Here is a 288,358-nt window from a genome sequence, read left to right as displayed (position 1 = left end):
TGGCCATTAGAATTCTTTCCCTCACTGTTTTCAGCTGGCCCTGCTGTCTCATAATTCCCTTATGCATACAATAACACACATTTGTATATTTTGTGGTTTAAAGTATTGTGTTTTCGCATTTGGGTTCTTCAGCATTCCATAATGTTGCCCTTCCAGATGGGTGTAATGTCACTGTTGTTATTTATGATCTTATCACTGAGAATGTTCTAATATCCACAACATAATCTTCTAATTTCTTCCTGTCACAGGAGAAATGCAGACAAAAGATTCATATTTAAAAGCCTTTGCCCAAGGATCAGACTTGTTGCTTTTCAGGAGTATAATCTAACTATAAATATGTAATTTAATCAAGCTGCACCAAATTCAATTTTTTCTAATTATCAAAACCCATGACGTATTTACTGGGAAAACAATGGCAATGTAGAAAACACCCTATCTCACGATTTTAGAAGAAATTGACAAAACAAAATCCTGTATGTTCCCCAGAGCCGCACAAAAATGTAATAGGTTTCATCCTGACCCATTTTGTGGGAATCAGTTAAGATCTTTTTGTGTAATTTTGCTTATAAACAAACAGACAGGGGGGGGGGAAACATAACCATCCAGATATTAAATAATCTATATAAACCGTACCCATAAATCCTACAGATGGCTTCATGATATTTACTGTATGTCCTGGGTTGTGTCACTGGGGTTTGACATCATGCAATGTTGCACTGTGAGATCATTATGACACGTGATTTACCGCATGTAAGCAATTTGAAGTGGGATTAAAGGCCATGCCATCAGCCCCTACCAACTGGCACTGCAGGAGTCTAACGTAATGTGTTGTGTCTTGTTTCAGATGAAGGTTAGAAATATCAATATGTTAGTAATGATGATGCAAACAGCACAATGCTTTGTCTCCCATTAAGGCAGTAACACGATGTGATACATAGAAATGCAGTTGTTCAGTAAATGAAAGATTCATTGACAACTGAAAGTAATGATCACATGAAATGTGTTTCGTAAAAACAACACGGGTAAAGCTCATCTGCAGCCACAATTTCTAAGATATTATGTTTACCATAATATAAAGCAGAAACATGGTTCATTTCCTAACATTTGAGAAGCTGAAAACAGAGAAAGTTACACAATCTTTGTTTAATAATAGAGTTTAATCAACCAAATTATGTTGTTTAACTAATCAAGTTACTGTTTGAGCTCTAATCTCGTGTCATATTTTACTGTCACGTTTCGGGGATAGGCCAACAGAGCTGATGTGGATGTTGACACACAGCAGGGTACAGGCCTTTGAGACAAATTTGTGATTTTGAGCTGCCTATGTAAAACTGACTTAACTTAATGAGAGGGTACAGGCAGGAATGGCAGCCACGCAACACTGACAATACAGATGCTATACTACCCGACGAGAAAATGAGAAGGTGTGCAGGTGGCTCTGGAGATCAGGTGTCTGGAGAAGGCAGGTCTTTGTATGCAGTATGCACTGCACTGTTTTTTTTGTTTTTTTAACTGTTTTTAATATTTGTGAATTCATTTTATTCAGGTGTGTTATTTTTGCGCCCTAAAATAAATATAAGTATCCTAAAGTGAATGGAACATTGTGGCTTTAGGTTGGGACATGCAGGGTCAAACTAGGACAGCTAGGTCAGGTAGCTTTTATAGAGAAGGAGCAGGCTCTGTTTATACACTGAAAAAGAAAATTGATGGAGAACTTCAAAATTACAAAGGATACAAATAAAGTAATTAAAATAAAGTTTGTTGAACTTAAGGCCAACAAGTTATAATAACAGCAAAGCTCATTTTAATTTGTCTGTAGCCAATCAAAGTAACATTTTGAAATTGGTACAATAGAACAATCTTCTCTTTTCAATGTATCATCTTTCTTTCCACTACTCTTACACATGTGTGATGTTATTTCTATGCCTGGGGTTATTCTATGTTTATATTAGTGATCTTTCTTTCTAAAACAGTTGGACATGGTCTTTTTTAGCAAATGCTACTGATCCGGGAGTAAATGTTGCTTCTGTTTTTTTTTCTATTTTCTGTAATTTTCTATCCTCATCTGCAGTTTTATTTATGGCAGCACAGTGTGTGGTTTGCCTCAACGTGAACTACAATGTGTGTGTGTGTTTATGATAATGGATGTGAGCCAGTGCAGCAGTGAGGCTCTGGCTCCTCTGAACAACAATGGAACTGTATGGCACAGCGGAATATCTTAAGTCAGACCAATATTAGGCTGCTTATTAGGGTCAACTCTTTGTTGGTTTTGTATAATTATTGGATTTGTTTTTGCAATAAGAACAATACAGGATATCACCAGATGTATCCTTTCAATGTGAAGAACCTCACATGACAAGTCTGTAAGAAACAGTTTAAAATATACAAATCCAATATATTATTCTAACTTAATTACTTGAAATTTTCTACATAATACTGACTGACAGCACCTGAAAAAGTATCCTCTTATAACAGCTTGTGAATCTGCTCTTTAACCTTGCGTAGTTAGGGAAGACATGCATTTGTATGCCACACCATGCATGCATATAAAGGGATATACATGTATATGTACATGCCTCGTCATGACCTGTTTCTAAATTTAGAGAGCACAATAGATGACAGTTATAATGAAATGACAGTGACAATGAGGGATAGTTTGGCTGCTATGCACGAGAATTCATTTCTTTTTAATATGACTTAACATGAGGAGAGACCTTCAGTCGTCCAACGTATGGCGGTTTCAGTGAGGTTTTTCCTACGTGTGTTTTAGTTTAGCCGGAGACATATTGGAACCATCTGCTCAGCGAGGCAGGATGATCTCACACTTCTGAACAAACACCTTTTATTGGTGTTTGATGAATAAAGTGCTGATGTTTTTGTCGGTTCTGAAATTGCTGCAATTACAATGCATTGTGTTCCGGTCAAAGGTGCATGGCGACTTATCTGGTCAACATTGTAACTTGCATCGTCAGACTTAAAACTTTATTGTCCCCTTGGGGAAATATGTTTTCACAACCAGTACAGTACAGATCAACAGAAATAGGCACATTTTAACACTGTAAAACACACACATTTAACACAGTGACGGTTTGTTTAGTGCTGCAATGTCAGAGGGGACAAAGCTCCTGCTGGAACAGGCCTTTCTCCATTTAAGAGCTCTGCACCTTCTTCCAGATGGCCGTAATGGGAAATGGTGATTGAGGGGGTGGTCGGTGTCATTTGCTATGGCAAGTGCTAGTCATGTGATGGCTGGAGGGGCAGATCCAGGGGTGGGGCCAGGGAGGCAATGGCCCTAGCTGAAATCGGATTGGCCCCTTAACTGCCCCTGTGTCATTAAAGGCAGTCACTTACTAACAACACATATAGTAAACATAACAATTTGTGAAGAATTTTTATTTTCTAATCTTTTTTTGAAGTAGAATGTGCTTAGACAAGGAACAACTTTCAAAATACATTCAATGATGTGTGGATTTACTGTATGGATTTAAGCTATAGAGCCAACAGCAAATAAGGACTGTGCACCTGGCTGAATAAGGATGGATGTTGGCCCCTCTGTGTAAATTGTGGCCCCTTTTTGGCCTCCGAAAAATCCTAGGTCAGCCCTGTGCATCGTCCATCAGCAGCTTTTATGTTGGATTGGTTTTACAAAACCACATTAACATAATTTATTTACATCAAGTGAGACAGGTGGTGATTCATGATGTAAAAGAACCATGGGGAACTGACGTGTAATCACTCTGCACACAAAGCCAACACATGTGTTTTTAGGGTGTGGAAAAATGTATAAAACAGATCAGTCCTAAATGAGCACTACAAACATACCTGCACAGATCAACCTCACTATAATACAATTACTACACCATGTGTAACAGTGCCTGCATATATCTCTCTATAAATCACAGACATCGTAAAATTTAGTTCATAAAAAGAAGGTGGAGATGCCAGCAGCATTAAAGCTGCTAAAGCACACAATTAAAATGCTGAATGATGTCATACACTCTGGATATAAAAATGACAACAGAACTCAGACATCATGACAGGCCCTATCTTACAGCTGCCGAAAAGTAGCTCAAATCAGCACCAAGCGGGATCCAAGTTTCTTTGCAAATGTCAGACGCATGCAGTAGTCCCGTCCACGCTGTTTAAATAGCAAATGATTTTACATCCATGTAAGCACCCGTGAGAGCGACAAAGGTGAGCTCAGGCAGATAATGTCATATGTAATTGTAAGTGCACGATTAAGATAGAAAGGCACAGCATGCGTATGCAGATGATCTACTTACATGCTTACGCCCATGAGAGGCTCGTGAACGTCACATGTGCGTCACAAAATGTCTTAAATGTTTAATTTAGATGCGCATGACAGATGCGCAGGTCGGCTCTGACATCATCGTAATCCACACATATGCTCATCCACTCATCACCAGCCCAAAGGAATTATTTTCTCCAATTTAGAGACCCACACCTGCATGAACATTCCAAGATAAAATCGTGTCCAGTGTGCCTGGATTTAGGTTCCTCCAGCTCGCCAATGATGCGCCGGGCTGCGCAGAATGAGCACTCGCTCACAGCGCTCATTGCAGGAATGCACAAGGTTCTCTTTACAAGGTGCTGCAGCCGTGGGAATGAACCGACTTGTTTCTCCCAAAAAGAAAGCAAATCGTCCTCTGATGAATCGTCCCATTGGCCTGTTTCACCTACCAAACCCATCCGCTATCAATGACAAATGTTCATTTTCACGACCCTATCCACCCGACCTGCGGTTTTAAACTACTTTTAAACAGACCTTGCGTAGCAGCTCAGACATGCTTCATGTGTGAACAACAGATGCATGTGAGACGCAGCAGATCAGCAACGCCAGTGTGGCCCAGGCGTAAGTTTCCTCTGTAACAGATCATTACAATAGAGGTCCACAAAAAAGCAAATAAAGAGTAAACACAAACCTTGCTGGCAAATTAAAAAGAATTCTAGAATCACAAACGTTAGAACTGAAGGAGAACAAAGTCAACATCGTGCAGACGTGACAGAGGGACATTGATCTGGTCCACTATAACAGAATCTGACCAGGCTAAGCTGCTTATATGCACTATTGCTGCTGTTGATTAAACAGGAATTAACTTGCACTGGGTCGAAACTCTACACAAACATTTTTAGCAGTGTCAATTTAAACACCGATGGAGTGTTTCAGCACCTTAGTTCCCCTGACCACACTGTTGGGGACGTTACGTTGTCGGACTACAAACATGGGAATAAGAAGTCTTTGAGAGCCACTAAGAATTTGTCAAGACAGTGTCAGAACGAACTTCATTATAGTACAATGATGGCATGTGACTCCATTAGTCAGTTATGAGCTGGGACAATACAAGGGTGTTTATTAACCTTTTCACTTAGTAAAGTGTAAAATAACATCTATGCCATTTACCTCTAATTCCACAAACCTGTCTGTCTGTATGTGGAACACATATCTCACAACCCATTCATACAATCAACTTCACACTTGGCATGTGTATTCTGAGTGGTCATGGGAAGTGCAGGACACATTTTAGTGCGATTTGGAAGCAATACCTAAATTATCGATACAAATGTTATAAACAAGCGAGCAGCACTCTGTAGAAGTCAGTGTGTGTGTGGGTCATTGCGCTGACCCAGTTTAATCTCCTTCTACGCTGGCAGACAATCTCTCTTGTCTCCAAACCAAAAGCACAACGCACCTTTTGTGCTATGGTGCTGAATAATATAGCTTTTCTTTTGAAATTTTTGAAAAGTTGTGAAGTGTTGTTAAGTAAAATGTTTGAGTGCTTCCTCCACCACTGAGTGTTTCTGAGACAATGACAACTCGTGTTATTTCAGTACGCATATATTACATTCTTGGCTCTCACCTCACACAGATGTGATAAGTAATAAATAGTCTCTGTATTCTCGTGCAGCTCGAGATGTGATCCACGTGGATACAAAGGCGTGGAACAGAACAGAGTTGTGAATCCTTGAAGGGAGGCATCCAGAGCCACGCTGTTAGTCCTAACCGTTCCTCTTTGTGGTGACAATCATCGCTGTGGGAATGCACAGTAAGCTTCACAGCTGAAGCCCATTCAGCGACGCTGCTTTGTCGAGGCCGTCACTCACACTGAAAACTGTCTTCGTGTCAATCTCGCCCGTTTCTTCTTACTCTCACTGTTGCTTTATCTCTATCATGCAATTTACCAGCTAGCAGGATAGATCCATGTAATCCATTGTTCCCATTCTTTCATATCAGCCTGTTTCTCTCCCTCGCACCTCCCTGCCATTATTTCTGATTATTATAGCGTCGCAGGAATGTGAAAGCGCCGCAGGCTCAACCCTTTCTTCTCGTGTAAGTCTGGTGATCCAGGAACAAGGCTTATTTTAGTGCTGCACAAATTAGAAGTCGTTTTGGATAACGGTTAAATGACTCACGTAAAAATGCAAATTCTGTGTCACTCAAACTTAGAGACATTTTAATACTAGAAGGGAGGGTGGTGCTTTTCTTTTAGAGCTAAATATATAAATACACTCTACTCTAACAGAGAGCTGCTAATAATGTTGTCATTGTCATAAATAGTGACAACTGACAGATGATGCCCAAGCGTGTGTGTGTGTGTCTGAAGATAGTGTGACGGGAATGATTTAAAGCGCTCCTCGCACACTAGCACCTACCTCTCACAGAACAAAGTAAGTCATCATTGAGGGAACCTTTATTTGTGTCTTTGTTTTTTCTTGTTTTGAATTGTTCAGTTTCTCTTTCTCTGTCGTCACGCAGCTTGAAATGGGAAAATATCTGTTTGTAAACTGTGAATGTGCATAATAGAGTATGAATAATTTTCTGTTTTTGAAAACAAGACATTAACACATCAGCTGGACAAAACAATCCCCCTCTCTCGGAGGGGGGATGGGGGGGCTGCATGGACAAAGGTTTCTTTGTCCACGTCTTATTGAAAACACAGAGATTCTCATTGTCTTTGACTTGCCGGACAGTTGTTGATTAGTTTGTCCTTTTGAATCACTTAAGGAAGGTCCAAATGAAAGCGGCACGTCAGTCTTAATCACTACATCTTTTCATCTTTTTTATTCCGAGCACAACAACACACTTGTCCTGTACGCGTCTGCTGACAGCTGAATTTCAATACATCACCACTGATTACACCCAGGAGAGAAATGCAGCCTGGCAGACTTAGCAACATTCAAACATGATGATTGTGTAACACGCCAAAAAATGACTTTGGATTTGTACCAACAATAATCTAAATGTAGGTGGTTTGAATGAGTGATGCCTCCCTTTTTTATTCATCCGTTTTTTTTCTTCTCCTGAATTACCACTCATTTGACTTCTTTTAGACTAAATTACAGTAGCTCCTAAGGACAAAGCACATACAAGAGAAAAACACAAACATTAAGGGAAACAAGTTCCAGCTCCAGAGATGCAACTAATGGAACGGAAAGCACATACAAATAGGGAAAACACATGCAAATCAAGCCTTTTAACTCCCTCTTGAGTCCCGGAGCCCCTCCAGTGTATCAATTTGTGTTGCACGTGTTTTTCTTTTTGCATGTTTTTCTATATTTCTTGCATTTCTGGATTAGTAGCACATTCCCCTAATGTATCTGCTTTGTCCTTTGGGGTACAATACTACTTAATCAGGTCTGCAAAGGAACAGTCATACTTTTACTCTTTAGCTGAACTGCTCATAGACCGACCTGCAGAGCTAAGGCCTCAACCACATCCACCACCTTTGGGATGAACTGGAGCAGACGCTATTGCAATTACCGGCCAACCTCACTAATTCAATGGCTGCAAGGGAGCAAAGCCCTGCAGCTGGATTCCAGTATCTATTGGAAAGAGGATGAAAAGAGGAGCTGCACCAATGGACAATGTGAGGAAAATGTTTTCTGAACATTAGAGCCTGTATGAGCGTATACGTATGAGCAGAATATTTCTCCTTTAACAATCAAATATGGCCTTGATGTTCAGATGTATTCTATTGTATGTGTTTGATCAATACAGATATAGAAAAGTCAAACCAAAAAATCTTGATTGCCACCTGGTGGCTGGCCAAAGTGTCATAAACCCCACCATGTCCCATCCATGTTAATGGAATGGACATGGTGAAGTACTTATCAAATATATTTTTCTCATAGATGGTTTCTGTCATTTTAGGTTGTTCTTATCACACTGATGTAAAGTGTTGTTTTTTTCTTGGAAGTTAGATTTTAATTAGTTATTTTATTTCGTTTGCTATAAAAAAAAGGGCTGAAACGTCAGGATTGGCAGCTGAGACTGACTGATAGTGGAAGGAGAGATGCATCATCCATCTTTATATACAGTCTATGGTTTGATCAATGTGCAGGGAAGGACTAATAATGCAACGGAGCTATTGCTTGGTCTGACACCCTGAAAAAAGAAATTCAGAAAGCTTTGATGTGATGTTTTTTCCCCCTGCACACACATTACACACTCCCTCCCCAAGACGTGATGGGGTTTCATCATGTGCCACTCAGCAGACAGCACATTTACCTTCACAGATGTCCAGCTGGGTTTGTCACTCATGCAGCACTGGCACCGCACTGTTCCCCGGCTGATTTTCTGTAAGTGTCCTTCATGTTCCCTCTGGTATGAAAAGAATCGCTGCCCCACCTTTGTGTGTAGGTGGAAAAACCCAAATCTTTTGTGACATAGTTTTAAATGTTGAATCAATGAATAGATTTGAACAGATCCCCACATACCCACACCAATGTGCAACTTCGCACTTTCATCTTAAAAGTGGGCTTAAAATAGAAACCGAGGCAGAATCCATGCTGCTATGTATTTGACTTGAAACGAACACTTCTTTTTTTAGGAAATATATTTTTAGATCCTCAAAGGACCCACGAAGGAAGAGAAGTTAAACGAGGGTTTGTAGATGCTTCAATTCAGTAATGCATGTACAATACTGACGTTATCTCACAGCTTTGCAGGCCAAAATGAGAGATTGATCAAAGCCTGTTCAGGTCAATGTCACCATTGTCATGCAGAATTTGAATGTTTTAATGCTGAAATTCCTAACTGTTGAATAAAAGCTGGTGTATATTTTATTATACGAGATAAGAGATTTTCAGGCAGTCGGCGGCAGGGAGCCTTGAGGAAGTGTCAGAAGGATGCAGCCCCTGAGCACAACTTTTTAGAGCAGGAGAACTCGGCTGCAGCCAAATCTGTTGGGTCAGCTCTTTCGTTAAACTGGAATTCCAGATTATTCTAACCAAAGGTGACTGCCCCTGCATCTGCTGCCCCAGCAATTAATGAGATGGGTCTCGGGAGTCACTGAGGCAGATCCCCGGATAGAGCTGTCCACTTCATCTTAGCCTGCATGGAAACGTTGCAGGCCAGACAGTGATTTAGAGCCGGGGCTTCCTAGAAAGGTCACAGCTTCCTGTACCACACCACAGGACCTCCCATGCTGTATCCGCCAACGAGTAATGGGGGCTGACTCTGCGTGCTCCACAGCTAACATTAACATTTTTCTTTTTTGACATGCTATAGAATTCCTCACACAAAAGATACCTTTTCCATGGAGGACATAAAGAGTCCACACAGAGCGAGGACTTCAACTTGTCTGGAGATAGTGCTGTTATTTAAGATATTACTGTCAAGTATCATGCATGGGAAATGCTGTAGATCTAGATCTACAATTCTGTTAATGTACGAGTATAGATAGACAGAACATCAGGCTGGCTTAAAAGAAACATTTTTCTCACTGGAACAAGCAAGTTTGTGACCTTCTTTTGTAGGACAATCATCAGAATCATGAATCAAAAGCTGCCGCTAACACATCATCTCACTTTGTCATTTGTTGTGGAGCCCATGAAGTGGCATGATGAGTTTGATCTATCCAGCATGGTTTAAAATTGGCCACTGCAGCTACTTGGTCAAAGACAAAAAACTATTAGGTCATGTTCAAACAGATATGGCCACACACTTTGTCGATGCTATTGTGCTCCCTAAGATGTGTTCTGGCACAGTAACATCATCATTCTTCTTCTAGTCTGTATCCCCCTCATCAACAAAAGCTCTCAGATCTCGATGTCTTTCCAAATTGAAATCTTTATCTGTGTCTTCCACTTGTACAACACCTCATCTTCATCCTGAGATATTTGTATTCTTTTGTTTTCTTCAGCTTTGCAGCTTCACGCGTACTTGCTAGCAGGGATTCGTCGGACAGTGTCCTGCTGTATTCTCACATGAGCTCACTCCAGAGAACATCCACAGGCTTGCATTCTCAAAAATAGCCCCCCTGGTGTACTGCAGTTCAGTACATGTCTGAAAGCAGCTACGAAGTTCAGCTGCGACATATTGTAGAAAAACCCTATTCGGGACAATGGGCGTGTTCATGGCAAGGACAACTGATTCTCCAGTTGTGCCTTCTGCATACAGGCTTGAGCTTCACCGAACTTTAAATAAACAGACGAACAGCTCTTTGTTTGAACAAGAACACGTTTATTACAGAAAACAACAAATACATTTTTAATGTACATTATTTTGCAACAAAGAACTTTGACAAACATGCAGCCAGGAATTTGGCCCTTTCAAAATAAATTTGTGGTATGGTAACAGATCACGCTAGAAAAACTATGAGACGATGCACGAGACTGTCCACAGGTTTCTGCTTTGAACAAACACAATTGTTTTCTTGTATCTCCCAATCATAACTAAAGAGGAGAGACCCACTGGACATTTGGATGAATTCCTGATATGTCCGAAATTTTGGTTGGCTATCATCAGGCTCTCACACAGTTGAAGCATAGTCAAGAGTCGATTACCCAAACACACATATTTGCCTCACTGCATCTGCACAAAATGCCAAAACACAATAGGTTTATGGGTGGAAGCTATTGCACAGAAACAAAAGAAAAAGTAGGAGCTATAGGGTTCTTACAGTACAGTAATCAGAGTGTAGGTAGTCATCAATTTACAATATAGTAGCCTTTCTTTCTGCAAAATAGCCAAACCAAAACGTCCACGTCATACACGCCACTAAACGCTGAGTCTCTTTTTTTGGATGTTTTGGCACAAAGAATGACACACGATCAAGGCAGCATGTTCCTCCCTTGATAGAATTGATGGCAAACAATCATCGACTTCGAAAAAAACTGATCTGGAGCTGGTTTGGAGGAGCCAACAGCAAAGTGTCGGCAGTCAGGTTGCTTCAGTCAATCGGACTGTACACTGTGAGCACATCAATTGTGAGTTTTTGCTTTCCCTCCCAGACAATTTTCTCGTACAATTTACAGCTTTACTCACATGTCTTTTCAGAGCCAGTGGCCCCTCTTTGCCTAGTTTGCTCCACCCCTGCATGCACCTGCTACCATTTACCAAAACATCCCCTCTGTGTATAAACACCTCACTGTTTCCACTCAGCGTCACATTGTCTTCGTGATCATTGCCAAGTTCTCCGGACCTGTATTTGTTTAGCTGCTTGACTCCTGCTCCTGACTGTTAACCGTTTACGTCCTTGAACTTCCCAGCAAAGGCTCTTTACCTGCCATCATTGACACAGCTTGTGCTTTTTCCTCCTGCGTTTCTCAAACAGATCAGCCTTTGCAACAAAGGGACACGTCACAGAGATAATGTGCCATTAACACCGACACTCAGCTTCTGCTTCTCCTCTGCTGCTTCGTGGTGGGAGTCTTGTTCATGGCAGCAGGGAAGGTCAGTTCACAGCCAGCACGCTCATCAAACCACTCACGCTGAGCCATAAAATGGGGACAACTCTCAGGCTTTTAAGAGGAAAACGCTCTCAGAAATGCTTAGCAATCCATTTAATGTTATGACTATGACACACACACATAATGTTATATGAGCGCAAGTCCTCAGTTGTAAGTCGCTTTGGATAAAAGAGTCTGCCAAATGAGTAAATGTAAATTCTACAGAGGCGAAAAGAGGCTACTCACGGGGTCCTGGTGGGAAAATTCTCACATGGCCTCAGGCTAAGCCCAGATGGCCTCTTGAGACAGTTAAGCCAAATCGTTTGCTTTGTACATTTTAGAGCAACATGTGCATTTCTGGAAAAAGAAGCTATCAAGGAATAATCATATCGTGGGAATTTAAAGCACGGCCTTAGTGAGGCGACCTTGAATCATCTGTCTGTCATCAACAGTCAGTAGTGATTGACCGCTCCTGTTTTATCTCCACCTTTGATTGGCTGCCATCAATATCAGCTGCCTATGAGCAAGGGACACCATTTATTCTGCAGCGTCTTCAATGGGATATAGATCAGTCATGCGGGGTCAACAGAGATGGCCTCCTGGTGAGATCTGACTAAGGAGATGCAAAGGAAAGCAATGAAGTAAGGATACTCCCCATGTGAAAAAGAAAATCATGGTCAGTGAATATATTTTCCATCCATGAACTCAATTAGCATGTGATTTTTGAAGGCTAAAGGTGGTTTATTAAGTGGAGCCAGAGGGGCCTCACGTGGTACTGTCAGAACATGAAGTGATAGTTTTAGCCAATATGACAAAGAGTAATTTTTATCTCTGCCAAGGAGGTTAGGTTTTTATTCTGCATTTATTTTTGTCCGACTTCCATAACATTTCGTGGAGGGGTGGGACATGACCCAAGGAAGAATCTATTACATTTTGGAAACGTTTGTACTTGGATCTGCCTCATACTCCGCCCTCTACACGCCCACTTTCAACCATAAATGGGTTTGTTATGACTGCTGACCAATGGGTTTACCACAGTGAGTCATGACAGAGTCACGGCATCAAGCGATGAGAAGAGGAAGCAAATCTTTCTGACACCGACATCGATGTGTTTGTTGGTGAAGTGGAGGTGAAGAGAGATTTTATGGGACAGCAGTGATGTCACTAATCAAGAAAATACACTGATCCACTCCTGCTGTTCATTCTGTGAGTGAGAGTGGAGACGATAGAAAGAACGGAGCATGAAATAAAAAAGATCCAATCAGAATGTGGAGGAACTTATATCTCATGCTCGTGTTTTAATCATCCAAAACTGCAGGATTATAAAATTCAGAGCAGTTGTAAGGTCCCTAATCTATAGAATCTAACAGAATTATTATTATATCCTCGTGTTTGTACTGGGATGGTTCGGTTCCGTCGGTCGATCTGTGTGATACTAGACTCAGTTCAGCTCAGAGATCACAGATCACAGATCACAGATCTATAGAATCTATATCAGCTGATCAGACATCATCATGGGACAAAAAATCTTTGTGATCGCTGAACCCTTGTTTCCCGACTCCACCTTCCATTCACGTGAATCCATCACGCAACATTATCAAGGTGTCACGGCAGTATTTATATATTTAGAGCAATCGGACCGATTACCTCACATCAGTGGATCATAACCTCCACTCTGGGATATTATTTGGAAAGTGAATAGTTTTTCTTTATTTTTTGTGAGTGATCTCCAGTGCGCTCTGTGTGCTCTGTGCGCCTGATGGCCCAGTCACGTTCACTGCAGCAATTTAATGATGCCATCTTGCCATCTTTTCAGTGATGTCATCTTTGCCAAGTGCCATAAGAATCTCCATTTCTGTTGCTACAACCAAAACAGTGAAAATATGATATTTCCAAATGCTTTTACTTTAACAATTCAGATTGTCCTGATATTGTCTGGGTGAAAATCGGAGGTGGTGAACCGTCATTGTAAAGTGAAATTAGTCTGTGGAAACCGGTCGTTTTCTCAATGACAGTCTGTTATTTTGTTGCTTGAATTAAGTTTTTCTTCATTAGAAAGTTTCCCACACCGAGAGAGGATGAAGAGGAGGCACAGGAGAAAGAGGATGCTCAGGAGGAAGAGGAGGGGCAGGAAGAGGAGGAAGAGGAAGCGGATGACCTCCCATTCCCATGAAGACCAGGCTCAGGAAGCAAGTTGAGAGGGAGTGAGAGAGGGAGATAGAGCAAAGGATGCCAGAAACGATCAGTGTTTCTGACGGAGAGGAAGACGTCGGCCTTTCATCCTGGTGGAATGTGCAGCCAGTGTTTTCTTATATCAACTCTCTGCCAGGTACTGATGTGGCTTCAGCACTACTTTGTCACTGAGGATTTTGAAAATGGCTGGTGGTTAAAATGTTCTTGTGTTTTGTCTATTTTGCATGCACTTCATTCGACTGCAGTGCATTGAGGTTTCAAGGCTTTTGTAAAATATAGTATCATATTAGTAGAAAAATTGACCTATAAATAATTTTACAGGCCTATAGTTTTATAAAGCCTATAGTTAGGGCTGGATCAGGTGAGTCCTGAACCATCCCTTAGTTATGCTGCTATAGGTCTAGATCCACTGAGCACTTCTCCCCTTCTCTCTGTCTCTCTGCCCCACATTCATTTATTTATTTTACTACATGTCACTAACTCTGTGTCTTTTTCCTCCCATAGTCTCTCTCTCTCTCTTTCTGTCTCTCTTTGCAGGTATCTCTGACTCCAGAGCTGTAGGATAACAACTATTATTATTCATATTAATAGCAATGTCATTATTATTATTGTTAATCATAATAATAATAATAATAATAATAAAACGTATTATTAGTGTATTATTATATGAATTGTTGCTGCTATCATTAACAATAACATCTTTATACTCTTGTTGTTTTTATTATAACTGGTCAGAGCTGATATCGGGTGGTTCACAAGTGTTCCTGGTCTCTCTTTAGTTTATTTATTTATTTTCAAGAAAAATACATAAATTAGTTGAGGGATATAATTGTTAGTTATATCTTTAAAAAATCAAGTCAAATATCTGCCCTCATCAAAATGAATTCACCTGTTAAAAGATGGAGCAGATCATGAAGTGATCTGAAACCCTGGACCCACAGATTACTCTCCTGACACCTGCAGCTGTTTCCAGTTGTTGGTCAGATTGAAGTCCACTCAGAAAGATGAGCAGTTTGAATCTATTACCTCTGGTCATTCCATCGTAGTGATTGTAGCTCCACTTATCCATTTGTCTCAAAATGGTTCCAACAAATCTTTGGATCATTTGTGAACAAGAGAACAACTTAACATTTACATTGTTACGCCAAAGATGCTGTGAAATCTTCAAGGTTTACAAAACAGATGTTTGCCTAATGTTGTGATTTTTACATTTATCATGAGCAAACAGTTAAAATAAGAACTAACTGATGACAAGGTTATTTATGTTATCATTATTGTATTATTGTCATAATTAATATATAAGTTTTTTTAAACTTCAAATATTATTTTTTAAATCCTTTTTGGATTCCCATTAGCTCTCACAAAGTGGAACTTATTTAATGACAGCTAGCTAGCCATAGTGAGTATTTCATGTGTTTTTGACCGTTACTGGCGAACATGTCTTTAATTTTACTGCATTTCCAGAACGAGCCGCCGGGAAATGTCCCGGTGCTCCCTATGGCCAGTCCGCACCTGGCTCTTGCTTAGGGGATGGATCCAAGAATTTTATTTTCACTTTCTTTAGTAATAAGAGATGGGCATATTTCTACATTTCATTGATTTATCAGGAACTTGAGGAAAATATTTCTAGGGGACTTAGAATTATGAGTGTGTTTAATTTGGTGTAGATCCAAATAAAAATCATGATCTTGTGAATTTAAATGTGGTTTTATAAGGGCTTGGCGGAGGTATACACTCTACTGGGTGTCATTCTAGTTGTAAATTTCCCAGATTGTATCTTTAAATGACAAAGACTGATACATTATGTTGTTTAGTTTTGGGAAATATCACTGCCCTTGTATTAAGAAAGATATACTGTACTTGTTTGTAATATTGACTTAATGAGGTGAAACCTTTCACAATTGAAGCGAGGGTTCTTAATCCTGGAAAAGAAGAGCAGACTACACTTTGAAAATATTCAGCAAATACATCCCACCCCCTTCCATCGGGCCTCTTGTCAAAGCTACGGCCCCAAAACACATGAACGTGCACTGACAACTGCTAGAAGACGACTTTCCTGTGAGTCACTCGCTTACATCTGGCTGTCGTCTCTGCTTCAGTGGTGTTTGTCTCTCCGGATGAAGACATAGACAGGCAGGTAAGAAACACACAGATACACCAACCACTCATTTTATTTAGTCCAAATGAAATGATTGGCTGTGTTTACGTCAAGGGCCACAGAAATTGACTTTTTTTCCCTTGTTTTTCAGACGACAACCCTTTTTATGGCTATTGAGAAGAGGATTCGAACAAATACAATGTTTGTCAAAAAAGTGTTTAAGAAACAACTTACCAACCCTACCTTTAAATGTATGAGAGGCAGAAATCATGACTTAAAAGCACCGATCCCACATTTCTAAATTGCATTGCTATTTCTGTCAATTAGCTGTTCCACTCTTTTTATTTTTCAGTGTAATGGCCTGTATTCAATATTTTGTAACTGAGAGATAACTGTGGCAGCAACAGGAGTAGCACATTTTTTGTGTTAACTATAATGTGATGTCAGTATCTCTGTACGTAGCAAACTCTGTGTGTGTGTGTGTGTGTGTGTGTGTGTGTGTGTGTGTGTGTGTGTGTGTGCCAAAATGTTACGGTATTCGTCAAAGCAAGCAGATGAATGTGACCATGTAGGCGTCTGCGCTGAGCTGATAGTGCTCTCAGCTTGAGCTTGCGACAAAACTCCGGGAACAGCTTTCAAACCTCGATTCAGAGGAACCGTGTCCCAGTATTATCTAAAACCCAGAAGCATGCGTTGCCACTCTCACACCCCCTCATCACATCCTGCCAATCACCAGGTCGAACCTTTCCAAGATGCTCCCCGTGAAGATGCGTTCTTCTCCCCTCTGATCCACAGAGAAAAAGTCCAAATGTAAAGAAGTTTCTTTTCTTAAAAATGACTTTTGAAAACATCAACATAACAGCAGCGGGTGGGTGTGTCTGCGTCTGGCTGGTGTTATTTGCTCCTGTCACAGAGACACTGTGAGATGGTGTGTTCAAAAAGTCAAAAATAGCAAGTTCAATTTTCAAATCCCCCTGTGACGAAGGGTTTCATGGTTCGTAGATCACTGCATTAGCTCAACCTATAAAGGACCTTGTAAACCTTTTAAGTTAGATTGAGTTTTCCACATGCAATAATGTGCTTGCGTAGGAACTCTGTATTTTTGCACTCACCAGCAATATTTTATTGCACTTTCCACAAGGTCTGACTCCCTTCATCATCTGATGTTTTTACTTCCTACTGTATAATTTCATTTGAGTGCTTTCGGTTAGGGAACAAATATCCATTAGAGGAAAATGTGTGAAGTACATTTGTTCAACAAGATTTGAAAGAAAATAAGGTACATATAAGGTTTATGGTTGTGTTCATCACAGCAGTGACAAACTGTACCCATGGATCCATGGGTGGTTTCAACATCACAGTCCGTGTTCCCTTCTCCCAGACGGGCCATGAAGAGCCTCATTATCCAGGGTGAGTCACAAATACAGTATATTTTGGTCCATTGTTAGTGAGGTGAAATTAAGGCACAAGTCACCATCAAATATGCTCCCTGTTGAGTCCCCAAACCTGAGAGAGACAAAATTCACCAACAGGCCTAGGAAGAAAGGGGAACACGACGAAGCAGGGCTGATGGCCAGGTCGGTTTGGCACCAGCGACCAGATAATTGGGTTCTCAGCATCAAAGTAAAATATCTGGGATCAGGTACCGCTGTGTCTCAGTCACAACTAGACCTGTTTGTTGTTCTTTCAATAACAGGGCTGTGTAGTCTTTCTGAAATAAATTTGATTTTTATTTCATATAGAGACAATGCAGTTGTTTGTTTTTGCTGAAGACTGTAGATAGAAAATAGGCGTTATGAGCTATAGTTGACCCATAGATGTAAACGTTTTTTAATAAATGTTTTAATAAATGTGATTTAAAAACCAGCTTTAATTTATTTCATGTAATTTAGTTTAAAGCTCAAAAAACACATTTAAGTGTGAAGTATCACTAAGTTTGTCAGTGCTGCTGCAGGACAAGACAAGCCACTGGAATATTTAGGCTTCATCTTCAGGGGACCATGGAACTAAATCTTGGATATTCTCAGATCTCTGAGAAACAGTATTTCCGTCAGACAACTCACGTTCAAACCTTTATTGCAACAGTAGAACAGGTTTAGTGTTTGGCATCTAGGCTCCGACTTAATCACTCCCCCCAATATGATTACACAGATATGATAGGATAGATGAGCAAATACTTGTGACCCCCCCGTCGGAGCCTACAGGTGGATGCTGGGGTGGTGGAGGGGCTGAAGCAACTGGCAGCAATACTGCAGCAGCAGCGGGGCAAGAAAAGGGGGGAGGGGGGGATGTTCTCTGCTTAAATAGACCGCCTAATAGGTCGGGTTTGTATTATAGATGATAGTGGAGAGTGAGAGGTATGTCACATGATGTACGTCACACGATTGGAGCAGCGCAGCTCGAGTTGGCTGCCTGAACTAGCTCACAGGGTTCGCTTCATTTCAGTCCAAAAAGGTGGAACAACTGACTGATATTTGCATCCCTAGAGCAAAACCACGAGTGTAACTAACATGCCACATTCAACCAAGATTTGGCTCAATGATGTTGATGAATATTTACCAAGAAATGTAAGAAATATATAAATCTAAATCAAATAGATGCATAATTCTTAGAATTGAAGTTAAAAAAATAAAACAAAAAGCAATCCGTCACACAATATTTAATTTTTCCCGTTATTTTGCCATTCAATGGTTTCTTTTCTATTTTCAATAATTTTGGTTATGGGGATATTTTTCAAAGGGCTACATGTCTTTTTATGAAAGTTTAATACAAGTTGATTTTATACGTTTGTGTCATTTGGAGTAAAAACTAATTAATTACAGTATATAACCTGTACACCAAAAACACAATACTCTCCACACATTTAAATATTTTTTGTTTGTTTTTTCAGATCAGCACAGAATGTTGCTTTTGAATGCAAATGTTTCATGTTGTTTCATTTTATTTTACTGTGATAATGTGAAAAGTTTGAGCAATTGAAACCAAATCAGCTAAATCACCATGACTTTAGTTTTGGATCCCGTCCAGAAATATCAGACCTCAGCACGCACTCACTTGGCAATCATAACAACAAAGCTGCAATTTTGAGCTGCCACTCATTTTTGGGAAAACCGGGTTTGCAATGTCTGAAACTCTTCATAATCAGCTTGTTCCAAAGATTAAACACACACACACATTTTCACACACACACACACGGCACATGAAATTGCTTCATGTCCTCCAAGATAATATTCTTCATTAATCAATCTATATTATATCTACTAATCCCAGAAACGTGTGTTCTCAAGAACCATTCCTTACCTGCTTCACTCTTGGAATGTCTATTTTTAATGGCACAAGAGAGTGCTGTGTTGAATTTGGTGCAATTTGGACATGTGATATGTTCAGTATTGATAATAAATTATCAATACTGAACAGCGCAAACAGTGCGTTGTCATCAGCGGAGGTGGGACAGTGTGCCTTTAGTCTGTGAACTGAGTTGAACATCTTCCTCTACGTCCTTGTATAAACTATAAGCAGTGGTTGGGAACTGGCACTATTATCTGGCTGATCTCCAACAACATTCATAGAATTTGTCTTCAAAGTAAAAGCACGTTTGTTTTGTTACTCCAATAACATAATCAAATTACAGAACTTTTATTTTGAAAAGTTGTGCACTTGGGTCTGAATATTGTGACACATGCTAAACAGTGCTTTGTAATAGCCGACATGAAATATATGAAAAAATAACAGCACTTCAGAAAATCATTCAAATTTGTATATAAACAACACACATGAATAGCAACATAGCAAATTCAGGTATTTATTTAAAAAAATGAAAAAATAAAACACAATCTGGTAGATTATGGACGCATAATAGCTTCAGCAGGTAGGATGAACTCAGAGTGGGTTTCCCTGTTTGGTCGGAGGACAGAGGGCGCTGTAATGCTGTAGTGGTTACTAAGCCACGTCAAACAAACCTCTTAAATTAGTCAATATGAATGAAAGTTGACTCGACTGACTGAACTATGGATTACTTTGGCTTCAGGCTGTCAGGAGTGAATGAAAACGCAACAGTGGTACGTGTTATTCAGTGATACAGTGTGGTCTTATGGGAGGACTTTCACAGTAATATGAATAGCTGTGACCTTTTATAGAAGCCCAGGAACTAAATCATTGTCTGTGGTCTAGGTTTCTATATAAGCTAAGATAAAGTGGACAGCTCTGCCCCGGGATCTGCCTCAGCAGCTCTTGAGACCTCTCTCATTAATTTCTGGGGCAGCGGACAGTCACCTTGAATCAACTGATTAAACTAATTGAAAGCGTGACACTACCCAACAAAGACGAGGGTTTTCTTGATGTTATGTGTGGAGCTGTGCTGGTCTGGCTCATTTAAATTACCCCCCAAAACCCACATTTCCTTACTTACGTCTCGTAAACCATGCAGGTCGATCATTTTAGTTTTATTTTCCCATTGTTTTTAACCCACATTGACCACCATTAGCAACCTAGTGTTAAAGGTAAAGTTGTGTATGTATAATGATGGAAGGTTTTCTGTGATAAGTATCGCTGAATGTGAGAGACTGGGAGATGGATCAGTTCTGCTGTGTGTGTGATCAGGGGCATTTCAGGAGACTTTAGGGGCCACAGGCAAAAGGGACCTGGAGGCTCATCGAACCAAACAAACACCCTGAAGCATAAATGTATTTATTCATCCTCAACATACGTGAATGGACCGAGCCTTCTGTCCGCAATCTGCGGTCATTTCCTCTGTATTTGTGCACATCTTCTTAAAGCTCGCAGATATGGATGAAACAGAGGAATGGAGCAGTACTGCTAGTAATAGTTCAAACGAGAATGATGTTTAAACAGTGGGGGAACTTTTGGAGGAGACTACATGCATATTTGTAAGATGATGCATTGCAAACAGGGATACACTGTTGCTTCTTCTTCTTTCTAATGAAGTACATTATCACACCTTGTTTGAAACAGATGTATCTCAGATGGATGTCATTTTCTTATACATAGATGGTCGTAGAATTTAAGAAGCTTCTTACAAAACTGTTGTGGGACTGTGGACTAACACAATCAGACATTTTGAGATGGGGGCGTCAGACAAATGCCTGCTATCCTGTTGCAATGCCTCTGTGTGTGATCTCCACTGTTTAGCCAGCCAGTGCCACCAAACACCTCGCTGAACTGTCACGGGATCAATTCCAAACCAAAACAAAAAGAGTTTGGGAAGTGATCACTCAAATGTGACACAACACACTTTTTCATATGGCTCCTTTTAGAAAGATGTAACCCAAGCAAATTCCACAAGCAAAAGCATATGAGGAGATGCAAAATCCCTGCAGCTGAAAATGTTACATTTAATAGCATCATTTAATAGTATGGTGCATCTGTCAACAACAGTTTTCCTCAGACCTTTAAAAGTAAATTGAAAACCCGATGCCAGTAAGCTTGACTGACAGACTGTTACTATCATGTGATGCATTGCATTTGTTATGCATGTAAGGCAGTATTGAGAGTGAGTGGAGAATAGTTCAATGAACCATATTGAAGTGCAACATCTCTTTCCAGATACAGTGTATTTATGACTCTGGGTATAGAGAGAGACATTGAAGACACCTACCTGATTCCCCTTGTGTTCATGACGAGGAACTCACGGTAACGCGGAGGCATTGTTACACACACAATGTGCTATTAGCAGTTTTCATAGTGACAGACACATTGAGTTTTAAAATGTCAGTTCTCAATACTGTGTGCACCACAAATGAAATCCTGTCCATCTCTGGTGTAAAGGCAGAAACGATGAAGGTGGATGATTTAGTGCTGCCTGTGTTTCCTGTGCTGACAGTCTCTCCTGCGTCTTGCTGCTCTGTGTCAGGACATCTCCACCTTTCTGCACTCCTCCTGGATTTAAACTTATGGTAAAACTACTCGTAAACACATCCAATGTGCAGAGGAAAGAAAAAAAAAAAATCACTTCAATGTTGAGCTACAAATTATTTACCATTAAGTGATAATGTACTCCAGTTAAAATGCAGAATGCTGTATTTTCTTGCTTAAATATTGTTTATAATTACTGGCTCATCATCAGGAACATAGTTGAGAAGCATATGAGAGACTTCCAAAGACATACACACACACACTTAAATGTGTTTTATTGAGCTGTGAACGAAATGATGAATCACATTTATAAACACAATTGATAAAAACAATCAAAATGTATGGGTTAAACATCATAACACCATCTACTGCTTAAAAGATGCATTCACTTTCAAATCTAGGCTGAAACTAGAGCCCTTAACCACCATCCTTCATCACTACTAGATAGCCTTGATAGGCGGCTTCAACTGACTCTTATAAACAGCAATAATGCTGCCATTGAAAAACATGCTGCCTTTGCACAATAGCACTTTGAAGGGAAAGGAAGGAATATCTGGGCTGCTTTATAGACTGTATTGGGCTCCACCTGAAATTAGGCCAGAAACTCTTGTGTTTTTCTCGACTGGGAGCGCTTGAAGAGATGTGCTCCGGGAACATTTTATGCAACCCCGCTACATGTGCTATTTTCCATATTTTAGCAGCTATTTGAGCTGCCTTTTGCATCACTCAAGGAAAAACAGAAGTGTTCTCCCCGCTGCTGTCAAGGCCACTTTAAAGCTGGAAAAGTTCGGGGATCATGTGGAAAACAAACATTTGATGATCTCTCCTCAGAGGGACTCCTTTCAATTATTTTGGCAGCATTTGAAGAAAGAAGATGCCATGCCTTCTAGTCTCTGTCTGTGCTTAGAGATTGTTCTCATACTGTGTTGCTACACAGCCACCATCGTACATTTGAATTTCAAAGATCGCTCTTCCCAAGAAAAGTTTCCTGAGTGACTTTCACAAAAACAGAGCTGTGAAAAGGTATTATTTTTTGTATTATTCACTCTATCAAATCCTGAGAGACATTGTTTGTCAGTGCCAATTTAGAGTAGGTCCCCTCACATATGGTGCTTTAAAGCCGGAGAAAGCTGAAAACTGATTTGCACTCCCAGGGAAAAATTGATTTTTGATATATATATATATATATATGAGATAAGATATGACTGGATATTTTCACTGTCACCAGTCAATCAATTAGAAAAGTTTTCACTCTTTAATCTTGGTTGTGATATAAAATCTTAACCTTGCAAACACATTCTGGTGGAAACAAAACACCCTAATCAGCACCGCAGTATTTGGCCCATGTTGCTCTGACATGACATCAAGCCTGTTTACATTAGGTTATGACAGTTAGAAAACTGTAGGGGCTTTGGGAGAACAGATCTTTTTTGTGGAAATACAGGACCTGTGCAGAATTGGTTTGAACAAATCTTTCCAGTATTGATCTTGTTCCAAATTGGTAAAATGTCCATATTAGTTGTTCAAATGAAATTGTAAGAATAATGATAATTTAAAAGAAAGAAGTATCATAAAATTGTGAAGTAAAAGAATTGTGCAAGTGTGTGGTTGACTGACGGCTGAGGCAGTAGCAGCAACAAGACATATTAGTATTAGCTAACACTATTTATCATCTGACCAGTACTCGAGTTAAGTTGTCATGTTTTTATGTTGCTCAGTGTGCTGCAGCTACATTTTAGCAAATAGTGCACTTTACCTAAATTTCCTCACTTTTTGTAAGCAAAGAGCAATGTAGCAAATATTCAGGTTGCCATTTAGCAAGATAAGACGAAATAATTCTGATCTTTGTGGACAACAGGAGCTCTTATACTTTCAATCTTTGAGTGTAATTTCTTGAAACTCAAGATATTTATACATAGTTTTGACTATATCTTAAAAAATACAAAGCTGAATTTTAGTATTGTAAATAATTGGGTTGGGCTTCAAAAAGGGAATTCGGGGCAATCTTTCAACTCAACAAAATGCATCCGAACCCCTACAGCAGACCTGGCAACATCTAAATCATTGTAATGAATGTCATGTGGCTCAGCAAAAAGCTGATATGCTCCACAGACTTGGAGAGACATTTGCCATAATTGGGAAAATAGCCCTGCATCCTCGCACCATGGAGCCACATTGATTTTCTATTTATTCATCCCTCTGTTCCTGAAAATTCTGCAGAGCAGCGGCTGCAAACGAGAAGCGGCTCCCACAATCTCTCAGTTCCTCTGGGAGCAGCTGTGTGCTGAGGAAGTGGTGCTGTAAACAAGAGGCCAGTGTGGATGTGTTTGTCAGGGCGTGCTTGCATGTATGCACCCTGGCTTCATCTGTCTTGCTATTCATGTTAAGGGCAATGACTCATGCTACAGCAAGGGCCAAAAGACAAACAAGGCACAAGCAGGAGACCACCTGCTGGGCCGGAGAGCAGGGCGAGGGGAAGTAGCTCTCTCTGACATCCATCTTGACTCTGATTCATTATTGTCTTTAGACGAGCAAAAAGTTGCCGTCTGTGGATTCTGTGGAAAGAGCGTGTGATGCATTTGTCCGCCTACTATCCCCCAAGGCTCGGTAACCCTTCCCTCTTTTGCTGCCAACTCTAAGCACTGTTATTTAGAGGGATGCATTTACCTCTGCCTCCCTGCTGGAGTGGACTCTTCATCACCAAACACAAATTCACACACACCAAAACAGGAGTCATGTAAATACACATGCCCATGAGTGTATGAAAATACACACCGATGTTAACACAAACAGACATACACACACACACACACACTTCTGCCACTAGTGTCTAGTTTAGGAATTGGAGCGGACACGTCACAGTATCCAGAGGCAGCAGATCCTCCCCTGTGCAGCAGGACTTCATTTTAGACAGGCTGCTACTTTGTTGAGGCAAAAAGAAAAAAATGCCTGCCTGATTCTCTCAGGCTGTGTCAGAGGCATGGAGATCCACAGCCTAAAATGGATTATTTTTAAAACGAGTAAAATTGATCCAGTTAGTTTTGTTTTCACATTGTAATTTAGGGAGCGGACTAAAGATTATTTTATGACGTGTACATCCTGTCGTTATCACCTACGTGGGCTGTGACATTGTTTTATTTATAGAATATGAACAAACCCGTTAATTTGGTTGCCACTGAAATATCATTGTTCTATTACTATCAGCACTACCATCAATTTCCCTTACATTTAAACATTATGTTGACAGAGTCAAAGACTACAAGCAATCCTGCAAGCTGCTTCCTATTCTTTTTGTTCTAATGCTGTCTCTACCTCCTGCAATTGGTTCTAAAGTCAAAACTATCATTCGTTTGATTCGGACCAAGATCACATGTTTTGGTCAAACAAATTTTTTGTCCGTTGGTTTGAACAGTGGCATCTTTCATACCGGTTAAATGTCTGGAACAAACAAAATAGGTATAAACACGCCCTAAGACTGATATACACCTTTCTGTGGTTTTGCCATGTGTTGGAATTACCTGTAATTGCCAACACCCAGGACCATGAAAATAAACACACAAAATCCTTCCAGGTTGAAGAAGACAAATCTCATGACACAATGTTAGAGGGAAACGTCTCAATAAAGTAAATGTAAAATTTCTATCAAGATCTCCTTCTCAGTTCCCCTTGGCCCCTGTTTTATTTCTTCAATTCTGCAGACCTGATGTTTTCCATCCACCCACCAGCTGTACCTGGACTTTCTCACGAGCAACATTTTCACTTGTTTTCCTTTCGTTGCCACCTGAGCTTCACTGCCAACTCAAACACCTGAACCCTGGTTCCTCAGCCAATATTTATGCTTGCCATTGTCGCCAGCTCATTGTCAGTTCATCCGAGGTTTTCCCCCGATGCGGGGGCGGACTTCCTGGGGAGACCCCTCCCGCTGACATGTCACACAGACTCTCTCTCTCTCTCTGAACACTGCCATGTTAGTATTTACTGTCTTCCCGTAAGTCTCAGCCCTGCAACAGTTAACTAAAAGCAAAGGGTGAGTCAGAGATGATGCTATAAAAACACATTTACATTTAACCAGACCACATATTGTGTGTGTAGCGCACATCTTATTAAATTTTTTATAACTCTATGAATTTTACACCGATTTTTAATCCGGCACTCTTTAATTAAAGCTCCTTCCCTGCATCATCCGTGCCTTCTCTTATGTGCCTGTATTTGGGTCTATCTTGCCTGTGCTGCTTTCAGAAAACCTCAAAGTCTCACTTTATTTAGCAAGAAGCTATGAGCTGTCCCCACACAGGTGAACCTTTTAAAAAAAATTATAACTTATACACTCAGTACTCTAGATTTCTGACCAAATTATGTCTCTACCAAATTCCTGTACCTCTGGGCGCACAGAGTGTAGAGAGAAAGAGAGCAGGAGACTAATGTGATACAATAACATCATTGCTGCTTACGCAAGTCACAGCGAGTCAGGGCAACGGCTAGCTAAAAGCAATCACAATTGTGGCTACACTTTCCAAATTGCTGCACACAATGCTTGCTGAAAAATGCAACCAGGGCAACACATCTAACATGAGGAAACACCTGGTCAAACACAAGATACATTTAAAATCTAACTGGTAATTCATTTGCTAGTTGGTTTAATAGCTGTTGGAAGGGTCACCTCAGCATTAGCCAACACTCACTGGCTGCATCTGAAATTCCTTACCAAAATGCGGTTTAGCACACCTACACAGTAGAGATTTTTTATTCCTAAGTCTTGATAACAAACCAATAGCGTATGAATAGTAAATGACTTAAAGGGAAATACAGTATTCTCAATGTGATACAGTCAAGTACAGAAAAAAGGGTACTGTTAGGTACCGGTATTCAAATGTAAGTATGGGTACCAGCCCTGTATTGATTCAAGTGTGAGCCATAGTCAATCCTACCCCTTAAACAGCACAAGAATAAAAACATTAATGACATTATAAGAAAGAAAAAAAATCACTTAACAATTGTCACAAGTATCACTCAAGCATACATCAACACATTCCAGAATGAGTCAAAAGGGAGAATATACTTGTTAGACTTGTTAGAAAAACAATAAAGAATCAATTAAGAAATATATCCACACTAAGTGACAATAATACATGAACAGTGCTGAGTTCTGTGTCCTCTTTGACTCTGGTACTCTAATATTGCTATTAAGAGACATATGAGTCCAAGTTGTTCTCTCTTTCATCTCTGCTGCAGATAATTTGGCTGAGATGAGCCTATATTAGCTTAGAAACAAGATGCAGTGATGGAGTGGAAGCCTTAACTGGAGATACCTAAGTTCAGCCAAATGTCAAAAGCACATATTGAAATGAGCTTGAAATTAGAAGGAAAACCTGCAGGTTCAAAAACAAATATGACACCTCTGAGTGTCTTTTGGAGCCTTTTCAACATCACTCTCAGCTTGTATTGGTCTCAGCTATGGTTTGCATGCTAGAGGAGAAATAAGACAGTCACAGAAAGAATTCAGATACATTTTTACAATACGTTACTGAGCATTAAGGCCTTTAGAGTGATTTTCTATCCCTAAACCCTGTCCAGGTTGAGTATCGTCAACTCTCCAAAATGCAGCCTCTTCAAGCCATATGGACTCATCTGCATTCCAGGCTTCCTGGCAGCCAGCGAGACACTCTGAGGATCCTCCTTTAATGTTTCAGCAGTCAACGGCCTGGCTCCATAATTTCCCATCCAGTGTGGCCAGGGGAGCTAAAGCACTAAATTGCTGTCTGGAGATACTCACTGGCTCTAAAAAAAAAAAGCAACCCACTAAAAGGTTCCTGTGCAGGACTGCATAACCCAGTGCATATTTAATTCCTGGTTAATCAGCGGGGGCGATAGCGCATGTAAGCAGATTAGTCCAACCCTTATTTAACCATAACAGGACAGATCAATGTCCATCCATTTTGTTGGAGGAGACCACTGCCATGTGACTAGTTATTTAGCTTGACATATACACGTCAATAAGATTAAAAAAACTTTAAGCCCTGTGTATTTTAATTCTTCTCCGCTCGCTTTTTTCTGCTTAAGCCCACTTGTGGCTGTAGCCCTGTCGGGTAACATATGATTCATTGAAAGGAATCATCGCAGTCTTGGGAAAAACCTGAAATTAAATAATAAACAGATATTCTATGCAACGCAGTTCTGACCATTTCCTACTTTTGACTAAACGTTACAGATTCTGTAAAAAAAGATAACCCAAATTGGTCAAATGAAAAGGCAACAAAGAAAACATCTAGCAGAGGTGAAGTTTCATGCTTTTAAACACTAACTATGTTATAAATGGTGACAGCGAGGATGTTATGTCCTGCACTGCCCCCTTGGTCTCCATGGTGGGGTGTCCTTGTACCATGTTCTACAGGGTGTCCTTTGACCATATGTATCAAAGTCAGACAGATTCCTCCACAATGAAAGATAGTAAGTTGTATCAGCAGTCTCTCTTAAATAATAGGCTTTAGTACATTGTTGTTACTTGTCCTTCGTAATCTTCTTTCTTTTGATAATCTTATTGAGCATTTTTCACTCAGCAAAGAAGTATTTATAAAATGATTCTGATTACTCAAGATCTGACAAAACAACTTGACTGTCATTGTTGTAGTTTTTCTAATATTTGCAAGCAGGAACCCTGTATTCATCATCTTTAAAACTGACAGGACTCCAACCAAGCTTTCATAAAGAAGAGTCCAAAGAGATCAGGGTCATGCAGCATAGATCAACCTTCCACTGCTTTCTGATCATCCCGAGGCATCATCAGTTGCATCATACATGTTGCAGTATTCCACTTGACTCCAAGGTCTACACACTGACCTTGGAGTCCTGCTCACAAATCCACATACACAAAAATTTTTTGCATAAACCCAAGCTGAAACAACACGGGTCTAATGATAAGAGCTCATGTTCTTTACAAACCACCTGAAGCTGGTTTTCCTTTGTCCCCATTTATTGGAAAGGTGATTCCAGCACAGAAAACATGTTTGCAATTACTGACTGTTGTGTTATGGTATGTTACGTTATGTCACTTTATCAAAAATCTGAGTTGTAAAATGCCTTTATGCGTTCGTGTGTCCCCTGAAGGAACCCCAATTAAAAGGAAGGAGTGACAAGTAAAGCTGTGAATAGCACCAGCAGAGACTTTACTGTCCAAGTTTTAAAGTCTCTTAGAGTTCATGTGTCTCTCACGAGGGCTTCAGAGTCGTCAGACCACAGACAGCAGAGTATGAATATGCACAATGCTGCCAAGTTCCTTTATTTTACTTTCATGTCTCTTTGTGTCAGTGTTACCAAAAATAGAGCTGTCACATTTCTGTTTTCAAATGTTTTTATCCCACGAAACAGACCCAGCAGGTTTCACAAATAAAAATGCAACCTTGAGTGTTCTGACGCTGCCCCCTCTGAGATTACAACCAGCAGATGAAGTGCAATATGCATGAATATGATTAAAACCATTGCAAGAAGCTGGGGTCAGAAGTCGTTTTGCTCGGCAACTGAATATTCATCAATTTCATCCTTAAACTGTGCAATGATTAATTGAACCTCCAGTGTGATTAAAATATGAATGAGTTCCTTTCAAAGCCTAAACTCTCAGGGACGGCACATCCAAACTGAGGAGTTCATGTTTAATGCATGAACCACATATTGGTTTATCTTGGTGAGACCAGTCTCTGCTGCCAGGTATTCTTCCCTGACCATATGCCTCTGAGAGTGTACAGGTTTTCACTCTTCAGAGAGTTTATTTCACACACAGTGTCGATCCTTTTTAAGCCTTTTAAAGGGTCTGTCACATACTGGGGTCAGGTCCTTTTACGAATAAAAACAATACATGAACCAGTGGCGCTAAGAGGGGAAATGGCATAGAGAACAGATATTCATTCATTGCCCTGGGCGTTGTGTCTCGGCCCAGTTGTGCAGCCGACCAACCTGTGGTTCTGACCCACTTTCTGGCCTCATCCGTCACACTGAGAGTCCTGGAGACTCTGATTCATTTCCCATGAATCCCATTTATTCCTCCCAGGCCGTTACATCATCATTACAGACTTACCTTCTCCATCGTGCTGGAAGGCAGGTAGGCGGCATTTGAATATTTCATTATAGCACAATAATACTTTAAATATGCCACAGGATAAGATTTATACAGGTCGAAAAAGATGTTCACATATTTCTGCGGCTGAGTATAATTGCCGCAGGTTGCGATCACTGACCTGACATATGAATGTATCTTTAAATGATGAATACTTAGTTAAGTTTAGTTAGTTTAGGAAATTATAACTTCAGAGAATAGCACAACTCTTGTTCTTTCTGCAGATGGCTGGTCAAGTTGGAGGCAATAAACTTACTGTATATGGATTTGTTTGATTTAAACCTGCAAACCCTGAGCATTTGGATTTGTTTGGAGGACATAGAAGTAGGCCCTCTGTTAATTTCCCCTCCCTCTCCAAATTGATTAGGGGATCAGGGGGTAATTCAGCACTTAAGGAGCTACACTTCGACTCCCTGAGAGTCTGGAAGTCATCCATAAACCACCCATCACCCAGCGGTTAGCCAGCCTGTAACCCTGCTCCATACACATAAGCTGCAGCCTGCTGCGGAAAGAAATGGACCAAGAAGGAAATGGATGCACTTGAAAAACTAAAAAGTCACAACAGAGACAAAGAGAATGATCGCAAATAAGAGATAATGAGCAAGATCCAATTAAAGCTAGTAGTTTGTTGATGGCTTGTTGAATATGCAGCTTGCAGCCCGACACATGGATTCCTCTTACATTTCTAACAGAAAACGAATGGTTTTAACTATAAATGGTAGCAAATCTGGATATCTTTATGGACATGGTATATTTAATTTAACTGTGCAATAGCTGCATGAGGATGTACCCTACACCCATTTGATTACCTACAGATAAATGGCTGGTAAATGTTATTTTTTGATCAAGGCAGTGATCTCCATCTGCTCCAGTTTGAGATCCCACTTGTCTACTCCCAACACGTGGAACATTCCCTGTCCTCTGAAAAACAATATGTGGTGTTCTACATACTGTTTTGCTGTAACTGATGACACAGGAGACATTTGATCCATGTTTAATCATCCACCTTCCATGCATTTGATGTAACAGACACCATTCAGTTTTAATCAGACCAACTATAGCCACTCGCACTTTACATATATAGCTTGTGAAATATTTCCAATTTACTTCAGTTTTATTTGCATAACTACAGTGATTGTGTGTTGGACTCTGACTTCTATATGCAGGTGAAAATCTGTATAGACACTGATAACGTACTGCTCTCACTATGCAGTCCAGACATTTTGTAGATCGTCATTGACAAGCTATTGTAGAAACATGCCGGTCATGGTGGAAGGCAATTTACACACAATTGAAGGCAATTATAAACTAATGAAAACATAACCACATACAACTCACCACATGTATTAATGGTGCCATGCTCAATCTTACTTCGATCATATTTGATCAGAAATAAGTTCCACAGAGACTGCATCCTTTTTTGTATTTAAATTTCAGCATTTTTTTTGACAATGTTGATAAAGAGCAAAAGACAAATCTCAGAATGGCTGTAAGCTATGAAAGATCCACATTTACTTTAATTTCCACTGGTTAAAAATCTAAACGTGGCACTGAGAGTTATCTCCTCTTTGAACATTTGGCATCAAAGTCACATCCTCCCTGGTGGCTTCGTCATGTCAATGTCATCCTGACAATGATGTCAGAGTGAGTATTCTCTCCTGTGCATTATCGTGGCTGAATTAGATTCAAAATGTGTTGGGTGTTAAGAAACTGCTCTTAGAAGGAGCTGATGCACTGAGGGAAACCCACACGGAGCTGACAGGAGAAGGTTGATTGGTCATTTTCAAGGACAATTCATCATGACCAATGGCTGCTGATGGATGGATTATTGGTATTTGTCAAAACCAAACCTAAAACATGTCAGTTAAAGAGGCTCGGTCTGGCTGAGGTTGTGCACTTGAAAAATAAACCCTTTTTTCTCCCCAATAAAAGTATCAGATGATTAAAAGGAAAGATTCCCCATTGATTTGCTGTTAGAAGCACTTGGAGACATTTTGTTTATTGCTATTCTGCAAATCACCAGAGCACAGCAGGGAAGGAGAGAAATTACAAATGCAAATTCCCAATAAGTGCCTGGAAGGTATGTTGAAAGGTCCTCTGAAGGATATAATTACAGCCCGGCTTGATTACATTTAAAGGGAGATGAGGGTGAAATGTTCCTGAATTATTCAAGCAAACAAAAAACACCCTGCAAGCATGCGAGGAGCAAGAATTAGTATCAATCTGACGTAATTCTTCGTCTGTCGCCACTCGAGAGATTGACATCACACACAACCAAATACAAAACCTGCTTTATTTGTTTGCCCCAAGCCTTGTCAGTGATTTCTTTCAAAACATGTTATTCCTCATAAAAATACAGTTTCCACAACATGAAAATTGTATATTCTTTTCCTCTTAATAAAGCTGAGAATAGACAGTGCAAGGCCAGCGAGCCACATCATACATTTTTTATTACCAGCCTCTCTGACAATAGCTGAGATCAACATGGAGTGGAGTTGCTGATTAAATGGCAAACTACCTGGTCAGATGTCACCATCTGCACACATCTCCCCAGTGACTGCATGAATTTCGCCACCAGAGAAATCCTCTTTCCAGTGGCCTCGAGGCCAAACGGATGGAAAATGTAGAATGTGAAATGTTAGTTTGGAAAAGTCGCATGTTAATAAGTGAAACATGAAGAGAAATATGTATATATGAATACATGAAGCAGATGCTCCCTGCACAGTCAAAACTGTCTTCTAGGTTTTTGTGCATGTACATGTAATCCTCAGGAAACAGCTGTTGTTTTTGCATCATCTCAGCAAGACTCAGCGCACAGCAGATTGTTCAGTTAATGCAATCTGTGTGTCAGAGAACAATTTGACATTTTAAAGCTGAATTTTGATCTTGTGTTCTGCCTAGAAATGTCTGCTTACAGGTACAGAGATGAGATCCTTTAATTCATTTAACTGTTATAAGAACTTTGTCGTTCATAGATAGCTAATTATTTCTTAGCAGATAGCAGATCAGTCTAATTCGAGAGTCGAGAACTCATGATGAAGGCCAAAGGTGGGTGGTGGGTGGCGTGAGGCGACCATGAAGTCGACGACGAACTGACAAAGGGAGGCACAGACACTTATATACACAGGGGAGGCAGGGGTAATTGGACACAGGTGAAACACATGAGGAACTGGTGCAGACAATCACAGGGGCAGGAAACAGGACAAAGACAGGATATCAGTGTGAAACACACAAGGAGCTAAACTACAAAATAAAACAGGAAACCCAGAGAACACAAATCCAAACATAAGGAAAACACAGGTATAGAGTCCATAATCAAAATATCATATAAGAAGGCAAAAGTCCAGAGAATAAGTTCAGAGTCCTGACACGGTGACTTTGCAATCCAATTGGAGTAGTGTGTCTGTCTCCACACGACTGAAGAAATCAGTGTGACCTTTGGAGGAGCGGTTGGAAAGCAGATAATGATTCTCAGCAGGGAGCCTGAAGTGTAAATGAATGCTTCTCTTCACTTTGTTATGGAGCATAATCAGGACTCTGCTCTGACGCCTCTGGACGGAAATTAGCTGGAACGAGGCAGTGAACTGTGAAGGGCTGGGGCATGACGGGGACCGGTGATCGCTCTTACAGATAAAGTAAATCACACACATATTCAAGCGGAGACACACATATGGAATCGGCCTATGCTTGTGAACAGATCTGTTCATCCCGTGTACCTTCCAGTTCTTCTCGGCACAAACCACAGTGTTTCCCATTCATTTTCTACACTGTGGCGGCCTACCATATTTAAATATGTCCCCCCACAGTCTCATCATAAAAAACTAGGGCTGGGCAAGTTAACTCGTTATAATCGCGTTAACTCATCAATTATTTAACGCCAACAACTATTTTATCGCGCATTAGCGCAGGTTTTATTATTTATTGTATTATTGTAAAAGTCTGTTGCTCACAGGCTTTTATTTTGTGAAAGTCTGTTGCTGACTGCTGCGGAACCGGAAAAGAAAAGAATTGGCGAATAAACAAACATGGAGAAGGGTACGGAGCTTTTACATGGCCATTTTCATTTTAAAGTTCTTCCAGACGGCGGGTCGACAGAACCAAAGTTATTTGTAACCACTGCCAAGTTGAATTTTCTTATCACCGGAGTACTTCCTAAAATATTACCTAAATGCAAAACACACAGTTGATACCAGCAAATCATTCAACGAAACAGACAGTGGAGCGAGGCTTCGGAAGACTCCGTTAGATGCAGGGAGGAGTATAGATAAACAAAGGCAAGAGAAGCTAACGAATGCCATAGCGAAGTGGATAGCTACAGACTGCAGGCCGATTAGTGTTGTGGAAGACGTCGGTCTGAGAAACATTTTGAGAATCGCAACAAATGACGGCAGGTATGAGATGCCCTCAAGACGCACCATCACACGAAGAATACACGAGTTGTATGAAAAGGAGAGGACTGCAAAAGCGACAGCCTTACAACGTGCACCCGCTGTTGCTCTCACTGGGGACTACTGGACATCACTCGGTAACCACAATTACCTCGGAGTTACAGTGCATTATATTGATGAAAAGTGGGCGCTGCATTCACATGCTCTGACTGTGATGAAAACAGAGGAGAGACATAATGCTGAAACGTGCGCGGGACACTTTACTGACGTTGCACAGCAGTGGAATGTGTCAAATAAAGTCACCACACTTAGCACAGATAGTGCACGAAATATGGTCGCTGCTGCGAGACAACTGCCTTTTGATCATGTCCCCTGCTTCGCGCACAGTCTCCAGCGCTCTGTCACAGTATCTCTGCATAACAGTGCTTTTAACAATGTCCTGGCCAAGTGCAGAAAGGTTGTGGGGCACTTTAAACACAGTCCAGCAAGTGCAGCAGAATTAGAGCAACAACAAGTTGAACAGAAGAAGAGAGCTTCTTTATCATCTGAAAATGTAAATAATCTGGTGTGCCTTAGCAACTGGTTTAGTGCAGAGGAGTAAAAAACATCAAGTTTTAGGAATCTACAAACTGCACTGAAAGTGTTTTCTGGTTCTTTTTTGACCAAAGGAAATCCAGTATAAACATGGACTTTACAGACTAGTCCTCTGCACAGTAAATGCCAGCAGTGAACGTTGTGGTGCTTCACCACACTCTAACATTAATGCCCTGGCAGTGGCAATAAGCTTTAGTCTTGTGTTTGTTTTGATGACATTGTTTAAGTTGAGATTTACACAAAGTATTTATTTTATTTAACTGCTACTATATAAAAATGCTGATGTTAAGTGTTTGTTTGCACAACAAATGTTATGGCACTTTAGTTCATATGGCAGTACATTTAAAATAACAGTGTCAAGTTCTAGGAATTGACAAACTGCACTGAAAGTGTTTTCTGGTGCCTCACTCTAACAGGGACATTTGGTACTAGACTGGTTATGCTGCTCCCTGAAGAAAGTAAAATGTTTCTGCTGTTACCTCAGAAATTGCCTGTTTTAATGATATGATTGTGGCTCAGGATTTTGTGGCCAGTTTTTTTCGTTTTCATAACGAACAGGATAACATTAATGCCCTGGCAGTGGCAATGAGCTTTAATTTTGTATTTGCGTTGATAACATTGTTTAAGTTGAGATTTACACTGAATATTTTATTTAACTGCTACTGTATTAAAATGCTGATTTTGCGTATACAAATGCGATTAATCGTGATTAATCAGGGAAATCATGCGATTAATCACGATTAAAACTTTTAATTGTTGCCCAGCCCTATAAAAAACATATATATTTTTTACAATTTTCATTATAACATAAGAGATCTCTGTCTACAGCGCTATTTTCAGGACTATTTGCCACGTGCCACTCTCTTGTGCTATGGTCGATAATAATTTGAACGTCCACGCAGTCAGACCTCATAGTTTCTGCTGCAGTTGTCGCATCAATGCAGTTCTTTTTCTCACGTGACACCTTATCTTTCACTCTTCAGTAAACACTGAACAATTTAAGTAGAATTGGCCCTGTGCGATCCCTCTCCCTCTACTTACCTTGTTATTCAGTTCGATTTGCTGGATGAGAGTTTGCTGGTATTGGTGCAGTTGGAAGATTTGTTTACTTGGCAGGTTTCTTTCTCAGACTGGCCTACTGTATCCTGCTCAACCTTCCTCCCTTTGTTTTGATGCACCATCCAACATTACTTGCATGCTCAGTTTACACATCCTTACACTTCTAGTGTGACTCATCACTCTCCTTCTGTCACACCTCATCATTTACGTAATGTTTATTCTGCGGCCTCCTTCCTTGTAACCAGACCTGAGCCATGTGCTAACAGCACCCATTGGACATCAACCATACAGGGACACGTCACCTCTAACCAGCTCTAATCACTCATCACAACACAAGTGAAAGACATATACAGCCGACATAATAAAGCATGATCATTTTCCATGAACTGAATGTTAAATGCTGTTTCCAACTTCCTGCAATTGGTACACAAGTCCTAACTATCCAATAAACAAAAATAAGTTTTCAACCTCTTTTCTGGTTCAGACTTAACTGAAAAGTCCAAAGGTCTGGTCCAAACAAAGTAGATGTGAAAGGTCTGAAATCACATCCTGAGTAAGAGTCTACCGATTGCATGGTTGTACAAACGAGATTAGGAAAGTAAATTGTTGTCTAGTCCAAATTCACCTCTTAGCCCTACCACTTGGCCCAAGGGAGAGGAATTGGGACAGGGCCTTTATGTGTGTGATGGCCAAGGAAAGAAAAAAACAATATAAACTGCATTGTGAAGTTCTTGCACACTGTTAGCACTATGTTTTTATTACTACTATATACACAGTATTCTGCTAATCAAGAATTAGCAGAATTGGCAATAACAAATAAGGCAATGCATCAAAAGCATCGATGAAGAGTCCTTGCAACCAAAAGTAGAGGTAAACAATCCCCAAATGAAAATATGGGAGAAAACTCCACAGGGAGCCTTCAATATGTTGTGGGCAACACAAAGTGGAAGGAAACCAAGAGTAAATCATTTTTGGCTTACTGTCATTGGAATGAATGGCTGCAGTCTTGGAGCAGCATCCATTTCTGACAATACACGTGGTATATCCTTGTGTTGTCATTTTATCATTTACACTACTATAGTACAGATAATGGATCATTTACCTGTGTTTACAGACCTTAGGTAAAATTGTTAACGTCAGATAAGGCTAGCTCTACAAAAGGGTTGTTAACTTATTTTGCCTTTGTTTGATTATCGATTCTAATCAGAGATACATATTTCAGTTTATCTTGCACCTCTATTCCTTAGCTGATGCAGCGAGCTGGCGGTTGGGCTGATTAGCTTGAAGTCATCACTGGAAAAGGTCTGCATTAGGCTCCATAAAATGTGTGCTTGTTAGCCGGCCAATCAATATCCCGTCCCGTATTGACACCATGTTGTTTTCCCTAGAGCGTGACAACAATGTCAGAAGTGACTGCAAGTAGTTTTTGTGCTAATGACATCCAGACATACAGGGGGATAACTGTTCGTGTGAGCTGAATAGTTATTAGATCTAACTCAAGCTCAATGAGTGAGAACATTTATTCTTAAGGTTCAAGCATTTTTAATAATGTGTATGTTTGGTAGTTTGCCTGTGAGTGAGTCTGGATTCCTGTTAATGCTGTTGATTTGAGATTTATGTTCAGCTATAACAAATAGCCACATAAATGTATGTTAGTACCGCTAGGGGAAATGGTAAGGTGTTGTTTATTTTTGCTCCTGTTTTAAGATTTACATTAGGTTGTATATTTCTCTTTGGACGTTGACATGTTTCATGATGTAGTTGACAGGAAACACAAATAATCATGTTGAAGCATCCTTTGTTCTTAATCCTTCTGTTGCAGACTTATGACCTCATATATTCTGTGTTGCTTCATGTAAGTCAAAATAACAACAGCTGCATTGCAGAGAACGCCTTACTCACAGGTGATGAACCCATGGCATTTACACAGGCTCAAAATTACATTGAACAAATACCAGGGCGGCCTGGCTCCTCTCCTGTTGAAATGTGCTGCGGGAGGATGACATCCTCCTCTGGGTGTTGTTGTGCCGCTGCTGCTGAAGTGTCACACTTTTAGTAACTACCAACAATTTATTAAAACCTTGGTTTCATGGAATCCAGGGACCTGAAACCTACTCTGCTTTAAAATGGCCGTGTAAAGTGTCAGTTCATGTTAAGTCTGTTTCTCCCAGGTGTGGATGTCTGGAATAATATGAATATGAAACAGGGCATTACTGGAAAAGTCCAAGCATGCTCAGTGGACGTTTAAATGGATAAATAAAGCCGAAGAGTAAAACAGATGGGCTGATAAACCACAGGTTTAAAGAAAACACACACACACAGCCATGCACATCACTTCCTTCTTATCAGCTGTCAGTCAAAAGCCCAGTCCTCCCCTTCTTGTTCTTACACGGCCTTGCCAAGGATTAAGTGTGCTTACAAGCTGCCCTGCTTTCAGCACCCATCATGTCTGCGTATGTCTTAGCATCTGACACCAGCCCACTAACCCCCTGAGCTTCTGCTTTTACACAGCCCGCATCTTCACCCAAACCTTCAAACTCCCCCATCCTCGTCCCATCTGAACCTGTTACATTGCTCATTCGGCCAACTGCTAACTGAGCCTGAAACAATTGCTGCTCCCGGGTTACAGCTGCCCATCTGCGCCACTTTGTCATTCACTCACAAGCGGGTTGATTAGAAGTGTATTCTGCTGATGTTCGCTCACACTCAGCATTCTGGTGAGTAGAACGAGGAGGACGTGGTTTATCTGCCTGCCCTGCTGCATGTTAGTCAACAAGGACCTAAGGATGTTATATCACCTTAACTTTTGTATGAAGCCATTCCTTGTAAAACAAAAAAAAAATCCTTTTGTTTCTGCCTGTTTCTTCTTAATCTCTTTTCGAGATAGGGATACAGCTAAGAGAGACACGGAGCGAGGGACAGAATGTTAATAGGGAGCGAATGTTTTGTCTGAATTCAGCCAGGATGAGGGTACAGAGGTGGAGATGTTAACATGAGAAAGGGCCAGAGGATTAAGAAAAGGCCCGTATGCTGCCAAGCAAAGAGGTGGAGGTGGCATATGCTGCACCCTGAGTCACCAGGAAAATGGAAAAAGAGAAACTCCTGTACAATGTAACACAAGGCAGCAAAATGGAGTAGGTGCACAATTAATACGGTATTATAGATATATTGACAAACTGTTTCTTCTAATCAATGTTGTAAATACTGTTATTTTGTTGACGCGTTCACCTACATGCTGCATCTATTGCACCCCTGTCCGTCCCGGGAGAGGGATTGGTGAATATGGGCCCTACAAATAAAATTCGACTGATTGATTGAATTTTGGTTCTAAAGCTCTTTGTGTGTTAATTTAGTTCTCTGCTACATCCTCAAGCTGAGTTTGATGAGCTGCTATTTATTTTGTTTGTAGTTGTGTGGTATTATATTATATAGGATTCAAATGTATACATTTTTTATGCGATAAGATAAATAGACGAGACTACAGACTATCTAACACAATACAAAATTTGTATATAAGGTTGTTATGGTCGGTTTTGTCATTTCTTTAATAAAAAAATATTTCACTCTCTTTCATCCCACTCATTGTTGTGCAGGAAGAGACAAAATAGAATTACAACTGGAATAACAACACTGACAAGGTCATGGTCCAGTAAACAAGAAAGACACTTTTTCAAAGAATTATGATTTAATCTACTAGAGCAGCTCTTCTCACTCCTTTCATCGCACACACACACAAACACACACACACACACACACACACACACACACACACACACACACACACACACACACACACACACACACATACACACACACAGCTTTGAAAAGTGCTCAAACCTGATTCTAAAAAATACATGCTGCTCTGATTTTGGTAAAATAAAAAAAGCTGGAACATGGGTAGTTTAGGATGTTTGAATTCTGAATGGAAGGAGTGACAACACTTTCCTTATAAATGATATATTATATATAATTCAGTTTGATTAACGATCACAGCTTAGATAGGTGATAATGAAAACCTGTACATGAAAGATTAGGGTCAAATATTGAGCCCAGATTCACCCAGTACTTTTTACTAACTGCACATTGCAGCTACAGACATTATATTAAAAACCTCATTCATAGCAGAACTATTATGGAGGAAGGATAAACTGCATTCACATTTGCTGCTGGGTGAATTGACAAAATACATTTCCTTCAACGTATTAAAAAAAAGTTATATTTTTCATTGAAGTTAGTTATGTGTGTTTGTTTTGACATATTATGGAAACTAGCAGTCCATTTATTCCTCCAGCAGCCCTCTCTCACTCTGTTCACTCCTCCGCTTCATCATAGTGCTCCTCCTCCTTACAACATTTTGGAAGCATTGACATTTTTATTGAACTTGAAAATTACTCGGCAGCTTTACACATTTACAATTAAATGTTTGACAAGTGCTAATTTGCAAATGCAGACAACTGTCCTTGTAGAAAAATCTGTTAAAATGAAGCGTTCTAATTAAACATGAAAATAGAACTGCTTGATGTATCCAATCAAATGAACTAATAGAAGCAGTGATGTGGTGTTAATTTAATATATGGTTATCATAAAATATTGACCTAATTCTAAAGACGTCTTCATATATACATATATCCACGTTATTAAAGTTCCTACCACACTGAGTATATCACATAGAAGAATACAGAAATATCTGAGCCCCAGTAAGACCTAATGACTTGTTGTCCTCTCTTATCCAAAGGTAGTTTATTTATCTTCCTTTATAGAAATATACTTAACCCAGCCATTACAGGGGTCCATAAGGTCCATTTGTTATGTGACACATTCATTAGTATGTGTAGTGCACGGTTCAGTTTTTAGACACAAGACTCACCCTGGAGGAAAGTGGTCGAAGGACGTATTGACAAAGTCTTGCACACATACACTACATGCCATATAGCACATAAACATATTGTAAAACACAATGTCTACCGAGGGGGAAAGTCACTTTTGCACAGAAATATATACAAGTACATTTACTCCGCATGTACTTGTGCCTTTTAGACAAAAGCACAGATGTAGGCATACACATACTTATACACACACACACACACACACACACACACACACACACACACACACACACACACACACACACACACACACACACACACACACACACACACACACACACACACACGAACACACACGAAGGATCTTTGAAGGGTGAGTGGATTGGGAGGAAGGGTCATGGGTCGCTGGGTCAGGAGATTTAGCTTCTCCGTTTTGGGTGAGCTGAGATTTTGACAGACTGTAGAAGTAAATGTGAGTCACTGTAGCGCTCAGTTCAGCTGGCTACCTTCTGAGGCCAAGGTTATCTCTCCTTTAACGTTTGGAAAGTAACAGTTCACATTGTAAAATATAAAATTTGAAGAAGAGAACTCATATTTGTATGTATTCTATAGCCTTTGAAATAAAGCTATAATATTTGGAATTCTATCTATATGATATGGCTGTAGATATATTTGAAGACACTATTGTCATGTTCTTAGTATCATTTCCTAGACCAAACTATTTTGTTTTTGACTATTTGATTCCCCACCAGAATTTAACCCTTCCAGCGTGGGGAAGGCTTTAAAACAGCATTTACTGTAAGACGTGAGATAACATTTGTTCAGAAAATACAGATGCATAATTTAAATACAAATTTAAGCTTATCGATTATTTTTAAAAAAAACACTGGACACCAGAGTGCATCTCTCCCCATCAAGTGCAGAATCCTTTTTTTAATTTATGACGAAGAAAAACTTGTGTATTATGAGCATTTTGTCTACTGATATTTTTGAGATGTAATTTAGATGACTAGATAATTTAGCTGCTAAGATAGTTCAAACATTGGAATTGAGGATGTTCACATTATCACCTGCCATTATCATTTGTTTATTTTCTCAAAATGCCATGTTTCTTTTTCCCTTTGTTTTTTATTACCAAATTCAGTATATTATTGCTATACATTTCCAGTGTGATCAGTTTTAGGGGGATGAAATGTTGAAAAGGTTGCAGGTGATGTTTGTGTTTTTTACAGTGAAGATCGTCAGTGCTTATCCGTATCTTCTGTTCAGGTTCAACATGGCTAAAGTCTTAACATTACATTCTTTATGACTACTGCTTATGACTACATTGGCAGCAATTAGTCCATGGTTTGACGGACAGTCAAACAGTGAATGCGAACATGCATGTGTGTAAGAGCAGGAGCAGGGAACTCCCCTCAGATGTTATTGGCCTTGACAGCTCTGGAGCAGAGCCCAGCCGTGAGCCACATTTACCAACGTGTCAGGTGTTGGAATTTATTTATTTTCTGCCATCTTGCCTCAGTTCAGATCAGCAGATAAGTCAAGCCAGGCTAAGCCAAGCCAGGCTGGGCCTTTTCCACCCTGCTGCTTTCAGCACACCAGGCACTGAGCTGGCCCCTTTTCCGCTACCAGCCTTTTTTTTGTGGGCTTGCCAAAGCTGCTCAGGGGGGAGCTAAAAATGGACAAGGTTCTGACTCAGCTGATGAGTGAAAGACTGGGAACCATGATTGGTTAAGTTAATGCCGTACTTTGGTTGGTTTAATAACTTTTCATGATCCAGTTTTTAACCTTTACAGCCCAATGTGAAGGCTGTACAGAGATAACACAACTGTGGATGAAAATTAATTCACTCCCATACGATTGGTTCTACATGTCAGTAGAGCTGCAGCTAACGCAGAGAGGAAACTGACTGTATTGCGGTACGAATACAAATATGTTTTGTGTTAAATAATATAATAAAATTGCTTGCTTTTAGTCTTCCCCTCTAATTTCATCCTCCAGTTTGGTCTCTGGCTGTGTGTGGGAGACCCCGATGGCATCGTCGTATGCCACAGTTTGAACAATGAGGACGTTCATTTTGCTGCGAGTAACAACACAATAATATTACAGTGGCAATTTTCTCAATTCAAACAAAAAGACAGCTTTTTTCTACGCACTTTATTTAACTAAATTTGCGAATACAAGAGCTGGATTGACAACACAGAGGTGTCAGACGTACGCCCATCTACAAATCAATCAGTGTCAAGTCTAGGCAAGTGATGATGACAGGACGTACGCCTTTACTACTCATTACAGCCCAACAGCACCTCTGCTGCTTGCATTTTTCTGTGAAACCCCAACAGCAGGCATTCATCTTCAAAATGTGGGAAGTAATATAATGGAACATTCTGACATTGGAGAGCTTTGTGACTTATGTAGAGTGTGGATCCCACTCTACACCAGATATGGATGTGAACACCCTGAAACAGTCAATACTTTAAACCTCATAGTCATTGTTTCATATTAAAGGTGTAAAAACAGTGACAACCTGAATTTGACTATTTTATGGCTGTATCGAATATATTGAGTTCATTTAATATCAGTCACGAGAGTGTGTGAAGGGCTGTTCAAGATTAGAGCAAATTGGTCACTGCAAAGACAAGAGTGACATGCTTTTTCTCTGGTGGGCACAGTGTGAGTCAAAGACACATCTGCATGAACTGACTCGTTTCAAATTGAGAGACAAAATTATCACTCTTCCCAAGGCCATACTCCAACAAATCATCAACAAACACAGCTAAGAAAAGCAGAGGGGTCCAGAATGTCTTTGTCACAAGTACGTCATCAGTAGGAAAATGTAATGAGGAGGAGGAGAGGAGAATACTTAGACCACACTTGCACATGCATTTATGTATATACTGTATGGACACACACATAAAGGTGCACTTTAAGTCTAAAGGAAACAGACCCACGGACCCTGACACACTCCCCTCATTTATCTTTAACTGACATGAAAAGAGAACGTGAACACAAGCCCACAGACACACACATATACAGTCCTGTCGTCCCTACGGATGATTTGATGTCCTTACAGCCTGTCATTAGATACACAACTCCTGAACACAGTACAGGGAATGAATAATGATGCAGTGTTGTGAGCACTTTAGCAGCTCAGCCTGTCAGGGTAGTCAGCGTTTATCTTGTCACTGGACAACACCACCCTGCTCTTAGCACAAACAAATATAGACTGATATTTGCATCAGTCTCCTGAAAAGCTAACCCGTAATGTTCCCCTTGTACATCCCTCAGCCTCACCCTAGTGCCACCCACCCAACTTTATTTTCTACTCATCTTGAACACAAGATCATAATCTTTTCAGGTAACAAAGAGATTGACTGTTACTATATATAACAGGTTCAGTCAGCAAGAAGGATTTGAAGAACTGAGGTCGGTGGTAAATAGTTTGCAGATACTTCATATAACAATTTCCTGATTTAAAAAATGTAATCCGGGTGACATTTAATTTCCTAAAAAAAATGCCTCTGCAAATGCACAATAGACAATTTCCTCCTGGGATCAATAAAGTATTTCTGATTCTGAAATCGTCTTTAATTCGTAGAAGAAACTAAACATCCCCAGGATCACAGATATTTTTTAACAGACTACTTCTGCTCTGTCTGCTGCTGTCATCAGTTCAGCTCCTCAGAGTTCAATTTAGAAAACAACACACACATTAAATCACAAGATGAAAACAACAACAACAATAAAGTGTTGGGGAGCGACTGCCTCTTGGGTTATTACATTGTGAGGGCAGTCTCATTTCTTAAGTTGTCTGTTATGGATGCTTGGTGAGAAACCCCTGGGCGTCACTTCGATGTACTGAGTGCCCCTTTAGCATGACTGCATAATTTGCAGAGTAGTTTTAGGTATTGTAAGTTGAAGCATGAGTGAAAGTTGGCATGCATCCAGCACAAGGTGGAGACGGTTGGCTGGACTTGTTGATTAATTGCTGTCATGTAAGCTGTATTCTTAACATTCTTTGACACCTTTTTAACCCAGTTTTTAAAGCAATGACGTTCAGGAACCATCTATATAAGAATCATTGGACCAGAGTTGTGGTCCAATAAGCTGCAGTTGTTGGGTTAAAGGCTGCGACTGAGCTACAGGATCAAACCTTTTTCATTTCTGGACTTACAAATATAAACTGACAAGGACAGGGAGACACATTCTGTCTATAACTCTTTCTCTAACCTTAAGATACTGTGTCCAAGCACATCTCACTTCCCTGGAAAACTCAAGGTGGTTCTTAAAGGGTAAAGAACACACACACACACACACACACACACACACACACACACACACACACACACACACACACACACACACACACACACACACACACACACAGATATCCTTGTTCACATATATTCGAGCCACCCAACATTTACCATCACTACTGAATGCCTAACTCTAACCATAACCGTAATTCTAATAATAATATTACAAATTAATAAGTCTTTCCTCTGAAATTACCATTGAAACTTGCAAGTTGTGGTAATCTGGTCCCCACAAAGATTCCACAAGCATAGTGGGTTTTCACAAATAGTAAAACAAAACAGCACACACACACACACACACAGTGTGTGTGTGTGTGTGTGTTTTTAGACACAAGACTCACCCTGGAGGAAAGTGGTCGAAGGACGTATTGACAAAGTCTTGCACACATACACTACATGCCATAGCACATAAACATATTGTAAAACACAATGTCTACCGAGGGGGAAAGTCACTTTTGCACAGAAATATATACAAGTACATTTACTCCGCATGTACTTGTGCCTTTAGACAAAAGCACAGATGTAGGCATACACATACTTATACACACACACACACACACACACACACGCACACACACACACACGCACACACACACACACACACACAGTGTATGTTTGTCTAACCTGGACTCAGCGGGAGCCAGGTTTTGAAGAGTCCGTATTTGTATTTCAAGGTTGCGCCCTGCTCACATTGCTGGAGGGTAATGCCTTTGTGATGATGACACAGCGGAGTTCACGGTGGAAATGGCGGAGCCGCTCTGTTGCAAATGAAGCACAAGATGAAAAGCAGCTGTTAGAAATAGTCTAGTAGCAAGTGCAGATCATTCTGTAAAGTATGAAGGGTGTCTGTGACAGAGGAAGTAGCTACCAGAACTTTTGCTGCGTGAATGGAAAGTGAAATCATGATATTACCTGGGAGACATTAGGTGATTTTCACTTATTGCAGGTACTGTTTTTAGAATCTTTAGAAAATCTTTCCAGGTAATACTTTAAGTAAATGTTCCATTATATTACTTCCCACATTTTGAAGATGAATGCCTGCTGGTGGGGCTTACCAAGTATGAACACTCAGTAAATTGGCTGCTGCCATAACTTTTGTTTGTGTGTTCTTCCACACAATATACACTTTCATATTATCCTCTGGGCAACAGAAACAGAGAGCGTGGTGGGATCTATAGAGGAACAATAAACTCAAGTTCTACTTTGATAAAACAGGAAGAGAAATAAATTAAAACATTTCAGGGCCAGACTTTTCATTATTTTGTGCAAATGGGTTCAACAAAACATATGGTTGGGGGCTAATTCATTAATTATACAATAATATTTGTCTGAAGCAAATAGAGCTTCATTATACTTTCCCAATATTGCATTGATCTCCCAGATGCAGTAAACAACATCAATTCTGTGCTTCAAGCAGGTTAAAGAAAACAGAAATTACCAAGAAATACTGAAACCATCTGAGGCCAGTCTCTGCTCCGCGAAATAAAAACACACAGAGAGACTGAGAGAGAATTTGTCATTGTTTGTTTCATGGTGCATCATCTGGTTTCCCCTGCCTCAGGCATCCGGTCATGTCATTTTCTAACTTTTAAATGTGGCACAGCTGTTCAAGCTAACAAAACTCCTCAAATGTGTAAGGAGGTGATTAAATACAATTTGTCGTCTTCATGCCTCTCCAACATGAGACCAAGTTCTTCTTCCTTCATTGATCCCCAGGGTCATTTAAATGGGTCATTACGGCAATAGAGACCCGAGGTTAAGAAAAACTCACGAGGGAATATCAAACATTAATTTGATAAGGCAGTTGTTCAGTGTTAATAAAAGGTTTGAAGGTTTTTCTAACTGATGGCTGTTCCTTTTTTGTAAGGCTGTGCAATTTCAATTTTTTTCATAAGGTTATAATTTTTAATTTTTTCATACTAGGGAGCGGTTTTACACCTACTTTGTTTGGACATGCACTAGATGTCCTTGTGATGCTTTAGTCTGAACCTAAATAACAGATGTAAACGGTGCCTCAGACCACGTACCAGACACAACTGACCAAATTTGATCAAACTGAACCATAGTTTGATTCGTTTGCAGTGTGAAAATAATTTCTCGGTTCCGTAGGACTTTCAGACCAGATGCAGGAAACTGAGACAGCATTAAACAATAGAAGAAGAATAGAAAAATGAGTATGTTGATTTTGCTGGAAGTGATACCATAATGATATTAGAGTCGCAGCAAAATTCAAAAAGTGATCAGGTTAATCATTTTTTCCCTTTCAAACAAAAATAACCCTTAATACTATACACTTTATTCAAAAATGTTAACAAATACAATAGCCGAATGTACAACACACTGTCAGACACATGCCTGTCTACAAACCAATCACTGTTAGATGCAGCCCATGTAGATGATGATGATGATGATGATGATGATGATGATGATGATGATGATGATGATGATGATGATGATGGTGATGATGATGAAGACAGGGCATACGTATGTCAGTTAGGGGACAATATATATTCAGAATAAATGATGATTACTGGACAAAAGGTGGAAAACAGACTAATTACTCAGCAAAGACACAAAAACACTAGGTTGAAATGAAAGTCACAGAACCTGCAGGTTGATTTGTGGCTGAGGTTTTTACATTTTGTCGGATCAAACTGTTTCATAATGAACAGCTTTACTCGGCTGGAGATGCAAGCAGTCAAGCTTTTAAAATAAAAGGGGAAATAAATAAAAAATAGGTTTTATCTAAAAAACACTCTAATTACATTATGTAAAAGAAGTTCATTAATTTAGGTTTTATTGTTCAATGTATTCAATGATAATTTGTCAAGGCTCGTCCAAGAAGGGATTTTTATTGTGACAAGACCATCAAAGAGACTTTGAAACTGACATAAAAGTCACTTCCTCCATATTTATCGCACGTCTCAGTGAGGCATGCAGCCTGCCCACTGCTGATAGTGCCACTTTTTAATTATTTCCTCTGTGTTTAATTAGCACAACTTATTGGAGTTTTGTGTTGAGAAGAGGAAAACAAACATTAGACTGCAATCATTTACAAGTGGGTGCAGCTTTAGAAGCCCAAGAAAAATGACTAAAAACTAACCAATATATTTTACTTTCACAAAAATCTTTCCCCCAGTCAAACCTGAGCATATTTGTGGACTGACTGGTTGTACGTGGCATCCAGCAGGCAGCCGAAGTCACGGCTGACCTCATCTTTTGACACAGGTCAACCAGAGGTCACTGGAGCAGCAGCACTGCCATAGTAACTCATTCTGCATGATATGAAACAAGAATGGCCACCCTGGTCATCCATCATCTCTCTAGTGAGGCCCATCCATCATCACGGAGGCATGCTGACATCCGCTTTGCTCTGGTTCCTCTCGGCTGGACTGTGATTGGCCCGTGTTCCATAACCGAGTTGCCTAAGCACAGGGGTGCGTTCCCCCATTCAGAGCAGAGAAACACCCACCCTGCACATCTGAAACACATTGATTCAGAAATCTGTAGAGATGGGTTTCATTAACTTAGGGGCTTAAGTTTTATAAGAAGGTTGTTTGTTTTTTCCCCTTCAGAGTGTGAACAGCGTGAAGAGCAACTAGGTGAGCAGAACAGGGCCAGAGGCAGCTGTTAATGTGTTGTGGTCTCCGGTATGATATGCAGCAAGGTGTTGTCAAGAGGAATTGAGTTTGACTGCAGCGCTTGTGAAAAATCTTAAAAGTCTTGTTGAGTGTTGCTGATTGTGGCAGGTTTTTGCTCAAAGGTATCCTCCCCTGAACTTTTAAAATCTTTCAGGGGCTTAAATGTTTGACATTTCCATTTCAGTGGAGACCGGGAATCATCGCTGAGTAACACGTCAAAATGGATCTAAACTCTCATAAATTCTCATAGTACTCAAGCAGCCTAATTCACATCTCTGACCTTGAGCTATATTTTCTGCATGAAGGCTTGAGAGAGAAAAAAAGTCAAAGAACACCATTCTTTGAAGAATATTAGTAGTTCTTGAGATTTGGTACTGCAGAAATACTAACAGAAACAGGCAAATGGAGCTTTTAGTTCCTGGAATGGTTTGAGGGAACCAACATTTCTTGCTTCTCTGGGAATTTGCTAAATACCTATTGGCAAACCTATGGAATGATGAAAAGGTAACTCAGTGAAATGGGACTGGTAAATTAACATGGAGGTCGCAGTATAAATAGAAAACAAGCACTGAATCCAACCAGTCAGCAGACATGGTTCATTGTCACAAAGAGACAGACTGGCTCCATGAGAGACTTAAATGTATCTGGAACATTAATGGTAATAATGACATTTTCTAAGTTGACAGCAACAACACAAAGTGCTTTAGCGTTTCATCTTTCAGATAGAGTCAGAGATGAAAACAGCATGACTGGACCAGGACCCATGGAGACATCCAGATAAGATCCAGAAGGAGATAAGTCGGAGTGAGCCCTTCATGCAGGACACAAAGAGGAGAAAAGCCTCGGCGCTTCTTTGAAATTCTGGAGCATAAAATGACTTCTGAAAAACATAGTTATCTCCAGTTTGGAGAGGGCTGGATTATGAAGCTGGTTTTATCACGCCTCATTGATAACACCACCTCAATGGGATTGAACACACAACAACAGGAAGCTTGTGGTGTGAAAGGGTATCTTAAGGGAAACAGATTTCTGATGATGTGCTGTTTGATGTGAAGAGAAAGGATCTGTTGAATGGGCAGATACGATGAGAGGGCCTCTGTGTGCTTGTGGTTTGCTGCACCAGCCGATTAAGTGGATAAGATGCAAATGATTACTCTTACAGAGTGGCAACTTAATAGCGACATAGATTTCTAGCAATTACGTTAATTACTTCATTTAATTTACAATGGCTTGTTGCAGACGGTGCATTACCATCATGGCTTACCAATGGAGGACAGGCAGTGAAGTGAAGAAAACATGATCAGACGCTGTTTGAGCTGGAGCATTGTGGACAACCGTGACCACGGCCCATGATGAGTGTATTTTTACACAGCCTACATCGTTACTAAATTACTTTTTGACTAAAAATGATGTGACAGGTGTTAAATATACCATTTAACAAACTGGTGTCTGCTCCCTGAATTGCTGCCCCGTTTTTTTAGAGATTCAAATAGGTATGGTGTTAGTATCACTGATTGCAAATGCTATTTTTTTGGGGGGGTGGGATTAAGAATGGGGATGTCATCCCACTGTGCTAGACTCTGGCTACATCTGGCTACGTCCTCCCAAAATCATATTAGAACACTGCTTTTAGGTGTGTCGACTGAAAGACGAGCTGGTGGAGCAAATGTTTCACATGCTAAACGTTGATTAGTGACACAGAAAAAAGACCAAATAAGTCAAATGAAATGCGCATTTAAGGCCCTTTAAGCTCAACGTTAGATACATCTACAGACATGGAGCCTTATGTCCATACTCTGTGTTCATTTCACCCGCATTTGTTCACATCTTCTGAAAGCTTACAACTACGGACAAAAAAGATGAAAGTACCACTGGAAATCCTGGGGCCAGTGTAGTCAATAAAGTGAGACGTAAGAGACAAACCTTTTGAGGAGAGACTTTGTGAGTTAGTTAGAACAGAAGAGAACTGTTGTTGTGGACACGACCCACATTTCTTTCTTGATCCCAGTGATTAAGGCAAACTATTTAGTGTGCTCATGCTAACTTAAGCTAGAGACGGTGGTGTTGCTAGCTGCGAGGATGCTGTGCTTTCTGAGGTTGTTCTGGAATTTCTGATGAGGCTTTCATTGCCCCTGTCCTCTTGTTTTTTTTATCTTTAAACTTGAAACTGTTTCTCCAGGACTAAAGCCGAACTGCAACTGAGCGACTCACAGGCCAGCAACTTTACCCTATTATTTGTGTGAGTGTGTGGGCCAACTCTGGTGTTTATAGTCAATTAAACATTCAGTTTGAGTTTGCTGTGGAAGGAGATATTGGATAAAAGAGTGAGAAATAATAGGTAATTACTTTGCTAGTTGGTGAGGGTAGTTTTCTATCTATTTTAAAGGAATTACATGTTTGTTTTGCTGTTTTCTTTTCAATTCAAAGGGTAAATATAATATAATATAATTTGTTAATTCCACCAACAATATTTTAAGTAAAAGGTTATTCCATTTTGTTCTTAATAGATGTCTGGGGTCAGTTCTTTAAAATACACTATAGTAAGTATGAGTACTTCTTTGATTATTAGTGAGATATTATATACCCCCCCTAACATTTGTAAAACTCAAAAATCTAAACCTCTTACTAACAGCTATTAGTGCACGTATTACTCAATAGTTTGGGTTATGGATTAGCATTTTACAATATATTGAGACTGCTCACAGGTGATTCTTGTAGTAGCCTGTTCAATAGAAAAAGCTGTGAGAGTGCTCTGCATGATATTAAACAGATGGTAAAGGTCATCCTTCTCATGATCATTATCATCTTAATTATTACCCCATCATCATTATCTTCATCACCATTATCACAATAACCTCACTCCCATCCATGTACCCATCCTTTTAATCTCCCCAGTCAATAGTTTAAGGAACTGTTCTTCATATCCTGAGCACTTACCAGCTAAGTAATAAATATTTATTGGATTTCACAGTCTACTTTCTGTCACCTAATTTTGCTGCGGAAGTTGTTCAGGGAGAAAAATATATGAAAATTGCAGATTCTGTAGTTTTCCACATGCAGCAGCTACGGGGGGGTGTAATGACTTTCTTATCAGACCTCAGGTACGGTACAGTTTGGTAGTGGCTGAGCTCTGCTTATAGTCTGATAACAGATCCAGCATACATCCTAAAATCACATTAGGAATACAGCACTTTAATGAGGTACCGAGTATCAGCTATATGTAGAGGAAGACAGGCAAATACAATAATATAAATATAAAATAATATAAAATATTGAACAGGATTTGGCTCAGCCAGTATTGGGCCAGTCACAGGTGGTGAATGTGTCCTTACATGAGATGTTTCATAGATTAATATTTCTTCATATGCTATTTTTCTAGTTTATGAGTTATACAAATTAGAAAAAACAGATCTGAAGCTTGATTTGAACAGGTAATATTTGGGAGTAAATCATGAAAATCTAGTATAAGGGGCCTGAGAATGTAGTATGTCAATGTCCTCACTAAGATAGTACAAACCTGTGTGTGTGTGTGTGTGTGTGTGTGTGTGTGTGTGTGTGTGTGTGTGTGTGTGTGTGTGTGTGTGTGTGTGTGTGTGTGAAAGCCCATCTAATAATCAGGGTTTTATTGGTGTGTTCCTGGCATTATAAAATACAGTATACTTTATACTGTATGTAGCCTTGCCATTAATGATGGGACCAAACACGGAGCAAAGTTATTTGTGAGCCTCTTATTCCCCAACTACATTTGAAATTAAGCAGCATTAATTCTGACATTTTGTGGTTCTGACAAAAACCACAGTTTTGACAGGGCAGATAATGTTTCCCTATTTCTGTGCTTTCCCTGCACTCATCTGCACTGAATATTATCTTTCAACTTGAAACCATACAGCACACAATTTAAACCGGCATACTCATCTCAATGGCTATGGCAGACAAGTCCGTCTAGTGAGCTTACATTTTTCAACATCTAATAGACAAGAATAGTGGCTTTCCAAAATAAAGGGACATAAGAATATATAAAAACGAAAGCCAAATCAACATATTTGTACATACAACATATATAAGTATTCTAGTACATTAGTTCACTAGACACTACATTAGTTCACTAGACATAATGCATACATTTATTAATAAATCATGAATAAAATATACTTCCACATGAACTCACAATAGATTTCACTGAATACTGTCACTCACTCTGGTGTGCAACCTGCTCGCCAAGACACACACACCTGGACCTCAACCTGACCTTTCTCCCCTCTACAAAATATACAAAGTTTATGGAAATAGCCAATCTACATCAATATGAAAGGATTTTGCCATTAAATGTACTTTATCCCCACTTACGCTGACCCCACTGTTCTGTCTTGCCTTGGTAGTGATATCACAGATATCGCAGTTGCACGTTTTCCCAGCACGGCTGCTTCTGTGTTCGTAAAGTCTTATTGGAACACTCCAAATCTCGTGATTTCCAACCTTGCCCTGCTCTCAAGGGGACAGCATCTGAACAAAAACAAACAGCTTTTACAGCAATTACATGTCATTTGGCAGACACTCTTATCCAAAGCGACTTACATTAAGTGCATTCATCATCTATGAAGGGACATTTAGGGGTTCAGTATCTTGCCCAAGGACACTTCAGTATGCAGATGGGGAAGACTGAAGATTGAACTGCCAACCTTCTGGTTGGAGGACAACCACTCTACCCCTCAGCCACAACCGCCAACAAGATAATAATACAAAGCTTTGGATAAATGCTATTCTCCTTGTTTACCTGGATACATTTACATAAAAAAATAGATCAAATACAAATACAGAAATCTTTCATGTGTTGTTCTGATGTTACAAGTTCAGCTTGGTTTCTGTTGCTTATACCAAAAGCATTATTTTTTTACCGTTTTTATGGTAATCACATGTTTTTAAAACATGTGATCCTTAAAACATGTCTAAGGATTATAAATGAATGAAATATATCAGAATGCAAAGTTGTGCACACGGCTGCTGTTGGTAATTGCCTTCACTGGTGACTGATTCCCATATTTGTTATATATTTAGTGCTAAATTACAATCAATTTTACTTCAGGGAAATCTATAATGTCCTTCTAGAACAAGAGTGAATTTAGAGAAACTGTTAAACAGCAGCCAAATGGTCTGTTCCAGCAGAAACTGATTTGATTCTACATGAGAGACAAGTTAATTGCAGATGTCGACAGCATCAGGAATCCCTGCTAAGAGATAATGAAGGCCAGGTCAGCCAACACACTCAGCCTACAATTGCTCATTTGAGTCTTATTGTGATTGACAGAACAAAGATTGATCCACCCCAATCTCAGGCGGTGAACTTTAACACTGGCACAGGTCGGCCACCACAGTGTAATGCAAATGCACGCCTACGCCACGTCAGCCCAGTGGACAAGTGTCAACACTTTCAGAATGTATTGATCTTCTGCTGCCACTGGATTTAATATGCTTGAGACTTGTCAACAACCACGAGGGAGGCTGGCCTCCTCTCGGCTCTGTTGCTGAATATTTGGCATTAGAGTGAGAGGAGAAAAATCCAGCAGGGGATTTTCAGAGAGCACCGTTGAGCACAAATCAAAATGGATTTTTTCAATCGATCTATTTCAAGTATAGTTGTATTGATCCCAATTTTTCCTCTCAAAGTACTGATTGTGATACCTGAGCTCAGGGTTTTGCCTAATATTAGTGTTGTTATTTTATTTTTCTTACCAATTTAAAATCAGTATGCATCATAGCATGGCACTGATTGAGATATTTATTCTATAAATAAAGTAATATAACGTCATAACTACACAATACTTATCAACTTTAAGTGATCATACACCATTCTTTTTTAATTGTATTGGGGTAATAAAATTACAGAGCTTTTAAACGATAGTGACTAATGAACAGGATTTAATTATGATGAGTCATGTGTGGTCAATATTTGAGCCTTTTATAAGGTCAGTTACTGATGCGATGTATTGTTCTGGTGATTATCTTCTATCTATTCTATCTGTCCACTAATTCCATAGACGTCTGTCCGTCTGTATGTGGAATGTATACCTTGCAGTGTTCATGTTATCAGCTTTGCACTTGGCATGTCTATTGTTTATGGCCAGAGGAAGTGTCAAATTTGGTGTGATTTGGACAAGTGATACATTTGATATTAATAAATTGTGAGCCCCTTGCGGCCAGTGGGGGTGGGGCCGCGTGCCAACAACATACAGGAAGTCTGTGGACTGAGTTGAACATCTTCTTCTATGTCCTTGTGTAGAAGAAGGAAGCTGGCCCACCACCAATAGCATCTGTCCTGACTGATCATTTTGAAAATTCAGTTTCATTTTACGACTATAAATTCTGAAGTAAACAAAATCTGGTTGATCCTGGACACACACCGGCTTCATTGTAGATAAACCAGGTAGGATGTGCACAAAGTTGACTCTGCGCCATAGATAGTTTATGAAAAGCTCTGCATGATGTCCAGCACACAAACAATGAAAAAGCGACAGTATATTGCTGGTCTCCACACCAATTTTTTACACTGGTTGCACTGGTGCTTATCATTTAGGTGCACCAGCACATAATTTAGGTGCAGCCAACATTTTTTGACTGCACCTTTTGGCACCACAATAATATACAAGAGATGTTTTAGGCCTTGCACCCACGTCATAGTCCACAGTGCCTCTGTGCCGACACTTTGAAACAGAGAAGAGGGTAGGCAATAAAAGACATTACTTAAACCACATCCAGTTAGTCACCTCTGTTTCTCATAACAAGAGCAGGAGGAGCCCCGGGTGTGAGCTCGTCCTCATCACTTGCTGCCGAATCTGTCAATCCGGTCGGTCCAGACCAAGCTCCTTTATTCTCCTTTTTTCTTGTGAAAGGGTGCTTTTGTAAAGAAATTACCGGATTCGCCGCAGTTCCCCTTGAAGTCGCCATATCTTTGCCAGTCAGCAGCGAATGTCTATTCATCGTAGATTAAAAAAGCAAAAACAAAATCAATACCAATTTCGCTTAAAATATAAGTGGGGGTGTCTGGGGCACAGAGAGGTCTCTAACAATAACACATTTTGCTTGACCAAATTTTGTTCCAGAAATTATTGCGATGAATAAGATACCATAATCCTTTGTTAGTCCTACAATGGGGGCATTTTCAAATAGAATGGGAATGGACTGGTGAAAAAGGCACTGCTGGGATTTGAACAAAGGATCTCTTCTTTAGTAAACAGGCACATTCACCAACTGAGCCACAGTGCCACTTTAGTGGGGTATAATTGTCATCATTGTGAAACCATTTTAAACCACTGGTACAAGCATAATCATGAAAGCACTCGTTCTATATCCAAAGAATATTCAGTCTGACATTTGACTGAGAATTAGAATATGACAAATGTTTAATAAATAAAAATAAACCACACACAACCAAAACAATAAATAGAACGCACTCTCTTGCTCTGTTATGAAAGTTGTAATAACATACATTTGGCTCAGGATATATGTTACCAGCTTAAACAGAATGGGATGGTTATGATTTAGATCAGCTTTTAGCTTTGTATTATATTAAGTCAGTATTCCAGCATTTCCTCCAGGATTTCGTGTGTGTGTGTGTGTGTGTGTGTGTGTGTGTTTTTGTCCGCTCGTCACATTTTCTATGTGTTAAAATACTTGTCTCATAAACTTTGGAGCAAATCAAACAAACACAAAGTAAACTTTAGTACCGCTCAGATTCTAATAACTTGTGATGGGTGTTGGTGTTTATTGTTAAAGTGTAAAGTGAGTGCAGGTCACACTCAGACAGAGACTCTAACCAACCTCTGCTTCTGCTCTGATTCTGAAGCAGAGATGCTAGTGGTCTATCACTGGCGGTCCGTCGTGGAAACCCTGTATTCACACTTTTCTCATCTCCGCTTCACTGTCCGTCCGTCTGTCTGTGTGTGTGAGTGAGTGAGTGGGGCCGTGGCCAGCCTGGGAAATGTGTGTGAGTGTAAATTCCGCAGAGGAGATGAGATGAGGAAGCGACACTATTCGCTAAAATACAGAGACAGACCAGCTTAATGTCTAGTGCAGACAAGGAGCATTTTTAGTCGCACTTGACTGATTTCTGGTCACACTAGAACTGTTTGAGGAGACAGACTAATGAATAGTTCTGAAGTAGCTCCAGAGCATTAACAAAGGACAAGAGGACAGATCAGTCCATCAGGCAGGTTTAGAACTGACACTGCACTGGTTATTTCCTAAATTAAAATGGTGAGACATTATCTCATGTACGCTGGTCACCCTAAGATTATCAATATGCTTTTATATTAACACTGAGTAAAATGACTTATATATAGGACATATACATGTAGTTCCATCTTACAGGTCAGATCAACCTTGTAACCAGCCGCAGGCAAATGTTTCCAACAAACAGGATCTGAAAAAGAGTGGCAGCAGCAGTAGACAGACACGGTTGCCGACTGGCTGGTGAAGCAGATAAAGGGCCAGATATCTGTCTCCGGCGCTCGAGAGAGGAGTGAACGTTGGACAGAAACATGACTCCAGATCAATACTAATGTTGCTCCATGCCATGTTGATGTATATGTAGGCAATTGTTTGAGAACACATTAAGCACAACATGTCAGGAGGGTTTTTTTTCTGTCCCTCCAGTGGCCCAACATGAATTAATGCAGCGTTAGGAAAAACAACTCGTTCACTAGCTATGATTTATTAATACTCTCATGAGTTCGCAATGGGAGCTTATGCTATGCGTGATATATTATCAGTTCTATGTGTACAGCTGCAGCAGGTCTACAAAAAGCCCCTTTCAGCTGCTTGGAGCATAAGTGACCAACCTCTACTCCCTGCTCCTGTTCTTTGCTTTGTCTTTCTGCCTGTGCACACTTCTTAAGTGTTTTGTCTTTGTTTCAGCACATTATACAGTATATTCATGTGCAAATGCCTTTCTCAGTGAGCAAGTTAATGAAAATCTATGTTGCTTTCCCCCGAGCTTAATGAACAGTCCTAACCCCAAATCCCTGGAATATTATAGAGTGTCAACATGAGCTGGGTTGTCGGCATAATTACAAGATGTAATTTGATGCATCGAGCCTCATTCAATTCTTTAGTTTCTGCTTGTATTTCCCACCGTCATTGTATCAAATTGAACATTTTAATTATACCTCAGTACCCCTGCAGCAGTAATTGAAGCTTATCTGATGTTGTCCCTTTGCAGTGTCGGAGGATTTCTATTTATTCGCAGCACCTCCCAAACCAACAGTTACTACTGCAGGTAGTGGTAAAACAAGCGTGGTGGGTGGTGATTGTAGGCCGCATCGCTATCAGAGGTTAAAATCTCCACAGATTAAAGAGAACACTGGCAGCTCTGTGTCGATATGCTGTCAGCTCAGCGTGATGATAAATGTTTACGGCACTACATTAAGAGGAAATTACCTCTTTTTGTTCGGGACCCGATCATTCATCCACAAGCGTAGCATGCCCATCGTCAGCCCTGTTGTAAATTAGTCTGCACCTTTCTGTGGGAAGAAAGGTGGGGAGGATTGGGGAGATCAATCTTTTAGACGGGCAGTTAAAATCATTATTTGGCTTCCTGCAGGACACAGGCTGCGCTAAGCAGCGACAAATCATCTCACACAGTTATAAACATTCCTTTTCGTGGACACCCCAGGGGATGGCTGCTTTCTGTCCCTCTGTATGGAGATGACCAGTCTGACCGACAGGAGGAGAGGATCCTGAGTTAGTGAGGGTATTAAGGCTGCAGGACCGCCACGGTTATTCATAAGAAGCCACCATAACAAGCCCACAGTGGCTTTCCTAGCTAAGATTTACAGTGTGCTTCAAAAAAAAACTGCAGCCATATCCCCACAGAATCTATTATTTTGGCTCCCTCTCCTCCACCAAGCTTAGGAACCGAGCTGAAGGAAAAAACGAGGAACGATGACGACTTCCTCAGGCCATGATGCCGACGCAAAGTATCTAATTCCTGCATCAAATCTGTCTTAAAATAATCACAAATTGTTTTGTGCTATGGAAGCAAAGTGTTGTTGTCCTGCTGTCACTGACATTGTTTACAATGGAGTTCTGACATAAGGGGAGATTTGCATGTTTAACAAACAGATCTGAACGGAGTTTCCACATTGACGTGATTCAGACCCACAGCAATCACCGCTCGGCCGCATCATCTGGTGCTAATCCAGCTAATCTTTCCATTGGCGACTGTTCGAGGATGGCTGTTTGCCCTGTTATTTTAGGAGAATGATTACGCATTGTGGAATTAACAATGGCTTAACCTCTTCGCAAGATTTCTTCACATCGCGCCTGCAGAATGCTTAGGGGGAAAAAATATTCAGTGGAGAGCTGCGCTGCTCTCGCTTCCTACAGAAAACACAATGTGAACCAAGATGTTCGCACCAATTACTAGATATCATTCATTGCATAAATGATACTGTGAGAAAGGGGCCTTGCTTCCAGTATTGTGAGAGCTTGCATTCCAGTAAGCTGCCGTGAACCACCTGGCTGTTCTTTCAGATAATATCCTCTCTTACCTGCCCTGTGAGATTTTAATGAGGCAGAGGATTCCTGTAAAAAGAAAAAAAAATCACTTTTTAATTACCAGTAGGCCTCATTTCCTTTTCTGTAGTCCAATAATGACCAAGTCCAGGAAATCAATTTAGTGCTGTACTGCAAGAGGGAGTAGCCACACTCATTCCCTGGGCTGACGAATGACCAGAAATCCTGCATATTTAGCACAAAGATCAAAGTCATAAATTCAAACTATTGTGCAGGAGCTGCTCCAAACGTCTCTGAAGGAATAAAACTGAGACCATCTTCATTTGTTTTTGTTGCACTTTGACCTGAATTACGATTGCTCTATGTGCACAGGATGAGCATTCACAGGAGATTCTAGCGTCCTTTAGTGAATAAGTTGCATGTACTCTCACTCTCAGGAGTTATTACATTAACATTCTTATTATGATCAAATGCAGAGATAATTGTTTTGTCCTTACGAGCAATTCACATTGTCAGTTTCTACTTAGTTCCTGTTATCTTCTTGATGATAGATTTGTGTTGGTGCCAGTTAGACTAAATTTGGAAAGAAAAAAGTACAAATTCTTCAGCGTCTTTGCAGGAACGTGTTCTGCCAAGTCAGTACCACACAGTCTAAATGAGCTTAATTAAAGGAGATTGAATTGTTGTTCCAAATACCATTAGCACTCGCACAGCAACAATATCGTGATTAGTTCTTTAACAAATAATGAAGCTGTGAGTGTTGTGAGCAACAGGATTGTCCCGGTTAAATTTAGCATCTCACAAACTAAAGGCCAAAGAAAATACAGCGAGGACTGAAGTTTACTGTTGTGTTTCAGCCATTTCTAGTTTTGTCGGTATTTATCACTGTTTTGAAGAGACAGGCAGATATATTGATACGAATGAATACACAATACTGCAGCCCAGTGAATGGGGATAGTTCTCAGTAGTCTGCACCCGATAATAAAATAATTTGGCAAATCATTTCTGAATTACACTTGATTGTTGATTGAAAATCCCCTACAATAAGCCATCACATACAGTTATGATTATTGGCGATTTAAGTATTTATTTCTCTGTTTCAGTTCTAATAGTATAAAAGAACAATCTCATTATTTATCCTCCATAGGCATTTATACAATACGCAGCATGCTTCCTCAGTTATTAACATTATTGACACGGCTCCTGTGGGGAATGTGATTAATTTACAACTGGATTTCTGTGACTTCCACCGTGGTCAGGTGTGAACAGGATGCTGATTGGACAAACCCTTACGAGCCATCTCTGCGAGCAGCAAATCCGTAAAGACCTGGAGAGGCAGTCGCATGTTTTAATGCTGAATGCTTGAGATGGATGTCATCCCCAACACAACACAACACCCACACTGTTCCTCTTACAAACCATTCGTCAACATATTGTTCGAGCATAGAGCGGAAGATCTTCAATTGTTCTTCTCTATAAATGTCCAGGGGCCGACTGAAATCCATCCAGTTTATCTCTCAGTCCTCCACCAGTAAAGCTGTGATCATTAGCATGCATGTGTCTCTGAGGAAGGTGTCCACCTGATGATGTGATATGATGCCTAATGAAGCCGGTTTGCATCATCTGCATCTTGGATAGCAAATAATTTACTGTCTGTGTGCATATTTGATCTCTGGTGCAGGTCTACATGTATTCATGTATGTAATATGTACCTGCCTGTCCGTGTGTGAGAAAAAATGATATCCATTCCCTGCAAGGAAATGACATTATTGCATTAATACAAGGCCAAATTAAAAACCAAGGGGCATGGCTAGAATGAATCAGAAATAAAAAGCTGATATCTGTAAAAGTGAAAAATAAATTCAACCTATGTCAAAGACATTATGTTTTATTCCATGTCCGCTTATTTGTTGGTTGGTTGGTTTGTGTGTTGTAAGCGAGAATACACAAAAACAACTGAACAGATTTCAACGAAACGTTGGTGAAGGATTTGTCATTGGCCATGAAATTTTGGATAAAGGGGCAAATCCAGGAATTTGTTTATATTCTCAGGAAATAATGCATGGACTTTGATTTGTAAAGACTCTGTATTGTCTCCTTGTCCCTGCAGGCGAGAATCACCCCAACGGCATGATGCTGCCACCAACAGGCCTCCGTTTTTTGTTTCATCAGACCAGAGAAAACCTTCCCTCATGCTCTGAGTCACCTGGTCGGCTAACTTTAGGAAGAGTCCTGCTGGTTCCAAACTTCTTTCATTTCACAATTATTGAGGTCACTGCTCATGGGAACAATAAAAGCTTTAGAAATGCTTTTATACTCTTGCCCTGCTCTGTACATCACCACAATTTTATCACGGAGGTCTACAGAGACTTTGTTGGACTCATGGTTTGGATTTTGTCCTGACATGCAGTGTGAATTGTGGGACCTAATATACAGTGGTGTTTGCCTTTCTCTACTATGTCCAATCACTTCAATTTCCCACCGGTGAACTCCAATCAAGTTTAATCAGGAAGATACTTATAAGAGGGACCAAAGAGAATGAAAGAAGTAAAATTGAATTTGGGAAGTAGAAGTGGTCCAATTAGGTGAACCCATTGATGTAGGAAACGTCCCCCTGGGACCAGACACCAGTGGTGTGTCTTTAAGTTCCACATCTTCACGAGAGGGACACCTCTGCTCAGACAGTTCGATGGAAATGTCAGGTGCATAGTTAAGGTGGTGGAGCTGGGTTGACAAAAACTAAATGACAGCTGAATGAAAACAGAGAGAGAGAGATCTGAGAGCTTACAAGTGATTGGCCACATTGGGATTGGGTGAGGAAACATTTGAGCTAGTGGAGCCAAAAGATACAAGGAAATCTATACTTGTAACTTAGAGGGCATGAGCAAGGAGACAGTCTTCCTGACTGAAATTTTGATGAGCTTCATTTCTTGACACACCTCAAGGGTAACTAAAGCAAACCTGGAGGCACGTGAGCATTTGTAGTGTGTCAACAAACGCTCTTAATACTTGTATAATTGAGATATTTCCGTTTTAGATTTCTAATAAATTTGAAAATAATTTGAAAAAACATGTTTTATCTTATATCATCATAATGGGTCAGGGTAGTGAAGTGCAGACTAATGCACAATGTTGGCAGACATCAATGTACAATTCAATCTATGACACAACACAGTGTGCAAAATGCAATAGGGTTTGATTGGGCCAATATGGTAGTATTATTATTGTGTGTGTGTGTGTGTGTGTGTGGAGAGTTGTGTAACTGCATCTCAATCCGTGTATGCATATTCAGATTTGTACAATGTGTAAAGGAATCTCGAAATGTGTGCTGAGGTTTGTGAATTCGTGCTGGAATTTTCAAATGTGTATACAGAATCTGTGAGTACGTAGTCAGAATTGTAAAGGTGTTAAAAAAATCTGTAAATGTGTATTGAGGTTTGTGCCCGTCGACAGTTCTTCAAATGTGTGCATTGATCTGTGATCATGTAGATACAAAATCTCAACTTCAGATTTTTTGCACACGTACAAATCTGATTACACATAGACAATATTTTTTTTCCAAATCTAAATATGCACTCATGGATACAGTAACACAACTTCCCACACTCACACACAAACACACAAATAATATTGCTACAATATTGGCTCCATATCTGAATCCTTAAAGAGGACAGTGTAGTGTACATCTATATATTCTATACATTACAACCATACTGAATAGTTTCATGTAAATATGCATTTTGTAGACTAGTGGTGATCAAGAGAAAAATAAATAAAATAGTAAATGTTAAAATACTTGTTTTTTGACATGAGCAACCTTTAGCTCCTGTAATTCATTCCCTTGATTCAAACCCTCTCATGAATGTGGAGATTTTGCCTTTGAAACTTAAAGATGTTTTGCCCTCATCACATTCATTTGAATAAAGTCGCCAAACAAATACAGTAAAAATCTTTAAATAATCTAAACATCCCTCGTTTACATCCAGCAGTCAAAACACAGTGGCACGCTCGCAGCGTGACGGCCGCCCATGGGATCTGCCTTGTATTTAATGCATTCACACAAACTTGTTGCTGATCCTTTTCTGCAGCGTCTTACATAATAAATGTGAAACACAGCAGAGGGAATAACACTAACCCTAACGACAGCACGGAGCAACACTAACCATCAACAACAACGTCACCGTAGATGATATTTTCCTGTTGTTATTCAAAACTTCACTTTCTTATCTCTACTTTGTGTTGCCCTGTTGTGTGGGGATGGTGCCCAATAGTCCACCTCTGTTAACATACACAGTAGACATTTTTAACTTGGGTGACCTCAGGAGAATACTAACCCACCAGCAGAGTTGGAGGCATTCTCTTCCCACAGAGCTGTGGAGAATGAACCACAGATTCACAAATTCATACCATGTAATCGTTCCCTGCTAAGAAAGCCACGCGACCCAAGGATACTGTTCCAGGTCAGATTTGCACAAAGAAAATTGAGTCAACGCGGGTGTTTGGCTGTTCTGTAGCTGAAGCTGGGACAGCTATTTCTGGACAAGCTCCGATGATTCATCCGTGGCTGTTGGGAGGTGTGACGTGTCAAGATGTGTCATTCCACTAATTGTCACTCTGACTTATCGGGAGCCTTCTGCAGCCCCTGAGCTCTCTTCTGACCTGAGATAATTCAGGCACAAAACTAAGCAGACAGAGCAGGTTTTACACACCTCAGGGAAGAGGAATCTGGTGTGGCTTTCTGGAGGTTTAGTGTACAGCTGGACTGCAGACGCCTCTGGGTTTTTTGTTCTGAACACGGATACCAGTTTCTTCCTGTTTGTCGGATTTTAGATCCTTGGTGGAAAAACATTCGGATTCATTAACAGTGCATAAAACGTACATGGAAGTACATGGAAAGACACTCCACCCGAAGTAATCATCTTGCATGCATAATTTGACCATGAGTAAGTGAAAACACAGAATGAGCTGCTCTGACAAAACTAACATGGGGCTTTGCTTTGTGGTGATTCCTTCAACAAGTCAGTTATTTTCTTTATATGGATTTTATTGAGTTTATTTCCCTATAGAAGCGGTTGGTAACCTTTTTCGTGGTTTAGTACCATGACCAAATATTGAGCGTGTGTCACAGTAACCTCTCCAGTGCAGGAACTGTTTCTCTCTGGCAAAGCATTTGACGTCAGATGGTACTGATGCAGCAGTTCCTCAAGACAAACCGACACGTTTACTGGTGGTAGCAGCTTTGAAACAACAACATGGCTCCTTCACAAACTGAATGAGGTTTCAGCTTCTTAGCCTTCAGCTCACTCACCACAAACCCTTGCCCACGTTGCATCGTCTCAGTCAGAATGTGCTCTTATGAAAGCTGCTTATTAGCACCCAAACTTCTTTGATCTTGCAACTCATCCAGTTGAGCTGCGTGTTTCCAGCTGCGATGCTCCTTGAGATTGGCCTATTTCATCACTGCGAGCATGTCCGTGGAAACTGGGCAGACTGAGTTTTCTTTCACAACAACACCAATAATCATTGTTTGTCCATTTCTCTTGGAAAGCACGACATGCATCTATATTTTCTTGAAAGTTGCCATGATGCTTGTCAATGTTGACATGTAACAGCTATTTGTGTGTGTTTCCTGTAGCCTGAACGAGAGCTGACAGGCGTACAGCCAGTCGGGACCACCCTGAAGGACGTGTCAGTCTATGATTTTACGTTGTTTTCTTTGATTGCAGTTAAGAATGAGTTGTTGCAAGGAGAATTTTGGGAATTTGAGAGTTGTTTTTTTTGTATTTATGAATTGTCTGGAGGGCAGCACCATATTTCCTAGCGAGCTGTATACTGCCTGTAGGCCAGAGGTTCTCCACCTCTGTACTATGCTCACAAAATAAAGATGTGCAATGATATTGAACCAATTATACAGCACAGGTCAGTGTGTGCTTGGCATTCCAATCATTGAGTTTCCAAAGGCAGAAGGGGAAGCTGCGTTCCCATCATAATTAATTTATTTAAGTGGCTATGATCAATATTATATATTAACAATGGATCAAAATTGCTTTTTTGTGAAAGTGGTAACATGAGACAGAATTGTCACGCGTTATAATGACTTTCAGCTCATGGATTTGGTTGCACAGGCTAACCTGTTGTAGCACTCTCACTTCTGTCTTCAGCGTTGTTTCCAGTAGGCAGCTGTTTTCAGGTACAAAGCTCTGATAAACCCACTCGACAGCATCTGTCCAGCACCAAACACAGCTGTACCAAGCTAGCAACTGGATGGTGACTATCGTGGAGTTTTTAGCAGCTAGAGAGATCAAACAGAGCGAAAAAGAAACTGAACTGGACTGGACTTACATGTGTCAGGAAATATATGGTTACATATGTCAACCAGCAAACACATCAATGATAACAGCTTCATCAGATGATGATCATGTGTTTCATGTGTTTCATGTGTTTTTACCCTGCAACCCAAGTTTCTTACCCTGAGCAGATGACTGAGGACTGAGGATATTTCCCAATATGTTTTTTTGTATGTTTTAGTATTGGAATATCAATTTTGCATTTACCTTGAAGGTCATAACAGTGTATAATTTTGTATCTATTTATAGTCATGGTATATTTACATGTTGTATATGTTGTACATAGTAACACTGTTTGATGTTTCATAATATATTAATGCTTTTGTTTGTTGGCTTGTTTCAGTTGATCCGTTTTGGGCTCGTCTTTGCCACTGGAACACCTACATTTCATTGTGGGTTCAATCAAGTTAATCTTATCTGTTATCTCCTCTCAAACTGTCGTCTACAACTAGCAAATACAGTGATCAGATGAGTATTAAAATAATAAAATATATAGCCTTCGAAAAATAGACTTCCTCAGAGTGTCTCCAAACTGTGCTGAGGAGCAGTTTGAGTGAATGTATCCCGTCCTCCACCAGATGTCTGCTGGGAGTGAGCAGGATCATGAATATATGAATGAACTATCTCCCAAAGACTAAATATTCAGGCCTGCACTGCCATCAAACTGAACTTTCCACAACTTCACCACTTCACCACCACTGGCAGACCTGATGTGATTTCTGAAACTAGAAATAGTGGATAACATTGACCAACTGTGCCTGGCTTGCTTTGTGTTTCCATCTGTACACAAAATAAATGCTCACTTCCAATATGACACACAACTGTTATAATGAAGGTACGTTTGTGCACATTTACATCTCAGGAGCCTGTTATTCAGGAGGCTGAGAATGAACACACCGTTCCCCATCTGGTATAAGCACCCATCATGATTACACGCAAGGGTGCAGTAGGCTCATATTACCCAGGTTACCCTATTTAATGTTAATTCTGTTGGGTCACACTACGCTCTCCTCTCATAATAATATCCAAAGTATTTGGCTAAATTGTATGCTGTGGTATTTGTGATTATGATATGAATATGCATATGCATATAAACAGCTTAGCCCAAATTTGACCTCAACTGAAGCTTGAGCTGGTCTTAGTGTTCTCTCTCTCTCTCTCTCTCTCTCTCTCTCTCTCTCTCTCTCTGTAAATGTGCCCATTGGCGTGAAGTCATTTTCACTAAAAGCTTGACTGAATAGGCCCACCATTGTTACTTAGATTGGGTTAGATTGATTAGGAGCAGACACTGATCATTTTCACTTTATCTTTCTCTCGTGATTAATGTCTCGATTCTCGGTTATTGAGCCTTAATACGTGGTTATAAGAATGTTGGGGATGTGGTCTGACTGTATTGAATCAGTCACTAAAATATGATCATTTATTAATGCAATGTGAGCAAACAGCAAATAGTGCGAACAGCAAAATTTACTTAAATTATACATAAAATTATTTGTAGAATTTCAAGCATAACCACCCATTAAAATGATAATAACTAGAATTAGGTAAAATCGCAGTACAATAAAAGAAGGGTGAATTTGGGTAATCTGGAACATTGGGTAATCTAGGACACCAAAGCTTCAGTCTGTTCGTTTCCTGTTTAAACAAAAGAAAAGAATCAAAAGAACTTTGAAGTCATGTGACTGAAATCACATGACCTCATGTAGGTGATGTCACTGAAAGGGGCATGTCAATGTCAATGTCAATCAGAGGCTCCCCCTTGGAATTGCATGACAACATGAATGACACAAGTTTCTGACAAGATCAATGTTAAGGATATAAATCTGTCATAAATAAGAAAAATATCCTAATTGTTATCAAATTATGTTTGTGATGTATTCAAGCAACAAAATATGCACTGAGTTATTTTTTTTCAGCATGCTTTGGGAAATCATGGGCAGGCTTTTAAGTTCTCTAAATTGAGAAATATGGATTAGGGGACTTCCTGAAGTACATAAGAAAAATTTAAGAGATGTAGCATATGATCTGCTGGAGTCAGAAAAGAGTTAATGGTAAATACAGTCTGTCCCTGTCTGTTTAAACTGATAACCATCATAAAATCACTTAGCTCTCTAGGACATAGATGATCCAAAAAGCACAGAAGAGTCTGTGGTCTGCGGCAATTGAAACATGTGGAGATGGGGTGATCTATGATAATGGGTCTCTCACCTGCAAGATAGATAGATTGACAGATAGCTAGATCATTTTTGGTCTATCCCAAGTGACAGAAAATCTCCTTTTGACAGGACTCAACAATACACACATAATTCACAATTGACAACACACATATTTAAAGGTTCAGTGTGTAGAATTTAGTGACATTTGAAGTGTCATGTTGCAGCTGAATACCCCTCACCTCACCCTCCCCTTTCAAACATGAAAGAGAACCTGTCGCAGCATTCAGTTGTCATAAAAACTCAAAGGGTGTTTAGTTTGTCCTGTCTGGGTTCCTGTAAAAAACATGGCTGCCTCCGTAGAGAGGACCTGCTACCAATGTAAATATAAAGTATTTAAATATAAAGGGCTCATTCTAGGGTAAAGAAAATAACAATTCCTACAATTCTATCACACACCCATGAAAACATCACTAGGATTACTTTATATTAAGTTTCTGCCAATAGATCCCATTCAACAAATAAAAAACATAGCTCACATTTAAACCAAATTCCAGAATAGGTTAATAAGAAGGGACTGTTAGAAACAGCAACTGTCATAAACAGGTTAAAGTGCAAGGATTTCTTGTAGAGGTTTGGCCAGTGGGATTTGGTAACGTCTGCATGATGGCAGTAACTGGAAGGACTGGTGGAGGGGCTGAGATGGCTCCTCTTGGATCAGGGTGGCTTTCCTGATCACTGACCGGGTGTACTCTTCATTTAGGGAAGTTTGGGGTGAACCAATTATTGTTCTGGCCTGATTAGTTATATGGGAGAGTTTAGTTCTTTTGTGTTTGGTGGTGAGGGTGTTGTACCAGGATGAGATGTTGAAGGTGAGAATGGATTTAATAAGTGACCGGTAAACCAGAGTAAAAATGTCCTTGCTGACATGTAGAGTCCTGAGTTTCCTCAGCAGGTGGACTATTTGTTCCACGAGTTGCCCCCATACAATGGCAAATTACCGAATGAACAATCTGTTATTGTTATTTTTGCTGGCCATTGATTCAATTTGAATTGATTTTTTCAAATGAATATTAAAATGTCTTTATTGAAGATAGCGTTTTAAAAATTGGTGATATTGAGCTTGACATGCATAAAGCAAGGTGATAAAGGCTTTTTAAAACCCTAATACAAGTGTCCCAGATTACTAAGTGACCTGTGTCAGATTATCAAATTCAGGCAGAATTTTCTTTTTTGGCACAAAGAGCACTAAAAGCCGCGTCATGTCTCCTCTGAGTATCATATCTCCATTCTTTCTTCAGGTATGGTTAGAGCAAAACAGATATCAGAATAAGTCGCAGAAGTCGATATTGCAAAGAATATCCCAGATTACCTGGAATCACCCTGAGTTTGATATAAAGAAAGCTGCTGATTCCACCTAGATGATTATAATTAAGAAATGTAGAAGCAGAACTTTAATGCTGGGGTCTATTCTATCTACTTAATGTTATGCTAGGTAATTTAATGTATCACAAGGTATCAGATTTTATAACGTTTTATGGGTTGAGTCTGCAAAGTACAACATCTATGTAAAGTAAATAAATAAATGAACAGGAAAGTGTTTATTTGTCTTTAAAAGTGGAATATAAAATATCAGCAACATATTGTCGCACTGAGATTAAACATGTCTAGACGGGGTTTGGTCCAAGGTCTTGATGTTTCCTGTCAATTCTGCCTGTTATCTCCCATTCAGTGGTGCAGAAAAGCTCCCCCAGACATCTATTAGGTCTGCATTGATTTTTGACATTAAAGTTCGGGCAGCTAAACGAATCCCTTTATAGACTTTGTGAGTGATTTCCTTCCAAACTCATAGCATCCTAAAACATCCTCAATACTTATTTGTACCCCAACTAATCACCTCCCAGAAGGGGGGCCTGAACAAAAGCGCACCCTTCTTGGACAGGACATTGGTCCCCCCCAAAAAAAATCGTATTAGCGCCCCTTGGGTTTGGGGGTTACAGCCTCTGAGCCAGCCTCGTCTTCGTGCTGTATTTTAAACAGGATGCACTTCGTCTTGCGATGACAGGTGGAACCAGGGATCTGACCGTCCGTGCCACGCACGCACCGCTGGAGCGCACGAATCCGATCGCACCGCCCTCCTGCCCGCCTGCTGCTGCTGCTGTCGGGAGGAGCGGGGCGGAGGAGAGAGCAGACCGGAGCGCGGCGTCAACCAGTCACGGTACCTCGGGGATGTGGCAGCGATTTGGACAGCTAGCGATGCCCCGTGAAATCCTCAGTGAGAGCTGAGGAGGAAGAACAAAGCGGATCGCGAGAGGGGACAACCGCGGGGAGGAGGCGCATCATCCGTCCGCTGCAGAGAATTTCCCAGCGGCGCCTGCGTGTGCCCGCCTGTCTGAGCAGTGGTGCGGGATCGCGGAGCGCGTCGGAGCCGGTGTCCGAGTCCGAGACCGACAGGAGGAAAGAGACATAGAGAGAGAGAGAGAGAGAGAGAGCTACTCCCCCGCTGACACCTGCATGTGGCCCCTGCAGCAGACTGCGCTGATGTGGAGGTGAGTACCACTGTGGTGCTGCTGAGGAGTTGATGTGATTGTTGCTGAAGGACGCACAGGTGAGGCCACGTGGTCACAGGGAGAACAGGAGCAGCACGCTTCTTCTTCTTCCTCGGTGTGTGTGTGTGTGTGTTTTTATTATCCATCCTGCTCCGCAGTGTGCCACCGAGTCCTAACTTTGTGCACATCGCAGCCGGCCTCAGTGCACAGACGTCACAGCATGTGGGGCTGCGTGTCTGATAACATCAAAAATGCAATAAGTCACAATCACAGCGCATGAATCCAATTTCTGTTTAGACCAGCCACTGAGGCAGAGTCAGACTGGAGAAGAGTGTCCGGATCTTTAACTACATCTGGAAGCACGTTATAGCTCCAGCGAAGAAATCCAAACAGCTGGAGTCATTGTTTGTCAGAGAGAAACCCATGCTTCGTGGATACCAGCCGAATACACACATCTGACTTACGAGAGCTGAATACTGGCAAAACAACTCGCCATATGTTTATACTATGAAGTAATACAGAATTTAATAGTTGATACATTGACGGTATTTCAAATTAATTTGAAAATAGCAGCATGCTTTCAGTGTACAAATACAGAATGGTTATTTGCTGTTATCTCAGTTGTATATAATTATAAATGAAATAGCTTCAGGTTCAGGACTGGCGTTTGGACCAAACAAGCTACCGGTAATTGAAAATGTCACCTTGGGCTGTCGGATCTTATGAACGTCCTCTTCCCCATTTTTTTTTTACTTTTTATAGACTAAACCATTAAAATGATTCATTCAACTGAATACACAGCTGCTAGGTTGACTTATACTGAAAATATGTGTTGCTTTCAAGTTGCAATGGCATTTAACAGCATGTGTACAGCAGAAGTAACATACCTGTCCTCCTTGGCCTACATCCTCAGTCACTCCGGTCCTCTGAGCATATCGTAAGTGCAGCAAAGAAAAGAGAAACACAGTTTTGAGCTCTTTTCAAGTGGACGCTTAAAACGTAAACAGCTTCTTTCCATCAAGAGAAAAAACATGAAATTAAATTCTGACACGAGTTGACTTCACGGACGCTGAAACTGTAACAGTAACGCACCACCGAAGGCATGCATTGTCCTAAAGTCGCCGTGGATTGCATCATCTGCCAGGGCCGCTCATGTCCTGCGGTGCGAGTGACAGCTCCATGGCTCATGTGAAAGGCCTGTAGCAAAAGGAGCAGCTCATTACAAGTGCAGCAGCTCGGGCTTCCTCTGGCAGGAGGCTGCTGGCTCATTAGGGGTCACCGAGGGGCGAGTCTCCCACTATGAGCCTCAGCTTGTTACCAGAGCACTCTGTGCAACCGCTGTTAATTGGTATGAATTCATTTTCACTGACAGATTGCAAAGACGCACACGAGTCAGTAAAACGGTGGAGAACTCGGCGCTGTGCGGATATTATTTTTTTTCACTTTACAAATGTATTTTGTATCACGGCGGTGATGCCTTGAGTTAGACACCCTGTTTCCAAAGAAGCAGATTTTATCCCCAGAAAATAGTAGGGAAGCAAGACAGCTCACCAGTGTGATAACAAACAGTGCTGCGTTCTGCTCCTGGCTGCCTCTGCTCCTCATTGTTTGCCTTAAATCTATTTGGAAGCTGGAAATTCCTGACTTCACAATCTGTAACATTGCTATACATCACAAAATAGACACCAGCATTCTATCATTCCATGGTCCATTCAGTGGTTTCTGTGTTTGTTTTGTCCCTCCCTAAATTGGCATAAATACTGAATCTATTTGTAGACTTTCAGTTTTAACGTTGATGAGAACACTCCTGACAGAAGAGTGACTTGCGTGCAGAGACAGTTTTTTTTCTCTCAGTCGTTGCACGAGTATACAAAATTGCTGTTAATATACTGAAACTCTTTTCGTGAACCCATCACCAGTGTTGCTTTCAGGGGGAGCTGATCCCTCACTGGCTTCCCATCTGCGACACAGCCAACTGTGTTCGTTCCGCACAAGCTGAAGGTCCCATTGCTGGAAATGCATTCTCAGTCGTCAGCCGCAGTGGTCAGGAAAGTTTGCCACCTGTTTACCAGCTGCTCTTTGTGCCTATGGTGAAAAAGTCACCAGGGTCAAAATAGAAAAATAATATTTTCATGTCGTACAGTGTTACATATTTTCATGTCGTACAGGATAACAAAGGAGTGGAATTTTGAGATATTTTTTTTAAAAACACATGATGGGGCAAATGATTGATGAACAATTAACACACGGATGTGAAAATAAAATTTGGAAAATTTATTTTTCACTGTGTTTTTATGGGACAGCATTAAAAGGTAAAACAAATTAAGACCATGTTGGCTTTATCTTACTCCCGTCACCATGTCTATACTATCTTCAACACATGTTTGTGATGAAACAGTAATTTGCTCACATTCACATATCCCTGCATCAGAAAGGTGGTAAAATACAGACCCCCTCAGACAGGAGTGGACATTGGCACTTTGAGCAGAATCTCATCTACTCTGTCCATGTGCAGTATTTTTGCTCAGCCCGGACATGATTGTTTGTGCTGTGCTGTGCAGCTGAGTCTGAGTTTGAAGCAGAAGGGCCTGCACACTTTATTTCCCTGCTACAAAATGACTCGACTGCTAAATGAAATGACTCATGCTTTCCCTTTCATTCACACTGTACAAGTAATTTAAATAAAGTCATTTTTCTTTAAAGGAAGAGGAAGCTTCTATTGACCCTGTGTGCTTAGGCGGAACGTAAACCCACAAAAACCTCTAATCCTTTATACTTTTTGAATGGAATCACATGCAGGCTTATTTCTGTTGCAGTTAAAGCAGACGAGATGAGACTGTCTATCTGAGGAAAACATTCATGCTTCTAATTTCTTCAGAAATCGTATTTATCGCTCAACTTAATTTTTTGAGGTTTATAACTTCATATGAAGACCCAGTTTTAACCTAATAAAATGGAAACTGTTTAACAGGTTAAATTGAAAATATATTCTAAGTACAATATTATTTTTAGCTGTTTATCGAAAAAATAGAATATAAGACTCAAATTGATTTAAATGACATAACTAGAGCAGTTCGGAGTTAGCAAATAGATCCAAAAGAGCAACAAACACTGCAAATGCAGTCCAGGTCATTCAATGCGATTCCAATGGTGGATTCAGTAGACCTTTCCATATCGGCTGCCGCCAGCTTGGTTCAGCTACCCTCCTCCATCAGTCATCAAAGTAGACCCACCCCATTGTAGATAAGTGGTTGTGATTGGTCAGACCTGTCTCCGGACGGAGGGGTGAGAGTTGGGAGGGATTCATATGTGAGAGGTAATAACCATGATCTCACTGATTGTTCTTTTCCAGGCCAGATATTACTTGCAGTGTAAGATGCTCTGAACCTAAAGCTCTCGAGAGACACTGATGATTAAATCATCAACACTTCAGGTAGTCTGGGCAGACTGCTGGGAAGCTTAAGACTAATGCTACAAATATCTGTCGCTCTGCCTGTTGACCGTACTCCCCCCCCCCCCGTGTCTTGCCATGTTTATTATCCGAGGTGACTCAGGTCACGAATGCCTCGGCAGCCGGAATGTATTGGGTGGCCACTGACACTGCTGTGACACTGAGGATGTGAGGCGTAAGCGTCAGGGAACGAAGGCTGCTTCAGTGATAGTGGATCTGAGCTCGGGTCCATGTTCAGCCGCCGTGAAGACGAATCTTAATGCCAGCGCTGACTGAACCGCCACTTACTGACTTCCTGCCTGGCTGAATGGGTGAAAGAATGAACCGTACTTACACCATGCTTAGCACCGATGCCAAGATTAGCAGAGGAAGGAGCTGAAACACTCCAGGCATAAATCCAGACTGTATATTCACACAGTCAGATGCATTGATGTTGCCGTCAAGTGCTTAGCTGGTTCAGTGAGCAGCGTGATGCAAAGCTTGAATACCATGTTTATTAAGCGAGGAGAGAGGAGGGGTCTGGGTATAATATTCAGCACCGTATGCTCCACATTGGGGTTTCTCCTACTTCAGGAAGACAGAATCACCCAGCATCTTATAACTGAGTTTACTTTGAATGGAAGCATCTGTTATTGAGTTATTCCTGAATTTATTTCATTTAACTCAATTGATCCTGAGAAATCAACAGAGACTCATCATTTATTCATAATTCAGTTATTTAATAGATTGATCTATTTTCTTCCAATTTCAGCTCCATTTTCACTTAATTAAACGATCTACTATTTAAGGTGCATCACTATAAATAAGATGTAAATTTGTTCCGATTCCAATAGCAGCCAAGCTATACTCCTTCTGTACTAATGGAGAGCAAGATTCTTACTTAGAAAAGTTCTTGTTGTTTGTTACCTCCGCCAAGGAGGTTATGTTTTCGTCTACATTTGTCCCTCTGTCTGTTTTTCATCAGGACTTTGCAAAAACTACAGGATGATTTACAGTGAAACTTGGTGGAAGGATGTGGTATGAGTCATGTTACATTTCATTTTGATGCACATCCGCATCAAGGGGTGGATCTACTTTTTCACTTTCTTTATAACTTTTGAAAGAGTTCGGAAACACACTCATTGATTTATCAGAAGAATTCATGGATGTTGACGAAAAAAGTCTGATACAAGTAGGGGACTGATATTTATGAATGTTTGCAATTTGGCGCAGATCCGAGTTGATCAACGTTATAAAATCAAATTATAAAGCTATTACTTACAATTTTAAATACTGTTAAACGTACGTTCCAAATAATTATTAAATCATTTTAATGCACATTTAAATGTATACAACACCAAAGGCCAATGCTATAAAATATAATACAGGGTTACGTTAAAATGCAAGATGATCCCTCACATCCACAGAGACGTTGGGCCAACAGCCTGAAATGTAAATACCTGCACGTATCATGTTTATTATCTTTTATCACCTAATTTAATATAGTGTTTCATTGGCACTGTAATTTAGTTCTTACATTTCTATGGTTCTGTAGTGCTTTTGCAGTAATCCAGCACAATAAGTTAATCATCTCATTCCATTTACACGTCCATATCTTAGCACTGGGTTGTAGTTTCCGTGCCTCCATGAATAATATGAAGTTAATTGAGCAGAGCCCGGGATCAAACCTGGATACAATGTCAGTATAAGAAGACATTTCTCTCAAGCATTAAAAACAGTTACTTCACCAATGGTTTTTGATTTTAATCAAATTCTTCCCTTCTTCTGTGAAGAGATATAACATTTAAGAACATTGGTTTGTTTTACTGAATGAAGAACAGTGTTTGTTCACCTGTAAACATGTGTTTATATATCTTACAGTAATGTGTAATACCAATCCTCAGGCAATGCACTTTATTGATTGGCTATAGTATTTATAATTTTCCCACAGAACCCAACCCCCACAGATGTATCAAGCTGTGCATATGTACACTTCAGGTTACCGCAATTAAGCCTGACCTGTGACCGCAATGAGATGGCTGAGATCACTGTAGCAGATACTGCTGCGTTGTAATATTCTATGTCAATATTTATGCATTCGAAATAATATATTTATATTTTGTAATGACATATCTATTGATTGGCAAGAATAGATGTAGAAAAAGGGGGAGGGGGGGTCACCCATCTTTATTTACAGTCATTGTTTGTAAGATTGGAGCCATTTTGCCCATTAAAACGCGGCTCCATCGGCATAGTGGTGAGTAGATAATGACTGAATTTTCATTTTTGGATGAACTATCCCCTGAAGAAGATTATCATTCTATGTTCAGTCGACTGTCATGTCAGGTTAAACCTTAGAGTGCTTTTACCCTGGCTGTTTGTATTACCTTTGTGACTTTCAGTTGGTAAATCTGTCGTTGGAGGATTTTATGAATGACAGAAATTGTTGTTTTTCTAAGATTTGAAATACAGCACACTATGATACACATCCAAACTGTACATGCAATGTTTTGATCCAAAGTGGTCCCACTTAAGCTGGACATTTCTAGAAGAATCATCCGATTTGTGGATTGAAATTATGTATGCTAACAAATAAAAAAAACTGTCTATATTACGCAAACAAAATATATAGTTCTCCAGTTTTGAGTTTTAAAGTATCTTAGCTGAAGCACGTTGTGGAAGTAATGTCTAACAAAAGGCTTGACCTCTCGTGCACCACAGGGTATAAAGACAATTTAATATGTTTGTGACCTGGGGAAGAATCCATCCATCCATCCATCCATTAGCCGTAGCACTTGCCCTTTGAGGGTCGCGGGGGGTCTGGAGCCAATCCCAGCTGACGTTGAGTGAAGTCACCAGTCCATGACAGGGCCGACGCATAGAGACAAACCATTAATGCTCACATTCACACCTGTGCAGAATTTAGATTCACCACATAACCTAACCTGTATGTCGTTTGACTTTGACCGAGGAATAACCCAGAGTTCCTGTCTGACAGAAAGATGGCAGATTCAAACCAGGAACCTTCTTGCTCCGAGGCAACAGTGCTCACCTCTCTACCACCATGTCACCCAAATAAGTCAGGCAGTAATGGTAGTGGGCAATGCACAGTAATGACCAATTTAGTAGTTTTTGCTTTTGGACAGTTGGTCAGAGAATACACAGAACAATATCACATTGTACTATTTATACTGTTAAATATGCCAGAATGTCACTTTCCACTACTCAATGAAACTTGATACAGTGAGGAACAGGTGGGGTCATTTTGCGAGCATATAAATAATTCTTTCGCCGCAGTAAGTAGAGGAAAATAGGAAGCAAAAAAGGGGTTGAAATAAAAACCCTCAGCTTTGCAAACTGCTTTGCAAACTGCTCTTCATTACAGGGAAGAAGTTGCCTATACAGCAGCAGCGTTAAGTCTCCTCGTGTTTTGAAGTGGAATGATCTTAAACTCACTGAAGTGTGCTCTGCCTGCTTCATCTTCTGTGTCTGTGGCCATTTTCCCTCAGCGTCACCCCCTCTGATGCTCATTTAGCATAATGTGACTTTCTGCCCATTAGTATCAAAGAAGGGGCTGCACTCGTACCATTTACTGTCAAGTTTCCCATCCACAAAAACAAACGTCTGTTCTAATGGTTTTATCATTTTGTATGGATTACATTCATTAATCAATTATGTAACACTGCTGTGTCGTTCGACGATGTTATAGCACAGCATGCACTGCTAGAACTAAAGGGCCAGTGCGCTCATAGTTAATATACATTTTTTCTAGGGGTTTCTAAAAATGTAGATAGTTTGTGTGTATGCGTGTGTATGTGTGTGTGTGTGTTGAAGTTTTTACATACCCATTGGAATTTCTTGATCCAACACAATGGAGTCAATGGTGATGGTTAATTAGAATTTTTTTGTAGCACAGAAATACTCCCTTTAACAGTAGTTGACTTTTCAAAATTTTTAAAGTTAGTTTGCACTTTCGAAGAACAAGTGAAATTCCTTTGATGTCAGTTGTGTTGGTGTGGAGGCAGAAGTTTTACAGAACACCAAAAACACTCTCCTGATACCAAACCTGTATCTTGCACAGTGGATGATCCAGGGTCATGATTTCAGTGGCACTAAAAACTGTGTGGCTGACTGATATCATGCATGTTACTACTTATTTTAAATTCATTATTTAGTATTTTATTTCATTTGTTTAAATCTGAATTATGACTGATCCACTTCATATGCTCCATAAACTGATTGAAGGCTGAAGCTGTGCCATGTTTATAGCAGTCACATTATAAGTTGATTCATTGATGAATTAATTGACAAAAAATGTGAACATCCAATTTGATGTGCAGGCAATTGAGTCTTTTATTCAAGTAATACATATGTATTTCATATCAATAGGTGCATGTCAATGTAAACTGAACATATTTGAACTTTGGACTGAAGGTCAAAACAACAAATATCCAGACATCACATTAAAAATGAATGCTCGGCAATAAAACAACATCACTAATTAAGGTAATATAATTTTGATTAAAGTCCAAAATATATTGATATAATGCCTATGCATAAAGCACAGTGAGGAAGAATAACACAATAATAATAATTGATCTACCTATCAAGTGTTTGCCATTCTCTGCCAATAAAGAAGAGATTAAAACCAAAATCTTCACCCCTTAAAATAGGCTAGTCTAAAAATGTGCCATATATCATGATAATTATCTTTCCCAACTGACATGAAACATTTATTTTGATATAATGACCATATCGCCCAGCCCGTTTTGGGAATTACACATTACACTACATATCCTTTAGCTGACGCTGTTATCCAAAGCGACTTCCAATAGGTGCATTCAACCATGAGGGGATAAACCCAGAACAGCAAGAATCATGTTAGTACATTAGATTAAAAAAAAGCCAAACTATAAAGTGCTACATGTAAGTGCAATATATAAGTGCCATCATCTTCTTCTGCATCTGCTAAGGTGTAGTCGGAAGAGATGCGTTTGTGGCATTTACAGACTATTACAGCTTTACAGACTATTACGACAGACTAACGATTAATGGTTCTCTCAGTCTGAGTCGTCGTTATTGTACTTTTTGTCAAACCTGGGAACTTATATATGCGAGGAGGGCTGAGCCATTATATAAAGCGCAACACCGAGTTGTAAGGGTCGCCTTGTTGTCTTTAATTAGGTATGTAGAGCAGATAATGGGAGCTAATGGATTGCTAGACAGCAGCACCAAAGTGCCAAAGAATCAAAGGAAGACAGTGGATTCCCTTATGAAATATGCATCAGTGACATTGAAATAGAGACTAAAGGCAAGCCATGCTTGTTTGGAGAATGGGGTGGAGGGCTGGTTGAAAAAGGTTGCATAACCATGCCATATTGAGATCCCTTTTTTTCCCATTCACACCAGCTGTTGATGAAGGCATGGAGCAGCTTTGATCAGCGAGAGGAGCTGTGCTGAGGTTGACATTACAGATGAGGACCTGAAGGCGACTGAGGCTGCCTGCCTGACGGATTTATTTATTTATTTATTATAACAAAGGAGTTTCATTTTCTCAAGCCGCTGCTCAGAAACTAAAGAAAAGTCAACACTTTACACATATATCTTTGCTTTGTCTTTGAAATGTTGCTTCACAAGATCAGATGTAACAGTGGAGATTGTCCAGAATAGGTTGGAGTTATAGGGTGGCTCATTCTCCTCATAATCTCATACACAAATCCCTCTAGAATATGCAGGTGGTAAATGTAGAGCAGCAGAGATTTCATGAAAAGAAGGTCTGTGATTGTTCCTCTGAAGGCGTCGCCAAGCAGCAGAATATGAGGCCGTCTGTGCTGATATCTTGTCTTCCACAGTCCCATGGTGACAGGCTCTCATCCAGCTCCTTAAAATTACCTCACTGAAAACTTAGATTGACAAAAGGACAAATTCCAAAAGTCAGCATTTGTTCAAGGCACCTTGGGACAGTAATTCAAATGATGCACCTGCGACGGAAGCTGCTCATTGTCGTCAGCGATTTATCACAGGGATTTCAGGCGACACAGGTGCTCAGACAATACGTACAGGTGCTGATTCTCTGGCTGTCGGGAGCCTGGTCTCAAAAAACATCTGAGAGTACTTAAAGTACGGAATCATTTTGTGACTGTCTGAAAAGTTTATACATGAATAGTAACTAACTATTGTGACCAACATCTCCAAATTATCTATTATTATCCATACGGAGAAAAATGATTTTCAAGCTGGTGACATTTTCTGAGCTGTTTTAAAATGGTTAAATGGTTTAGTTTTAATAGTTTTATGCTTTTAAGCTTTCAACTCTCAGATGATGAACAATGACATTTTAGTAATTTATTCAAAAGTTCAAGGTTTACCTAAAGTGATACTGTTAGAGTGTGTGACAGTGGCCGCCCAGCTGTGGTTCTGGAAGTAAATTTCCCATTAATTTTCTCCATTGACGTTTCAGAAAATCGTTAGAAACACAGTTTTAAGCCTGGAACCAGGTCAACCAGCTACGAGATGAATCGTGACCATAAAACATTTGATGTGGATGAAAATAATACAGGAAGATTTAACAAAAGATAATGGTTGTGACTGTGTACATAATTATTTTAAGAGTAAAGGAACTACACATGCCATAAACCATTGAGAACCACCCCTTTCCAATGACTTCCAGCACTTCTTGAATTTGAACGCGTTTGTTAAAATATTGTTGCAATATATTGTAGTTTGTATCTCGTATGTATACATATAGTGTTTTACATAATGTATAATATATATGGTAACAGCGAGCTCCACCAGAGATGTTGCTACTACACCTGAGGATTGTGGGTAGTGTAGTACTTCTATTTGACATTGGAAATAAAACATGTTTTCTTGGAATGCAGTTGATTTCATACAGACTTGTGGCCTCTACAGGAGCCAATAGCATTGTTCCTCAATATCTTAGCTTGTAAGTCTACATTGGGTTGTTGCAATAATATGGCTGATAATCAAAATCTGTAATCGGAAAAATGGAATTGAAATTTTCCTTCAGAACAACGCTGTTGAACTCTATGCATGCCTGTTACTTTTAATATTCATAGCCACTTGCATTTTCTATACTTGGACTTAAGAGTATGCACAGCATTGTTGTGGATATTAGTCATAATATATATGCACAAAAGTATAAAAATATAGTTATTTCCAATACACTGACCAAACACCTGTTCATAATTCTCATGTGAAGTGTGCTAAAATAGAGCTGAATTCATAATGTGTGTTGCTCCCTGAGAGGACGTTAGATTTGATCCCTTCACAGTTTAGTTTTGTCTCATCTATTATACATAGTGCTGTGTGTCTGTGGCGAGGCCCATGCTCTGTGTTTTTGACTGCTGGGTCGATGTGGAGGAAAAGACTGTGGTACTGGCTGGAGCGCAGCATGTGGGGATTTGTACCTCCCTCTGTGACAAGCCTCCTACAGAAGTAAATCAACTCATTACTCTCTGTCTGTCTGAGTTAGCTCAAAGAACTGGACCCTGCGTCACTACTCAGCGAGGTTTCAAAGTCAGTGACGGATTTGAAAAAGAATAAAACAGGTACCAACTCGTTCTCAGCTGCTCTGCCTCAGGATGTAAAACTTGATGATACCAAAGATTACTGTTGGCACTTACTGTTGCTTGTATCATCCAGGAGCTGGCTGTAAAACCCACCAATGCATGGCAGAGTTACATGGCAGCATAGGAGAGGTCTTTACTCATGTTATATGGTTACACGTGAAGGAACTAATTATAATGAAGCAGTAAAGTGTCTCCACTGCTGTAACTGCAGCAAGAAAAGGTGAATATTCAAGGGTTGGAAGGTTGTTTTAAAGATCCAGACTTAGACATTTAAAGCCTCACTGGGCTCGTTCTCAAGCCAAAACAGAAGCATTACTTTTATTAAAGTATTTTCATGGTGATAGATCACCTTGGTACGAGAGCTTTTGGCCGGATCTCTGCTCTATTTAACTTGCTTACTCGTCTCTTTTGAAGAAAAAAATATGACCTCCCCATTTATGCCAGTCACAGGCCACGTGCGTCGACCAGAGACCTGTTGACACTGTTGCATTTCCTCAGTCCCCCGGTGAGATCAATGAATGTCAGACCCCCACACACACACACACACACATCAGCATCTCCAAGAGAATCTAATTCTGCTGCTTCCTGAGGTCTAGCTCTTCAGGTACACATCTGTCGTCGCCTCTTTAATTGAGCTCATAAATTATGGAGGCTTGTGCTGCTCCGACCCTAAAATGTAATTAGTTTACAACAGTACACACACTTTTTGAGCCGCAGTTGAGGAAAGAGGGTGGGGGGTATACGTTGTTCCTTTAAGATAGGGAAACCGGAAAGTGGATGAAAGGACCAATGAGAAACCAGCATTTGCAGAGACTGTTAGTGGCAAGGAGAAATGTGCTTGGGGGATAGGGGGTAGGATTTGTGGGGGGCAGGTGTGTGTGTGTGTGTGTGTGTGTGTGTGGGGGGGTGCTCTTGAGAGAGTATAGGCGAACAAACGAGAGAGTGAAAAGGAGGGGGAAGAGAGAGAGAGAGGAAAAAGAACATCCATGCGCAGGAGTGGGATCACAGAAAAAGAAACGGCTCGTTGCTGGGCTGTACTCACTCACTCACTCACTCACTCACTCACTGCCTTTACAGTGACCATTTATCTCCAGTTTACTGAGAGACAAGAGGCATGGAGATCACTTAGACTGGTGGCGTTCGCAGAGCTCCCGCACAACACACACACAGTGACAGGGACTGAGCGCAGAGATGTGTTTAAATGCTTTGGGCAGGTGAGTGTGCTGGGTTTTAATTTTTTTTGTTTTTCATGAAGGTGCTGCTTCTGTGATCGGTGACGCTTCCCTCCTCCACTTGGATTCCTGCTCTCTGCACGCTGCTCCTATGTGTGTTTATTTTCCAAGCCGATGTCTTAGTGGAGTAATATCTGACTCCTCTATGGCAGCCTCCATCTCTCATGCTGCTTCTCTCCTCCCTTTCAAATCAAACCCCACCACCACCACTCCGTCCCTATCGAGCACTGTCCTCTGTTTTTTCTCTTCTATCTTTCTCCTGCCACTGACAGTGGGACATGTTACCATGTCTGATCCAGAAGAAATAACTCATCGCAGACACACAGTGCTCTCCCTCCTGCAGCAGTGTACCTGCTGAGCCGGGTGCGCAATGTTTACCTCTTTGATGATACAACTTCTTAACCCTCTCACCAGTTGCTGCTGCTCCGTTCATCACACCAATTAATGTGTCTCATAATTATTATGACATGTAGCCCTTTCGAAGATGTCAGGAGGCATACATACAAAACTGTGTCATTGTGTCATGTTTGTGTTTCCATTTCAGCTCTGTCTTCCTTACGCCAACTCCTGCTGGCTTATTTCAAACAGTGAGAACTTCATTTCACTTTTCAGGAAAAAGCTTTCCCCCCGCGCTCAGAGCAGAGGTTACCAAACAGGTAAACCTCAGCTGTCCTGTTTGAGTGCTTTAGCGATTGCGATGAATCGCCTGCCCGGCTCACTTGGCTCTATTTCATACCATTGTCTGCTCGCTGTGATTAACTGGTCTGCGCTTGTGGCTCGGGTGATTTCTGCTTTGTGTTGAGAGCTCGCCTGCAGCCGGCGGACGGGGCTGTGCGTGAGGGGCCGGCTGCCAGGATTGGAGGGTCAGCTGATCGGCTCTGAGGTGCGGGAGATTTATGGCCCCCCAGAACAAAGCTGTGTCTGCTGAGGGACCATAAACCATAAATCAGGGAAAAGTGGGTCAGATTGGGTCAGTGCTCATCTGCTCACTGCAGATCCTTCTCTCTCTTTTGCTAAAGGTTGTTTTTTTTTTCGCCGCACCTGACTATCTCACCATAAGTGACGTTTTCCACTCATTGCACCTGTACAAGTCAACCTGTTGTTTATAGTTAGGGTTACTTAACAATAACCTGTTGTTTATAGTTAGGGTGAACAGTAACCTGTTGTTTATAGTTAGGGTGAACAGTAACCTGTTGTTTATAGTTAGGTTAGGGTTAACAGTAACCTGTTGTTTATAGTTAGGGTTATCAGTAACCTGTTGTTTATAGTTAGGGTGAACAGTAACCTGTTGTTTATAGTTAGGTTAGGGTTAACAATAACCTGTTGTTTATAGTTAGGGTTATCAGTAACCTGTTGTTTATAGTTAGGGTGAACAGTAACCTGTTGTTTATAGTTAGGGTTGAACAATAACCTGTTGTTTATAGTTAGGGTTATCAGTAACCTGTTGTTTATAGTTAGGGTTAGAACAGTAACCTGTTGTTTATAGTTAGGGTTATCAATAACCTGTTGTTTATAGTTAGGGTTATCAGTAACCTGTTGTTTATAGTTAGGGTTAGGGTTAACAATAACCTGTTGTTTATAGTTAGGGTTATCAGTAACCTGTTGTTTATAGTTAGGGTTATCAGTATCCTGTTGTTTATAGTTAGGGTTATCAGTATCCTGTTGTTTATAGTTAGGGTTATCAGTATCCTGTTGTTTATAGTTAGGGTTATCAGTATCCTGTTGTTTATAGTTAGGGTGAACAGTAACCTGTTGTTCATAGTTAGGGTTAGGGTTAACAATAACCTGTTGTTTATAGTTAGGGTTATCAGTAACCTGTTGTTTATAGTTAGGTTAGGTTTAACAATAACCTGTTGTTTATAGTTAGGTTAGCAATTGTTGTTTATAGTTAGGTAACAGTAACCTGTTGTTTATAGTTAGGTTAGGGTTAACAGTAACCTGTTGTTTATAGTTAGGGTGAACAGTAACCTGTTGTTTATAGTTAGGGTGAACAGTAACCTGTTGTTCATAGTTAGGGTGAACAGTAACCTGTTGTTCATAGTTAGGGTGAACATTAACCTAATTTTTTATTTTTATTAAAAACCTGCATATACCAACTAATTAATAAAGGAATAAGTGAATCCCCCCCTAATCCTTTCATTATCTCCAGCCATGTTCACCCCATTGGCCTTTTGTCTCTGTTCATCTTAATCATCCTAATCATATCCTGTTTGTCTTTTCAAGAGGCTGATGAGAGTAAAATGGCCCGTTGTCATTCTGGCAGCAACTTGTTACAGATTGTACACGAGGCATTCCACTCTGTTCCATCTTCTTCCAGTCTGTTTGATTCTGATCGCTGCTTTGACTACTTTTGTGATTTGTCTTCCTAAGGGCAGTCGAAGCCAATGTGAAAAATTGATTTTCTGCAGAAGGATTAGCAGTGGGGTTATAGCTATAGGCGTGCAATATATTACAATGATTCATCTGGCATCTGCTCACCAAAGTAGGCTAAACAAATCCTTTATTAGCTGCAATATGAGAGTGATATTTAACAGAACCATGCACAGGCATACAGCAGACTGTAATCTTTACTGTCAAGGCAGTGGGCGACGGGTATGGGAATTGCAATGAATAAGTTGAAGCTGTGTTTTCGAAGTTCAGACAGCTTGAGTAGGGAGATAAATAATCTCTGCCAGGAAGGATGGATCTTAATTTATTTGTGTCTCTATTGTTGCACAAAGAGGCACCGCGCACTGCTGCTGGAAATCAAACAAATGCAAATGCCGGCTGTGGAATGGAAATGACTGTGAAACATCACAAGTCTCTCAGTATGGCTGCCATAACAGCAGGGATTTGTACTTGTGTTTACAACAACACTGATAATATTTTCTACTATTTTAGGGGAACAGGAATGAAGCCATAGTGTGAGGCATGCTGCGTTAATGTTTTTCCCTTTATCATGCTAATACCTGACAGGTTTACAGTTTGTTAGCAATGTGTGGAACTCATATGCATGTATACGTGTTGTCAGCAGAATAGTATTAAAGAAGAATCCATGAGAAAAGACCCTTTTAAACTAGTTTTAATCAAACGTTTCCCCAACATCTTCACATCATTTGCTTTTTTTATTATGGAAAGTGAGAATTGCTGCAGCTTGAAAAGGTAGAAATGACCTTTACAGAGCTGAATGTTAATTTATACATGTGTGAAAATAGCTGATATGTTTCCAAAGTGCTTTGTCTGCTGTTTGTGGCTTTTCATACATTTAGGTTGCATGTTGTTCTCAGTCATTGTGCTTAGGTTGCTGTGATGCTTATATCATGCGACAATGGGTTAGTAAAACAAGTCTCCAGGGTCAGCTTTCAGTCCTGTGTTTGGTTTATTACTGCAGCACAGTCTTCTTGGTACATTAGTTTGGACGTGGCTCAGGACATTATTGGAAAACTGTTGTTTAGCCCATTTAAACAATTCCCAAAGCAATTTAGTGGCATTATTATATAGTAATATACAGCATAAAGCTGCAGTGATTTTATCACCATAATATGAATGAGGAGTAAATGCGGAAAAACATAATGTTATAACATATGCACTTGGAAATCAAACATTTTTAATATGTGCTCTTTGAAAAAGCCCATTTGGCTCATTCTAGTCCAGGTTTTGAGACCTGATGTTGGATACAGTTTTACTGCTGGGTGAAACTTTAACGCTGTCAAAATGAAATAAACATTTGAGTTTATAAAGATGATCTATATCTGTCCTGTTCAAAATCAGGAAGAAGTTTCTTTCTTGACAGGACAGCTGATGTCATTTTAATGTATTTTTCAGACACACATAATGATCACCAGCACAGCTTGGATAATATATAATTAAAGCCCCTCTTTAATTGATTCCTCTGCATTGTAGACGACTTCCTGAATTGTGCAGAGCGCTGCTCTGTACCTTCGTTTGTCTCCGGAGAGTCCGCTGTGCTTTGAAGCGACATGTTTCATTGTGCTTTGAATTCAGCATCAGGCGCGCATCTGTTCTATGGGTTTAACTCGGCGACATCATCGAGCATGATAATTTCTCCCCAGACAGCCTTGAACGAGCCATAATGTCATATGCAGCGAATTGATGGGTTTTATGCTTAGTGGGAAATAAATCAATGTGCCACGCAGAGTAAGATTTTGAAATTACAGCACAGAGCGGGGCTGCCAGAAGTCACTTATCTTAGAGGATGTTAGATATTTTTGGACACATTACAGCCATGCATTCCTAAAAAGGGCATTACTGTACATTCTTGATGAGAGGCTGATGAATTGAAGTTACTTTAATCTCAATTTGTCCTCAGCTGAAGGAATCAGATTGACAGGTCAGATCTCATGCACAGCATTGGGTTTTAATAATCCATATATGAATATGATGATAAGAAAAATGGCTATCAAAGCCTCATTCCAGCGCAGCGTTCGACAATCGAGCTCAGACACGGTGCCATATTTTATTGTTTTTAACGTCAAACAAATAAACACTAAGTGAAAAAGCCTGAACCAGAGAATAGATTGTAAAATGTATCTTCTCTACCGTCTCTGACCTTTAGGATCCTGCACATGTTAAACTACTAGTTGATTAATGCAGTTAAACGGAACGTAACAGTCGCACATTTCATTACCATCATGTTTTTAACAAGATTGTTCATTCAAATATAACAAAGAAACTGTGTTACACTGTTTCCTGCATCAGACATCATGCTTAACTCACAGTAGGCTGACGTGAATGGCTCATTTTGCTTGTTTTTATTTATAAAACTTGATTGGAAGGACACAGTAACAATTTGTAATTTTATCACAATATGATTTCACTAAATGGTAATAAACAGAACCACGTTATTGCCAAAGTTTGTATTTCACCATGCTAATCCCCAAATGTGTCTGCAAAGACTCACATGGTGATCGGCCATAATATCCTGTTTATCAGAAACACATTGCGATTTTAATTTAATCCTAAAACAACCTGTGTTTTGGTACATTTTGTCATGTTGTCCTCTTTTTGTTTTTGTAGCTGACACACTGCAGCGACATGGCGGCCATCTGAAGACGCCTTAGGATCCTACGCATCTAATGGAATGCAGCCAGATACTCTTAATGTCAAGGTGAGACTGAGATACTGCAAGATACACACACACGCACACGCACACACACGCACACGCACACGCACACGCACACACACACACTAAATGCTATTCAGTATATAAATCTACCAACACTAGCCAATTAGCTTAGCTTAGCATTAAAGAGGGGAGACAAAACGTTTATAATCCAGCTGTTAGGCTCACAAGTTAACACATGCCTACCTTCCACTGATTATGCTAAACTAAGCTAACCAGCTGCTGGCTGTAGACTCATATTCACTTCACAAATATGAGAACGGTGGCCAATCGATTTTCTTATCCAACTCAGTACGAGAGCCTGTGAAGGAATTTCCCAAAATGTCAGACTGTCCCTTGAAGTGTTTCGTCTTTACTTGTTCTCAGCCACATGTTCAGCTGCAGCAGATCATCAATCTTCAGGCGGCTGCCTGTGTCCCTCCAGTTATGTAGACTCACTTTTACTCCTCTTTTAAAGGTGCTCGTCACACAAGGACGTTTGTAGTTACTTTTGAAAAGATATAACACATCAGCTTCACACACTGACGAGTAAAATATGCCTACAATCTTCTATGACACAAGCCATAAGCCAAAATATTATAACGTGTCTTTACGCAAAAATAAAAATCTCTTTGCTTTGTTATATAAAAAATTTAATTCTGCTTAATTCCTAATTCTGTTTTAAACCCCAAAAGTCGAAGCTGAAAGAGATTAAAATGTTCTTTCAACACAATCACACCCACACTCCAGAGTGATTATTTTTCCATCTGCATATGTTGCATAAGGAAATAGATCATTGCATCCAGGGTAACCAGTTTGCCATTAAAAACATGATGTGAAAATCTGCATCAGCGCGCTGCCTGATAGTACTGTTTGTGTTTTTTCTGTTAATCCAACTGAAGAAATATTACTTTTATTTAAAAATTAAAAATGGGAACTCCCAAAAAGTGTGACTCGACAAATTGTCTGAAATTCTGAAAGTGACCAGAATCTGCCACAGAGCTGCTGCGTGGAGGATGTTCCAACTTTTCATATCACATTGGTAAAGTTTGAATTGGTAAAGTCATCTTCTGATATCTAAGGGTATTGTAATTCACAGTCTTCAGTTAGATTTTTTGCAGAATTATTCTAAGTAAGTGATGCTGAAGGCTAATGTTACTGGCCAAGAGGCTTTCCAGTGTGCCAGCGTCTAACAGTAATGAGCAGAGAATATGGGCTTTCTTAATGTGGCCTAAATTTGCATTTTGCTTACTGCAGAACTGAGGGCAAATTACACCTCCTCTTTGTCTGCCAACTTCCAGTCTGCTGCTGAAATAAATACTTCCTCTGCTCTTGAGTGATGCTATTTCCTGACTGTTAAAACAGTAGTTAACACTTGCTATTCAGAAGTAATTAATTTTTAACAAAAAGCTTTTCATTCTCTGTTGATAAGCAGCTTTTAACCTCTTTTGTGTTGGAGACTCAGAGCGTTAAATAACATTGTGGCTGAACCTGGTTGACTGCAGCTCTCTGACATTGTTAGGAGACAAGTGGAACACGCACTATGCATCACCTTGTTGCAGTGGCACTGTCACATTATTATCACAATCACCTACATCAACATGGGATGAAATGTTCTGATGTAATAATGATGAAATAATTAAACAACCAAAAACATCTTCTTAAAGAATACATTTCATAGGCACAAAAATATTAACCTTAAATATGCAACATCCATTCTCTCTCCACTCACACATCCTGATATGCAGGTGTGTAAAAGAAGGATGTGACCAAACTGCGGAAATGTAACAGATTATCCTGCAGAAAATAAGGATGTAGTTATGTGATTAAGTTAAAAAATATTCTAATTCATTGAAACATTAGTGAAACTAGAGCCTAGTCGATTTATCCTTTGGCCGATAAGACATGACCAATATGAGCCTTTCACAGACATAGTGATATTGGAGTAAATGTTATCTGATATGCGCCAATATGAAAACATTTATTTGACAGATTAATGCAGAAAAATAGGATTTATAATTGTTTTACATAAAAATGTTTACTTTCGTAAGTTGAGTTCTCTATATTTTGTTGTATTTGTGCTTTATTTTTATTCATAGTTATTTATAACAAAGTTTAAGATTAAACTGTAACATTTCAAGCCTCACTCATGTTTTTGCAATAGTTTTTTTTAAATGATATTATAGAAATCATGGCAAATTTTTGGGATATATATATTTATATTGTCTTGAATAAGGTATTGGAAATGTTTTTCTCCTTAATTTTATCGGAATTAGCTCCCAACAATCCATATGGGTCAGGCTCTTTGACATATTGGTCAAAGATAAAATATTACCATGGAAACACTGTATTTTATAATTTGAAAGGAAATGCATAATAACTTACTAATTTGTATTTCTTAAATTTTTCCCTTTATTTATCCAAAAAATAATAATTTTCTGTAATTGCCTGTACATCCAACTGTATCATATTATAAACAAATCTGTCTTGTTCATCAGCAGCAATAATAGTCGCTGTGGTCAATCATAAAATTGTGTAAGTGCTGTTTATATCTCAATATGTTCTATTGTATCATCTGACTTCCCATAGTCTGTTCTATTTTCCCGGGTTTTAAAATGAGCTAAGACTCAGACCTTGTGTCACGTTGACCCGCAGCACAAACAAGTCCGAATAAAAGCTGTACAGTTTTCCTTGGATGTGTATGAACTCTGCTGCTTGCTGCAGCCTCCGTTACCACCGATACGTTTCCTTTCCCTCGGCTTCCAGTTGACTTTCCACCCTGCGTGGGATAGTGAGAGCAGGAAGGGACAGGGCAACAGAATGAATGGGCGGCAGAGGCAGTAGCGAGGTGGACCAGAGAGATTAGCTGGGAAATTGACACTGACAAATCTCAGACATTAAGGCTTCCTGGGAGGCGGCTATCGGTAGAGGAGGTGGCAGGTACCATATCCCGTAAATGGGACAGGGTTTCCTTAATACTCAGCTTGCAGCGTGTTGGAAAGCCGAAACCACCCTGTCGTCCACGGCCCCAAAAAAGATAAGAAAGCCAGGTGCGCACAGAGACATTTCATTTGACTAATGTGTTTACAGCCAGAATAATGAATAGAGTGAGGAAGATGAGAGTAATTAATTTGAGCTTTTTCTAGCTAAGTAACAAAGCAAATACGGGCAAAACTGTTTCATTTCCCTTTGGAGCTGGAGCTTTTTTCCCTGTCTTTCGCGCCTGTTTTAATGAGATAAAGCCAGGCGTCTTTGATAAGGAGTCCTAGCTACTTTTGTTAGTAGTCTAGTAGCCTTTTGATCTGTTCTGAGGGTGTTTGCTCACATTCTCCTCATGAAAACGAAGGACACAGCCTGAATGTAGCATTTACATTCATCTCCGAGTGTCCGCAGACCATTCAAATAGGGAACGTGATTATTAAGTAAAAACAACAATTCATATTTTTCTTTACACCAATTAACAATTTGATCTTAATTAGGCATCATTAGGAGTGAAATGAGCCTTTTCTCACTCTGTAAACCTTTTGAAAATTGCAGACATGCAGTGCATTGCTTTGTGTCCTGGGAGTAAAGAGTCTAATTACCAAACATAAACAACTCTCTGGCCTTTGCAGCTGCACTACTTGATGTTTGCCGAGTGTTATTCCCAGCGACTTAACCCTGCTCAAGAGGTTCATGGTGTGTTCCTTCTATCTTTATTTATTGTGGACAGTGAAGTTGTTTTCCTGAAAAAGGATTCGGTGCCCTTGCTGTTGCCTAGCAACAAAGTGAGTCCATGGGACACGGCACCTTGCAGAGTCTCTTTCCGACTACCTTGAAACTTGTCCTCTTTGGACGTGTGGAGAAAGGTTATTTGAGTAACCATCATTATTCATGAATGAATGACGGGCCATTTTCACGAAGGAGAAATGAAGATGTGAGTGAGCTGACGTTTGAATGATTTTATTTCAAGAACAATACAGAGACTTTAAAGCATTATTTGTTTAGTTTGTTCTTTTTTTGCTGGCATTGTGTCACAGTAACCAACAAGTAATCAACATGTCTGTGTGTGTGTGTGTGTGTGTGTGTGTGTGTGTGTGTGTGTGTGTGTGTGTGTGTGTGTGTGTACTGCCACTTATATTAGAAATAACACCATTAGTGCAGAATTACAGAAATGTAGAGGTGTTGTTTTATAGCAACCATAAAAACTGTCCAAAAATATAATACAGAGGCTTCCTGGCAAGGGGCCGCTTTATGCAGACAATTTTTCACTCCGAGTGGTGAATTCATCAGACTTTATATTTTGGTGGAACATAAAGGAGACGAGCTGTTAAATATTCATAGCTGCGTTGTGTTCTTAAAATAAGGCTCATTAGCACTCCCAACCTCTTTTCAAGTTCCGCCTTTCTCTTGTCACTCTCAAAAGAGCCCCACAAACATGTTATTCATCTCTCATCTCTGTGCTCAAAGTGGGTTGGACTATTACGTCGAACAAAGTCTTTATTTTGAAGCCAGGCCAGCTCTGATACTATTAGATTCTAACTCCTGTTTAAGTACCATACGAGTATTGATTGGATCTATTGAAGTCTTGCGAGAAATTCTGGTGCTGTAATAACAGAATTGATTTCTTTAAATAGTGGAAACATACGCTTTTAACAGGATTACAAATGTTGTACTACTGCCCCCCCCCCCACACACACACACCAAAAAAAACAACTGGCAATGTGCAGCACTGAACCTCCACAGTTAGAACTGGCTTTTCTCTTTCTTTGTGGAGCATTATCTCCCTGTGTACATGCCTGTGTTTTCTGTCTGTCGGTGTGCGAGTGTTCGGGGTGCAACCTGTCACAGTGCATGCTAGGATTGATTCCAGTCCTCTGTGTAGAAAATGGATACAAATGTTGAAGATTGATTTATGTGACTCATATTTGGGACAGTTTGACTGTACAGTCGTCTTCATGCTCTACTGTGAAATTGACTGGTTGATACTTGTAAGATACTGGGCCACTTAAATGCATTTGGTTTAGGGTAATTCCCTCCTACAAGGAGGTTATGTTTTCACCTCTGTCTGTCTGTTGCTTGTTTGTCTGTCTGTAAGCAAGATTACGCTAAAACGACTGAATGGATTACCATGAAACTGGAAGGATGTGGTATAGTTCACGGAAGAACCCATTACATTTTGGCACTGATCTGAATCAGGGGGCAGATCCAGGATTTTTATTTTTTTTAATTTAACATTGTGAGACATTTTCAAGGTTTTCCCAGAGAATAATTAATGGCTCTTGATGAAAAAAGCAGGTCAATTTACGTAACTGATATCTACGAGTGTGTGATATTTGGTGCAGCTTGACTGAGGTTAAGGGGAATTGAAGGATACTGGACATCAGGTGGGTCTGCGGGCTGTTAGCCAAGCTACAACTAACATTAGCTCCATTTGTCTTCAGATAATCTGCTTTTTTCAGTGAAGATTCAGGATTCATGTCAAGGATTTACAGTGTTTATCATTCAGGAGGTTTTTATGGGTCACTAAATTATCCTGACCAGAAGATACAGAATTGATACTAAAAGTGTACGTACGCCCAAAAGCCGGAAATGGCGTACGCCAAAGTAAATTCCGATTTATAAAACCGTGTGCACGCACACCTGAACGCAATGTTCGCTTTATAAATCACAGTCCACCTGGAAACGTTCGTACGTGGATCTGCCTCCAAATCCGCCCTCCACACGCCCACTTTACACTATAAATGGGCAATGCAAAGCACGGCATGAATATTAAATTATGCTGCTGACCAATGGGTTTCCACCGTGAGTCGTGACGGAGTCGCGGCATCAAGCGATGAGAAGAGGAAGCGAAACTTTCTGAAACTGATATCGAGGAGTTTGTTAGTGAGGTGGGGGTGAAGAGCGACTTTATGGGACAGCAGTGATGTCACTAATAAAGAAAATACACTGATACTCTGCCGCTGCTGTGGATAACACAGTGAGTGAGAGTGGAGACGATAGAAAGAACGGAGCCTGAAATAGAATCTACAGTGCCTTGCATAGTATTCACCCCTTGGACTTTTCCCATTATGTACTGTTACTAACTGAATTCAAATAGACTTAAATAAACTTTTTCCGTTTGATCAACAAAACATGCATAGTACTTGGAGGTGCAAATAAATTTATTGGACACAAACAATAATGAGAACAAAAAAGTTGACATCTGTTGGGTGCATAGTATTCACCCCTGTGCAATACTTGGGAACCCCTTTCGCTGCAATTACAGCTGCAAGTCTTTGGGGTATGTCTCTACCAGCTTGCACATCTAGAGATGGAAGGTTTGTCCATTCTTCTTGGCAAAAGATGAAGCTCAGTCAGATTGATGGAGACCGTCTGTGAACCGCAATCTTCAAGTCTTGCCATAGATTCTCTATTGGATTGAGGTCTGGGCTTTGACTGGGCCATTTAAGACATTAACATTCTTTAATCCAAACCATTCCTTTGTAGCTCTGGCTGTATGTTTGGTCATTGTCCTGCTGGAAGATGAACCTCCGCCCCAGTCTCAAGTCTTTGCAGACTGCATCAGATTTTCTTCAATTTCCTGTATTTGGCTCCATCCATCTTCCCTCTATTCTGACCAGTTTCCTGTACCTGCTGAAGAAGCATCCCCACAGCATGATGCTACCACCACCATATTTCACTGTTGGGATGGTGTGCTCAGGTGATGGGCAGTGTTGGGTTCCCACACATAGCGTTTGCATTGAGGCCAAAGTTCAATTTGGTCTCATCTGACCAGACACCTTCTTCCACATGTTTGCTGTGTCTCCCACATGGCTTCTGGAAACTCCAAACGGGATTTTATGGATCCTTTCAACAATGCTTTCTTCTGCCACTCTTCCATAAAGGCCAGATTTGTGGAGTAGACGACTAATAGTTGTCCTGTGGACAGATTCTCCCACCTCAGCTGTGGATCTCTGCAACTCCTCCAGAGTAACCATGGGCCTCCTGGTTGCTTCTCTGATTAATTTTCTCCTTGTCCGACTCTTCAGTTTGGGTGGGCCTCCTCTTGGTAGGTTTGGTTGTGCCATATTCTTTCCATTTTCTTATGATGGATTTTATGGTGCTCAGAGAGTGTTCAAGCTCTGGATATTTTTATAACTAACCCTGCTTCATATTTTCCACAACTTTATCCCTGACCTGTTTGGTGAGCTCCTTGGTCTTCATGATGCTGTTTGTTCAGTAATGATCTCCACAAACTCTGAGTCCGTCACAGAACAGGTGTATTTATACTGAGATTAAATTGCAGACAGGTGGACCCTATTTACTAATTATGTGACTTGCAAATGTGACTTGAGGGCAATTGGTCGCACCAGATCTTTGTTAGGGTTTCACAGTAAGGGGTGAATACATATGCACTCAACACTTTTCAGATTTTTATTGTAAATAATTGTGAAATCCATGTAATATTTCCACTTCAAATGATGCACTATTTTGTGTTGGTCCATTACATAAACTCCGATGAAATACATTTAATCTGTGGTTATACCATGACAAAATGTAGAAAAGTCCAAAGGGGTGAATACTTATGCAAGGCACTGTATATCAGCTGATCAGACACCGCTGAACCCTCGTTTCCTCCTCATCCTTCCATTCGCATGCACACATCACGCAGAACCCTGCACTAGTGTCACGGCAGTATTTATTTATTTAGAGCATCAGACCGATTCCCTCACATCAGTGGATCCTCACCTCCTCTCTGGGATATTATTTGGAAAGTGTCTTCATTTCTTGTAAGTGATCTCCAGGTCGCTCTGTGCGCCTGATGGCACAGTTCACTGCAGTGATCTGATGATACACGCACAGTGTTAGAAGATATTATTAAAAACTATTAATGACTCGGCTCCGTAACTCCGCTGTTAAATGGAATCTAAACGTAATTTGCTGTAAGTTGTTTTATATATTTTTTAATTAAAAGGTTCGTGTGGAACAGATATGTCGCGCGAGCACAACTAAAGCTGTTGGTTTTAATGTAAATAAGGAAGTGGATCAATAATCTGCTTCAGTTCACCACCTCACGTCTGCGTCGCCACTTTCCTGTCTCCAAAACGTTCGTACGCATGGGTCAGAGTTTGCGTGGAAATACGCACATTTTCCCGTCAAGTTTGTTTTGATAAATCCCAACGTTTGCGTGAGAAGTGGCGTACGCACGTTTCAGGCCCCGTTTTGTGCGTACGCAACGGGGATAAATGAGACCCCAGGTGATTGACACCAGAAGCTCAGAATAAAACAGTTTCCTCTTGAAATCGGTGTTGTGAGCGGCACTGTTTGCTCTTTTTATTTCTCTTATAACTTAAGATCCAGATGGCCGATGACTTAAGTCCCTCAACGGTTAAAGATTATAGTTATAATGTTATAAAATTGATTGTGATGGGATTTGAAACAGTGAGAAATTAGTCGGTTGGAAATATTTTAATGACCGGCCATTGGGCCGACAGCCATTATGGAGAACTCTGTTCATTATGTCCCTAACACCAATAGATTATTGAGAACAAACAACAGCTTTGAGAGATGGAGGTAAGCACCATGGACAGTTCCTGCATTTATTACCATCCAAGTCTGTTTCATTGCAGAGGGACACCCTTCAGAAAATGTCATCATGTAAGTCTTAAGTGAACATTGTTGAGTCAATATACAATTGAAACATTTGTATCTTTGATGTCATTGTTTAGTGCTGTTATGTAAATTGAGAGCTCTTTATTGAATATATAATTTTTTAATAAAAAATATATCTTTAATCGGTAAGTGGATGATTACTATTCATCAAGCATTTACACAGGTAAATGCTTTACTAATCCATCTGTTGCCTTCTGTGCAAACTGTAAACATCCAGTTTTGTTTCATAATGAGCAGCTTCAGCAATTGACTCAAACACACACACACACACACACACACACACACACACACACACACACACACACACACACACACACACACACACACACACACACACACACACACACACACACACACACACACACACGCAGTGCAAAAGGGAGGTTCACCTCACTTACAGGCTTCATCCACCCATAGGCAGCTTATTAACATCCACTTTATCAGCGTTTTCATATTTCATGACCTAGTTCATCAAATTTGAATGCCCTCCTGGTTCTACACGTTTGTGTTTTTAGTGCAGTCATGTCTGAATTGAAAGCTTTACCTATACGTCTCTTGTTGGAATCTTATTATTACTTTTTCTTTAGGAAGCAGGTTATTAATGAGACAGTATCTATGGTTATCACAAGAGTCTTTGATGAATCACGACATGTGCAGGGAAATCATTACAGCAAAATCACTTTACAGAGCCAAAAACCTGCTGAAAGCAGATGATGGGCCAAACGCCAGTGGTTTCCCTCTCTGCAGACATGGCATTCAGGCTGCTGTGCTCCACTAAAGTACGTCTAGGGTAATGTGCTGCCCTCAGATTGCCCGAGTCCTGCTGAGCCTGTGAGATGCACGATTAGCCTGTGGCCAGGCCAGCATGCAGTGACCATAGCCAAGCATCGATAGATGAATAGAAAGAAGAGACAGGGAGCAGATTGGAGGGGAAGAGTACAGGCAGAATACAAAGGTGTGTGTCCATAATGTGCAGGAAACAGTGTTAGTGTTTGATGGTTTTATGTGCTAAAACAGAATGCATTTGGAATTGAATTATTGGAGCCTAGCTCCTGAGAGTGCTGCAGTGTGAATATAAAGATTTTTAAAGGGTGATTCAGAATGTGGCAATCATTCTGAAAAACCAAAAATGGCGGCAGTGATGCACGGAGCATTTTCAGCATTACTGAGTCGACTACTGGCAATTTCAATTCAGTCTCAAGTCACTGTGTGAGGGTTTGGACTGTATTTCTATAGTAACATAGGAAGAATTGGTACTGAACCTGATCTGAGCTAAGTCTGCAGGCAACTGCTCTTGCATTGTGCTGCTTACATGCAGATAGCCTCCTAAGGTATTTTGTTTTGTTTAAAACCTTTTGCAAACTTAAACAAAGAAACACCTCATTTGGGATTAAAAGCTCCAAAACACAGTTGATGGTAGAGCTGTGGGCTATGCCCTCTGCTGACATCACATTTTGTAGTCTTGGTTATTTTGTGATCAGGCCTCGGGAGAGTTGCTCATGTTCACAAGTATTGGTTGAAACGAGTCCAAAGAAAGAACATGTGAGTCAGAAAATGAGCAGAAATCCAGTTGTATCTGCTCAGGCTGGATAAACAGAAAAAAAGGGAGTTGTACAGCCTGAAAAGACCGCGTCATGAGAAGCTGATCACGGCCAGATACACTGTGCTCTATGTTACACCATGAATGTTGTTTGCAGTTCAGCTCATCAAACTGAACTCGTATCAATAATTATAGTACAATGTTCTGTCCCAAAAAATTGATAAACTAGAAACAAGGTGAGAGAACTACTGCCAATATGGCAACATCTCAGGTCTGAAGCCAACAGAGTGTTTTAGCTGTTGTGAGAAATAAAAACACAGTGCGGCCAACTTGTAGTTCACAATGTCATCATCAGAACTGAATATAGATATAGAAGTTATTTCAATCCACTAATTGCGGAACGGACACAATATATTTTTTGTTCTACACTTATATTAGGTTTTCTACACGTTTATTCCTCACATTATTATTTTATTTCAATATTTCAGTCCTGTTTTTTTTTAATTTTTTTTTCCAATAAAATTCTATTTTGTTGTTTATTTCTTTGAGGATGTGATGATTAAATGTTCCCTCTGTATGAGCTGAATACATAAAACATCTTTTCTCAGGACGTGTCATTCTGTTCAGGAGAGGAAACTTTACCAGGCGCACAGCCCAGACTACCATACAGTCTGTGTATCTTCCATTTTAAATAAAGTTGGTTTAAAAAAGTGTATGTGGAGTCTGATTTTCTCTGCACCGTGGTTTCCCTTTCCTAACTCCTCATGGCCTCTGCTTCACACCTTTCCTTGACCTCGTGACGTTTTTGATTGGGGTCAAGGAAAGGTTGTTAGGAAAGGAAATTATTTAGACTTTCCGAACGCATCCAGTGTGTGTCCCATTTCGCTCTCTGCTTCTTCTTTATATTTAGTGTTAATAAGCATTTGGCAAAACAGCTTAGACATGGATTACGGCCACTAAGTGGACTGGAGTGGCTGGACTCTCATTCATTGGGTCTCTCAGTCTCATTATGGCTCAGTGTTTATGAGTCCTTGTGCCACTCTGAGTGTCAGAACTGCTCTGGTATTGGGGCGTGATATCAAATTGGTACAAATGTTTCTATATCAGTTTTCTTTCTAACCTTTTCAGCTCTGCCCTTCCTCTTTTTGTTCGGACATATGTTCGTTTTGCTCGGTCAATGCCGCTATGAATTGCTTGTGAAGAGGAACTTTTCACAACTTCTACTGCAAGTGAAGCAACTGCATCACAATTGAGCTTTGCTTTCACATAACATCAGCCCAGAATGAGAAGCAGTGTGTAGGGGTGTGGGCTGGTGCCTAGTCACGTTGGGCTGACATCGCATCTGTGTGCTGATCAAGCAAAAAGAAGAAGGCAGCTTTAGTGGTCCACAGAGCAGCCGGCCTGCTGGTTTTCCTTCCAGTTCTAGTCCAACTATTGTACCATAATCATGGTGACATCAGTATGGTACTTTTTCTGCACAATTTCTCATTAGCTTTGACGATAGTAAGTTCCCGCATAGACATGAGCCTTTTATCACGGCATCTTCCTTTAATTGTCTGCCATATTTCTCACTGTCGTGCTGCCTCTTGTGGTATGTTTGTGTTGTCATCACAACATCCCTCTGTAGGCTTTACCCATAAATATCATTTACAGGCTGTATACACAATGAGGCAGACAGGACACACACACACACAAAAGAGTTCCCATAGGAACTGGGGAGAATAGCAGTTAAATGATCTGGCCTCCTCTAGGACAAGGCACCATTCAATCACTGAAGACAGTCCAGCCCTGAGGACTGCAGACAAACACAATGCGTTACTGAGAGGAATAAGGTGAAATACGTAGGGGCTTCACAAACAAAGTTAACACAGCTCCCGTGACGACACCCCCCCCCTCTCCTATCGCCACCCATTAATTATCAATGTGGACTCATAACATGCTTGACTACTGCCTTAAATTGTCTTTGCGTCCTTGGATCCACAGACATTTTCACAAGAAAATTATGAACTCAATGAAAAGTGTGACAATCATGATGATTGATGGTGTTTGTTTTATCAGAGTCTGTTCATCTGCTCTGGGCACAGGCAGGGTCCTTGGAGAGAGATGGCTGCGTTGCACACATCCTGTGACTTACAGGTCCCGGAAGCACTCGTGGATTGTAGAATTTCTGCAAAAGAAATAAAAAGGGAATATAATGAAAAGTCATTAAACCTTGGAATGGAAGCGCTGAAACAGATGTTGTTTTGCCTCCATTTTGTGCAGTGGACCATTTAAATGTCATATTTTGCTTTTACAGAAACCAAAACATGCAGATTCCAGTTGCCAACAGCAGTATTGGTGTCCTTTATGACTAGAGTTTAAAAGTAAAGTTCTTTAACTTGCCTACACTTATTTGACGAAGAGGATTTCAGCTCTGTCACGTCTTTCCGTGCCGCTGACCACCAACCTCTGACTGCCTCCACATGCCTCATTCCCCTCTGGTGGTCCACAGTGCGGTGGCTGGAGCACCACTTCTCCTCATCCACACAGGCTCCTGTGGGGTGATTGAAACTAGAGTAAGCCCTTGTCAGGGCCTCGGCCACCATGTAATTGAATTCTACCTTGTTTCACAGAGTGCAACAAAGCATAGCACTGGATAGAAGGGTAAATATACTCAGCACTTTGAGACAAACCCGGGCCGCGACCGCTCAACAACAAACACAGGCACAGCTTTGCTTGGTATCGTCTACAGACACAGTGGTGCCATCAAAGTGAAAATACTAGAGCTGCTGCTTGTGATGAGGCAGCGAGGACGCTTCCAGCTGTCGCATGTATGCAACTGTTTGTATTGTTTTAAAAAAAAAAACATCCTCATTTGCAATTTGAGTTTGGTTTAGCTTTACCTTTCACACTTGGACATCAAAAACACACACAATTATTACCTCACTGATTCTTGGGAAGTGGGACAAAACAGGATCCATTATAGAAAAAATAAAACCTTAAACTCAGACAAATTAAATGTATGTATGTATCTACCATGTACTAAGCTGCTTAGCTGTGCTTTGATACAACCTCCCAACTTTCCTCTTTTTTAACTAAATGCGCTTTTTGCATTTTGCATTTGCTTTTCTACTTTGTGTCAACACCATCAGAAACCAAAAACAAATTTTCACCCAGGCTGACAAAGCCCTGAAGAAAATTACTTTCAATATGTATATATTAGTTAGTTATTTTATTGGTCTGTAAAATAAATGTAACATTACCTTAAACAGCTATCAAAATGTTTTTAAAATTTTAAAACTAACTCATGTTAGGAGATTGCATTTTCATATATGACCAACTCATCCTCAACAAATATGAAATATCATACTGAAATATTCTCAAAATATTCATCTTACGGAGGTGACAAAACATTATAGCTCTCAAATACATTGGATGACTCAATTACAGCATTAAAACAAACAAAACAAACAATAAATATGTTGTTTATAAACATTTTTCTTTACATAGAAGTGTGTATTTCATTTTGAGTTTGGATTCCTTTGGCTAACTTGTTTTATGTCATTACAAAATTGCCTCATTTTGTTCAGCAGCCGGTATTGGCTATGGTTCCAATTCTTTCTCCTTTTCCTCCTTTTTTCAGTCAAATCCTTTACTTGATTTATTTTTCCTTCACTAACTCTCTGTCTCCATCTTTGTCTCTCCTGTCTTAGAAATCCTTCTTTTAATTCTGGCTGTGTACTGATTTTCTCCGTCTGCCTCTTTGATATTCTCTGTTCCTCCTTCTACGTTCCTCCAGTGACAGTTGTTGCCTAGCCATGCTGGACTAAAACACACAAGAAGAACACTCAATATTATTGATCATATGTTCCTGTACTAGAGAGGGAGTGCATCTATGTACATATATATGTACCCATTATTAGACAAACAAATAATATATTTCTACATTTGACTCAAATTAGTCCAAAAAGTTCCCATTGAATGTGAACTCCGTAATTTGCCTGTCGAGTTTACATAGACAGGCATTTTTTTAACAAAACAAATGGAGTTCATGTAGCAGCCATTTTCTTTTCAGCTTGATGCTACATACTAACAGAACCTACTTCAGGAAAATCAAATGATCTTAACATTCTAAACAATTTCCTCAGAAATTGGAAGACAGAGTTGAGATCATGGTTGTCACACAGGAAATATTAACATTACTATTTAAAATACTCTATAATACTTATTTGATCGTGTCTGTCATGGATGCACTCTGCACAGGTGGAATGTGAAAATGGGTCCTTAAGAGTGACTGCTTCCCCTAATATTGCCTGATTTTATTACATTTTAATGAATGTCTGACAGTGTTGACAAAAAGAGCGGACACAACTTTGAAACCTCATGAAATATGCACGTGTCATTGAAAAACAACCTTGCTCTGATGTGAGATATTATTAAGTGTTTCTTTTTATGAAACAAGCTCTTTTTAATCAATAACAAATATTTGTATCCATTTTATTGCACATAAATGATTGAACCCTTTCTTTGAAGACAGTAAGTGTCATAGATTTGATATAATATTTATTAAATTAAATTGAAGGAGACAATTGTGTTGAATACATTCTAATTAACTATTACTATTAACTGCTGGATGGGTTTTGTCCCGTGTCTCAAGAATCAGTGACCTCCATATCAGTAAAAACACAAAGGTTAACAACAATTGTATTAATAATAACCCACAAAGTGGATGGGAAGCTCATACACTTCATCATCCATAATTTAACCATCTTTTAAAAATTGTGGTGCTTCTTAAAATGTAAAAAACGTTACTATTCCACAGATAAATGTTGCAAAATGGATGTGCAGAGCAGGATTACAGAAACACAAGTGTTGAATGACATCAGGGAATTTGCTGTGAAGAAAAGCGAAAGGGGAAGGCTGACTGATAACAAAGGGAAACTTTCAAACCAGGTTAGGGTGAAAACAGTCAGAGTATAGAGTCCAGGGTGCAGACCAGAGTCATCCAGAGTTTGTTATTTCTGTTGCTGTTGTTGAGTGTGACAGGTTCCAGGCTGTGAGCTGATCCTGGCTGATGGAAAAGACAATGGTTAGGAGGCAAGTGGGCAAGAACGAAAACAAGACTTTAAGAAAACAGTAGTTGCAAACCAGGCTTGTCCAAAGAGTGAGTACAAAGGGGTAAAGGACATTCTGGCTGAGTAGTGGTGACCTGACCTGTCTTTGAATATTGGAGTCACAATATCTCCGTCCAGACAAGAACACAAAAATGACTACAAACGCTGAACCAAGCAGTGTAGGTGGTGATACAATCTTCTTTACAATACGTGAAATACCAAAGAAGAACATAATGAGCATGGTCAGTGAGCTACTCCTCCTGTCAATCGGTATGGCCGCCATCGTTATTCTTGTTTGTGGTGCATGCTCATTAGACAAAGCACAAACGGTAAAAGTTTCTTTTGTAAAATGTCTGCATTAGTGTAGACAGGCGCAGGATGCAGAGGACACGCATGGCCAGCAACACACACTATCAGGAATAACCCTATACAGATTTGGTCCTCAGCAAGCAAATGTTATTAACAATGAGTTTCCCCAACCCTACAAAAGATGGAAGTCAAAAGTCCATGGGCATATTTATTGCTCATTATATTATCACAGCATGACATTCTTGATGTTGTGTAGCTGTCGAGTGTTATGTTCTTATAATGGGTGTTTCATTTTCTCCCATATTTGTCTTTTACCTGAGCCGGGGAGGTTGTTTTTGTCTGTATTTGTTTGTTTGTTGTTTAGCAGGATTACGCAAAAAAGTAATCAACCGTCTACCATGAACTTGCCCTTCAAGTCTCTCTATTAGTGCTCAAATAGTAACTTGTTAACAATCCACAGTGGTGAACAATGTCTTCTCACTGCAAGAAACAAACAATGGGAGAGATTGTCGAAACATTAGAGACATGTTACAATCTTAACACAGTAAATAATATCAGTCCCCAACGGTCAAATTATATTATTGGTTGTTTGTTATAATAACTGTGAAAAAGATTATGTGTAGTCGAAAAGCTGGAAACAGTTTATTATACAGCTAAAAACATATGATAACAGATGTGAAGGAACATGTCAGTTTGGTTCATGGCATAAGAAACTAAAAGGTTTTTGCTGTGTAATTGTTCGGTCTTTGCATTCTGGTGTCTCTGTGGGACTGATTGTTGAGAAGTGTGTGTGTGTGTGTGTGTGTGTGTGTGTGTGTGTGTGTGTGTGTGTGTGTGTGTGTGTGTGTGTGTGTGTGTGTGTGTGTGTGTGTGTGTGTGTGTGTGTGTGTGTGTGTGTGTGTGTGTGCGTGCGTGCGTGCGTGTGTGTGTGTGTGTGTGTTTGTTCTGAGTTTTAAAAGGCATACTATAAGGAGACACAATGCCAGTCTTTGGAGGGCAAATGGGATTACATTGTTGAGGCTGCTTCAAGGCGTCACTCCACTGAGGCAGGCTCCAGTCGGTGGCCTGTTTGCTGTCGGCTAATCTAAGGAGATGGATTCTCAGGGCTTACTCCAGTACAGTTACTGTGCTTAATGGGTTTGACTCCCCAGGACATTGTTTCAATCTAAAGGTCATCATGGTCTTAGTTCAAGCCGAGAGCCTCTCAACCCGGGCTGATTTCCTCCTCAACCACCCTTGTATAGTGTACTTCACAAGGACATTTTTCTGTTAGCACTCCGATATTAATCACTGGGAGAGAACCTGCATTAACTTTCTCGATTACAACACAGGCATGTGTTGTAATCGAGAAAGATATATAGACATATTATTTTTTCATGCAGCTGGGATTTTTCCAAGAACCTGTTTTATAAACTCTGGAACTTAATGTGTATTTCAACCACAGGGATATAGATTTAACTCTGCAGTTGTTCCATTTTCAAGTTAAAACTAGCCATCAGTTTATTTTTCTCTGGTGTAAAATAACTCAACAAAAACAACAAAACATTTTTTTCCTGAGGTTCTTGAACAGGGAATTCATCCAGTACTGCTCTTGGATTGTACCATTTATTTACTATGATTGTTCAGCTAATGATCTTTTTAGCTTTAAAGGGATAGTTCACCCAGAAATAATAATTCACTCATTCTCTACTGATGGAGGAGTGGGTGAAGTGTTTGAGTCCACAAAACACTTTTAGAGTTTCAGGGGTAAACAGTGTTGCAGCCAAATCCAATAACAATTTAAGTAACTGGCCGACTACTTATTTAAACGTGAAAAAACAACAGGAAAAAACATAAAATGCCTCCATACTGCTCCTGTGGTGTCATCCAAGTGGCTGTAAGCGCCGATATTCAAATTCCACTCGAAACGGCGTCATTTACACAATGTTTTTAGCTTAAATGTCCTCTGTGATTCACACTCCAACGTGGCTCCGGACGAGGACATCACAGGACATTTAACCTAAAAACATGGTGTTAATGACACAACGGTTTAAAGTCAAATATGTTCTTTTATGTTGGGGCTTACGGACACACTTTTTTATTCACTCAGATGGATAAACCAATTATTAAGGCTTGATGTTGACTGCAAAAAGCATATATGCAGCCATAATCTCCCCATATGCTGTGCCTACATGCTGCTCTTTATGTTCCAGCCGGTCCCTTATCTGCAGTCCCAATCAGTCCCATTTAAAACTCCAGGCAATCTTGCCTCGAAAGAAAGGTACATTGCTTTTTCTCCTGCTAATTAACTCACCGTATTCATATAGATCAGAGCTGCAGGCAGAGCAAGCTGGTTCCACCACTCCTTCATTGGACCTGGAACAATGTGTAGAGTCACCCCAACACTGCCACATGACCAAAAGGGTTTTTCCCTGAACCAGGCCCAGGCTTCGGTGGTTAGCTCCACTCCAAATCCAGGTGAAGCATTTTAGTCCAAATTTGACCGGCTGTTTGGCTCAGTTCAGCACTAACGGACCACCACCGTTACTTCTGCTCCTGTGGTGTAATCCAAGTGTCCGTAAGCCCAGACATTCATATTAAACTCAAAATGGTATCATTTACACAGTGTTTTAGGCTAAATATCCTCACGGACACACTGGAAACCGCACACACTCTCGCCCAAGGGCATGTGCAGTGTTCGCAATCGCATCGCTACATCCGCTAGCATCGCTACTTCCACCAGCATCGCTACTTCCACCAGCATCGCTACTTCTGGTAGTTGACTTAATGCTTAAAACTTAGAACTAATGATACTGTTTCAAGTTTAAAATGAATGTTGGGGCTTGTGGACACTTGAATGACACAGGCAGTATTACATTACATAACTTTTTTTTTTTTAGATATATAAACACCAGAGTTGACAATGGTTATTAGACATCATCTTCTTAACCAAGGTGTAGTTGAAAGAGATGTGTCTTTAGTCTGCGGTCGAAGATGTGTAGACTCTCTGCTGCCCTGATGATAATGGGGAGCTCGTTCCACCATTTGGGAGCCAGGACAGCCATTGGCAGACTTTGTCGAGTGGCTAGGTGTCACTCACAGTAAGGGAGCAGCAGCAAGCCAGTACGGAGGCATGTTGTGTTTTTTTCAATTGTTTTATTATGTCTGAAGAAGGGGTCACCTTGGCTGCAACGCTGTTTACCCCCTGAGACTCCTAAAGGGTTTTGTGGACTCAAACCCTTCACCCACCCCTCCATCGGCATAGTGGTCAGTAGATAATGGGGGAATTTTCATTTTTCGTTGAACTATCCCTTGTAAGTAAAAAGTGTAAAACTTGGAATCTTTGAGCAAATCTATTTTTAATCAAATTTTCCAAAACTAGGAGATGTACAGTAGGTTTACCGCTATAGGCATACTGTGGGGTTTAAGAGTCTAAAAATCAATAATCCTAAATTGGTGGGTTGGTTCATTTTGTGTTTTTTATTTTTCGCACCAATAGACTGCAAGTGCACCACTTTTCTCTCAGTAGTTTCCCACCACAGGAATCTATATGTGCTGCTTTGACACAGACTTCAACAGCTTCCTGCAATGTTGGGGATTCATTTCACCGTTAAGGTGGCAGGTGGCTCATCAGGCCTCCGATAAGGCTTTCAGAGTCCACTTACCTGCTCTAATTTACAGTATCTAAGGGATTTCTTGGGCTGCATATATTTTGTTCTTTGAGCAGCCAAGCATTAAATTGCTTTCCATCGGGAACAGCTCGTATGCTGGGGTCGCCAAAGCTGTGGCTGGTTTCCAATGAGATGGTTTGGCAGCGAAGCCAACACTGTAATTAGGGTCACCCGGCTCCGGAGCTGTTGCAGGGCAAAAGGGTCATCACGGCCGCATGGGGTTTGGAAGTCACAACTAACCTGGTGGCTGATACCGCATGGCTTTATAGATCATACATCAACAGAATGCTGAGGTGGTGCATCATCAAAAATGTCTTACTTTAGCCACCAGAACTTTATAACAACCACCATGACGTTCCTTTGCTCCAGGGCACTGTATAAGCAAACAGTTAGAAATATATGGCACTCTGTGTCACTGAGAAAGGAGCGCTCAATGACAAAGGAAGAAATGGAAAGATAGTGGTCTTGAATGGGGTAGTGAAAGCCCCATGTATAACGACTTGTCAGCTTTGTCTTCCGGTGCCAGAAGCTGACTTCAGCAGCCTTTTGCTGTTCGAGCTTTCAGTGCCTGTACAGTGTGACTCCCTCCAGTGTAGCCTGTGGTGTTTTCTCGAGGAGACTGCACGGCATGTGTCCATCTGCAAAAAGCATTCCTTTGTGTCCAGCAGTGAAGGAAAAAAAAACAAAAACTCCCGGGTGCTTTGTCCAGCTCATAGAAGTCTCTTTGTCATTGCAGCAAGTAAACTCTCCTGTGAGAAGTAAAGAGACAAATTCTGCTCAGTGAATCTGTGGTAGAAACATACTCGTCTACAAGTGGCCTCCTGATTAATTAGATTTCATACCAGCAGGCACAAACTATATTGAATTTGGTTAGAGACTCAGCACAGTATTTCACCATAGACTGATAAACCCTTCAGTACAATTAGGACTCCCTCATTAGGACACCTTATGCTGATTTTCACGAGTATCGTGTATTATGCCTGTGTTCAAGTTGGTAAGTTTAGCTGAAGAAATATTTCCTTTGCAGGAAATGTTGGTGTTTAATGGCTTTGCTCAAAGGCATTTCAGCAGTAATTGTGCATTCTGCTGTGTCAAAACCTTAAGAGACAAGTACAGTGATTTTTGATGTTTATCACACCAAGGATATTTATTTGGATTACATGATTGGTGGTTTTCTTTGACAATATTGCACAGGAAGTCTCATGTTATCTCAAGTTGATTTAATGTGGGCATGATTACAATTGATTGGGCTGGTCAAACAGACAAAGTTACAGGTACAAAAACAGCCAGTAGCACTCGTGTGAGCCTCAAACGTAGATGAAAGAGCCATTCCTCAGCTCTGCAGTGTTGTGCCGAGGGACAGAACTTAAAAGAAGTTTATTTATCATCTTTCAGAAAAAAACAGAACACGGCAATCCAGCGTATATTCAAAACTAATGTGCTTTCCACGGCAGTTCTTGCTGAATTATTTATCCATTCATTTTAGAAAAGACGAACCAATGTGGAGAATTGTGATTAACTGCAACAACTTTTTTCCCACCACGTTTTAAAAATGGAATCATGACAAAAGCGGTTTTACCACTTATCTTATAATAAATGGTACATGTGGCGCTGGATGGGAAATAAGTGCTAATATAAAGCAATACTAAAATTAAGCAGCATCAAGGGAGTAGGTATGTATTTTTGCTTTAGTGCTTACACATACATACACACCCACACAAACACGTCCTTGTAATACATGGTGACGGTAATGGAGAATTGAATTGTCTAGGGAAACAGATAAACACAAGAAAACTGTTTGCATTGCTGGTTTATAAAGCTGTTAACCTCAGGCTCTGTGAACTAGTGACCATATAATATATAGACTATACAGACTCTATAAAAGTCTGCTGACAAAGCTTCTGCCTCCTCATTACCCCACTGTGTCAAAACAAACATCCATTTATGTAGAAGTCTTGACAAGTCATTTACTTGATTTTACAAGATCTTTTAATTGTAGACATTTGTGGTTGTAAGAGAAACTTCTCTCCTGAATGATTGGATCTTAGTTTGGGATGTTGGATGCAGAATATCTCTCAGGGTCATCTGAAGCAGCTATGTCATTAAGTGCTTCATGTATTTTTCACCATGTTGCACTGACTGTCTAATTATGAAAAATGGGCCCATCAGGCCTGTCTCAAACCCCCCCCCTAACTCTACCAGCACTGGTCACATAGGTTCAGTGCTGCAGACGTTATTTATCTCGTCCATATTTAATGAGGAGTCGCCCAAGGAAGCAGATGGTACATTAGCTGTAATGAACCGGAGCTGACTTCAGTGGTTCTTGTGAGAGTATGGAGTTGAACCATGAAGGCCTCACCGCTTCACGCCCTACATTGTGAGGGGGTCGAAAGCTGTGTGATGTGCACAGAGCGCGTGTTCACTCGCCTCGTAAGAACAGATCCCTGTTATAAGTCTGAACAGGATCTCATTGCCCCCGGTGAAGCATCATATATTGATGTGGAGAGAAAAAAAATTACTGTAAGCTCTGACCTCTTTGTTCGCAGTGCCAGCATTAAAGTTGCTGAGTGAGGGCTTCACATTGAGCTACATTTTATTGTTACACTCAGCAGAAGTGATTCAAATGAGTACCCTTACTCTTACATGCTTCCTGACACTCACTGACTGTAAACCAGCAGGCTACACGTGCATCCTCTCCTGGACCCTCACATGCACTGACAGAGAGGTTTAATTAAGATTTCTGTCAAGTTCTGGAAATCCAGAATGGATGATTTTGGACTAACAGACAAACTGCACTAATCTGTGACTCAAACCTAAGAACCAGCCAGCTGTATTTAACAGGCACGTCAAGATGGAAATGTTATCACAGCCAGTTCTTGAAGACTACATCTGGCAACAACCATTTATTCCCTGAGGTTACTTCTGCAATCTATAATTTTTCTGACTGCTTACCCCACAGCTGGAGGTTTGTTGCTGTCTGTGATGTCTGAGGATGTTTCATGTCCTCCATTCATTCTTTGGAGAGAGACCAAGGAGTGGTGGCAGCTATCTGAGAGCCTGCATGCTCCCACGGTGTATGGCTAATGCTGATAATTAAGGGGAGTGGATGGATATACCTAGTTTCTGCAGTGCGATGGGTGGTGCTTTGAGCCCTGCTGAGTCACAGGGCACCTTGGAGGTAAACGAAAGCATTTTTTGGAGAAATCTGAGGGCGGGGGGTTAAAAAGATTTCTCATCTCAACTGGGTGCTTTCATAAAGCAGGACTCAGGGTGTGTGTTGAGAAAATAATCACGCAGTGCAGCATATCAAATCATGGCTTGATGAGGAAAAATAAACATGTCTGAGTTCATTGCTTGCACTGCAATTTAGCGCATACACCTCTGGGGTCTCCAGCTGCAGGGTTCGCTCTGTACACTCTGTGCAGACAAATACCATTGTAAGAGGAGCAGAGGAGATCTTAACAAGTAAAAAAAAAAACCTCCCCAGAGACAGACCAGGAGAGAGAAAGAGGGCTGATGGGATGGAGAAGACTGGATCACCACAGTGTGAGTTCATTGAGAGGAATGAAGGAAGAAATTTAAAGTGATGGCGTTCCTGGTGATCTTCAAGGCAATGAGACATTATTGATTTCCAAGGAGTAAACTCATTCCTAATGTGTCCAGGGATCCAGGCTTTCTTCCTTTGTCTTGTCCTAATACTCGTGTATTTCTATAGCTTTTAGCCACCACAAATGACTCTGGAGTGAAGCTTGATATATAGCAAAAGCCCAGCGTGGTTTAGGCATGTCGGTCTAGCTGTAGGAAGAGTGAGCACTCATCTCAGTGGATGGCGAAGATATGCCTCGACCATCTGTTCCCTTCAACAGACACAATGCAGTGAATCAGCACTTTAGTTTTTTGAAGGAGTGTATCCTGAAAGCCTCTTATCTGTGAGGGCGGACACAGAGTATTGCTGCAGAGATGTTTATCTGTGTTGATATTTAAGGGAAGGGAGCGATGCATTCTGTTATTGCTCCTTAGCCAAAATTTTCACACAAATTCAGCGAGGCAGACAAGCTGTCCTAAGCTGTTTTTAAAAATTGTTTACAACATGATGGCTCATTGGCATGAGGAGGCCACCTGCAGAGAGGTGAGCATCAGCATTTGGATGTGTTTAGTCTGTTTCCGTTGAATACATAATGTGTAGTACTGAATATCTAAAGGTTGACACTATTTTATCTGCATTGATTTTTGTGTGTGTTCCCGAATGTAGGCCATATGAAGCTAGGGTTGCCATCTTAAGACAACTTGACTTGGCTTTGAGTAATAGTCGTGCAAAGTTATCAAGTCTTTCCATTGCTGTGCTGCCACTGTGGGTGAAAGATTTGGTGATGAGCTGAGGAGCTGCGGCTTTAAGATCCTGTCCAAGGCAATAGTGAATAGGTATAGTGATTCAGAAATGATGGTAGAGATAGCAGATGAGTTTGTGGAGATATGGCGTGCAGCCCCAAGTTTATCAAATAGACTACAGATAGTCAGAGGATAGAAATCTAAGAGATTATGTAGTGTGTTGAATAGTTGCTTGTCATGGACTTGGACTTGGACTTTTTAAAGGACACAAAGTAAAGCTGGGCACACACTGTATGATTTTAGAAATGCTGTTGTAGAGTAAATCTTCACAATGTGAACCAAAGCTCACGATTTATGTGCTCACACTGTACGGTCCTATCGTCAGCAATGACCGGACCTGTCATAAAAACACAGGGCTCTTTCCCCGTGCACCACGATGCACCGTGCAAAGCGCAGGCAGATGTCCGGACTGTGCCTGTGCGCAGTTGGCATGTTGCAGGATGAGCCTGGAGCATCTGGAAACAGGAGGAGAGTGAGATGTAGTGGCTGTTTTAGCATTGGGATAACCAGACAAAGTGTTATACTTTTATCCTTCCCTTTAAGTGGGTTTATTCTATGAAATTAAATATTAATTAGGAATGGGAGATGGATAGTTTACAAAATGTACCTTGTGACCCTATGTTTTATTGACGAGTAATCGCAAACGTTTCCACCACAGTGGGGCCTCAATCAGAGTCAGTGCAGACTGTGTGTTAAACGAAAGCCCTATAAAGGCTACATCCTGTGATTAAGTCAAACGTTTTATTTATTTCATCTCATCCAAGCGGCTTCTTCGGCTCAGTTTGCTTTCACTGTGTTTGCCACTTCACGCAGGCGCAGTTTGGTTATAACACACAGAGATTGAGTAATTGACTCATGGTTCTGCTTCAACTGTGCGAGAGGATAAAGTCGGCCGACCTAAATTTTGGACATGTCAGAAGTGTACTGTTAATGAGTCCGACGGTCGGTCAGGAGCAATTCAGCGCAGCCCGCTTCCCCCTGTACACTGCGCGGCGAACAATGTGTGACAAAGCTGAAAATCGTATGACGCACGACTCAGAAATCGGGGCAAAAAAACGGGCTTGAATCGTACAGTGTATGCCCAGCTTCAGAGACTTTTGGTAAGGTAATGGAGGAACAGAGCATCCATTGTGTTTAGCCTCTCTAAGGGACAGGGGCATAAATAGATTATGGCCACCTCCTCCTCTTAGGGTTAGAGTGTGTTTTTGCCTTAAGATCATACCAGCATCAACAAGTCAAGAAGAGGGGCATTTTTGGAAATATTTACGGTGTGCTCTGCTTTTCAGATAAGGGTCCAAAACACTAGACAAAATCATTGAATGTATTACATCTGCATTGAGAAATGGAAATTCAGCTTTTTTTGTTTTTTTTCATTCAATCCAAAGGGATATTTTTTATGTTGGTTGAGCCATTCTCTGTCCCAGGTAAGGTGCCCCAGCTGAAAGGTGGAATTCAGGCACTTGGGCTGAAACAACGAGCACATTGGGGACACTGAGCTAGACCAGAGGGCCACTTGGGCCACTTATTATGCTTCGGCTCCCCTCACGTGTGACGTCTGAGTTAACATTAAGCAGCATATTAGAACCCTTGAAGCTTTGAGAACCCTCTAAGTCGTGCTAATTCTGGCATGTAGACATGCTTGGGTTTGTTTGACTGAAAATCCCAATTCGTTTAGAGAACAGTTTACCTCAGACAATGCAGCCTAACAATACATGGTATGACTACACACTTAAATTTCCATGCCATTTTGGAAGAAATCCTTTTTCATGTTTGTTTTTTGGAAGGTGGGAATATTAGTTCCCCTTGAATGGCTCTATATCTAAGAATCGCTTAGCAAAGAGAAGATTAAATGCACACATTAATCCAGGAGTCAGAGCAATCTTGTAATCCACTCAATATGCTAATTGCCTGTTCTTTCTCCAGCAAAGGGGTTTACAGGCCATTAAATGGCACTGAGTAGTTGACAAAGGATAGCCAGTATTCTCCCCCACCCACTCTCCCTCTGTCTCTATTTTGTACTTGGACAGGTTGTTGCACACCCACACAACATCCGTCTAAAGAAATATGCAGAACCTTAACAAAAGTATGCTACTGTGATTCCAAAGCAGTTTTTTTTTGTTGTTGCAGGATTATGGTAGAAATATTGTTTGTTCCATGCAGGCCTGACAGTGACAAAGGTGGATATGTTGAACTTTTGATCTTCTCAATCCTGATGGGGTCTCTTTGGACGTCTTCCGCCAGCATACCAAAGATTTCTTGTAACAATTGTCCATATCTGACAGTGGTACAAGTAAATAATGAAAAAGAGTTGAGCGCTATTGTATCCGTGGCAGTCCCAGTCAAGCACATCCCTCCCTTCTCCCACTTTGCCCATACTCAAGAGGATCACACCAAGGTAAAGTGCAATTCTTAGCACACTACTGCCTGTGTACTAGTCCCCCAAGTGGCCTTGGCAGCCTCAACATGATGGATGTTGTTTCCGATCGAGTTTCTCGCTACACTGATAAAGCAGCCTTGTCAAAACACATTCACTTGCAATGTAAGCAGATAAAGATAGTTGAAGATAATTAAAAGATTTGCACTTTGCGTCATTTGTGGAGCCAACTGCCAAAGAACGGGGCTGTGACGGATGACTCAAACAAGAGAGTTCGGCATGAAGCCTGACTGCAAATGTAGCTGGTAATGACCAGAGTGTGTTTTTCAGATGCAGCTAATGAGCACAGCCATTACACATAAATGACATTTTAAAAACCTGGGGAGTAAGGAAATGAAGGAGTACTCCAGATAGACTGCCTGTAGGCAGATAATATGATGAGAGATCCTGGTCTATAGGACCAGGATCTCAGTTTGCATGTGAAGACTCACAATTGGCACTTATCCTCTGTTTTTGACGGATAATCCTTTTATGGGTATCATTTAAATTTTCTGATGAGCCCATTTTCAAGGATGTTTGCTCTTTTGTAAGATTCTGTAGAGCGAGAGAGAGACTGAGGTGATGAAAGAGACAGCAGTTTAGACCTTGTAGCTTGTGGTTTGTGAGGATGCGTTGACTCAATCTTAACCTTCATGTCACATCTAATGAACCTAGAACAGAGAATGTAATTATTGCTCAATAGAAACAACCAGATAGATTTATTCCCTTCTGTTTAAACAGTAGCTCTCAAAGTCGTCTCACTTAATCCCCAAAAATCTGCAGGCTAATGCTGCCACCAATCGCTCTGCAACATGATTGATTAGTCACACATTTTGATGTGCTAAATGTGCGCAGATATAAATGAAATCATCTTGAGTGTTTGTTTAGAGGTGGTTTATATCTAGCAGTAATCAAATACTATGAGGGGCTTAAAGGTATAGATTCTGATGCTAATCATTTTTTATTGCATTGAAGATTTAAAAGCAAAAAAAATCTAAAATTATTAATTTCAGTGAAGAAGAGATGAAGAGTGTGTGGAGATGATTCCATTAATGCTGCCTATATGAACAAAAATAGATTCGTCCTTTTCAAACAACAAAATCTGCACTGCCCACATACCACATGCAGCTCTTATGTTTAAAGTGAGAAAATACACATTTTTTTCTATGTAAATAATTATAACATAAGAAAATGTATTTCCTGCATCAATTGCTCTGTAAAATAAGTTTTCATATCAGAAACATACACGCAGATATCAAAATGACTGTGAAAAGGCTCTCGTCGTAGTGACCCAGTATTTTATCTGGATCGTGGTTGTTTGTTTGAACCAATTTCTTCAAGGAAGCATTGATACACACCTCGAGGCCCCAATAGTTAACTTATAAGCTGTTATAATAATGTTCATATAGCTATAATCTTCATATTAATATGTAATGGCAATAATATTTATAACATTCATAGAATAGCTAACATTGTTGTTTTTAGATTAACAGTTTGCAGACGTGTTGTTGTTGTAATTAAATTTTCATGACTTGAAAGTTTTTGATTTTATTATTATTAAGCTTGCAGTCATCAAGTAATGTGCTCACATCCCTCCCACAACACATTTGATGGCCTGTTTGATGTATTCATTTTTCTCAGGAATAATTTCAGCATGAGGAAAGTGGGTGGGAGTGGGAAACGTGTTGGCATGGTGATTACAAATTAATTACAAAAATCTCAGGAAAACCACAAAAACAATAATATCAAGATGAGAGAGTAACGGCTTGCTGCAAACATTTTGTCTTTTTTAGTGAGAGTGAGTGGGTGTTTCTGCTCGTTTGTTTGGCTTTTTTTCATTGAACCTCGGGTAAAGGATGTTTTCCTGGAGTTATTTTGTATACTGCAGCATGATGACCTTCAAGTTCTCTCCCGGTATCCCTGAAGGTTTTTGTTACAGTGCAGATGAGATGCAAAGGTAAACCTCTACGTGGGCGGTTGTCTCTCAGGTTGAGAATAATCCTGGCAGCTGTGGTCAGTCACAGTGGAAAATGGGCCGAGATGAGTATGCCGCTTACAAACACAACGTTGGCAGTGAAAACTCTCACTGCAGACGAGAAGTATTTATTGCATTTCATCGAATCCACCCCCCACAACCCGAGAAGCACTCAACCTTTAGTGACCATACGGCTCATTTGTCTCTTACCTCGGATACGACCCACAGGAGTGTCTTCTGACATATTAACCCTACAGCACACCAGACCATGCTGGAAATGTTTGGGCAATATGGATCTGTGTTTAATTTTGGAGTGAAGTGTGGGCATTTCCCCTACTTCCTTCCTGAGATCTGGGAATGAGGTGAAATTGTTGAAAATCCAACCAAACGATTTAGGAACATGGGCAAACACGGCCAGAGGTCTACCACACATATTTTGGGGAGATAACACAAATATTTACATTACAATTCAATTTTTTATGTTGTAAATAAACGAGAGGGTGTGAGCCTAAGAAATGATTTTGTGCTTCATACTTAATGTGAGAGTGGAATTCTGAGTGCTCAGCATAGTGATTGAGATATTGCACCTCAAGCGATGTGAAAGCTACAAAAGTAAGACCCAGGTTGTAAAAACAATTAACCAAAGGTTCACATTGTTTCGTGGAGGAAGCGTTTTCTGAAGATTTCACAGTTGCATTCATGACAACAGCTCCATTTAGGTTTGCATGCTTGTTGAGATATTACTGCAGCACACAAATTATTTTCTTAAAATAGTCAAGTAAAAAGAAATCACTCAGTAAAATTCTTTTTGAGGGGAATTAGAGGCTTTGAGTTAAAAATGCATTTGGCATCTCAGCAAATTGGCTCGGACTCCAAATGGCAGCAAGAGGTAATTACTTGACTTGAAGAACTAAAATGTCCAAAACTTATGTAACGCGATTTTACTAAACTGCACTCAGCACCCTGCTGTTGAGTAACCCAGCTGGTCTGGGATCACTTTGTGCCCGGGGACATTGGAGAGAAGGAGAGGCAAGTGATTGAACCTCTGGGAGATTATTCAGAAAAGAAGAAAGGGTAACTTGTGACAACACTGGGTGTTTGTATTATTATAATAAACACTCCACTGACTGGATTCCCACTCCAAAGCTCCCCTTTGGAAAAGGGCCACAAAATCCAACTGAGTGAGGAGCACCTCGCCAAATGAGGTCATCTCCACACATCCTTTGATCCCTCCATTCTTCATCTTGGAGGCAAGTGGCACATAAGAGGATCTATCTTTGTGAACGCTTCTGAGGCCCCAAAATTACAAACAAACTGAAGGCGTGGGATCAATAGAGTGTGTCTCACAGAATGATGAACTGGCACTTCAGAGGGGGAAAATCAATGTGGTGCTCCCTTCCCCTCGCTCTCCCCTCTGTCTTTCTCTTTGGGTCCTAAACTCTCCTCACAGTCCTTATACTGCAGTGTTTAAGTGTGTGTTCACCTCTATGGTTCACCTGTGTTGCTTGAAGCAGTGTCTCTTGCTGTGATTTAATGTTCCTTTGTTTCTTATTCCTTTTTAGCCTCCGAGACCCCTGCCACTTTGATGTGTGAGCACACCCACCAATAATGGCCCACAGGATACGCAGTGGAAGTAAGTGCTTCTGGTCAGATTTACCACTTTAGTGGATCCTCCTCCCTCCACTGCCCTTGTAAACCTCAGCTCATCTGTTGTGGACATATTGATCAGTACAACATAGCAATCTTTAAATCACAACACACAGCAGGATACAAACATCGGAGTGGTCTCAGATGTTTGTATCCCGCTGTAGCACTTGACATGAAACAGCCAAAATGAAACAGTTAATTTAGTGCAACGCAGGCCTCAGACAGTTGACATCAGGGTGTTTTAATTTTAGAGCTCCAGTATGTACCGTGGTGTTGGAGGTGAAAATAGCACACATAGATTCTCGGGAAAATAAATTAATAACAAACAGGAAGTCCATTATATATCTTTAACAAAGAATTAGTCAAGTTCCCCAAAAGGGTAAATTGGATTCAATGAGCTCTATCTAGAAATGAGCTAGCTTGAATTAACCGTTGTTCTGTGGGAATCGTAGAGGATCACAACAGAGGGAGGCATCTTCTTGAATCAGTTTTGGCTTACTTTGCCTAAGAATGTTTTTTGTATACAAGTGCACAACGTTGTTAATGACAATAAGGCACAAAACACGTGTGTTCATTAAGTTAAACCATCTCATGGCATTATAAAGTAATGTTGTACAACAACTCTGAAACGCTTTATAGTTTTGTTCCTGTGCACAATCGACAGAATCTTTACGTAGGCTGAATGTAGCAAGCTTACATTAGCTGTGAGGGCTGCTAACGTTACTCAGGTTAGTTAGCTGCAACATTCCATTAATTGAATTTAGCCAGGAACTGTTAAGAATTGTAGCAATTGATGCTAAACACTGACAGAGAGCTGGCAATCAACACACTTCTTCTTGGGGTCTTGCTTCGTGCTGGATCATCGATTTTCTGAACCTCAATGTTCTGTTGTCAACAAGCCTGGATAAATTAATGAGTAGACACCAATCAGAGGCTGCATGTATCGATTTTCATTTTCATCAAGACATCAGGTATAGACGTCTCACAGAAAGTATTTTACAGTATTTTTTAAAATACAAACATACAAAACATTAAAGTATTATGATACAAAATATGAATACATTTTCATCAAACCTATCAAATACAAATTCCAAAATACAACTTTGTATTTTAAATACACATTTTAAATATGTGCATGATAAATACTGGCCATCCTGTGGCTAATTTGAGTGAGCAGGTGTGTTGTGTCCTGTTTGGCTGATGTGGGCGAGCTCTTGTGGTGAGGGTGAGACAATCCCTGTTAGTGCTGGAAGGCAACGCTGTCAGCTGTGGAGATCTCCTCCTGTCAGCCTGCCCCCTGATATTAAGGGCATGGAGAAGAAGACTTAGACAGGTATCCATGTGTGGTGAAGGGGTGGAGGTGTCCATCCATCAATCCGTCTGTTTCTCTGTCTGTTTCTCTGTCTGTCTGTCTGTCTGTCTGCCCGCCCGCCAGCCCGTCCGTCTGTCTTTTTCTCTGTCTGTCTGTCTGTCTGTCTTTCTGTTTCTCTGTTTCTCTGTCTCTTTGTCTGTCTGTCTATCTGTCTGTTTCTCTGTCTCTTTGTCTGTCTGTCTATCAGTCTGTTTCTCTGTCTCTTTGTCTGTCTGTCTATCTGTCTTTTAGTCTTTGCTGGTCTCCAGGGGTACAGTTTAGGCTGGAAGCTGTTGTGTGTCAGTAGTAAAATATTCATAGTACGTGCAGGGAGTTTGACAAGCTGCTCTGACACCTCCGTACTCTCCACCCTTATTTTCATTTCCTCCCTGGCTCCGGCATGTTACCTCACAGCTCTGCTGTTCAGCACCGTGCTCTATGCTCAGTACAGTCATGATGAAAAGAAAACCACAGTGCACTACTTCTTTTTTACCTTTTCATACGTATCAGACCCATACCTTTCATATCCTGGCAAACACGTCGCCTGAAAAGCTTTCATTTGAGCTTTTATGACTGTTCTGTTGAAGGCTTCAATGCTAAAACTGTAGCTTTACAATATGCCCTTTAAGGTCCCTCTCACCCTGTCGTAATGGAGACACTTTCAATCTGAATCTGAAATGAACCTTGTGTGCTGCACTTGATTTCTTGCATCTTCCAGAATGTCTCATCAATCTTCGGAGAGCCCTGCTGGACACAGTGTACCCTGCATGATTTCGGAGAATGTTAACCAACAGTAGTATCAACAAGACGGGGGGCGTTTTAGCGAAAAATGGTGAATATATGGTGAAATACTGCCAGCTCCGCCTCGTCTACTGTGGACTTTCAAAAATCGACCCGCAATTGTGGTTCTAGGAAGAATTCTTTGACTCTTCCTTGACATACAAATGGACAGATTTTGGAAGAATATCTGCTTTCAAACTTTTCAAATATATTTCCAGTTCAGTCACCATGTGTAACTGCTCTGGAAAATAACTTTGACCAACTGTTTTAGAGCCTATAACCATTATCTACCTGAACCCCACAGTTTTACTTCAGGGGCCTGTACTCCGAAGAGGGATTTGCAGTTATCAGGGTGACTTCAGTTTTACTTCAGAGTTTTCTCTACTACGAAGCGACTCATAAGTAAAAGGATTTTGTCTGTCTCTGAGGAGGAAAAGGGTCTTCAGAGACAGACAGAATCCTTTTACTTACTGTATGAGTATCTTCTATCTGAGTCTCTAAAGATATAGATTCTAATCGGAAGGAATGATAAACCTTTGTTAGCTGCTGAAGCCGTATATAACCAAAGGAGTAATGTGCTCACAGTACCACAGACTGTCTGCATTTATCCATGTTTCTTTACTTGTTACCTGTTCACTGTGGGTGATGCAGAGAAGCTCAGCAAACAGCAATATACATTTTACATTTTACACGTTAACAGCAATGTCTTTTCTTTAGTTTAATTGTTATTGTTCTTTTTTGGTATTCTACTTACTTTCATTTACTTTCGGACTTGTTTACAAACTTAATTATGCATTTAAATACTGATATCAATTTACAGTAGAAATTGAATAAAAGTTGTGTTCCTGTTGTATTCTTAAGATGTGAAAATCTGCCTAATTACGTCTTTATTTTATATTTTTGTGTTTATTTTTTACTTACCCCCAGGTGAGCTTGAACCCACCATGGTTTCACCTCAAAGAATAAGGCTTAAACTGTCATACACACAATGAGAATACATGTGAATTACACATCAATGTCATGGAAACACAAATGAAATTATAGTCCGATCAACCCTAGCCCTAATAATAGAACAGATTTATTATAAAGACATTGACCTATACACATTCACACAATCAATATTCTTTGCCAGGTCCCTTCCTGCATCAAGCAGCTGTAGCTGTGTTTCTTTTAGTCTGGATAATGTGTTTCTTCTCCTCGTATTTTTCTAATACAATAATTGATCCTTGTTGTGAAATATTCAGTTCTGCTGCCAGGACACTTCCATGTCTGTGATTGGTCATACGCAGTAAACACCGCCCCTTTTATGTGCTCATATCTAGATTAGGAAAACCTGGACGGACTTATCGACTATATTACCAGCGTCCTGGGACCGCTTTGCCCGACTGCGTTTGTAAGGTCAAGTTCAGATGGATGACTGGAAGATATCCTGGGTATGACAAACTCGCTTCGTAGTACAGGCCCCAAGTCTGTTTTTATCATGTGGTCCAGTTTTGAAAAACAATAAATGAAGTTATGGTATGGATACAGTTAATACGTTTCAGCAGCTTTCTAGTAGAACATCCCCGCATGAAAAGGTAGAAAAGCTGCTATCTTGACAGCAAACCTGTTTCCATCCGAGGCTCTAGCTTTCAGACAGCATTGATCAGCTGCTCGCTCTCTGCATATTTCTCTGCATCATGCTGCAACAGAATGATTAGCCTCAGGGGGGGGGAAGGTAAACAGAAGTGGGGAAAAAAGTTGCAAATCATCTTTTCATTATATTTTTCTGCAGCCTTGCTCTTTAGTCGTCATCACGGAGCCGAGGCCTCTATCTCCAAACTCTATATCAATATGGATTTAGGAGTCTCCCTGAAGCAAGGTCCTCAGCTAATTAAATCTTATAATCACTTTGTACTGTAAAAACACAAGCGAGGAGGAGGGGTCGTGTCAGGACTTGGCAGTTTAAACGAGGGCCAGTGGAGTTTTATTTAACAAAGGCAGCTAATTGGGTCAGAGCTCTTTATCCTCATAAAGCACCAAGGTTCTCCAGTCGGACTGCTCGCGGCTCTTTGTGCTCAAGCAGAGTTTCGACTCTTTCTAAGAGAGTGAGAGGAGGCAGAGCGAGGTTACAGCGCAGACCGAAACAGCCTCTGTTGGCAAGGCTACAGCAAACAGGTATTTTATATTGTCTTCACGGTTTGGAGGAAGTCAGGTCTGCTGTGAGAAAAGTGATGGGATTCACAGCAGCTCTATGCCTACGGTGAATTCTAATAGAGGAAGGTGCTACAGAGACGTGCAAGTCCATGAACGTGCAAGTCCATCTTTCATCTTAAGAGGGGGGATCGTTCAAGCAAGGCGCCGCGTGCTCCACTGATGCAGGTGTGAATACGATCCTATCACTGCCGTGTCAAACTCTCATCACATCTCCTCTCTTTACTTTGTATAATCACCTGCAGTGTTTATCCTATGCATAATTCATAATCATTACAAATATTGTAATGTGTAAATAGTGTAATATTTTAATTACAGAGACTTCGATCTGCACTTGCAAAATGCTAATTTTACTCATCTATTGTACCATGCTTTGTAGCTTGTGTTTAATATTGCAGCAAGCTCTAGGTTATCTTCTTTATTCGTACATGCCCAAATGTGAGCATTAATTATCCAGGGATTCCTGCTTAGCTATCAAAAGCAGTTAACTACAATAACAAGTAAAGAAGCTGTTTTCATTCTTCACTCTCACTCAAGTAAACACTTTCAATTTATCGTCACCTTAGTCGGTTTTTAGGCTTGAATGGGTTTTTTAAAGACAGAGTTATTGTGTTCCTTATGGCGTTTAGTTAGTCTCAAAATTCATACACAAATCTTCCCTTCATTTTCATTTCAATTGTTTACTTTGTGGGTCATATACCCCTGGTGACAACAACAGCCAATGTTAGATGTTGTGGCTAAGGAGATTGGAGATAGGCTGACGACTGTAGTGTTCAAAGTGGCCAATCGAAGATGGGCAGCATCAGCCACTCTACCTGCTTCCAAAGTCTTAAAATTCAACTTAATGAGAAAGTGACTGTCAGGCAGCGTTGAGCAGTTGCGAGTACGTAAAGGGGGCAAATTTGCGCTCGTCTTAACCCTGTGCTCGTGAAACCACAGATTAGCACACAGTTTTGCGATATAGTGTTCTGTGCACTCTTATCAAAAGTGTGTGAGAACTTTGAGATATAATAAACACCATAGTTCCTCTGATTTCTTTCATGAAGCTGCAGCAGCTCTGTAGGCCTGGGCAATTACCCTAAAATGTATCGAAACATAGACATTTATAAACACTAACCGAGTAAAAATTTCTCATGTCTGTTAATTTGGTTGATACTTTAGCCAATCCGTGCATTCACAAACTGTCGGTTTTCCACTACGTTCATTTTGCAGGGGCAGAATGTGGTATTACCCTACCGCATGTCCTCGGAACTATCCGGATACATGATCCAACACCATCGATTTGTAATTAAATAAATGTGTGAATAACGACGAGTAAAACAAGGCCACACTCACACACACACACACACACACACACACACACACACACACACACACACACACACACAGGAGAGACATTTTTCCCGCAGACTATGACGCAACACAGTGCTTTAATTTTGTAATTGCGGAAGAAGCGATGCCCCGTTTATCCAGGAACATAAATATGAATTCAGCAGGTTTTTTATATATAAGCCTCTTGTTGACCAGCGATGTGCCCCATGCGTGGGGGGGGGGGATCACTGGGTAACATAAAATAATCGTTCATTAATCGTAAATGATGTAAAAGTTTGAAATAATCGATGATATTGATTTGAAGTCACAGCGCCCAGTCCTACAGCTCTGTTACTTATACTCATATTATTCCCAACTGTGCTTTCAGTTGCTACACAGTAACAGCACTTAGTGGATACAAATGAAATAGATACTTGCAGTTGATTCACAGCAGCATGTCATTGGATGTGAAAAATAACAACAATATATGTAACTGAGATATTTACTTAGCACAGTGTAAACATTACACAGCCTCCATTTAGACTAAATAGTTGCGAACACAGAAAAACACTGCATTATAAATTCACGTAGAGAAATAATGCACAAAAAGAGGAGAACCTCACCAGGGTTGTCTTCTCATCACTCCCCCTCTTTTCCGCTTTCACAAGCCAAAGGAGTCGCTGTGTATCTGCGGTTGCTCTGTGCGCTGCAGCTCCGAGGTGGTGACCTCGCGTTTCCTCCATCTTCTGTGTTACTCACATTTGTGTCTGTCCCCGGGGCTCTTCGTCTAAAGAGCCCGGACTGAAGAGGCAGCCGGGGCCAAGCGCAGTATGGCGGGGTTAGCACTGCCCTGGAGAAATCTTCACCGCGACCTGATTTCTTTCACTTGCTCCCCATATTCCCTAGATCCTCTGCTCATATTCACACGATCCTCTGTCAGAGCCATTTGTGGGGAAAAACTTCTCTAACAACAGTGAAACTAGAACAAGATTTCAGAGTCCAGTGACGTGCATTGTGGTTGCAGATCCAGCACCAGGCTGTCAGGTGTCCAAGCAGATTTTTCTTTGAATGATTAATCTGGCAGATAATTGCATCCATAATAAGAAATAATGCATAATGTCCGCCTGTTACTGCTCTCATGAATCCTCATCAAAACTGCATATTTGCAATATCAGTGGGAAACCGATGCATCGAGGAAAACCTCTCATAGCAGTGTGTCATATTCATCTCCCTGAGATCTGAGTCAATATTAGTGATTGGTCCCCAAGTCACGTTCAGCCCCATCTTTTCATTCCAGCATCTGGATTTAATTGGTGCTACACTGTAAAGCCACAGCTGTTCTGCCTGTTAGGACAATAAATTATCCCAATTAGGAGTCAAACAAAGGAGGCTGTCTGACACCGGCGGCCACTGCCATGCCGGGAGATCGTAATGCAATGAAATGAGGCTTCTCACCAACATGAAGCTGTGCAGAAACACCTGCCCCATCATCTCCCTGATCAAAACACAGTTCCAGTCCAGCGGATATATGGAGCAGGAGGAGATTGGCTTGCATGGCCTCAGTCGCAGTAGCTTCTGGCATGTAAATGAAACATAAAAAGCGTCACCGTGTAGGAAATCAATGAACGGTATGTTATATAATTGCAGGGCAGATGATTAATTGGTGTTCGGATGATGAGTTGTGGGTACATCCAGGTTTTCTGGCAGCAGCGGGACGTATCGATAGCATCAGTAATGAGGCTGGTCATGAGGGAAGGTTCAGGAGGATGTGGAATTGGAGGAACAATAGGAACATCTGTGCCTCACTACACAGCTAGGGCATAATTGTGACCATATTTCATTTTCCTCTTTAAAAGCCAGTCGTACTACCCTTGCTGTCCAAGTCCCTGAAAGATGAGGCATATTTATTTGGCTCACTCCAACACATTCAGCAGCTTTAGCAACTCAGGTGGTCTACCTTTCAGAAAAACGTGGGGGAGCTGCCTCTGTGATGACGGCCTCTGTCTTGATCGGAACTCTCTCCACGTCTCCGCCAGGCCACGCCATCCCTTTGTCTCACCGCTTGCTGTGAACACACCATTAAGCCAGCCCTAGTTTGACAAGAAAAATGAAGTGTGCTTTTTCCTGTGGCCTCGAGTGTCTTCCTGAATAATGAGCGCATTGCCTGGACCCCCCATGCCCCCTCCCACTCCCTGCCATTGGTTTTTCTCTTCTCCTTGAAGTTCCCGTCTGCTTAGAGAGTGAAGGGGTCTTGAGGTTGGCATTTGTCTCTGGGAAAGAAAAAAAGTGGTCACGCAAGACCTGTCAAACTAAAGCTGGGAAGCTTAGGGGGAAAAAGGATAGATGAATGAAGTGGATTTTATTGACACAATCCTCATCCCATGTCACAGTATTAGAGAATTATATATCTGAGGAGATAACCGATACGACAGAGCGTCGTGAAATGATGCAAACAGCTGGTGCGAGCCAAATTAACTGGCACTGTTTCCCATATCACTTATTATTATAAAAAAAATGTTAACGTGTCGAATGTCTCGGCAGCAGAACTGGATCATAGCAAAAATGCAAAAAAAAAAAAAAGAGAAGCTCCGGTGCTAGCTCCTCGTCCAGCCTTACTTCTCCCAATTACCAGCGTGTGAGCAAACAGTCTGACATGACTGACCTCCTCTCTGAGAGCTGTGGTCATGACTGGAAGGCTCTCCCTGCTTATTATGACAGAAGTGTTATAGCAAGGGAAGAAAAGTCTGCACCGTGGCGATAGCGCCGCAGGAACGGATAGCCTATTATCCACCATTGTGTGGTGCTGGTAATGGTGAGAGAGAGGGCATCCTCTCTGTAATGGTGATGATGCATTTTGAATGGGTAGTGCCTATTATATATCAGTGAGTGATAATGGCAGCAGAGAGCATCCTCTGGGTTGTGGTCATGATGCCAGGGAAATTCATAAAGGTCCACACAGAATATACATTGCATGCCATCTTGGTTTTATGGTGATAGCTGGAATGAAAGGAGTGGCAGACTTTTTCTCTCTCTGTGTTGTAATAATGGTTGGCCAGTCCATGTGTTCAAAGAGCGTGAATATCCAGGGAAGGGCTGAAATTGACAAGTGTGTGTGTTTGTGTTTGTGTGTGTGTGTGCGTGCGCGGGTGCATTCGGCCGCATGCATGTGTGCAGATGACAAACAAGAGGCACGCAGTAGAAAGAGAGCGTTAGTTAGCTATCTGCTCTGCTTGGCGCTCCGCCGCCCCTGTGATGTATGTTTATGGCCCATCATCTCTAGCCAATTACCCTGCCTCAGTGTGGGAGCGCCGCTCCTTCCCATCACAGCCGTCAATGTCTGAGCGTGGAGAGAGAGACAGCGACAGTTAACGTTCCTGGACATCCTTGACAAAGCGCTGTTTTCCTTAGGGGGCTCTGGAGATTCATCATCAAAAGTAAGCCACTGGGTAGAGGAGTCTGCTGTTTTCTATGGCTGCTTTGGGAATCGGAGACTTGTTTACTGTGTGTTAATGTGAATGTGTGTGTCTCTCTGTGAGTGTGTGTGTGTGTGTGTGTATGAGTGTGTGCAAACTTGGTAAATCTCCTGTTTCCCACGCACTCTCGTGCTTGCTTCAGTCTGTGTGGATCACTCACAGTTCGATACATTGATGTGTGCATACTGTCGGACGCCGTAAATGATGTGTGATCATTACAGTCATGCTGAAAATACTACAGCTGTGAAATAACCTTGGCATGTTGGCGGTCTTTGTTTCCCAGATACAGCCGAGGCAGACATCTTCATGTATCCCGTCCAGGTCAAGCTGCAGACTTTCTCCCACAACATCTGACTTTTACAAGGTAATCCTTTTCACTTGCTTCTTTGCACACCAAATTGTGTGCTGAATTGTTCCGATTTCAGCATAGCTGCCCCAGACTGCTTTGGCATAAAATGCTCTCCAGTAGAGAAGTAACATTAGACAAGGTAAATCGAATCGAAGTCTTGGCGCAACATCCATGAAGACTAATTTGCTTTTAGAGGGAGGGAGTTGTTTTTAACCCTGTTGACACTGATGAGGAGTGTGACTTTATCTAAGGCAATCTCATCACATTTAGATGATCTGTGATACTGAGACAAGACGAGGGTTTATATGTTTTTTATCTCTCTGGCTCCATATTCATACGATATGACAGATTGAAACTACAAAGCTGTGTTTGTGTTGGCTCGATGAAGTAATGCTGGTGCCCAGAGGGTCTATCAGGGAGAGAAAATATTGACCGCCAACAGTTACACTTTGCTGGTGTTATTGCTTTTCACACTTGTGTGATACAGACAGCAGTCACCCAGCACAACATTTGTAAACCCGAAGCCATATTGACAGCTGTGTCGCTCTTCTGTCTAGGGCAGCATATCCAGTTTATTACATTTACTTTTTATTTTATTTCACTCAAGTGCTTTTGTTGCACATCACATAATATGAAAATGCCGAACGAGACGAGAACAAAAGAAAATACTTACAGTTCAGATGAGACACATGAAACCCACAGGGGCCTGCTAAATTAAGATGTGCAGCAGAATGTGTGTGGGTTGTATGTGTGACTTTTCTTAAATATGCTGTCGAGTCTGACTTGTTCAGTCAGCCGCTGTGACTCTCGGTGTGCACACAGTTGAAGTCAGTTTATCACATCGACATGAGAGCAGGGCTCTTAGACATTGGCTGTACTCAGCAGCAGTACAGGATCTTCTTTTATTATAAACTCACCAAATCAGATTTCACTGTTTACTTGTTGGTAAAACAAAAAGTGGTGGATATAAATGTCACACCTACAAATGTTTTTTTTAGAATTGATCTAATTTCGTAATGTCTTTTTGACGGAATCGTATAGTGATGAGCATCTTGTTATAAACATTTCCTCATCCAAATGACAAAAATTGCAGGATCAAATTCTGATTGGTCATTGCACGCTAACTGTTACGTCAACACAACGCCTCTCCCTTTCATATGAGCGTTTGAGGTGCAGAACACAGTCTTCTGTGAGGGTCACTGCTGAGAATATTGCAAAACATACACTGCAAAAAAAAGGCAATGAGGAAGAACAGAAACACGAAGAGAACAGGTTTGACACCGATGTTTTTGCCCCAGGACGACTGCTTCAGGCTCGTGCTCCTTTCTTTGCCTTGAAAAACCTCGGAGGTTTCCCATAGTTTCCCGCAGAATACCTCATCTTTACCAACTGTTTCTTTCTGTTCTCAATCTCGGTGCTTGGTAATAGAACTCCTCCTCACACACTCGTTCCTCCAGCACAATCAATGTTGCACTAGACGTGTGTGTCGAGTTTAAAAAGGTTGACCAGGCGAAACTACGCAGCGTGAATTCAAAGGGCCAGCAGAAAACATCTGACACTTGCTGCCACACAAGGTCAGGAGTGACGAGCATTAACCAGGCTTCATAGTGGACCACGATCACGGCATTAATCACCATTTTAATAATTTTATTTAATAATTTCACTTATAAAAAGGAGCATGGTGACATTGTGAAGATTCTAGTAGAGAGCAATTCGCATACGTCTCTCAATCTGCGATATAACTGATGAAAGAACTTTGCCTGCTAGCTAAAATGCTGTCGCTGTTTTTGATTTTCCTTCCTATAACATAAGTGCCACACTCCAGTGAATTAGACATTTGGCATTTTGCAATTGTGGAGACTTGAAACAACTCAAATCACTCATTGATATTATTTTCCACATTCTCGTCTGCTTCAGTGGCATGCCAATATGGGCATGCATTAAAGATTCATGCAAACAGCTGTTTCTTTTACAGGACAGCATGGCACAGAGCGAGGCTGTGTGCTTCGATTTCAAATCAGGGAAGCCTAAAGGAGTTTGAGAGAATATTACATACAGTACAGGCTACTGTACTGTGAGGGTGGGAAATGAACCCATGCTAGCCACAAAATAAAACAGATAAACATCCCTGAACCTCAGAGTAAAAGTGCAAGTAATTCCTGTAGCCAAAGAAATAAACTGCTTTTATATCTGATGAACTAGTATGAAGTAATACAAAACCAGGAATTTACCAGCACATACCTCTGCCAAGACTAATGCCCTATCTGTTCATGTCAAAGCAGTGTTTCGCATGAATTCTCTAGACGGTGGCCATATTTTAAAACCATATTTTTATTTGTCCTGTCCTTTTTAAACTTCTCATAATAAGAGATCTCTAACTTTGTTTTCTGCTCAGTTGCTGCATTGTGTAGCAGTTTGCAGTGCTATTTGCGGCATGCTTGCTCGTGCTACCATCCATAAAGTCCGTATTATTTTTTTTGGGGACGGACGGACGGACGGACGTCTGTCTGTCTGTCCGTATTATTTTTTGGGACGGACAGACGAACGGACGTCTGTCTGTCCGTATTTTTAATTTTTTGGGACGGACAGACGTAAATGTTGCACGTTGTGGTAACGTGGATTTTGTACTTTTACCGTTGCCTTCAACAGACAGCAGAAGAAGAAACTGGGACATTTTTGTACATTTGTGACTTGGTTTTGGGGAAACCTGAAATTGAACCTTATAACCTCCTCCTCCTCCTTAACACAACGATGTTCTGGAAACTTTGCAGATCACTGTTGTAATGTTGCTCTAAATACACCGAATCTCATGCATGAAACATGAGCACGACAACAACTTTGTGCATTGTGCGTTACCAAACAACACTGAAACTGGAACCTGCACAAAGAATAATCAAATAAATGTAAATTATGCTACACACAATTATTTCTATAATTGATCAGAGTTTTCTCTATTTGTTTGTGTGTGTGTGTGTGTGTGTGTGTGTGTGTGTGTGTGTGTGTGTGTGTGTGTGTGTGTGTGTGGTCCTAGTATAACAGATATGTGTTATAGGGACCTAAATCTACAATGTAATGGCCTCTGAAGTCATGAAGATTTGTGTCTGTGTGTGTGTGTGTGTGTGGGTGTGTGAAGGAATTTTGGCTTTACCTACACCTGTGACCTGCACCCATTGGACGATACTAGCTGTCAATCACACAGAATTCATGCCCCAATGCATATGGTGCTTCGATGTCCATTTAACTCTTAATGGAACCATAAATGACCAAATGGACATCAGGCTGACCTGTGAATCGTTTTTCAATAATTTAAATATTTTTGTTTTTATTTTTTAAGTGAGGATACATACAAGTTTGTGTGGATGGGGGGGTAGGGAAGTGGAGGAGGGCAGTTGGGATGAGGGGATGGGAGACAGGATTAGGGGCGTGGAAGGATGGGAGAGGTGAAGGGGGTTAACAGGGTGAAGGGAGGTGAGAAGTTGTCTTTCTCTTCTCCTTCTTCGCCTCCTTCTCTCTCTCCTTCTGAGCTTTTCTTTCATCCTTTCTTCTTCTGGCCTTGTCGCTGTCTGACATGAGGGCCAGCTCCTGAAAAGACAGAGATGACACGAGTTTCATTATTTTCACTCTCAAAGTCTAAATCTGAAACAAACTCACGATCCAACAAGTTATTTGTTCAAATGAAACTGAGCTGATCAGGTCACTTACCTGAAGCTTAATAGTCTTCACAATGAGGAACTTGATATCCTCATCCATCTTCTGAGATTTGATTTGTGTGTCTTCCTGTAAATTGAGCCACTTCTTCTCCATGGCTTTAACCAGACTCTTCAGCTCTTGCTCCGCCTGCTCACTCCTGAGCTGATCCTCCAGAGTGTTGACTTTAAGGTCCCAGTCAGACTTAAGCTGATGGATCTGAGTCTGCATGGCCGTCAGTTTTTCCGTGAGCTCAACATTCTTTTGCAAGTCCTCCTGCATGTTGAGCCACTTCTTCTCTGTGGTTTCTACCAGACCCTCCAGCTCCTTGATTCTTTGAACGCAGACGTCTTTCTCCAACTGCTCACTCCCTAGCTGATTCTCCAAAGTGTTGACTTTGAGGTTACAGTCAGTCTCGCTCTGGAGGATCTGAGTCTGTGTGGTCTTCAGTTTGGCCATGAGCTCATCATTCTTATCGACCAGCGCGGTCTTTTCACTTTGGAAAGTGGCAATTACTTCATCTTTTTCCCTGTCGACATCCTCAACCTTCTGCTTGTACTCACGGAACTCCTCTGTTATCCTCTGAATGACAGCCTGTGGCTCTTCGGGGGGATTGTTTAGGAACTGTATATCTTTGTCCTTCACGATCAACCTCTTGTTCATTTCCCTCAGCTTGGACTCTAGTCCTCTCTGTACCACCTTGGCATTCTTCAATTTACTCTCCAATGACGCAATCCCAGCCTGCATCCGTGTCTTGTCCTTATTCCATTTGCTGTTCTTGCTGTTCATCAGCACCTTAAGAGCATTGTTCTCCAGCGACAGCTAAACACATGCAACGCGGAGCCGTGTGCCCGGTCGCCGATCGCTCTCTCCACCAACCGCAACAGGTCCCGAGTTGCGTGTGCTCGGGCCCGTTCAGTGCTACAACGTAGCCCTAGTTATTATTATTATTATTATTATTATTATTATTATTATTATTATAAACCATATCAGTAGCGGCAGGGTGAGTTGATAGATTGTCATATCCACACAACACTTTACTTTGGCATTTACCTAAACAAGCATGACTGTTGAATTGTGAAGCATCACAGTCACAGCAGGCTTGAGAGAAAGGCACGACAGTGATCAGGATGACATTTGTAGAATATTTCACGACAGATGCAGTGATAATATATGCCAGCTCCTGACAGCCGTGCAGCCACAGAATTCAGAGGCTGAGTTACGTGTGTTAGGCATGAGATACATATTCACAGCGAGTGCCAGCGTTCCCTCTCTCATGCCCTTATGCACTCTGACGCTCCTGTTTACTTTTCCTCTCGTGTATCCTGATAAACTCTTTCCTGCCTTTGCTCCGGTGTTTGGGGAGGCTGAGGTTTTGTCGCTAAACAAAGCTTCATTAAATATCTTGATGTGCTCTGCATGGAAATGGATTCAACATTTAAATACAGCTGAAATTGAGGTGTGTACGTGTGTGTGTGTGTGTGCCTGTGTGTACTATTATACTCTCCATGCCCCACAAAAATACTTTAAGTGATCTTTAGAAGTGTAACACAATAGCTTTCTCTCCTCCACTGAGACGGGCCGTGACCTCCTCGCCGGTGCTTAACAGTGACCATTTGAATTGTAATGGGACAAGCTGATTGCCAATTGACAGCCCACACAGAAGTATTGGCGTACTGAATCAAAAGGCAGCTCTGTGATATCAAACACAAACAATACAGCGAGCTCCAGCCAAATGCTTTCTGCTATGCTGTTGTGTTACAGTGTGTGGAGGAAAAACCATTGAAAACAGCAGCGGCGAGAGCGAAGAAGACAGTGGTTTCACCTATCAGTGCAGAGCCGCACCTCTCTCAGAGCCACCTGCCATGCTAAATAATGCAATGGTGAGATATCCCTGTCGAATTACAGTAATAAGCAGATGATCCCCTTTAGAAATAACAGCTGGTTGTGTTTTTGTTTTTGTTTTTAACGCCGAGGCTCCATCACTGCCCGTCACTCCTCGTTCATCAGCAGCTGTTAGCCATGCGTCCTATGTAATTGCTCTTCTATAGTGCACTGATTTTCACTGCCACTTATGAGTTGGATAAACGCACTGTAATTTAAACATTAAGGCAGTTGAGCACAATTTCTGTCCATCTCCTTTACGAGGAGCTTGATAAAAACACTGGTGCTTTCTTTGCTGTGGCGGAGCGAGAAGGCAGCGTCTGCAGGATGTGTGTTTTTCCTGCTGCACAGTGGCGTATTCTGTGAGGATTTCTGAACGGTGCTCGTTTAGTTTTTCCATCTCCTGAAATCATCTTACCTTGATGGCTTTTTATGCATCCTGAGCTGCTGAGGCATTCTTACTTTTTTCTTCCCCCAAAATTCAGTCCCTGAACAAGACAACTCGTCAGGGCCTCCTCATCTCTCCAAAGCTTTTCATTTTCTAATTAATTTTAAACTGCACCACGGGGAAGCCTAGCTTAGAATACAACGGGTTTGGCAGCTTTATATAACCTCCTCATTTCAAACCCAAATGTTGAGAAGATTCCTTATTTTTCTTTCTCAGTTAAATGAAAATCCTCCCTCAAACATTGTAGTAATGTATTTTCTCATGCCTGGAAAGTTCCAGTGCAGTTAATAGGGTTTTATGAAATATTGTCTATTGTCAGTCTGACACATTAATCCTCAGCGTCAGGTTTTGTGTCATTCACTCAGAAGCCCGAGTCCAAGGCTTTCTGTCTTGACTCATCACACACATTCAATGTTTAGACATCCGTCATAGACTGAGTTAGAAAAAAAACATTTTTTTACATTGTCAGCTCACATTTGCTCAACTAGAGGAGATTTCTTTTAATCACAAGACTATTGTAGGAAATTCCTCTGAAATAAGAAGCGGTTAAGTACACAACAAAAATAACAACAATAATAATCACAAGTTATCCTCACCCGATAACAATGTTATCAAGCAAAATATAACCCATATTCACATTTCATAATTTGCCTCATAGGGCTTAATAAAGTGCCACACCCTTAAAAGTGGGTAAAAAAAACGTAGAAACCTCAGAGAGAGCCACCTGTGAGGGATCCGTCTCCCAGGATAGACAGAAGTTTTATCAGCAAAATATCAATATTTACAACATTCATGAGAAAAGGCCCTACATACATGGAGAGGTTTTTATAAGTTAAAAGTATTTACACAAAAGAAAATGTCTGACAGAGATGAAAGGAGCAGTAATGACCTTTTTTACGATAAAAGTATTGTCAGTAATAGTAGAATATATGAGGAGGTGTTTTGTATATCTAAGCAATCTGTTGTTTGTCATAATCCACAAGCTCCTGCTACTACACACAACACAAAGATTTCCCAGTGCCTTCAAGTCTGAGCATATCAAAGAGTGTATTGTTCCTTCCCAACTTGGAGGTGCACATTAGCGATGTGTAAAGCTTCCCCCTGAATTGTGGGTATAGGGCTCTATCTTTGGCTTACGCCCACGTGGTATGTTCCTGCACGCTGGAAACCCACTCAGCATTCTTTATCTCTCTCCGTTTGGTGTGAGAGGAGGCTCGAGTGCCGACCCCACGGGATGTCAGTTCTCACTGATGCTCTTGGACTTACGGTAACATTTTGCCCCAGTGTCAGGGAAGAGGAGAGGAGAAGCGGAGCGAGAAAGAGAAGACTATGAGCTTAATGTAGATCTGTCATCAGCTGGCTGCAGATCAAAAGAGCAGCATTGGCAGGCGGAGCACAGAATCCATTGGAGCCTCCTATCTATGCCAAGCTTCAGCTTCTCTGAGGTAGATGAGCACACAGGGGCCTGGCTCGAGGCGAGTAGTGTGTGTCTGCTTTCTGCAGCAAGTATGTGCATGTGTGTGTGCATGTGTGTGCGTGTGTATTTTTGGGAGACGAAAGAGGTGTGGGCACACGCACGTTGTCTCAAGGCAAGGATCTGGCACTTTGAAAATGTCACCAAAAGCCCAGAAACAAAAAAAGAGAAGAGTGTGATGAACAGACGTGTGTTCTCTGGGAGGTGTGGGATTTAGAGACTGAGGAAGGCAGAATTATTCTCTCAGAGTGGGAGATGATGGCACAAAGACTGAGAGATGCAGAGTTTTCTTGACTGTACACCTCTGCAGCATCACTGTACAACTGGTAAGTGGCTTCAAGAACATATCTACAGTGCAGCCTTAGGAGGTTTGTAAGGGTTTTCTTTCTTTCCACTTTTCTTATCACCAGGATGGATGAATTTGCCGTTTCACTATATGCACTAAATATTCTGTCGTTTCAGCTTAATTAGTACAATTCCATTTAGTTATCAAGCTGAATGTTGCATAGTTAATAGTTTGTCCTATGCCAGCACCCAAATCCAGGATAGAATGCTTAACAATAATAATAATCATGATAATTATTCTAAGATAAACCAAAACATTTTAATTATTCTTAATATTATTATCAATAAAATGAATAAATGCTGGTTAGAGTCCTTTTAGTTTGCCTGTGATGATTCCTTATGACTTGTGAACTTTCTGGGTCAACAGTATGAAAGGCCAGGGGTTGCATTTTAGTCCAGCTTAGACAATATCTCAACAATTAATCGATAAACAAATACTGAACCAACAAATAGTGAACCATTTAGGCTGAGTGTGAGAATAAGGGTCATGGTCAGCCAACCAGTTGAATTATTGAATCTGAAATAATGTATTTTTAAATCATACAAATACTCTCTTAAGGTTCGATATTTAAATGATTAAACATTAATATTAGTGCTTGCTCGTTGAGGAAACTGTTTCAACAGTTTTTAAGGTCCGGACCTACTAAGTAGTGTGCCTTGAGATAATGTATGTTATGATTTGGCACTTTGCAAATAAAATTGAATAAAATATAATAATAACATTGATAAGAAAATGATAATTTATAAGATTTAGTTGATTTTAAATGCACATTAGAACACCACCTTCAAAAGATAGAAAAAAGCCAATTCCCTGATTCAGTTTAATAAATGCTATAAATATATCAGTTTTGATTAATACAAATTTATAACATAATCAATACATCAATACCAATAGCTTGTAAAAGTTGAGGGGTTTGGAGTTCCACAGAGAAGAAGCTGGTGACATTCACTCTTAAATAGAACAGCAGATATATTCATTGAAGCGTCTGGTTTGAGATTTAGTGTTAACATCTAAAACTGAACTCTCACCTCTATGGGAAGTGAATGAAGCTCTCCATATAAGTACCACACAGAACTACACTACCCAGTAGGAGGGGTGGTTGTGTTGATGGCACAGAATTTCTTGAGCCTTAAGTAACAATATCACTTAGGTAAAGTGTATTAATTCTTTTGAGGATTACGTTTGCGTTCCCTCCCTATACCTTTCTTCTTCTATTCCTTCTGAGCCATATTTAGTAGATTGTGGCTTTGCGAACATGAGAGGACACTAAACCATCCCAACCTGAACCCAACAGGCATTCTGTTTTTGTGTCTGTAGATTGCTGACATTGGTTACCAGGACTAGAGGCTAGTCTGTGTTTTTTGTGACTAAAGTTTAATATACACTCATATTCAACAGCATGAGTTAATGAATGGCCCTGTCCGAACCCGACACAATCTTGAATTTAAGATGCTCATAAAAACTGCACTGAATTTGTGCCACCCCGTCCCTCACACGCATGGTTGTTGCTTGTTTTCCGAGATCAAAGACATGCAGTGGGGAAAAAAAAATACTCCAAATGTTTGCATATTTTGTTGTGTTGTATGTATTTTCTAATGTTGTCATATTGATGAAGATGTTGTCTTAGTTTCCTTTTGTTTGCTCACGTTGTGTTAAGCTCTCAGGGCCACCGTTCTACCTAAATAAGTTTATAAAGAGAAGGATGTTGTGTTCACAGCCTGACCTTGCCAGTCTTGAGTGTTATTGTGGAAGTAGAACAAAGAAAAATCCAGATGATGCACAACAAATCTCTTGGGTGTTTGTGTGTGTGTACATATTTATGTGTGTGTGTGTGTGTGTATGTGTGTGTGTGTGTGTGTGTGTGTGTGTGTGTGTCTGTGTCCTCATGTTTACCCAAACTCAATGTCAAACCCATTTCCAAACCACTGATTCAGCTGGTTGTGGAGATATACAGTGGCGCTGCCAGTGCTAACCTTTAAAGATTACTGTGACATTAAAAGCTGCATATGGTGAGTGGGGGAGACCCGAGCATGGGTGCCTCATCTGATGCAAATGTCCCCTCTCCCCTCTATCAGCAAAAGTAATTATGGCAAACCACTGTGACATCTCAGGCTGTGCTGTATACCTAGCATAGGTCATGGAAATACACCCATCTCTGCGGGTAAGGAGGAGACAATTATCTGTCCGTGTGGAGAGGTGGGCGTTGAGGGAGGATCCCTCCACCGCCAACACCCTCACCCCCACACTCCTCACACTGAAGTGCCTTTTGTGCCAGCAGCCTTGAGGGACTCGGTCAAGAAATTGACACTGCCGTGCGCTCGGAGCTAAAGAGATGTATCTGTATAGCAGCACTATCTCCCCTGGCGACCGGGCTTCATTAATATATTGGCAAAACATGTGTTAGGTCTAGATTTTATAATGTATTTTTACAGTCGCTGCACTGATGTGAAAATGACATGCACATGGGAAGTGTCTGTGCCGCAGTAGTCGTAGGGTGTCTGGTGGACGATTGATGGACAGCTCACACAGTCGTGGAATTACAAGAGTAATAATAATAATGAAGTTTATTGGTTTATTGTTTTCTTCGGCTCACATGCGTTGCATCTTATTTCCGCTGTGCCACATAATCTCATCTATTTATTAATATCAACAACAGAGACTCCACAGCACAGACAAAACATTAAACACAACACCAAAACCCCACAACACAATACCAAACCAGACCCAGATGCATGTATTACAATGGCCTTATCAACAGGTCCAACTATATAACAAGGTAACAAAGGGGAAAAAAATAAGCCAACAAAATAAATAAATGAAATGCTTTGAGAAATTTCCATAGGTTATTAGAGAGGAAGGAAGGAAGGAAGGAAGGAAGGAAGGAAGCTGTGGTAATAACCCATGCTGCAAGCATAATCTTCTTTTCTGTTTTCATGATTTTGTTCTCATCTCTTTGCCATGTCAGTGTTGTCACTGTGTCTTCTTGTGAGTGACTTACCTTACGGAGGGGTCCTGCAGCCCCACTGCCAACCCTGCTGTTCAGAGTCAGTGGGCTGCAGTGGCACAGAGCGGCTTACGCTAACCTCTAACCCCCTGGCAGTCGCTGCCGGCTTAGCTCTGCTGAACAAGTCAACTGGGCTTTGTGCCCAAAAGAGTCGACCTCAGTGAGTGTCGTCTGGCCCTGTAGTGAGATCCCTTGCACCTCAGGGTGAGATCCAGCACATTATCAAACCCACTCCTGAGACAAGAGGCCATGGCACTCGCTAACACTGTCCCATGATCATAGACCTTTCTGCCGTATCTACACTCACATCCTTGTAATTGTTTGCCTGCAAATAATTCCATTTTGTTTATAATAAAATAAAATAATGGTCAACTTATAATTATGTGCAGGTTTAGGCTTGCCCCGTAGAGTATAAGAATATGCAGCATCCCTTTGTTGCTGTTCGTGTAAACAAGAATTCCTAAACAATTTGGTCAAGTTCCTCTCTTAGCCGTGGGTTGCATCCTCACTGCGATTAATCAGACTAACCCTGATCCACCAAGATTTTCTTTCTGTTCCCTTTAATACTCACGCACATCCAGTGATTACACAATGTCCTATGTAATAAATAGCACAACTTGCAGGGACTGGGAATCCTGGGAATAAGAGAAAAATATCAACTTTACAGATAGACCAGAGCATGGCTCTGTCAAGTTGGACGTTGTTCATGTCAACAACAAGGCAATGCCAAGTGCTTTACACAAGATATAAAAGGCATTGTGATCAATTCTAAAAGCAACATAAGAAGTTACATAAGAAGCATAAGCATCATAAAAAAGAAACATTTTGAAAAAAGAAATTCAAGTGTAGAAATAAGGTAAGAAGAAACAAAGTAAAAACAAAGTAACAGTGCAGTGTAAGAAATAAGTAGCCTTATTATTTGATTTACTGTATGGCTGTGGCAAACACGAAGGTGTTGTAAAGACCTGCAGTTCACTGTTTATTTGTTCCAGATGTGTGGAGCATAAACCACTGAAGGCTGCTTCTGCAAGATCACCTGAGGGGTCTGGATGCTTCATTACGTAGCAGTAGATTAGAAATGTATATATATCTAGGAACTGGAGTACTATGATGCACTTTCTTCTTGGTGCTAGTGAAGACCCCGGGCAGCTCATTGACTCTGAATCTGCTGCAGCTTTCTGATCGATTTTTCACAGACCTGTAAACTCACCATCGCAGTAGTCAAGTTGACTGACGGTGAAAGCATGGACGAGTGAAAAGAGAAAAATCCAGTTGTTATAGTATTGTCATGATGTCAGATGAATATATTATCCATTTGTTGTATTAGTGAATTTCAATGATTCACAATAAGTATTGCACACCCACTTTATCAGTATCACAAGTGAAGATGATTAAGTGTTCTCATATTCCGGCTCCGAGTTGTAAACAAAGAACTTCCTGCAGTAATTTGTGGTGCGTAGGTGAGGGTGGGGGCGATCTGACGGTTTCTGCAATTAGTTACTGCACTGAGGGAGGGAAAGAATCACATTCATTATGAGAGAGTATGGCCACCATGAAGGAGCCTCTTGAATTGTAATGAAGGCGGTCCCTTGATAACCATGAATTCACCAATTAAGGTTCTCATATTACATTCAAATTATGTGCATTTTAACGAATAGTTCTTCCATGGAAACTCTTTTCCTTTGGTTTCATGGAGATTCGCTGCTTGCAAATGTTGGAGTAATTAAGATAATCAAAGCTTTTGATGTTCCACATATAATCCAACGCACAGCAATAGGGAGGAATTGCAAGAAAAAGTTGTAATGACTTACAAGGCTTTGTCCTCCTCTATTCCCTCCCATTAGAACAGCTCCCATTGTCAGCGATTGCATTTTCTTTTTAGAGAAACAGCTCGTACATTAGTAGGGGAGAAAGTCACTCCTTCGTTTTGCAGAATTAACGACTGTCTCCTTCACACGTCAACTTTGTAGCTAATTAGTAAACTTGCTAGTAGAAACTGACAGTGAAGGTTTTTACAGTTGTTTGACATATGGTTAAATTATTAGTGAGAGCCACTCCACTATTTGACCACTTCCAGCAGAAAGAAGCAGAAAGGTCATCCATGAAAAACAGACATAGTGCTGAAGCAGTTTTTTTTTTTTAAAGCAGCCTGTCCAGTAAGGGTTAAACGTTATTTGTTAAAAACAGTGACATGTAAGACGACTCGAATTTAGTTCACCCAGAGTGAGATAACTACATAATTATACATTTTGAGGCAAATAAGTAGTATTTTTCTTTCGTAATAAGCTGATTTGCAACATATAGAGTGTGTCACCATTTCAAATGAACATTGTTTCTCATGGGGCAGTTTGCTAATATAACTGTATAAATGAGCTTTCAACACATTACTGAATGATGCGCACCAAGGGCGATTCAGAAGTGGGTGTTCGCTATGCTGATTGAAATATAAGTGGGTATACATCTACACCTGCGTATGTAGTGCAGGGTATACCTGCATATACGAGGCACTACACCAGTGCTGTCAACCACAGGTCTCGCTCTGTGGGCTTTTATCTCTCTCTTTTTGTCCCTGAAATGCCCTTATTTCCATTCCTACAAAGGAGTTGGAAACATGACAGCTATTTTAAAGCAAGAAGTAATATCTTTTTGAGATCAACTGAATGCATGTGCCTGCATTATGTATGATGTATGTGTGAGAAAGGAAAAGAGAGACAGTGGAAAGAGGCGGGAGAGCTCCCTAGCTGAGCTTTTATCATCCTTAAATGTACCAAAATGAGTCTTGGGGAAAAGGAAGCCGTGTGGCTTTTGAAGAATTAATAAGCCTGTCTCATTTGGATGTGTCTAGCGTCTCGGACAGCCAGTGGAAGCCCCAGTTCCACACTTTCCTGACAGTGCTTTTGATGATCACTGATACACACAGCGGCTCCCAGGGAGCGAGGCATCCAACAATGAGGGTAGAGTCAGTGGAGACTGGCTTCACTGATCCTGACTGAGCTTTATTATCTGGCCTCTCTCCAGCAAAGCACTGAATTAGTTATTCCTGAGACAAAGTATTTGGGACAGTGTGCGTGTCCATTGTTTCTGCTCCTCTTGTTGGGGAAATCTACTTTGACGAAGGACACTGGTTTAGTTACCTGCTGGTTACAGTCGGTCCTGTAGAATGAGACCTTTAAGTGATATTTATAAACGGCTATTTTGTCTTTACCCTATACTATCTAAAGATAATGAAAAATTGCAATTTAACCTGGTGGTTTGTCGTTAGTCGTTCGTTTTTTTGCCCCAAATTATAATTCACATCCACTTTGAGATTCCACCTGTCATGTCAAGTCTCTTTAGTGTCACGTTACTGTGGCACGAGGGAGAGGCGGTAATTAGTGCTATTGTGATAAAAGCTGCCATCCAGAAAATTTGATGAAACCTGGTGAGTCAGACGTCCGGAAATGGGCTTCAGCAAACAAAATAATTGGGTAGAGGTGAATTAGACGCAGCTATGTAACTACAAGCCTGTGCCAGGCAATTTTCTACTCTGCTACTACAGGAAATGACAAAAAAGCATTGGCTGCCTTTGTTGAGAACAATTTAGTGATTATATGGTTGATAGCTACATTACGCCATTTGATAGGAGGCACATCTGCCCATTTGAGGGCTACTTTGTCGGCTCTTTTTGCTCAAATTCCTCTCCAAAAAGTGTCCCTCGTCCTTTCATCCCACAAATGTGGTACAGCGATTTTTGTGTTTAGGGAGGTCAATGGAATTCAATGCTGTAAGTTTTTGAAAGTTATGATTTCCTTGAAGAATAGTCTGGTAGGGTATCAGGCCATTTACAATGTGTGTGAATGGGTTTACATTCACCTACTGAATCCAGCTGCATTTTTAGGTTGTATGACACACGACCCGCCCAGCCTCACAACAAGCCAATCGGCTCATTTATAACAGCCAGACCAGGAAACTTCAAGCTAATCCTTTTGTTGCACTGACGCACGCACACAGCTGAGGTTCACAGCTGTTTCACCTGATGGTGTCGTCAGGTGCAGACGAGGGAGCGGTAAACAAGAACTTGTGTAATGCAGCAACATAACATATAAGTTCTTATGTCTGTTCATGTGTCCTGGTGGGATGAGCTGATGGCGTCATGTCTGTCACTCATGATGAGTGACGGGGGGGGGGGGGTTCTAATCAGATTTTTCAGCTGAATGTATGACTGTTGTTTTGATGGTCCAGTGATCAATGAAAATGCAGCTACAGCTCTTTCTCCATTCATTTGGATAGAAGCCTGGTCTTATCCCCAAATAACTGCGTGTGACGTGTTGCCAAAATGCCTGCAGAGTGGTGAAACTTTTCTCTCTCCATCTATGAAACTTTACTTGACTAATTTCTGCCAAAAATAATAATCAAAATTATGGGCTTGCTTTCCCAAGGTTAATGAAAGTATCTGCAGATGATTTTTTGATGGAGTCGGACTCTAAACATCATCATTTCACATAGTGGTGGGCATAGTTCGCTCTCAAACAGAAACATACTTGTTACATCCAAACTAAGAATTGACAGGGAGCCCTGGGGAAACCAGCCTACGACCCTTTTGAATACGTTGCTTCAGGCAATGTCTTTTCTGCACTGACATGCTTTCACTCATTGGCACTGGTAACCTGACAGCCAAGAAAATATGCAGCACACCAACATAAAGCTGTGAGACAGAAGCCTACATGGACCTTAGGAACAACATTTTTTTAATTTTCTGCAAGATAAGGAACAAGAGCTCCCCACTCAGTAATGTAAAAGAAACTATTGCTTATTTGCGTGCCTCTTTTTTACATTACAATTACTTGCAGTCCCACCTCTTTATAGCCAAAGACGTCGCTAGCAAGTTAACCGAAATAACATTGCTAGACAAAAAAAAAAGGTATGATGGGAAATGGCAAGTAAGCTTAAGTGAAAGAGAGCCATGAGCAGGATATCGACACGGAGAGCAAAATGAGAATTGATTTGAGGAGAAAAGGGGGCTGCCGTCTTGCAGAAGCAGCGGCTCCTGTGAATTCCTAATCCAGCAGTCTTTCAGGAAATCTCTGTGGCAGAACCGGTCTCTCATTACTCTCACAGACAGGCCTGCAATCTGTAGCAGATTGGAGGCTCGACAAGCATCAGGCTGTATTAAGATTCAACCCCTCCGTGATGTTGGCAGACCAGGGGCCTAACGGGAGTTTCGTAAACAGGCATCTTGCCAGAGGACATATGGGTATCGAGCATTTAAAACGGAGGCGAAAGTATCGATTCAGTCAACACACCATCAAAATCTGTCAACATGAGTGATCAGGGATACATATTTGCGCAGGGCTTTTTTTTGTTGTTACACTGTTTAAATGGTTTCTGAATGTTTATTCCAGCATTTATTCCGCTTAAGGCAAGACATGACAAAAGTACAGTTTTTTCATGAACAGGTCAAATTTGAGATTTTGGGCTGTTTTGCTTCTACAACATGTCTCCTGTCAGACTAGTGGAAAGAAAAACATCATCATTGTCAATCCATCTAAGTTTGAAGTCTATGTGATTGTTTCCTTCACCATGTCATCGGAGGTATTGTTTGAAAGCTGTCACTCCTGCACAGGGTTTTCAGATTCAAACATGATCATTTACTAAAAATCATGAAATTGCTAAATCCTTTGCAGTCCATATCTTTGAAGGCCAATTTCTCAAAATGAGTTTTTTCTCATATAGTCTGAGGCAGAAATCTTCAGAAACACTCAACATACACCAAACTTATGGTTCATTCCTACCTATATTCTCAAGATATCTACGGAAGAGTTGTTTCATATAGCAGCCTGGTCTTTGTATCATTTTATCACTAAAACATATACATATGGAAATATACATGTGGAAAATATACATTTTATGGTTGAGAGCTATTTTCTGATTTATGGAATGATATTGAAAAATTTAAGACATATTTAAAACCCCCTTTGTAAAAACCTTTGAATCTGCATGCGTCGTTTCTGTTCTGGGAATGTATGCAAATTAGACCATAATTCCATTAGATCAGCGTTACTGCTTGGTGTTACTCAGCAGAATATTTTTTTCTTCCATTTTTTATCGCCTGTTCCCCCCACAGTGTTAACTGGACAGCAGGTCCACACCAGCAGACAAAACTCCCTCCACAGGAGCTGTAGTGCCGGGCTGCAGGGAGGCAGTGAAATCTAAACTGAAGTGACACTTACTGACTGGGCCAAGGGGAAGGGAAAATGAGCTTTTCCTGGGGAGAGGGGAAACCTTTGAATAGGCAGATTGACAGGTTGAGCAGTCAGAGGAGATAGAAAGCACTTGTAGCTGCTCGGACACGCCAAGAGGTCAGACGCCAGGGCTGCCAGCTTTGCCGGAGTGGCGGCGGTCCTTCCATGTGACATTCTTGTCAAACGTTTGGCAGCGGAATCTCTCACAAACAACACAGCGGGAAGTTGACGGTTAATCTAATTTCCCCAGCCCTGCTCATGTGCATGGCCTTAGGGGTGTTGTTTTTCCTCGACATCGTGTTAGAGGGAATGTCGACAGAAGGCTTGGCGCCGCTCGGAGCTTGGGTGGAGTTTTCTGTGAGGGGAAACGTTCAAGGAGTAAAACAAGAAGGTGTATAGCAAGATGAAAAAATGCTCAAGTTATCAATCCTGTTTGTCAGACAGTGTTGATACCACAGAGGAAATTACTTTTATCATGGCGACACCACAAGCAATAACGTGAACAGAGAACAAAGGGAAATCATGACACATGTCACTTAAAGCAGAATATATTGGCAAGAACAAAAAAAAAGCCATCAGTGCAGTGGCAGTCTGCACCCAGAGGATTTGTCAGGTACGACTCCAGTCTGATCATTCCACATGTGAAAAAAGTTAATTGAAGAGAAAAGATTGGACGTCACTGCTGCGTGTTTACTTGTGCTTTTCGAAGAGACTCATTGAGTTCCTCCTATGTGTATTTTGTAAAGAGACATCAGTGGATATTTGCTTTATTCATTGAATCATTCATTTATCCAACTCTGCCAGTCCGATGAGCTTTTCTGGTGTGTCTTGTTCGACATCACAAACACACCTAAGACTAAGGTGCTCTCTCACTTTGCTGTCTTGTCAAATTAGTACGTTCACCCGAGTGTTACATTTCCATCCCTGCCAATCGCAGCTAATAGCAGCACAATAAATTAGGGGCTTTGGATATGAAGGAGACCCCCTCATCCAGACCCTGGACACTGCGGTGGTGGTGGTGGTGGTGGTGGTGGTGATGAGGAATAGAGCATGAAGATGGGACGTCTGATGAAGGTCTTGTGGTTGGATGGTTGAAGGGAGATGAGACATCCAGAGCTGAGGGGGTGCAGGGGTGGAGGTGGAGGGAGGTATAGAGAACTTTTTAAACTTTGAAAGATTACAGGTGATTGGCTCAAGGTGTCAGGTTGTCAGGTGTCAGGTGTCAGGTGTCAGGTTGTGATTGGATGAAATGAGAGAATGAGAAGGTGGAGCCTAGAGATAGCGGAAACTGTGCATGTGACATGTGCAAGAAGACAGGCTTTCTCACCGAACTTTCACTTCATGTGGAAGCATTACTGAAATTCTGCTGGATGTGTCACAGCAATGTCTCAAGCCTGAGATTTCCTGGCACCTCAACGCTACAATCAGCAAGCAATTAAAAGTGTCTTGACGTTTTATTTAACCATAGTTGACACTCTTAACATATATAGGTTGATTTTGCTTGGAACGTATTAGAAAAACAGCAACAAGCCAGTTGTCACTCAGTTGTCATAATTGGGTCACATCTGCCCTTGGAGGCCGGGCAGAGGAAGTAAATAAACAAAGTAATTATGTTTTAGTTGACTTGATAGTCTACTATTGCAGCAGAGCTGCCAGGGGATGTTTGATAAACAGCAATGAGACGTCTGCTCCAGGTTCATTTGATACAGCTCTGCATAGCCTTCACTTTGAAATGAGCTGATAGCAGAGATGGATGTAGTCCTCATAATTTATAAAGCCTCCATTAGGGTGTGTTTTTTTCCCTTTGCCTTGCTCCTGCAGTAGAAAACATATTTTTCAAATTGCAAATGCCCCTAAATATGTAACTGTATCTCTCCTACCTTTTTATCTTTTGGTGTTTTGATCTAACAACAACAAAACAGAGGGATCATGGAGGGAACGGAGGATGTGTTTCACTCTGAAAGTGAATTAGTGACCTGTTCATTTATGCATTAAGAACACTGAAAGGAGGAGGTCTTTATCTTCCGTTGAACTTACAGTGCAATGATTTATTTTCATCTTGTTGGCAAACATTGGAGAAATTGTGCTCCAATGAATTTGTACTTAATGAAAATATGATTGCAGAGAACAAATTTGTCATCTACCATACAACTTATACTGTTGAGAAAAATAAGAATTAATATGCGTAACTGATTTACTCACAGATTCCCAGATTGGCATTTTAATGTTGCTATTATCTGCTGAGGGAGAGACAGCTCCCACGTGCAGTAGATCTTGCTGACTCTTGTATATTTGCCAGTGCTAAACGAGATGGAGAGACTTGACTGAAGGTATATATATCAAAATCATGCAAAGTGAAATTAAATATGGCTGTTGGGTTTCAGAGTATTCATCTCAACAAGCTCAACTTTTTATTTGGGGAATCATCCACTGTTACACACTGCATGGAAGTTGAGCAGACTCATTGCAACAGTTAGCAACTTTAACATTTTTTTCCATTCATTCCAAGTCAAATGAGCTATTACAAAAGCATGGGCTACAACTGAGGCATTTAACAGCACAATTAAATTCCAATGGCTTAGTATCTATTGAGCAATTAACCTTTGGTAAACCAATTATTATTTAGTACGTGATGACAAAAGTAAGGTCCTAGAGGAGCCATGTCCTGTTTTAATAGACAATCTTATGCCCTATAAAAGATGGAAATGTGGAGCCATTTTAGTGCCCTATTAGCTTAGCTCTGCTGAAACACTGCCAACTTGCTTCATCCGTGAGTATTGATTAATTGGCACAGAACAGTCTCACCGTCTGGGTTGGCGAGAAAGGAGAGAACAAATGGATGAAATCGGATTCATCCAGCTCAGGAAATGCCAGGGTGTCCATTTGGTCGAGAGCAGGTGTAATTACCAGGATTCAGTTCAAGGTCCTCAGATGGTCCACATGCAGCCTGTAGCGAGGCCTCCGAACCCCTCTTACCAAGGTTTCCAAGGCAACTCCCATCGAATCCCCCGAATCAAATTCACACCACCTTGTATTCCTTTTTTACAATCATTCTGGATGTTTGACAGCTCACCGTACTGCCCGTCTATTTATGCATCAATAATGCCATTAGAGCACACTTAGTCATTCAAATGACACTGTAAATGACATTGTTGATTTGTCACCAGAGGGTCATTTGTCATTTTAGTTGTGACTCCAACAATCTGGACAATTCCCAGCCTGTTATATCCTTCATGGAACATGAAGCAGCTCAGCCATAAATTTATCACAGGCAATGCCATTACCTTTAGCTTGACGGCCCTCAAGCAACGGCAGTGCAATAATAGAGAATAGATTTTATCCCGTATGGAGCCTAGGCTTTCGCTTGTGCTTTATTTCCTCCTTCCAGCCTCCAAGATAAAGGAGAAAATAAGGTAGCCACTGAAGTGTTATACCTACCTTAATGAAAGGTTTTAAACTGATACTGGTATTGACTCCAATGCCGGAGGCGCATGTCTGTATATCAGATGCTCTGTCATAAATGAAGATCAACAATGCTGTTAACTTTCCTTTACGCTAACCTAAAGGAAAACAAAATCAAGCACTGCATTGATGAGTCTTCTAATTAGATTTCCTGTTGCAGTACAATGATTCTCCAGTGAGATCACAAAGACATGATGAAATGCTTCAGATGATGAAAACTTCCAACCTTATCATGGTCTTTAGCAGCTCGCAGCATCTCTTGCCAAGTATGGGAACTCCGATTTTTTCCATAAAGAGAAAACAGGCTGATTTTGATCCCCCGTGATTTGCTGGTAGAATCAATAATGATAATGCAGGCTGATCAATAACTCCTCCCCGGGGACCATGTGGCAGAGTCAGTAACTACTTGAGATGCATTGTGTGTGAGATGTCATACGGAATATTGATATGAGTGCTCATTTCCTGTATGCCGCCGATGCTTTGGTGACCGTATGAGCTGTTAATGAAAAAATCAGCAGGGTTTGTCAACTGTCATCATGACCAAACGAGGCAGAAAGAGGGGCGGGTAGGAGGGGACGTAATAAAGGACAAACTTCTCTGCTCACAAATATGAAGCTTAATAAGAATGTTTGTTAAAAAAGAAAGAGGGGAGCGAGAGAGAGGCGCTCATATTTAGTGAAGAATTAGCATAGAGCGCTGTCAACATTGATGGGAAATCCTATCAGAATATTAATGTCAAACTTCTAAGGCGCACATTTTTCTGCCAGCACAAATTATGACATCTAAGCTGGATTAGGATCCATCCTTTCATTACTTTATTTGATTTCCTGACATCCTTTCTCCTTGTGCACACATTTTAAGGCCGGCTTACTAAAGAGCTTTAGACGTGCAGGGATTAGATGATAGTGGTGTAAAAGACTGCTTGTGTGGACTCTATGCTGATTATTTTTATAGGAAAAATTGTTTTCGATGACTTCCCACATTTCCTCAAGTCTGTTAACATTTGTGCTGCTTCACCAGAAAATAATTACTGATCACTATCACCTTTTAACATGACACAACAAGATTTTTTCAAGTTATAACAAAATATTTTCACATAATTACAACATATACTATGTTATAAAAAGTAACTTGTCTTCTCATAAGTTATATAATAAGTAATAATAAGTTATAATTTCCTGTAATAATCATACCATTCATCTTGTATTAATGTAGAATGTCTTATAGTATTATGATAATAATTATATTTCTATAGCACCTTTCAAAACAAAGTTACAAAGTGCTTTAGATTAAAACAGATGATGCAAGGAATACAATCCAAAACTCAAAAAGCTAACAAGATAAAATATCACTTAATACAATTTTATATGTAAAGCCCATATTCACAAAACACAATTTACCTCACAGGGCTCAACAAGTTGTGACATCCTCTTCCCTTAACCCTCAACAAGATTGAAAATAAACTACAGCAAAAGAAAACATTGAAACCTCAGATAGAGTAGCATGTGAGGATGTGAGGATTCCCTCTCCCAGGGCGGGCAGGAGTGCAATAGATGCTGCATGTAACAGAGCACGTCAACAAAATACCGTTTTTACATTCATGAGAAAACATAGTATCAAACATAAATGGAGTGGACTACCAATGTTTGAAGTACTGATACAAAAGAAAGTACTATACATAGTTTCAACCATATATCAATAGTTAATAATACGCAGAGTTTGCATGCCTGAGATCTCCAAGGCAGCGAGTTCCAGTTGGATAAAGTAGGTTTGCACCACTTTGGTCACTTGAGCATCAAAAGCAGCTCAGAATAAAAAAATGACTCCTATAAGTTGTGGGCCTCTTTACAGACATTGGTTGATAGGGCATCCAGCACAGAGTAGAGATCCGTGATGCTGCTAGAACTGGGGCCAGAGGATCTAAATATAATCACATCTGATTTTGAGTCAGCTGCAGAATGTTTTTGGGGCCATCCGGCTTTTAAAATCATCCAGGCGGTACGTAATATGGCTATATGGTTGTAATGTGATTCATCACATAGAGACTGACGTGGACGATAAAGGCACTGGAAAAATTGTCCGTTGTTTTTCAACAGCAGCAAAACAACAAGAGAAGAAGAACCTTGCAATGTGTCAACCCAATCATGCAGTAGAGATTAATCAGATTGTTCAAAAATAATATTCATTGATTGATAAGTGGTAAATAGTGTATGTGAGTAGAAAAGATGTTGTCTCCTTCTCAGGCTCGAGACCACAAAAAAATGTGCCCTCTCCCTGTCACACTTCTACCTGATTTATTAGCATAGGCTCATTTGTTTCTCATTAATTATGCACTAATGTCAACCCACTCAGGAAGGCGAGGTCAAGACACTGGAAACAGATTCCAGGAGTGAATGGACCCAAAGGAGCAAAAGACTTTCGCAAAAGTGAGCGCTGATGTATTTCTCACACCCGGGAACTGGTCGGTGCATCCGAGTGGAGACATCATGGGATGATAGGTGTTCTAGTTAAAGGTTAAAGGTTGTGCAGGGCTACTGGGCTCACCCTCATCACAGGGCCTTTTCCTCCCTCTGCCTCCCACACTCCCTTTTCTCACAGTCTCTCTGGTCCTCAACTCGGTGCTGAGTCTTCGCTGCTGAGCCGTAGCCTGAGAACAGCACGTCTCCCCTCCTCCTTATACCTCTACACCCTCATTATCGGCCACCATCTGCCCGACCTTAGCCTGACATCACTCCTTTCCACCCGGCAGCCCATCAACACTACCCTCTCACTCTCCACTGGCACCTTGGCTCACAAGCTTGCCACAGCTGCCATCTCACTCTGAGTTACACATTTGTCCTCTTCGGCCATGTTTTATGCTCTGTAATCCCTCTGTCTTGAGTCTCTCTTACAAGAACAAGTTGGATGTAAGCCACTCTACTAGAAACACTGATCCCTCAAGAAGTCTTTTGTCAACACGCTTTGATTCTTCCGAGCTACTAAACACTGCTTATATTTTGAAGTCAGATAAGGTAATGTGGAAAAAATTGGTCTGTTTTTTGGAAAGATAGTGAGAAGCCAACCAAAACTTTCCTAGAATGAAGTCAGATAAGAGAACTTCAATTTTGAATAGAAAAAAAGTGAACCCGAAGCACTTCTTTCAAAAGAACATGAAAATCAAATCTAGTCCTCTGAGTTTGAACCTCTGCAGTCATGGTTAAATCCCGACAGATCGAACCTCTTGGTGTCAGGAGTGTTGATGGCACAGCCAGTTTTTTACTATCAGGCCTGTCTTCCTGTCTTCATGTCGTCTACGACTTTGTCTGCCCACAGAGCTTACAGGCAGAGCTGGGAGAGAATGGTGGGCTCGGTGTGACAGATAAACAGGATTTTGTGTCTGGCAAGCCTAAGATTGTCAGCTCCAATCTCTTGAGAGAATTACAACTGGCAGTCAATGCTGGGACACTGGCTCAACAGGCAGAGCATCAGACCCTGTGTACCGATGAGTGGGAGATGCCGACTCTTCCATCACGATAGCGCTGCTTGGTTTTTTCATGGCTGACGGGGTTCAAGGTTCCAAGAGCGGTGAAATGGACTTTTAGTAAACATGTTATAAAGGACAGAATGTAAATGACACTGGGTCTGTTTGAAAGCACAATAATTACAGTTTGAATTGAAGAGAATAGGTGGGTGACAAGGCATTTGAGCGAATGCTTCGTGATTTATGAGCTTTTTACATTTTCACCTTTCATCTAAAGATTGCCTCTTTATCTCTAGCATTCCATTTGCCACCTCTGTCTCCACCACACAGTGGAGGTAGTAGAACAAAGGCTTTAATTGCGTAACGAGCGTCAACATTTAACAAATAGCCTCCCCAGGAGGTACCGCTCTCTCCCAGGTCCAAGCCCAGCTTTTGACCTTTATTCTCTGAATGGAGCCCCCGGAGGTCACATTGCCGTCATTGTTAAATGTCAGCAGTTAGTGTCTCAAAGCGATGCCAGCAGTTTAAAGCATGTGGGCTGGATAAAAGCCACCTCTCTGCCATCAAAAGCTTCAACCAGGTTGGTATTTCCTTTCGTAAAGAGGGCAGGTTCTCGATGCTCTCTAAATCAATTGGAATGAGTTGGCTGCGAGGCCCCTTTGGCATTGAGCAGCATTACCCAGAGATAAGGGAGCTCGGACGTGACGAGCCATATTAACCAGCCAGCTCTCCCTCTGATTGGATCATTGCCGTGCTGCTCGCCTGCAGGAGGGAGCCCGGCATCTAATTGAACAGTCTGGCTCACTGTTGACAAGACTATAATTTCTACATATCACCAAGGAAAACACTTGACTTGTTTTTTTACCTGTGTGCACAGCCGGTGATGAATGCAAGCTAAGTTCTGTTGTGGAGACAATCCTCAATCAAAGGCAAGGTTTGGATAATTTACTGGGAGGAGAGGTTTGAGAGGAACGAGGTTGGGGGTCTGCGGACAGGGATAAGTGGATCAATGTCCATTTCTTTAACGTACCCAAAGCTCAGATGTTAATCTAATTTGACATCTGTTGGGGGAGGGTGCACAGAATAGAGAGAGAATGAATTACATCAGATGTCAAGGGGAACGTGACTAAATAATTCAGTTACTTAAGTGTGGAATGACATTTATCGGATTGTGACTAATAATAGCGCAGAGGTTAGACTGAAAGGAATGGTGCCCTACCACTTATTACCAATGGTATGAAAAAGTGTTATTGTGTGATAATGGAAAACTTAATTTTATGCAAAGGAGAAACATGAGCTGTATTGCAGACGTCAATAACAAGGAGACGTCCTGTGGTTTGAGCCAATGGTTTTCAACCTTTTCAGCTCCTGACTCCTTCTAATGAAGCGGCGGGTCCATGGATTAAGAATGACAAAAGATGGAGTTTTTCCTGCTTTATTTAAAATAATTTCAATGTCCAGACGAGGTAATGTTACATAAAACAAGTGTTTCCTCTCCCTTTAATTGTTCGGCCTATTCTGCAGTCTAATGACCTGTTCTAGTGTTGTGGCTGAGTGGTGCATGTGATGAACAGTAAATGATTAGTAATAAAATACACTCACAATCCTACTGTCTGTTTCTGCTAATGATTGATGGAATGTTGACATTTACAGCCCGTGTTCACGTTTCAGTTGTTTGACCAATGACTCTCATTTTAAGGCCTTACAAAGCCATGCGTTATGGAGAACAGATACCTGTGACATACTGTATTTCAGTTTAATTACCATTGATTAGAGGCAAAACCATCAAGCCAGCCTTGTTCAGTTTCTCATCAAACACTTGTGTTTAAAAGTCAGGTTAGCAGTTTCAATCTTGCACCGATACTGATATGCTGCTGTTGTGTTTTATTTTCCTTGTTATTTATTGCAAGCCACATTTTCACTCTTGAAATTACCATCAAAGTGACTGAAGGAGCTATTCATACAAGAATTAAGCCAAGAGAAAAATATGAGCGTACATTATCTTTAGGCCGTAAAAATTCAGAGATTTACATCTGTTTTGTTTGGAGAGATTTGAGCTGTGTTTTGAATAATGGGAGGATCTATAAGACATATTATTTTCTGTCATCTTTCACCCCTCACGAAGCTGCATGTGCATGCCCAGGATTGATGCCGTCAGAAGAAACCCTTTCTTCGCGGCTGTCACAGTCAGAAATGAAAACTATCAGCAGCATCAGACAACTGTGTCTAAAGCAATGTTTCAATAGTTTGCATACTTCAGCTCCCTTATAGTGCATTTCATTTCCTCCTTGAAGAGCTCACCATGCATAATAATGTCTTTTATTTTGAGAGACTCCCTGCCGTGCCGTGTGTAGAGTGGAATGTAAAGGTTTCACCGAGCGTCTGTGCCCACCAGGGCTAAGCCACACAGCAGCTGTGAGTGATAAAGCAGATCCTCTCCACAAGAGGAAAGGAAGAAAAAAAAAAAAACTTGTTCTCTGCTCCCTCTTGACTGTCAACCGTCAACTCCTGTCCTGTCCCTGAGGCGCAAATGTCCAACTTCCAAATGCCAACCCAGTCAGGAGTTATCGCCACTATTTCCCCAGCGAAAAATGTCAGATGGGTGGTGATTTTCTGCTTTATGATTTCACAGGAGTGGCGACCGTACAGTGTGAGAGAGATAGTCTGTCCCAGTTTGATAAGTGGGACATAATAATGAAAATGGGTTTTTGACAACTAATGTAAAGCCTCATTTCTGCTTTGACGGGTCAGCTGAACCTGCAAAAGACAATGTTTATTACACTGTTAAAATCGTTGTCATCCATTTTTTTCATCTGTATGCTGTTGATACTGTGTTGTGTGCAAACTTAATTTTGTTTGCATGTTTTCGCCGGGTTGTTATAAATCATCTTCAATGTACTAGAGCCTAACATGAACATTGGGAACATCCATCACGGGCTGAGTTGTCTCTCATTTAGTTCATTTGGGGTGTATTTCACAGCCAGTGAGACGCAAACGAAAGAGCGAGCCGGCCATGGCTCGGTGCCCATTGTCACTCTTCCTGAACACAGAGCAATAACCGCCCATGCATCTAAACTGAGAATAAAACAAGGTGGGAAAATAAGCACTACGTCAACACTGCAGGGGGAGAAACAGTGGAAGGACGCTCAATGACAGGCCCAACACGTTCAGCATCACTGCGCTTCTTTATAAAGATCTTATAAAATGGTATATTTTATGTCAAGGACATCAAGTCCAGCAACATTAACCAAGAAAGAACAGCAGTTTTCTCTCCTGATGGCGATATACAGAGCCAAGTGGTCACAGGGTCAGGAGGTCAAGCAAGTGAGAACAGTGATTTGACGCTTGTTGTGGAGAAGCTTCTTAGAGCTGTTACCCTGAGATGTGACTGCCATTGGTAATAATTCCTTTTCAGTCACTGGATATTTTCAGACTCTCTGTGATGGCTTATTAGCTGGACGCTAACACTTTGACTCTTAATACCAGACATAAACATATCACAACGAAGCAAAGGTAAAATACAAATTTATCTCAGTGACGGAATTGAAACGAATCAGATAGATGTGTCCAGTATAAATAAATGTCTCATCTCCATATGATACATGGTACATGCATGTCTCTACGCTGTTATATTAGGGATATATTTATTATAAGCAAAGAAACTGAAACTGAAACTTAAAATCATTTCTCATTGCTATTAGTAACTTTTAGGGCCCCTGCATCCTTCTTGCTTACTGAGGCTACATCTCATCTTTACATGAGTGAGCGTATTCCAGTACTAAGAGCCCCTCTAACAAAGATACTTACGTTCCACAACCTACAACCAACATAAAATGTTTGTACTTTTAGGCAGATTTTTGATTCAAGTTAACAAGATAAAAGTAGTGCCCGACCAATATGGATTTTTTGGGGCTGATGCCGATACAGATATTAGGAGGTAAAAAAATGTAGACACAGATATATTGGCCAATTTATTAACATTAATTAATTAATTAACATTCCGATTTAGCTCAGTTGGTAGAACCACTTGAACAGTGAATAAGTGGTTGTGGGTTCAAAACCAACTGATGGCAAAAGTTTTGTACGATCATCCTGTGTGTATATAATGTACATACTCAGCATTTTTTGTATTTAACTTTAATTCTTTATTTTTATTCTATTGTTCTTTTTAGATTTCTTTATTCTCTTGTCATTCTGACCTGCCTGCTGTTGTACAAATTGAAAATTACCCGGTTTTATCTAATCTAAACTAATCTTATCTAGCATTTTTTAAAATGTATTATCAAACCTTATGACAGAGAAATATAATTGAGGCTTGATCTTTCAAAGTTTTAAGCTAGTTAATTAGTTTAGTTTAGTTTAAAAGTATGTGCACAAAATGAACACATAAACAATAACAATTGTATGTATACAAATTGTTGCATAATTACATCACACATATAGAGACTGTCACTATAGGTCATCTGCAGCTTATTACTACATGTTTGTAATCAGCACTACATAGTAATCAGATTCAGTACTACATAGTTCAGGTTGGACAACTTCTTGCACATATCTAATTAAGTATGTGACATTATCTTGTGACCACTACCAACATTTGACATTTGAAAACTGTTCCATCCCAGAACAAAAAGATCTCAGCTGTCTTGGCTGCTTAGAAATGATATCGTATAGAAACAGAAAACAAGAAATATTGACAAGTCCGAAGTTGTCACCTCATAAAGTAACCAGCTTTAAACACTTGTTACTCTGGCAATTATTTGTTAGGTAAAAACGCTAAATACTATCATGTAGCTGTTTAGAGGCCTTTTTCCCTATTTGTTAAAAGGCTTTCTGTGTCCAAAATCCAGCTTAGATGTCCTTAAAGGTGCTTCACATTCTCCCACTCTTACACAAGCACACCTGACAGCTTCCTGGCATGAACACATCTCCCACTGTTAGCAGCCGAGGAATACCGTAGGTGTTGAAGACAATAGCAGCAGATTCCAGGGAGTGTATCCGGCTGGTCGAAGATTTGATCTAACCACAAATCTATTTCGCTAACCTTTGAGCTTACCCAAAGACGTCCCTCTGATTTGTATGATTGCATTGCTCATGAATACTCAGTGAGACCCAGGAGCCTTTTTTTGTGTCTTCTCCACGTATTAATTTCAGTGCACAGTTTGCTCAGTACACGCTCATTGCCTCTTGTTCTGCGAGTGTCTCCGTGTAGATAATACAGGGCGGAAAGCACAACATGAGGTACCTCACCACCCAGTAGCACTGAATAACATCTTTGCCTCACTTTTCGTGGAGTAACCTTCAAGCTAAGATAATAGGAAGACCCCCTCTACATCTGCGTTAACCTGCCAACCACCCATCCTCCCTATTCTTTGTGAATAGCAGATGAGCATACAGTGCCTACACTGACAAACACAGATGCACATGCAGACAAAAAAGCTGCATAACCTGCATGTGCCAAAGACTGCACACACAGTAGAGGTCATGAATATTTGATGAGGGCCGCGCAAATCTTGGAGAACTTTAAGCTCAACTCACTGGTCACCATGCATCTTTAATCGGGTCTGCACCTCTTGTCGGACAGCAGGAAAAGGATAACCGCTGGGACCTCGAGTTTGAGAAAGTAGCTGGCCCTCACCACCTTGATGAATAAGTAAACACATTCAAGCAGGCAGAGATGCAGTCTGCAGGCTTTCAGTCGATAACAAGTAGATTTGTTTTCTTCTGAAAGCAGTGTTGTTTACAAGCCACCGATTACCCCTCAAATTTGATCCATCTCTCAACAGTTTTCCCCAAGCTTTGACAAAGCCTGGCTCTTAGTCCGACACCATTCGGCTTCCCCCTCATACGTGCCCAAGCTGCAGCCTCTGAAAGGTGTATTTCATGGTGCAATAAAAAAGAAATTAGGTTGTGCCTGCACTGAGCTCTGTTTATGAGGTTCCCATAAATATTTTCCATCTAAATTTGTGTCAATTTCAGAGCAGCTTCCTCCTATGGAGACAAACTGGATTTCCTCAAGATTGCTTAGTGCTCAAGGTTATTTTCAATAAGAAGCTGTTTAATGTTGATGCAGCTTTGTAAAGGCTGCTGAAAATACAAAATACACATGAATACACACTCTCTGTGCACTTCTGCTTCTGTAATAACCTCAGGTTGCACATCGCCAGTTAAAAGGTGCATATCCTTTGCATCAAACATTGATAAGTGTTTTTATTTTTCACGAAATCCAATCCGTTCCATTGCCTGCATGTCATCAAACAAATAAACAATAATGTTTTCCAAATGGCTTTGTTGTACTACATACGCGCTTATTAAAATGGCATCTCATTAGGAGCATTGAGCAGCCGTTTTACATGAGATTAATTGGGTTTTTTTGAAAGCACTTTCTCTTCATTATCATTCTGTCTTGCAAATGGATTCACTGCAAAGGCAATGCATATTCATTTTACAGGAAGGCTGAAAATTGTTCGGAAATGAGCCAAAGGTGGAGCCGGGCTGGTGTGCCGACTTGCGCTGAATAATAAACACGAGAACCTCTCAGCTGGAGGTGAGAGAGAATGGCTGTGTCTGTGGAATACATTTGGGAACCTGCTGAAAACAAGTCTTTCACCTTCAGTGAGAATATTGCAGTTAATTTACTCAAGTCTTTGGTATTAATTTGTTTTGTGTCTAATGGGTTTGTAACTAATAATCATGATTACAAATATGTAAATAGTTCACAGTCTGTGTTTTCACAGTTAAAATGCTGCACGGGATGCAAGTGTTTTTGTTTCCCATGGTTCCAGGTGAAGATATGGATGCAGCATGTATTCTTGACTACCTCCTCCACTCTAGTGGCATTAATAATGCACACAGACAAGCTTTTACTGGATGCTGATTTGCTATTTCAAAAGGTAGGGGAATATGTGAAGCACACTCTCTTGATAGAGTGGTCTAGTTGCACTTTGAAATGAATAGGGATGAGTTTCTCCCTCTCTTTTTTTTTCTTCCTTTGACATACTATTCTGTATGTGTAATGTGTATATTTCAACATCAGAGGAGCCCACTTGGTTTGAAAGCCTGCCTGAGGCTGGGAACCAAACAAAAAGTTTTCCTTTTTGCCAAGTTATGGGCTCTTTTACCTGAGGCAAGATGAACTACTTCAAAGGCAAAGGGCATCCTTTGTCAGCATCTCAAACTGACAGCAACAGCTCCACCTCAAAAGTAATTGCAGACAACTGCAATTCTAAGAGAAACAGTCCCTTTGGCTACACAACCCAAAACAAGAGGCATCATTTCACTGAGCTGTAGTGCACAGATAGATCATTATTAATTATTATTCTCATTAACCTCAGCGGGGTTAATGACGGATCTATCATCAGTCAGAAACGACAAGCAAAGGGGCTTTAAAAAAAGAGTAATTATCAACATGTCTACATCTAACTCAGTAAAGTGGAGCAATTAACATTTTGACACAGAAGTAACAGTATATGTTACATTAGCAAATGATGTAGAGTGAATTGTACAGCCTTTTATTGACTGTTTGCTGATTCTAGATGATTTTCTGCAGGACAAAACCAAGTCAGACCTGGGGAATTATCCAGTGCCATTTTTTTGGGAAGACATTCTTATCGCTCAGACCATAAATGTCACTGAACAGTAAAACCCTGGTTAATTAAAGTGTAATTGTGTTGCTGTCGGTCCAGTGCCTCAATTAGTTGTATGTGATTATAGCAGTCAAATGCCGCCAGAGTTTCCAGCACAAGTGACAGAAAAAAGCTATATAGCATAGACACTGAGCTTTTGTGTTATTATTTACTATTGGTTTCTGTGCACCTACAAGAAGTGATTCAGGGTTCAATTACATAGACTTTCTTTGCGATAGACCTGCAGGGGTTAATAGACTTATTGATTGATACAGTTATCCAACAATATAATGCTCTTTGATGGGTGGTTTACTTTCTTGCCTTCAAAGGTCCCTGTGTTCTGCAGCAGGAATTTCCAGTCCAATTTTCCAGTCTCGTTATTTGTAGAACAGAGGAAGCTGTTATAGTTTAACAACGATGAAGACATTGCTCAGCAGCAGCGCCATGTAAAGGGTGGAATTAGAATAGGGTTTTTATGAGGACCTGAGAGCTCATTTATGTCATCACAAATGCCACAGTGTTTTTCATAACCAAGGTTATAAAATAATAGGCTGATGATGGAAAACTCAAGGTGTGAGCAGTGACCACTGAAATTTGCTGAACGCTGTAATGTTGCTGTGGCACGAACAGGGTCATTAAGGTTGAATAGGTACAGACTTTAAGTCCCAGAATAGCTAATTAATGTAATGGATGTGTTCCTGGAGACTCAGGGGGCGGGGGGGCAGACACAACTAACACAGGCAGGCCAGATGTCCAAAAATTAGGCTGCATATTATTATTTTGCTGGGGATAGTGAAATTTAAATGCAAGATTCAAGGCAACATTATTCAACTTTTGTCGAGCAACAGCGGCTTCTACAGCCACACGTGGAAAAGGGCAGCCTAAGATTTTTCAAAATCAGGAGCCATTTAGGGGCCACAATTTCAACACAACATTCTTCTCTCAGTAAGATTCACATTTAAGTCATTCCTTGTCTACTGTTAGCGCTAAAGCTTTGAGCAAAGCCACACATTATTGAAGATATTTTTTAAATTGTTCCTTTTTTAAGCACATTGTGAACTTCAAAAAACTTAGGAAATAGAAATTATTAACTAATTATCATATTTATTGTTAGCATTCTTAGTAAGTGACTGGTTTTATTTAAAAAAAACTGTGCCCCTGTCCTGCTGACAAGGAACAAAAGAACAATAAGCTTATCAATTGTGATAAGTTATTTATGTTGATTACAATTCCCAGCTTCTTGAACTGGAATTGTTGTTGCTGTAAGAAATAAACACACCAAACCCCTTTGAAAGGTCCATCCTCTTCCCCTGGATTTTATGATTGGTCCGTCTTTTGGCTGATCTACCGTTGGCTATTACTCTTGAACTTGCTGGGCTTGATTTCAACACGTCTCACTCAAGTTACTTGCAAGAACAGATTTTGGAAGGGTTGTTCTCCCTATTACAAATGAATGTGCCATCAAGATTATTTTAAAGCCATTATTTTAAGGTAAAATCATTGATTTAAAGAAATATTTTGTATCAGATGTTAAATCCGAATGCATGTTCAGTGTGCAGCATCAATAATCCTCCCCACATACATTAGAGCAGTATCAATGATTCTCTTGAAGGGGCTTTTTAAACATTCTTTTTTGATAACCAGAGGAGAGGCTCACTGTGGGCTGCCCAGTCAGGGGTATGGGAGATAAATGTCTATTAGTGATTGGCCATCCCACACATCTCTCATCAAATATTAATGCTGGAGACTTGGGAGTATTCCGACGATGCAGGGATATAGGATATTCTCCCATCAGTTTAGTCCTGGGATAGGTAGTCAATACTTAGCAGAGAACAATAGTATTCAATGCTGGTGAGGTCGGCAGGAAACATGTGCTTCTCAACTAAGGTATTGTGCTGTACATCTTTATTTTTGCTTTTTGAAAGGTTTGAACTCAGTAATTCTGCCAAGCTTATTTTGCTCTCTTTTCATTTAAGCATAACTCTTATTTCAAACACTGTTGTTTTATTTTCAACTGTATCTATAATGAGGAAAATGCTAGACTCCTGCTTTACTGTTTGTGATATATTGGTACTTATATGTAATTCTAATATTCCATTGCCCTCTATACGTTGCTGTAGTTGAAGTGTTATTGAACGTTTGTGAACTTACACATCCAGTAGACTTATAGCAACATTATCATCTCCCTGAAGTTGTGTTTCTGTTCAGCCACTTTACACTCTACTTCAACCTCTGTGTTGGTCTCCACCAGTGCCTGAGCAATTAAACTGCATGTTGTCTATCATTAGCTTTTGTCTTCAGATTTGACACCTAGCAAACAGTGGCTTTAGCTTTAAATTCTACCCTTAAATTTCTACCTTATATGCTACCAACTTAATATTTAGACATCATTTCCACTTTACCCATTAGAATTTTAAAAAGTAAAAAGAAAAAATTATGAGCACATCTGAAGATTCCTGAGACGCTGTATGATGAATCCTGCTTGCTGATAGAGTCTGTGGTGGAGATTTTCCATTACACGTCATGGACTTTGCTGAGTCACATATTATTAAAATACAGACATTATTGCAGTTATTAAAAATCACAGTGGGACCTGAGGTGATACTATTCCTGTGTGTAAGGGTTTATAGGTTATGAGTCACAGCTGCAAGCTATTTGTAATTTGAGTTGTACATATATATATATATATATATATTTATAAAGCCTACAGTGTCAGGATATATTCAGTGTCAATATACAACCTTGAAACATTGCCCTCTGATAACATCATTTCAAGTTTTACTACTCTGATTAGCACCTTAAAGACATTATAGTTCATATTGACCTCTTATTACATTAAAATGCCTCAAATTAAAAAGAAGTAAAATGCTGCATGTGGAAATCTACCTGAGTACTTTGTATGTGATTAAATTCAAAACCCAGTTCTGTAAGCTTACAGCCAGTACTCTCCACTTGACCAAAAAGCTCATTCCCTAAGAGCACTTCAATGTAGGCGCTGTCATACTGGGTGAAACTGGGCCCTCTTATTGAGTCTCCAGTCCTCACTTCAACATGGAGCCTTTTGAAAAGCCTGCGAGTGCCCCATCCCTTCCTGCACTAAATGTGTAGGGAGGAGATAGTGCATTCTCATGTTATCTGCTACCGGCCTATTGCCCCTTCAGCCATTTTCTCATTTCACAGATTTGACCAGGAGGTGACCTTGGTTTTTTAAGTGCTTTTAGGGCAGAGCCAAGTCTCATCTTCCTTTTTCCTGCCTCACAAATGGAGACGAACAGAAGGAGAGGGGATTTCTTTCTACAATGGTCCTCTTCTTTTTATTCCTCATGCCCATAGCCACTGTCCAGTTTTTTTCCCCCCCACAAAGTAGACGACAGGCTGTTGTCTGCTAATTCACGTGGGTCTGTGCTTTTAATGTAGAAAATGGCCTTGGGGGAGCAGCAGCATATGTTTATGACACATGACGTCAGGCGTAGAGGGCAGTCAGGGAGTTTGAAGTCAGGGAGACACACAGTCCATTAGCCGAATGTGATATAACAAAGAATTAATTGAATATCTTTGCCCTAGACTCTAGGGCCTAGAGAGTACTTCACAAATTTCACATACTAATCATCTTGTGTCTCAGATGTTGGTAATAATTCATATCACCAGCTGCAGTTTCACAACCTCACACAAGGGATGTTGAAGAAATGGAGACCATATGCATGGGTCTGCATGTGTACAGGGGGCATACACATGTCGCGTGTGTTTTCTAGTGGAAATAAGTCGACAGAATCGCAGTCTTCCATCGACAACCCTCCCAAGTGCACCTCTGGCAGAGCGTTAATCTGGGTCAAAGTGCTAACTGCTTGGAAGGGCCTGGGAGAGGCTGGCTCACGTACAGTATGAAGCATTTCTCACACCTCCCGTCCTCATTATAATGCTCACTGCAGCTGGAACGACAAAGGGCTGTCATATTCGCCACTGACCTCCAACGTAAACAACCCATACAACACTCTAGAAGTACATCAGCTTACAAGGCTTTAGTAGCTAACGGATGCTCAGACTCTTTCTCTTTGAGGCTGTTGGTGACTCTCTCCATCAAAGTAAACCACTGCAGAGTGGGAGAGCCTCTCAGCACTTCTCCACGGCGAAGCGAGAAGTTGCCTCATCATCAGTACGTTACGCTGTTTGATTGCACTCAGTTGTTTTTCATGATAAATGCGGTCTTCCTCTCATTTGAATTGTGCAGTCATGGATTGCTGTGGTGCAGGGCCACTCACAGCTCCAAGGGATATGAGGCCTTCATGTCTCCAGCCAAGTTAAAAGAAATCAAATGGCAGAAAGATATGGACCGATCGGACAAAGCTCTTCACAGCCACATTTCAATTGCGGACCAGGCTGGATGATCTTGATGATTATACTGCAACAGCAAAGGAGCCACAGCCATTTGTTTGGAGTGTGTTGATGCTTGATTGCTCTGAAGCCAGCATCAACATGTGGCGCGTGCTCAATATTTCATGAGATTGTTCTCTAGTACCTTGCACCACCTGTGCCAGTGCTGCTTCCTAGAAACAAACAAGCCTTAATGCTGATGCATTGAAAAGCTTCCTTGATGTGTCCAACACATCCTGGACTGAGAACAAGGCACTCTCTTATCACTGTGTGAGCTTACAAAGGGAAGGACACTGGGACCAGCGGGGATAGAAGGGGCTGTTTGGCAGCACATCGGAATATTCTTGTATCACGGAGCCTGACAGGCTGACTGGCTGGTTTGTAATGCTCCAAGGCTTGTCTTGCATACAGGTTCCTTCTGGGAGAACAGCTGGAAGTGTCAATGTTACTCCCTTGAGGGCAATGGCGGTGGTAGTGGTGGCGGTTGGTGGTGCCGGTGGTGGTGGTGAACAGGATGGGGGGGCAGCGCACTAGGACAGTGTGTCCATGGGGAACACATCACATTCAGTACACAAACACGCACACAGACTCTCTCCCTTCTACCGCCCTCCCCACAACACCTCCTCCTCCCATTAGAGTGAGTGAGCTAAAGCTGCTGACAGCGGTGACAGGCCAAGCACAGGGAGGCGACAGGGGGTGGCGCGGCTGCTGCTGTGGTGGGGTGGCACATCTGTTTGGGTCCTTGTTGCAGTTGTCTGGCCTCTGGAGTTTGATGAAGCTGGGATTGGTAAAGCCCACCACGTCTGTGGCCATTTTATGATCAGACAACCATTTGGCAGCTTACAGGCGCGAGAAAAAAAACAGAGGAGAATGAGAGTTAGTGTTGTCACCTTAAATAACATGACGACTCCCTTTGGAAGATTACCTTTGTGGAGATGACAGGTCATCAACCTCAAACACCATTGGCTGTTGTGACACACTGGGTTTACAGGCATTACATGGTGGATCTCACTCTAACACAGCTTTCAGGCTGTAATCCACCACTCTGTCTATTGATAGCACTCACTGACAATTCCCCAATGCATCCCAATAATAAAGATAATTCGTGTTTGATTCGTGTTTGATGATCCGTGTTTCTATAGGGGGCGTGGATGTCTGACAAGGGTCGCTAAGAATTTGTGTGGCAAGCTCTATAAATGTAGTAATTGGTAAGTATTTGACCAATTTGATTTAATAACAAAACAGCTACTTCATTATAAGGGGATTTATTCTTCCACCCTGGGCCTCAATTTTGTTATCAAGAAAGCCTCTGTTACTCTCGGCTTTTTATCGAGACAGAAAGTCCATTGAAAGTGGCTGAATGCTTGAAGCAAGGCAACTGCTGAGTCCCCTCAAATCTGCAGGCTTAATTGATTATTTGTGCAGGGCTGTATCTGCAAGGTGCAGGATGCCCAGGGAAATAATGTAAAACAGATAACACTCTGAAATGTGGGAGAATTCCTTTTTGCTGCCCATTTTATTAATCTCTTTCTCTTTATTCACAGTTTCCCATCTCGGTTTTCCCATTACAGGAAACACAGCTTCGCATTTTGAAAACACTTTTGCCTCAATCGACAGTTGAGAGTTGATTCAAGCCGGAAAGAAAATTGTTTGTTAAAAGGTTAATTTGATTTCTGAATAACGCATGGAGGGACTCAATGTTGTGAGGACCCAAGACTCCCGAAGGAGGACATTTTTTTTTTTCAAATCTCATCTTCATTATTCTGCCTTTCTCAGTGCCTTGCTGGAATTAAAAGGAATGGATTCGTCAATCAATTCATTTTTTTTCCTTTCAGATTAATATATTTGCTGGTTCAGTCCTCAGCACATGTTGTCCAAAGCATCCTGACACTTTAGTGGAAATGACTTTTGACGAACAACCTTGGGAAGATGGAATGTGAAATTACTGTGGAACTCGATTCATGTTTGTGGCATGTCAGTCAGGAATGCCTCCTCAATCCTGATACCTTTTTCCCCATTTCCTCTGCTCCTCACTCCCCTCTCGACAGAAGCCCCGGTATCGTTGGCATGCAGGAGGACTGCCTCTGCTCTGCAGAAGTCAGGCCATTACAAATGGAAGGCCTTTTGTTTCGTTCTTTGTTTTATTTTTTTCCTTTTTTTCCTCTGTGCGATATAGAATTCTTCACATTAGGTTGCACATCAGGCCAGAACATAATTGCCCTCTCCACACTAGGGCGATCCTTGTTTTCCATTTCAAGCCTGCCACCATCAGATTCCACCGTCAGAGGGAGTGGGTGTAACAGGGGAGATGGAGACAATTCCTGGATCAGTCACCTCATGTGGGCTGCCAGAGATGCATGGGCGACATTGAGGATGAATGCAGAGATAGCTTGCCAAGGTACTTTCTGCCTGGAACACAAAAGAACTGGGGTATTGAAAAAAGAATGTATAAAACCTACTTCTCAAATAGAAACTGCAGTATATCTAATGGTGAAACAATGAGACTAGTGATTATTTATCCATCGGACATGGGAATTTGCTGATTGTCTTTTGGTTACCCTTTGGTTTTTGGACTTATCATCGAGCAGGAGAAGTGGTTTGATGGTTGAAGGCACTGACACAAAGCAACTGCTGAATCCCCACAAATCTGCAGGCTTAATTGATTATTTGTGCAGAGCCGTGTATCTTCAAGGTGCAGGATGCCCGGGGGAAAAAGAGTAAAACAGATAACAAGATGAAATGTGGGAGATTTGGTCTCTGAAATTGTATTAATTGCCCATTTACCCTTTTATTCACATGTTCCTATCCACGTTTTTCCTATTACAGAATCACTGCTTCACATTTTAAAAACAGTGTGGTCTAAATTGAAAGTGTTTGTTAACTGGTTGTTTTCATTTCTGGATAACCCACAGAGGAGAACATTTTGTTTTCAAATCTCTCTTTGGACTGTTCGTTGGAAGAAAACAAACCTGCACTCTGAAGACTTAAGAACTTGTGATGGGTATTTTTGGGTGATCGAGTTCATTCATTCATGAGTTCTGAATATTTTGGGGTAACGCTAGGAACATACAGTTTTTGTTTTCTGTGCCTGAGGGGTAGAGCGGCCGTCCTCCAACCTGAAGGTCGGCAGTTCGATCCCCAGTCTTCCCCATCTGCATGCCAAAGTGTCCTTGGGCAAGATGCTGAACCTTGAATTGCGCCTCATAGAACAACAAAGTGCTGCTAATAGATGCACTGTATGAATGTGTGTGTGAATTGGTGAATGTAAAACTGTACTGTAAAGAGCATTGAGTGGTCATCAAGAATAGAAAAGCTCTATATAAATACAAAACCATTTACCAAAACCATTTACCATTTACCCTTTCGAGAGTAGTTTACACAGACCTCTTCATGGAATTTTCCAATTCCTTTGAGTCTCGTTTTCTATCCCTCGTGTGCTCATCTTTCTGCACAGCAAGGTAATAGCCCTCAGCATGCTGTGACGTCAGGGATTGATGGGCAGAAGATTTCCAACTGAAAGCCATGTTCAACCCCCGAGGCTCTGTTCATGATGTGATACAACCAGAGGATAATTTCCTTGGAGGATTTTTTTGGTCCGGGATTTTCCATCGTATTTCTTCCAGGAGCAACTGTAGTAACAATCATTAGGAATTTCTGGCTTCTAGGAGGGTGTGGCTGTTTACAGCAGCCAAAGCGGAGAAATAGACAATAAACCGAGAAGAGCATTGAGTGTATTGAATTAAAAAACTGCGAGTCTTCTAGAATCAAAATCTAATTGAATTTACGAGGTCCTTGCGGCTAGTAAACTCGTCTGTGTTGCCACCAAGCTCCCTTTGTGTCAGTCTAACAGGATTTAACCTCTTACTGAGAGCACGTCGCTCAAAAGGAGTTCAGGACAGACAGTTGATATGAGTTTAAGTGTACAACATGTGGGCTGGGCAAAGCGACGGAGAGAGGTGGAGTTGTGGTTTATTTGGTCCAGTTCACACAGACAGAGCATAATGGATATTTAACAGCCCCAGCCCGCTGGAAGTTTGCTGTGTCCTGAAGTGGTGCAGGGGACATCTGAGTGAGTGTGTGAGTGCCAGGATGACACAACCATTAAAAAACACTTAGTCCATTTCACTTCTACATTTTCACTTCAAGCCACAAGAATGAACACTACATAATGTATGTTTGCAGTGAATTTAGGCCAATTTATATCTACCTATTAATACCACAAACGTCTGTCTGTCTGTATGTGGAAGGCTTATCTCCTGAACTGTTCATCTCACTGGCTTCACACATGACACGTGTATTGTAAATTGCCTATGGAAGTGCAGTGATGAGTTTGGCGCGATTTGGACACCAAATATGAATAACCTTAGTAACAAATCATTTAAACGTATATAAAAGCCTGACATCTCAACAGTAATAAAGCAAATTCAGTTTCTTCTCATGAAAAACATGACCATTGAAATATAAAAAATGTCATTGCAGATAAACCAGATTGGATGAACACAAAGTTTTCCAACGTCTCTCTGCACCATAGACTGTTTATAAAAGGCTCTGCACACAACGTCCAGCACACGAACAATAACAAGTGACAGTATATTTTAAAACTGTTTGACTCACTAATGACAAGGAATAATTCTGAAGTATCTCCAGAGCATTGATACAGGACAAGTGAACAGCCAAGTTAGTTTAGATATACTGTATATGTAGCTACTCTATTTCATAATCCAAGAACATTCAGTAGACTGCAAATATGGAGGGCGATTCAGTTTTTCTGCCCTGCATCTTAGTCACAGTTAAATCTGGGGAAACAGAAACAACCAATGTTTCCCAGCTGCGCCTTTGGCACGATGAGCATCTCATCCTCTTCATACTCTGAATTATTGAAACAAGAGAGGCGCCTCGCTTTGTCTCGTATCAACGGGACAGACAATCTGAGAGATCAGCTCTCCCCCCAACATGAAGCACAATAGTTAATTGTAGCTCTCTTGCAGGATCACGCAAGGGAATTCTTTTTAGTTGCATTGTGGGTCGTTCGTCTCAACATAGCTTATGTTTGTGCAGAGCGCAGGAGCTGCTGTTGAGTTCTCATAATAGAGAAAGAGGCAGGCATTGAGACGCAGGAGCTACCTGAGCGCTGGTGTCAGGAGGACTCTCGTGCCTGTAGCTGAGATTCCTCCAGAGGGGCTCTAATGATTCTTCTCATCATCATGCTGCGCTCAGCTTTCTCCAGCTGAACTCTGCTATTCACTGGGAACACGCAACGTATTCTGCTTCAGCCATAGTTAGTGTAATGGATTTTATATACCATGCCACCATAGCACAGACCTGTATATAGTATTCAGACCATTCTTGGCAATGTAATATAATATTGTGTTGATCATATCTTTATGGCCATAGGTTACTAATTTACTAAGCGATGTTTTATAGATTTGTACTGGTATATTTTTTATCACAGAAGCATATACTGTATATATCTGGTGGAATATATGCTGGAAAACACTCTCAGTTCGACAGTTGCCTGAAGGTTTCTATGTAGGTCGCTTTCCAATATCATTGTCTGTTGCAGCTGACAGTGAAAGATCACCTACTAATGGCTGTAATATTTAATCTCTCAGTGCCTGTCATTCCCATTGACCATCTTGCATATTAGTCCTGGACTGCTTTTCTTTAGAGCAGTGGTCACCAACCTCTTTTCAAACCCAAGATCCCTTTTTAATTCCAAATGTAAACTGAGATCTACCAGCCTGATATCTTCCAAAACACCCACTTAGGAGGGTCATATTTATTATTTAGCAATTTCTGTTAAAGGCTGAATGTACAAGCATAAATGTACATAAAGAAAGGCAGTGATGCAACTTTATCTATTCAATGCACAATATTCACATTAATATCAATTCATATTTACAGCATCTGTTCAATGCAAATTTTACATAGGCTTTGCCTTGAATATGTCCATAAATATGACTATTTCCTTGTATAAAAGTAGTCCTGTGTCCTCAAATATATAACAGTACTATACAGTATGAAGCTGTGCATCTTCGACTCCTGCAAATATTTCACAATAAAAACAAAACGTTGGAGTGCTTCTATTTTGAAACGCATACAGAAAGTGTTGCAACCATTTATGTTTATAGATAGACATTAAATCTCAGGTGAAAGATAATTGTCTCTGTTTATTCTGCAGTCAACTACAATGTTTACCTGTCAATGTCTCAAATGTATTTCCCAAAACACTTCCATAACCCGTTTCAAAGTAAAAGCACTCCAGCGTTTCACTTTCTGAATCCATTCCTTTGTTCTAAAGGGGCTTTGATTGTTATCGACAGACTGGAAGATGCACGTCTTCATACAGTAGACTCCTGACATTTAGTTTAGTACATGATCCGACGTGTATTGAGGGAAATGCAGTAGATAAACCAGCAGCTCTGCTTCCAGTACAACACGCGCGTGTGAACAACAGACCGACACACAGCTGATCTGCGGAGCAACCGCAGCCTGTGAGTCCAGGGTGTTCGGGAGTCCACAGTGAAGGTTTTAGAGATCGAGTGGTAGATCGCAATCAACGAGTTGGTGACAGCTGCTATAGAGACACGTTTTTAGCATTTAACTTAATCTAACCTACACCATTCCCTCTTCATTTGTGTCACCACACAGCACTGACAGATGTGCTATTAACATTTTCTAATTGTTTGGGGTCCTCTTTTACTGACTCTGTCAAAATAGTGGTGTTTTCGTTTGCAGATTTTTTTTGACAGAGGTCTCATAGCTCCTCGGTATAAGAATATATTTTTATGATATTTTTGGGAATCAGCTTTTCCTCCACAAACAAAATGGAGCAGGCAGCCTTATGTAGCAATTGTATTGGTTTTATGCTAATGAGCAAATCTTGCACCTCCTCTTGATGAGGTGGTGTTCATCAGTCTGTAAAAAGCAATTTGCGCCGAAATTGTTTAGTCGAGAGTTTGGTGGTTTGGAAGATTTCCTTTAATGTAACAAATATGGTGAAATATTATGTGTGAAATATTTGATGTAAGTTTTCAAATTGCAGACTCCAGACAAATGCTGACTGAGAGCATTTCATGAAAATCTCATGGTATTTTCAAGGTATTTCGTCTTCCTCGCAGTCCAAAGACATGCAGATTGTTAGGTTAATTGGAGACTCTAAATAGTCTGTATAGGTGGGAATGTGAGAGTGAACAGTTTTTTGTCTCTGCATGTTGGCCCTGGGATGCACTGGCAACCTCTCACCCAATGTCGGCTGGGACTGGCTCCAGCTGCCCCGTGATCCTCAAAGGATAAGCTGTATAGATAATGGATGAATAGATCTATGCATTTTATCGTTTTTATTATATAGTTGATTATCGTTTTTATTATATAGTTGATTTCAAATTGCAGATTTGCTCATATACTGTATGAAGTTACGCCTGTTAGGTTTGTTAAAGACTACCATTTAAGAAGAAATAAAATAACCTTGTTTCCTTGGAATTTAACGTGGCAATTGTGCAGGATTCGTAAAAACAAAACTTAGAACTTATTATTAGATATCGATTTTTGTTAAGGATGAGGGGAAAGTCTGTTATGTATGACTGTGTGTGTGGTGGACCCCAGGAAGAACAGCTGAAAAGAAAGAAAGAAAAAACAGCCATACATGTCTCTCAGGTGGATATTTCACAGGCCACAATGGATGGATATGTTAATTTGAGTTTTCAAGTGTGCACACAGAGGTATTGACTAGTTGAAACCCAAGTGAGGCTGACTCCTGGGGCGAGTGATCGATGTGTGAGTGGTCATTGAACTGAGCTTAGAGGTAGTTTGTATTTTATCAGGCATCTCCAGGGCTTTGCAGCAGTGGCACAAAAGCGCATGCTGATGACTAATTGCTAGCAAAGAAAAGACCAACGCCATAGTTACATGTGTGGTCTGCTGCTGCTGTTTATGGGCTTTTTCTCACCTCAGTCTCGGGTGAACAGTTGCTATGTGGAGTTTGCAAAACCTATTGTGGGTGAGCCTGGTGTTCCGTCAATGGAATAGATTTTATTGCAACTTATAAGACTCCTGGTATGAATACATTTAGCTGTCAGTGTCAGATTGGCTTTGCAATTTAATATGTAAGTTAAAGACCACCTCATAGGGATTAACAGTTGTCTAAATCCTAATTAAACATTCTCTGTCCTTAAAATCGACATGGGTGAGGAAAAACAACAATCCATACATCCATCCATACATCCATACATCCGCTTATCCTTTGAGGGTCAGACAGGAGTTGCAGCCAATCCCGGCAGACATTGGGCGAGAAGTTGGGTACATCCTAGACAATATGTAAGCAAGTTACAGAGTGCAGCTCAAGCCGCAATTTTCAGTCCAAACCTGTACGAGCCACGAGCCAGAAAACTAACCAAGCACCACCCAAACCCACCAGGCATTCTGTTGTTTGTGGCTAAACCTGAAACGGGCCTGATGTTTTCCCTGATAACAGACACGTGCAGATTAAAATATGAAGTAAATAGCCTAGCAAACGTGACCAAACCCGACCTGAACCTGAATCTCAAAGTTTTTGTCGGCCATTCAGCCCAAAATGGTCCCAACGTGCTCATGTTGGGTATCCACGCTCTAGTAAGGTAAAGTTACACAATGCGACTTTTTAACCCCAAAATAGTTGCTTCAACATTAGTTCATGCTGTTTTTGCTCTGTGTAACTTTGATCAGGTACAATCTCCTGTGAGGAGTGTGTAACGCACTGATAGTCGTAGCTTAAATTGTCAGAATCACGAGTGATGCTGCAGTGTGAAATTTACATAGTGTTGCATTAAAGGTTTAAATACATTTACGAAATGACTTTATGAGTTTATGTCCTTTGCTTCTGACAGCCTGTAGAAAGTAAATGGTTTGTTTTTATATAGCACTTTTCTAGTCTTGATGTCCACACAAAGAGCTTTACAGTACAGTTTTTGCCATTTACCCATTCACACAAACATTCATACAGTGCATCTATGGGCGACACTTTTCCCCCAAGAACACTTCAGCATGCAGATTGGAACACTGCGGTCTAACCACTGCCTCTCTGGTTATAGGATGACCCGCTCTACCCCCTGTAAATCTATTATACATTTGTAAAACGTCAAAACTGATGAAAGTGAGTTCAGTCAGCACTTCTAATACACTCAAACGATGAATATCATAAGCATCTCAGAGGTAAATATTCTTGCACATGTTGAAATGGATTGCATTAGATTGTACAAGCGTACAATAGACAGATATTGTGTCCAGTTAGTGCATCAGCTCTCTGCAACTCCCTGCTCACAGCCCACTGCTCCTGGTCCCTTGTTATTTATAGAAGCTTTTAATTGATCAAGGCATCAAAGAGCTGTTTACGAGGAAGATTCAACAACAGACCTTGGGAGCTACAGACTGGTCTTGTGTTCTTCATCCATCATTCATAATGCCCTAGTGTTCTTTAATGGTTGGTTTATAATAGCTTTTAAAGCTTTGAAAGCATCTCAAAATTACTTTGTGACAAAAACAGGAGGTCACCAGTTCAAATTCTAGCCAATAGCTTTTGTCTCCCTTGTTAGGCAGAGCGGAAGTATGGTTAGAAGCAACACTAGTCTCTTTTTAATATTTGTAAGAATAAAGTAAATTATATATAAGAGTATACATTAAAAAACAACTGAGTAAAAGAAAATGAATTCAAATTAATTGTGACAGTCAATTCATAATTTAAGATCTTTACTAGACAACAGGTACTTTGTTCTGGGATGTGGACGTTTTCTCTATATTTTAATCTTATAAAAGGTTGATTGATTAATATCAACATCTGATAGTTACATGAAAGTAATTTGCTGAAAACCTTGTATCCTAGTATCTAACATATAACCCATTTTACACACAACTGTCTCTTTTCCCTCTTATCTTCTGTCTTATATTCATCTTTTTCTATTTATTGATTGAGAGTGAGTACCAAGCCTGTATAACTGATTTGTTCACTCCATGTTCTTGAGCGGTTGACAACTCTGAGTACACAATGTCCAGATACATCTCTCATCCCAAGCACATAAAGAGAGAGTTGAAATGCTTCCAATGCGTGGCAACCAATTGTTTCGCAGCTGTAAGCCCAGATAATTGTGAAAATGTACTGTTATTTGGTAGTTTAGGTTAATTGGAGACTCAAAATCGATCATACATGTGAATGGTTGTTTGTCTCTGTCTCTTTGATATGGGTGCACCTGGCCTCACGCCCAATGTCAGCTGAGATCGCCTTGTTGTTAGTAAAGAAACACATTTGATTCACATCAGCAATCCCTTGTTGAGCATATCTATATCCTCATCATGTAGTGCATTGAGTCTTTCTCCCATGTGATGTGCTAATCAGTGTATTGGGTCAACCTCTCTGCCAGACTCATTATCTCTGCCAGACCCCCCCCCCCCCATCAGACAGCATTAAAAGAAGAATAGTTATGATCGAAGCTCTAGAAAATCATGTCAAACTTGGTCATACACTGTAAGTTTTTCATCTTTTGATGCTCAAAATAAGATGCAGATGCTGTCAGCCTGTGGATGCAGTACCACAGGCTGACAGCGCTCTGAGCGAGTGGCCCTAACGTGTCGTCTCTCATGTTTCTTCTCGTGCAGATCCTGGTGACTGGGTGCACAGCATGAGGCTGCTGTGGAAATCTGTGGACAAGATGAGGTGTCTGAGGAAACGCTCCACTATTCCCTTCCTCGGCTTCCTCATCACCTTCCTCCTCTTCCTGAACCTCTACATCGAGGATGGCTACGTTCTGGTTCGTAACTTTTGTCCAGGTTTAAATTTCTTAACTGCAAGCATTTTCAAAATTAGTTTGAACACTTAGTACTTGTAGACCATCTTGATGTCTGGTAAAACAAATATGCCTTTAGAACCAAACATAATCTTGTATTTGTTGACTCCACCCATGTTGTTCTTTTCTATAATTGCTTGTTTTTAAAGGAAACATGTTTAAATTTTCATAACATGGACCCAAGTTGAAATGATCCAGATGATTTATTTTTTATTCATGAGGCCATCAAAACTTGGTGAACACAGTACATTATCTGTGTTTGTTTTTTAAATTATTAAGGGGGAGTCCACATTTGCAGCTCTCTGGTGATCTTCTCAAGTCCATTTACTCGGCTGTGCAAACTGCCTGGAGGGGTTTTAGGATTCCTTTTGTCTCCAAACGTCGGGGGTTAGCTCAGCCACATCAAAACACAAATCATCTCAAGTTTGTACAATATTTAAATGACAACTCTAAGACGACAAAAGTCTGCTTTTCCCCTCATCCGAATTATTCACAGTAGAAGTAAAACATTTCAAGATGACTTTCCTGTTCCTTTTCTGCAGTGGTTATGACAACTTGTACCCATTCTCCACCCCCTGCTGTTGTTTATGCTGTGCAGTAATGTTGTGTTTCTCTCGTTGTGTTCCAGGAAGAGGATAAGCGGCAGCTCAGGGAAGCATCAGTCCACCCTCCGAGCTCAGAACGATACGTTCACACTTTCAGGGACCTTAGTAATTTCTCTGGAACCATTAATGTCACGTATCGTTATCTTGCTGGAACCCCGCTGAACCGCAAGAGTAAGTTTAGTGTTTCTTTAAGAGGAAATTACATTGACAAGTTTTTTTTCATCATGAGCTTTGGGGAGTCCCACTCAGTCATAGTTGTGCACATGAGTGAGAATAGAACTAAAACAAAAAAATCTGTGATGTTGGGATTTAAAGCACAACCATAAAATGTAACTTCTCCACAGAGATTTTGTACATCCGACTAAACAGCTCTTCTCCTGTGCACAGTGCTTCATTCACAAAACGTTTATTTCTGTTTCAACTGCAACTACATTTCATATTTATATTGCTGATAGACAAAGAGAAATTTAGACGATACATTTATAATTTCTGTTGGGGTGGGGCCAGAAGGGGGCAATGGCCCCAGCTGAAATCTGATTGGCCCCGGATATGCCCCTGTCCTGTCAGTCACTTAATGACACTCAAGGACACCTTACATGTACAAATAATAAAATAAAAACAGATACACAACAATAAAAACAATACAAACATAAATACAAACAATATATGAGGAATGCTCGGCTGTAGTCTCTTGACCCCATGGAAGACAGCTGAGCAGGAGGTGTGGTGAGGAGCATGGAGGAGGAAGCGCGGAGAGTACGGGTGGGTGTGTAGTTGTGAAGGAGGTCAGTGAGGTAAGGAGGAGCCATGTTGTGGAGAGCCTTGGAAGTGAGGAGGAGAATCTTGAAGTCGGTGCAGTATTTGATAGGGAGCCAGCGGAACAAGACCAGAGGAGAGAGATGAGTGAATGATTTCAGTTATAAGAGAAGACAGAGATGGTGAACAGGTTTTCACCAGGTGAATAGGAAGTGGATCAAGCTGAGAGGTAGAAGATTACATTTTCTGAATGAGACCTAATATTTCCACAACTGAAAGCTGGAGAAAGGAAAGAAGGAAGGATCATAGGAGGATGGATGAAGTGGACCAGAAGAGGTGTGTTTCACAGAGGACAGCTGCTGATGGATTGTTTCAATTTTAGTATTGAAAGAGTACATGAAGTTGTTGCAGTAATCAGTGGAGTACATGTCAGGTGCAAGAGTGTCTTGAGCCCGCAAGATGGTATTAACAGTAGAAAATAGTGTTCTTGTGTTCCCATCGCCAGACCGAATTAGGTTGGCATAATAGTCTGATTTGGCTTTGGAGAGAGGATCTTTGTAGTTTTTAAATGTGATCATTGTACATGTTTTTATGGATAGTGACACCAGCTTTTCTATGAAGGCACTGCAGACGACGACCTTTTGGTTTTCAGGTGACGAAGTTCAGGGGTAAACCTGGGGGCAGAGTGAGAGAAGCGAACAGTCCGACTCTAGTCTAGTGGAGGAAGTTTGTCCAGAATACTGTGAAGTTTTTTGTTATAGTGAGAAACCAGGTCATCCGGAGTAGATAGGTTGATATGGCTGGGGAGGCTGTCCTGTCTATTTGAGAGAGCAGACAAATTGATGTTCTTGATATTCCGGAGAGGGATGGAACGAGGTGGGTGAATTCTGGAAACTGGCCAATTGACATTAAAAGACACCAGTTTATGGTCGGATATGGACAGATCGGATGCAGCACATTGAAGGGGGGTTATACCAGAACAGCAGACGAGATTGAGAATATGGCCTTTGGTATGAGTAGGTAGTCCAAAACTGTCAAGACATGATGTAAAATCCCTTGTGAGTTTGTTTATAGTGTTGTCCATATGCAGATTAAAATCACCTAACAGAATTATATTAGGGGACTTGGAACATAGGAGGGTTAAAAAGGCAGAAAAGTAATTTAAAAAGTCAGTGTTGGTCTTTGGTGGGCGATAGACAGCAGCTAAAATAGTGGGGATTGGCCCATTTATCTGTAAGGCAATAGACCCAAATGAGACATGCACAGGAACATTCACAGAGGATACTTTCCACTTCTCATTGTGAAGTATCACGAGACCACTCCCTCGACCGGTAACACAGGGTTGACCGATGTAACCAAACCCAGGAGGAGTCGTTTCATTAAGAAATCAAACTTATGATTGTTGAGAAGATCGTAGAGCAGAGGTCCCTTGTTGGTGAGCGAGCGGGTGTTAAAAAGTCCGAAGACGAGATTGTTGGTAGCGAGCTTGACGCTAGCTGGCCTGGCCGGGGGAGCTAGCACGCTGTGGTCCGAAGTCCATCTAGATTTTACTGAAGAACTTGGGTAGGAAGACCAGAAGGACCGTATAGGTTTTGTGTCATCGTAGTCGAAGCTGCGTTGGGAACCACGGTGGGTGTATTTGTTTCGGAGTTGACGTGTGATGTCTGGGTGAAGATGCAGTGCCGGTGGAGGCTCAGCGAAGCGGAGTGGCAGCTGGAAAAGTTCCACCGCTGTATACTGAAGTATCGGTGTTCCTGGGTGGAACATAATGGATACGATGATCCAGATGAATGTAAACCGTGTCAGCGGCTTGTTGACCCGCATTGTTGCTACAGTGAGACTCCAGGGTAGAAGGGAGAAGTCCTGAGGGGTGAGGGGACAAAGCAATGAGACACCGAACAGGTAAATTGTTAGATCGACATTACTGAATTCATCAGTTGTCATCAAGTAGACCGATCTTCAGACAAGTGACAGCAGAGTAAGCTGTTGTTCATTACACTTGAAACAACAGAAATAACAACTGACAAACAAATCTCTCCAGGAGCAGTGGCAGCTAGTCAGCGATCACTCCGGCCTCTTATTGGCCCCTCTACGAAATTGTGGCCCCAGATTTAGAAAAATCCTCAATCAGCCACTGACTTCTGTTACAATTTCTCAAATCATACAGCTATGGTTTGACGTAATAATCTTAACTTTAGGTCTTTTTCCTGAGCTTTCTGCCACATCAAATGGTTTTCAGCAGCAGATAGACTTTGCTCAGTTGTCATGGTCATACCATCATTATGGAGGAAACTTAGTCCATCTTAAATTGAAGTTATTTTTATCAAACTGTTGATATGTTGATAAATGTCCAACTTTCACACCAAAATCACACATCTAGTTTATTTAAGTTTATTTTCTGCAGAACTTCCTTGAGCTTAAAATAATACAAAGCCATCATGGAATCTTAAGTTTATTAATATGAAATGTTCGTATTTTGTCCACAGAGTATCTTACCATTGGACTGTCTTCAGTGAAAAGGAAAAGAGGGAACTACCTTCTCGAAACCATCAAATCCATCTTTGATCAGTCCAGTTACGAGGAACTGAAAGAGATAGTGGTTGTGGTCCACCTGGCTGACTTTGACCTGGTCTGGTGTGAGAACCTGGTGCAGGAAATCACCAGGAAGTTTGCTCACCACATCATATCCGGACGCCTCCTGGTGATCCAGGCACCGGAGGAGTATTACCCGTCGCTGGATGGATTGAAAAGGAACTATAACGCCCGAGGACCGTGTCCGTTTCCGCTCGAAGCAGAACGTCGACTACGCGTTCCTCCTCAACTTCTGCACGAACCTTTCTCACTTCTACATGATGTTAGAGGACGACGTGCGCTGCTCCAGGAACTTCCTGACAGTGCTGAAGAAGGTGATCACTTCCAGAGAAGGCTCCTACTGGGTGATGCTGGAGTTTTCCAAGCTGGGCTACATCGGGAAGCTGTACCACTCCAGAGACCTGCCACGTCTGGCTCATTTCCTGCTCATGTTCTACCAGGAGATGCCCTGTGACTGGCTCCTCATCCACTTCAGGGGTCTGCTGGCCCAGAAGGATGTGATCCGCTTCAAGCCCTCGCTTTTCCAGCACATGGGCTACTACTCATCTTACAAAGGAGCGGAGAACAAACTGAAGGACGACGACTTTGAGGAAGACTCCATAGACATTCCTGACAACCCCCCTGCCAGCCTTTACACAAACATCAACGTCTTCGAAAACTATGACGCCACCAAGGCTTATAGCACAGTGGACGAATACTTTTGGGGGAAGCCTCCATCCACTGGAGACTTCTTTGTCATAGTCTTTAACAAATCTACCAAAATCAGTAAAATTAAGATTGCCACTGGTTCTGACGACCGGCAGAATGACTTTCTTCACCACGGAGCTCTGGAAGTGGGAGAGAAGCTGGTTGGGACTAAAAAAGGAAAACAGTGTTCATCTTATATCACATTGGGGGAGTTTAAAAATGGCAACATTGAGGTTCAAGATGTAGACCACAAGATTGCCTTTGAAATTGAGTGTGTACGCATCGTTGTGACGGCCAGTCAGAAAGAATGGCTTATTATTAGGAGTATAAGTTTATGGACTACACAACCTCCCAGCCAATGAGGACTATACACAAAGACTCTTAGTAAGTCGTTGAGACTAGGGTTTTTATTATGATTATGATTTGTTAATGTGTGAATTTTCAGGTTTATTTATTCATTTTGTATGTATTTATTAATACTCATTTTGATTGCTAAATCAATCAATAGTTTTTATACCTGCAAGTTGTAACCTTAATGGAACATCTTCCCAGTCTTTAAGGACTGTTCAACTAACCTCAGTGTCCATCAGCATAGGTCTTTTCGATAGTCCATAGTCCTTTTCAGTTTAACATATATGTGGCTGATAAGTCAGTATTGTGTTTTTTATGAACTATAATATTCTAGTGACACAATCACATTATGTTATTGTTTTATATCTAAGATGAGGCTTACAACATTCTCTCTCTTTTTACCATCAACAAATCCTACAAATAGACCAAATCCATTTTTCATTTGTATCACCGTGTAGCCAAAGTCTCATATATCTCATTCTTCTATTTTCTTTTGTGCCATGTAGCCATACCCTGAAAACACGTCCCTCCAAAACCATGAACATACGCACACTGTAGTTTATTTTGAGTCATCCCCTCATGTACCTTTCATCTGCGTTAATCCACTTTTGAAAATGGTGTTCAACTAATGTGGTAGCCTACTTAAACTGATCTTAAGTAACATTTCCTCAAAGTTCTGTATTTTTCTAATGAAACATATTATTTGTGACCCATTTTCCAACATTCATGTCTTTACTAGCAATGAATGGGCTCGGGGCTGAGTGCCACAGACAGTGTGGGCAAGTCAGAATGTACTGAGCAATAGACTAATATCTTATTTGTTTTATTTCTTTTCATGGTATTAGTTAACAGTAACAAGTGTGTAGAATAATTCTAGTATCATTCGCCAAGCAGAATGTAACTGGAAGTTATTGAAGGTTTTGTTTTATGCATTTTATCAAGTGTTAATCATTAAGCATAGTATGAAACAGGGTTTTTTTTCATATGATTTTGCATATTTTGTCATATCATAATGTATTTATATTTCAAAACTTCATTGTCAAATGAAATGATTTATTATTTAGTACCATGGTTTTTCAACCACATCAGCTGACCCTAACTTGATAACGTATTATACTTTATGTCATAAGTGGGTGATTTGATTGATTTACTTTAAGAATGTTTTTGCAGGCTCTTCAGAAAGCTGCTGCAAGTCTCACTTGATTTCTTACAAATTTTTACAGTTCTGTTGCTTTGTATAAATATTTTGAAGCACTCTGTGTTTATACATGAGCAGAAAACTGTTATGACATGTAATTAAGTATTTTTAAGAAACAGTTCTCATCCAATTATAACTATTGTGTCTCCTGCAATTTCTCATGACTGAAATTAAACCTGCAGGAGTGCAGCCCTGGGATTTCTCTCTGAGAATGTCCCCATTTGGCCCTTAATTATTTTCCTCCTTGAAACCCCACCAGGAAAGTACCAGAGGTCATTGCTTCCTTCGATATTCACAATGTCACACCCAACTTTTTCCAGTTTCAAATGTTGCCCCCTGCTGTAATTATCTCCTCCATTGTGGTCGAGGAGGGCGTGGAAGTAGGCCGAGCTCTCTTCCCCAGACTGTATGTTCCGTCCAGGCTGCTGACAGGAGAACAATGTCTGTTTTCACCCGTCTTCTCAAAGAGATGAGATTAGATTGCACAGTGAAGAATGGTCAAGGTGTGCTCTTAGATCTCTTTTTTTTCCAACCACAGCACAATTTTCACCTAGTAAATTGGTCTGTGTTTTCCTCACTCTCTACACCAGCAAAACAACATCTCCCCCGGAGCTATAGGATCTCAATTCGTTCTTTCCCCAATGTTGCGCTCACACAACTCCAGTGTGTCTGCCCCTACACGGTTGCCTCTCTGTGAGCTTTCCTCTCGGCTCACGCTGTCTGCTGCTGCTTTGGGGAAACTCGGATGGCTTTTCCTATAAAGACCTTGTCCTAAGTCCACATCTTACTCTATGTTACACAGTAGACATCTGCAAATTCTAACTCATCATCACCATGATCCTCAAAGCAATTCACAACTGTGCTTTACAAATAGCCTTGTCATTTTCCATGTTCACGTAATTAGAATCTGTCGTTGAGCGATGTTCAGTGACAGATTGGTTTCCTCATTGAAGTGGCGTCAAGGAATCACTCAACAATGCAATAAAGAGGTAAATGTTTACATAACACTGATGTTATTTAGGAACGTGACGTGCGAACAGATCGTGTTCATAAAGCATGCTGCGACAGTTTTGTTAAGTGTTGTTCTGCTGTTGCGATAGCCACCTGTTCTATGTTTTCTCTCTCAAGGTCTCGCTCAGTGTCGAGACATTTCGCAGATTGGCTCGTAGCACCGCCTCGAAATCCTTCCTCAGCAAATCCCCCCTGTGCTATCTGAAATGAAATTAGAATGGCCACCCCCTCAAAATACGGCTTATTGTTTTTCCCCACCATTTCCCTTGGAATGCAGCTATTCATTTTGGTGAATGGTTCTGTGACCTGCATGTATCATCTCCTCGGAGGGGATCTTGTTTGAATGGATGATGCTCAGAATCTCCAATGTGCTGCGTGTGTGGTATTCTTTACGACGCACACCATGTTGCCAATTCCGCCTAGGATTACCTGCTTATGAGCTATAAACACATGATGTCACCACTGGGCAGCTGCTTTACAAGTGTAATAGATGGCTTTGATACGAAGTTGAGCAACGGTGTTAAGAGGCAAGATATATCTGGAGGGGAAATTATCTGGCTTTATTTGAAATAAGATGCCGTCCTAAACTAGCTGCACGTTGCAGATTTATGGACGGATTTACATCCTGAAGATAACAACAAAAGCTGCATAAATTCTTTGCCATTGGCAGGAAGCTTGGAACAAGACCATTATCGAAATACTTAAAAACTGTAATGTTCTCCGATTGGGTGCTTACGACAATAAATGGCCATCTTAACTGTCCATTTATCAGGAATACGACACTCGCTGCATGGGCAGGCAGAGGTGTGTTGATCACTTGAATAACGGTAACTGTCAGAGTTTGTTTTATTGTAATGGCTGCGAGGGTCCGAGCCCCGAAGTTCAAGTGACAAATGTGAATATGATTGGTCCTGACTTCTTTGAAATGTGAGTTGTCTTCCGGTAGAGCATGTACAAAGTGCATGAACAAAAGCATCTTCAGTGGATAAAACAACTCCTTTTGTACACCAGGATCTATGAATTACTGTTCAGCTTCTGCTAATGAAATTGTACTGGGTTTGTACGTAGAAGCCGACGCTACCTTACTACAGGTTCACATGTGCTGTATATCGTTAAGTGGAGCAAGTGTGTTAAGATGTTGTTTCTGTGTCCGTTTTACTTTCCATTGTTCTCTAAATGGTACTGTATTGTAAGATGACATATATTTTTTTACACGTATCGTTTCAAATGTTGTATTGTATATATTGTACTTTAAATGAAATTAGATTAAACAAATGAATGCCAGACTTTGTGGTGCATTGTCTGCTGACAGAGAGCTGTGTGCCAGAGAGCTCAAGGGGCCAGAGAATATTGAATATGTGTCTGTGGTGTCAGTGCTTGAATATTGGTTTGAAAGCCTTGAGGAAAACAAAACTCTGTTTACATCACCACCAAATTCAAATTGTCACCACCTCTGTCTTTGCCCCGAACATGTTTTATTTCAGTGTTTAGAATAAAAGCAGAACATAGACCTATGGCCTGCATTTAAAATTGAAAAAAAGATAACTGTCATTTGCAGTTCCTTGAAACTTGCAGGCCTCTTTGACTCAGATCTTGCCGTAGCTAAAAGCAAAAACATACATGCAATATTAATATCAATATTCATATACTTTCAGCTCTTTTTTTTTTTAGCTGCATGCTTAATGAAGGTTTGGGGTCATGCTTAGGGGGATATTGTGCTATAAAGCTTCATGCTCTTTGTGGATTTGTAAAGAGAGGGTCATACAGTTTCACATATAAAGTGCACTGGTAAGACAACTGGGAATATGGCTGAGAAGGAAAACATGTAAAAACACATTCTGGAGGAAACACCAGTGATGTTTATTTAATGAAAGTTACTCATGTTGTCATTGTTTGTGTAAAGACACATGAGGCTCAGTATCAAAACTGCTTGTGTAATCTCAGATGCCCGGAGCATTTTTACACAACGAAAAAAATCACACCATTTCTTATTCGTCTCATAAATTAGTGAATGCTCAGATTTTTTTCTTTTTTAACACAACTAAGGCATATACAAAAACATGGCATGTAGGCCTGTAAAAAAAAAAAAAAGTGCTTTGTATTAGCGTTATAATGTTATTAAATTATGTCAAAATTTTATGGAAAGAAAGTGAAATTTCAGTATTTTACCAAACGACATTTGTTTTTGTGAATTCAGGAGGTTTAGCGAAGGAGCATGTTATCTGTTAATTAAACAGACTTGGCATTCACAGTGTCGAGCTAATTGTCATTGCCAATCAGGGTTTTAAATAAAGAACATCTGGCAGGTTGCAAATTACAACAATGTTAAAGCAGTGAATTGAAAAAGAAGATATTTGTATGTTAAATTCAATTAGAGGATAAATACCATCTTGTTTTAAAACATTAAACATGGACGTTTAAGAATCTACCTACTAACTCTAAAATAATTGTATGAAAAACATTGACTATAAAATCTGCTCTGAAGCATTAACACAGACCAACACTATAACATCAACAGGAAACACACTCAATGGCTCTAAGCAGAAATTCCAAAATAAAACAGGTGAATAAACCACATAAAATGTCAGAAATACTATAAAAATAAACTAAAACAGAAGGTAAATATAATCCACAACAGGTAGATTTAAGGTAGACAAGCAAAGTCTTGTTAACATGAAAAGAAGTAATCGCTGTTGATGTGAGTTTAGCAAATGATTCCTGTCTGATGGTGCCTGACACTTAAAAGCACATCTCACAAATTCTTTGACAATTCTTGGCACAATAAAGAAGCTGCTGAATGTGTCTGAGTAAATAAGACGACATGAAAGGAAATAAAAGCGTAAAGGATATAGTTAAAGTAGATGCATTTGAAAACAAAAAAGAACCAATGAAAATGCCTCCTGGAGCGAAGAAGCAGCCAGTCAAGTGTATAGATCTCTTACAAAAAAATAGCAAAAACCAATACTGTTATAGAAAACATTTAAAAATGTAAGTGTTTCACATGATAATTACAATTCAGAGGTTTATAAGAGGAAGGTAGTACAGGATCAATGAAACTAAATTACAGTTATCACAGGTTTCATTACAGGTTTGAAAAAAGGCTACTTTTGAAAATGCAGTCGAGTTTCACCTTCAGGCTTTCACAGTACCTCCTCCATTTCAGAGACCTTGAGCGCTTTTGTCACAGTCGTCCCACGCTTCTCTCCATTTCCTGCCCTTCAAAGTCATCCAGAACCAAATGGAAGGAAAGCGTACATGACGACTGACTACCTGCAAAACCACAGCTAATGCACACCATGAAGGGGCCAGGGTAGCAAGTAAAAAGCCAATATCCCACATAACAAGCCCTGCACTGTGCACAGCGGGAGACATCAGCCAATCAATTACTGTGGTTGCCATGGTGCTACCCACACAGGAGGGCAAACCCCACATGATACCAGGCTGGAGAGGATAGTGTGGATTTCCCCTTCTGCCTTTTGATCTGTCTTCCTCTCGTACCTCTGGGAATCAGCCTCTGTGGAGGGATTTTTAATTCCACCTCACATGTCTCTCCTGTCCATTAAGAAGGAGCAGCACTGAGCGCAGCAAATCAAAAGAACAATGCACACGGCTCATTTGATTCTTTTTTTCTTGGCCGCTTCTTCTCTTAACGTGCAGGCGCAATATGTTTTCAAGCACACGCCAGTGCAGCATCAAACCTTTTCAACAGCGTTTGAGTAAAACATTTAACACTGTGTGCGTTTATTGAGCGTTTTCAGCACATGCCCACGTGAGGCAGGTTCACAGGCTGAGGTGGGGCTGAGAAATGGAGGAGGGGAGCTGCAAAGAGGTGCAATGAGCAAACGAATGGTTAACTACAAAGCTATTGAAGTGAAGCTGAAGGCAGGGAAACACGAAGCAGGTGCAGGTGATGAATGATTTGTAATAGCCCAGGTAGGAACCTGTGATTGTGTGTCTACCTGTGATTGAGAGGTCCCCTCAGTGTTCAGGTGCTGTCGGGCTGATGAGTCGCCAGTTGCAGTGGGAACCAGGAGGCCTGAGCCCGTCTGCACCACAGGGTATTGAACCAGTTTCGTGATGGAAAAGTAATAGGATATATTCTAACATGCCAAATCTAGGATTGAAACAACTGAGGTTAAAAGTGCATTATCCTTTATTTTCACACTGGGACAAATCAAAGCTATGTAAAGAGGAGCCTGGGCATGGGCAGTGTGGTGGTTTCATGTGGTAAAAAGGGAAGAGGCATAACTGTGTAGGTCACAAGTTTTAATTACACAGGTTAAACTGTGCTCCTATTGCATAGATGATCCGTTGCAGTGGTGCAGACGAGTTAAAGAATTCTTTTCATTTGCTGTCATGATGTTCAACATTAACAGCGGAGCAGCCCAGCAGAACGCTGCGTGCCTCACTTTAACTACTCCCATGGCATTTAAAGGGTCTTCATGAGAAGTGGAGATAAAAGCGGTGGTGCTGGAGGCACTGCTGGAGCCAGCTCCAGTTCCTACGGCGAATGAGAGTTTAATCGCTCCCAATTGCTTTGCCTCACAAAGGTGTGACCCCACCCCCTCACCAACTCCTGCTACCACCACCACCCTCCCATCTGTCTCACATTGTTGCCAGTGAACAAATCTCGCCGCAGGGAACTGTGCTGCTACTTCTTCCTCAGTCCCTTCTTCCCTAAACCCTCCACTTTCAGCTTTGTAATTCCTTTACCCAACTGGGAACAGGGAGAGGAGTAATCAAAACAATTACACAAGACCCATTTTGTTTCATAGGAGACTTTTCTTTTTTCATCTGAATCTTCAGCCAGAATGAAACAGGTAGTGTCTTGGTTTTTTTTTTTGTCGAACATCACACAGGCAGCAGCTGTCACAACACAAGAGAAGCTTCAGGGGCACACTGGTTGTACCAGCAGGTTTATCACATGGCTCTTTCAACAAGAGATCCACAAGCAATTACCCCAAAACTCAGAAGGAGAAAAAGCAGAAGAGAAGTGAGGAAACAACGAGTGAAGGAGAAGCAGTCACTTTGATCTGTTCACACAATCACAATCCCGATCATCGTGTTGGAGACAAGACAGTCATAGTGCCTGTTTCACAACCATGACAGTACCTCTATTTTTAGGTATATATTTTTCTTGAAAGGAAAAAAAAAATTACAATTCCTTTGTCCGTGCTCACCTGACAGTGTGTCTCATGATCAGCCAAACAGCTGAGAAGAGGTGCCAGGCAATGTGTTGGCAGATCAACTGAGCCTTGACTCTGATGAGACAGAATGAGCTCAGCACAACATATTGCCTGACCCTCCTCACTGCTCACTTTTCATATCTATACAGTAGCTCTCAGACTCCCGGGCATTTCGTCCAAAATTCTAAAGGCCTTAATTAAAGATTACTGTCAGGTTTCTTGCATGCACTGCTTAGATAACTCATTTCCCAGGGCGCATTGCTCATAACCGCACAGGATGGACACCCGATTTTTCAGCTTTCAGGACAAAAGCCCTCGGCTCTCTGGCCAACGGGATCCTTCCAGCTGAAGGGCAAGCAATAACAGCTCTGCTGCTGCCATATCAATGCCACCGCTGTGACTGGCAACTGGGGGAGGTTGAGTCTTTTTAATTATCACAGGCAGGTAAAGAGGCACAATGTTATGGCTGGTGGAGGAGCCAGACACACAGGTAGGCAGGTGCAGTAAAGGAAGTGTAATCGATATGTTGGAGAGGACAAAGCTCACAGACAGACGGATGGATTAGTAAGGAGGCGGACACACAGGCGGCATTGCAGAAAACAGGTTAGTGCATGCAGGTAGCATAAGACATGCTCGAATATCAGCTTGTGTCCTACACATGTCAGCAGTTGTACATTTGTAAAATGCAGATTTTTTACTAGACTACAGCTGTTAGCAAAGACAACAGCGCTTGTAATGGACTATCCACTACACTGGTAGTCAAGGCTAATACCGATTGTTCTCTTCAGGAAGGGTCATGTGATAGGAGCCTGATAAATTAGAAAAAGCTATGTTGTGACTGAAAGCGGTTGTGAGTGTGAGTTTCTGCCCGTACAGACTCAAACACAGCCCCTGAGTTTTCAAACAAACACAAGGCCAGCAGCGTTTACAAACCTCTCCATTTTAGCTTCTCTAAATTTCTGGAATAGTCCGGCAGAGATGATGCACTTTTATACAAAACGTATAATGTGGATGTAGCATAAGAGGGCGGGGAAGCTTAGGGGTTCAGCAGCTGAAAAAAGCCTGAGACAAGAATCTTGATGGTAGGTCTAGTTCGACAGATGGAGAGATCCCAAAGACGAATCGTGACATACAGTCAACCGTTCCAACAATTACTGAGACACTTTACCTTCATGAAGTCTGTTTATAATGTCATCGCATAAAGAGCAGAGGGAAACCGCCCTGTTCACACACAACAAAGCTTAGATGCATGGCATGTATGTACACACAAAACCATGTAATAATTTGTATGCATGAATACTCATGTAAACCCATTGAAACAGAAGTACACAAGTTCTGACCAACTGACCAAAGTGCAAGCAGCACTGTATCAGGGCCTATCTTCCTTTTCAGCATCTCATGGTTGTTTCTCGTGTCTCCCATGAAAAAGAGAAGATCCACAGACCGAGACATATTCTGTATGTTTGCAATCAGACGGAGCCTTTCAGGGGTCTAAAGGAAGATGGTCTGAAAGGTCTGTAATGATGCTCTTTCTGTACCCCTCCAATATGGGATTCTCAATATAAGAAAACTGAAAGAGCGTCACATAGATGGAAACAACGGCAATATCCAGCAAGATGTCTAGGCCAGTAGGAAACAAATGCAGTTGTTTCACATGCAGTATGTTCACTCTGTGGCAAGGTCGGATGTATCTGATCATTGCCCTATTCGCTTTACATTTCAGAAGCCAAAATGACTGTATAGTTGTAAGGTCTGCTCATCTCTGATATAGAGTTGAGGCAGATTCAATCAATGATTCATCGTGGTGTTGCCCTCTTGTTAGCTCCTGTCAGGAGAGGATTGACTTTCTTTAATAGTGATAGAAATGTCAGTCAGAGTCAAAGTTATTTTGAGTCAACAACGAGGCTATGTCAGCCAGCGTACAGCATGCCAGTGTACATGGGATGGCAGTTGGTGTATATACAGTGACAGTTTGCTTGTGTAATGAGTAATAACACATGACAAGTCGTCATGATGTAGAGATGTACGAGATGAGGCGAAGATCTCCATAATGCAAAATGAATATCTCCACCCGGGTCAATTGTTTCTCTATAACAGGATGACTTAGAGGGCATTACCACTGTTTCAACATCGGGAGTTAACAGAGAAGCAAAGCAGTGGCTGGGTTTAATTAACTTAAGACAAATAATCAGGAGGATTTATTGAAGACTTTACCTGCTTGACCCAGGTAGTGTGTTATCCTTACAGCTAATGACTGAGGCTGGATTATCAACTGGGCACTACAACTGCCCTCGGGGCTCCACAAAAGTGAAGCGAGAGAAAAAAAATTGTTCTGGAATGTGGTCAGTTGAAGAAAATCATACTTAACGAGAATCTCAACTTTAAAGGGACACAATGTCTGGCTATCATCTGGCTCCCCCTACAGGTGGGATGCGTAATTCACTGTCATAAATACGGGTTTTGGTCTAAACCTGACTATCCCATCTTAACCCTCATGTGTAACAAATCACAGTCAAGTTACGACTCACTTGTCCAAAAACAACAATGTCAGGTCAGCGTCTCTCCTGCTCCATTTAGCCTCTTTTAGCTCTCGCCAACGAGTGAAATATGTTCCAATATTCACTCTCGTTCGATTTATTACTTGGTCCCTTTCAATGTGCTCTTGTTAGTTTCCTGAAACAATGTAATCTTCAGCTTTTTTGGAGGCTCTGCCAGGATGTCCACACTGAGATTGAGCTGGTCGTCACTTATAGCTATAGCTGCCAGCTCCAACTCTGGTTATTGGTGTGTGACGTATATATTGTAAGGCAGGTTGTAATGTTCCAGCACGCTATACCAGAGTTACATAGTGCAGTTCCCGGCCTCCAGGGGGCACTCTGGCAATGACAGACATGTCACTCTCCCTATTGTAAGTTTGTGAGTTTGTGACATTCAAATTTGTTGTAAGCTGTAATAAAAACTACTTAGTATTCCGAGGGTCAAGTTTTAAGATCTTCATGATTTTAGTTTTGTGCCATACAGTGCATATAGGCTAACACATAATCAAACGAGCACACAGCAATTCTGAGGTCAGACAGCATTTCAGTCCAGAAATACATCTTTGTCTCACAATCAAATATACATGTGAGGATTTTTTGATATGTAGTAGGTTGTGTAGTAATATTATCAGCAGTCATTAAAAACAGTAACTAAGCAGACAATTCAAAATGCGCTTATCTAACTTCATGAGTATAAACTAAGATAACGTACTCAGATGTTGTACATGTTGTTCAGATGGCTGTTATCTTCGAAAAGATTTTAGGTGAAACATTTGCATGTCCACTTCAAACCTGAATGAAATTTGAATGAACCAAAGAGCCTGTTAGAGGATCTGTGGGACATGTTGACATGTCGGAGGTTACTCACAACACCCCTCTCTGTGTTGATGTTGACATTGTAAGCTGACATCACCAGGCATCACATAGTTTTGATGTCATTTTGGAATAGAAACAATTTGAGTGTTGAGCCCTGAGGTTCTCCTTTTTGATGCTGTCTGTCTATTTCTGCTGTCTGTCTTTAAGTAACCAGGGGCCATTATTCACTACTGACAATAGCAGGCTTACCTGTGTGACAATAAACAGCTCAGACGTAGCTCGTCCCTGCGTTGCCACTGCTGAGCTCCTCAGAAATGCTGCCCATATGTGAGGCCTAATTACTTTCTCGGCTGGGCCCTGCAACAAGGTCGCATTTGTTATGCCACTGTCCCATCCACACAATCAGATTCCTCACAAAGGGAGCTAATCTCATTCCTTCACAAGCCATTATCTTGATCGCACTGGCTTTTTACGCAATTCACGCTGTCCAAATGAGAGAATGACTTTCCTTGAGCAGGAGTGAAGACGCTCATCAGCATCCCACCGAGAAGTTTCAAACTGTCAGCCAACATCCACCAAATCCAAATTGGAGTTTAATTTAAGAGGCGTCCGGCTGGAGAAAGGCCAAGACAAGCAGACTGAAGCAACACTGCAGCGGCAGATGTCGATGAGGGTTTTTAATGGAGTTGAATTAATTCAAGCAGGGTGTAATTTGTCCTGTGGATGTGGGAGGCGTACTAAGCATGAACTTTTCAGGGTCACAGGAGTTGTTATATTGATAGACATCTGCTGAGGCGGCCCACAAATTTGCAAAAACTGACAGATCTGCTCTGATGTCGAGATCATGATAGATTGCTTTCCTCCAACGTGACGCCTGTTGTGAAGCCAGAGTTGTGTTCTCACACAGGGAAGGGTATTAAAGTTATCAACATGTGAATAACGTCTGATACGCTGTGATTCTTTGGTTCATTTTCTAAATGTTAATTGATCGAGTTATCTTTAGTCCATGTAGATGTATCTTCAAATTCATTTACGTTTACAGTACGCACATTTTGAATAGTCTGCCATTGAATGTGTGACAAAGATGCAGGGGTGGGTTCAGGGGGGCATAGGCTGAAATGTGATTGGCCCCTGAAGTGCTCATGTCAGTGGTCTAAAAAATGACAATACAAACAATAAATATGACAATTTGTTAAGAATTTTAATTTTCGAAGCTCACAATGTGTTTGAACAAGAAACGATTTTGATATTCAATGATGTGGGGCTTTGCTCAAAACTAAGAGCTAACAGTAAACAAGGAATGAATTATATGTACACTTTAAATCAGGCATTATATCAGACATATAATTGGTAACTCTTTGTAAATTGTGGCTCCTTTATGGTGCCTGATTTAAAAAAAACTAGATCTGCCTCTGCAAAGATGAAATATTGGCAGAACTTTTAGTTTCTCAGCTAATCATAATTTAAAATAGGTTTGCTCTCCTGCAGCTTTTACAACCAGTCTTTTACTTAATGTTTTGGTTGGTTTGTCTGATAATATGATTGAAATGCAGTTTTCATATTATCAATAGTGACATATGTGTCCCTTTAGGATGTTTCTAATGCTAGTTGTTACTTCTGGAGGTTGGCTTGCAACAACCTCTTCAGCTGCTTCACTCTGCAGTTTCTCTATCGCTGTTTTTCTGCCTTCGACACTGAAGGTTTACGTCCCAGTCCCAGGTAATCGCAGATTCAAAACCCTGCTTGGCTTGGTTGTTTTTCCAAGCAGGGAAGCAATGAGCACAACACTAGATCTATTGGAATCTCTGGAAAGTTTGTTGTGGACACACACCTTGTGCTGCTAAAAAAGCTCCAATCCCCCTGCTAACATGGGTTTCCAACATTTTAACGAACCCTCCTTTTAAAGTCTGAGGAGTCCACTTTGGATTTTATTTCTCTCTGCTTTCTGCCAGTGCATTTAAGTGTCTGCAGTTCTATTTAAGCAGCTTAATGCATTACTGTAGTTCTCTCTGATTAATCTGAAATAGAATGATACCTCACACAGTCACTTTTAATAAGAATTTAAATAGGAATTCTTAATATATGAGATTGCAGAGTGTGATTAAAAGTAGTAATGGAAGACATTGGAATAGTCGGTTATCACTGCAGTGCATTTAGTACGGGAACAATGTTATTTTTTATATTGTTTAAGCAGAAAATAGAAAGATGTTCCTGATTCATTGTGGTGGAGGAAAACTCAAAGGCTATTCATGGAAGATAGTGTTTGGTGTTAGGGTCAGAGCTGTTTTCACTCCTCAAAGTCGGGATGAGTTTTGTATTATACTGCCACCTGCTGGTAGTTAACAGATACTGAAGGGTTTGATTTATAGGGTTTTGTTGAAAGGACTCCCATTTCTAATTCTCTTTAACGTTTTATTAAAATAAAACTACACTGCATGGCCAGATATTATTTGTTTATCCACAAACACACACACACACACACAAACACACACGTGTTTAAGTATACTTCTGACATCCGCCCTGTGGGGTCTTTTGAATTCAAATTTGCAACTCCCAGATGTTTTGATGGTTCAGGTATTTACTTTTTCAAATAATACAACCAACCAATCAATAACTTTTGATTAACTGTTTGCACTAAAATGAAAATTACATTTAATAATATTTCTTTATACTAGTTATATACGACTTATCTTTTGGTGCAGTGCAGCCAGAATTTGTAAGGAGAACGTGCCTTATACCTTTTAACAACAAAGCTATATATATATATATATATATATATGCACAAAGGAAATTAGTCTAAAGGTCTCAGTCAGTTATTATATTTTCTGACAAATAGAAAATTGGAGCTGCAGATTACCTTTTCACTGGCATTATTTGTGTTAAACATGCATTTGAAATGCTGAAATATGTCGAACAAATGCTGAAACTCATCTGCAAATGTCAGTGGATGAGTCTTCAGAGTCTTGCTAATGTTTTGCTAAAGGTTTTTGAGATAAATTGTGATTTGTGAATGTGGGCTATACAAATAAAATGTGATTGATTGATTGATAATGTTAACACTGTAGCTCCGCTCCGTTTGTTGGATAAACCATTCCTTTCTCCACTCAGACTTTGAGCAAGGTACATCAACTCCCAACTGTCGCAGTAGCAAACATTATAAGACTGTTGTTGCGCTTCACTTCTTCTAGAAGTTTGAAGCCTTTGCAGACAGAAAATATATCTATTTTTAATTAACTGTTAGAATAGACCCTGCACCAAAGAAACCCCAAAATAAAATCTTATTTGTTTTTACTATCTGTTATTATTTGAGGTTTTCCCTGGAATGGATTTCTTCTGACTCAGTTGCCTGTTTTGTTCCTTCAATAAGCTCTTCTTTTGCCTGCAGGGACACAGGTACTGTACTGCTACACTCTGCAGCCGTTCACACTGCACATCAGGCCAAGGGACTAGTTAAACAACACTGCCATCCGCTGCCTGTGATGGGCACATGCACCACTGGTGGTCACATTTTCAGCCCGTATATTGACACAGTTTGGCCTCCTCATTGCACACATGCAGCTTCCTGGAGCTGTTGGTTACGAACATGTCCACAGGCACCTGCACAATGAAGCTGAGGGAAAGTTTCAACAGCAGCGCTGCCATTTTGTCACATCAATTGGATAAATACTGTTTGTACCTGGAGTGAATGAAAACCTGAGCGGTGGCTACAGATAATGTTAATCCTATCAAAGTATAGAAGGTCGATCTGAAAAGGTTGAGTTAAATGAGTTTCAAGTGTGCCGACACTCACCGACCTGAATATTGCTTGAACCACAAACTCTCTGAGCCCTTCTTTGCTTTTTGCTTCATATTCACAAGAAAACAGATAAGATTGATTTGATACAGGAACAAGAAAAAAGCCTTTTCATTTTAAAGGCTGGATTCTCTTCAAATCCAACAGTGTCTTCAAAGGCACTTAGATTGAGTTCCCCCTGCTGATGTTTCAAGCTATCTGTCTCTGAGCTCTCTGCCGTCACCCCAGTGCAGTGGAGGTGAATGTCATTTTCTTTTCTGCTGCTCAAGGAATTGAAAAGTTTTCATTTTAACCTTCTCCAACCAAAGACATAGCACCAGTGTAATCAGTTCACAGTCAGCTCTGCGGTTATTAACAATAAAGAGAATATTGTTTCTGGAGACAAAAAACCCAAACCCAGAACATTGGTTTGGCCTGACAACCCTGACATTTTTTTTGTGAGTATATAAAATGTACAGGTATACACTCGATGTCTGGGATGAAGGATGGTATTTCATTTTTTGAAAACCTCAGCAAATCCCTAAATGCCTCATACTGTCGTGTCTCAGTCTGCTGCTGCACTATAATTAAGGGATTTTACCACAAATCTTGAAGCAATGAGTCTTGCAAAATAAATCCCTGATTCAAGTGACCCCAGTCATTTTTTTTTCAGCTTTGTAGTGGTGCATTCATGTTCACATTGTTTTTATATCCTTTTAAAAGATATATATATAGAAACAATTCTGTTAGCCTATATATATATATGAATAAATTACTAAATCAAATTATAACATATTACCAATTAAAAAAACTGAAATAAAAGTGAACTGTACAAATCCTATATCAATAATATATAATGAGGAGAACCTAATTATTATGCAACTTCACTACAAACAAGAAACAGATAAACTAAATGAACTGCCATCTAAATCCTCACCTTTCTAGTCGGCAGGTGACACTAGACCCGCCTCCTATAGTAGCAGCATCACTGGTCAAGAAATACTAGAAATGGATTTGTTTGTGACCCCCACCGACACTCAGCCATTAATTAAAATAATAACTCTTTCCAGTGGCATCATCTGCCGCATTTATTTTTCATATGACAGAGTCTGTATTGTATTAAACAAAATATGCAGTAAGCACAGGTAATGATGATCCAACATAAAATGTTGGATTAGACAATAGGCTACACTCTGCAAGTTCTTTTACTTTATACTTTGAGTAAAAACAAGTACTCACTTTTACTCAAGTAGAAAAGTTAATGTGGTACTTTTGCTATTACTTGAGTACATTTCTTTTACTTAAGTAAAATGTTTGAGTACTTCCTCTACCCCTGGGGGTCTGTGTGCATAGAATCAGAGATGGTAGTGGTGGTTAAGTTTTGTTTTAAAACATGAAGAATACTTGATACATTTTTTTGATTCAGCCTTTCTATTATCACTTTAGATAACCACTGTTATATCTGGTTTTGAAGGTTCGATCAAAGTGTGATCCAGCTTTTCATGTCTATTGATTTATCACTTCACACATTTTGATGAGTGTTACCAAAGCTTTATTTGTAGAGCAAAGGTTGCGATCAATAGTTAACCCTGTGGCACCATTTAGCTTCCTCCTTTTTCTAACCCTGTTCAACCTCACCTGCTCACCTGTTTAACCTGGGCATGTACCAGTGAATGTGTGAAGTCAAACCCACAATGAAGCAGAACTCTGTTGGGCAGGAATGGTCATGGATACGTTTCTGTGGAGCAGCAGAATGAGACAGCACTGAAAGCGTATCTCTCTGTGTGCTGCACTTCATCCAGGATCTTTGGTTGTCACGGTTAAGAGGCGAGTTTCAAAGGAGGAAACCAGCGCACTTTGATTTGCTATTTATTAAGGCCAAGACCCTCGTTCCTCGCGGTCAAAGTCTCTTTTATCGGCTGAGGTTGAAATGCCTCATGTGCCCTTTTGAAAAATGTTCAACACAGCTCATACTAATAAGACTGACACTGAGGGTGCCATGTGCTGAATGTTAACACCGAGAAATCAGTATTGCATCAATTTCCAGGCAGTGTTGAACATCGCTGTCACACTGACAGCAACTGCAGGTCTTTTCTTCTGTTATTTTTCTGCTTCTATTTTCAGCTTTTGCAAGAAGATTTGCTGGAAAGATTTTTGACATCACCAGACTGTTGTACAGCATCTATAATTCTTATATTTTGTATTTCTCCTATTGTCAACAAATCCCATGAAAAGACAAAAAACCATCAATGTACTTTTCCCCCTGTTGTCTGTACTTGTTAGTGGGATGAGCTCAGTGTTTCTTTTGGTCTTATCAGGGGTTTTATTGACTCTATCCCTCAGTCTTATCCTTTCACAGGTTTTCATTACAGGGCTCCAACTACAAGAAAGTCTTTGAAACTCTTGAAGCTTTGGTATACACCAAGTAGATTATATTTTCATTGATGTGTTTGTGTGTCTGTCTTATGTGAACAGGATTACACAAAACTGCAGAACTGATTTTATTCAAACTTGGTGGCATGAGGAGTGGTGAATGGGCCAAGAAGGAACCTGTTACCATTTGGGGATGATACAGTTACAGGGGCAGAACCAGCAATTTCCTTCACTTTCTTTAAATTGTGAGATCGGACGCTCTATGAATGCCCTTCTAGTGTGTGAGTGTTACCTCCTCTGACATGTCATTTTGGGGTAAAAGGACCCAGTGCTGTCTAATTGGAAATGTAATATGTCGAAGATGGTGATTTGTGCACAAGTGTCATAAACAACATTTATTGAAAGCTCAGGTCGTTTGTCCAAATTCCCCAAGGCAAACCCCCACATTTCCAGAACTAATGTAAATGTTATGGAGATATATTTAATGCTCTTTTAACTCATATTTTCAGTTCACTTTAAAAAAACAGAAAAAAACACCAGCTTGTATAATGTTTATTCCCCATGTGTGTGAAACCTCCACATTCTCACAAACAACAACAACAAGGCCCTGACCCCGATGTCCTCAGTAATAGCTCCAGACCTGAGGTCAGCGTTAAGTACATGAGAAGCGGTTGGTTAGCCCCGCAACACGAAAGAAAAGATAAGTCAAATTCATTGAATCATGAATCCTTTAATCATATCCTGCATGAAATAGACGTTGTGTGCAGCGAAGAAATGTTGAGTACATAAATATAGTTTCTCAAAGATACACATTTTGTTTGATGCTCAGGGTTTTATTTTCAGGACCTATATTTGAAAGGAGCAGAATACAGGCAGGCCTCTATGCTGGACAGACAATCGAAGGGTCTGACTGGATGAAACAGATTAAAGAAACGTAGCAGTTACAAGAAAGGAGATAAAAGAAACACAATCACATCTCCACAGACAGTACAGTATATGGTCTGGTCCCTTTACACATCACCTCGGCCTCTGGGATGGCTGTCAGTAAACTGTACTCCGTTTTAAGATGTATGGCCTCCGGGACTTGGTGGTGTGCGTCGCTTGCCTCTTTAGGATGTAGGGAGATTTTCGCTTCAGCGGAGTGTCACTGTTCTCCTCTAAATATTCTAGAGAGTCGTGAAGTAGCTGTTAGGGGCAGAAAGAGAGGGGGCGGCGGGTGAGTGTCACACAATGCGGAGGAAATGGCAGACAAACACATGTTTTGCCACTGAGTGGCAGGGTAATGGGAGGCCACGCCGCTGTTGCTGTGATTACACGAGCTCTGTGCTCCCATGCATGGCAAAACAGGTGCTGATCTGCAGTCACCGTGTTGGGATCAAAAGAGCAACGAGAAAAAGAGAGAAAAGCTGCTGTAGAAAGAGCAGAGAGTGAAAGGAAAATGATGGAGAGGAGAGGGGACGAGAGACGGAGGAGGGGTGAGCGAGAGGAGATTTAATGAGGTGTGTTTACAGCTAAGGAAGATGGATGGGGCCCTGTGTGTGTGTGTGTGTGTGTGTGTGTGTGTGTGTGTGTGTGTGTGTGTGTGTGTGTGTGTGTGTGTGTGTGTGTGTGTGTGTGTGTGTGTTTGTAAGCAGACACCGTATATATAAGTGTGTGTACTACCTTTAGATTACTGACTTGAATTTGTTTTTGTTTTATTTTATTGCTTTTGTGCAAAAGTCAATCTCGGCAAGAGACTAGTGACATTTATCACACATTTTTAAAAGCCACGAATAATATCTGACTGTCTAATGACAAAGTATCAGTATGTAGTCAAGTTATTTTGTGTTAGATGACCTCATTAAATTTTGCTTCTAGTTGGAAAAACATTGAATTGTTAATGTTAAAAATTATGAATGTTTTACCTTATTTCAAAGAAGACTGCGAATTTTCTCAACTTTCAGAGCAGCATCCAACATCAGAAAGTTTTAACTTGGGATGCTGCAGTTTACTGGTGACATGTTTAATTTTCTTAATTTGTTTGTCCTCATTTGAAAATTCATGTGGCGACAATTAATTTCCATTTAACTCATTACAGTAAAGGGTGAGTGTGTGTGTGTGTGTGTGTGTGTGTGTGTGTGTGTGTGTGTGTGTGTGTGTGTGTGTGTGTGTGTGTGCGTGTCTCACCCTCTCCTCTCGGCTCTGCAGCGCTCTGCAGATGTGCTGCAGGCTGTACAGCTCCTCCAGCATCTGGAGGCTCTCTCCCCTCAGCTCGCCCTCCTCCCGCTCCTCAGCGCTCCACGTCTCCTGCCTCAGGCTGCTCACCATCCTGCACAGGTTGGACAGTGACATACGCCAGTAGGGGGCACTCTGCTTGTTCTGTCTCATCTGCAAAGAAAGGGAACAAGAGGAGGAGGTGTTGGTTTGAAGAGGGTGTCCAAAATTGAGTCAGGGAGTGACCGTTTTTTCCAAATTCAGGGGATGGCGATGAATGGCAGTGGATCCTTGTTGGAAGGAGGGGATTTAATTGGAGTCTTAACTGAGATGAGGTGAAAATTGGTTTGAGACCCAGAGGGGGAGGGAGCTATTCAAACACAGCTGGTGAACATGACTGTGATCTTTGGAGCATGAAAAGTGATTTATCTTTCTTATCTATCTCTTTTTCAATATTTATGAAAAATGCCACGAAAGTGCTGCTCGGACTGTTTGATTCAGACAAGAACACAAATATGGAAACTGTCACACAATTGAATACACTTTAAAACAACAGCCATGCCACAACATGTGTAGCTTCTCATCTTCATGTTTGGTTGTGACTGTGATATAAATAATATAACAGAATAAATTATTTTAAAAAGAAACAGTGATGTTGTAGTTAGGTGGTATCACTGTAAGTTTCTGCTGTTACTCAGTCAAACATACAGATTGTGGGGGGATATTTATTTCAAATGACCAGTGAAGTTTCTGCCATCAATTCAGTATCCTTAAAACGCTGTGTTTGTTTTGACAGTTGTGTCTTGTCTCAAGTCTGAATCTCACCAATCAACGTTGCTGAACCTCATGTTTTGCCATTTATGTTTCCCCCACTCACTGAGTTTGTCCTGCTGCAGCAGGAAAGCTTGGGGACGACTCCGTTTGAAAAGGCACCGATGATGCTGCGGTACGATGAAAGCACGGATGCGGGCTGCCACGTGTTAGGGCAGCAGTTAAGATCTATGTGTGCTATTTGTTAGCCATTGTGAGGCACTACAGACCCAGGGTGATACTTGTGCCACGTCTAACCTCATCTAGCGGCAGCCGCCTGTGTTATAATCCAGTTTGAATGCTTTAAGATGGAGAAGGTCCCCTGTGGGCCAACGCCACACAGACCTCTGGGTGTCACTGAGGATGATGGAAGCATTCAGACGCTGAGGAGAAATTGTTCTCTTCGAAGTTATTGTAAAAGGCCACGAGCCCTCCAAGACTCGGCCTGCATGCATCATTTATGAGCAGCTGAGGAAAACTGTCTCCTCTGATGTTGTGAAGACGGTTGCCACTTCGAATACGGGACCCTTTTGTTTTCCCGCGGGGGAAACATCTAATAAACGTTTCTGGAGACATCAAACGAACAACCCACCAGGGACCAAACATAAGCAGCCACTGACATTTGGAAATTATTCATGCGTTGTCGATTTCAGTGGTTTTCATTTAGTTTTAAATGAAGTGAGTGAGTAGGGTTTTAAATGTGAAGAAAAGTCAGATGAAGGATTGTTTTGTTACGTCGCTTGATCGGAATATTGTCTCTTAGTGTTGGTCAAGAAAGGGCCTTGGTGAGTGGGATGAAGATTTATATGTATTCTCACAGTTGTCGGCAGGCCCAATATTGTCTGTCTAAGTAACAGTTGAACATTGTTGTCATTGATAAACTGCCAGAGCTAAATCAAACTTCACATTCATGCTTAATTTTATGTTTTGCCATGTTCCTTTAACAATTTAAAAATCTAACTTAATATCATTGCAATTATCAACTTTAAATGACTGATAAGCTCAGACTAGACTTAAACAAAACACAGTCAATGTTGATAGAGAGCACAAAGATCAGCACGGCCCAGAGTGACAGATGAGACCTGCTTGTAGAATAATGCAATCATCCTCTATAGAGAAATATGAACTAAGGGAACTCTACCGCCTGCATCTGATCTGATGAGAAGAAAACTTGTCAAGCAGGTTCATGAATTTAGTTGTCACGGGAAAAAAAGAATCACGCACAGTAAATTGTTGAGAAAAGGCCACAAGTATCTTCTATGCTGCACTTGACAGCCTCTCGAGCAGTCTATCAGCCATCCAGGAAGTTATTATTACAATCATTGCCCCTGAGCAGCCTCAGAGCATCCGCAGCAGTGAATCACATAGCTGATTTGTCACCGTCACGTCTCCGTACGAGCACCACAGTTATTTATCACAGGCCGAGAGGCGGGGAGGAGGGAGATGTGTCGTGGCCACGCTGTCAGGTCCATCTGAATCATATTAGGCTCGACAATCTGTCTCCTCCCGTCTCCAGTCCCCCTCTCACCTTTGTTCCCTCAGCTCCGTCCGACCTTTTAGCGCAGAGCACCACACAGATGTGATAGAGATGTTGAAGTTACAGCTGAATAACTTCTCTCAGCCGCGGCTCTCATTTTCCCTCTCATCTCAGAGGACGTGACTGCAGCAACTGGGCTGTGTTGATGAAATCTGCTTTTCTATCTCTTGCTGAATAAAAGTGAGACTTTATTCAATTTCAAGTCAAACACAATGTCAATCCAAAAACAAATAATAGAAATGTGAGGCCCTGAGTGACCCGCATCCATGAAGGAGTTTATGTTTTCATTGATGTCTGTTTGTTTGTCTGTTTGCAGGATTGCTCAAACATGGACAGACTTTCTTGAAACTTGGTGGAAGGGTGGAGTATGTGCGAAGGAAGAACCACTAACTTCTGGAGCAGATTCAATTTTTTTCCACAGTTTGTTCTTTACCATTTTTTTGAATTTCGAAATAAATAATGCAGAGATCTTGATGAAAACAATTTTAGGAATATGAAGACTACCAATACCTGTGAACAGGTGAAATGTGGTGCAGATCTAGATAATGGTCTAGATGTATCTGATCTCAATATATTTAAAAGCAATATGGTAATAAAAGGGACCAATCAGGCTATGCGGAGGTTTATGGTCTCTTAGAGCCCTTCTAGTCCAGTGGTTCTCAAAGGGGCCCTGTACACCCCTATGGGGGGTGAGGTCCGTGAAAAGCCTCCGGTTTCTTCCATGAAATAATCATCATAAATGGGTGTTCTGTGTCAACATGGTGAAAATATTTTTACATGTATAATATCTTTCTAATACCTCTTGCGTTTTTATTTCACATGACTAAGTATAAGTGTAAAAAACAACAGACTATGTCAAATTATTCTAATAGAATCTATGAAGAGGTCCCTTGTATATTCTTCCATGGCTGGTCCATGTGACTCATGGACCCAGACTTCATGAAAGAACACCTGCGTGTTAGACGGAGAAATGACCAGTGTCACTAACTGACCCGGGTGTGTTGAAGCTGTTCGGACACACTGCCTCTGATGTAACCGGCGCAAAAAGAGAAGAGCTCATACCTTAGAAGTGAAGAGACTGCTGAGCAGCTCCTCCTCCAGGGCTCGCTGCTCCTGGTCCACATCTGTGAGTGAGAGGTAAAAACAGACATATAACCTTCAGCCAAATCTAATCAGGAGTTCAGTCCATCCTGCCTGCTTCTGCTTGCTACGGGAGAAATGTCAAATAGATGTGGAAGTACAGAATGATCTTTATCAATTTGTCTGGTGTCTGACTTTATCATCATCTGCTAAGTTGACATTGTGATGTAAACTCCTCTCTCAGCGTGCAGCGTTATTTATCATAGGCAACTTCAAGCATTCAACAGGTGACATGTGATTTATGGAACTCTCTGTACTGAGAGTGAAACAGAATGTAATTAACCCAATGAAGCTTTACCCCAAATCCATTTTTTATTCTTTTGATAATATTTTCTCTGCATGAACAGGGCTTCTAATTAATTTCCCCCATCTCGCACGCCGACTGCTCCATGGCTCATTAGACCCAAGTGGCTTTGCACTCTACTTCCCTGTGGATTTAGATTCTTAAGCAGTTTAGTGCAGTCTGCGTTTAACTGTAAAATAAATGTTTTTTTCTTCTTTTCATTTGGAATCAATGGAAAAAAGATAATAAGAAATATGGAAATAAGAAGAATAAATGTCTTAAATTGAGGATATACTGTATGTGTTTATATTCAAAGTAATTCAGAGTGGGGTTATATAACGTTATCGGTCTCCTGTCACACAAAGTCACACAACATTAATGAAAGCAGTAATCATCTTGAGACACAGTTATTTTGGCAGCCAGGGTATTCATTTGGAAAAACAGTGTGAACCACAACGGTGAAGACAATCTTAGAACTGCACGTTTGTATTTTAACTACAAACATATTTCCATCATTCAAAATCAAATTCCAAAAAGACACACCTGTTGCACACAGAGAGCTCAATACTGTGAATAGCACTCGTGCCATTTTATCTAATTTTGTTGCTATGAATGAAGTCGCTGATTAAAGATAAATCCTAAAATGATGCAAACATGTAAACTCTGTTGTAAGAGCGGCAGTGCCTACCTGTACAAAGTCCCCCACATGTGAAAAAGAGAAGGAGCATACACGCCAGCTGTGCCTGCATCTTGATGAAAGTATGAACAAAATGAAAGAAAGAAAAATAAAGGATCCCAATCTGAAGAATTCACTTGGGAAGAACCTAGTCCACAAGGTTAAGGGTCAGCCCCAGACAGCTAAAAGAGACTGGAGGTGGACTGTGCAGTTGTGATCCTGCTGCTACTGCCTCTTCTTCTTCTTCCTCCTCCTCTTCGTCTTCTACTCTCCCAGCTCTGAACAGCGCTGCCCCTTCCGCACAGGTTTCTGGTTGGACGTGAAGTGAGGTGGGCTCCATTCCCTCAGTTTATAAGAGGCAACGTGATGTCAGAGGATCCCTCACCGCCACCAGCTCCTCTTCTCCACACCCACCTTCCAAGCCATTAACTCAGCCCCCTCCACACATCCACCCTTTCCTCCCTTCATTTCTCCTCCTGTCACTGTGTCATTGTTTCATCAGACGTCACTTTAGCATCACAAGGCGAAAGGTTTTGCGTCAGGGTTTTGGAGATGCGGTTATTTCACCTCGTCAATGCACACAGTCTGAGGTTTGGTTCTTCTCTCATCTCGTGGGGGTGGGGGAGGGGTGCAGGGGATGTGGGAGGATGCACGACAAAGATTCACTCTTTCTTTATCTGTATTTTCAAATCAACAAGTGATTGTCAAGACTTACCGAATGCCTGAAAACGACATGCATCAGCAGTCAGTTATTGTCAAGAAATATTTCTATTCCAAAGTCAAATGTTACCACTTATTTTATGTCTGTTTTTTGTTGTATTAGAATCTATATTCACTTTTATTTGTATCATATAATATAACTACTTATGAAGTTAATTGTCTCCATTTGAGAATCTCTAACCATAAGGTCCATGTTTTATCTGTTCTGGAACATTTATTTTCATGTCCATGTCTGATTAAAAGCGGATGTTCCAGGTTCAACCATTCAGTCCATCCTTGGAATTTCAAATTATTAAATTCTGTATGAGCATAACTGAAATAAACACAACTGCTCTATCCACCTCTGATTTGTCTCAGCCCTAATAGAAAAAAATGAGCAAATGTGTAACAAAGGAAAATAATTAATAAAAGGAAAGCAATAAAAAGTCATCCAGCTTACACTAGCGTACATCAATAATCAAGGCTATTCACTTTTCACTTTCCTTGTGATTTAGGGATCATTAATACAACATATCAGTGTTTGGATTCTACAAGTGAAGGTGTTGCAGGTGCTTCATCACTCTGATGATCTGCTGCAGTGAATGGGAAAGGAATTCAGAACTGCTCCTTCCCAAGGAGTGAGAAACAAAGGGAGAAGATCTTAAAACCAACGGCAGATATCCAGCACATCCCCAGGGTCTACTGCACTGGTGATGGGAGCATGGGAAACTATAAATCATGTGACAGAGTTTATGGACAATGTCAAATTAACAAATACGTGAGGCTCATTGTTTTATGTCTACAATATCCTGTATGCTCTAGATATGATTAAACAAGTTAATAAAAACATAACATGAACGTATATCTCAAGATTATCATGTAAAAACTCAAAGTGTTGTCCCCCTCTTGGGTACAAGCACTGTAATATTCATAAAGACTGCTTCTCTCTTGGCTTTGCAACTCTCAATAATCAAGGCATGTTACTGTGTTTGTTTTTCCTCTTCAAACTTGTAAAGTTCCTTGGTGCACTAACATTAGTGGGTTGAATGTGATTAGGGACAGCACAGCAAGAGCAGTATTGCATAACCTTTGTTAACATGTCATGTAAGAAGCAGGTTTGTAAAGCAGGCACAAGTTTGGACAGAGACTGATTGAAATTTGTACAGTTAATATAACTTAACATTACTAACTGTTGTTTTATATATGTATCATGGCGCCCACCATGGCAGACGTGTTGTCCTGCTCCGCTCCACAACACAGTGTGTTTTTTATTATATCTTTGTACTTACTGGCGGCATGGAAGCAGCTTATAGAAGTGAGGTGGCAAGAACTCATCGGCCACTGTCCCTCCGTGGGCTTGAGGTGGAGAGGGTGAGCAGCTTCAAATTCCTGGGCGTCTACATCAGTGATGACCTCCCCTGGACACTAAACAGCGGCTGTACTTCCTGAGGAGGCTGAGGAAAAGCGACACGTCACCAAAGATCCTCAGCAACTTCTACAGCTGCATCATTGAGAGCATCTTGACCAACTGCATCACAGTGTATGGGAGCTCCACTGCAGTGGACCGCAGGCGCCCGCAGAGAGTGGTAAAGACTACTGAGTGGATCACCAGGACATCACTACCCTCTCTGCAGGACACCTACCACCGCAGAGTCCACAGAAGAGCCTGCTCCATTGTCAAGGACCCCCAACACGGACTGTTCACACCCACCCCATACACGCATGTGCGAACACACACACACACACACACACACACACACACACACACACACACACTCCCATACAACACAATGTATGTTTTTGCACAGTCCTACTGTCCATTGCACTGCATTACTGTCTATTGCACAGATGTTTCATTGCACATATTAATATTTTTCTTACGTTGATATATGTATATATATATTTTTTAAACTTTTATAACTCTTAAAGCACGGTATTTGTAGCAGAAGGCAAAGTAACAATTGAATTGTAGAGGCCTGTATATTTGACAAATAACACTTTGAACTTTGAATTTTAAACTTTAAGTTAATCTCTACACCAGATTACTGATTAACTCAACTTTAGGTTTAGTTTTAATTTGATCATGAACATGAATTGATGTCCAATAGCTGCAAAACCGGGCACGACAAGTAATGCCAGCGCTGAGTCATCCCCCCCACAGCTCTGTCGAGTTCATGCCAACTGCAACAAAGCTTAGGATAATGTTATTGGTCATGAGACAACAGGAGAGGATTACTCAGTAAGAGGTGGGTAGGGTAGGGTGGCGTTGGGTAGGGCAGGATAGGGTAAGGTAGGGTGGGGTGGATTTGGGGTTGGGTAGACCAAGATAGGGTAGGGCAGGGTAGGGTAGGGTTGGGTAGGGGTTGGGTAGGGCAAGCCAGGGTAGAGCAGGGCAGGGTGGGGTAGGGTAGGTTAGGATAGGGTAGGGTATGAGGGTAGGTGAGGGTGGAGTGAGGGTGGGTAGGGTGGGTGAGGTAGGGTGTAGGGTAGGGTATGAGGGCAGGTAGGGTAGGTGAGGTAGGGTGTAGGGTAGGGTATGAGGGTAGGTAGGGTAAGCTAGGGTGTTGAGTAGAGTAGGGTAGGTTTGGTCCTTGCTTAATTTCTGCCTATTGCCAGCAGTAAAGCTGCTAATATCCAAATTCACAACATGTATGCAATTCAGTTTAGTTGATTTGAAGACTTACTAGCACCCGTTAGCTCAGCTAGGTTATTGCTGGTTGATACCTTTTAGGTATTTGCCTGTTAATTGCAGTGCAGGTGCAGGTCTTCTTCTCCCAGATTGGATGATCTTACTTCTGATTTGGTCTGATTGGACAGTCAATTTTTGAATCTAAAATTGCAAAACACATTCATAATCTTGAATTTAGACATTCAGATACATGATGCAATTTGAATGAATGACCCTTATTTTAAATACTCTTATCAGTCTCAGAAGCTCTAGGTGTGTAGCTACAGTGGTGGTTTTAAAACATTTTGGAGCTGTGCTCACTATTGCAGCCCCGAGGGTGGCAAACTCTCAGTGGGCCTGAATGACATGTTAACATAGCTCATAGACCAGCTCACCAGATCCAGTGTTCCATGTGTTTCTGGTTTACAGCCCCATGGTGGGCAATTGGCAGACGTGTTTTCAGTGTTTATGTGCTCTGAAACACATCACAGCACGTGGACACAAATTTGTGTCCACCTGTCATGTTTACACCACTGGAGCTGGAGCCGTCTTACTATATAAATGTGGAGTGGGCCAATTGATTTCACAGGCATGCACTAACATGTACATGCACATGCATATAACATGATCGCGTGGCCAGACCAGCTACGAATACCAAGAACAGAGACGCTCACACAACAAACACAGAGAAACTGTGACTTCATTTGCTCCTCAGGACACCGTGACACCAATATTTCCAGATGTTGGCACCCATATTAATGTTTAACATCTTGTGTATATATAACCTTAATAAAAAGTAAATTCCCAGTTAGAACAACTTCAAAACATATGTGCTCTGCAAACAGAATTTGAAGCACGGGAAACAGTCTGGCGATAAAGCAGGTTACATTCCTCTGTATGTCAGAATGTTATCTTTGTCATCTGAATCTAAATGGGATCACAAAAGCCAAGACTTTAAATTGTCTTCAATATGACTGCAGCTGACAGACTGTAAACACATTTTAGCATCAATTGACTTACTTTTGTCTTTTCATCGCACAATTAGATTTATTTGTTGAGGAACACATAATGAAACCAATATGCAGAATGGTACAATGTCGTAAGTAAGTAATAACTAATATATGTTGTAATACATAATGCAATTTTACTGTTATTCATTATGCTGATCTGAATCAGCGGGCAGAGCCAGGATTTTTGTTTCACTTTCTTCAACATTGTGACATGGGGCGTTTTTCTACATTTTCCTTGATTTCTCAAAGAATAACTCATGGATCTTGATGAAAACAGTCAGACATCTTTAGGGGACTGATATTTATGATATATAGTTTGATATTTTGGTGCGGATCCTAATAAAATTTTAGATCTAGTGAATTTAAATGTGGTTTGATAACAGGACTATTAGGTCTTGTCAGCAGTATCCGCTCTACTGCCATTGTAGTTTGTGAATGATGAATGATTTTGGGTCACTTTTTAATTTTCAAATCTCTCCAAAAAAAATCCCTAATGGCATTTCTGCACTCTTTTATTCAGATGACCTGGCCTAGTCTTTCTTAGTTCAAGTCTCAGTGTTGTCTCTTTCACTGAATTGCTAAAAGTATTTACCCCTGTGCCTGAAGTTTCACAAGTTGTACTTGGAGTAGGAAGGGGGCAGAGTTTCACTAAAAACACTCTCAGTAGCTGTAGTGTGGTGAAGCACCTCCCTCCCGGGTTGGGATGGGGCGGCGGACAGAGTTGCAGTCGGGACACCCTCAACTTTCCTGAAACACAAAAAGTCCGACGCCCTGTCATGCAGGGACTGTAACTTTCTCCGGACTGTGGCCTGTTTCCTCGCGCTCCTGAGTCATGGCTCCGTTTGGGAAAAACTTCCTGAAAGCTCGTCTGAAAAACAGGTAACTTAATGAAAGTTATCATTCTTGACGGGAAACCTGTTCTGCCTGTGTGTGTATGTGCGTGTGAAGCGTGCATGCGCGCGCCTCTGTGAGTGTGCGCGCTCCTCTCTTTCCCCGTTTGGAACTGTTGAGGAGGGAGAATTACGCACAACGCAGTGCGCACTGGATTTATGGTTTAGCTGCGCAACGGTCAAAGTAAACTAAACGGTGTGAATGCAGTTTTGCGTCATCATCTACGATGATACCATGAATACATTTACCGTAGAGTGATATGAGACAAAGAGGTGCACCATTAAATGACACAGAATAAGCTTTCAAGCTGTATAAAGTGTTGGGAACAGGCTGGTCACGCATCCATTTTGACAGATATTCCTCGGTGATGGCAGTATGGATATGTATGTTGCATGTGTGTGTCTAGAGGAGCAAGTAACCTTTAGCACTAAACACACTTTGTAATCCGTATAACTCTATTTTTAACACACACGATGCGACTTTAACTAAAGTGAACTGTGAGACTATGTTTTACTTATTTCTTTCCACATTATGAAAGGTTTGAGCAAAATACACTGAATATCAACCTGTGGAGCTTTGACCTCCTCCTGCTCTGTAATTATTACAGAGAGATTTTCTATTTAATACTCGTTTCATCTGGGACTCTGGGAGTCAGAGAAAATTCTCACTACAGGTTGAGAGAGATCCTGTCATCAGCACCTGTATCATTTTCTCCAGCAATTTCCTTAAGTGAAGCTGGGCCTTTTGATGTGCCTCTGGCTACAGCTGGCATCGGCCTCTGCTTGAAAAAAGGTGGGATAATTCGATTTACCGAGGCACAAGCCGTCCTCAAGCCATCCTCTCGAAGAAATTCTGTTGGTGCTATTGACTGCAGATTTTGTTGTTGTGCAGAGTTGGTAAACAGAGTTTTTTTCTTTTGGAGTTATCTAGGTCATGATCCAATCCCTTACAGTGTGCAGGCAGGATTCCGGTTGCCAAGACCGGGATCAGGGAGGTTTTTATTGTGGCTAAAGAAGTATTTTCATTAGATTTACCTTTTAACACTCTCATTTACCATCAAACTCTGTGGGAAAGCGTTTTGGATGAAGTTCAGACGTAAAAGAGGTTTTGTTTTACAGCTCCTGCTGGTGACACCTTTCTCCAGTGGCCCCAGCAGCACAACAAATATATTTTGACATGAGATATGTTATCTTTGGTTACTTCAAACAGTCTGACTGAAGCTGTCTCCGTGAGCATGTCTTATGCTTTTTTTTATGTTGTGTAGTAATTACTGCTGCGGCACCTATAATTACCTCAAGTGTTTAGATCTGTAGATATGTCAAACGCTTGATTCCAGAGTTGGGCTTTTACTCATGCTGAGGCAATGAGGTGGATATTTGCTGAAGAATGACAAGACGAAGCCCATGTGAAGCTGCGGTCTGTTCAAACAACCTGTTGCAAACTGACACAATAAAACTAAAATGCCGACGATGATTGCAGCTGACATTTGCTGGAATATCATCAGACAGTCGTCGGGTGTCATCGCAGAGTCGTGTCCATCAAACCGGCCTCATCTAGTAAACAGCATACAACAGGCCTGAGAGGGTTCGAAATTACAGTAAACGGTTTGCAGTCAGCGACATATGTGACCAGAGCGATTAAGTGACCACTTCCACCGTATCTTGCTCTGGGTCACAGTTACAACATGACAGCACATGTGGGGGTGGATCGGGATCGAGGTGGCAGCTGATGGTGGATCACAATGGTGGATCCTGATAGTGGCACTGGATCGTGACGATGGATTGTGGATTATGGTGGCATCTGATCGTGGTGGTGGATCCTGTATCCTGTTGATCATGGATTATGATTTTCTGCTTGATATACAATATGTCTACTCAGATACTCATATCGTAGCTGACAATAACTCCTCAATTAATTTATCTTCCATTATGCTACAAACTTCTAATCCATGATGTAAATACTCTTATTTAGATGAAGGTTAAGTGCAGAGGATGTCACACCTTGTTAAGCCCAATGAAACAAAGTGTGATTTGTGAATATGGGCTATACAAATATATTTTGATTGATTTGATTGACCTATTAGAATATTATTATGGAAATGTTAGGATAACACAAATTATCAGGCCACGTCAAACAATTTGAAAGAAATCTATCATTTGTGTTTACAGAGAGTAAGTAAGTCACTTATTTTCACTGGGCAAAGGCCTGTTTGGTTTGGGGGGTGGGTAGGTAAGAGGAGTGGGTGGTTTCACAGAGGAAAGGAAGAGAGGGGAAGGGGTGTGTTGTGTCTCTGCTCACAGATGCCTATCGGGGGAGTCATCGCTCCAGAGATCAACACATCCAGAGAGAAAAGTGATGTTATTTCCTCACCCATCCCTCATCCTCTCTCTGAGATAAGAGCGGAGAGGAAGTGTCTCCTGTCCAGCACTCGGAAGTTTCTCCCCTACCTCTTTCCTCCCACATACAAACCAGACATATAGAAAACACTTTAAATACATGTCTGATGTTCGATGTTTTAACTTTACCTGAACGGTTTGATGGCTTTCTAGGGTTTCCTACTCTGAATGGGCAGATAAAATCTTTTCTAAACACGAGGGGCTAAATTAAAAGTTGCGTGGTGGTCTGTCTCTAAACAGAGCTGCTTTGATTCATTTAGGAAATGCTAATGCAAAGTTTTCATCTTAGGCAGCCTGATGATACAGACCTTTACTGTGTGGAAAACTGCATGTGTCTGTAACGTGATGTATCATGAGTGATGTTAGTGGTGTGTACATCAGGCATTTTAATCATAATAATAACTTTATTTGTATAGCACTTATCTTAACGAAGTTACAAAGTGCTTCACACAAATTAAGAGCCAAATCATAACATAATAAGGTCAAGACCTTAAGTTTATAGAGAAACCCAACAGTTCCCACAATGATCAAGCACTTTGTCGACTTTTGGAGACTGTGGTCTTAAAAAGTCTAAATTAAATCATCTGAATTTTAGGCCTTAAAAGGTCTTAAATATGTTGCAATATCACACGTGCTCTTAAAAATGTTAAATCTTAATTTTGTTAACCTTCATTTACTTCTATTGTGCTTACAAACTAGCTTTTTGTAAGAGAAATCTTTTGGCAGCATACATAGTTTGTAATGTCTCCTTACTTGTAGTTTTTTCTTAATGATACAGATATTATAATGCTTTAATAAAGCTACAAACAAGACCTACATGGAACTGATAATTGAGTCTTTCTTTACTCGAGCACTTCACTTTATCTTCAGTCATGGGGGAGTGTACAGTAGTAATTCTGAGTCTATGATATTGCTTCATATCTGTCGTACTTGACATAGGTCTTACATTTCTTTCATTGTGGTCTTAAAAAAGGTCTTAAAAATTCTTAATTGTATCTTGTTGAAACCTGAGACCATGGAGAAAGATTTTGCAAAGTTTTTCTGTGGATCCACCTCCTTTCTCAGCAACTGCTGAATGGACTGTTGTGGATTTGGAAGCTAACCATGGTGCCTAGAGGACGAATCCTAATGACCTTTGTGATCCTCGGACTTTTCCTTTAGTGGCTGACATTTGTGAAATTGAAATGTGGATTGATTTTGATGCAATTTCTTAGAAATGAATGCCCCCTCGGGATGAACTGAACCTTACCTTTCCATGTGGAGCCATCCAAACTAATGAATCCACCCATCAGCACATAAGGTACCGTGTTAAGTTAAGTGTCACTGGGGTGACAGCAGAGATTTGTGCAGAATTATCTGGATTGCTGGATAACAGTGTAGGTGAAGAAGAAAAACATTTGGCTGAACCAACCCTTGAGAAGTCTAATCAGGAATGATTCATAGTATAATAAACAGGTTGTACTTCACTTATCTGCTGATTTCAAACCAGCCAATGTACTGGTTCTCAGTTTCAGCAATCCTATGATTTCATTACGACCACAAAACTAAACAGGATACAATCGTACCTGTTGACAGCAGAGGCTACAGGATATATTTAATGGTGTGCTATCACAGCTGTGTTCCTCTTGGAAATATCTGCAGCACCTTATCACATCACTATTGATCTGGGAACACACGGCGGAGAGCTATAATTTGTTATGACTCGCTCCAGCCGCCAGCGTGCGGCCCTCTGTGGTAACTTGTAGCTTGCAAATTTATGACACAAGAGGGAATTGTCAATGTCTACGAGGTTGTCATTATGAGTATTACAATGGAAGAGAGCCGTGCCACCACTGTGCAGCTGCAACGGGATCGTCCTACGCAGAAACTTGTTTTAAAATTCCTGTGACTTACATGTGGTTTACTTCCTCGTGTCTGACGTCTCACTGGGTATTTAGAGATTTAAGTTCAAGCTGAGGTCAAGAGCATCTGCTCAGGTCTCTTGACTTTCACTTCTTTGCGTTGCTGTGTTTTAATTTGCTTTTTTCCTTCCTGTTAAGCACTTTGTAACTGTTAAGAAAAGTGCATGAGTAAAGTTCATTGTTGTTATTTTTCATTACTAGGGCTCACTCAGGTAGGGCTCCACCACAGAGATCACATGTTTTTCGTTCACAGAACATCAACACTAGCGCCAGCCTTTATCACCTAAAACTCTTGTTAGCACTTAACAACGTGTGTGGCAGCGCTTTTTCATCCTCGGATATTCTTTTTGTTTTTTCAGTTTTGTTGTGTCGTGTTAGAAATGTAATCAACACGCCCACTCTCTCACGTGCAGAGGATCTCTTGTTGTGTTCTCAGATTGGCTCATTCGGATATTATCCAGTTTTCCACTCACTCGGACGTTTGCTTTCTCACATGCAGCCCCAAGCTCAGTGTATGTCTGAAAACAACTTATGTGTTATCCACTGCACAGCATCCATCCTCACTGGGACTAGATTTGAAAGTTTACTGTTTATCACCTTAATTCCATTCCATCCACTCTAATGACCAGGTTTGACTTCATCACAACATCAGAGTCCACAGCAGACAGCTGTGAACACTGAGGGCACCCTCAGTCGTTGATTCTGCCAACGCAGCTTCAGCCTGAGCCATGAATTCCAAATGGCACCCAAAGCGACAGCCCTCATGAGTGTATTAGCTACGATGTAATCAGCCCGATGGAGCGTGCAGCGCAGGCTAGTGGTTTTGGCACTTGCAAAGACTGATACCACCATTATCATCCAAATGTTCGTCCTCAGAAAATAACAACAATTTCTCCCTTTCCAGCTTTGTGAGTTTCCTGTAATGCAGATTTATTTAATCCGAAAGACATTTTCCCACATTTTTATTTGTTTAAGTGGTATTTATATTGTTATTATGAATTAATGTTCCACAAGGGAAGTGTTGAGGCTGAGAGTAAAGTATATTTCGGGGTATACAAGGCCCAAATATAGTTTGTATAGAAATACTTTTACATTTACAAGAGTAAGAAATCTGAAATATCAGCGACGTCACAGGTACATGTGTTTCTCTACTTCATGTCATAAAAACGGAGGAAGAGTAGCCACTGGCTAACAGCTACATGTAAAATCCACACTGACATTGATATAGTTAGCATACTGTAAGTAGCTGCCTGTGAAGTCAAATTACCCAATTTAGTCTATACAGTAGCTACAGTGCCTGTTGCCATGTCTTACTTGTTTTTTATGCTTTTTGAGTTTATTTTGTATCATTTATTCGTAGCTGTTCAGGTTTCCTCTTCCCTAACCCCTAACCCATTGAAGATTAATTGAAATACTGTCATTTCTACCTCCGGCCCGACCTCTGGGACATGTTTTTTTTAACACGGCCTCCCATTAAAGGTTAGATTCCAAACTCTTGACATATGGCGAACACACTCGCAGCCATGCACTTGTCAACACTTTGTTCACATTAGTGAGTGGAGCTGAAAACATGCCATAGTGAAAGGTTTGGAATCCATTTTCCCTTCCTCCCTCTGTCCATTGAACTGTGTTGGCAGGATGTTTGAACATTGGTGAGGTCTTTTTTTGCCCTGAACAAATGCAGGTGTTTCCCGGCCGTGCTGTACCCTCTTCCTGTACAGCTGAGGGCTTGGGTCACCCTCTCTGAAATACCCAATTGTCTGGAGAGCGTGTTTATTCACCTGCATGTGCAGATATGATGATGGACACATGTTTCTCACGTGCTTCGTGTTAGTGTTTGTTGGAAATGTTCAGTCCACAGGCAATTTAAAGTATTTAGCACAGTTGGGATTGAATGATCCTGTTTGCACTCTTTTTGGCCTCTTCTGTTCTGTCAGTCCTTCCATCTGTGCTTTGCCGTGCATCATAACACTGCTACCTTAACTGTTGTGCTTGTAACAGCTTAAAAACTAAAAACTGTTCTGATCCCTCAAAGTTCTTTAGTGGAGGGAGAAGTTTGTTTCAAGCAGCCTTTAAAGGGATCAGTAATGTGTTGTAACGAATAACTACAGCTGTTAAATAAATGTAGTAGTACCAGATGTATGAGTACTTTAAATCGACTTGAAGTATAAAGTAGCGTAAAATGATGATAATGATGTACAGTACCTCAAAACTGTACTTTAACAACAACACAACAAACTGTAAATGTCCAGAATGCATTTCACCTATCCCACGAATATATCAGCGAATCACAATGTATTTCATCAGTCACATGTCTTGAAAATGATGACAGACGAGATGAGACGAACACGCCTCAATGATTAACATGCAGACGTCCCACCTGGTAACAAGATATACACACATATTTTGCATCTGGTCTTAATGGGACGTACTTTGTGAACAGTTCCTTTTCCCGTTCCTCCATTGTACCACATAAACCTTTCAGATTGTTTAAATTTGACTTATTTATAGAAATAAAGTTATTGATTAAAATAGAAATGAATTAAAATATTGATTATTGCACTGAAAATATTGATTATTACACTGAAAGCTGTACAAACATGAGTTTTAGAGCAGTTGCATCAGACTGAGTTATATTGCACAGGCCTTTTCTGCGTCCACCCTCTCTTTCCCTACACGTGCATCAGTAGTGTTTGTGGGATTTCCTGAGCAGGTTAGAAACTCTTGAGGTCAAAGTCGTCATGGCTGTCGTCTATGAATGCCAGAGATGGCTGGATTTGTTTGGCCTGTGCATAGCTCCAGTGTTTGCTCTGCCCCGCTGGTCGCCAAGGGTCTCCATAACCATTAACCAGCCTCCTCCATTGTTGCATACGTATCACATTCCTGAGACCTTATTCACCAGCAGTTTACACAATGCATGGGTTATGTGTGTTTCTCCTGCCATGTGGGAACCAAAACACGGCGGTATCAGTGTGTAAAATCAGCAAACACCGAGATAATTCATTTAAGTTCACCACTTTGAATAATGCTTAATATGCCACTTGCTTGTGTCAGCCTGCAGGTAGTATCTGAATCATCCTCGTGATGATGTGTGCTGAATGCGGGCTGCAGCCAGCCAAGGTTATCTTCACAGATAAAAACACAGCAGCTACAAGATGCAAGGTTCAGATCTGAAGCCACTGCTGTGCACCAAGGCTAAAAACAACATCCAACTTTTGTTTCGTTTGGGTAAATATACTGTAGAGTCTGCTTGTGTGATCCAAGCCCTGAATGCAGCTCTTCATTGTATACTGAAATAAAAGGATGCTCATGAGTTATTTTGATGTATTACTGTTAACATTATAAGGACATATTGCCTGTTTGGTTGCAAAAGCACACACAGACATTCCTTCCACTCATAAAATCAGTCTGCAGGTCAGTGTTGGAGGATCTTCCTCTGGTTTCCTTGAGAGTGAAGTGTCTTTAATTGCATGAGTATTGTATATAATGTATGTCACTTTCTTTGCGACAGTAAATCAGCATTAACCTGATCAACTGCATGAATTGCAGAATATGCCTAATTTGTTATCTTTCATAGAATAATATGATACATCATTATTTATCTTGAAATCAAATTGAAATGTCTGGCAATGCTATCTACTTATTTGATTACTTGTGCTTGTTGTGGATGTCTGTGTTGCCAGTGCCTATCATTTGACGACTGGATATTAGGTCCTGGATATTACCGGTGGTCCATTAAGCATGTCAAAAATGAATATCTTGTTGTACGGTCCAGACGAAAAGGTAATGAGGGCCTTGGGGTTAAATAGCTTAAAACCGAACCATTAAGTGATCATCTCTGATGAGTAAGATGATGACTAACAGTCTAATAGAATCTAGCCAGAGAGCACAAAACAAGTTTTCTGCTCGTTGAACTAATGAACAACCACCAAAGTGGGATCTGTTTAAGAAAGAAATATGACTTGGTAGCCTGTGGAGTGTTTGAACACAACTGTTCTTAAACAAGGTCACTACCCCTGGTTTACTGGGAGATCTCACTACCCCTGGTTTACTGGGAGATCTCACTACCCCTGGTTTACTGGGAGATCTCACTACCCCTGGTTTACTGGGAGATCTCACTACCCCTGGTTTACTGGGAGATCTCACTACCCCTGGTTTACTGGGAGATCTCACTACCCTGGTTTACTGGGAGATCTCACTACCCCTGGTTTACTGGGAGATCTCACTACCCCTGGTTTACTGGGAGATCTCACTACCCCTGGTTTACTGGGAGATCTCACTACCCCTGGTTTACTGTGAGATCTCACTACCCCTGGTTTACTGGGAGATCTCACTACCCCTGGTTTACTGGGAGATCTCACTACCCCTGGTTTACTGGGAGATCTCAGCGCCCCTGGTTTACTGTGGGATCTCATCACCCCTGGTTTACTGTGGGATCTCATCACCCCTGGTTTACTGTGGGATCTCATCGCCCCTGGTTTACTGTGGGATCTCATCACCCCTGGTTTACTGTGGGATCTCATCACCCCTGGTTTACAGTGAGATCTCACTACCCCTGGTTTACTAGGAGATCTCACTACCCCTGGTTTACAGTGAGATCTCATCACCCCTGGTTTACAGTGGATCTCATCACCCCTGGTTTACTGTGGGATCTCAGCGCCCCTGGTTTACTGTGGGATCTCATCACCCCTGGTTTACTGTGGGATCTCATCACCCTGGTTTACTGTGGGATCTCATCACCCCTGGTTTACTGTGGGATCTCATCACCCCTGGTTTACTGTGGGATCTCATCACCCCTGGTTTACTGTGGGATCTCATCACCCCTGGTTTGAGAGTGACTTGTGACCTCTGTTGTACATTAACCCTTGTTTCCTGTCACCTCTCTGCTGTACTGCTCACAGTAATGCTTCAGTGAAAACTCAGACCCTGTCCACACTAATGCAGAGTTTTTTCTCAGATTTTCAAAAAGTCTTGTTCCTATGTACCGATGTGTACATTTTAAACTGAGCATTTGGGAAACGATGACGGCACATGAATTATCATTAGTTATTCTCTGACGAGGACCCTTAATCTCTGTGATAGTTTTATGTGTTACACATCCCATTATTAGCAGCCCTGACACTAGGACCGTGCCAAATGACCAAGTTACAGGTTTACATGTTAAAACAATAGCAAAATGACCAAAAAGTCAAACTTCTGTAATAGCTTCCAAATCAATGAAAGTGTTCCCAGTGCTAGATAAACCAAAGGAAACAGGCATATCACTTACAAATGTCAAAACAAGTTTTCATTTTTCTATCATTGCTGATGTCTCTCGCTGTCCCCCCTAAACAACCACTTGAGGGAAAACAGAGGGGAGACCTAATGTGTCATTTTCAAGCCACAATTGTAAGCTTCTTTTTTTTGGTCTCTTCTCCAGGACAAAAGATGCCGAGCCTGTGATAGGAAAGGAGATTCAGGTTACTGTCTGCAACGAGGAAAAGGTCGTCTGTGGAGTAACAAAGCACACAACTTGTGCAGATATGATTCAGGCGTTACTGGAGGATCACAAGTCAGTCCCCGAGAGCAAGTGTCTCCTGCATGGGGAACCCAAAGATTTCTGTCTGGTTGAGCGCTGGAAGGGTTTTGAGAGAGCGTTGCCTCCTCTCACTAGAATCCTGAGGCTGTGGTATGCCTGGGGTGACCAGAGACCCTCCATCCAGTTTATTCTTGTCAAATCCAGTGATTTTGTTCCTCAACCTACTAAGAATGCTCTAAAGTCCAAGGGGGCCAAGCCAAAGCGGTGGGAGCACGGCCGTGTGCAGCACCCCCAGTCTCTTCCAGTGGAGAAGCAAAAGCGTCTGGTGAAGAAAGCTTTCAGGAAGCTGGAGAAGCTTCACAATGAGAGCAGGAGCTCCCCGGGCGCAGAGGAGATTGAGCACATGGTGCAGCTTATTCTCAACCAGGACCACACCATCCGGGAGCAGATCCAACACATGAGGGAGCTGGACGTGGAGCTCGAGCAGTTTGAGCTTCTTGCACAAAGAGAAGCTGAGTGCGAGAGCGCATTGGCTCAGGCTTGTGCTCAGAGTTTGGAGGTGCACAGTGAGGAGCAGCTGCAGGAGTACCTGTACACCAGCGATGGAATTGAACATCTTGAGCTGCAGGTTCAGAGACACCAGGAGCTCATCCTCCAGCTGTCCCGGGATATAGACACTGAGCTGAGGGGGACCACCTTCCCACTGGACCAAGATGACGAGGATGAACAGGAAGGAGCAGCAGCTTCTTCCCGCATTCCCTCCGAGACAGACAAATCATTCTACACTGCCGAACTCAAGAGGATGCAGGATGAACTGAAGCACAGCCTCTTTGCCGGTGTGGCCCTTCACAACCAAGCTGCAGAAATGGAAAAGCAGCTGAAGTACTCTGACACTGTGCTGGTCTCTAAGGACCAGGAGTGCTGGCAGCTGGCTGCCCAGTTGAGCTCGCTGCAGATCGGGGACAGCACTGAGGATAAGCCCAGTCTTTCCCCACTGAAAAGTGAGACTCAGTGCAGCGTCTCACAGACAGTGAAACTCAAACACAGCCTGTCCCCTCTAGACATTACAGACACAGACTCAGACACCGGGATTAGCTCTACACACAGTCAGGACTCGCTGTCACCATGTCTGGACTTCCCTCCCCCACTGGATACAGACGTTTGAAGAACCCAGCTGACCCTGCAGTTTAATGCTCAGTGTGCACCAGCCCCAGTATGTGTCTCTCAGGTGTTACAGTTACAGCTGAGCATGTGTTTGTCCGTCAGATATCTCTCTGCTCATCCCTCATCAAACAAGAAGGCTATTTAACTAGATCTGAAACAATTTGATTATACATTTATTGTCTACAACTTTTGTCATAATCAATTCAATATTTCAGTAATTTTTCAAGTAAAAAATGTTTGGCATGTTTGTCAACAATCACGCAATTTGAGTATTTCACTTTGTGTTTGTTTGTCCACATTCTCTAGTGTTCCAGGGATCGGGTTACTCTTTTTAATGCAGAATTTGAGTCGTTAAATGACATGCTGTGTTTTTGAATGGCAAAATGATGCTTAAGACTGCAACTCGGATGTAATGATAAAACATGGAAGGCACAAACTGGAGCCATGTATGCATCAACTACTATCAGTGTCACTATCACTGTTTATTGCTCTGTAATTGTCGTTTTTTTAATCATACATTTTGCCTCCAGCGAAGAAAATGACAGACATTTTTTAATGTATGCCAGGCGTAGTAACTTAAAATAATTTGTATTATTATTAGAATGTATTTTTATTGCCCCTCATAAAGTTCTCAAGCTTTTTATGAAGCTGCACTTCTTTGTACACACTAATGATTATCTATTAACAATGTTTTATATTAAAACAAACAGCTCACTGGTTTGGATGTAGAACTTATTATGTATCATTGACTACACTGTAAATACACTGCTGTATCTGTAAGGACCAAATTTGATAAAAGAACTGAGAAGATATTTATTCATCATGTAATTGTATTTCACACATGATTGTTTCCCCTCTCAGGCAATGATCTCTATCTAATCTCAATCTGATCAAACATTCAGCTCCCAAATATTACTAATTTAATAATATTTGCAAAATAAACAGTTTAAACATCTGTGTAAACATGCTTAAAAACACAAACTATGATAAAGTAGATTGTACATTTCAACTTTCATAATAAACACTAATGCTGTAAATGTCAACAAGAGTTATTCTTGAATTTGTTGAATTTGGTTCATTGCAACAGAGTTAAGGTCTTTTCACACAAAGTCTGTGTTTTTTGTCAGAATATTCGTCATGTTTGAAAATATATACAACCTCAGGTTGTGTCAGTCGCATGAACACACTGACTCTAGTGTGTCTTTACAGTTTTCGAAAACAGGTTTGATTTGCTGTGTTTTTCACATCAGTCAAAGGTGTTCCAGAGAGTTGAAGCTCAAACTCAATTCTTCAAATGCAAATATTTTAGTTTCATAGCTCTCTCAAACCTCTGAATCACCCCAGAGAAATGACACCGCTACCTGAGAGCCCCTCTCCGATCGCCGCACCATATAATCAGACAAGATGGTCGCCACACAGGCACAAACAGCGAGTGCTCTCCTCCAGTCAAGGTACTGCTGACAGACTAACACTTTGTGCTCGGGGCAGAGCAGGCTGACTGCTGGAACAGCGGGGTATCTGTTTCACACACTAATTGCTCATCTGCCGCTCCCACCTCCCACCTCCTCCCTCTGCGCTTCAAGCCACTGAGTAGCTCCACCAAGCATGAAAGGCCAAGAGATCTTACAATGTGAACAACCTCGCACTGGTGCCCCACGCTTGTTGATGGAGCAGGGGTTTATTACGGTATGTTTATACGGATGTTCTGAGTCACTAACAGGCACACACACACCGAGCTGGAACAAAAGGGCATTTCATGGAAGTTATATTCTAATGCTAATTTGACCTGTCTTGAGTTAGTGGCAGTTTTAAGGAAAGGATTGTTGAATGGCTGAGTCACTCAACCAGATGCCATGTGGATCCTATAGGGCCTGACGCTTGGGTCTTTCTTCAAAATGCAGAGCTACTTCTCGTGCAGCAAAAAGAGCTAAAGTCCAATATTTTAAAAAGACAGATGCCAACATTTTGTGCTCATGTTCCATTTAAGAAATGTTCTTAAGGCACTATCAGGACATAAGTACCAGATGGAATGAATTGGTTTTTACTATTTGTACCATTACAAAGAACATTCATCTTTTCTGTGACCAGTTTCTCAGAAAGAGTCCCTTTCGTGTTCAGCCTGTAAAACAGCCTGAGAGCCTGGCTTGTTTAGAGAAACAGCAGATGTTTAACTCTTGATGAGCTTGAGGAGAAGCCCAGGGAAGCTTTTAAAAACCAACAAAATATACTCACTTCACCTCGTTTTTGTATTGACAGACATGTTGACATACCTGCTGTTCTTAACTGAAGAAATGAACCGATTTTGGGCCCTTTTTTCAAGAGAAAGGACCTTAGTTTATGTATCATATTAGATACTTTTAAGGCGGCCGAGCTGTTCCAAGGGCTGAAGCTTCCAAAACAAAACAAAAAATAAATAAATGACTCAACAATACATACATTAATAGACACATTTATTTATTCATATATTTATATATTTATTAATTCACGTATTTATTTATTGAACAGTACAGACATGTAGGCACCCTCATCTGCTGCCTGCTGACGCCTTGGAATTTTTTTTAATGTTTTGTCGATCTGTGTGGGGAGCATTGAATGTCGATCTGTTCAATCTGATGTAGATCAACCGACCCAATGACATACAGTACTTTGAATGACTTGCAGCTGTAACCAATCCGACTTTATACAGAGTTAATTCCGCACCACGTTATTAACATATAAATAAATACAGAGATAAATAAATGTGGAAAAGTAAAAAGACAGACCAAATAAATATATAAATTAATATATAAATAATATATAAATAAGTTATTGAATGTATAAATGAATAAATAAATTAGAAAAAACTTAAATGGCCTATTTATTCTATGTTGTACCTACCTATCTACCTTTAATGTATTTTAAGGTTTAAGCATTTACTCTAATTTAAATATTATCAAGTTGTTTATTCATTTATTTTTCATTTTGGCAGTTCTGGGCCTCCATAGTGTTAAAGTGCTGAAAGTAATTTAACAAAGCTCAGGGTATACGCTGCACAGAACATTAGAGCTCACCACCATTCAGTGCTGGAGACTCTTGGGAGTAGTGTGGAAGATTTGTGAAGCCGTCTTATAACTGAATCAGCGAAGAAGCTGGTGTTCCCCTGCTGCAGCTCCCCGGTTCCAGCGAGGCTGCAGATGTTTGCCTCCTCTCTCTGCCACAGATCAGCAATTCAAAGACTAGGCAGCTCGCAACTGCGTTTGGCAACAACAATAATTACATGGACCAAAATGACAATTAGACTGACTGCAAACGTGTCGTCGCTCAGCCCTACTACTCATCACCACTGGCCAGTTTGAGAGAACCATAATTTGTTGTCAGCTATGAGTCAAGTGCTGAATATGAACAGTGTAGAGATTTTTTAAATAAAATGTATTATTTTAACCAAAATATATACAAAATAAACATAATACATATGGAATACTCTTGTTTGACTGGAGCGCATTGACAAAATAGAGGCCTTTCATATGTGACCTTGTTCTGGCCCCACGTTTTATCTTTTTGCACAGAAGGATGCAGTGACACAAGACTCAACCAGACGTGACGTGTAGGATACTGTATGTACATATTGTTGTGGCTATACCGTGTTTGATCTGGTTGGGTAGCTTTCACCATCAGTGAGGGACAACACTAAACTGTAAATGAACACATTTCAACGGCCTCTACGTAAAAGCTAACTGGATTCCTCACACATTTGTTCATTAGCATGGCAGTTTAAAAACATATTTTGGCTGACCTTATGGATGTCATCATAGAGAATCTAAAGGAATAAGGTGGATTAAAGATATAATTACCCATAATTAGAGCTACCTATCTGTCAATCCATGTCTCTGTCTATAGGGATGAATGTATTATTAAAAGCTTTAAGTGATTGAGGAGATTAAGATGTTTGATTTACTTCTTTACCCCAGAGGCACTTTTCTACTCTCATGTGAAATAAGTACATCTGGCTCCAATATTTGAATCCTATACCTGGACTGACAACATCAAGAGGTGGAGCAGCCTCAATGCCAGAAATGCAAGAGAGGTAGAAAAAGGTCAACGATTGGGGCTCTGACAGATACATGACAATTATGATTTGAATACTAAAAAACGTTCACATTTAAAGGTTTAAACACATTTTAAAGTTAAAGAAAGCACTTTGCAAGCTTTGACTAGTGAGGAAAGAAACAATATTTGATGCAAACTGTACCAGTTTGAGAGTTTGATACTGAATTCTCAAACTTATTTGTCATTTGTTCATTTGTAAAACGATGAATGAGACACATTGAGGTCGCACAAAAGCTGAAGGACATTTGGATAAAACGCTGACCAGTGTTTGATAAAAACCATTAAGTCACTGATTGTTAAAATCAACAGATTCTGAACTGTCTTTTTCCTATCAATTGACGATGAATTAGCCTCTATGGACACGGACAACATTTAGGGGACATTTAGGGGACATCCACTGTCCACTGTGTGGACAGTGGATGTCCAGATCCAAGACGCCATCGTCTGTTCATCGTACACTGTGTACAGTCCAGTTGAATGTTCCTCCACACACAACACACACACTGATACTGTTGTAGGTGTTTTAAGCCCAGACAACATTTTGGCTCATCTCTATTAACAGCTATCTGCATACTGATGCAGTTTGATCAAAATGCTGAGAGCCAATCTTCTTTTGCTTTTCACCGCTTGCACACAAAACCTGCTCAAACCTGATTGGTCAAACTAAAAACAGAAACTAGAAGACTTCAAGCCCCAATTTGTGTCCCTCGCCTACAGATTCTGCATATTCACCTGTAGAATCTGTTCATGGAGAGAATATGTTCAGCTGCTTGTAGAGCAGTCAGACGGTTCCCACGTGCTGGTGCCAAAAACCTGCAGTGCATCTTTGTTCAGTGGTGTTCCCACAACACGCCCCAACACTCAACTTTACGATTCATAAGAAAAATACATTCACTTTACTCCTCACCACATTTAACAAACCCAGAATCATAATGTATAATTGAGATATGGGCTGGGATGAAAGTTATGTTAAATGCATCCAAATTATCCAGCACATTTACTGATGTTTACGCAGTGGCCCTGCTACAGTCCCATCAGCCAATCCCAGTCCCAGTTGGGTTCAAGCGGGGATGAGCTGGGACTTGTCGAAGTAGTTCAAGGGCCTTGGGCTTAATTGCCACAATCAAAGCAAATGTTGGAGTGCCATCCCATCCAAGAGCATGAATCATTTGATAAAAGAACAGAGTGCAATAAAGTGTCCCTGCTGCCAGGGAAGAAACCAGAGAGCAAACAGGGGAGAGTCGTGTGTGGGGAAACCTGCTGGCTGCTGCTTTAAAGATGGGGAAATTATTTTAATATGATCTGGGTTTTGTGGGTGTTTACATTTCTGAACACAATATAGTTTGTTCTCTAATTCAAATTAAATGTAGTGATGAAAGTAATGCTACGAGCGTAAACGCTAACACGTGACTTTAGAGGACATTACATTGACATACAATTAAATTTATGGAGATTTACCTATACCTTAATCATAAGGACAACTTGCCTAACCCTTACCTTTTACCCTAACCTACACTTATAACCTCAACCCAAACTTAAACCTACACCTAACTCTTAAATCTTAAACCTAAATGTAAACCTCAAACCAAATCTAAACCTACACCTAGACCTGCACCTTAACCAAAACCTAAACATAACCTTACCCTAACCCTGACCTCAAGCTAAACCTACACCTAAACTTTACCTAAACCTTCCCTAAAAATATCTGTTCACCTTGAAATGTAATGATATGTGAATTTGCTGTTTCCTCATTATGTGTTTGTGTAAACAGCTTTATGTTCCCACAACATGAGTGATCCCTAGACCACCCACACACACCCACACACCCACCCACACACACACACACACCCACCCACCCACACACACACTCTTCCATTGCTCTCTTTTATCCTCCCTCCCCCCCCCTCTCTGTAAGCTCCAGTAAGCACATTTTATTTTGGCATGGGTGTTAATTCTCCTCTTTATTAGCGCTGCTGTCCTGGACGAGGCTGTTTGTGTTTCTACAGGTGTTCTCTCATGCACCTCGCTCCACTGTCACGCAGCCTTTCATTAGTTGGCGACGCTTTTCGCTCCTCAAAGCGACAGACAGCCAGGCAGAGACAGTCTGATCACACAGAGAGAGACAGGGCAAAGCAAGTACAGGCACTGATACACAGAGTGAGGTTTTACTTTATTGTAACTTTGAATTAATGTGATTTAAGAGGAAACTGACAAAAAGATTACGGTGTTTTTCTTTTTTATGATGACAGATTGAGCACACACTATGCCTGGTGTTGTTTTACCTTGGGAGATTGTCATTATCTGTAAAAAAACAAAAATTATTGTTTCAAAGTCAAGTTCAAAGCTGTGGATACCCTTACATTTGTATGGATTTTTCTAAGACACTATCCCACTTCTATATGCTACTTTATCCTGTAAGGTCATAGGTTAGTACTTTATCCTTGTTGATATTTAAAGGTCACTATCTGTGCTATTACTATTTAGATAAGACATTTAGCCAGCTTACATGCATTACATTACATTAACCAGTTATGAAGTGCCAAAGCCACTTCCATGGAGTCTGGGTAGGTCACAAGAACTAATTGTCCCTAGCAGGGCGCACACCTCTGCCAATGCCCAACAGTATCTTTAAATTCCACAACAAATCTGTAATGTTAGTTTGGACAAAGTTCTAAAACTATTAAAAATACATCCAGTATAAACTTTTATTTATTGATTGAAACCACATCAATGAACGTTTGTAGCCATACAGCAGCTGAAAAAAGCCTACTCCCTTATGAAACCACCATTATATCATCTAGATCCATGTATATTTGGACACCAAATCGTGCACGCTCATAAAAAATCTGTCCCCTTAAAAGACTTATTTATGGGAAATTGGTGAAACACCCATCTCCCAATATTTAAGGAAAAAAAATTACTAGACCTGCAGCTTTGTTCGGATCCTCATGAAAATGTAATGGGTTCTTTATTGGCCCATGTCCCATCCTTCCACCAAGTTTTGTGGAAATCCGTTTTGTAGTTAAGCGTGATCCTGCTGCAAAACAAAAAAACAAACCAACCAACAGAAACGCAACGGTGAAAACAAAATTTCCTTGGTGGAGGCAAAAAATCAATTACTTTATACATCCCCAAAGACCAATTAGCTGTGCAGCGGTGACAAAACAAATGAAGACATTAAAAATACAAATTAAGAAATGGGAAACAAGAGTAACCAAGTTTAAACTATTTAAAAGTAATTTTAAACAACTAAAGGTATTTGTAATTAAGTCACTATTTCCTGGCGGAGTTTAGTGGAGAGATGCCACAGAGTTGGTTTGGCTAATGGACCTCTAAATAGACAAGCAGAGGGTGGGAGCTGAAGCTGTGGATGTAAAGGATGGCAGCTGTCATACTGAATGGACTGTTCTTCTATTGAGTGCCACTGATTTTGATCATTAACCAGCCTATCTTTAAACTTTTAACCTATGTAAGACAAGAAAACCAACTTGTAAAAAAATGCTGTAAGAGGTGATTTAATATAAAAAAGCAATGATATTAATATTTGTTTGCTCTCTGCTATTTTTTAAATACATTTTTGCCATTCAAATATATAATTTGCCCCATTTGTCCCACTTAAAAATGGTTGTTGGGTTCTGATATGTCTACGGCCACACAGAGTTAGACATTAAACTTTAGCTGCATGACAAGTTTCACCACAAACACAATAATACAATGATAAACCTGTATTCTGACTCTGAGATTATGTTGTTAGTTTTAAAAAGCAGATTTTCGTCACTTTATATTGATCAGTGAGGTCAAATGATTTTTTTATGAAATTATGCTTGATGGCACGTCTCCAAGCCTCTTTATCAAATTATACTTCATTCAGAAATTGTTGATGTGGAACACAGATTTTTTAAACAGATCAAAATCAGTTCATTCATGAGTCAGTGTGAAAATAGTCTTTTTCGAGTCTATGGTTTGAAAGACAGGAATTTATAAGGCAAGGAGAGGGTTTTTGTGTTTTTGCAGCTTGACCTATATTTTGGACCAAATCTTTGATATCCTCCGCCAAGGATGTTATAGTTTTCATTGCCGTTTGTCTGTCTGTCTGTTGGCAAGATTACAGAAACAAACTACTGAAACGATGTTCCTCAAACTGGTGGGAGTCTGGAGCAGATTCACACCAGTGGGTATAGGATTTCTTCCCCCTTCCTTTCACATTGAGACAGTGGGTGTTTTTTAACATTTTTGTGAATTACAGCTGCCCTGTAAAACCATGCGGAGGACAGAATTAAAATTGAAATAGAACATTTTAAGAGAGAAATAACAAATTATCCAGGTAACATAACCATGCAATCTGAAAATGTTATATTGTTCTATCAGGCTCCAATGAAACCTTTGAAAAACAGAGTTGTCAATAGGCAGGGTAATTGGGGGTTACATGCCTTGCTTGAGGGCCTCAATGGCCTTGGACACACCGTTCTGGAACATGCTCAGAAACGATATTCTGAGCTGCATTTTTGTGAATCCTCCAGCTTTACTCAGTTAGATTAGTCCTAACTAATCGCATGCTTCATCACATTAAGCAGGATTCTGTTTTACTTTGCTTCAGCCCGAATGGCAGCATTAACAGGGTGGAAAAATCTTATCAGATAGATCAGGACAATAAATTCTCAACAGTGCAGGAAATAAAATGATTCACACAGCAGTCGACATCATCATACTTTTTTTTTACATTCCCACGAAACGCACAGGTACTCCATTCAAATTCATTTCATTCGCAGCAGGCTACATGAAGATAATGGTGATGATGATGATGGTGTGTGAGCTTCGCTGTTTCTGAGGAGGACGAGAGGCCAGGCCGGGGACTCTCACGTCTGATTGCCTGTGGCACTCTGATTAGCTACTTTAGTAAACATGGAATTCATTTATTTTGCTTCACCTTTACACTCAACACCCTGCGCCTGTCACTCTCTTACTCTCACCATCATTCTATTGTATAGGATTCCTGATTAGGCCGGTTTTCGTGCCGTTTACAGTTTTTCACATTCCATGTGTATTTCACTGGTGAGTCGTGACGGTGACTAGAAAGATTAATAATAGATATAATCACTGGGGGTCAAAATTCACCACCTGTCGATAGATAAACTGCTACATGTTTGTCACTGATGTGTATTTCTGTTATAAATCTGAATTTGATCTCCACAGGGAATATATAAAGCAATGTAGATGCCACAGAATAGGAAACAGCCTCTTTTCCCCTCAAATGAATTCCTCTTATGGAAGCTACTGTGATGAGTCTTGTATCCATTTAATGTGGGTGTAATATTATGGCATCAGACTTAAAGAGTCTGTGCAGTCAGGTTAACAAAGCTAATGAGATTTCTGCAATTAGTCTGGTCTTACTCCTGTACATAAATTTAAAAAGCAGATCCTCGAAAAGGCAAAATAATAAAATAATAATTGACTTATCAACCGATTCTATATATATATATATACATATATATGTGGGTCTTTTGTTTCACTCTAATGTAAGACTGGTATCAAACCTCAATTCATTTTTCCTCGAACTAAAACGTGTCCATTGCACCTTGTATTGAAAACGGTCAAGTACAGAGAGACAGCATTGAATGCTTGCTCAGGTCTACTCTTCGATCACTTCCTGATGTAAATCGTAATTTGGTCATTTTAGAACCATATTCTACAGAGAAAGTTGTTGTACACTGGTTTATGTTAGACAGCATTTTAAGAGCTTTACCTGTTAAATGGTAGGAGATATGTAGAAAACGGTTTCCATTCATCAAAGTAAGGTATTAGAAAGGTATCATATTGTTAAATGTTCATACCCAGCCATGTTTGTACAAATGGAATTACTCTCGCCGTATCTCTCCTTTCATCTCAGATGACCATTCTGTCACATAGTTTGCATTTATTAAAGAAAATAAAGACGAGCTCGCTGATTGGTCTGGTTCCCAGGCTACTTAAAAACAACTTTGTCATAAAAATGTAAGCATTTCTTGTCTCGAGCATAGCGACAGATATATCTCTCATAGCATCCCTCAGGAGAAAGGAGACTTTGAAGACAAACCCTGGCTCATGGAGGGTTTGAAGAGTCAGACTACTCAGGGCCTACGTTAGATCTGTTTTGCCTTTGATTGTGGGCAAGAGGCTCTCTTGTTTCCTGTGCCATGTTGAGGCGAGATGACAGCACTAATCTAGACACACTTCCCCTCCAGAGCTGGAACTTTGAAGACCCTGCTCTGTGTGCGAGATAAATATAATTTGGGGCTAATTTCCTGAGAGGGGTCCTGTCATTGTCACAAACACACCCAATGAGCCTGTGTATAAATAATGTACTGTACTCAGACTCATGTAAACACACACACACACACACACACACACACACACACACACACACACACACACACAAACGTACACATACTTACAGTTGGTTCCAAAAGTCTACTTTTGGATAAGTCGTCTCAAACTAAATGTCAAGTGCATGAGCAAAGCAAACGCAAAACCAGAAAATACACATATACCCCCTTTTACAAGCCTCATTCCTCAGCCACTGTCTTTCAATGCTCATTGTCATGGTAACTGAAAGCACACTCTGCTCCTTGGCAGTCAATCCTTGCATTTTAAAATGTGGGAAAGGTCCCAATGGAAAAAGGTCAGCAAACTTCCTGGTATATCCCTGAAGCAAAGTTTCTCCACACTGCTCTCTCTCAATCCAGGGATTAAAATGTAGTTTGTCCTTTTAAAATATACTTCTGTTTATCATAAAGATGCAATATTTTCAGAGAGATTCTGAGAAATGAGATGAGCTGGTGCTGGAATTCATTTCAGTTTAAATAAAAAGTTCTGTTTAGGCAGCTTTTCTGTCTCTATTGACAGATGGAGAGGGTGTATTGGATTTACAGCAGAGATTGACGTGTTGACTCTGGCACTAACAGAGCTGCATTCCTCCGACTCTGGATGTATGACAGCGCAGAGCAGGGTCCGGCCTGCTCTGCTCTGGGCTGGGGTCTCTTTCCAGTTGCTCCTGTGCACTCATGGGTAGTGGTTTCCTGTGATGTTTCCTGTCAAAAAGGACTTTCAGGGGAGCCATTATAACCCTGTGGGAGAAATGCGAAAGATACCAAATGACCGGGTCTGACAAGTGCTTGCACATAGTCATGTTTATGTTGTCTCGAGTAGTTTACAGTCAATTAATGCCAGAATGTAGTAAAGTGTAATCCAATAATTGAAATAAGTTCAAACAGTTTTCACCATTTGACCAACGTAGCTTGAAGCTGCGAAGGACAGCTATGAATTCATGATCTGAATTTCAGCTATTTCAGTAATTAATAACCTCCACCAAGCAGGTTATGTTTCTTCCTGTGTTTGTTTGTTTGTTAGCAGGATTACATAAAAAGTAAGGATGTGGCATGAGTCATGGACGAACCCATTAAATTGTTAGTGTTGATCGCAATCAGGGGCCACATCTAAGATTTGTTTTCACATTCTTTAAAATTGTGAGATGTTTTTCCACATTTTCTGTGATTTCTCAGAGAACAATTTATGGATCTTGATGAAGAGAAAATCTTAAATGTTATTTGTATTTGCATATTGGTGCAGATTCAAATGAAAAGCAGGATCCAGAGAGTTTGAATGTGGTTTTATAAGGGGGCTGTTATAGGCCTTGGTGGAGGTAAGTGCTCTCTGAGGGCCAGTCCAGTTACATTTACTGAGACCAACAAAGTGACAAAACAGCAGTGCAGTGTTTCAATGTCATTCTATGTTCACATTCTCAACTGAATAGACAATCATGGCGCAATAGAAAGAAGTAAACAACGGCTTGTGACACTTACTAATCATAGTAATTTTGTGCCCTATTAGATAGATATTGTGTCGCACAGCTGTAATCTTCACTTCTTGCATTGTGTACTACTTTAGTTCCTGTCTCTGTCAGCGTGCTGCATATACTTCACCCTGAGACACAAATTCATGCACATGAATAAAAGCGTAAAGGGTCAATCTGGAGCACTATTGAGTAAATGGAGAATAATTTTGGACATAACTCTGTACGCCTCCAAGAACATAAGTACTCGTCTGATTAAGCTGTAACTTTGTGACTGAGCCTCACAGGTGGGGGCTAATTTCACAAGTAGCAGCTTCAGGCCAGCCATCACATTTTTGACAATCCACATGAGTCACCATCATTTTACAGCCCTTCACTCAACGAAACATTTCTGAAAAATTATAGGAACTATTGTGGCTCTTTTCTTCAGGGACTGGAGAATCTATATTCCTTTATAAAAACAAGTCCACCAACTATAACAATCATTTAGATCATTTGTCCCTAGACGACCCATAGAAGCACCAGCAGCGGACGAACAGGCACTTCACCATCATGGAAACACCACCTTACCCTCCACCTTTAACTTGCCCTAGGTTAGAGAACATTTGTCGTCATGGTGACGTCATGGTGACAATGAATAAGAGGATCGATGATAACCCATTTCACAAGGGAAACGATCAGGACTTTCCTGTGTGACGGTCTCTGTTAACCAGACCACAATGGGCATTTTCATTATAACAACTAGTCAGTCAGAGCTGAAACCTGATGCAACTGTTCCTGGTCTCTCTCTCATCTCTCTTGAAACACTCGACCCTTTGACCCCTGCTTTAGAGGTGACTAATGTTGCTACAGTGTACAAAGGCGAAATGTTACAAAGGTACTGGTTATTCCAACAGTTTTTATTGAAAAACTTTCTACAATAAAAAAAGGCATGTTTCAGAATTGTTAATATTCAGATTTTAATTGTGTTTTCAGATTTGCGTGGCTGAGTAGGAGAATGGGATCTGAAAAGCAGAGGCAGATGGCTTTTTGTTTCACTAAAACAAAGTCTGGCCAGTGAAATTACAAAATGAATAATGAGATGTATCCAACTTTTCAAACTTTCTGTGCACAACTTTTTGGGAACACGAATTGAAACAAATCACAGTTCAGACTTTCATTGAGGCTGGTAGCAGGTGGTACAGGAAGTGAGGGAAGTGGCTTGTTTATGCAGTGCGAGGAGTCAGCATTCACAATGGAAACTATGTTATCTGAAGGGGGGTCATTTTAAATCAGCCATTTCAAGAGGCATAGACATGTACGCACAAACTGAACATAGGACAGAGTCGCCTGTTCACAGTCTTCTTTTATAGAATTGTTTCCCACAGAAAATGAGATATATAGTCATATATATATATATATAGTGGCCATGTGTTTCACTTTAAAACATCGTTAAAGTTTATGTGGAAGACTGATAAGTCTCTCTATCTCTCTCTCTCTCTCTCTCTCTCTCTCTCTCTCTCTCTCTCTCTCTCTCTCACACACACACACACACACACACACACACACACACACACACACACACACACACACACACACACACACACACACTTGAGGACAGTCATTGGCAGAATGCATTCCCTAGCCCCCTGTCCTAATTTTAACCACTAAATGTGTCTCTACCCTAATCTTTACGTTAACACACTACAACTAAGCTTTCAAGTATCTCAAGGTATAAAATGCAAGTGAATTTATTTTAAGTGCAAAGTGAAACTAAGACCAAAATTGCTTTGCTCTCAAATGCCCATCACAATTATTCTTTTTTTTTTTTGATCTCGATCACAGGAGGGGTACAGAGCTGTGCTCTTAGAAGATGATTTGCCAGTCATTAGTAAACTGCAAAAAGAATAAGTGCCATTTTAGAAAACAGGTTTTCACCTCTGAGCAGGAAAGGTCTTGTCCTGTAGTTTCTATGAAATTTGGAAAAAGCCCAAATATGCATGTGGACAATTTGAAACCATTTGAAGGCTTAAACTCTATAAGACTTTTTTGTTTTGTTTTTTGGGCTCTTTTTGTCTTAGCCTCCCTCCCCTTGGGGAATGTGAAGTAATGAAATGGGAAAGAGAAGTACCACAGTTAATGGTGATAATGCACCTTGACGTTGGTTGCCACCCGCCAATAAACTGAACAAAGATGAAGAAGAAGACATTTTGATGAATTAATATAATTGAAATGAATATTAAATCATAATATATATAAATTTGCCACATTGACAGGTAGAGTAAAGTTTGAATGATTTATGGTCCCTGGAAGAGACCATTGCAGTCTGATGATGTTGTTATAGAAGTAAGGAGAGAAAAAGCCTTAATGGTCTGGCCTGTGTGCAGTCACCATCCAGTAAAGAAAGGACCTTTAAACTGGTCCTACGTGACGTTACAAAGAAAAGTTTGTCTTGTTTGTTCCTTTCAGTCTGAATCAGATTACTGATCACATGCTGAGCCTCATTCCATCATTGTATTATATCATGAGAGCACTGTCTCTGTAATGTTCACATTACAAATGACTTGAAGGCAATGAGTTCTTGAGCAATTCTACTACAGTATGTAAACAAAAATATCCAATGAAAACAAGTCAAGAGTGAATCATTGTTTCTGTCATTTAACAAGCACTACAATAAAGAGTTGCTTTGCCCTTGATAAGAAATGAACTGTGTAACTAATGCAAACAACTAATGCATAACCATGACCATGTGGTCATGGTTATGCATTAGTTGTTTGTTTTTGTCTCTGGTGTTTATTTGATTTGAAACTATAGAAAAACATAAATACATTTTTTTTATATATATTTTTTTGCACCAGATAGACATTAGCACAAATTGGAGTAGATGTTCAGTGTCTGTAAAGTCCCCACAGTATTTGCCTTCCTGATCTATATCCTCTGTCTCTCATTGTTAATTGTTAATTTCAGCTGTTTGCAGTTTACACTCTCATTTAGTTGACATGACTGTTTTGGGGGGATTCACAGTAGCTGTAGTAGTAATGGAGGAAATGGAACAGTGTAAAATCCCCCACATTTACAGTTGTATGGTCAACTCTTTCAGTCAGGCATTTCCTGCAACAGGCATGTGACATTTTTCTTTGACATAAGTATTATATATTACTTTATATATATATATATATATATATATATATATATATATATAAAGTGATATATAATACTTTACTTTATATATATAATATATAAAGTGGTGAAATAACTGACTGTCCAAACAACAAGCCGACCATACAACCGACTGAATGACCAACCAAACAACCAACCAACCGACCAACCGACAAACCGACAAACTGACTGACCAACCAATTAACCAACCAACCAAGTGACCGACCAACCAACCAAGTGACCAACCGACTGACAAACTGACCGACCAACCAATCAACCAACCAACCAAGTGACCGACCAACCAACCAAGTGACCAACCGACTGACAAACTGACCGACCAACCAATCAACCAACCAACCAAGTGACCAACCGACTGACAAACTGACCGACCAACCAATCAACCAACCAACCAAGTGACAAACTAACCAGTGAACTAATCAACCGACTGACTGTCCAACACTACCCTTCTACAAAGGCACATAGCATGACTAAAAATCAGCAGTGTAACTGTAACTACTGTTTGGAATAAGACTTCAATTAGATTAATCTGTAGTGGATTTTCAAAATGCCACATACTGATGTCACAGTACCACCCACATTCTTTAAATGACAAGTGACAGCAAAGAATTTTGATTTTAATATAGCCCTTAATATTGATGCAACTCTGTCACAGCAACAAGACCATATCCAAATTTCTGCTGATAATCTCACTTTAAATGTAGTGGTGTTCTCAGTGTTTCCATTAGCTCTGACCGTCACATTAGCTCTCTCCGGGGAGACATGGTATGTTGTAAACATCACCCCCTGCAGGGCCGATGACGTCACCATCCCTTGTCTGAGCGTCTCCTCCCTTGGACTTTAGTCAAAACCTCTCGTCTTAATTATCACTTTGCCGAAGCCATTTCACAGCGGAGAAGAAAACCCCCTGCAGACAGTAAACAAACAAGTGGGCAACTCTCATGAAGCATCATTACAAAAGTTGATTGCTCCATGGAAATGGCTGCTGCCAACCATAAACAGCAATTACTGCACGCATGGTTTTTTATCGCTTTCTTACATATAATAATTTAAGAGCTTGGTCATCCCAAAATCTTAATTTGTATTAATGTGCCTGCAAATATGAGTCAGTGGCCTTTTTGTTATTGATTTGATGTAATTTTAGAAACACAGAACAGATTCGTGTCAGAGGGTTAAAGAAGCTGGACAAACAGACCCAGAAAAGTGAGCAAAACCATGGACGGTAGACAAAGCCAACTGTCCAGGAGACGTAAACACTTCCTCTGCCGGCCCCGAACAGAACACAAAGGAGGAATTTAAACACTGGACTGACAATGTCAAACTCCCCTGACAGTAGAACAATACGATCCAGCTGCCTGCTGGTGAACAATAGGTTTAAAACATAACCCATTCCTGTTGCCAGAAAATCTCATTACAGTCGCATGAAACCACCTTTTTTTCATCCAGAGAGAGGAATTAAAACAGGAATGTAGTCGACGGCTCTGATAACGTGACTAGTAAACAAATTATCTTAAAAGGACATTTCTGGCAGAGGGTCAGACAGGAGGCTAAATTATAGGAAATTCTTGTATACTAAACATCTATAGAAATTTGGTGAGCCGTAACAGAAAAACAGGGGGGCTCAATGAAAACTGCCCCAAAATATATGAAAATATAAGAGTAGAGAAAAAAACTTTTGTAATTCAAATTAATGGAACATCTACTCTCTGTTTACAAGGTATATACAAGATTCAGCTAATAAATCTAAATTATAGTTTTTTTTCTCCCACTATCCAGAGATGAAGCTAAATTATCACGGTTCCGAACTGCAGACTTGCATCAAACAGTCTGCGCAGTAGCAAAAGAGGGAATGGAGCCACAGTAGTGAGGTATCATTGATATACAAGATAGACCAATCACAAGTCAGTCTCAATTGTCATTCATGACGTTTCATCCCATTTTATAACATCAAGTAACTAGTTAAAGTAATTTAAAACCATCAGTGAGATAGAACTATTTAAAATGCCAGAAACCCTCTTTGAGAATCTGTACTTTGACTTTCTAGTTTGGCCCATGTCATTAACATGGAGGAGGCTGGGTTTATCTATACTGCTGCCAGCCACCAGACTGTCTTACAGTCTATCACTTTCTCCTATGGCCACATGGTGGTGCTGTGAGATCCAGATCCACACAATAAAGAAATCGCATTTTGAATGACAAAAAAAAATTCTTTAAGTCTGTAAAAAGTGTAAAATTACATTTATAATTACATTGACTTTTTTGGATAGTAAGGAGCCAGAATTCCTATTATTGTACTTTTCTCTGAGTGTAATTTCCACAGTGCTAATAATTAAGAAGGTATCTTGAAGCATTAACTATGAGACAAAAAAAGGCAATGTACATCATCTCCATCAATCAAGCAAAAAATGTCTTGAGACTAATAAATAAAAAGGAGGTGCCCACATTCTGTCCAGAGTAAATAAAAGAACATTTTGGCTCTTTGCCTGCAAATTCAAAGCGCTAATATTGTACCACGCGTGTGTTCACCTCTGACTCTGACATTGTCTTTGCTCTGCTTTCTTTGGCTGAAGTGCAGCCTGCTGCTGCTGCGCTTTGGGACATGATGTCAGGACGCACGTAGGGAGCACCTGTTGATGTGCGCACGAAGGCAGGGAGTGAGCTGATTGGTTCACGACCCTAAACAGCCCTTATGTGTACGCGTCTGAGACGGTGCCACTGCCTTTTATACACCCACTGTATGTAATCACTATGGCAGAGTGAGGCACCCTCGGCAGCTTCAGACAATATCTGTGACAACGACAGCGCTCCTTCATACTATTCACACGCACAACCCTGCAGACACACTCGCAGTAGTCAGAGGAAGCTGAAGGCAGAGGTGCTTTGACTCCAACAGGAAACCCCCTCCATTGTTTTTCAATGGTAGCTAACCAACACCCACAGGCTGACCTCACATTAAAACGTCAGTTTTTCCTTTTCCTGTGGGCTTCTGTATTTTAATATAGCCCTTAACGCCACATTTTGCATTCCATTTCCATTTTAGGCACTTAGCTGTCACTACAAGGAGATATACAACTAATGTCTTTGTACAGTTAATGGAAATTTGGCTGTAATGGGTTTAATTTACTTTTTAGTCTGGTCTAATCATCCACAATGCCTTTGTTTTATTTGATAAGGTATAAAAATTACACAGCCACCATACGTACACGTTGCTTTAAAGATTAATGGTAAGCGTGCTGCTTGGTACTGGCATGATTTTCATATTGTCAACAACCAATCACATTTTCATGCTCGGTGAACACAACTAATCAGCTTTCTTGATAAGCCATGCCAGCTGTCCATGCAATGCTAAAGTGTAAAGTAAATCCTAAAACCAGATGAACAAATATCTGGTTCACCGACCGTCTCTGGCTTCTCTCTCCAGGTTTATTTGGATGTTTAATGTCAAGCAGTAATATGATTTGATTGGCTGGTACCTGCGCTGCCGCTCAAAAAGTTTGAGCTTTTCTCAACTTCTACTGCAAGCAAAGTAACGAAACCACAGTTAAGTTTTGCAACGCCCGACCTCACCCCAAGTGAATGAGCAGTATTTACGTTCTAGCATCCAAATGTCACGTGCAAGAACTTCATTAGTGTTTTGTTTGTGTGTTTTTTTTGTGCTTTACTTTATGGTTTTAATTCTCTTGGAAAATTATGCAGTGTAATGCTGATGTTGTGTTGACAGCAGAACATGTCACTGAAAAATCCAATGTTAAATGAGGGTGCTGAATTCTTGACCACCAGCGACTAGTTGGTCAACTGTAAGATGTTAACGAAAGGGAACCGTGCTATAGAAGCTGCAATATCCTGCCAAGGTATGTGGCCTAACAGTTTGCCAGTGTAGGCCACTACATGCACAAGTTAATAAAAACACAGATTGTACCATTGGCTCGTGTCTCACAACTGTCTGCAAACCGTGTCTGTTTTGGGGTGGAAGTTTATTATACCAATGAACTGTAATGGTGCAACAGAGCAAAACATAACTTTAATTAATAGTTGAAATTTGTCAAAAGTTACTTTTTTTTTTTTCAAAATGCACTTAGCTTAAATTTAGCTCTGAAAGCTCAGCAGGATTTACTTCGCCCCTAGCTATACAGCTCCTTATGCAAACATATGCTTTATGTTCAAATATGTGATATCACATGTGCAAAATGAAATAACACTCCACGCCAAATTCCACTGTCATCACTCCAAGTCTTCCCTTTGTAAATTCACATATGTGCTCAAACCAAATTTGCAATTTTTCACACATCAATATGGGCAACTGAAAATGCATGTAGTCATGTGACCACATCTGTTTTCATTCGACAGCTTCATCCTCAACACATCCTTCAGCATGTTGGCCAATCAGCAACTTCATTCAACACATTAAGACTGTAAGAGAGAGTGCCCACGCGAGGCATCACTTCCCACACTACAGAATTACCTCCACAATACCTCTACGCTAAGTAAGTGGGTGAAAAAGCTTCATAAAAATTCTGTTTGTATAAAATGTTAATGAGCAGGAGGCTCTGTAGATTTTGAGGAATAGACATTACTAAAATGTGGCTGGTTAACCTCTTTATCGTACAACCTCTTTAAATGACTTTAAGTTTGTTCAGCTTTGAAAATAAATATTTATTCCATTTGGGCAATATTACACATTTCCTGTGTCATCCTTCAGATCTGCAGGTTCAGTGTGTGAGATTCAGTGGTGAAGTGTCATGTTGCAGCTGAATAGCCCTCACCCTCCAAACATGAAAGAGAACCTGTGGTAACCTGTGGAACCTGTGGTAACCTTCAGTTGTCATAAAAACTCAAAAGGTGTTTAGTTTGTCCAGTCTGGGCTACTGTAAGAAACATGGCAGCCTCCGTAGAGAGGACCTGCTCCCTGTGTAAATATAAAGTATTTCAATATAAAGGCCCATTCTAGGGTAAAGAAAACAACAATTCGTACAATTTAGATGAAACTCACTAGTGAGAACATCAGTAGGATTATTTTATATTCAATTTATGCCAATAGATCCGTTTCACCTAAATATTACACACTGGATCTTTAGGTAATTCAATTTTAATTTCCAAGACTGCATATGTTTAATTCTACATTATTTTACAAATCTTTCACCAGAATCATCATTCGTGAAGTGTCATATTTTGTTCCCTCAACATATGAAACCCCAATCTATTTACTTGTGTTGGACTAGGTCCCTTTTTTCAGGAAATAAGATTTTAGAAACAAAAAGAAGCAGCCCCTAAAGAGCCTCTAGTTTCAGTGTCGAGGCTGCAATTGAGTAATTAACAAACTTCAGTCAGAGAACTCACGTTCAAACGTTTATTGCAGCAGTAGAACAGGTTTAGTGTTTGACGTCTAGGCTCAGACTTAATCACTCCATCAGATATGATTACACAGGAGTGATGGGAGTGATGAGCAAGTACTTGTAACCCCCCTGTCGGAGCCTACAGGTGGATGCTGGGGTGGTGGAGGGGCTGAAGCAACTGGTAGCAATAATGCAGCAGCAGTGCGAGCAAAGGGGGAGATGGGAAATTTCTCTCTGCTTAAATAGACCACCTGATAAGGTGGGTGTGTATTATAGATGGTTGTGGAGAGTGAGGTATGTCACATGATGTATGTCACATGATTGGAGCAGCGCAGCTCGAGTTGGCTGCCTGAACTAGCTCACAGGCGTCGCTCCATTTCTAGAGCTTTGCTTGAACCCTTTTACTTTTGCCATTGAATTCAAACATGAGCTGTGGCCATGAGAATTCAGCTGTATCCCAATTCACGCCCTCCCGCCTGAATTGAAATGGGTAAATGATGTGTACAGTTAGCTGTTTGGTCCAGTTGAAGCATGATACTTAAGCATTGGACGTCTCATCGCTTGCCGGCGCATTATCTCTTTGAAAAACAGTTCATCACCAAAGTGCAACGAATCCTGGGATAGTTGTTGCCTGGAAGGATCGACCCGTCAGAGCTTTTGTTTCTCAGGGATGAAAGTTTGCATTTATCGGCCACATTTAAAGGAGCCTTCGAAATGAGAAACCGTAGTTAAACAATCGATCTTCAAATGCAGCATCCCAAGACTGAATTGAGACACAACTTCCTTTATACTGCTCATCACCGCTTGGCTAAGCAACAACTCTTGCTTAAACCTCTGGACTGAACTTAAACCTCCTCATTGGCTGAAGGGAAGATGCAGGAGGAGCAAATCAGCAGAAAATGAAAAACAGAGCCAAAAGCCTTGAGTCTAAAAGAAAGTGGAGAGATAGTATGCAACATTTTTTTAAAGGCCCTTTTATATTAGGTAGTACAACCAAAACACTATCACACCTTCATTTCACGTTCTACTGCAGCTGATTGCTGTGATTTGTCAACGCTACTTGGTTTCCCAATATGAAGAGCAGCATGTGGTTGATGCCTAAATATTGGTGACAGATGAGGTTAACAGTGTGGTTAAATGGGTGCAGACGGGTGTTGATAGAAATACAAGAGCTGAATGTTTGTAGCTATGATCACTGCAGGACTGAGAGATTGAAAGACAGGATGAAATTATGATTCATTCTACCATTGTCCTGGTTGTTTGTGATGTTTTGTTGAACAGTAAATTGCATTGTGCTTAAGATTTTTTAGACATGACAGGTGAGGTAAACCCTTATATTGACAGAGAACGGTTAGTGAAAATGATTCTGGCCTCACACCCCTAGCCACACCCAAAGTTGAAACAGCATTCCAACAAACCGGTTCTATTACAGAGAAATCATATTGAGAACAGATTATCTACAAATAAAATAACCTCAAAAGAAAACTAACTTGTATTTTAATTCTTCTTACTGATCATGTTCATTATCATGCCAATGGCACCAAACTTGTGTTAAAGGACCTAAACTTGTGTTAAACCTAATCTCCAGAAGTCACAGGCTGGCCCAAATATTAACATAGATCAAAGAAAACACATCCCCAGCATGGCTGAAGGCCTTGGCTGGTGTCCAATCAGGTCGTGTGATAGTTTTGTCTGAAGACGTCTCTGTTCCCAATCTCACAGAAGCCGAAAAGTGTCTAGTATCTGGTTCAAGGCCACAGCTTCTATAGGGGTGAAATGGGAGGTCTTGTTTTGACACCATGGGACAGCTCACTTTGTTCTTACTTATCTCCTCCTCCTGTGGCTAACCCCTACATGCTGTTTCCCTGTTATGTCTGGATGGAACATAGTGGACTGTAAAAAACACTCTCGGTACATCTGAGAGGGTTCCCTTGTAAATACATGCTGCTCTGTGCTTGTACCTGTTGATTAACTCTAAGCTTTTTGACAGTTTATGATAAAGAGTCACAAATACATTGTTTGCGCCAACAGGTTTGATTTAAATCGAAGTAGTATTTAGTCAAACCTAGTTCACAGTTATGTATTAGAATTAAATGTGAACTCATTTAAGACGGGGTAAGGGATTTTAATGCAATACACTTTTTGTCAAAATCTGCTAATATCTCGGTCCAATAGCTCTACGTTCTATATGTGCACTGGTGAAAAAAATCTGGTTTAAACAAACAGCCCTGGCTCTGTATTTTGGGAAACTTCTTTGGACGACCCGAACAACACAACACTGTTCCAGCCAATCAGCAAAATGAATGTGACAGAGTGATTTCCAGGGCAATGGGCAAAAACTGTATTTGCTAACGATAAGCTAATCCTCTTTGTTGGAGCAATTTATAAATAACACATGTGGAAACATCACCTGTTGCATCTCAAACGACATCATTTCATTGTTCATCTAGCTTCTTCTATCAAGGAATGGGAGGGCGACCTGGAAAAGTGGCCTAAGATGATTCTGAAGCAGCAGCGGAGGGAGCGGCGTATTTGTTTTGGTCTTGAGTTTAAATATCAACAGTTGTTCCCAAGAATCGCTTACCCCACCTTTGCAATGTGTCAATAGAAAAGCTGGATTTGTAAAACGTTACTTGTTTGATAATGAACAAATTCCACTTGATCAATGAGTATACAATCCATCCCCCCATTTCAAAGTCGACACAGGTGATATATTGTTTCAGTCCCAAAGTTGTCAAAACCTTGTGCATGTATCCGTTACAATCCATACCATCCACTTTAGTTTATAAGTATTCACCCCTCCACCCCTTCCCGCAATGCAGTACCTGGGTATATTGTTTCCTGGAGAGACTATGTAATTTACTGTGCAGAGCTCAAGATTATATTTCAGCCCGAGGCTCTGGAGTGGCCGTACGTCTTGAGAGAGAGAGAGAGAGAGAATTGGCTCCATGGGGGGAGCGGCCAAGCAACTAACCACCGACCGGTTCTCATTATAATCCTACTGTACGGCAATAAGAGGTGAGACACTCTATCGCACATAAAAAGAGAAGGGCCTTGTTTTACACACTGAGAGCCCAGCTTCCCACAGTCCATCTCCAACAAGAATTAATGGATTTGTAGCATTCTGCAGCAATGTTCAGCTAAAACACCCTGAGATTTGCATGAGAGCCTTAAGTCAGAGAGATGGAGAGCACGGCTTTGTACCCAATTTCCCTTGGCTGCACTAAGCAAAGGATTAGTGCACAACCAACTTTTCTACAAAGGTGTCCGACACACTTTGCTTGACTCACAACAACCACAACAATGTTCAGACTAAAGCCTCGTGTCGGTTCAGCACTACACTGCATAAACAGGGTTTTTGAGGATGTGTTGTGGTTACACTGAAGTGACTAAATTAAACAATTAAAAATTTAAAGGTCTGCTGTTGTAATCCATTTTTATATCCACATAGCAAAAGGTAACTATACATGCATACAGATTTAAATATTTGATGTGGTGACAAAGCTGCAGGAACAAAACGCATTGTAACTTAAAAGAGAAGTTTACACTTAAACAATTCAAAGCAGCTTCTGTCCTCTTTATTGAGCTAATGGATTTAATCATTTCCAGGTCAATAGTTGTCCAGATGTGGATTTTAAAGTAAAGGATTTATTTGATGTCTAGTTTATAATGAACCACTGTTGTGACAGTATGTCATTGACAATTGGCATAACGTCAGGACAGGATTTTATAGCAAATTAAAGCAACCCAATGCAATATTTGCTCTTGACTAAACATTGTAAAAACAAGCTGAGGTCTGAGCCTCCCCATGCACTATATACATTATACACACTTGAAGGAAAGAAACCAGCAGCTGGCAGCCTCAGAAGCCAAAGAACCATGTCGACTGACAAGGTTTTAGAGGTCTGGCAGTAAACCTTTGCACATTCACTGCACTCAACTCAGTAGAACCGTAGCATACAGTAGCATAACAAGCTAACTCAGTATCTGAGGCAGTTATCGATGTGCATGATGTGAGTCAAATCCCATCTAATTGTTTGGCTTACTTGCTAAACCTCTATCAAAATGGGTTAAACTGGCTCCTGGTGATAAACTAGCATTTACCATCAAAGGGATTGTGAAGCTGTTATTTTAAGGTATAAAAACTACCTAGTGTTGCTTTAAACGCTAATGTAATAATATGTATACACTAAGTAACTTACACTTGAGCTAATTTAAACAAGGTTTAACCCAGACATCCATCAACCTATGAATTACCAAATCAGTGTATAGTAAATTAGCGCTAATACTCCAAACTTGCAGTGTGATTGAGAAGCCATAAAAGTAGTTTGCAGAAATTGAACTGCTCAAAGAAAAAGAAAAAAAAGTCAATTTCTAAATCCCAGTGATAATTACCTGCTAATGAAGATCATGTGATGTGGTCTGAAGCCCCAGAACAGCTACTGGATTGACCTTGTGGTGAGACGTTTTTTTTCAACTGCTGCTTTCCCAGGCCCACACAATTTAAGTTTCAGATTTAAAGCCAAAATGAACCAAGTGGTGGGATTCAGTTCTGTAAGGTTGGTAACATATCAGTATATGTGTCATCATCACAGGAATGACAGTATTAGTACTGAGTATATTGATACTGAATCTCTATTTAAATCTCTCTGTGGCATTTTATTGCAGATCCATTAAGTGGTTTTGAATCTGGATGGGAGATTTCACCAGGAATGAACATCTACTGCAATGCTCACATCCCATTATGGCTCAGCATCTCGAACTGTGAGAACTATCTTCCTCCTATATTTTTGTTCATGCTCAGGGAACAGTGCATCTCTCTAATTAGTCGACTGTGCGGTATAAGTTTTAAAAATTGCCTCTGCGAGTGGAGTCCTCAACTGTGATGACTCTCTGTTTGTGCTACTCAGGGATATGAAAGCTTGTTGCATTGTCTTCATAACGCACGACTGGCACGCTAAAACTGTATCCAGGAGTTTATTACTTCCAGCTTATTAGCAACCTGATAAAGCGCATGCCGTTCTCGGACGGGTAAATTGATACTAAGTGGTGGGATTAACTCGGTGTTACGGTGACAAATTAGTTTTGGCTTTGTCTTTTCTTCAACTCCATCGTCTCCAAATGATAAAGCCTGAAAAGCAGAAAATATGTTAGAATCCCTTGAGTGTGTGAATTGGGCATTGCCGAGGAAGCACATGGAACACAGTGTGCTTTACCCCAGGAACATGCGTTGTGTATTAGATGGAAATCGGCCCAAGTAGATCACACAAATGTGTGTAGTGCAGGTCCAGACGTATCCAAGCTTTCTGATTTGCCTTCGGGGAGTTTATCGCTGATGGCAGCCAAGAGAGAGCTTATTCACACACTGGCTCCCAGGTCTCTAACAGTTTACCTCACTGACTGAAATGTGGTTTGTCAACTTTCTCCAGATACCTAATGTTCGATTGCACCAGAAGGTTTCCAGGGAGCTGGCAGATAAGTGTCAGGAACTGCCCAAACCAGTGTCTGTGCTTGCATCACTGCAATGGTGTCAGATCAGTGTATCATAACCACATTTGCGGTTAGTGGGTGTCGGTTTAATAGACTGAAAGCCTGTAATTTGTTGATGAGTAGGACTGTGACTAAAAGAGCAGCCTTGTGAGGGCTCAGCAAAAAAAGGTACTGTAATATGATATGTCTTCATGCACTTTACATTGTCCTGAGCTATTAGCCAAGCTGCCTGCTTTTGTTTTGGAAACAAGGACTCAAGGCCTGACCATGAAAAACAGACACTTTCTTCTCCCCTGGACAGATGATTGTATTAATTCTCCTGTTTTGATTGTGAGCTTAGCAAATAGTAAAGCAAACATTGGACAGTTCACTCTGTGCATTTCAAGTTCTTCCCAAATGTGAGTGAATACAAACAACAAGCTAATTTAATGACTCACCAGTAAGTAGTTCTGTGTTTAGTTCTTCATTGGCAGATTCAGGCTTCACTTTTTAGGAGCTGTCATGTCATCTGTATATACATTGTATGGTTCTGGCTAGTATACATTTAATTTGCATTATAGAATTAATTAAAAAAAGTTAACCGTACTTTTCTGGTGTTGTGAGATGTTAATTTGTCAAACCATTATTCATCAAATCAAACTCAACCGTAAATATGTGTGTGTGTGTGTGTGTGTGTGTGTGTGTGTGTGTGTGTGTGTGTGTGTGTGTGTGTGTGTGTGTGTGTTTATGTGTGTATATATATATTTAACACAATGCTTACATTTGTCATTTCATTGAGATTTTTATTTTCATTTTACAGCAGGATGCTCGATAAATTAAGCAGCATATTGTTATTTTGTATTTTACTTTTCTTAATGATCAGTATTTCATTGTGTCAGTCATTTGGCTTTAGGGCAGAGGCAGATTCACTTCATTCACATAGGTTTTTTTCCCCCAAATGTCTTATTTATTTGATTATGAACTCTTTGGGTCTTTGTACAAGAAAAGCATATTAATAATATCTGCCTTCATTGAAAGGGGTTTGTTGAGGTGGGTGGGGCATCTTATCAGGATACTGTACCTCCATGGGCACCTTCCATTGGAGGTTTACTGGGTACAACCAACTGGGAGCAGACCCAGGGGCAGACCCAGCACTCCCTGGAGGGACTACATGTCCCTTCACATATCTGCCAGAATGATCTGAAAAGCATGGCTGTGGGCTGCCTCCACGACCCGATCGCAGACAAGTTGAAAAAAATGGCCAGATGAATATCTGTTGCACGTGTTGATCAACTGAGATGTATCATCAAATGTAATAAGTTAGACTTGTGTTTTTCTTGCTATTATAATGTAATATACATACATATAATAATATACCTTATATACATATGAGAACATGGAATCATCCACATGTGGTTTTGCAAGATAACTTTGCTTAATAAATAAAATCATGTCTTGGATTGTGTGCATCGTGCATAGAGAGGTTTTCTATCCTAGAATAAAAATGTAATAATGCTTCATTGAAAATATTGACAAGACAATGAAATGGATAAATGTAATATATTTCATACAGACAGTCAGTAATATTAACATATTTCAGGGATCATATTTAAAGTGGAAAATGTGACATTATTTTGCTCTTCATCCCCTAACCTCTCCAGCACTGCAGTAATTGTCCATGACACTCCGTCTCAGGTGAAACAATCTGGCTTCAGGCAAAGTCCCACTCTGCCGCATTCATGTGCAAATCACTGAGAGGAACAATTCACCGTAAAACACTCTGACACTTAAGAGCAGCTCTCAGGGATCCACCTTGGGCTCCTGGGTCGATCTGAACTCATGCAGGAGTTTCAACACTCTCATAAAGACGTCCTCCCCCGCATTTGATCACTTCTGTGTTTATATTCAGCTGCATTACCTCTGTCGTATTAGAAGGTGAGCCATAAATTGTGAGCACTAGCTTTGGTCTCTGTACTATAAACCACATTCTTTTGCGTTGACACATAAAACATAGCATTTCATTGCATGCTTACGTTCACGCAAAAACACTTAATTCCATCAAATGCCGTTTGTAAATAAATGGCTAATCGTCACTTCAAAACAACACTTTACTTAAGTGTTGTTTGTCATTCAAAAAGGAGGCACTGCATGTGTCTCACACAAGGCACAACAATGGCAAGTGTTGTAAAATAAACAGCGAGTCATGAGATTAGCCGATGAAGCCCAATGAGTGGGGTAAGGGCCTGGCCCAAGAAAACAGTGGGTGATGAATAATCAACTATAGAATGTTTTTTATCATGCAGCCCTCATTCGAGCAATTTGGACCCAAAACCAAATTCTGCAGGGTTTTATCTCTTTTCCTTGAATTAAATCATATTTTCTTTTCTGTTTTTTATGAAATTGTCTCTTTTATAATAATCAATGTGAAGATGTAGACCACTTGTGTTGTTTTGAGGGGAAGAAGCAGTTATTGACTTGGTGCCAGAGCTCAGCGAAGGATGTGTCTCTAATCAAATGGGAGTTTTTGGGTTCAACAGGATGGAGGTTTACCAAACAGAGGTTTTCTGTCCATGCTCATAAATGCTGTGGGTAAATCAGAGTAGCAATCAGGCAATGTGATTTGATAGATATTAGGTTGATTAAAGCCCACAGATGTGTGTTATGCAAAGTGTTTCTGCTAATTCATTTAATTGTTTGCTGAGTAGTAAAGGCAGGGCAGGAAACACTTTGTGTGATTATGTAGTAATTTTCAGTGTGTGTCAAGACTGAAAGGGCTTTAATTCACAGTTTGGTTACCGTCATCGCTTTTTCTGCTCTGCAGGAGCCATGTGTCATACATGTTGAGTTTAGACACGTCCACTTAAACACAGTTCACACTTTAAGAACAGTCCAGGTATGAACACACTGAGTCATACCAGCAATAGACGTGTCCATGGCAAACTAAAACTGACTACTGCAGCGCCCGTTGTAAACCTGCCTGCACCTGTGTGGTTTATGTATAAGTTTGAATGATTTATTTAACCTGTGTTATTTTATTCATACGTTGCACGTCGGCTATTTCCGAGGTTTGTTAAGTAACTAACACAATCTTTTGAACCAAGTTTAAAATGAAAACGCTTTAATTCAACTTAGCATTACAGCAAAAACCAAATGTGCTTGTACAAATTGTAATAGGAAAAAACAAGACACATTTCTGAAGAGGAAGTGATTCTGTGAATGTTCATGACGGAGATTAGCACCTGCCACTCCTGTGAATGTCTGTCCTATATGCTGACATGAAAATAATCAAATTATAATGATCTGGTGGGAAAGATATTATTGTTCCAGGTCTGTCAGTTGCCGACATCTGCTGTAGTTTATCAGAGGACGTAGAAGACGGCACGTTCAAGTCGGTCTGCAGACTGTATCACAAGTTCAAATCGCACCAAATTTGGCACTGCTCATCCTCGGGCAATCTGCAATGGATATGCCAAGTGTGAAGTCGATTAGATGAATGGTTTGTGAGATATGTTTTCCACAAACAGACAGACAAACATTGTAATTAGTAGGTAGGACACATCCAGACATGTGCCTTTGTTGAGTCGACCTCCCATGAATACAGTTGAAAATGCTATTACCATGGCTACGGCTCAGACTGAAATTTCTCAACAAGTATTGAACTGCAACTGAACTATGATTGTAATAAAATTTTGATTTGTACTTTGATTTACGGCCAAATACATACAAAATGATTCCATTAGCCGCAGCTGTGTTTAGTTAGAAAGATAATTAGCAAGTCCACACAAATCGTTCTGCTCTAATCGGCTTCATCATGCAGATAATAATGTGACGTAGATGTAAAGATTGTGGATGTCAACATTCCCTGTGATTTATGACACAACTTTAGAATGTTTCAACATGACCTGTATGGAGCAGCAAAAATGCAAAATGTAAATTGTAGTTCCTAATTTATTAAAACGGAAATTACACTTGCAAAACACAGCTATGTCCTGTTAGGACTGTAAGTGGTTTATTTCATGTTAAACTTCATTCAGTATCACAGTTAGTTTTTATCCGACTTTGGTCAGGAATAGATATTCTGTAGGTATTCCAGTCTCTGCAGCTGCTTGTCTTCTGCTGCCTCCAGTTTCGAGTCTTTAAGATGCAACTGACATGTAGTGAAAACAATGAGGTTGGCCAGAGATATAGAGCTATAAACCACATAACCCTGCCTCTCTCCCTCTCCCACTCACTCACACACAAACACACACATACACTCTGTCTCTCTCTCTCTTGTCACATTTCTAAAGCTGCTCCTGAGTGATTTCCAAGACGTTTAGAAAGGAGCTCCATAAATCTGTTGCAGAGTGAAAGTGCCGTTAAAGTATCTTTGCCACAATGGCCACGTTTATATTTTACTTTTCGTGCTGGCATACATTCTAGGGTGTCTGTTTCAGAGGGAAGGGAACCTCTAAATCTGGGTTTTATCAAAGCACTATTATCCATCAGCCTAACAGCTTTGCATGGGGAGTGGGAGTGCATTTTAACAATATAATCAAAGCTCAATAAACTAAAGTGTATGATTTTAACAGATTATGGTAATTTGCATTTGAGGGATGAGGATGGCTTTGGCATATTATCTCTCTTAAAGTCTGTCTATGAAAATACCTAAACCAACAGTCAACCTGTAGAACTCAGCCACAGTATTGATGTTTAAAAACAAGAAGATACAGTTTCATTTTTACAAATAATTTCCTACAGTAGAAGTGCACAGTATTTTCTTAGCAAACGTGCACCCATGAATAAAATAATCCATGTGTTCTGGTTTACTTTCTCATGTGGATTGATGCATTTGGTCTGGCCAGGATGATGTATGTGGGTTCGGTTGAACCCATGTTGACCATAATAACCATAAATCAGTGCAAATGTGTGGCTGTTTTAAAACCATAGAGCTCTGTTTTATTTTTGTGGCTTTTTGACAATATAAACTATAGAATAACAAGTTCATCCTTTGAATGAATTCTTCCATCTCCTCATTCCGGATGCCGACTGTCTTTGAGGATATGGAGGTGGCATCATAAATCTGCTGTTTGATATGTAAACATATTCAGATATTCAGTTGCCACTATCAGCCTCTAAGGGCCCGAATTATGTTAAAGTCTGTATATGGCTGAGGATGAGGAGATATGTCAGAAACATATATGTATGTATCATCTCAGGGTGACAGTTCACCCACAATTCATTATAGCTGAGAGTTTCAGGAAAGTGCCCTGCGTCATGGAGCTCCCAGTAAAGATGATCACCACCGGCTGTCATCAACAGCCCCCGACGAGTCCAGAGCAGACTACAGATAAATAGGACAGTTGTGTTCATTTGACACTGAAACAGCAGCAAACTGAGACTCATCTTATCATCAATACAGATGCAAATTTACCCCGAAAAAAAAACATGGAACAGATGGACAGCACAAAACAAAAATAATTTTCACCTCATAGCTGTCAGAGCTGACAGTAAAAATCACTCGGATGTGCTGATGAGCACTGGATGGGTTATAGTACACACTGTGGGCTGTAAACCTGCAGTGATGGAATCATTAGTCACAAGGAAAGAACATTTTGTTTTTTGACTCATTTTACCAACTCGTAAAAAAGCTGTATTTGTTTTCATTTCCAAGTAAAAATAAATAAATAAATGAAAATATTGAATAATAATAACTCAGTCATATTTGTAGGTATGGTTAAATGATTCAGATTGGTCTGTTTGTAGTTTGGCGCTGAGCAGGTTGAAGACAGTCTGCTTTTTTTAAACAAACATTAGGGAGGGTCTAAATCTACTTTTGCTAGTTAAACAGTGGAATAAGGGAGTAACATACAATAAACAAGTCAAAGTGCCATTCCCATTAAAAGCCAGGTACACTTGCATCTTGTTGGATTTGCCAGGTAGCAAGAGAGAACGCTTCTCTACACCGGAAAGGGATCTGCTAAAGTGAAAATGCAGAACATCTGTGTGTGTGTAATAGTCTACGCACTCTGATCATGTACCTTAAAATTACATAATATGGTGATATACTGCGCCACTGACCAAGTTTGTGTTGGTCAGTATACAAAGTAAGACCACATGTCTGCTCTCCAAAAGTGAATCCAAAGCTGTTCATTCACCCTGTGGGAGCAGGCTGCAATATTGGTCATAAACCCCACCTCCTCCATGTAAGTAGATGGGACATGGACCAAACCAAAAAATTCGAGTACATGTGAAATAAATATTGCTCAAAGATGGTCTCTGTCATTTTAGGTGACGTGTCATTTGCTTTATATACAGTCTATGCACTGTGCCAACAACATCCCTGACCTACATCCATAGGTGCTCAGGTCGGCATGCAATATCTGATATGGCAGTGGCTGAGGGGGTAGAGTGGATGTACTTCAACCAGAGGGTCGGCAGTTCAACTATCAGTCTTCCCCATCTGCATGCCGAAGTGCCCTTGGGCAAGATACTGAACCCCTAAATGGCTCCTCATAGACGTTGAATGCACTACTTGTAAATCGCTTTGGATAAAAGTGTCTGCCAAATGACATGAAATGTATATAAACTACATGGGTGCTGGACAAGATTAAGATGATTATTTATTTTAAATAGTCTTTTAGTGGGAAGGCAGGGTGGTGAAGTGATTACCTCACAGCTAGAAGGTTTGCCTATATAGGTGTTAATGTGACATCCTGTTTAAGTTAATCATTGACCAATAATTGCCCATAGGTCTGAGTGTGGGCCCTGTGATAGACTGGTTTCACCCAGTGTCCGCTGAGATTGGTTTCAAATGAGACTTCTTTACAGGTCCAAAACTTTGTGGCCAAACCTGAAAAGATCCAGATATTTTCTACCCGAACTCTATGCGTCTATCATTTGAAGGCAGGGGATCTGGACCCGTCCAAAACGTTAATGTTAGTTCACAAACTTTATGCCTCACCTCCCTTACTTACATCCAGGTTTTCTGTTATTCCTCGATTGCCAGTTGAAATAGCAGCTTGGCTAACTTAATCCACTCAAGAATTCTGATTAGAAGTTAATTTATTGTCATGGTGACGGACGAAATGTGACTCAGTTACAATGAACTTTACAGTTTTGTTGCAGTGTAATAAAGATAGCTTGTGGTTTTTGCCCTTTTCATAATTACACATTTGTTGTCCTGGCTGCTAACATCGCTAATAAGAAATCATCTGAACACAAAATACACACGATTTTTATCTGTGTAGTCTGACACACGGCCGGAGCCTAGTCCTCTTGGATCCACTCGGTTATTAGACAACGTGGATCTGAACACATACATAAGTCTCAGGTCTACAGTTCGACCGTGAGGACCTCTACTTCAGACTCCCCCCCCCATTGCTCAAATTAGTAAAGCTAACGGATGAATAGATGGTAACTTAATCAATTGTTAATATAAATATTTTAATAAGTGCTGTTTTAATATAGTAAATAACTTCAATGTCCCACTTTAAGTGAGTAGATAAGGTCGACGTGTTGGACACAGAAGTTAATTTGTTTTGCCGGGCCTCTCTCTGTACCTTCTGACGGCTAATAAGAGGAAATAATGTGAATTTTCTTAGAGTTGGAACAAAGCGACACTAGTGCAGCAACACAGACAAATGACTGTGAGACTTCTCTTCTCTGCTGTACTCGTGACAGTGACCACAACTGTGAATCAGGATCCCTGTGATTCCTCAAAGAAGGTTGTGAATCATCAGAAATGGAGGCTCATCAACTCCATCCAAAGGTTCTCCATGAAAGGTTATGACCATAAAATGACAGATCATCTGCACCAGAAAACACATTTACATCGTCAATCCATTTGTACAGTTAAGTATATATTTAAGCAAAACCAACAGATGTATATGGTAAGCTACACATTTGAGAAAAAAGATCACCAGCTAATTAAATCTGATGCATATTAATGATATTTTATACTACATATGCTATAGATTACTGTTTACAATTATATAGTCAATAATTATAACTGCTTTTAATATACTGCAAACATTATGCCATAGGCTGCATTTCTGAATGTAAAAAGTAAGTGTAATATTGGTAGAAATAGATATTATTTCCGATTACACTTGTATGTTTTTTTCAATTTCTTCATTGGAAAAGTTGATTTAGACAACAGGTGACATGGATGGTGTCATTTTATTCAAAACAGCACATCATGTGGCCAAGATAATAATGTCATGAATAAAATGTGACTCAGGGCTCTTTGCATCTTCTTCGTACTGATTGATTTTTAAAAAAAAACATAACATCAGGGTCACATGCGCAGGGGAAAGTTTACAAATTGGACGCATCACGCTGCTGTGTGAAGAGACTGCAGTCTTTGTACAGTCGGATATAAAACTCGTTCTCATTCCACTCACACAAGACCACAAGCAGCAACTCATTACCTGAGGGGTCGTCCTCAGACAAGAAAGGGGCTTTTCAAGGATCACTGCAAAGCCACTCAAATCAAGAAAGGCAACACACCCGTGGTAATTGTTGGATGTTTCCAGTGTAGCCGACACTGCTCCCTTAAGTAGCCCGGGAGACTTCTTTTAACACGCTCTTTGGGCTTTGAGTCTTTGACTCGCATTACGGATCGCACAAAAGCAAACTCAGATGAGCCTGCAGTGTTGCAGCGACAGGTTGAGCTCCCGACTCACAGCATTTTGATACATTTTGTATACTAGTTTGCAATGAAATGCATTCTTTAATATTTAGCTCTTTAATTCCGAACATGTTGCAGCACATTATGTGTTTTCCCTGTTTGGCATGCGACAGGCCATCTGTCTCCGCTGTGATAAATCCATTCTCTGGATGCTATCTTTGGATTGATCTCAACTCGCCGCAGAATCTTAATAAGTCTTAAGATTCTTTTGTTTTCCCTTATCAAAGATTTATTTTTCTTCCTTCTGGACTTTCCCCTTGTTATTTTTTATTCACTGGGATTTAAACTTATTTATCCTCCTGGTTTTGACTTTGAGATAAACTCTATCAGGGTGGTAAGGTTGTCCAAATGAATATCTCAAAACAATCATGTGTATCTCAGCTATACTCTCTGTTTGAGTAACACATTCTGCGCATGCCGTTCAAAAGTCAATTACGTTTGACGAACTGGGAACAATGAACTCCAAAGAAGGACATCTAATCTCTACTTCAGGTTTCTGGTGACACATTCAGTACCAGTTCCTGCATACCTCAGATTCCACAGACCCGACATATTTACCTCTGAGCACTTTCCTGGCTGAACATTATCTCATCTGGTTATCTTAACTGTGTGACAAAAATGTAAATAGCCACCTCCAGACACCTTTATTTGCCCCAGTCAGGCCTCCTCTGTAATGGAACGTTCTGGTTTGGTGCATAAAGAGAATATCTTTAGCTCTGAGACGACATCAACAATAGCCCGCCCTTGTGCTGTGGACCTGGGTACAGTACATGTGTGTTTTTTTCCTTCTTTTCTGTAGAGTGAGAGCATTTAGTGGGTCTTGAAGAGCCCATTCATTCCTTCCTGTGCGGACTAAGCTCATTCCTTACAGTCTGAAAAGAAGCACTAAATGCGGTGGGAGACTGTTCAAGTGTTTATACCCATACATCCTCCCCTGGGCCTGCTTACAGCTAAATCTTGTTTCAAAAGCTCCACCTAAGCAAAGCTGTGGCCACTGTGCCAAGTTCTATCAAACCCACAGGGGGGTGCCCAGTGTGTGAATACAATTTCAGAGAGGAGACGGTGAATATGTTTGACATTTTGGTAGGCACGCGGTGCGGGGCACTGCCTCCTGGGCTCTCCGGGACATTAACCTCAGATCAGAGTCACATAATAGCCTATTGACTGCTGCCCATATCTGTCATGTGGCTCCAAGTTCAATGAATGCTGATGTCTTTTTCTCTGGGAGGACTTTTTGGTTCATCCTGTCACCAACAGCAGGACTAGGCCGTTCATTTCTAACTGAGGGCCACAATTTATTCATTATTTCCGTGCAAGAATGAGCCCAATTCCTAATTTGTACTAATAAATGTGTATATCAGCATTTTTAACTTAATGAGACTTTTTAAAAACGTGTGTACACTCTAGTATAATATATAGTGGCCACTGGAGAAAACTGACAGTAAAGGATCTACCTACTAATTCCACAAACGTCTGTCTTTCTTTGTTTTTTTCTGTCTGTTTGTCTTTCTTTCTGTCTGTCTGTCTGTCTTTCTTTCTTTCTGTCTGTTTGTAGAACGTATATCTCTCAAACCATTCATCTTATCAGCTTCACACTTACCTTGTGTATTCTTCGTGGCCCAGGGAAGTGCAGTGTTACATTTGGTGCAATGTATTCAATATCAAGGCAACAGGCAACCAGCGCTCTGTAGCAGTCATTGAGTGCAGGGCAGGATAATCTTCAGAACATGTCTTCTTCTACGTCCTCTGATAAACTATAGAAATCTTTTTTGAATCAACTTTTCTTTCAACATTTGCTCGGCTGCTTCTTTTGTAATATTATACCAACTGTAACTTCAGCACTTTAGTATAAAATTATGTATTTATCATCTATTGTGTTTTAATGCAATATAAATCCCACAACTGGGTTGAGCCTTTTCAACTTGCCTCAGGGCTACAGAACATTTTATCCCATAAACGCTCTACAATTGGCTCATCTTGCCCACAGGCTCAACTTCACTTAAAGATGACTGGGATTAAAGCCTCATTTGGGGTTTAACTGTATAAACTGTGTCATTTCGTAGGTGTAGGCACATCCCATTCAGTAACCTATACATCAAGGTTTAACTGTTGCAACATGAAGAGCTACTGTCAGTCAATGCATTTACCAATTTACTGCAGCCATAGTTCTCATGTTTTGCATGACACTGCTTATTGTTACAGATTGAAATGCAATTAAACCAATTAATCCAGCCTGGTTTCACAAGCAACACATTAGACACTCAAGTTACACACGTGTTATTACGATGCGCATTTTTTCTTTTGATTTTAAGCTATGTCTTTTTTCAAATGACTAACCCATAACCCTAATTAACTTACTGTTAAATGACATGCAGGACTTCATGGCATTAAATTGCATGAATGCTTGAACTTCTAGTTATCATCTCTGCTATCATCTCAGCGGTGTATGTCTCTCCGGCTCTGTACTGCATTAAATGTTTAATCATGTTTATCACTGTCCTGCAAGGGCTACAGACCCCGGCTTGTTATCTCTTTTTTCAGACAACTTTATTTATTGGTGACTATGAGTATGTAAAGATTTCAACAAATAGGACAAAAATGTGTCTCGTTTTACCAACCCTAGCTTTAGTCCCAAAAGCCTTTCAGTCTAAAAGGCAAATGTCAGCAAAATGAAAGGCTCTCTAGCACAAACCATTAGAAAGAAACAAGTCCATTTTGTTCCTGATCCACTCATTACATTGAATTGTCACCATTTTAGCATTGGCGCACTTCAATTCCTACCTGCAAATGATTGACTTTGTGAGGAATGTTGTGTTTTAATATATTACAAAACATGCAAAGTCTAGGCAATTTAATCCAGAGGGAGGATGTCTTTCTTTGCCATAATCATGAATCTCAAACCGACTCCATCCACATGCTTTTTTCCCCAAATGCTTTATATTAGCTCTCGGCTAATGATCAGTAATGTGTCAACATTATTAGAGGAGCTGACCGGTCGTCTGTGAATCTCATGTAGAATCTTAATGTGTTGCTTTCTCCTGGTGTGCGTCCATGCAGGGGACAGTCCTCTGGAGACCAGCCCAGCAGCTGAGGCCCAGCAGGGCTGGCACCGATCGCTGCTTAGAAACCTGCTTCAAGAAATGGTCTGTGTCAAACAGCAGCCTGTGAGTCCATCATAACATTTTCATCTTTTAAGATTCACCAGTGTCAGTGCAGCCAAATTAATATTGTCTAAAAGGAGAACACAATAAAGTGTGTGCAGTATAAAATGATACATTTATCTGCCCTTAACCCTCTTGTTGAGGGTTAAGGGCAGAGGATATCACACCTTGTTGATAAACCTTTTCTGTTCATGACGAACTTGAATTGCATTTGATGTCTTCGACATGTCTCCCATGTGTTTCCTAGGACACTCTGTACCATCTGGCACATTTAAACTGATTAGTCTGGAATAATTGTGTGCTGGGTTAATAAAATAAATAAAGTTCAAGGAAGGATAAAAATGCCCTTATGCAGTGCAGATACAATAGAAAATATTCTCCGGGGGATTGTTAATTGTTATTTATGAACTTTAAACCCCAGTTGTTGTGATCAGGTTTTTAAAATGTAATAATCAGCAAAGACTTTAAAGGTAGGTTGAAAACAAATGCCTAAAGATCCTTGAAATTAAGAAACAATATTAAACACAAGATTATTTATTTAAAGCCCAATTAAAGAAATATTTCTACCTCCGCCATTGAGGTTTTGTTTTCAGCCCAGACAAACTCACTCACTGTAGCTGCCAGGCACAGCTCGAGCTAGAAAACTGATCCTTTCTACTTCGCCTTGAAACAGAATACGATACAACGAGAGCTCCAACTTCCTCCTCACCGGACAGAAGGCAGACTAATTTCAGGAGAAATGACAATTGTCATGCTGCACGTCTCAAGCTGCTGCTGCTTTACATTTCACGTGTGTTCCTGAATCATCAAACTGCCTGACTGTCCCTGTGCGTACTGTCAGTCTGCTTTGATCCGACTGTTATTGAGTGTGTCTCCTCAGTTTGGGTGGCAGGCAGGTTTTGTTTCACTCAACAGAAGCAACGCTTTGGTATCGTGAGCAACTTGATATAAAGAAATGCCCACTAGCGCTGCACAAACCTGATCCTACTGTGTGAAGCGTTTTGTTCTGCAACAGGAGAGGCAGCAGATGTAGGCTACGTGTTGTAAATGAGCGTTCCAGGTAAATATAATAAGGAACGCAGACTATTGTTGAGTGACATAAGATACAGCCCTGAGGAAGAATCCTTTACTTCCTATTGCTGGAACATAGAGTCCATAAGTACCGCAGCCATGTTAGCACATCGTACCATGAGGTGACACTGCCTACACCACTGTTGTGGACCACTAAGCCCACAGGGAGGGTTTTACAGATAAAGGAAGTGTTGGGCTGTGCACTTAAGGGTCTCTCTACAATGCCATCCACTGTGGGACCTTGAACCTAAATGACAAAACAGATCATTTGTCCTATTTGTCATATGGTCACCACGGTCCTCTTCATTAGTTGCTGAAGAGGCCCCATCCAATCCGAGCCTATCAGAGGCCGGCGCCAGAGTGAGAGAAGTAGTACAGAAATGCAAACAAAGAAGATTATTGGGTAAATCAAGATGATTATAATACTTTGGATGTATTGTACATTAGTAAATCATTAAATCACATGATGTCATAACACATGTTGTGTTAAGACTTGATCTGACGCTTCCTGTCAGCGACTGCGAGGGAGAGTGGTCCTTCTTGCAAATGTCCAGAATGAAAAATGAACAAATGAACAAACAACATTATGTTTATGCTTTAAATCAGACATTGTTTGGGAGTTGGACTTTGATGAAAGTACTTTTTTCTTCAGGTTTGTGTGGTCATATATGACCCTGTAAGATATTCTATATTCATTTATGTAACCTCCATCAGATGAACATACATCGTGGTGCATGTCATGTACAAAAGACCTAAAATGGGGAATAAGGAATATAATTTTAAAGGGAAATATATTGTGGGCTTATAGATTGCCTTAGAGCACACTGAATATGGGTAATGCTATTTGCATGTGTGCGTATGGGTTCTGTAGGGAGTTTGCGTCCAGGACCCATGTTCATGATAATCCGTCCAAAGAGATTGTGATGGAGAAATCAGTGGATTAACCCTCATCTGTCCGTCCTCACACAATTTTTGGGACACACCCGTGTTTGGTTATTTCTGAATCAGAATCTTTTTTAACTGACAGCTGCACTTTAAAGAAAAGAGCCCTTGTCTTTGTTATATATGTTTTCTGTCACCAGTGTTACACACTGCTGCAGCATGCAAAAAAAAAACATTTCCCTTGTTTCACGTTATAACTTTTCATCTATGACGGATAACTGTTTGTCTTCATCACCCCGTTTTACTCAAGTTATTTTTATTCCTCCTCTGTGCTCGGTAATATCCTCCCTCTTTGTTCATCTGGGCTGAAGACGCATTACGAAGGAGCCGCTCATCCAAGAAATGTACATCGATGATTCATCTTAACCTATTTTGTTGTACATCGCAGCCATGAGCATGAAACCAAATTCTTCAAGAGAACAGAAGACGCCAAAGTGATTCAGTCAAACAAGTCACACCATAAGTAATCTCCTGGTACACAGCTCTGTTTGTCATGTTCCTAGATGTTTTGTCTTATACAATCGTTTGACATTCGACTGTTGGCTGTTTGCGCCCTGGAAATCTAGGAAACGTGTCTTTTATCAGTGTTTGTAGAAATGAATCAGCCTTTCACCTTTCCCATTCAGGAGAGAAGATGGGCCACATGCACAATGAATTACTCATCCAACACCGGACCAGCTTCGACCCTAATTCCCAATTCCACCTCATTAAGCCTATTGTGGCTAAATAGGCTTTAGAAACAACTCATACGGGCTTTTATTATTATTATTATTATTATTATTATTATTAATACAATCATACTTATTATTACAATAATACTTATTATTACAATAATTATTATATGAATTATCACTGCTATCATTAATAGCATCTTTACACTCTTATTGTTTTCATTAGAACTACTCGGAGTTGAAACCTGACGGAGCACCAGTGTTCCTGGTCTCTCTCTCCCCGTCTCCTCCCCCTCCCCTCTATCGCTCTCCCTTCTCTCCCCTCTTTACCACCCATCTCTCCTCTCCTCCCCATTTTTCCCTGCTCACCCCAATCGGTCGAGGCAGACGGCCGTCCACACTGAGTCTGGTTCTGCTAGAGATTTCTCCCAGGTAATTAAGGAGGTTTTTCTCTCCACAGTCGACAAAGTGCTGCTCATTGTGGGAACTGTTGGGTTTCTCTGTAATTCTTAAGGTCTTGACCTTTTATGTAAAGTGCCTTGAGAGAATGTATATTATGATTTGGCGCTATACAAATCAAATTGAATTGAATTGTTCAACTAGTTTTTTACATTGGTTAATACTTTACTGCATGGCTTTACTGGAGAGGAAAACATTGGCTGAGTCACTGGTTTGTTTGTTTTTTCTTCCTACACCAATTACACTCTCTCTCTCTCTCTGCCACTGCTGGGAACTCAGAAGGCTGTAGGTGCTAGTTTGCTTTAGAAGAGTGTGTCACACCCCTGCTGCATCATCTGTGTCATACGCAGGTCCACTGTCTGTATTCACACCAAGAAAGCTCCAGGAATTCATCTTCACCACTTCAAAATGCTCAAGGATACTGAATCATTGTTTTGTTTGTTTTTTCCTGACAAACTGTGAATATATTTTTCAGCTGTATAATAACCTGTTTCCAGCTTTTCGACTACACATAAGAAACACCACAGGCCGTGTGTGTGTGTGTGTGTGTGTGTGTGTGTGTGTGTGTGTGTGTGTGTGTGTGTGTGTGTGTGTGTGTGTGTGTGTGTGTGTGTGTGTGTGTGTGTGTGTGTGTGTGTGTGTGTGTGCTGACATGATGCTCCTTTACTCATGATGATTGAACCAATGCTTCTGTTTATTAATGATTGATCAGTTAATTGCAACATCACACCAATCTGCACAAGACAGTCTCGGCTGAAGACTCACATGATCTGAACCACTGCAGCCTGAGACTACACAGCTTCAGACTGGGACTGGATGCCTTTTCACACGTTTACCAAGGCACCATGATGATGATGAGCAAATGGAAGAATTGGTTTTCTCTCCTCTGAATGTGACGGAAGCATCACAACCCTTAAAGCTCAGTCACTTCTCGAAAACGAATAAACCTTACAGCTCTGGGGTTCCTGTCTTTACTTTTGCTAGTTTTATACCTGATTATAGTTTTACCACACCTCTCTATTCAAGATCAAGCTAATGGAATTGAAATCTTCCCTCTTCTTTTGCTTTATATCACTGCTTGATAATTTCTGTCTTCTGCAGGCATGTTTTTACCATAACCATAAATAAAATATTAAATGTAATGTATTATTTCTGTGACCCAGTATTTTGTGTGTGAGCACTGTTTGAAATCCTGTGAATAGCTCCTCATTATAACAATGTTTGCATTTACAGCTGAAACATGAATTTATAAAAGCATATATTACTCCCCACATGCTGTGTCATCCCAGGTGTATAGTAATGTTTGCAATCTATTTCGAAAAAGTAATACTGATTCTTGTCCACATAAATGTATTTATTTGAAACTATAATAATATAAAATGTTTTTTGTGGTCGCTGGGTGAGTAGTAGATCCGACACAACAATACACACATATTATCACCCTGTTGTTGAGGTGGTGGCTAACATCCAACCTTCACACCCAGCACACTACATGTTTCTCATGTGCCCAGTCATGCTAATTGTCAATTATCACCTTTGTAATTCAGGCGTCCCACACACACGTGCACAGACACACACACACACACGTGCAAAGCAAACCATAGTCAGACATGTGCCGACAGGTTGAATGACCAGATCAATGCTAAAACAATAACTTATAGGAATTCATTCTTTACCGCCATTCCCACTAGAACCACGCCTGTTAATGTCGTCTCTACTCTGTATGTTGTGTTATTCATCATCATATTTATTGGGATTTGCTGTGATGTGCTTCAGTCAACCTGTGACACATCTGTGGACAATAATGATTATTGTTGTTATTGCTGTCAAAGTGACCCTTTTTCTCATTATGCTCTCATTAGTCTATAATTATTGAATTGTGCAGCTTTAACTGCTCAGCATGATTTTTTTAAAGGCGTCTTTAACCTGCCTGGAGAGACTTGAATGTGGTTAACCGCATCACATCAGCTCAGATTGTATCCGGTAAAGTGCAGTGTGTCACATGTGGACAGGCTTTCTTTAATATCATCAATTTAACGGTAAAAAAGAGGTGAAGAGACATTTCCCCCTGATTCTCTAAACGAACCACTTTATTACCATGAAGGAAAAACCTTTGGACAAAGACACATATTGTTTTAAAGGCAGTGTGAGACGTTCAGCAGTGTTAAACACACAGAACCCAGCTGATCAGCAGCACGTCTGCCTTGTAAACCACCGCTGCCACTCTCTCCTCTCTCAGTTCTGAAGTGCATTCATCTCTCTTTTCATGTTTCGGATCCGACGAAGTGCTCCATCATGACGGCAGCGCTCTGCCGCCTTCCATCTTCGTTGATGAAAAGGTGTGCGAGTGCGGTCCCACCTGGGCCCCCCCCCCCTCCCTCCACACACCCCCACCCCTACGCCCCTTCCCCATTGTCTTTGAGTGGTTTTAGTGCCACTTGTGCTGAGCCTTCAGAGAAATATCACTCTGACAGACGCTGTCGTGTCCATCCTCAGACTCACCTGACGCATGTCACACGGCAGTTCAGTGCTGCTATTTCAGGCCCTGCTTTTACCCTGGGAAGATATTGATCGGTATGACCCATGGTATATGTTATGTGTCTGATTTGTCCCTCCTGCTGTACTTTTTATATTGCAAAGAATTTGGACAAATTGCACAAAATCAATATCTTTACATCGTACATTCAGGTAAATGGCCTTGTATATCATAGTTCTATTTTTATCTTTTTAGTCTAGATTCTGCTTCTATTCCTATTTGTATTTCTCACTTTAATTGCATCTTGTGGTGCTACTTCCTTCTGCTGCTGTGTCAATTTTGAATTTCCTGTAGGAGGATCATTAAAGATACATCTTATCTTAGCCTCTGGCTTTCCTCCCAAAAATCTGTCTTGGGTCCAGCATTTAAGATCGTTATAAACATGAGTATCTTCTCCCGAGTGTTTAGTGTTGAAGAGAATAAACACACTATTTGTCTATGTACTTTTTGTTTTGGTTGTTTTTTGAGGTTTGGGCTTGTCGTTCCAGAGAAATCTTAACGCGGTTCTTTGTGGAAGAACTTGACTGTCCTGCACAGACTCTGACCTCAAACACATCTAACACATGTTGGATGTGGAAAACTGACCTCAGGAAAATACATGGTGGCCAACCTTCCCAATGGAGGATGTAATAAGCAAACAGTGCTTGGTTTTGACACGAAATATAGTTTTATATATATATATATAAGTTATATATGATATGATATCATGATATTCTCATTTCTCTATGCAGAAAATCTGACATGATTCATGTCTCAGCTTTGAACGTCACATATTCTCAGACGTGCTAGTTCACTCACACAACATACCAGTTATTAAACATACCATAGACACACATTCGCAGGCTGTGGTTTTAAAATGACTGGGTTGTGTAAATGTGAGAGAAGCTGTGAATGAAAAACTACAAGGTGAGTTTGACAGAAAATCTGCTTTCCCCAGATCTGTCCCACATATGAACCAGTAGATGGCGCAATGACACAAATATTCACCACAAATATCTTAGCTGTTTTTTGAAGAAATCTGTCCTGAGCACAGCGTAAAAAGTATTCATCTGCTCAAATATTACACTTTAAGGTGATTCTTGTGGCATGGTATTAAAGTGCTGTTCTAACATCATCCACTCTTCAGGTCTCAGATTTAGAAAGCAGCTGTAGGATTTTGATCCCATTCAGCTGCAAGAGCCTCAGTGAGGTCAGTGCGAAGGCCTGGTTCTTCCAGTTCACGTCAAAGGTCGAGGTCGGGGCTCTGTGCAAGTAGCTCAGTGTCTTCTCGCAGGCATTTTGTTTTTATTGACAGTGTGAGGACAGTTTTGTTTTTAAATGATCATGTTGTATTTCAACCGGCTTCTTATCATTTGGAGTAAAAATTTAGAAATCACGTCTCTGTGTTGCCAAATACTTTTCAGAATTTTTTAACTATTAACTTTAAAACTTTTTGTTTATTTATTTGATAGGGACCAGAAGAAATACTATAGGGACTTAGCTGTAAAAGTTAATTTTCATCTGTTGTCCCTCGCTAGTTTTTGAAAGGCAACTTCAAATAAAACTAGGGCTACGTTGTAGCACTGAATGGGCCAAAGCACACGCAACTCGGGACCTGTCGCGGTTGGTGGAGACATACAGTGGTATGTCAGTAATATCCTTGACCCATGCCCCCCACAACCCACCCAAAACCCACCCAGCTCAGGTCGGGCCCTGACGGGGACAAACAACACTCCAACAGACGTCCACAAACACACACGTACACATACAGAACAACGGCTGCCAAGCAGCACAATAAAGAAAAGAAATTAAATTAAATTAAGAGTAAGATCAGTAGCATCACACTTTGAACTGTGATTTGAAAATGAACTACATGATAATCACACTTTAAACAGCAAGGAAAATAAACATTTTATCTGAGTTGTTTGTTTGCACATATGTAAGTACCTCAAAATGTAGCCAACTCTATCTATCTATCTATCTATCTATCTATCTATCTATCTATCTATCTATCTATCTATCTATCTATCTATCTTCCCATCTTTCCATCTATCTATCTATCTATCTATCTATCCATCTATCTATCTATCTATCTATCTATCTATCCATCATCTATCTATCTATCTATCTATCTATCTATCCATCTATCCATCTATCTATCCATCTCATCTTCCATCTATCTATCTATCTATCCATCTATCCATCATCATCTATCTAATCTATCCATCTATCTATCTATCTATCTATCTATCCATCTATCTATCTATCATCTATCTATCTATCTATCTATCCATCTATCTATCTATCTATCTATCTATCTATCTATCTATCAGCATATTCACTACTTCTGCACAAAAATCTCAGCAGGAAAAAGCTTCACACTTTCACAATGGGGTTAAAACAGTGTATTTGAGTGTATTTCTGTGTCACATCTTAGTTCTGCACTGGGCTGGGTACCTGGAGTTAACCTGCAGACATTCAGTGTAACAGGTCAATTTACATATTCATGTTAATTCATAGTTAATGGTCAAAATGAACTAGGTGTGGCTCAGCTGACGGTAAAACAAACATGAGAATGATTTTTGTCAGGCAGATTAAAAAACAGAGAAGCAAACTCTTCTGGGAGTCAGTCGCCTCTTCTCAGTGGGTTTGGTGTAAAAGACACATTAATGATATTTAATTTTGTTCCTCTCAGTTGTCAGAGTGAAGCGTGTTGACCCAGTGCTCTTTAAGAGCATGAAGACTCCACTCATCACCACAATGATTCACACACTAATTGATTCACAACGATATATGAACTCCTATTGTCGACTTGTGATGTATTTAAATATAGAAACTAACAAACAAAACCAACACTGTAGTAATATATTAGAATAATGAATCATTTATTTATATTCAGAAAAACACAGAGGTAAATGTTATACATATATTATTGTATTATATTATTATATACATTTTTTATATTATTGGTTAGAGGTGGGCATTGAGGGTTTTGTTTGGGGAGTAGGAAAGGGGTGAGGGGTGAGAGAGTAGGGAGTGTAGGAGGGGAGGAGTAGGGGAGGTTAAGAAGGGATGAAGGGTACAAGGTTTCAGGGCAAACGTCCTCTCATTCCTCTCTTCTTTGGAGGATAATCTGTCTCTTGTTTCAGGAGTTCATCTTGGTCCTCCATCTTCGATGTCTCCAGCTGCTCCACCTGCTCCTCCACTTCTCCTCTTACGCTGTCCAGCTCGAGAGGCGAGGTACGACTTGGTAGAAGCTTGTCTTTTCCTGATGTCCTTTTCACCAGCTCCTCCTTATGTCTGACTTCGTTCTGGAGCTTTGTGTGTTCACCTTTAGTTTGTGAACTTGCTCCTTCAGAGTCTCGTTTTCTTTCGACGGCCTCCACCTTCACTGTCTCCAGCTGCTCCACCTTCTCCTCCACTTCCTCTCTACGCTGTCCAGCCTGTTCTCCATGTCACTGAGCTTGTGCTGGGAGACGAGGTACGACTTGGTAGAAGCTTTTCTTTCTCTGATTTCATTTTTCACCAGCTCCTCCTTATGTTTGACTTCGTCCTGGAGCTTTGTGTGTTCACCTTTTAGTTTGTGAACTTGCTCCTTCAGAGTCTCATTTTCTTTTTCGACGGCCTCCACCTTACTGCTGCTCACTGCCTCAGTCTGAGTCATCTCCTGCCGCAGCCTTGCCTCCTGTGTCTCTGCCTGACTTTTGTTCACCTCCTTTTCTTTGACCGTGAGCATGCCCAGGCTGTCAAGGTAGGCCTTGGTTTGAATACGCCATCTCTTTGTTTTGGTGACGATGAGCTCATCCTTCTTTTCAGCTCATCTTCAAGCCTCCTCTGTCCGGTCTTGAGCAGGTTGACCTGCTTCTTCAGATCCTCCACCTCTCTGCTGCAGCTTGTTTCAGGCTGAGCTGCTCCTGGTGCAGACGGGTCTCCAGAGTCTCACATTTGGCCTGATACTCAGTGAGCTGGGCCAGGACGTCCACGTAGGCCATGAAGCGAGCACGCCGTTTCTTGGTCTCTTTTCGTAAGAGTTCATCTCTTTCTTTCAGCTGCTCCTGGAGCTGCTCGACCTGCAGTTCATCTTGGTCCTCCACCTTCATTGTCTCCAGCTGCTCCACCTTTCTCCTCCACTTCCTCTCTACGCTGTCCAGCCTGCTCTCCATGTCACTGAGCTTGTGCTGGGAGGCGAGGTACGACTTGGTAGAAGCTTGTCTTTCCTGATTTCATTTTTCACCAGCTCCTCCTTATGTTTGACTTCGTCCTGGTGCTTTGTGTGTTCACCTTTAGTTTGTGAACTTGCTCCTTCAGAGTCTCATTTTCTTTTCGACAGCCTCCACCTTAGTGCTGCTCACTCCCTCAGTCTGAGTCATCTCCTGCCGCAGCCTTGCCTCCTGTGTCTCTGCCTGACTTTTGTTCACCTCCTTTTTTGACCGTGAGCATGGCCAGGCTGTCAAGGTAGGCCTTGGTTTGAATACGCCGTCTCTTTGTTTCGGTGACGATGAGCTCGTCCTTCTTTTTTCAGCTCATCTTCAAGCCTCCTCTGTCCGGTCTTGAGCAGGTTGACCTGCTTCTTCAGATCCTCCCCTCTCTGCTGCAGCTTGTTTCAGGCTGAGCCGCTCCTGGTGCAGACGGGTCTCCAGAGTTTCACATTTGGCCTGATACTCAGTGAGCTGGGCCAGGACGTCCACGTAGGCCATGAAGCGATTACGCCGTTTCTTGGTCTCTTTTGTAAGAGTTCATCTCTTACTTTCAGCTGCTCCTGGAGCTGCTCGACCTGCTCCTGCAGAGACGAGTTTCCTCTTCGAGAACCTTAATCTGACCGTTAGCTTGGAAGACTTCGTCTGAGGCTCGACACTGTCTTGGTGCTGCATGGTCGACAAAGAACAGCACGTCAGAAACTTGGGCTCAAGTTTGGTTGAGGATCGTGGAGAGTTCAAAATGCTTCTGCTCTCTTCAGGATCGTGGTGCAACTGACGTTTGTCTGCAGCTGATGAAGTGCAACATTGTTTTTCCGAACATTCTGATTAGTTGTCATAGTAAAGTCCTTTGATCTGTAGATCTAAGGATCTGCATCACACTTTTTTTTTTTCCTTTCAACTCTTTTTATTTTAATTTTTCAATGACATGACATACAATGGTCATAAACAGTGACTGATACAGCAGGAGTGTACAGTGGTATGTCAGTAATATTCTTGACCCATGCCCCCCACAACCCACCCAAAACCCACCCAGCTCAGGTCGGGCCCTGACGGGGACAAACAACACTCCAACAGACGTCCACAAACACACACGTACACATACAGAACAACGGCTGCCGAGCAGCACAATAAAGAAAAGAAATTTAATTTAATTTAAAAAACAAAAAAAGGGGGGAATAATACTTATTACCTATGTATGTATATTGAATAAATGGATAAGTAGAAGGGGAGGGAGGATTATGGGTGCGACTGCCAGTAGTACAGGAGTGTGGTGGTAGGAGTGAGTGAGAGGCTTCTTCCAAGTCCGGAGACAGATTAAGGGCGTCAAAAAAGTCAAGGAAAGGGCTCCATGTATCTTGGAATACCTTGGTAGATCCTGAAAGTGAAAATCTAAGTTTTTCGAGTTTTAAATTACAGAGAACTTCCTTAATCCAGCGGTCGTGTGTGGGGGGATGGGTGAGCTTCCAATTGAGTAAGATCAGTAGCATCACACTTTGAACTGTGATTTGAAAATGAACTACATGATAATCACACTTTAAACAGCAAGGAAAATAAACATTTTATCTGAGTTGTTTGTTTGCACATATGTAAGTACCTCAAAATGTAGCCAACTCTATCTATCTATCTATCTATCTATCTATCTATCTATCTATCTATCTATCTATCTATCTATCTATCTATCTATCTATCTATCTATCCATCTATCTATCTATCTATCTATCTATCTATCTATCCATCTATCCATCTATCTATCTATCTATCTATCTATCTATCTATCTATCTATCCATCTATCTATCTATCTATCTATCTATCTATCTATCTATCATATATTCACTACTTTTGCACAAAATTCTTAAGCGGAAAAGCTCTCACATTTCACAATGGGGTTAAAACAGTGTGTTTGAGTGTATTTCTGTGTCACATCTTAGTTCTGCACTGGGCTGGGTACCTGAGTTAACCTGCAGACATTCAGTGTAACAGGTCAATTTACATATTCATGTTAATTCATAGTTAATGGTCAAAATGAACTAGGTGTGGCTCAGCTGACGGTAAAACAAACATGAGAATGATTTTGTCAGGCAGATTAAAAACAGAGAAGCAAACTCTTCTGGGAGTCAGTCGCTTCTCTCAGTGGGTTTGGTGTAAAAGACACATTAATGATATTTAATTTTGTTCCTCTCAGTTGTCAGAGTGAAGCGTGTTGACCCAGTGCTCTTTAAGAGCATGAAGACTCCACTCATCACCACAATGATTCACACACTAATTGATTCACAACGATATATGAACTCCTATTGTCGACTTGTGATGTATTTAAATATAGAAACTAACAAACAAAACCAACACTGTAGTAATATATTAGAATAATGAATCATTTATTTATATTCAGAAAAACACACAGGTAAATGTTATACATATATTATTGTATTATATTATTATATACATTTTTTATATTATTGGTTAGAGGTGGGCATTGAGGGGTTTGTTTTGGGGAGTAGGAAAGGGGTGAGGGGTGAGAGAGTAGGGAGTGTAGGAGGGGAGGAGTAGGGAGTGGGTGGGTTAAGAAGGGATGAAGGGTACAAGGTTTCAGGGCAAACGTCCTCTCATTCCTCTCTTCTTTGGAGGATAATCTGTCTCTTGTTTCAGGAGTTCATCTTGGTCCTCCATCTTCGATGTCTCCAGCTGCTCCACCTTTCTCCTCCACTTCCTCTCTACGCTGTCCAGCCTGCTTTCCATGTCACTGAGCTTGTGCTGGGAGACGAGGTACGACTTGGTAGAAGCTTTTCTTTTCCTGATTTCATTTTTCACCAGCTCCTCCTTATGTTTGACTCTCGTCCTGGAGCTTTGTGTGTTCACCTTTAGTTTGTGAACTTGCTCCTTCAGAGTCTCATTTTCTTTTCGACGGCCTCCACCTTACTGCTGCTCACTCCTCAGTCTGAGTCATCTCCTGCCGCAGCCTTGCCTCCTGTGTCTCTGCCTGACTTTTGTTCACCTCCTTTTCTTTGACCGTGAGCATGGCCAGGCTGTCAAGGTAGGCCTTGGTTTGAATACGCCATCTCTTTGTTTTGGTGACGATGAGCTCATCCTTCTTTTTCAGCTCATCTTCAAGCCTCCTCTGTCCGGTCTTGAGCAGGTTGACCTGCTTCTTCAGATCCTCCACCTCTCTGCTGCAGCTTGTTTCAGGCTGAGCCGGCTCCTGGTGCAGACGGGTCTCCAGAGTCTCACATTTGGCCTGATACTCAGTGAGCTGGGCCAGGACGTCCACGTAGGCCATGAAGCGAGCACGCCGTTTCTTGGTCTCTTTTCGTAAGAGTTCATCTCTTTCTTTCAGCTGCTCCTGGAGCTGCTCGACCTGCAGTTCATCTTGGTCCTCCACCTTCATTGTCTCCAGCTGCTCCACCTTTCTCCTCCACTTCCTCTCTACGCTGTCCAGCTCGTTCTCCATGTCACTGAGCTTGTGCTGGGAGGCGAGGTACGACTTGGTAGAAGCTTGTCTTTTCCTGATTTCATTTTTCACCAGCTCCTCCTTATGTTTGACTTCGTCCTGGTGCTTTGTGTGTTCACCTTTTAGTTTGTGAACTTGCTCCTTCAGAGTCTCATTTTCTTTTTCGACAGCCTCCACCTTAGTGCTGCTCACTCCCTCAGTCTGAGTCATCTCCTGCCGCAGCCTTGCCTCCTGTGTCTCTGCCTGACTTTTGTTCACCTCCTTTTCTTTGACCGTGAGCATGGCCAGGCTGTCAAGGTAGGCCTTGGTTTGAATACGCCGCCTCTTTGTTTCGGTGACGATGAGCCTGGCCTTCTTTTTCAGCTCATCTTCAAGCCTCCTCTGTCCGGTCTTGAGCAGGTTGACCTGCTTCTTCAGATCCTCCACCTCTCTGCTGCAGCTTGTTTCAGGCTGAGCCGGCTCCTGGTGCAGACGGGTCTCCAGAGTCTCACATTTGGCCTGATACTCAGTGAGCTGGGCCAGGACGTCCACGTAGGCCATGAAGCGATTACGCCGCTTCTTGGTCTCTTTTTGTAAGAGTTCATCTCTTACTTTCAGCTGCTGCTGGAGCTGCTCGACCTGCTCCTGCAGAGACGAGCCTCTCTTCGAGAACCTTAATCTGACCGTTAGCTTGGAAGACTCTCGCCTCTGAGGCTCGTCACACTGTCTTGGTGCTGCATGGTCGACAAAGAACAGCACGTCAGAAACTTGGGCTCAAGTTTGTGAGGATCGTGGAGAGTTCAAAATGCTTCTGCTCTCTTCAGGATCGTGGTGCAACTGACGCTTGTCTGCAGCTGATGAAGTGCAACATTGTTTTTCCGAACATTCTGATTAGTTGTCATAGTAAAGTCCTTTGATCTGTAGATCTAAGGATCTGCATCACACTTTTTTTTTTCCTTTCAACTCTTTTTATTTTAATTTTTCAATGACATGACATACAATGGTCATAAACAGTGACTGATTCAGCAGGAGTGTACTGTTGGGCCATGGTTTTGTGTGAAACCACACTTCGGCCTACATGTGCCATCAAGGCCTGAAGCAGCATGTCCCTCCAGGACTCCGTCTCCCAGGGGCCATTAAAAACCAGAGCAAGGAACTCAGTCTCCCAGCAGGGCATTAACATTAATGGAGTCCCTGGGTGGGCAGAGTACAGTTGGCAAAAATTCATAATTATGCAACATTAATTGTTATTTAATTAGCAATTAGTAATTTTTATTTTTAATAATTTTTTTTTCCAACATTAATGGCGTCCCTGGGTGGGCAGAGTACAGTTGGCAAAAATTCATAATTATGTAACATTAATTTGTTTTTTTTATTTGTAATAATTTTTTCCAACATTTTATGGCGTCCCTGGGTGGACCGAGTACAGTTGGCAAAAATTCATAATTATGCAACATTAATTGTTTCTTCCTCTTCCATTTTTGGCTAACATAAATGGTGCCCCCGCGTGAGGGAGAGTACAGTTGAAAAATTCATGATTATGCAATATTAATTTCTTTTCAGTTTTGGCCAACGCTAGAAATAAGTGGAATTTTGAATTTTCAGTCAAGCCAAAGGTTTGAATTCAATTCCACTAGTCTGCCACCGGAGTAGACATTCAACCGTATTTACAAACAAGTGCATTGTGGTGAAATTTAATTTATTCATAAATTAAATGTTTATTAATAATTAATTATTCATAACTACCATTTTAGGTCCTCATAGTGTTACGCTAAAAGATTGCTATCGTTGCTAATAACTCCAGTTGAATATTCGTTGTTGAAATTTTAAGAATTTCTTTTAACATTTGAATATCACATATTCAATGTTAACTGGTCAAGCTGTGAAATTTCCTGTAACTGTTAAGTGCTTTTGAATTAAGACATAGCGTGCCACCGGCCCTATGTAACAGAGCTTGTACCTGGCTGTTACTGCCAAGCATTTCAGCCCAAGTTGGATAAGAGAACCTGAGAAAGAGCCACAGCGTGCTTCCAGCCCTGTGAATTTATAGAACCCCTAACTGTTACTGCCCTGCATATCAGTTAGTGATTAAAAGTTTGGTGAACTGTTTAACCCACCATAGTTTTGGTTAGGCTAGTGTACGACCAAATCCACACTACAAGGTGTCTGCCAGTGCAACACCAAAGCCAACCACACTGCTTTTTGATTTATAAACTTGTAAATCTAATTTTCAATTTCAGAACCAACAATGGAGAACCCCTGTGTAGAACAATTTGTTTCTTCCATAGCACAGAGCCTGACCCCTGGCTATCCCGAATTCATCAGCAAGTTGAACTTCAGTGAGTGTAATAAAGAAATAGATTCTCTACTTAACGACAGGTGTGATGCACAAACAGCATCAAAGGGTCCATTGTTGAGATGCATGATTCTAAATTTCCACAGGCAAATCAACCTTGCCTGTCAGAGCAAAGCAGCCGTGGAACAGGAGGTAAATGCCCTAAGAGCGCAAAATGCTTTTCTTTTCCAGGAGGTTCAAACTGCTAGTAAGAAAGCCCTGCACTATTTAGGAGACCTGCACTCAGCAGAGTCAGATCTCATTTCACACAAGGAGGAATTGTTAAAACTTAGATTAGAAGGCCCGGCCTCACATCAGTTTTTGAACCAATGCGATTCTGGTTATTCCGATTCACACTCCTCCGATAGTGTACGGTTAACTCCCTCTTCACTCCCAAGATGGGACAGAATCCCATCCGACCCTAAGTCTTCGGGAATTAAGTCACCTCCTGATCCTCCACTGACAGGAAGAGGAAACAGCTTCCTAACTTCCCATCTCCCTGACTCTGACACTGACATTGATGACATATGTAGTTTACCCTCAAGAACACATTGTGCCTCATATGCTTCTCATCCACTGATGCATGACACATTTTTCCGTGCACAACTCTCCAAAGGGGGGACTTCAACCTTTCAAGATGTTTTAGCACCTCCCCCTCAGCCAGAGAGACCTGTAGCAGGTGATGCACGTGCCCGGACCTCACAGTGTCCTCGCTTTGATTTGCTTGAGTTTCTAGCTAAAGATATTGAACAATTTGATCCAGACAACTGTGATAGCAATATTGATAATTACTTTAGAGAACTAGATCTCAGCTTAAGTGATGTGCCAAATGCAACAGAAAGAGAGAAGGTTAGACTCGTGTTAAAAACCAGCTCTACAGCTGTTCACAAGTTTATTCAGTCACTTCCTTCCAGTGTCACAAGTAACTACACAGAGCTCCGTCAAGCACTAGTCGAGGAATTCTCTTCTACTGCTGACGAGATCACATCCATTGTTACAGCATCCCAAATTAAACATTCACGTCGCGAAAATCCCAAAGATTATTTTCGACGTTTGAGGCATGTTTATTTTCAGGGAAAGAACGCACCAGGCCTAGAAGAAAATCCCACCTTCAAGTCCATGTTCTTACGTAACTTACATCCATGTATACGCACACATGTTGTACTGATGACACAGCAAGGAAAACCTTCAATGCAGCAGATCAGAAAGATGACACAGGTGGCTTGGGAAACTGTTATCACTTTCAAGGCTACAGTAGGTGCAACCGAGCCCACAAAACAAACAGCAGCCAAATTCATCCGCTGCCTCAAAACTTCACCCTCACAACAAAACGAAGGGGGTGACAACAGGCAGCGTAGGGACACTGAGCGTATCCGCCATGTCCGCTAACTTCCCAGAGATAGACATTCCCACAGTAGAAGCTGTAGGAAGCCATACTCTGAAATTCTGGCTCAGACAACTGACCACTACTCAGAAGATGACGACAGCGTCTCTGAGTACAGTTTAAAATATGGTTATGACCGAGCACACAGTGACAGCGCCTCTGAAGTCCTCCTGACTCTGGCTCCCAGAGCGTTACGGCCCTGAGCCACGACACAGGCGATCCAGAGCTCGCTTCACGGCCATAACCAACACAGTTAACCCCTGTACTGACAGTAGGTGTTAAGTTTCTTGCAGTTAATAGGAAAACTGTTTTGTTAGCAACAGCAGCAAACTTCAAAACCTAAATTCTGATTAAACTTATATACCACTGCCAACTTTGTAAATATGTTTGATCGACTACTTTCCATTTCATAATAATGAAGTCCATACCACACATGTTAGGACATTAGCATATTCTTACAGGAACAATGATACAGTCATTTGGATCTTGAGATTTTGAAAATTATGACAACCTTCCGCAGGAAAACCTGCTGAAGATTAAAATTGTTAAGTCTAACAGATCAGACTGAGTACTACATTGTGTAGGATCCAAGGAGTGAACAAAACTCTTGGACATTCCAAAAATGACCTTATCATTGTACGTGCCACTCTCTCTGCATCTTATCTTACAATTTACAATGTCTTATTTTTTCCTTTTTCTCCCTAACCTAGTGAAGAGCACAGGTTATTCATATTGTACTGTCATTGTAATCTGAATTATTTGTCTAATTTGAATCTTGCTTAGCCAAACTAGATAGTATACACAAATGCCCAGATGTTACAATCCAAATGAACTGACAATTGACTTTTCCAGCTTTGGACTAAACATGTTCAAGTTCGCCCTCAGGAACCCACGTCAGGTGCGATCCTGAGAACGAAGGGGGGATGTTGGGCCATGGTTTTGTGTGAAACCACACTTCGGCCTACATGTGCCATCAAGGCCTGAAGCAGCATGTCCCTCCAGGACTCCGTCTCCCAGGGGCCATTAAAAACCAGAGCAAGGAACTCAATGTCCCAGAGGGCATCAACTTCACACAGAGGGGTGGAAACCCCCCCCAGGGACACAGGTTTCAACTCCCATTGGTCACTCTGGACCCCATGACCTGTGAGGTCACCGGGCCAATATAAGCCAGGTTCTCCAGCTTCTTGCTCTCGATCTCTCTCTTGCTAAAACCCCTCTAAGGAGAGAAGGCTGTTGAGCCTCTTCTGCCTCTTCCTACGATCCTTCCACAGGAGGGAAGGCTGTGGAGCCTCTTCTCCAGCTCACATCTTCTCTTCCCATTGTTAAGACTAAAATCTATGTTTTCCTTTGAATATTTGTTAAGACTAAAATCTATGTTTTCCTTTGAATATTGTTAAGACTAAAATCTATGTTTTTCTTTGAATATGTGTCTGTGAAGATGGCAATGAAACTGAACTCTAAACAAGTGCAGTATGTTGGACAGGGGTGGGGCAGGGGCAGTTTGGGCTGAATATGTGGGAAAATGTGCGGCCTTTAGATAGTGACTGATAGTAGCCGTTGCTGGCTGGTTTTAATCTTGAAGTTGATTGTTGTGTGTGGGTGTGTGCGTCACATCACAGTTCAGTCTTGCACCTGTCTGATAATGCCTGTTTGAGAAGACTGTACATCTGTGGCAGACAATACACTGTACTTTAACTTGTTCTCATACCTAACTTACTATATTACAGCATAAACTCCATTAGCTTTATTTCAAAAATCACACATAGATGAATGCACTGTTTTCTTAAAAAACTGTGACATACCCTTAGAAAGAATTCAAGCAGCGGCCACTAGGGTCTGAAGGACAGATAGGAAAGACGTTGTTTTGTCTAGAAAATGCGCATGCCATACTGAAAGCTCACAAGCTGTCAGCCGATTCAAGGCTTGTTTTAAAACACCAAACCAAACACTGTCAGAATGTGAAGATTTGTCCCAGCTACTGTCAAAGGAGGGACGAAACTGGGAGCGGCTCCTCATCATTGGCGAATTCCAGTGCCTTGAGGCTGGGACCAGCCTGTGCACTAGCCGACGTCCCCCTCCTGCTGAAGTTCTACCTATTATTATAAATATTGCACCCACCGTCCGCCAGGCGACTCTTGACTTCCCTGGCGGTATTAGGCGGCTTGCGGGTTGTACGTTGAGTGCCCATAGCTATGTAGTAGCTGTTCATTGCTTCTAAATAAATACTTTTTTGAACCAGACCGACTCTACCATCTCTACCTAAGGAAAAAAGAACACGACAACTTTTGGTGACCCGACGTGATCCTGTAGGGAACTTTGACCAGAAAGGCCGGAACCCAAAGTCGAGGCCGCTCCGATCGATTCTCTACATACTCACAAGGCGCCAACCTAAAAGGTAAGCAGAAACCTGTTAAAACAAATTCTGCATTAGTTATATAGGCATTGATATAGATTGTGAGTGTGCGGAGAGAAAGGAGGTAAACTATACCGTTCTGTGTTTTATGGAAGCAATGAGGGGCTATGTAAAAAAAACAGAGGTCTGGGACCCTGTGAAAGGTCAGGGACCTTGTGTGGGGTCCGGGACCCTGTCTTGGCTCAGAAGAAACAAGATCAAAAGCGAGGTCTAGGACCTGCGCGGGGCCGGGCGCCACACCCTGTGACGCTTGAACCCTTAAAACTAATTCAGATTGGAGAAAAGACAGACGATTCATGCAATAGATTGCATCCGTGCAACCTAATCTGAATTAGGTGTGAACTGGAGGAAGGGGCTACCGGCACTGACGAGTGAGGAGCTTAACTAGCCAGACACACCGTTGCTTGAATCGGGCACAAATTAAAAGATGCTGGGACCATAACGTGTTACGAGGACTGACAGATGAAGTAACTGACTAGAATAAAAGACTGACAGAGACCAAAAACTGACAACATAAAAATATAAGATTTAAGAGGTCTGAATGTGTGGGTATTTATTAAATACTAAACAATAGCGATTTGGAGATTGATTAAAGAACTTAAGGTAACTAATATGTGTGGGTAATGGAACTGATCTGAGTAGTCCTAATATGAACTTCATGTAAAGGAACTATGGTGACACAGCACTAAGTTTGATACAAGTGTGAATGAAAGTGTGTGTGTGGAAAACGAGAGAGAACCAAATTAGGAGGAGATAACAAGAGGAAGGTCACCCGGCTGACAGAGACAGAATAAATAACGAAATAAGAAAAATAGAGCGAGGACGCCATCTGGTGGCGGATAAAAGAACGTACAACTAGCGGTGTACGCCTGCCATCTGGGGCTGATAAAGGGTATTACAGCTAGGGTTAAAACAAGGACGCCACCTGTGGGAGACCAAGGGACATTACAGCTCGGGTTACAACTGGTTTTACAACATTGGATTGGCTTGTGGTTTTATTTTTTATTTATTTTTATTTTTATTTTTTATTTTTTCCACTAAGAGACAAATGACGACGGGAACTTTTTACAGTTAGAGATACACACCCCTGACATACCAACACAACCAACCCCGACCCACACAGATACACACACATTACAGCAACATGTCACAGCACTAGCATATCACAACACCTCACTCGTCGTGGGTTGAAGCACTGCCCTTGGCGCTCATGACAATAAGAAGTTCATCCAATGGTGTCACCCATCTATCCCCACATGAGCTTCTCACAGGACGGCCCATGCCAGGGCCTCCTCAAGACCCTGGTTATGGACCCGGGTTGGATGTACGTCAGGAGAAATTGACTGACTACATGAAAGCTTTAACTAATCTTACTGAAGTTTTGTCTGCAAAGGTCCAGGCCGCTGCTGGATATTCTGACGAGACCCCACGGAGACTCCTGTTCCAGTAAGACCGGGTGATTGGGTGAGGGTCAAAGTTCACAAGAGAAAGTGCCCGACCCTAGGTGGACAGGACCTTGGGAGGTAACAGAGTGTACCTCACATGCGATCCGAGTAAAAGGAAAAACAGGAGCAATTTGGCACCACCTCACACATTGTGTACCCACTGACCCACCTTCTCGGTCTTTACGAGAAGTAGCCACTGATTTGGCCGACTCCTCCTCAAAATCTTAAAGTAATATGTTGACCACAAAAGGAGGGTCTATCTGTATGTCTTGTCTTTATTATTTCCAAATAAGCTTGTATACTCTACTTTAAACTCAGCTACGCACCTCTGAGTTCCATATGAGCAAAGAGAAACACGCAGATAATGTGAATGACGATGGAGATAGCAGGACTTCACCCTTCACTTTTCCTACCTGAGACAAATCCCTACTGCTTTCCATGATTTCGGTTACAAGTGTGATTTCTAGTAATCAGGCAGTGAATTCTTATAATTCTAATAATTGTGTTTCTGTTGCTTTAAACTCCATAGATAATTAAGACATTCTAAATGATTTACAGGACTGTTGACTTTTTTGTGACAAATTCTATATAATACTTTGTAATGAATTCAGATATTTAATTCCCAGTTTAACTTTATGTTTGAGCACATCTTTTGTTTAATCAATTTTAGTGCTCCTATTTGATAAGATTATTAAACTGTTCTTATCCCAAGGTTGTGAAGGTAAAAGTTCAGTTAGTAATTGTCTCAACAATTTCTAATTGTACAATATGAATGTTTTGTATTTTAACAATTCAATTAGAGAAGCAGGTTACTGAGCTGGTAACATATATCCTGTGTCAAATATTTTTATGTATTCAAGAGCAATTTTCGTTAATGGGACTAGAGAGTCCATCTTATCTGGTATTTTAGTTGGAGTTGTTTATTTTCTTTATGTTTTTTATTGTTTTATTAGATGTTTGTTTTATTTGTTTTCTTTATGTTTTATTCAAACAAGGATATTTTAATATTTCAAAATTCAAATTCAAATGTCAGACTGAATAATGTTCATTGCTCTTTGAAAAGGTGAACTTGCATGATTATGTTATAATATAATTTTTCCTAAAAAGGTTTTAGAGTTATGACAATATATAATCCAACTAAATTTGCTATCGAGACCGCCAACCATAATATTTTTATAGTGCACAAAATTAGAGGGTTCCTTGCACTGTTACACAGATCCAAGCAAAATTGGTACTGTGAAATGATATATCCTTAACTGAATAGAGATCGAATTTGAGTGAAGAAGCAATTTCCACACAGAAATTCTTTATTTATTTAATTTTCTTTTTTTTTAGAATTGGAAGATAAAGACTACTTAAGAATTTTACTTGAGATTTTCACCCTTAGATATAATATGTGCTGACATTTTGCAAGTAAATTTTATTTCTGATGTTGTGATCATTTTATGATCACAAGGGAGGAATGTAAGGGAACATTTTTCCATTATACCACACTAAATATTATCTCTGCTTATGCATACTATTTCTGCTTGTGTAAACTGCCAAATTGACATCAGAGCCACAAATCTGAGACTGTGCTCGTCTCCCCAACAAGACCTCTAGAGACCTTCAGCATGTGTCTGTGTCTTATCTCCTGGGATTTTAATATTCACTCAGTCCACACACGTAGTTCTCACAACACATAGTTCACACACACACACACACACACAGTTCAACTCTTCACACACACACATCTCTTCATTGCATCTACATAAAAAGCATACGCCTGCAACTGTTGCTTTGTCATTACAAATGCAGTGTGCTCCCAAGGAATGAATGTGATAAAATGGCCAATGAATGTGAACGAACAGATAAATCTGCACAGAAAAAGTTTTCTTTGTATCCTACAGTGCCTCAGTGTGTCAGAGTGGACCGCGATCTCGACTGTGCCCCTCTTCAGAGACCTGAAGTGGCTTCAGCCCCAGCCGTTGACCTCCGCCCTGTATTCCTCCACGAACAGAACAGCAGACACCTGCTACAGGTGTGGAAAGAGGGGACGTTGGGTGAGGGAGTGTCCGGAGGAACGAGGTGCAGCTGCTCAGGCAGATTTGATGAGGGGGGGGCCAGGAGAGAGCGGTGGAAACTCTGATTCATTCGACGCCTGAGATACATGGTATCGCACCCACACCACACACACATTGATATTAGAAGCAATCACATGCTTAGAAATGAAAAATTACTTTTCTGCATTGTACATCACATGTTCATATGGTTCCTGATATCATATATAAAAAACAATGGTTTAGAGATGAATGCAAAATGATAAACCTTTGATAACACGTTTTGTGGAACACAGGCCCCAAAAGTTACACCCACAGATACAATGCACAAACCCCCTTAGGACAGCTCCAAAGAAACATCACCATCACCCGGAGGATCACGTCTGCCGGCTCCCCCGACAATAGTCTCTTAAAGACTCTTAAACATCTCCACTATAACAAATTGACTAAAAAAGCCGCACCAACAAGTCCTTATTATTTTGTTTTAGGAGTAGACATGACAGGAGCTGACCCAATGGGCATCGTTAGGATAAACGTCCGTTCCTCCTCCCCTAGAACTCAGCCTTCCCCTTCCCTGTCTGATGACTCTACGAGCTCTCCCCCTGAATCCACCTCACCACTACCATCCCCACCCAGCTCCCCTGCGGTACAATATTACGACGCCAGTACCATTGAAGATGTGGTAGAAATAGAGACTGGATACACTGATGAAAACATATGGCTAAAATGGGTCCACTTTACCGCCTGCCCTAAAAACCTCACTAATTGTATAGTCTGCAGTCAGCCCCGCCCCTTACTGATAGACTCGGATCGACCGGGTTTTGATTGCATGTATGGCTTACACATGGAAGCCAGTCCCGCCAACTGTTCTACTCTCAGTCATCTCTTTCCCCCGGCACCAAACAACACGCTGCCCCTATATTTACTCCAGTAAAGGGAAATTACACGTGTCTGACTAAAAGGTAACTCATCTCACAGAGAGATGGGTTCGATACCGTCCTCCTGGTGTTCTAGAAACATCAATGTTACCAACTGGCACAACGCCACACAGCTGGAGTGGGCCCGCAGTGACCTCTTCTGGTACTGTGGAGGAAAACGCTTGAGGAACCGCCTTCCTTCAAACTGGAAGGTTTCCTGCACACTTGTTCAATTGGCCATGCCCTTGACTATCCTCTCTCCCCGCCCAGAAACACCCACTAGCACCCGTCGACGAAGAACAACGCATTTTGACTTAAAGAGGGACTCACCCACATACATAGACACCATAGGGTTTCCTCGGGGTGTTCCAGACCAATATAAATTAGTGGATCAAGTTGCAGCGGGATTTGTGTCTATCTGGATATGGGTAACTCCCAACAAAAACGTGGATCGCATTAACTACGTCCATTTCAATTTCCAACGCCTCACCAACCTTACTCGAGACGCCATAACAGGCCTATCCGAACAGCTCGCCCCTACTTCCCTTATGGTCACACAGAACCGAATGGCCCTAGACCTCCTACTGGCAGAAAAGGGTGGTGTGTGCACTATGATAGGGAGTTCTTGTTGTACATTTATCCCCAACAATACCGCCCCTGATGGCTCGGTGACCAGGGCTCTCTCCGCCTTACGCACCATGATACAGGACATGGCCGCAGACTCTGGAATTAACAACCCCCTACATAATTGGATGAACACTGCATTCGGCAAATGGAAAGGGCTGATTGCATCCTGCCTCCTCTCCCTAGCTATCTTTTCAGCTATCCTAGTCACCTGTGGCTGCTGCTGCATCCCTTGCTTTAGGACCTTGCTCAACCGACTCATCACCACGGCTCTGACCAAGGAAACCATGCCCCCTCCCCCACCCTATCAGTTGCTTTGTTGAGTGGTGATGATGATGATAGTGATGAGTTTGCATTGGATGTGATGGAGGTTGGGGAGTTCGTGGATGATCCCCAGTAAGTTGTTCACACCATGAAATGGTGTGAAAGGAGGGATTTGTTAAGACTAAAATCTATGTTTTCCTTTGAATATTTGTTAAGACTAAAATCTATGTTTTCCTTTGAATATTGTTAAGACTAAAATCTATGTTTTTCTTTGAATATGTGTCTGTGAAGATGGCAATGAAACTGAACTCTAAACAAGTGCAGTATGTTGGACAGGGGTGGGGCAGGGGCAGTTTGGGCTGAATATGTGGGAAAATGTGCGGCCTTTAGATAGTGACTGATAGTAGCCGTTGCTGGCTGGTTTTAATCTTGAAGTTGATTGTTGTGTGTGGGTGTGTGTGCACATCGCAGTTCAGTCTTGCACCTGTCTGATAATGCCTGTTTGAGAAGACTGTACATCTGTGGCAGACAATACACTGTACTTTAACTTGTTCTCATACCTAACTTACTATATTACAGCATAAACTCCATTAGCTTTATTTCAAAAATCACACATAGATGAATGCACTGTTTTCTTAAAAACTGTGACATACCCTTAGAAAGAATTCAGAGGCCACTAGGGTCTGAAGGACAGATAGGAAAGACGTTGTTTTGTCTAGAAAATGCGCATGCCATACTGAAAGCTCACAAGCTGTCAGCCGATTCAAGGCTTGTTTTAAAACACCAAACCAAACACTGTCAGAATGTGAAGATTTGTCCCAGCTACTGTCAAAGGAGGGACGAAACTGGGAGCTGCTCATCATTGGCGAATTCCAGTGCCTTGAGGCTGGGACCAGCCTGTGCACTAGCCACGTGACTCCCCCTCCTGCTGAAGTTCTACCTATTATTATAAATATTGCACCCACCGTCCGCTCGGGGCGACTCTTGACTTCCCTGGCGGTATTAGGCGGCTTGCGGGTTGTACGTTGAGTGCCCATAGCTATGTAGTAGCTGTTCATTGCTTCTAAATAAATACTTTTTTGAACCAGACCGACTCTACCATCTCTACCTAAGGAAAAAAGAACACGACACCATCCAACTCTTCGAGAGGAGCACAAAGGTGCAGCTTCCAGCTCATCTCACCAAGGAAACCTCCTCGCCCTCCAAGCTCTACCAACGTCCTAGCAGCGACTCGATGTCCTGCTGGCAAACTTCAGCAACTGAACTGAACTCAACCGAAACCAGCAAGACGACACAAAACTGCGAACTGCACAGCAACTTCCGTTTTCCCCTTTCCACGGACTGGTAACACATCTGGGCTTAATAATTATACTAGGCTAAGCAAGACTGTTTATTCGATTCTGTGTGAGGTTTATAAGTTTGATTTGTGGTGTTGTGGTATTTTGGGTACAAGTTATTGAGAAAGTAATGTTAGTCTGTTATGCTCTGCACAGTCTTTCGTTGCATCCAATCTAGTAACTTCCTCTAATTTGGCACACACACAGACACACGCATAACTCTTCACCTCATTAGCTCTACAGGTCGTAAACATTCCAATAGGTGGGGGAAGGGTGTTATCTCTTTGGCCAGCCACCATCTTGAAAGCGCGCTGACTCACACAGACACACATACCTATCTTTGTTTAGCAATTAGACCGTTAGTAATTTGTGTTTTTATACTTTATTATATTCATAATAAATGTTTTTCTTTCACAAATGTTTTTCCATTAATGTTGCATAAGTGAATTTCGCCAACCTCTACACTGTCAAGAACCCCATATCTTTCAACTTAGCTAACTATCTATATGGTAATTTTGGTTATAGTTATTAATTTAATTGTTAATCAGAGTTCCAAATTTGTAGTTAGAACCTTTATGAGACTTAATCAATAAATTGGCTATCTTTTCACTTCCTTTGAAGGGTGGTGCCCCGAGGTAACTTTAATCAATTAAAGTTATTATTTAATATTAATAATAAAATATTAATATTTAATATTTTTATCTTGATAACCAAATTTATTGAATGCCGAAAGGCACACCATTTTATGGTATCACGTTTGATGCATTATGGCACAACAGTACAGTGGTATGTCAGTAATATTCTTGACCCATGCCCCCCACAACCCACCCAAAACCCACCCAGCTCAGGTCGGGCCCAGACGGGGACAAACAACACTCCAACAGACGTCCACAAACACACACGTACACATACAGAACAACGGCTGCCGAGCAGCACAATAAAGAAAAGAAATTTAATTTAATTTAAAAAACAAAAAAAGGGGGGAATAATACTTATTACCTATGTATGTATATTGAATAAATGGATAAGTAGAAGGGGGAGGGAGTGGGATTAAGGCGTGTAGTAGGAGTGAGTGAGAGGCTTCTTCCAAGTCCGGAGACAGATTAAGGGCGTCAAAAAAGTCAAGGAAAGGGCTCCATGTATCTTGGAATACCTTGGTAGATCCTGAAAGTGAAAATCTAAGTTTTTCGAGTTTTAAATTACAGAGAACTTCCTTAATCCAGCGGTCGTGTGTGGGGGGATGGGTGAGCTTCCAATTGAGTAAGATCAGTAGCATCACACTTTGAACTGTGATTTGAAAATGAACTACATGATAATCACACTTTAAACAGCAAGGAAAATAAACATTTTATCTGAGTTGTTTGTTTGCACATATGTAAGTACCTCAAAATGTAGCCAACTCTATCTATCTATCTATCTATCTATCTATCTATCTATCTATCTATCTATCCATCTATCTATCTATCTATCTATCTATCTATCCATCTATCCATCTATCCATCTATCTATCTATCTATCTATCTATCTATCCATCTATCCATCTATCTATCTATCTATCTATCTATCCATCTATCCATCTATCCATCTATCCATCTATCCATCTATCTATCTATCTATCTATCAGCATATTCACTACTTATGCACAAAATTCTCAGCGGGAAAAGCTCTCACAATTTCACAATGGGGTTAAAACAGTGTATTTGAGTGTATTTCTGTGTCACATCTTAGTTCTGCACTGGGCTGGGTACCTGGAGTTAACCTGCAGACATTCAGTGTAACAGGTCAATTTACATATTCATGTTAATTCATAGTTAATGGTCAAAATGAACTAGGTGTGGCTCAGCTGACAGTAAAACAAACATGAGAATGATTTTTGTCAGGCAGATTAAAAACAGAGAAGCAAACTCTTCTGGGAGTCAGTCTCTTCTTCTCAGTGGGTTTGTTGTAAAAGACACATTAATGATATTTAATTTTGTTCCTCTCAGTTGTCAGAGTGAAGCGTGTTGACCCAGTGCTCTTTAAGAGCATGAAGACTCCACTCATCACCACAATGATTCACACACTAATTGATTCACAACGATATATGAACTCCTATTGTCGACTTGTGATGTATTTAAATATAGAAACTAACAAACAAAACCAACACTGTAGTAATATATTAGAATAATGAATCATTTATTTATATTCAGAAAAACACAGAGGTAAATGTTATACATATATTATTGTATTATATTATTATATACATTTTTTATATTATTGGTTAGAAGTGGGCATTGAGGGGTTTGTTTTGGGGTGTAGGAAAGGGGTGAGGGGTGAGAGAGTAGGGAGTGTAGGAGGGGAGGAGTAGGGAGTGGGTGGGTTAAGAAGGGATGAAGGGTACAAGGTTTCAGGGCAAACGTCCTCTCATTCCTCTCTTCTTTGGAGGATAATCTGTCTCTTGTTTCAGGAGTTCATCTTGGTCCTCCATCTTCGATGTCTCCAGCTGCTCCACCTTTCTCCTCCACTTCCTCTCTACGCTGTCCAGCTCGTTCTCCATGTCACTGAGCTTGTGCTGGGAGGCGAGGTACGACTTGGTAGAAGCTTTTCTTTTCCTGATTTCATTTTTCACCAGTTCCTCCTTATGTCTGACTTCGTCCTGGAGCTTTGTGTGTTCACCTTTTAGTTTGTGAACTTGCTCCTTCAGAGTCTCATTTTCTTTTTCGACGGCCTCCACCTTCACTGTCTCCAGCTGCTCCACCTTTCTCCTCCACTTCCTCTCTACGCTGTCCAGCCTCTTTCTCCATGTCACTGAGCTTGTGCTGGGAGGCGAGGTACGACTTGGTAGAAGCTTTTCTTTTCCTGATTTCATTTTTCACCAGTTCCTCCTTATGTTTGACTTCGTCCTGGAGCTTTGTGTGTTCACCTTTTAGTTTGTGAACTTGCTCCTTCAGAGTCTCATTTTCTTTTTCGACGGCCTCCACCTTACTGCTGCTCACTCCCTCAGTCTGAGTCATCTCCTGCCGCAGCCTTGCCTCCTGTGTCTCTGCCTGACTTTTGTTCACCTCCTTTTCTTTGACCGTGAGCATGGCCAGGCTGTCAAGGTAGGCCTTGGTTTGAATACGCCATCTCTTTGTTTTGGTGACGATGAGCTCGTCCTTCTTTTCAGCTCATCTTCAAGCCTCCTCTGTCCGGTCTTGAGCAGGTTGACCTGCTTCTTCAGATCCTCCACCTCTCTGCTGCAGCTTGTTTCAGGCTGAGCCGGCTCCTGGTGCAGACGGGTCTCCAGAGTCTCACATTTGGCCTGATACTCAGTGAGCTGGGCCAGGACGTCCACGTAGGCCATGAAGCGAGCACGCCGTTTCTTGGTCTCTTTCGTAAGAGTTCATCTCTTTCTTTCAGCTGCTCCTGGAGCTGCTCGACCTGCAGTTCATCTTGGTCCTCCACCTTCATTGTCTCCAGCTGCTCCACCTTTCTCCTCCACTTCCTCTCTACGCTGTCCAGCTCGTTCTCCATGTCACTGAGCTTGTGCTGGGAGGCGAGGTACGACTTGGTAGAAGCTTGTCTTTTCCTGATTTCATTTTTCACCAGCTCCTCCTTATGTTTGACTTCGTCCTGGTGCTTTGTGTGTTCACCTTTTAGTTTGTGAACTTGCTCCTTCAGAGTCTCATTTTCTTTTTCGACAGCCTCCACCTTAGTGCTGCTCACTCCCTCAGTCTGAGTCATCTCCTGCCGCAGCCTTGCCTCCTGTGTCTCTGCCTGACTTTTGTTCACCTCCTTTTCTTTGACCGTGAGCATGGCCAGGCTGTCAAGGTAGGCCTTGGTTTGAATACGCCGTCTCTTTGTTTCGGTGACGATGAGCTCGGCCTTCTTTTCAGCTCATCTTCAAGCCTCCTCTGTCCGGTCTTGAGCAGGTTGACCTGCTTCTTCAGATCCTCCACCTCTCTGCTGCAGCTTGTTTCAGGCTGAGCCGGCTCCTGGTGCAGACGGGTCTCCAGAGTCTCACATTTGGCCTGATACTCAGTGAGCTGGGCCAGGACGTCCACGTAGGCCATGAAGCGATTACGCCGTTTCTTGGTCTCTTTTGTAAGAGTTCATCTCTTACTTTCAGCTGCTCCTGGAGCTGCTCGACCTGCTCCTGCAGAGACGCAGTTTCCTCTTCGAGAACCTTAATCTGACCGTTAGCTTGGAAGACTTCGGCTCTGAGGCTCGTCACACTGTCTTGGTGCTGCATGGTCGACAAAGAACAGCACGTCAGAAACTTGGGCTCAAGTTTGGTTGAGGATCGTGGAGAGTTCAAAATGCTTCTGCTCTCTTCAGGATCGTGGTGCAACTGACGTTTGTCTGCAGCTGATGAAGTGCAACATTGTTTTTCCGAACATTCTGATTAGTTGTCATAGTAAAGTCCTTTGATCTGTAGATCTAAGGATCTGCATCACACTTTTTTTTTTCCTTTCAACTCTTTTTATTTTAATTTTTCAATGACATGACATACAATGGTCATAAACAGTGACTGATTCAGCAGGAGTGTACTGTTGGGCCATGGTTTTGTGTGAAACCACACTTCGGCCTACATGTGCCATCAAGGCCTGAAGCAGCATGTCCCTCCAGGACTCCGTCTCCCAGGGGCCATTAAAAACCAGAGCAAGGAACTCAGTCTCCCAGCAGGGCATTAACATTAATGGAGTCCCTGGGTGGGCAGAGTACAGTTGGCAAAAATTCATAATTATGCAACATTAATTGTTATTTAATTAGCAATTAGTAATTTTTATTTTTAATAATTTTTTTTTCCAACATTAATGGCGTCCCTGGGTGGGCAGAGTACAGTTGGCAAAAATTCATAATTATGTAACATTAATTTGTTTTTTTTATTTGTAATAATTTTTTCCAACATTTTATGGCGTCCCTGGGTGGACCGAGTACAGTTGGCAAAAATTCATAATTATGCAACATTAATTGTTTCTTCCTCTTCCATTTTTGGCTAACATAAATGGTGCCCCCGCGTGAGGGAGAGTACAGTTGAAAAATTCATGATTATGCAATATTAATTTCTTTTCAGTTTTGGCCAACGCTAGAAATAAGTGGAATTTTGAATTTTCAGTCAAGCCAAAGGTTTGAATTCAATTCCACTAGTCTGCCACCGGAGTAGACATTCAACCGTATTTACAAACAAGTGCATTGTGGTGAAATTTAATTTATTCATAAATTAAATGTTTATTAATAATTAATTATTCATAACTACCATTTTAGGTCCTCATAGTGTTACGCTAAAAGATTGCTATCGTTGCTAATAACTCCAGTTGAATATTCGTTGTTGAAATTTTAAGAATTTCTTTTAACATTTGAATATCACATATTCAATGTTAACTGGTCAAGCTGTGAAATTTCCTGTAACTGTTAAGTGCTTTTGAATTAAGACATAGCGTGCCACCGGCCCTATGTAACAGAGCTTGTACCTGGCTGTTACTGCCAAGCATATCAGCCCAAGTTGGATAAGAGAACCTGAGAAAGAGCCACAGCGTGCTTCCAGCCCTGTGAATTTATAGAACCCCTAACTGTTACTGCCCTGCATATCAGTTAGTGATTAAAAGTTTGGTGAACTGTTTAACCCACCATAGTTTTGGTTAGGCTAGTGTACGACCAAATCCACACTACAAGGTGTCTGCCAGTGCAACACCAAAGCCAACCACACTGCTTTTGATTTATAAACTTGTAAATCTAATTTTCAATTTCAGAACCAACAATGGAGAACCCCTGTGTAGAACAATTTGTTTCTTCCATAGCACAGAGCCTGACCCCTGGCTATCCCGAATTCATCAGCAAGTTGAACTTCAGTGAGTGTAATAAAGAAATAGATTCTCTACTTAACGACAGGTGTGATGCACAAACAGCATCAAAGGGTCCATTGTTGAGATGCATGATTCTAAATTTCCACAGGCAAATCAACCTTGCCTGTCAGAGCAAAGCAGCCGTGGAACAGGAGGTAAATGCCCTAAGAGCGCAAAATGCTTTTCTTTTCCAGGAGGTTCAAACTGCTAGTAAGAAAGCCCTGCACTATTTAGGAGACCTGCACTCAGCAGAGTCAGATCTCATTTCACACAAGGAGGAATTGTTAAAACTTAGATTAGAAGGCCCGGCCTCACATCAGTTTTTGAACCAATGCGATTCTGGTTATTCCGATTCACACTCCTCCGATAGTGTACGGTTAACTCCCTCTTCACTCCCAAGATGGGACAGAATCCCATCCGACCCTAAGTCTTCGGGAAGTAAG

The 288,358-nt window shown here is 40.9% G+C and overlaps 3 protein-coding genes across 3 annotated transcripts; 2 read left to right on the top strand and 1 right to left on the bottom strand.

Annotated features, from left to right (window-relative positions):
* Nucleotides 1-82,400: 82,400 nt before the first annotated feature.
* Nucleotides 82,401-182,084, top strand: mgat4c (mgat4 family member C). The gene is given in 8 exon segments (XM_047339729.1): nucleotides 82,401-82,578; nucleotides 87,613-87,703; nucleotides 117,263-117,333; nucleotides 126,739-126,819; nucleotides 173,413-173,564; nucleotides 174,229-174,376; nucleotides 177,448-177,721; nucleotides 177,723-182,084. Coding segments are annotated over 4 exon segments (1,431 nt in total). The 5' UTR covers nucleotides 82,401-82,578; nucleotides 87,613-87,703; nucleotides 117,263-117,333; nucleotides 126,739-126,819; nucleotides 173,413-173,435; the 3' UTR covers nucleotides 178,603-182,084.
* A 14,165-nt stretch (nucleotides 182,085-196,249) lies between these two features.
* nts (neurotensin) lies at nucleotides 196,250-202,430 on the bottom strand. The gene is made up of 4 exons (XM_035157482.1): nucleotides 202,136-202,430; nucleotides 201,087-201,148; nucleotides 197,651-197,851; nucleotides 196,250-196,669 (listed from the first exon to the last, which is right to left on the bottom strand). Exons 1-4 carry the CDS (start codon nucleotides 202,194-202,196, stop codon nucleotides 196,526-196,528), a joined length of 468 nt encoding a protein of 155 aa, XP_035013373.1. The 5' UTR covers nucleotides 202,197-202,430; the 3' UTR covers nucleotides 196,250-196,525.
* Nucleotides 202,431-207,203: 4,773 nt separating this feature from the next.
* rassf9 (Ras association domain family member 9) lies at nucleotides 207,204-219,413 on the top strand. The gene is made up of 2 exons (XM_035157808.2): nucleotides 207,204-207,379; nucleotides 217,108-219,413. The coding sequence occupies exons 1-2, from the start codon at nucleotides 207,333-207,335 to the stop codon at nucleotides 218,369-218,371; spliced, it is 1,311 nt and encodes a 436-aa protein (XP_035013699.1). The 5' UTR covers nucleotides 207,204-207,332; the 3' UTR covers nucleotides 218,372-219,413.
* The last annotated feature ends 68,945 nt before the right edge of the window (nucleotides 219,414-288,358 follow it).

This window comes from Hippoglossus stenolepis, chromosome 5 (genome assembly GCF_022539355.2).
Source record: "Hippoglossus stenolepis isolate QCI-W04-F060 chromosome 5, HSTE1.2, whole genome shotgun sequence".
In the NCBI taxonomy this organism is placed as follows: Eukaryota; Metazoa; Chordata; class Actinopteri; order Pleuronectiformes; family Pleuronectidae; genus Hippoglossus; species Hippoglossus stenolepis.
This window is presented reverse-complemented; position numbering and strand designations above follow the sequence as displayed.

Excerpts from the sequence above, each read along its gene's own strand:
- nts (XM_035157482.1), bottom strand. The coding sequence starts at position 202,196 with ATGCAGGCACAGCTGGCGTGTATGCTCCTTCTCTTTTTCACATGTGGG. Across the intron at positions 201,149-202,135 it reads ATGTGGGGGACTTTGTACAG|ATGTGGACCAGGAGCAGCGA; the intron begins GTAGGCACTGCC and ends TCTCACTCACAG. Across the intron at positions 197,852-201,086 it reads GCAGTCTCTTCACTTCTAAG|ATGAGACAGAACAAGCAGAG; the intron begins GTATGAGCTCTT and ends CTTTCTTTGCAG.
- rassf9 (XM_035157808.2), top strand. The coding sequence starts at position 207,333 with ATGGCTCCGTTTGGGAAAAACTTCCTGAAAGCTCGTCTGAAAAACAG. Across the intron at positions 207,380-217,107 it reads AAAGCTCGTCTGAAAAACAG|GACAAAAGATGCCGAGCCTG; the intron begins GTAACTTAATGA and ends TCTCTTCTCCAG.